Here is a 288,358-nt window from a genome sequence, read left to right as displayed (position 1 = left end):
CTTTTTGTTGTCAGGGCTTCACAGGGATCTAGCTGATGGGTCTTTTTCTGGGAGTAGGGGTTACAAACACCCTAAAGAGTGTGGGTTAACCCCAGGTCTCCAGGCCCCAGACAGAACAGGTCAGAAGTGAAATCTGCATTTTACTGTCCAGCACCACCAGTTCCCCAAGCTGCCCCATCACCATCTTCTTCAGCAAACAGGGACTTTCAGGGTTTTCCACACGGGCCTCAGAAACCCCTTTGTGTTGGCTCCCTGCCCAGCCCTGAATCATCCTTGCTGTCAGGACCCAGGACATTCCTCTGGCTGCCCTGGATGAGTCAAGACCCTGGTAGGGGGCTCAGAGCCCCTGGCACAGAGTCAAAAACACCTGTGCCTTTGATTTTAGTCCATGGAAACTATTACCAACTTTGTGTGAGGAGTTACAAGGCACAAGAGTTGGAGTAGAATGATTGTTAATTTGTCACAGGGTGAAAAAGTAGAATTTTGGGGTTTTAGAATGGGGGTTCAAGAGGCAAGATGGAGGAATCTGGGCATGTCCTGTCCTTCTTCTTCTTCTTCCTCCTCTTCTTCTTCTTCTTCTTCTTCTTCTTCTTCTTCTTCTTCTCCTTCTTCTTCTTCTTCTTCTTCTCCTTCTCCTTCTCCTTTCCTCTTCTTCTTCTTCTTCTTCTTCTTCTTCTTCTTCTTCTTCTTCTTCTTCTTCTTCTCCTTCTCCTTCTCCTTTCTTCTTCTTCTTCTTCTTCTTCTTCTTCTTCTTCTTCTTCTTCTTCTCCTTCTCCTTCTCCTTTCTTCTTCTTCTTCTTCTTCTTCTTCTTCTTCTTCTTCTTCTTCTTCTTCTTCTTCTTCTTATTCTTGTCCTCCATCTTCTGCTGTGATGGTGACACTTCTGGATTGGTTTAGAGTAGAGACAGTCTAACATAGGTGATAGGTATTGGAAAATTATTGTAAATAAAGCACACATAGTTTGTAGTATAAAAAGCCAGCACCACCCCAAGGGCAGGGACTGTGCCACAACCCAACCTGCTGGACAGATCTCAGCAGGTCAGAGAAAGAATGTAACAGATAAGAGAAAATAAACAACCTTGAAAAGCAGAGCCCAGGAATCTCAACTCCTTCTTTGGTCTCAGGGCTGGGAAAAAGACTTTCTAATACCTTGGGAGCCATTTCAGCCACAGAAAACCTGAGACTGACAGATTTGTACAAATGCTGTTGAAATAACACACTCCCATGGAAAACACCCCATAAACTTCTGCTGCCTTCCCCCACCACCCTCACTTGGAGATGAGGAATGTTAATGCCTCCAGGGCATCCTCTTAATTGCATGGCACCCATCCAGGGGCAGCACATGCACAAATGAGCTGTGACTGCTGGGGCTGACGGGGCTGGGGCTGCCCAGGAAGGCTTGTGCTGCTCCTGTGGCACACACAGGAGGTAATTCCACACAGGACTCAGCCATGGTTTGGCATCAGTCCTCCAACACAAGACATAAAGGTTGTCTGGCTTGACTCTAAAAGAACCTGTGGTGATAACGGGGTCCTCCAGCCAGCTCATTATGAGAGATTAATTAATACCCAACATAGTGTTAAGGTTTTCCATACTTTATGTAGAAAGGCAGAAGAAAGTGGAAGGATATTTTGGTGAATGAGCAAGTCTCAATGAGGAAAAAAGGAGAATTATTGAATTACGTCTGTACTATTCTAAATGTGATTATTCCTAGTCCCTCAAGGCCGTGGCTGCCTTCTAAGTGAATTGAAAAACAATGAAGGGAATAAAGAAAAAAAGCAATGGCTGTCAATCTGAAGTGATACCACTGTTGTATTTGTTGCTTTGGCAGACAGAGCTCTCATCTTTAAGTGAGTTTGTGGTGTGCTCAGAGAAAGCAACCTCCTTTGTCAAGAGCTCACAACACCAGCCCTCACGTTATCCCAGTGCCATAGGAAAGCTGATCAAACCTCAAATAATGCTTATTCCCCTCTGAAAGTGGCATTCTGAGCTGGCTAGGAGCTTTTCCTGGGGATTTGTTTAAGGAATGGGCTGGGCAATCGATGAGCACTGATACCTGCACTCTTGCCATGAGCTGACCATCTTCCAGGCAAGAGGGAAAACTCCAGTCTGACCCAGCTCTTGTTCCTGGAGGTTTGGTGGGGTCATTGGTGGCAGACTTTTGCTCAAGGACAAAACCTTGGGTCCCTCCCACGCTTTAGGCAGCTCAGCAGAGCTTTGGTAGAAGGGTTTGGAGGCTGCTTAGGAGCTGTGCTCACCTGCCATAAGGCAGCCACAAACTCAAACTGTGCAATTCTTGATGTGGTGACCAGCAAAGTGCTCAGGAGGAAAAAACAAGGGAGCTGCCAGGCAACTGCATGAAAATAGAGGCAGATGAAAAGTGAGCCCTGGAAGGTAGATGCTCTGAGATGGAAAGGGTGGGTGTGGGCTTCTGAGGATTGCTGGATGCAGAAATGCTTGTAGTTGAACCTTGTCTGACATGCTTGTTTCTTCCTTGGCCTTAGGGAAATTACCTAACCTATGTTTTTCTCTCCCCCACTTTTCTACACTGAAGTTGTAATACCTGCCCACCTACACACCTTTCAAAAGAATATTCTGAAGCTCTGTCTGTTTGTAAACTGCTCAGGAAACAGCATATGCGAAACTATCTCAGTATATAGTAAAATTTATTTAAAAATTAGGCTTGGAAGGCTCTCAGGCTTGGACAGAAAACAGGCACATTTGCTCTGTTCACTGTAGGAGTATGCACAAACTATTCTCAATATTTCAAAGAGGAGATTTGACTCTCAGGTAACCAGGTCCTCTCTCAGTGCTCATCTAGTCTTACCCTTAAAGAGGTTTTTCTAAGCCCACTACATTTCTTCCTGCACAGTAAACCAGCATGTCCTTCTTTTGTAATTAATCCCTGCCCCATCTTACACCTTTCCATCACAATCTGTTTCACAGCCCCTCAGGCTTCTCTTTCTTTTGTGGACCACAGAAACCTGCATCACTTAACCTTTCTTCACTGGTCATGTTTTCTATACCATAATCATTCCCATTGCTGTCCTCCAGAAATTGTCCAATACTTTATTAGAAGGTGGTGTGCAAATGGAGACACAATCTGTGTGTCCTACATCTCCCTACATCTACATCCTGAACTCATCTCTCAGATGAGATCTGCCTTTAAATATATATATATTATTATTTATTGTTATTATTGTAATATAGCATCTTGTTCTTGATTCATGTGCACTTTGGGATTCAAAACACTATTTTTGAAAATATCTTTTACATGTCATGAAGATTTACCCAGCTGGTAAGCTATTGCCTGTTTTTGTTGTGAAACCGCTCACATTTTTTCTAATTTGTCAGCCTCTGATATTTTTCTCTCTGCTCATACCAAAATGCCAATTTTTATTGGCAAAGTGTTGTAAAATATAAAAGAAAATGCTATTATTGCTACAGTTTTACTTTAACCCCCCAATAAAAATTAATGTAAAATAAGATAAAAGCCCTGACATAAAAGGCTTTAAAAGCCCATGAGCAGGATATTCACCTCTGTTACATTTTATAGGGTTTAGAGAGACTATAATCCCTATGAATTTAGGGTTGAATCTTTATCATGTGTAAAGATATTTGCTTTGACTCCACGTGTAGCAACGATTCACAGCAAGCAAGAATCCAGCCTTTAACCTCCCCTGCAAGCCATAAAACTGAGACTCTGCACACTTTGGACCAGCTCTCCTTACCCTGAGAACCTCAGGAGGGAGCAGCACGAGTGTGGGAGGAGATGACCTCTCTGCATCTCTGAAGTGTGACCTGATTTCTCTTTTCTGGGACAAGTAATAAAACCTTGGCACAGAAGTGCAGCTAAAACTCCCCCTGATTCAAGAATGAAATAGTGGAGGTATCTGCCAAGTCCTCAGTGTTGAAAGCAGTTTCATAAGGTGCTGATGTTTTAGTCCTGGTCAGATCCAGGTCAAGTTTGTAGCCAAAGGCTACAATCCCAAATCCCAAGATTCACTGCAGATCTTCCCGTTATGCTTCCAGTGACTCCATCCCACCCAGCAACAGCAGGAGCCAACATTTAGTCCTTGGTCCAAGCCAAAAATTCTGCTTGGCTCCCAGTCAGACATTGCATGCTGGGACATATAGTCCTTGCTGGATAATTAAGGGAAAAGATGGACACAATCTGGTAAATAACCCATAAAATAAGCCCTATGCTGCGGCTCTTGGCAGCAGGCTGGTGAAACACTTAGCTGAGGAAAATTTGGCCCTTATCATTGCTCCAGGTGAAGCTACCAAGTACCTTGCATATTGATTATTTACTAATCAGGGAATGTACTTTAACAAGTTTATTCCTGTATGAACTTCTCAGGCGTGCAGATGCTTACAGCAGGCTACATTGCTACCAATTGTATTTTTAATTGCTGTGTTTAGAGAGTCTCATTGATCTAATCAGAGCTAAATAAGCCCCATGGTACTTCCCCTAGTAAAGTTTACTGAGGATGTGTTTCTTTCATTTGCTGAAAATGAAGCCTTCTGCTGCGCTGTGCCTGGTCAAACGCAACGCCAGCGAGCAGAGGGTGATGCTCCATCCTTTAATAAATTTGTTTTTTCTGCAGTTCAGAATTCCTGTCACCCAGGCAGCAGGAAAGCAGCTGGGTGACATTATCAGTAATTGCTTAATATTGTCATTGCATTTGCTTACAAGGAAAAAAAGCCACAGCCTATCAATCAGCCAACAGAATATTCATAGTCTATGATAACACTAAGTGCTTTTTGAATGTCATGGCAACAGTCACACAAGCGACATGATCTTGTACTCGATTACTTCCTGCTGCATTCCTGATAATGTCCATAAAGCTCCATTAATTTTGCTACCTTAATTTTTTATTATTTTTAATATATTTGATTTGTGTTTGGCAAGAGTGCAAAACAGACAGTACCTTTTCCCAAGCTCCCATGGCTTCTCGGGGTTTTTGCAGCCTAAATGTGTCCTATACTGGACCCAGCATTCCTGAGTGCATTTTAGGAATTATGTCTGGATTATTGCAGCAGGTAATCTCTAAAATCAGATTTAAGGCTGACTTCTGTGGAAAAGATTTAGGATAATCTCATTAAATAATTTGTCAGAAGGGCCTTTCAGACAAGGGGAAATAAATTGATTTGTCTAAGACACATCTGCACCTGACTCATTCTCTGTCCTAGTGGCCTTTGTTTTCAATTGCTTCATCTTACTCAAATTTGTGAGTTCATGGATTTCAAGGGCCAGAAAACATTAGTAGCCTTCTGCATCGGAAAATTATTCAGTGTTTTCTGTATCAAGTCCATAGCTTTTGAAAAGCAAGTAGCATAGGTTTTTTGAAAGAATTGCCTGGAAATCTGCAGCTGGTCAATATGCTGCTCTATTCCCCTAGAAGGTTGTTGTAGATATTAGCAAGCATTCTTCTGAACAACATAAAAAATACCCAAAAAAATGAAACAAGGAAAAAAGTGATATCCTTATTTGCAGTCTGAATTTGCTCAGCCTCAACTGTTGTCCCTGAGAGCTTATTATGAACTTCAGCCTGAAGAACTGAGTCCTGTAGAAAATCTCCTGATGCAAATGCTAATAGGGTGTAATTGAGTCCTCAGTAAACCTTCCCGAGGATGAACTGCTTTAAATAAATTGGTTTAACAAAAGTGAAAGGTTCTGCTGGGCACCAGCATCAGAACTCATGTTAGACACCTAGAATACTGCTTTTCTCCTAAGAAAAATACTGTGTTTGTCCTAAGGACCATTTTTAATTCCATGAGGACCTGAACTGAAGGGTCACAAATGAATCTGCTCTCACAAGAAAATGCAAAGGGCTGGATGGACCATCACTTGGAAGAATTTCTGTATGGCTCTTGAACAAGTGGCCCAGTTCCACCATCATCCACCACAAATGCTCCCTGCCTACTAGATGTATTTTAAAAAAATTAACTACGTTGATAATTTTGTGGTAATACCTTGGCTATTTTCCTTCTCTCTTTAAAAATTAAAACAAAACAAAACAAAACCCCAAACAAACAAAAAGAAAAAAACAGACAAAACAAAACAAAAAAAAAAAAAACACCAAAAAACCCCCCCAAACACCCCCCCCCAAAAAAACCCAGAAGAAACAAGAAATACAACAAAAAAGTCAAACAACAAAAAAGTGTTTGACCAGAAAAGTAAAGGAAATAAGTAGCTTGGTCTCCTCTGAAAAAACAAACTCTAATTTTAGTTTTACCTTTTCTATTAGATCCATTTGTATTATCCTTGATTTCTACAGTGGAAATAATGGTGAGGTTGAGAGTATTTGGTCCATTCCTGTAGGCATGGCCACCTCTGGGGCAAGTGACCACTCACATGACGGTGCCCAAGGACTCAGCTGCTCCTGTGCCAACAGATTATTTGGTTGCATTATTTATAAAGTGCTTTGATAGGCTCATTTACTGGGAGCCAAGTAATGGCAAGGCCTTTGAGGGCTGGATGCTTGTCAGACACTACTACATTAAGTCTACAAGTGAAAATCAAACCTCCTGGCTTCAAAGAGGTTTGGTTGGTGTAAATTAACCTGTATTTTAGAAGTTCTGGAGCAGATGTCATGCTTTGCCCTGGAGATCTCATTACTGCTCAAATGTATGCGCAGATTTTGCCACGTTAATAAAGCAGCGGGGCCCCTCCCCCAGAAAGCAGGATTAGTGCCTGGTGTCTGTAGTTATTTTTGTCAAAAACCTTTTGAAAGTCTGTGTGAGAAGAGGAGGAGGGAAAGTTCAGAAAAAGCCAGTGTCTGTCTTTATTAATTACAGGATGATTAATTATTTAATCTGCCCAGATATCTGTATGCACAACGTGGCTGATTCTCATTTATCAGGTTTTCAGCACCATTAATCAAGGGAAGTTTTAAATGTGAGGGCAGACAGGTTGATTTAAGGTGTTGTGTGGTGATGACCCCTCCAGAGCACACAATGCCTGGCCCCATCACCAGGGCCATTGATCACAGCAAGGGATGGTCCTGACTTCTGCCAAGGAGGGCCTGGCCTTTAGGACACCCATGATTTGCTTTAGGCTCCTCCAGGGCTACTTCTCCAAATTTCTTCGTGAAGTTTAGAACCCACCAAGCGAGAGCACAAGCTAAATAGCAAGAGAGCACCTGAATGCAGAGCAGCCAAAGAGAAGTTGCCCCACTTCAGCTGAGACTGTTGTGGTTCCTCTTCTGGGAGCATCTTCTGGGAAGGAGTGCATTTCTCGGGAGTGCTGGATGGTGCAGCTTAACCCCACTGCACCATGGTGAGTTCCCTCAGAAGGGCATGCAAGCTTCCAGCATTCACAGTCACTGACAAGGCCCCAGGTAGTTTGCCACACCACAAGGTTGATCATACCTGTTCCACTCCTGAAGTGCACATCCAAGCAGAAGTCATTTTCCTACTTCCTTTGAATGTCTAGGAAAAACCCACATCTGGGATTCAGGAGGGAGAATGATAAACATGCATGGACAGTAAACACCTTACATTGCTTGGATAGTCTTCATAGAACATGGAATGGCCTGGGTTGGAAGGGACATTAAAGACCATCTCACTCCAGCCCCCTGCCATGGGCAGGGACACCTTTCACTAGACCAGGGGGGTCAAGCTCCACCCAACCTGGCCTTGTGCACTTCCAAGGATGGAGTGACCACATCTGGGTGGGGTGAGCACAGCCTCTCTGGGATGCCTGTTCCAGGGCGTCACCACCCTCCCAGTAAAGAACTTCTCTCTAATCCCCAGTCTAAGCTTTTCCTCTTCCAGTCTGAATCCATTCCCTTGTCCTGTCACTCCAGGCTCTTGTAAAAAGCCTCTCTCCATCTTTCTTGTAGGCTCCCTTTACAAACTGGAAGGCCACAATTAAGTCACCCTGAATCTCCTCTTTTCTTGCCCAGCTGAACAAGGGTGTCAGGAAGATGTAGATGGATATAAGCTCCAAGCTGGGTACAGACTGGTTTTTTCCATTTATTCCTCATCTTCTGCTTAGGACTTGGAAAGCAGCAGTTTATCTGACTGCAGGTGTCAACTCCAACAGTTTTAGAATAGTTTTAGAATGAATCTGATGTAATCAGAATGGCTTTTAGATCCTTCACTCCTGAACTCAAGTTTTACTGGAAGTTGCCAGATTTCATTTTAAAGCACAATTTAGCTTTATGATTGCTACAAGCAGCTTAAGACTAAAACCCAAAGGATTATTGCAGGCTTAAAACTCAGATAACACATACAAACCTGAATTTTTTTTTTTTGTGTACTGCTTTTTCCTGATTTATGGTGAATATCGATGACTTAGGATATTTAGAATTATTCATAAACAATTGAGCCAAGGTATCTGGAACACTTGCACACTATTTTTTCATGGCAGAACCTTCTCATTGCTGAGATTGTCCATCCTCATCCTGCTTAACTGCTTTGCTTGCCACTGTGAGGCCATACCTGGCAGTGACTCTGCCAAAATCTGTAAATCATTGTTATTCATCCATTTCAAGAGCAAGCTAGAAAAAAATACAAAATCAATGTCCAAATTTGCCTGCGCTGCACTGAAGGTAAATGTACACCTTGTCTTTATAAATAAATCTCAGTTCAAAAAATATAGCTGAACAGTAAGGAATTCTTACAGATCAGCTATTATTTTAGGATAAGGAAATTGGTGACTGATTAGAGTCTCAATCCTTGTTCTGGCCCTGAGCAGCAGAACAGGGACAAGCCTAAAGTCTCAAACAGAGCTCCTCACAGCCATTTCACTCACAGAGTCCTGCTCCTGGAGGAAAGACAAGAGCCTCACCCTCCTTAGCCATGGCAGTGTCCTGCTGTCCTGGTTTGGAAGGACAGGTGCCTGCTAAAGGAGACAGGAGCCTCCCCTGAAATGGAGAATGCAAACCCTCCCCACCCCTCCGAATTGCTATGAATAAGGGACTCGGCAAAAAAAAAAAAAAAAAAAAAAAATGGGAGCAGGAAATAACAGTTCTTTGATTGGGAAGGGAAAATAAAATGATAAAATACAACAATGCAATACACCAGAACAACACTGTCAGAGTCAGAACTCAACCTGACACCCTGTGGGTCAGGGTGTTGGTAGCAGTCCAGTTGGAAAAGGGGCTGCAGCCCTCCTGGAGTGTCAGGCGTGGTTCTGTTGGAGCAGGGGAGTCCTGTAGGAAAGGGGTGTATTCTTCCTCCACAGATCTGTGGAAGTAGAAGCAGCTGCTGTTCCTCTGGGGAGTCCAGTGGAGAAGAGCTGTGTGGTGTGTGAGAATCTCCAGATTATATCTGGGTAGGAATGCTTGGCTCCTCCCTCTGTGCAGAGCATCTCACAATGGGATGTTATAGTTCTTATCAGCCATGTGGTGACATTCAATAGCCCCTTATCAGCAGATGTCCCCTGTTGATTATGATCACTCAGGAAGAGAGATAAGGAGCATTGCCCACCTGACAGCAGACAACTGCCATACAGATGGCAATAGAATACATCTTGCCTTGCAATCTGGAACACCTGCACATCAAACTTACCCACTGGGCCAATCTCCAGGCATGACTTTAGCAGCAGGAGGAGGTGTGTCCTGTCTGCCAGGAGGAGCAAGGATTATTTTCCTTTCCAGGCAGGGTTAGAGGTCACCTCTCGTTCGTGTCCTGGCAGTGGGTGAGGTGTCCCTGTCCTCCTGTGAGATGGTCAGGGAAGGGTGGATCAAGTCAGCCAAGGGCACTGCAGAGCACAGAGCCCCACTGCAAACAGCTCCTGGAGCTTTACTTCACCTTAATTTACGTTAGGCTTTTCCTTTCTAAGCAGAATCTCCCCCTTTCCCCTGCACACATCCCATTTTTGGGAATGGCTGTGCATTAGTCATTATTTCTGTGTTATTTAACTGAAGCTACCAGAGCAAAGGTTCAGTACCCAAAAAAATGTGCAGAGCAATTCAGATGCCACTCAGGCAACAGTGTGGTAGCACAGGTGTGGGCAGGCAAGAGGTGGCCTCCAGCAAACACCTGAGTATGGGCTCTCATCCACTCCTCCAGTACATCACAGCAAGAAACATGGGCTGTTTTCTGTAGATTTAATCCCATCCTGTGAATTCAACCCCCCACCCAGACTGCAGAGATTCATGTGGCACCAGAGAAGAACAAACATAAAATCAGAACTTATCTTATAATGAGGCACCTAGCTAGGAGCCAAGGGATAGGAGTTCTCTGCCTGTTTTGGCTGCAATTTTTGGCAGCTCCTCTAATCTCCCAGTCTGCCATTCCTACAAAGAATAGAAAAACTCCCATCTCCTCTTCATCCTAATCTCTATGTGGGTAAATTTTCATTCCACTGCCCTCATTAATTCAATATAATTTGAGCTGGGAACTGCTGTCCAATGGACAAGCATCTGAACATCTCTGTGGAGTATTTTTTTGACCTCCCTTTCCTTTCTGCATCTCAGAGATGGACTTGTGAGTCACAGAACTCAGCAACAGAGCCTCTTCCCATCCTAAAATTCTAATTGCAAATTAACCTTTGTTTGATTCCTTGTAAAAACATTATTCTCCCTGTAATTGAAAAAGAAGGGAGTGCAGTAACAAAGCACCTGTTTATTGCTGAGCTTTCCCTGAAATGTTAAGTGTTATGTTATCAACTGTTGCCTAACTTGCGAACTAATTAAAAATATAATGTAAGTACATAGGACATCTTGGGATTCTATGAGTAATAATTGGATTGCCAGGATACCTTGACATCCTAGAAATGCTGCTTCTGAATGGAGCTGCTACAATATGTTTTGGATTTTTAGCATGACTACATGTTCATATAATGAGGAATAAAATTTAACAGTGCTCGTAGCTAAATTATCTTTTGCTATTAATCATTTCTCTGCACTGATATCAATTCCGTTTTTCTAAAAGCATTTAAATGCTGAGGACAAATTTTGCAGTCTCTTCACATGCAAACTCTCAGAGAAATCATTTGAGATTTTTATGTACCATCAGCTTGCAGTACATTAATAATCTGATTTAAAACATTGTGGAACAGTGGGGAGCCTCTGTTTGATATCAACTGCTTTTTCATCCAGCCATAAGTGAAGAGCAGTGATATTTCTTTCTGCTGAAGTTCTTTCATATGAAAGTCCCAATAGATGCCAATAAACTGAACATGTGAGTTGTTATGGAAAGATCAGAAAAAAGGCTTTTAGTTAGTGGGGAATGATATCCAGCATTTTCCTGATGCTTTTTGTAGGCTGAAGTCAACATTTTTGATGATTAAAAACATCTGTGGAAGCAAGTTCTGAGTGTAGTGAGGAGAACAGAAATATTTCTACTCAAAGTTCTCCCTGCAATAAACAATTCTTTTCCTGAGTCTGTAATGGACTAGATCAATAAAACAATTGATGGTAACCATGGGAGAAGAAGAAGTACAACCTTCTTTAACATTTATAGACTGATGCTGCTGAAAGACTTCCTAAATGCTTTAATTAAGCATCACAACAGCCCTATGATGTACCATACAGGAAGAGTTATTATCTGTATTTTACAGGTGGGGATCAGCACTAAAGGGCCCCTCTGCAGGATCTTGCCAATTCATCCCCAGTCATTCACCCTCAGCTTTGGAGGATATACCCTCATCTCTATGTAATGTTATTTATAGGTAAAGCTTCAGAATAAATGGCCCTGTGACTAAGATTCCCCTGAAAGGGGTTGTTTTGAGAGGAAGGTGTTGCTGCTTTGGGTACTGAGAATCTGTTATTCTGTGTGTGGGGAGATTGGGAAAAACCAGAACAGAAATTATGAGCAGGCAGAGTGGGAAACTGCACAAAACCAATACTTTCAGAGCAATATTTGCACATCACATATCCCACCTATGTGTTCTCAATGCATTTTTTGGAATTTGGGTCCAGGCTATCAAAAATCCTGGTTCATAAGAGCCACTAGGGGCCCTGGGTGGTCCCCAATGTGTGATCACCTGCAGCTAGCCAAGGGACAGTGAAGAAAATGGAGTTTGCACCCTGACATTTGATATATGTGTCACCAAACTTCCCTTCAAAAATTCGACCAGGGAATATTTAAATAGAATTATTACAGAGGTGAAAGAATCTTCCTTCTTGTCTTGCACTGTTCTCCCCTAGGACAGGAGGGAGCCAGGCTCAGTTTTCACCTCTGTCAGGAGGTGTCACAGCTTCCCTGCTCCTCTCCCAGAGCATGTCCAGAGGTGTCCTTGCATACACCCACTCTCCACCAGCCCTAGTGAGGCCTTCCCACCACATTTTCCTGGAGAGAAAGGAAGCATTCCAGAGCAGGAGAGGGCTTCTCCCAGGACCTCCCCATTATTTTATCTGATGAAGTTCAGCAGAGTGTATCTACCCTGGGGTTTCTGAAGCAGAACTGCAAGATGGATAGTCCTAGATGCTCAGCTGGTGCACAGCAAAACTGGCTCCATTCCTCATAGATTTCCTGTGCCTTTGGTTTTCTTTCTCTCTCATATGTTTATATGAAACATGAGCAGGACTCTCCTCTGCTGCCTCTCTGCCTTACTGAGCTAAACAGTAGCTTCTCCATTGCTTTACTCTTGGCACTTTTCTGTTGTGCTGGATAATGGGCAGCTCCAAGGGAGTGACGTGTTATGAAAATAAACAAGACCAAAGCACTTGCAAATGTGACATATCAGGTCTACCAAGAACTGGAGCCTACTTCCTGCACTGGCTTTTTCCAGGCTGCTTTCACTGACAGCTTCAAGCCCTTGACCTTAGCTGGCAGTGGCAGGTGTGGAGGCAGCAGCAGTGAATGTGCTTGAGTGTATGCAAAGATGTTCTTCCAGGCAGAGATCCTGAAATCCCCTCATTAGGTGCAGGATGAGCCATAAGACATTTATTTATTCAGGGATGATTATGTCATCTTCCATTACAAGCACATGTGTGCCCAGGGAACTGAACTGTGGCTGCTTTTCTACATCACAGACCCCTCCCTGGCACATCCAAAATGAGTTTCTCTTGGAACCACTGAATAACTACATGTCAAAAACCATGGTTGTGCCTATGCATCCCCTGCACAGTGGGAGACACACTTGGGTCTTCTGGAGTTAAATTTGGCCTTTCAGACATAAAATATGAAAAGAAATGCTGTCCTTTTACCATGGTTGAGCATGGGTCCTTCTCAGTGCTTCAGAGTGGCTGCTTATCTTGTCTTGAAAGCCTGTATCTACTCAAGGCAATTGCTTTCACAGTATTATGCTATGGGACCTCTGATTCAGAAAACTGTTTATTAAAATTAGGCTAAATTTCATTACTCAGTTTACCAGACATCTTTCTCCTTCTCTCATCTCAATTAAAAAAAATAATTTAGGCGCATCATGCATTCCTTCTCTTCAATTATATTCTGCCTCTCATTGCAGCAGATGTCTCTTGAGAGCACATCCAGCCCCTCCATGGGGGCACAGAGTCCCCTCCTGGGCCTCACAGCTCCCCATCCCTGGCTGCAGAAAACCTCACTGGCAGCTGCTGTCCCCTCCCTGCTGCTGACTCAGTGGGAGTTTCTTTCCTCCTGACCCTTTTCTCCTGTTAGGAGCCATGACAGCCTGTGTTTGAGAGAGAGATGAGAAGCTGATGGCAGATTTCTGTTTCCCATGTATTTTTTTATCCAAGCAGTGTTTGGAATAGGTTGCATTTACAGGCATCATAATTGCCTGGAGTGCTTTTACCAAAGAGTGCCTGGTAAAAATGGCCTTTTGCTTCCCCTCCACAGTGCTTTCAAGTATCTCAGCAGAGTGCATCTTTTATCTTCAGCAAAACCAACCAAGAGATGGAATTTTAAGCAGGGACTTTTTTTTTTCCTATTGCTTTTCTGTTGCTGCTGTTGCTGTTTGCTTGATTTTTTTTATTTTATAAGCTAGTCTTTAGGGTCAAAGAAATGTTTGGATGGAAAGGAAAGCTATTATAATAGATAATGCAGTAATCCATTTGTTGTGGCTGCTGTACTACTGAAATTTGTATATATTGGAGACCACTAATAAAAATGGAGCCATCTACACATAATTTGGTTGATTGGGTTAGCTCTAACTCTTTTGCAGCTGCCTCTGAAGTGCATAGTTACTTAAGGTTATTATTTTGAGAAGATTTTTAATTTAGATGGATGCCAGAGATGTAGGCTACTCTTATTAGGAGACATTCTGTGCTGTCCTTGTACTGTGCTTTATATAATTAGTACATACTTAAAGAGTACAGCTATTTAATAACCCCTTTGTGTGTTCCACATAATAATTATAATTACACCAATGACTGAGCACAAAACAGGGGTATCCTACAGGATGTCTTTGTGGTGCAAAATGTAAATTTGAACCAATTCCTCACTCAGATTTGGCTGGGTTATTCCAGGTGCAGGCTACTGCAGTGCACACCACGCTTTGTGGAAACAAAGTTCTTTGTGAGGCAATCCCAAGGACTGACCCATCTCCCAGTCAACAAGTCACTCACATCCTGGGAATATTTAGAGATGCAGAAATGCAGGAAGCATTTCTGTACATGGACAGTAGGAGCTGTAAGCAAAGTCATCCTCTGTCTGACTCACTGGTGGCTAAAATCTAATGCTTGCTCCCCAAAATAAATTTTTAGTATCATTTTTTTCCCTTTTAGTAGTTGCTCACATATCACCAACACACTGTACACACTTCTTGGCAGAGAGAGCTCTGCAAAGGATGACAGATAAGAATAAAAGCCTGGAGTGCAAGGGCAGTCATGTGCCCACAGGCATTAAAATCAGCCAGCAGTCCCCCCAGTGCACCACACTGCTCTGCAAGATACATTTCAGCAGCTGTGGTATTTGAGCCAAAGAAGTACAAGGGAGAAGTTGATAAAAAGCATCATTTCCTTTCAAGATTATTTTCCTAGTAGGAATGCCCAGAAAACCAAGCTCACAGCCTTTAAAAGTAATAACGTTCAACAGGTTTTGTGCGAAAATCTGTTGAGCAAAATCGTTTTCTCCAAGTCCAGCAGTTGTTCATAAGCCTATCTGCACATTCCTAGTGTAAGGTCTTGAAACATTCTCCTGGGAGGAGTCATATCTTAACAGCAAAATGGTCCAGCAGGCCCCCTCCCCTGCCTCTCTGAGTCTGTGCTTCCCTTGGCCAGCTAAAAACTCACATCAGGAGTAAGAGGAGGCCAAAATGCTCAGTGGTGCTCAGTGCCGTTCATTTGAAATGTTTTTTAGGGATAAGCATTTATATTGAAAGAACAAATTAGATGGACTCTCCTTCACAGCTTTGTCCACCCCCTCATTACTGGACCTCTAGCTGAGCTTGGTGTGTGCAGGGGAGGCAGGGAACCCACACTGACTGGATCTGAGCTCTGTCCACAGCAGTGGAAAACCTTCCCTCAAAATGCTGACATCCCTGATTTGCTGCAATGTTCTTCTCATTTTCCCCTTTTGCAAAGGAGAACAGCAAAAAGCAAGTGACTCGCAGAATTATTCATGCTAAACTTCTTCAAAGCTCTTGGATATTAAAGACACTCACAAGCATTTGTTAGATCTTGGAAAAATTTTGCAGAAAGAGTAATCTGATAACAAATTCTTCAGTTTACTTACCTGCAATCCAGTCAGCCCCTTGAGTTATTCCATTTAGCATCAAAATCCTTTCAGGCAAAATGTCTTTTATGTTCTTCATTGCCAACCCTTTGCTCATTACAGCTTGAGATGTCTAATTTCATTGCTGGTAAGAAGGAGGACATTGGCCCAGTAATTTTAGTTTCTTAGGAATGATAAAATAGATTTTTAGTGCAAGTTGTTGAAATGAAACAAAATCATCCCTGCAGTACAATAGAATGATCTAAATGTATTTTGGTGTGGTACAGTGACAAAAGTTAGACCTTTTCCTGCCTCATACAAATGTGGAACTGTCTCTAAGGCTGTAGCTAAGGGAGAGACACAATTACAGTGATTTCTGCCCTGCTGTGTATACAGCCATGCCCTGGGGTGTGGAGAGAGGGACAAATTTCTGTGCTCAGCTCACAGAGAGCATCAGAAAGCTGCATTCTGAACTGACCACAGCTGCTGCAATCTGAAACACCTGCCTGAGAAGTGCAGTCTGCCCCAGGCTGTTGTGCACTCCATGGAGAGACAGGCACACCAGGCAGGAGGGCAGAAGTCAGGCTGAATGTCACAAGTGCTCCTTTTTAAACATATTTCTGCTCAACTTGAGACTGAGATCTGGTATGAAAATCCAATGTAGGTCTCCTTGGTATCTTTCAAACCAACAACACCATCACTATCTATCAACTGAGAGTACCTTGAGACTCAGCTCTCCACACCTCCTGCAGGGAAGTGGGTTTTTATTCTAGAAATGACAGTAATGTCAAGGGAATAACAGAAAGAAGATTTGCTAAAATGCACTGTGCCAGTGAACAGAGAAAATGTGTTTCGTAGGTTAGCATGTTGCCTGTAAGCAGATCTGACAGCTTAATTTTCTAACATGGTGCCTGGAAAACTTGAAATGAGCTTTTCAGCTGAGTGCAGGACACAGTGCCTCCACAGTGTGTCCAATGGAGACTTCCAGCCATGTCTCCTCTCCCTGCTCCTCACCTCCCTCATTCTCTCTCTTTCTTTCCAGGAGATGCATTTGCAGCTATAACTACCAGACCAAAAGCCTCTGAGTTTTTCTGCTGGTTTTACCATGGCATAGTGTGGACAGGGACACCCTTATGCACTTTTTTACTGCAAAAACCTTCAAGACCTGAGTTCTGAGTATCATCATTGCACATATGACTGTTTCTGTCTGGGAGAATGATGCAAAAGTGCTTCAGCACACATGCAAATAAGGCACTATAATGGAGTTATCTTTGTGTTAAAAAACCCCCACCTAATTTTCATATCCAGGATGCACAAGACACTAGTCAGCACTGACATCCTTGTTCATTTAATGTGAGGAATAAATGGGACACCTCTTCCTGGCCCTGAGAGTGGGAGAGGTCTGAGGATCCCATTGTTTAGCATAGGATACATATGGCTTAAGGTACGAGGTAGATACCAAACTGCTCCATGCTTTTTCAGGACAGCAAAGCCTTGCACAATTCCTAGAGGAACAAAACTCAGAGACCTGGATGTGTTTAACCAAGCATTTAACTTACAGTGATGTACAGCAGTTGATGTTGCAGCACTGAAAGTTTTACCTGCCATAATAATGACAAAAACTCTACATCTCAGCTGAAGGTCCCAGTGAGCAAGCAGTGACAGAAGAGAGAGCTGCAGACTAATGTAGCTACAGTGATCCAGGGCATTCCAGGGAAAAGAAAAAAAAGTCCAAACAGAAGTCTCCAGATCCAGCAGAACAAGGGCAGGCATTGGCACAAACGTATTCCAGAGCACTTGATAGACATTAAAAGAAAGTCTTTTGCATAAATCAGATGCTCAGAAATTCATTTTGATAGTGGGCATCATTTTTTCCCACCTAAACCACGTGTGCAAGCATTTGCCAGTCAAATGGTTTCTGATGCTGATGAGAAGTTTCTGGCCTAAGACACCCACAGGATGCAAGTATGAACCTTCATTTCTGTGTGTGAGGAGGTGTCTGTGACAAAATGAGAGAGACAACAGCTCACTCCTTTCTTGCTTTGAATTGCTTTTGGTCACCTGCATGTGGCAATGCCCAGGACACCACGCCTGAGTGCCACTGTTGATGTGAAACCACATGAAGCTGTCACGGGTGCAAGAGCAGATGTTTCAGCCTTTCCCTTTGCTTCTCCTTCCCACCATGGAGTCACAGCTCTTAAAGGCTGCAAGCTCTGTTTTGAATATCAAGCTGTGACCCTTCAGTTTGCCAGCAGCAGGCAGTAGGCATTGCAGTGCTTGGGGTTAATGGGCAAAGAGGAGAGTGTATTTCCCCAGTGTTTCTTGCTCACCAAGGTCAGATTAAGGCCAGTGAAGACTTTGATCTAAGTCCCTGTGTAGCTCAGGAACAAAGATCCCCATCCTGAGATCAAGCTCTTTTCTCTAGGAGAAGCTCCAGCCATCTCTGTTAAAAACAAAAATAAAATACTTCAGCCTCAAATGCTGGCAAGCCCATGCTATGACCATGGAGGATGCATTCCCACAGCCAGCATCCCTCCCAGCCAGAAATGAGTGCCATGTTCCCAGTCTGATGCTGTCTGACTGCCATTCCCAGCTGTTGGATCTGTTCTCCCAGCTCCCCTCATTCTGAACCTTTCCTCGCTGCAGGCAGTGGTGGGTTGTGCTGGTGGCAGCTCCTGAAGCACACACTGTGTTCCTCAACTCCCTGCAGCTCCTGCATGGTTTAGAGACATGCCACTGTGAAATGCTATGTGAGCAAAAACGTTATCCTTCCATGTCGGTGGCTTGAAAAAATTATAGCTGAGTTTTTGGTTTTTAAAAGCTGGTAGCTCTATCTCACTGCCCAGAGTAATTTAACTCTGCAGACTATGAAGGGAGAATGCTAAAGTGGTTGTGACTGGGAGTTAATCCATTAATTCCACCGAAGTACCCAAATATGTCAATCTTTGGCTCCAGGTTTCAGCTTCCAATAATTGCCCAGGGACCCAATTTGGGTGCTACCTCAAATGGGAGATGATGAGGAAAACAATCCAGGAGTTTATTGCAGAGCATGCAGGGTTTAATCTTCATTATCAGCTTCCCCCCTGCAGAATTTGGGGTGCACCCAGCAGCTGATGGGGAAGGCTGACCTCTGCCTCCCCAGCCTTGTGGGCAAGCTTTGCAGGGTGCAGAGCAGAGCCAGCCTTCCCAGAATGGAAGGAAACACAGCTGGAAATCTCATTTGGCTGAGCTTCTCATTATCTCAAGAATTTTGTCAGTCAGAGCTGCAGGAAAAAAAAAAGCTACTTCAAACAGCTCTGGTTGTGTTAAGGTCCTTTAGAGGAAGGGGAAATAATTTCAGGATGTTTTCATTTTGGCTTCTCCAGAATCATGGACTGCAGACCAGTACACAACATGAGAAGCACTTAGAAACACCTTTGCATGGAAATGAGGGAAGCAAGAATCAGGGCCTGTTATGTACATCAGCTCAGCCAAGAGAGCTCCCTGGTTTTATTGCTGAGGGATTTTTGACCTTTCTGATCCAAGGAGCCCTGAGGTGAACCCAGACTGGGATGGGGTTTTTTGTACAAATTATAGTTTCAGGTAAATGATGGCTCTTGCCTACCTGGAAGAAGTGGATGTGATGCAGCCTGTGTGGAGGTGCATGTGTGCTTACAGCTCATGACAGTAGGGTTTTTAATAGATGCCTGTTGCTCCTTAAGCAGACTGTGATTCCAAGTGTCTTCATAGCTTCCATGTCGGGTGAATGACACAAAGTTATTGAAAACATTACTTTTCCAGATGCAATGATTACCATAAAAAGTAATTGGACAGCTAAAGAAACCCAAAGCTAAACTTTGCTCAAGCAAACGTGCTGTGCATATGAACCATTGGTGTCTAGTTAGAAATACACACCTCACAGAACTCACATACAAGTGCTGTTTTTGCCCACAGCAGCATGGAGATGTAAAGCTTTTTATTTTCTTGCTGCTATCTATCCCAAGGGGATACAATTTCTTACAGGAATCCTTCCCAGCAGAGTTTAGCTCCTGCAAATATGTGTCTCACCTTTACATTGGAGTGACAGTGAGAATCTTAGTTCTGTTTTGTGCCTCTACTCCTGCCTGGGAGTACAATTGTACAGATTGTTCAGCTCCTTTGCCTTCCACCAACATCAGGGCACATCAAAAGGCACAGAGGGAGCTCAGCACTGAGCAGGATCGGGCTGTGATCATTACTGAGGTCAGACTTGCAATGCATTAATATCGCTCAACAGAAATATTAGCTGTCAAAAAGCTTAAAATTATTCTTTTTATGGCTTAGGGAGCAGTATTATAGCAGGAATGATGGGAATATAAATTCAGAGGGTGTTTACAAGGTGGGAAAACAGGAGTCAACATAAAGGGGCTGTTATCAGTGTTTGGTCTTGCCTGATTCTCAGTGAAATGAACGTGGACAAGTTGTGCTGAGTCGGCTGTTCCAAGGTTAGCGGAGACGGACGCGCTCCCAGGGGAGGGAGAGGAGCAGAGGGTGATGGAGATCAGCTGCAGCACAAGATGTCAGGTTCTGCACCCCACAGCAGTGTGTCCAGCAGCAAATGATGGAAGATGACTATGGCACTGATGAAGCCATTTGGCTCATCATGATCTATGAAATGCTGTCTGTCTTTCCTACCCCAAGCCCCCAGCAGACCTGCAAGGGTCAGTGGGGTCAGCTCCTTCTGTCAAAAATGCTGTGGCTTGCCAAAAAGAGGTTGAGACAAGGCAGAGAAATTTCTTCAGAGATTTAGAAAAATAAGAAGCCTTCCAGAATAGCTCCAAATAATATGAAAGAAAGCTGTGAACTCATTATGTATGTTGCTTTTAGAGCTTATCACCAACACAAAAACACCACCAACACAAGAAATCCAGAGGTGAAACTGCAAGAGGAAAACAAGTAAAGTCGGCCACTATTTGTTAAAAAATGTATCTGAGAAAAAATATTTTGCTCTTAGGCACCATTAAGTCCACTGGTGACATCACCTCTCAAAGTATATCACACAAAATCCTGGTCAGGTCAAAAGAAACATTCTGGCCTGGACTTAAAAGGGAGTGTTTTGAAAAAACTTTTGGTAGATTGGAAGATATAACAGCCTTCAATTTATACAAAGATGGTGATTCCAAATATTATAATATCTTTCATGTAATTGAACACCATGAATTTAGTAAAATATCAGGTGGAGGAAATAGAGAGACAAAAAATAAATATTGCTTGTAAAGAAAACCTGAATTAATATTTGGCTTCAAGGGACATGTCAGGCAGGCATAGGGGTAGTTGTAAATCACAGTCAGATCTCAGCTTCTAGTTCAAAAATTGTTAATTTGATTGGAAATTTATCACAATCCAATTTGTCACAATTCAAAATGAAATGGAAAAATCATCTTTTTTCCCTTTTCTGGAGATAAATCTACTAATTCAACTGTATCCAAAACTTCAAATAGTTTGGTTATTTTTCAGAGATGTGTAATCAATAACTGTTGTTATTTTACTTCCAGGATAGTTTTACAAAAAGGTCATACATTGAGTGCTTCTGAAATATAAAATGTCTTAGAAAGCTTCTAGAAAATACTTCCTAAAAGAAGACTTCAAAATGGTTTTTTGGGAATAGGGAAATCTGTGGTTTTGCCACTGAATTAATGGAAAAAAAGAAATAGATTTGAAGTGAGAATGATGAGGTGAAATTCTATGACCTGGTGTTTTCGGGTCAGGCTAAATAATGAAAATTGCCAAACTGTAGTCTTAATATTCTATGAAAAATATCCTCAAGGTATCCCAGTAATGCAGACATTCTTCCTGCCTCAAAAGCAATTTTACCACACTGGGTTTTTTTCTTCTGTCTTCCTCATGGCAAAAGGTCCCACATCTCAAATACATCATGATATTTCCACTGCCTCCAATTTAATCCACCCATGATCATATTACACCCCCCCTGTATATTGATCTTGATGAAGCACTGGCTCCTGCAGCTCCCTTTGGTGCTTTTAGGTGGAATATCTTCAACCACTGCAATAAAGCCTGCTGTAATTAAAGACCTGGTGCTGGAGACTTCACTACACATACATGAGTAGTGTTTGGTATGCACAGACTGAGTTAGATTTCACACAAAATGGGACTGCAAATGTTTGGGCTGCTACTAAAACAAAGCTCCAAGGCTGAAGAATTAATTTGCTTTTCCCAGAATCTGTGGTGGTACCCACACAATGGTAAATACTCAGTTGTGAGAGATTCTGCAATGTGCAAATAAACCCCAGTCACAGCATCCTAGAATGGCATTGGTTTGGGTTGGAAGTGACCTTAAACCTCCTCTAATTCCAAACCCCCTTCCATAATCAGGGATGCCTTCCACTAGATCAGGTCACTCACAGACTGAGCTGTGTCTCAGCCATGGTGCAGGCATTGGGCTGTGGCTCAGCTTTGTGTGTGTCAGTGTAGAGTAAGCCTGCAAAACCCTCCCACCATCTGATGATGGATCTGATAGGTGTTAGATGCAGAAAACTATCATCCTTCCTTGCTTCATAAAGACTTGGCACACTGAAAGTACTTGATTGTCACACACTCATCACATTCATCTCTGTATTCATGTACGAAGACAGCCCACTTCTTAGCATTGCTGGCTTTGCTTAAAAAAACCAACCCAAAATTAGCAAATGAATCTTGAGAGACCTCCAGTCCAACATTCCTCAACTGCTAAGACATCCACAGCAAGTCTTTCAACCCCCACACGTCAACAGTCGCTCCTTCTTTTGAGTGAAAAGTTTGTCCTCCAACCCTTCAATATTAAGACCTTCAGACGTGGGCATTTCTTCTAATCCGAGAGCTGAGTGAAGGCTACATCCCCTCTCTGACCCCTTATGCAGTTTTTACCTGACTCCTAATCAGGTCTGACATGATCTAGCCATGTCAACATCTCCTGAAAGGTCCTCAGGATTTTCATCTTTATCTTGATATTTAAGGGCTGGGCTGCTCTTGTTTGGCTTCTCCATCGTTATGTTCATCTTTGGGATAATATATCCCATAACAGCTGCAGTCAGGACAGTTGCACAACATGCAGGACACAAAACTGATCTATGTTTGTGGGACAGTGTTACTGTCTGTGCATTTTTCAAACTGATTAATCCCTGGTTGTTTCCTTGCTTGAAGGCAGGGTGGCATCTGAGGTGCCCCAGGGCTCTTTATGGAACACACAGCCTGAGGAGAATTGGCCACTTGTAGATTAATTTTCAGGATGCATTAAAATCAGTGCAAGTGCTGGTTAGAAAGGCCATACTTCTTTAGCAATCAGCTCTTCTTTATTTGGCATGGGAAATAAATAGCTTTTTATATATCAGAAGGAAACATGTTGGCTATGCTTAAGTGCAGTTCACGAAGCTCTTCTTTATAATAAAAACTTTCTGACTGGGACTTCTGCATAGAAACCATCTCATTCTGTGTTTGAGAAGCTGAGGTTGCCCTGGTACAGCCAGGAGCCCTTTCCCTGCTCCCTCCCCTGGAGTCTTGTTCCCAGCTGCCATTCCATGGTTTGGGTCTGGCTGTAAGCTCAGCGCACGTCCAGGGCGCCCACAGCCCTCACCAGATCCCCCCTGATCATACTGGCATCCAAAATTGCATTCTAGAGATGAGGAACAGGAAAAAGGAGCCCAGCCCTTCTTACTAACCTGTTTTAAGGGAACAAACCCCTTTGGCAGCTCCCCTTCACCGCTGCAGCCCCACGGGAGGCTCTCTCCTCTCCAGCTAAGGTAAAGGGTCCCTGGTTTTGGCTGTTTCAGGGGGATCCACAGGGGTTATCACAGGAGCAAAAGTTATGCAGGGCAGCTGGGCAAACCTCTCTTGGATCTAAAATGTTCTCTGCAGAGTCAGTAAACCTCTCTGAAATGGCATCATCAAGTACAAAGCGACTTCCTATCCTTCTGTCCCTCACCTGCCGCAAACTGATGTTCCTGAAAGGAACAACTGCTGCCTTAAAGGATATCATCCTCCTCCTCCTCCTTTTGATGGGTTTTGGGGAGGAAGGGGCTTAATCGCCTTCCCAGCAAGTTTCACTAGATGGCAGTAAGCTGAGGGAAATGAGGGAGAAACCCCATTTTCCAAGGACTTGGTAAAACCTCAATGACAGCTGCTTACTCGGCATTTCACCCCAAAAGCGAGAGACTGCTCCTTGGAAGCAGCACCTCTGTAAAAGACATCATGACTTATTTACAATTAACCTCTCTTCAGCCTCTGTGAAGGCTTCCATGCTCAGGAGACTGTGCTGGAAAACTCCTGCCTTCACCAGCTGCTCTGCAGGGATACAGAAATTTGCCTTTTGCCTCCCAGCTTCTCCCTCTGCCATGTCGGCTCATCACATCATTTCCTTTGGGGGTCCAGCTCCTCTGTAACCCCAAAACAACCTCAAAGGGTCAGTTCATGCCCTGTAGCCTGGAAGACTTCTGTGCCCACCCTCAGGACACTCAGTGCCAGCAGAGTAGTTTGGTTTCCCTGCTGAGCTCAGATGCTCAGAACCTGCCATTTGGTTCGGGTGGGAATTTTTCAGCTCAGTATTTGGTGTAAGTTACTCTCTGATTTGAGGCTGGGAACCTGCCCTTGTCCCTTTCCTCTTCTTCCCTGGTGGCAGTGGTGGCAGTGTCCTGCCCCACATATGGGCTGCAGTGCTGGGTCAGACGGTGCAGGGAGAGCAGAGAGCAATGCAGCCACTCACTGACTTGCACTGGAAGGTGCCAATTGCTGCCACCAGGCTTTTCCTTGCAGGTTCCCTGTGGATTTTGTCAAAGCAGGATGAGGCTAGCCAAGGAAGAGCCACAGTGGGAAGTGCTGTCAGAAATGAGAGACTGTCAAAAAATTGTGCAAATAGGTTTGTTTTAACAAAAGTCTCTGCAGGAGACTTCCCAGGCCAGCAGTGGGAAGGAGTGTGTCAGGCTGACTGTCACTGTGTAAGACACTGTCCTCAAGCCCCTGTCCCAGGCAGGAGTTTCAGTGCTGGCACAGGGACACCTCCTTCTCCAAGCTCCTGTGAGAAGGTCCAGAAGCCTCTCAAGTTTTGTTTCCTGAAAAAATGCAACCACCCCCAAATTTAGATTCACATATTTCTACCCTAGAAAACCTTCTAGTGGAAGGTCTCTGTCCATGGCAGGGGGGTTTGAACCTAATGATTTTCAAGATCCCTTCCTATCCAAGCCATTCTGTGATGCTGTGCTCAGAAGGGAATTTCAGGATTTTTTTCTCTCAAGCTCTCATCTCAGTCTGCACAACTGAGCACAATGAACCAACTTCCCTGTGCATGAAGAGTAAAAAGGACCCAACTCCGTGTCAGGCCCAGGAGAACCACAGGGTGCCCCTGGTGCAAACACAAAGCTTGAGCACCATTTCACATTTTACCATCAAGGTGAAAAATGAGAGAATTGTTTGAGTGAGGACTATGAGTGAGGACTATGTCAACACAAAGCTCACAGGAGCAGAGGATAAGAAGGGGATCTCAGCTACCATGAGGGACATTCCTAATGGAATAGAATCAGCTGCAACATCCCCCCAAGAAGCCCTAAAATCCCAGTCTCCCAACCTCACAGCCTGGTGGAAGATGCATAAATCAGGAGATGGGGCTTTAGATGAAGAATGCTACCTGCAGTGGTCTCTGGAAGGCTTTCCCTCTTTCTGTTGGCTATTGGGGGAACTTAGACTCTTATTTTAGGAGATCTGGATGACCTGCTTATGGCTAATCATTTCACATTTCAGTACTGCAGTGCCTGAGTGAGACAGAAGGCCCCCAAAGCCCAAGGCTGTATATCTCATATCAATCTCTCCTACAAACAGAAATAGCCTTCCAGGAGCCAATTCTCCCCAGTTTTGTTATAACCCTAAATAATTATTTTGAATTGAAAATCCTTTCTAAAGCATGGCTTTAAATGAAGCATTTGCTGCTCGGACAGATTTACAAGTTGGGCAACACTCTGCAGAGATTTTCTCGCCCTTTGGTAGCCTTTCTTTCCTGCAGCACATTGAAGTGTTCTACAGATGAACAATGCAATGCCGTTTCCAGTCACATAAAATCAACCTTACTTTAATGGGTGATAAGAGCTCCCAAATGTATCTTGGCTATCCCTGGGGGTTGGCTGAGGAATATCCATGCAGCCTCACTGGCATCAAGGATGACACTGCCTTGACTTTCCAGGACTTTACTCCCTTTTGTTCCTCATGCCCACTTAGAATGAAGTTGCTATAATGAAATAAAGATATTAAAGCCAGCTATTTCGTATGCATACTTGTCATGAACCCACGAGGTGTTGTCCCAGGAAGTCTCAGCAATCTTTCAATCTCACTGCTATTAAGCCTCTTAAAATTACTACAGGCATCAACACCAGTGCTTGGATTAGTTTAAAATCAGAGGCAAAAATGAACTTTCAGTAATAACACTGATGGTGATAATATCAATCTCTCCTACCCTGGGAATGAAGAGCCATCTTCTGCTCATAACCCATCAGGGATTCCAAATCTGTCTCAGTTACTCAGGATGTGAAGCTTGTGGAAGCAGCAGCTGTGCTGTGTTAATTTGCTACTACAGAGCTCAGTGGGGCTGGGACACCAAGCCAGCGCTCCTGGTATTGATGTGGCTGATCAGGAGCTTTCAAGGCTGGTTTGAGGTGATGTAACCTACACCTCCCTAAGAAGATTAAACACATTAAAGGGAGGTTACTGCAAGCACTGGACTGTTGCATGCTTGGCAAGGCTCTGCTGTTAATTATTGCAAAGTCTCTGCTGCAGGGATGGTGTCAGCCTTTGATTGCACTGGTTTAGGAAGCAAAGAGACACGGGGTGCATTTCAGCACTCCAGTTAAAAAGGAGTCCATGGAAAACTAGCAGAGAGCTGAGAATACAGCCAAGAAATGGATAGCATTGTCATTTTCCTTGCATTCATAGGTGCTGTCCTTACAAGCAGCTGCTTTCTAAAAGCTTTTGGGTTGTCACACAGGAAGATGGAAATGCAGCCTGCTACTGCTAATGAGATTACAGACTCTAATGCCTCTAGAGAGACCAAAAATCCCCATTCAGTAGAGGACCTAGAAAACAGGGGAGGGGTGATTAAAGGTGAGCTCTTACACAGCTCTCACTGTTGTAGCAGTGTCCATCCCCCTGCAGGACACCCTACTGCACACACCAAGGATGCCTCCAAACTCCTCATCCCACTGTGGTCAGCCACAGCTATTTATTCATAAATACTCTTGAGAATGCATTAATTGCCACTTGTTTCATGGGATGACATCATCCAGTGGAGGAGGAGAGCACAGAGACCATGGCACTAAGCCATATTTTAGGTAGGGCAAGTCTAAATTTTGAGTAAATCAAACCCAGAAGTCCCTGCAACAAATCCCTCTCAAAAAACCCCAATAAACCACAAACAAACAAATCCACCAAGAAAGCCTCTCTTAAAAAACTTCAAATAATTAAGTTTGTGACAAAAACAGCAGAGGTTCCCCAGCCCCAGGAATCCAAGGTGTTTTATCAGTTGGCTCAAAGTGTGGCAGCTACACATTTCTGTGCTTAGGGGGAGGAAGATGGTGTTGGTATCTTGTACACTGAGAGTCTCTGATGGTGTAAGGAAGAAAATAGGGCACAGTGTTATTAAAAAAAAAACCAAAACAAAACAAAAAAAACAGCCTCTGGTGAATTGAATTCCTTATGGCAGCTATAATGAGGGGAAATCTGAGGAGAAGGCTCCTCTCCCAGGTCAGACTTGCTGGCATGAGACATGAAGGGTTAGACCTTCCAGCTTTAAGGGACAGGCAAATGTGGAGCTGGGTCTCCCCATGGATTGGACCTAAAACAGTGAAGTCAGTGATTTGGGTAACTTAGTCCAACTTTTTACTGCTGTAAATGAGAGATTAGCCAGGTCCTTTGAGTGTGTGGTGGGTACAGTGGTCTGAATACAGCATTGCTTGGACTCAGAGGAAAAGGAGGCTTTTCCATGAGAAAGAAGAGATGAGGTTTTATAGACCAATTCCTGCTAACACCTCTGATCTCCTCAGGCACAGCTGGCCTTATCTCTCAGTTGCTGTTGCCTGATAATAAGAGGAGGGCATCATCCTTCTTCTCCAAAGGAGAATGTCTGTATAGCTCAGAGTGCACATCCTGGTGTGCCGTGCCCATTGACCTCACAATGTGGAGGAATTCCACCCAAAGAGGAGAGGCAGATGGAGTGGTGATATTTCATGTTCCAGCAGCATCAGAAGAAAGGATACTTTCAGCACTGAATCCTTGGGGTCTTGGCTCTTGGGATCATTTCTCTAGTTGCAATAGCCTCTGACAGGAGAGGGCATTTGCAGCTGCATCAGTGCAGACCAAAACCTGGCTGCACACAGACATGTCTGAGCAGCATTTTCAAAGTGCTTGGTAAAACTTGCCCTGAGCCATAATTTTGCTCTTAATCTTCTCTCCATAACATTTTCCTCTTTCTCTCAGCATCACTTTATTTTGCCAAAGTCAATATTTCAGCTGTTGTTTGCTTTAAATTTGATGTTTATTCTCAGCGTTCAGATTTTATTAATTCAACTCCTTTTTATTACTGTTTGTCAGCCTTAATTCAGGACTGTTTATCATTTGTAGGTGGAGTATTATGACTACTAAAAGGCTCCCTGACATAATTTGCTGCCCTGTTAACAGCAGCAATAATTTGAGCAATTAGCAAGGCCTTGACATGGGCCTTAGCTTCTCTGTCACACAGGAATACCTCCTTGGTGCAGCTGCCATGCTATTAATACTCCTCCAGCAGGCCCCAGACTGAAATAGTGCCCAGGAGAGTAGCCTATAATCAGTCCCCTTGCAATGGCTGTGACTGGATGAGCACTAAATAAGTCCTGCCCTTGATGATATTAAGGAGGCTGAGTGGGGAATGCCCATTGGGAAATCTGTCATGAACCAGCACAGCATCCCTGACTGTGTCAGTCCCTTTGCCAGTGACCATGGCTTTCCTAACAGAAGGGTCATTTCAGCTCCTGGAGATCAAACCTGGGGGATCCTCCCCCAAGAGAAGCTGAACCAACCTCCCAGATGCTCATCCTCATCCTCCCCAGTAACTCCTGGCAGGGATGGTTTTTGTCCCTCACATTAAATACACCTCTGTGGCCCCTGGTATGAAGAGCAAGGTGGCAGCATTAAGTCTCCTACACCAGGAGGTACTGGGGAAACTCCTGCAGACTGACAGAGCATCACTGGTTCAGCCACGTGGCACAGCACAGTCTCAGAGATCTCCAAGGCACCAGAGATTAAAAACAACCTGTGTTTTACCATCTCATAGTTGGGACAGGGGATTGAGATGGGGGTGTCTCACACAGAATAAAAACTGATGGAGCTGGAATTGCCTCAGACCCTGAGACAGCCCCTTTCCCTAGCAAGGCAGGATTAGACCCTGAATTAGAGGAGCCATGGAGAGCAACCCAAGCCCCTGACTGGCCAGTCAGGTGGGACTCAGAGCCCATGGGTCCCTTCAGTACACAAAACACAATGCTTTCACTCCAGGAAAACCCAGCTTCATTAAACAGCCTGGAAAATTTCACGTTAAAAAACCCTGTGCAATGTCAGAGCTTAAAGCCACCATGTTAAAGCTCTATTTTTGGATCTTATTAAAATAGATACAATCTGTGCATAAAATAAATTACTTGCCTTACAATTTTCAGTTCAGTTAAGGATTTACAAGTGCAGTAATTACAAACTTGTTCTGCTTTTTGCCACCAGGACCCTGATTCAGCACAGGGTTTTGGTGAGGTCTGTGCTTGGCTCAGGTGACAGGGCAGGTGACAAGGTCCTACCCAGAGGGGTGCTCCCCTCTGCCTCTGCTCTGGGGGCTGGGAGGACTCACCCACCCACACCTCAGCCTTTACTCTGCACAGCAAGACCCACACAGGAGGGTTGGGAGGCACCTCCTCACCTCAGCAGTGTCTGGGAGGCAGTGGACAGGGTGACAATATTTGCAGGTGTCCCTCCCAGAGGGATGGGATTACAGGATGATGGCTGAGATCCATGCGGGTTAGCAGCGTGGGCTGCAGGCAAGTTTGAGCTGGCTTGTAAGTGTCTAACACACTGTGTTGATTTACTGAAAATCTATAGATTATCTGTTCAGGAGGGATCATTAGGATCAGCTAATCTGCCCTACAACACAACAGAGTCCTGCAGCCTGGCTCCTGCATCAGCAGGGTGAGGAAAGGTCTGTTCCAAGAGCCTCTCCTGCAGGGCAGGTGCTTGGAGCTGCATCCTTTCCTTTCACTGAAGTTCATCAGCAGCATCTCAGAACGAGCTTAAAGCTGAGCCAGCTCAGACCTGATGAGCTCACACCTAAAACAACTTAAAGTCTGTGTTTCACAGAAACAGACCTCAAGACTGACAGGTTAAAAGACTGCACGAAATAAGGCCAGAATATACAAAAGGGTGCAGTCTGCTTTAGCAAGCAACTAGCATCTGCAACCAGGAGCAATTTCATCCTTTTCCTGTGAGCTGCTGCATGACGTGATCAAACAGGCATAAGTATCTGGAATTAAAGGCCAAAAAAAATAGAGCAATTGAATTGCTGATTTCTCTGTAAGGCTCCCTGAGATAAAAGAGCTGTCCCCAGGGAAAAGAAAGACTTGGGGAAAGCATGAAAGGCATGGCTGATGTTTGTCTGCTTTGCATATAATCCCCTGAAAATTGGAACGTCCAAAAGCTTGTGACAACACAAGCGGGACTAATGCTGTGGGATCACATGAGCCATTATCTGATTCACAGGTGAAGATGGTAATAAAGTGGCTGAAAAGCAAACTGCCAGTGAGACAGCGAGGAACAGCAGGTTCACTCAGTTGTGGGTCATGCCAGAAACACCTCTTGAGATCAAGCAGCAAAAATAATTAGGGTTGGGAAGGCAAGGAGTGAGGTTCCCAGATGGTGTGGGCGATAGATAAGGAGTCGTCCTTTTTATCTGCTGCCAGGCCATCCGTTCATCCAGTTCTGGGGCTGACTCAGATCTCTGTCAACATGCAGGGCTCTGTGCCCCTGGAGCTGTCAGGGCAGCACTGCTTCCAGCCTGCACTCAAGGCTAGGCAAGCTGGGTCTTGTTCTGAGGTTTGCTTATTTGCTTTTGTGTTGATACAACCGAGAAGAAACTCTGGCCAAGGCGAAGATGGGCTGACACCCCTCTCTGGAGGATCCCAGCTGGCAGCCCAGGCTGGATACCCTGGCTGCCCCACACTTGGCTCCCACAGCATGCTGAGGGGCGCTGGGTGCAGCAGGGATGAGCTTTGCCAAACCTGCACGGAACAGGTGGAAGCCCTGCCCAAAGCTCAGCTCCATCACCGCTTGTTCATTCAGCAAACATCAGACACAGGGGTCGTCTGACCACAGCCATGACCAGCTGCAAACCAGTCTGCCTTTCCTTTCCAGGCCTGCCAGTGTCCACACACAAAGTTGTAATTTGCCCAGAGAAGTTGCAATTTGCCCATTCTCTGGCAGAGAAGGTCACAAATGGTCTTTCACAGCTCCCTGTGTATGCAATTTTGTGCAGGCTTGACTTTGGTTAATGGCTCCCCTGACCAAGACCTTTATTGAGGAGCGTGTGGAAGGAATATCCTCTGTTGCTGCATTTACCTGAATAGCACTTACAATTTGCAATTACACTGGCTGCAACAAAAATCTCTCAGGCATCCCCAGCCTCCAGGAGACAAGGCAATCAACCTTGAGGTCAGGAAAGCACACTGCTCCTCAGGGCAGCATTGCACAGGCGAGGGCTGCTTTGCAATTCCAGGGCCTTTCTTTCCAAGCACACAGTCCTAAGCCTCCAACAGACAGTGGCAGGTTTTTACAGCGCAGATGTGTCTTAGAAGGACAGAGAGTGGATGAAAAACAGGGCTGGTCAAAAGTAGATGTTTGTCAAAAAGTCTGTCTGAAACACACAGATCGGAAACTGCTGACTGAGCTACCCAGATTTTTCTGGCTGTGTTGGTGATGGCAGAGCAGACCCAGACTCTTGAGTGTTCATCTTAGGGCACCTGCACTGGAGCCTTTCTTTATGGGTCATGCAGAGAGGATGGAGAGGGGACACAGAGTGCCAGCATTCCCTACACCTCCTGCATTTGGTGGTGTTCATGGAAACCTGATAAGTGCTCAGAGAGGGAAAGGGAAATCTATCCAAATGCTTTGCAGGGTGGCTGTGAAGCAGCTTCCTTCCCAAGCCCATGCTGCTTTTGAACAGCTTCTTGCTCCACAGGATTGCGTCAGATCCTCCTCCTTCACACAAAGATTGCCAAAGGCAAGGACATTAACCTCTGGGGGGAGGAAAAACCTCACTGGGGAGAAGGAGAGAAACTGGAGTTACAGAAAGCAGCCCTGTGTTCATGGGAGCCTGGGAGGGGTGGTACTTGCAAGGATATCAGCAGGAGCCACCAGTCTCTGGGCAGCAGTGAGAGCAGAGGGAACACTAGGTCGTGCTGTTTCCCTAAATTCTTGTGCAGCAGGGCTGTGCTGGGTTGCACATTTCTCACAGGGATCGAGGGATCTTTTTGAGCTGTGGGTTAGCTTTTATCACACACTTTGGGTGTTCTTGCAACAAAATTAATTGCATTTTCTGCATGAAATGCCTTGAGCATAGAGGCAAAGGAGTAGGGCAGTTTTTTATAGGGGACCAAAGCTCCTGTGCTGAAATGTGAGATAATGCCTCACTTTACAGGGAAGGAATGACAAGTATCAGCAACAGCCCAGAGTTTCATTAGCCTTGCTGCTGTTCCTATCATGACAGGAAAGATAAAGTTGGAGTTGTCTAAGGATACAAACTCAACCATGTGCTGACATGAGGCATGAATTAATGCCACCTGGGCTTGGAGAGGAGGTGGCTCTCTGACTCCCTTGCTCTGCTCTAAGTGTGTGGAACCCTTGAATTCATCCTACCTGAGGGCTGAGCATTTAGCAAGCTGCTGCAGAGTTATCCCACAACTGTCTCAGTAGGGAAAGACCTTCAAATGAGTGATTTATCAGCTTTGTTTCCTCTGCACAGTAAAGAAAACTCTGCTCCCAGAGAAGAGTTTCTTTGTGCTGCCACTGTAAAGCGTGGCTTGTGCCTCCCAAGGCTTTTCAGGGAACACATGGAATCAGTGGGGTCTGTGACATCCATTGCTGTGTGTGCATTTGAGCAGCACACAGGAGCTTTAAGCATTTTTCTTTAATTTAGCAGGGAGCTGTTGCAGCTGCTGAGGCACTTCAAAGACCACTCTGTGTATTGCTCCTGCACCTGACAAACACAAGGCCATGGTGCTGTTACATTGCCAGTTTGGAGAGAAATGGCTTTTGCAAGTAGCAGCCAGTGCCAGCTCACACTCTTGGGTCTGGCTGTAGCCCCACCACGTCTGTGTGTGTTTCTCCATCACTACAAACCTCACATGGCTCCAGAGCCACAGGAGGTGTGTTGTGGGTCTCAGACAGATGAGAAAATGTGAGCTCCATAAATAATTTGCAGGTTATAAATAGTGGTATCTCCCCCAAGACCAGTATGGGCAGGGCTGGACCAGCTCCTGAGAGCCAGGGGTTCAGTGTCCAGCAGCCCTATCCCCACCACCACTAACCAAATCATTCACATGCAAATGTAATATTTAGAAAGCTATGCTCTTGTACCTGACATTTTCACCTGACCCCCAAGCTGATGGCTGAAAAATGGCCATGACATGTAGAAGACTGAAAAAAAAGGAGAAGTTTCTGTTGTTTAGCTCATAGAATCAGAGAGTGGTTTGAGTTGGAAGAGGCCTGTAAACCTCATCTAGTTTAACCCCCCTGCAATGAGCAGGGACATTTTCCATTGGATCAGATTGTTCAGAGCCCTGCCCAACCAGACTGTGCATGTTTCCAGGGATGAGGCATTCACCATTACTCTGGGAAACCTATGCCAGATTTAGCCCCCCTTAATGTAAAAAAACCTTCCTTTTTTATGTCTAATCTGAATCAACCCACTTTTACTGTAAAACCATCACCTCTTGTCCTTTCCCAACAGGCCCTGCTGAAAGGTTTATCCCCATCTTTCTTACAAGCCCATTTTTGGTACTGAGAAACCACAGTAAGGTCTGCCTGGAGCCTTTTCCTCTCCAAGCTCAACAGCCCCAACTCTCTCACACAGGAGAGGTGCTCCAACCTTCTTTGTTGCTCTCCTCTGGTCCCACTCTAACACATCCACATCCTTTCTCTGTTGTGAGCCCCAGAGCTGGATGCAGGTCACCAGGCTCTGTCCTGAGTTAGTAGCAGCCAGCAGATGCAGGTAAGAAGGTGAATTTTGGTCACCCAGGAACGAGGCAGCTGTGAACCTGGGTGAACCTGGGTGAACCTGGCCCATCTGCCTAGCTGGGAAGAGGGAAAGCAGTGACTCAGTGAAACTGGACAGTGAATTTTTGCCTGCTTGGCATAAGAAATATAAAATAAATCGATAGATTGAGCCTGTTGGGTGTTAAAGGGAAGGTGTCAGCCCTGTGAGGGCAAGAGCAGCTCTGTGAGCAGGGATTTGTTGCATGACCTGCACACACCACCCAGGACCTATCCTGGAGGTAGCAGGATCACAGAGCACAGCACCAGAATGAGTCAGGAAATGTGCTCACATCACAAAATCATTTGAGGTTGGAAAAGACCTTTGGAGATCATCCCATCCAAGCACCTGTCCAAAGCAGGTCACCTCCACACAGCAGGCTGCCATGTCCAGGTGGGTTTTGAATATCTCCAAGGATGGAGGCTCCCCAACTTCTCTGGGCAGCCTGCACCAGTGCTCAGGCATGGTCACAGGGAGAAGTGCCCCTCCAGCCCTGCCTCCAGCAGCCTCAGTGCAAGCAGCACACTGCACAGGTTTTTGTCTCCTGCAACAGAAGGCTGAGACACCTTGGCAAGGCAGGTGGAACTCATTTTATCTGCCACTGAAATTAGCACTTCTTCTTCTTCCTTAGTGCAGAAATCACAACAAACACCTTCTTTGTTTCTTTTAAATTGAAGATTATTTCAAAAAACAGAGTCTAATTTATAATCTCCTTGTGTCATTAGTCTTGGAGATGTCCACAGTGAAAAGGACATCAGCCAAGTTGTGTTCATTAATTATGGATGTTAATTTTGTTAACTGTTTCATCATTCTCCAATTCATAATGAGTAAGATTGCTGATTTTAAAAACCCAATCAAAACTAAACTCAAAAGGACAATGATGGGATGACACATATTTTTCAGGACACTTGTGGCAGTAGGTGACCACCCAAAAGATAGAAAACATCTTCACCAAAAGATAGAAAATGTCAAATGCCAAAGCAAGCAATTGGACTTCTGAGCAATCCTCAAAATAATGAAAAGTATCCATGCCTGTTCAAGCTGCACCTTTTAATGCCTTTTTTCTCATCTCCATTTATCTTTTTTCCTTTTTTTTTTTTTTTGGCTGTAAAATGACAGTTTTGAAAAGGCCATAGTTCCCCATGCTTCAGCCCAGAAGCAACCTCTTACTAAGACGGGTTAGGAGCAATTTTATTTTACTTTTATTTTACTGCCTGGCAGGTTTTTTGAGAGGGAGCTTTTGGTACAGGGGGTCGGCAGAGATCTGCCTACAGGATGCTCCATTGATCTTGGCTATTCCTGCCTTCCTAAGCTGTTTTGTGACCATTTTACACCTCAAAGCTACTGAGAACAGGATATTTGCTTACCAGAATTGCAGTCATATCTGTCAAATGCTGTGAGACTGTGGTTCCTTATAAGACATAGTAACAGCACAAACAGGCACTGAGGCTGCAAAATGGAATAGCTTAATTGGTTTGCTTTCCCAAGGAGATGCTGTGCCAGACAATGAACACAGCAGCTTAAATCTACACTCAACAATAGCTTTGTCTATAAATAGGGTATTTTTAAGCAACGGGAAGAACACTTGGGGAAGAACTAGATAACATTTTTCAGGTGGATAGTTTATTTGCTAATAAATGCTGTTCAGGCTGACTGAAACCATTCACAGACTTAGGCTGAATTCAGCTAATGCTTTCTGCTATAAAAAAGGGAACCCCATTTCTCCTGACAACCCAGAGAAGGTTCATTTTAGCATTTCAACGTGAAAAATCTAAAACATAAAAAAAATCCACTCCATCTTAGACTTCAGCTTGATTTTATTTCTTTACTTTGAAAACCAATTTACTTCTTTACTTTGAAATGAATTGTTTTATTTTATATCCATCCCAGATAAATCCTTTTTGTTTTATAGCGGGGAAAGCAAATTACTTAAAAGGAGCTTTTTTTATTCTGTTCCCACAGGCTTGCTCTGGGGCTTTGCTTGCTTTCTCCAATGCCTTTGGAGTGTGAACATAATGTGCAGCTGGTGAGCTTGTCTTTACAGCTGATAAAGAGAGTTACACCAGGGTCATGCTGAAATGAACCCTGCATACAGGTCGAGTACATAAAATAAGAGTTCTCCTCCAGCAGCCTCATGTTACAGACCTGATTTATGTCTCCAGCACTTTGGTTCTCTTTGGAGCCTGGCATGGTTATGTGCAATCTGGCCAGCCAAGCTTGAAAGCTTCCCTTTTCTCAACCTGCTTGTGCAAGGCAGGGCAGGTAAGAGGCAGAAGGGACAGCCTGAAAGGGCAGAGATGGATGGAGGCAGCACCAGTGGGTTGTGCTGCACCAAAGGTGTTCCCTGTCTGTAGCCCGTGGGATGAAAACTTGCTGAAATATTTCTTGCAAACAGAAAAAAATTTGTCTTTTCCAGGCAATCTAACTCTTGAAAAGCCTCATTAATAAGGATTGCAAATTGTGGAGAAACCATAGCTTCTATCTATGGGTCACAAGGCCTTTTTCAAGCTTTACCTGAACGTCAGAAGATAAAAGGGAAGAAATCAATCTAGAGCTGATTTTCACAGAGGTTTCATAGTGATGCCTGCAGAGATTATTAAAAACATCCAAGCAGATTAGGCACACCTAAACCTTCTTAAAAGCAGTGGGGTTTAGACACCTCCCTTGCTGTTGGTTTTTGCAAATCATACCCAGAAATGGGGACGTTTAACCTAAGCAACTTGAGGTGTTTAACACACGTGCTTAAACAGACCATGATGTGCTGTGCTGCTCTGCAGGCCAGGCAGGTGTGGGAGGGAGGGGAGGAAAAGCTGCAGCACAATCCTGATCTGAACCACACCTGGGAAGACTCTCCCTGTGAGATAACAAGACCTGTGAGATAACACCACAGCTTTGCTGGCTCAAAGCAAGGTCCATCTGCCCCAAACAAACAGCAGCCAGCCACAAACTCCTGGGAGAAGTGTGAAACAAGGCAAGGCTGGAGAGATGCTTCCACAAATTTAGCCACTGCCTGACTTCAGCAGGTTTAACAACCCTTTATGAAGCTTTCTGTGTGATGTTTTCCCTACTTTTACCACAAGCTATTCAAATGAGAGATTTCTCTTGTTCTGCATCTGCAGCCTCACCATGTCAGGTCTTTGGCCTGGTGTAATCATATAAAATGACTAAAAAAATAAATAATCCTTCTCTGCTCACCATCTCTTTCCCCTTCATGATTTTATACACTTTGATCATATCTCCCCTCTGTCATCTTTCCCAGCCTGAACACTCCTTATCCATTGAATCCCACTGTGTAAGAAATTGCTCCCTGCCTGTACAGGAAGCCTGTGATTAAAGTTTAGTGTGGGTTGCAGCATCAGTCAGTGAGGAGACATTCCCCTTGCCCAAAACTCAAGTGCAGATACCTCTGAAATGGCACACAGCAGGCCCTGGACTGTGCCCAGTGCCAGGACTGAAAGGGAATGGGATGGGCAGAGCTGTGCTCAGCTGCCTCTGTGGAGGAAATGTATCAGGCAAGAGTAATAATGACCTGTTCAAATATCCTGTCTTTAGGACACACATTTCTGGACACACAAATTCTGCTTCTCTGGGATTCACAGACCACAAAAAAGTGTGCAGATCTTTTCAGAGAAGCCCAAGATCTTGGAGACTTTTCTTAAAAGTCATTTGTCCAGAAGCCACTGCAATGCATTCAGACCTCAGTGCACGATGTGCTTAGTCCCAGCTCCCAGAGAGGCCCTAGAGAAATGTAGATGCTCCACATTTATCATGATCAGTCCAAATGTAAATGAGAGAGTCAAAATAACCACATCAAAGTCTGGGTGTGCTTCTCATTCAGCTGTGCTCAGGTGTTTTTCTCAGAGGTGGATTTTCACCTTTCTTCAGCACTCCTGCATGCTGCCTTCCCCATCCCTATTCATTTTTCACACTAGAAGGAAAACCAAAAGCTTTTCCAGACTGGGGAAAAAACACATGGAAAAGGGAGTCAGAACAAGAAAAAGTGATGAATTGCAATAGGTGAGAAGCAAGTGGCAGACTGTCCTGGGGAAGTGGGAGAGCCTTATTCAGGATTTCTGCTGATGTCCTCCTCCATTTGCTGAGCACTGATTTCTCTCTTGTTTTAGGAAAAAAATTTTGTCACTGGTCGTAGAAACCACCCCACCACAAGTTTGTCAAAATTGGCCAGTCATCCTAAAACTATGAACCATCTTTTTGTTCAACAGATGTATTTAAAAACATCACAAAAATATTTTTCTGGGTGATTTACCAAGGGAAGTGCTCCTTGTGTGTGAATATCTCCCCATTCCCTCACCCAGTGAGAGTGATCACAGAAACCAAGGGTATGCAGATGCTTGCAAGTGACTGAATTATCATAAATTAGCTACTTATTACTGCTAGTTCAAATTAATATGCTATATATTATAATGTGCTGGAAGCATGAAAACATCTTCTAGCTGGTGACTAGCAATCTGTTAAGCCATGATAACTTCTGCTTATGCAGTGCATCTCCTTTCTTAAGGAAAAAGCAGAAATATTCAATGGTGGTTTAACCAGTGACAGGTGACTGCTGCAGTGGCATCAATAAAATTTGCATGTCCTTGGAACTTGAGTCAGAGCACACCAAGACATCATTTTGAAATGAAGTGGAACATGTATTTTAATGCCTGCAAACATCAGAAGGATATTTCAAAGAGCAAACAGGTCTTCTTCCCTTGTGGTTAAATGTTCCTTGAGCTTTCCACCATCCAGGTCCAGGATCAGTTCAGATGATCTGGTGAAATCCAGAAATTCAGATGTGCTGGTGAAATCCAGCCCAAATCCGATCCTTGGAGGGTCCCATGCACCTTCCAGAAAGGGGAGGCAGTTTTACCACAACCCCAACCATCCTCCACAGAAGTTAAGTGGCATTTTCACACACTTCAGCTGATTGCTCAAGTGCTATGGCAGGCTTTTCCATACAATCCCAGAGCAGCAGGGATCCCCAGACACGTGGTCCCAGCCATCAGGCTGCTTCTTTGAGTGTTTTCCTCTTGCTTTTTAGTGCATGTGACATCTCTGTGCTGTGTGCTTTTTAAATCTTTAGAGGTCTCTCAGCACCCCATGCTGCCAATCTTCCCCTCTCCAAGTGCTCTTTGATCAGAGCACCTTCCCCTGCCATGCCCACCAGGGTCAGTGGACACATGGCCCTCTGTAACTGTTGGGACAGGGATGAGCAGCTGAATTCCAGGCTGATTTTCCCTCCTGGATCATTTGTCCCCTTCCCCTCTCCTCTGCCACTTGTTTTCACCTAATGAAGGCTCACCAGAGCCAAGCTGCTCCCAAGGGAGCTGAGCTGGGGAGTGGCTGTGGGTGGCACTGAGCTCCTCAGGACACCCTGTGCCCCCTGCCCTCCAGGCAGGTGAGACAGTGACATAGGGAATTACTGAAGTACGTGACCAGGATGGTGAAAAGGATGGGGATGCTTCCTTTTTGTTTGGTGGCTTTCCTCAAGGTGATGAATGAACCCATCTGATACCTCTGCAGCTGCCTGTTTTCCTCAGCAGTACAGGGATGGTCTGCCAGAGCTGTCTGTCTGTCTGCTTGTTAGATATGATTGCTGGAAGAAAAGGGATGCATCAGTCAGGAAGATATTACAGCTCCAACATTGTCCCAGTGCCACCCAAACCTTCTCCATTTCTTCAGACTAGGCCAGAATGACATTTGGGACTCTGTACTTATGTTATGGTATATAAAGAGTGCAAAGGTATAGAGACAGAAGGTATAGAAACCTTCTGTGGGTGTTCATGTGGCACCTCACAGCCATGGAATGCACTGCTGGGGTCAATGGGGTCCCTAATGGGACTTCTTAGATATGGAAAGAGAAAAATAACGAATGAACATTGATGAGAGAGAAGCCTCAGGAGGGACTGTGCCTCAGCAAAGAACATAACCACCTTCATCTTATTATTAATATTTTTTTTTAAGGAGGAAGAGGGTCATCTAGAAGCTGTCTGGTGTCTGGGCTTTGCTAGAGCACAGTGCTCTAATGAAGGACAGGGTTAGAAGCATTTTGGGGCTGAAGGAATTAAGGAGCTGGCTTGTTCCCAGAGTTGAAACAAAAATTGCTGTGGGGCTTAAACCTGTTTTTAACGAGAGTGGTAGCCTGCCAGATCTGGTGAGAGATTAGCAATTTAATTATACAGGCCCTGGCTTCCTGCTTCCCACTAAGTGCCTAAAACCCCTCTAAAGAGGCCCATTACCTTCCCTTTTTTTAGCTCATGCATTAACTAGGCAATTCAGAGCAGCTTAAACACAGAGGAGGGACAGGGCTTCTCTCTCAGAGACCTCAGGGTTTTAAGTGCCTCCTGATGGATCTGTCAGAGCATCCCACAAGAGCAAACCTGCCACTCCCCGCAGCGACCATTAGCTTTATCTCCAGCATCCCTGGGAGCATTTTCTGTCTGTCCCCTCTTGAACTCACTGAGGAGAGCACAGGCTTCTCTCAGGCTCTGGCTGGATTTGAGAGAGACAGAGGCAGAGTGAGCAGCTGGGCTCTGGGCACAGGGTTCTGGGGCAGAAACCTCAGTGGGAGCCTTTGGGGATGGCTGAGTGCTGTTTCACGTGGGAAACAGGGGAAAGGCAAGCAGAAAGCTGCTGAGAAACATGTGACATGCAACCTGCTGAGCTCCAAAGGGCTGTTTGAAAGAGGGAGAAGGAGAAAGAAGTGGCAGACAGGAGGTTTTTGTATTTTTCATTCACAGGAAGCAAGTTTATTAAGGGTTGTGAGGCTCCCATACTATAAGCAATGAATTCTCCGCAACTGTTTTTCTTTCCAGCGCTGTCTGTGGGTGGTTTTCAGACAGTCCTGCTCCACAGATGCTCTTCAGAGGTGGGAGGTGACTTGTGTTACTACTGCAAGTTCACCCATGCATGCAGCCATTGCAGTCCCCTTGGTTTCCTAGGACTGTTTTGGTGCCTCGGGGTTCTGGTCTGCTCTCCCAGCACCACATCCCCAGCCCGGCACCCACTGATCCACAGGCTCTGGGTCCCACTGTTTCATGTACCAGAGCTTATTCTGGCAGTAAGGATCCTGCTAAGGAGTGCAGGAAGCAGGTACCAGATAGTTTTAACAGGTATATTCCTGATGCAGAAAAGTAGCAATTTCTCCATCCCCTACACCTTTGTACATCCAAAGGGCAGAGCTGGGAATGGATCAGACCCCAGAGCACCAGGCTGCTGCTGTCAGAGCTGTTGGCTGTGTTACCTAAAATCCATTAAAAACCAGAGCAAAGACACCTACTCTGCAGGCCACGGGAAATCTTGCAAGAATGTAATGGAGTGTAATCAGGGACAGATTTGTCATCTCTGTTCCATGGCTGAGGAAAAGCACCATGATAGGTGAGACCATGGCCTCTTCAAGCTATTTTTATGTCATGCTAAGCCAGGTTTTAATTTCTGGGACAGTGAGGGAAAGCTCCATTCCTCTTTGGTCAGCCACTTGGCCCTGGGGGTCAGCCCACTTTGGGGTCATGCTGGGGTAGGGAGAGGATGTAAGACAGCAGTGGCACTGATGGAGGTGCTGCAGTCTCCCCAGTGCCCCATTTGTGTGAGCTGATTGCACCTTCAGAGGTGAGCCACACTCCAGATTTGGGACTGGAAAGTCATTTCCCCTTGTCATATTGTCAGGTGTTTCACCCTGACCTGGTTTGTCTTCCAGTCTGCTCCCTGGAGCCAGCTGGGCAATCTTTTGGTCATGTGGGAGCACTGGCAATGCATTGGTGCTTTCTGCCATGGCTTCCAGCCTCACTTGCAGTTGGAGGTTGGTGGGGTTTGTGCACACAAGCCAAGACATCCCCTCTGACCTCAGGGAGATCACCAAGGGTGGAATTAACCTGGGGATGTCAGGTCACAGAGAATGGTATCCCTCTGAGATTCTCACACTCCCCGGATCCTCCCTAAAGCCTTGACTCCTTCAACCAAGAGATTATCTGGCCTCAACAGACCTAGTTATAAAAAAGGTTTTCTATATTTCATTGTCCTGGTGAGGAGCATTAAAGTACAATGAAGCAATAAAAAAAAACAAACTAGGAGCCCATAAGAAACAGCCAAAACAGCATTTTATTATTTGGGTTCCAGAGTTGGAGAATTTATTTTTTTTTTTTTTTTTTTTAGCAAATAAATTCATGCTGAGGTTTGATTCATGTTTTTTTAATTCCTCAGAAGTCTGCAGTGTCATTCTCCTGGTTTGGCGTCCTAATTCAAAGTGAAATACATAAAGCCAAAAGGAGTGTGTCAAGGAGTTTCTCTAGCTTTCATCATCTTTTTTTTTCCATCAGCAGACATCATCATTTTTGAACTGACTGGCAGCGTGTAAAAAGGAATAGAGGGAAGGGCTTGGTAATAAAATGTTAATGAGATTTTTATTATTGTTTTCAGTGGTATCAGCATAGAACCTTTGTGCATATGACAACAGCTAAATATTCAGCTACAGAAACTTGTTTTTAGCAAGCTTCTAACAACTCACTGCAGCACACTCCGGTGTCCAGCCTTTAGGATGAATTAACAGCTATCAGTACACGCTGCCTGAAGCTGGATACACACCATAAGAGGAGCTTTATCCCTACCAAAAAAAGGATATGAAAAAATATGCGAGGATGAGGCACAAGCTGCCGCGGCTCTGCAGAGCCCCGCCGCGGGTGCCGGCCGAGCTCAGGGTCTGCACCCCCCTGCCGAAGGTGAGCTGCTGGCACCAGGGTGAGGGGGGTGCCAGTGGATGGGGAGGGCTGGATGGTGGGGAAAAGCTTCCTTATGGACTTCTGAAGGAGTTTTCTGAAGCTGAAATTTTTGAAGATGGGGAAGGGATGGGGATAGCATGAGATGGGGATGGGGGGATTTCTTCTCTGTGGGATGAAGTCCTCTGGGACATCTTCTGTCCAAGTGAAATGAGAGGTTGCTTCACTGCATTAAGTCTCTTGATATTTGGGCTAGAAGAGCAAGAAGAGGCCCCAGGGCCTCTGAGAGTGGCCAGCTGGGAGCAGGTTGAAAAAACTTCTTCCCTAATCCCCATCTGTGGCCAGCAGAGGCACAGGTTTCTGCTCCAATCTGCCTCTAGAGAAACCTTTCTCTCTCACTGACTCTGCAGAGCAGTGTCCTTTACAGGGGGATTTAAAATCTCTGAGATCTCCCTGCTCCCCCTGTCCTCCATCACCTCCACAGCATTATTTTATCCTGTGCATGGTTAGAGTTTCAGGACATTGCTTCTCCTTGAGTCACCAAACTGCTCTCCAAAAGCCCATGCATCACATTGCAGGAAACACTGCGAGTGTTTCTAGATGCTTTCCTGTACAAAGTGTGCCAGGGAAATACCCTGGAAGTGCCTGAGGACAATTTCTGTGAGCAGTGGGATGTGAGCTAGAGGAGGAAGGAGGCAAGGTGATGGGAGTTCAGTGGATTGAGCCCAGGTTGTTATTTTGGCACTTTGGATGCGTGGGGCTCCTCTGTGCCTCTCGCTGTGAGTGGCACTCGTGGCTGAGGGCATGGCAGCTGCCACAGGCAGGGTGATCCACTGCTGCTTCCAGCACACCTGGGAAGCTCAGCCCCAGGTGGAGGTGTCCCACCCTCACTGCAGCAGATGTGGCTGGTAAAACCCACCAGCAAACATGGTGTGATGGAAATGCCTTGGCAGCCCAAAGCACCTCTGTGAGGACTCCAGCCACAGGGGTAGCACAACAGGAGTGGCTGCTTGCATGGCCAGGGCCCCAGCTCTCTTGCTGTGCCAGACTTTGTAGAAATGCTAAAAGCAGAATTATGAGCATGCATCTCCAGGGTACCGTAAATATAATTTTTAATGAACTGGCAATTCTACAGAGGAGACTTTGTGCAGTTCTGTGAGACATGGGAACAAAGTTCAGCCTGTCCCTGTGACAGAGCTCCAAATTTCCCCTGCACTTTCCCAACCCAACGCCAGCAAACAGATGTGCTCTGTGCCTCCTATTTATGCGCTCCCAAGAAATTAGCACCCCGTTAAGCTACACAATGCAGTGCATTTATTTTTATTTCACTGTGCTGCAGCCTTTCAATGGGAACTCCACATTATTTCTTACTGGAATCAAATCCAGACTAGCATCAAGGGCTTCTTAAATCAACAGCCTATGAGGGTTTGAATTTTGTGCAGCAGAACTAGTGCCTATAGCATAAGATAAAGTAAGATAAAGCAGCTGCCAAGATGCTAAGTCCAGTGTTTGACTCCAGTCCAAAAGAGAAGGGACAGAGAGGAAGATTTAATTTCTAAATACCTGAAGGTGGGACTGTGATTTGTTTGCAGACCCAGTTTAAGGCAATAAACAGCTATATTTATATCTCCTGAATGTGCCTATTATTTCAAGATCTCACCCACTAAGTGAAAGCGACATGACAAAGCAGCACTGTAGGGAGCCAAAAAATGTATAAAAAGCAATTGATCCATTATAGATGCAGTCTCAGGCAAGCTCAGTCTATTTTTAATCATTTTAATAATGCAGCTGATTTGCTACATCAAGGAGGGAAGCTGAAGTGGGATCCCTCACGGCGAGCTAAATAATAGGCTCATGGGGCTCAGTGGCATCTGGACATCTCTGAGAGTGTGCATGGCTCAGCCATCTCCCAGGGACATGGTGTCACTGCAGCAGCCCTGCCCAGCAGGTCACCTTGAGACATGGCAGACCCCAGAGACAAGTGGATGATGCTTTAGGAAAGCAAGGGAAGAAGTCAGCGGGCCATTGAATTGTGGGAAGTGGGATTAGGAAAGGGGAGGGTTTATCAACAGCATTTTAAAAGGTGCATTTCTATTGCTGAGATTTGGGCAGATGGATTGTGATGCAGGTTGCTGCCATGCCATGCAAGGCAGATTTGAGCGTGCGCAGCCAGACTGGGAGACTCATTCCTTCATGTTCATTCTCCATGACCACAGCCCCCTCTTTCCACTTGAAAGAGACAAAACCCATCTAAGCAACACCCACTCAGCCTATTTGTGCCAAAACGACTCCTTCATCCTTGGGTGGCTTGCTCGGCCTTGGGGGAAGTCTGGAAGAAAGAAAACTTGAGGTTTCCCTTCCCTTGCCCAGAGTGGCCTTTAAATGAAAGCGCATGTGAGAGGGACAGCAGACAAATGCCTTTAGCCAAAGGGTGGCTCTTGGGACACTCAGTTAAATCATGAAAACACGACAATGCCTTGGCTACAGAGAGCAGTGGGAGGCCATCAAGGAGAGAGGGACCACCCATGAGAAGCAATGCAATGGGGACAGTGAAAAAAGTGAAAAAAGTCAGCCAGCAGCAGCAATGCCCAGGAAGATGATGAGGTGTTGGTTGAAGATAGTGACAATAAAATAGAAATTATAGCCACATTTTTTTAAACTTGAAAGCTGAGTGCTCTGCAGCACCTGGGACTCCTCAGAGGCAGGATGATCCGGGACTTTATTTTGCTGACTTCTAAGCTCGCTCCATAACGCAAACAGGAATGTCCCAGTCAGAGGCTGTAAAAGGGCTGGGACAAGCCCTGGTGCTAAACCTGCCAGGACTCTGGTCACTGCTTTTCTTCCCTGCAATGCCTCAGAGCTGCTGGCATCTCCCATACGGAGACTTCCTTATAAAAACGTTTGTCTTGTTGTCGTGTGGAAGCAGCATTTTTCCCTCCCTTATGGAGCTGTGTCAGTCCCACTGCGGGCAAGAGGTCAGGAATGGGACTCCCACACTCATTCTTCATCTGGCAGCACGGGCCAGCCCCAGCCTGGCAAAGCCCTCAGATGGAAGCAGTGGCTCCTCACTCCCACTGCCAGTGAGAGGACTGACAGACACTGGGATCAGCTGGCCCATGGAGCAGCCCCAGATGTGCTGTAGCCCCAGATGTGCTGTAGCCCCAGATGTGCTGTAGCCCTGCCTGGCAGCGGACTGTGTACCTGCAGGCTGGTCCCACACAGTCAGGATGGGGAGATGCTCTTGAAGGAAAGGAATGTTTTACCCTGTCCAAGTTACTCACCATCGTTCTTTAAGTCTCTTTCTCCTTATTTTTACCCCCTGGAACAAAGACTCCACTTTACTTAATCATCCATTTCTTTATAGAAGCCATTTTTCTTACATTTAATCATCTTCATTGCCTTTCCTTGAATCCTGCCCCTCATCTTTATGTCTTTTCTGGTGATAAAAGGATCAAAACACAGTATTCAAGATGTAAGTGAACCCTGGTTTGATTCAGTGGCATATTAATATTCTCTTTTATTTGCCCCTTGGTAAATATTAATATTTTATTTGCTTATTCAACCACTACCGAGCAATGAACTGATGTTTCATAGAATTATTATAATCCAAATATCTTACTCCTGAGTGAGTCCAGGGCCCATAATCTTATATGTGAAGTTCAGAACATTTTTCCTGCCGTGAACATTACTTCACATTTGGCGACATTAAATTTAATTAGCTGTTTTATTGCTCATTTACTTAGTCTCATCATATCTTTCAGCAGGCCCTTGTTCTCACTAGCCTGAATACCACAGTGTCACCTGGAAACTGGGCTCCCTCACTGCTCTCCCTCTTTCACAGACTGCCTGCTAGTAGGCAGAGCAATGTGTGTCCTCACTCAGATCCCTGGAGAAAACTCAAAATCATCTCCCTGCTCGTTGCCCTGACTGTCTGAACTCAAGGTTTGCACGATTCCTTCTCTGGAGATATATCACAGCTGGATGCCTTCATCAGATGAGGCTGTTGCATTTCATCCTTCATCAGAGATTTGAGGTGGAGCCATAGGCTGTTGTCCTACCTTTGCTCCAGCACTAGTTTAATTAATTCATTGAATAATTATCACCAAGGCCTTCAGGTGACATTGAAAGCTACTGCAGGATGGGCTGACTTACAGCACCATGAACCAAGGTGAGGGCAGATGGCTGTGCCCTGGGCCAGCTGGAACCTGATAGGCTTCACACTCAGCTCCAGGTTCAGTGAATAACCACAATCCACCCTGGAGGTGTCAGGTTGATCAGTTCCTGTGTCCAGGTTTTTGTGTGGAAAGGGAAACTGGGGATGGAAGGAAGGTTTTGGAAGCTGATGGTACTCTGCCATCCAAGTTTACTAAGAGTATGGGATGTCCCTTTTCACCTTCCCCAAAGAGACAACTCTTTGCTGAGAAAAGAAAGCATAGGAAAAACCTGGGGAGGAGATCAAAAAGATTCATCTTCAAATCATCACTTTGATTATCTCAAGTAAAAAAGTTTATTAAAGTTCTCTACTAGTTGTGCAGAAGGACAGACTGACTTCCACAGCTGAATTGGAGCCCATCCCACAGGTGTGGGATGACAAAAGCACTGCCCCAAATGCACTTTTACCCGTATTTGTCACACAGGTTCATGACTGAAGCCTTGGTCCCTTGGCTGGAGCAGTGGAGGAGAGCCAGGATGCCTTTCCTAGTGAGCTCCATGACCCAGGAATGTTTTTTGCCTCAAGGACAAATAGCCTTCCCATCCTCCCTGGACCTCTCAGCTCCCAACTTTTCGAGCTGGGCTGGCCCAAACATAACATCCTGGCACTAATTAAACTCAGATCAGCTCGTTAACTCTTTCTTGTCAACTTTTGACCTTACAGAGTAAACTTTTGTTGTTTTTATGCCCCTGTCTTTGTAAACCTGTGCTTGCAGGGCAGCTCTTTCCTACCATCACCAACCACCTTCACCCCTGGAACTGCCCTAAGAAAATAATTCTGGGATCCAGTGTGTCCCCAGATAACACTTCAGCTTTTGAAAAACAGCATATTTTGCTGAAATCTCATTTTGGCAAAAATGCTACAGTAGTCTCCCCTTTTGAGCTCTTTTCTGGTATCTTATTCCCAAATGGTCGAAGAAAACTAGGAAGGAAGTGAGGAGAAAATGTGGGTGTAGAAGAACATCCTGTTCTGCACAAATACCCTGGTGTGTTGTCAGATGGATGCTCTGCTTTAAATAGAAGAGGTCTCATGCTTGCAAAGGCCAAAGTAATACATTCTCAGAAATTAGAAAAGATGGAAATAATGATTTTATGAAGAATCATGTTTGGACCTACTGTGTTAAAGAATTAACCGGGTTAGAGCTTCTCATTGTCACATGTGATCTCGTTTCTGTGTGCACCTGTAATGCACAGGCATAGAGGTTTTGGGAAAAATCCCAGGGGAGCTCAGAGAAATTCTTTCTTGTTTACTCTATTTGAGTGGCTATCTCCATAAAAAAGAGGTCACTTGGGGTAAACAGCGTTGAAGCAAGAGCTAGAAGAAATCCAATGGGATAGATTCAGAGCTTTTACATGTTTGAAGAAATCTGCTCAGTTCTGATTTTGTGACTCTGATTTCTGCTATCTGCTTTTTCAAGGGGTTGAGTGAAACAGCTTTCTACACTTTAGCTTAAGATAAAGTAGAAATCTACACTTTGGTGCCCTTTTTTTTTACCATCAGTATAATTTTACCACAGCCACACTAACTGCTTCAGTTGTCATTGGAACATCATTATTCTTTTTTCGCTTCTGCACATTTTCTATAATTTGCATTTTTTTCCCATTGTGCTTTTCTTTGAATCTGAAATTTTATAGCAATTTGAACAAAAAAAGGAGATATACCCTTGAGTCCAAAATGCCCTGTGCTCTGGGAGTCAGGAAGATTCCACAGGACTTTCACCAAAGCAACTTTTCCCAGCAAGAGATTTTTTTCCCAAACTTCTGACCATCACTGCAGACAGTTAATATTGATCAGCAGGAGAATTTCTCAGCTGAATATTGCAACTGCAAGAGCCTAAGACCTGCTGTATCAATACATATTGTTGTAATAAGGGAATCCCAGGCCATGTAGAGCTGAGCCTGGGTGAGAACCCAGGAATTCATCCATCCTCCCTGCCATTGCCAGTGGAGCACGTGGTGTTTTCAGTGCCAGGTGTTTCTTGAGTGGGCACCAGAAAAGGCATTATGTGTTCCCCTAAGCCATTTTCTTGTGCCTGATGCTGTTTTCTCCATGGGTTTTGAAAGAATCTTGAAATACATCTTTGTGAAGACAAAAATGAGCCTGTGTTGGAGTCAAAGAGTCTGTCACGTGGACACAGCGTTCTGACCCTGGAAGATGTCTCCTGTTGTTTATCTCTGTAACCAACACAATGCAGCTACAGGGACAGTCAAGGGGCACAAGTGACATGCTTGCCCTGTTCTACTGCACAGAGGGAGCCTACAGAAAAGAATCTTTAATTTAGTGTTTCAGTATTTAACACTTAGCCTTTGTGCAATAAACGGGGTGGGGAGGACAGAAGGGATCACATGTTTGATTCCAGTGAATTTCTTGTTGTGGTCAGACTGGTTGGACAGTAGTTGGGTCAGTTAGAGGTGGACAAATGGATGATTCAGCCTGGCTGGAGCACTGCTGGCTCATCTGGCACAGCCCAAACACTGATCTCTGGGGACCAGGGACCTGCAGAAGGCCAGTCATCCCTGTACCCAGCCTGGTTGTGTACAAACCGTAGGTTCCTGGAATCTCTGAATTTCCACACATGCTGGAGAGGATGAAGACCTTACCAGCAGTCAGGTCTTCTTCTGCAAATACTTCCTAGAGAGCAGAAAATGTGAAATCCTGTCTGTGGTGAGCCATGCACACCAGCTCACTCATTGCCTTACTGCATTCTGTTTCCCTGAGTTTCCACCACCTTCCCTCCAAATGTATTCCTCTTTGTCTTGATCCACACTCATTAAAACACCCCTCCACTCACACTGGTGAAGACAGACACTTTGTCAAAGCTTTAATGAAAGGGCAGCATGTGAATGATTTACAGGCTTTTTTGCAGCAGACACGTTTCCCATGCTGGGTTTATTTCTGGAGCAGTCAACCCATCATCTGATGTAGGGCCATGTGTGGATGAGAGCTGGTCCAGCTGGAAAACGAATGACATGTCCTTCTCTGCTGTTGAAGCCATCCATCACAACATGTCCCAAATGGTCCATCATGTTGTTGTCTAGTGAAACTCGGCCATCAGAGGCAGCTTCTGTTCAGATGCTAATGGGTACATGTCTGAAAATGTGATTTCAGCTATAAGTCTGAGAATATTTAGTTGGAATTTATGACTAGAGGTCCTTCTAAGCTCCATCCACTCTATCCATCTCACACCTTTATAAATAATATTGGTCTTCAGTTTCTGAGGCCTTCAGAGCAGCCTCATGGATATTTTTTGTCCAGTGTCTGGAGTACATCACATGCAAAATTTCACTCTCAGATTTCAAACTATTTGGGTACATGTCAAATAAATAAACTATAACTTGGCTGAGCAATGTGAACATCTTGAAAGGCAGTTTGATGAACCTGGCACTGTCTAGGATACAGAAGACTTTGACACCAGTCCTGGCCATATCAAGACTTTCGGTATTTCTCCTTTTAGTGCCTCAGTTTCCTTTCTAGTTGGTTCCAGTTAACATTATGTAAAATCCTTGAAGGGAACCTCCACTGGGTTTTGCTTTGGTTGGGTCATGTCCACCAATACCTTCCCACTCCATGTGGAGCTGTGAGAGCTACAAAGTGCTAAGCCAGCAGAAACCTTTTCTCCATTGAGTTAAGTGGGAGCAGATGTGTGGAGAAGCAGCAAGCCCTTGGGCTCATGCTTTAAACTTTCCATAAATACAGTGAATGGAAGGGTCTGGTCCTGAGGAGTGCTTAGGGGATGAGGATGCTGCAGAGCTGAAAGGGTTGAGTGGTGGGAGTGTGTGTCAGAAGCAGGGTTTGTCAAACCCTGCAGTGTTTTTTGGGGTTATTCCCCTCCATACGTAACCTCAGCAGTCACCACTGCACGCCAGTGCCTCAGGGAGTGGGTAAGGGGATCTATTAATACTCTTAGGAAAGAATTAGTACCCAAACAACTTTTGTTTCCTTGTTTTTTACACGTCTGTGCTCTCCTCTGTCACTGCTGGAGCGCAGAGCCTGGTATGCTGCGACAAAGAGCTATTGATGGAGTGCTTGTGTGAATTGGCCCAGCACTGGTCACAGCCAACTTCTGTGGGACCTGCTGCCCCTCTTGTACAATGTGCTCCAGTGTGCTGGGCCATTTGTGAAAGGTCAGAAATGAACAGAGAAATGGACTGGAGTCAAAAACAAGCAGTCCTATAAATATCAGTCATAGTCAAAGGCAGTTTATTCCATTCCTCCCCTCTCTCTCCTTCTGTGTGTGTCTCTCCCTCCCTCTGTTGTGGTTTCCCAGATATAACTCCATGCTTCTGGCTGGAGAGCTCTGAAAGGAAGGCAGCACACACGCTGCAGCTTCTGCTCCCATCTTGCACACATGGAATGATCCTCGGTCCTGCAAGCAGGGCTGACAGCCGGCACCGAGTCCGGGCGTCATCTGCACTCTGATGTTAACTTTTGATTTCTTGGATTTTCCTTATTTGTGAGAAACTCATTTGTGACAGTCTGAGAACTAGATTTGGCCACAGACGCTTTGGATTGCGACTTCTGACAGCTTCCCTCTGTTTGACTTCACAATGACTTTAGCAGCTAAATTAGAGGATATTGAAGTGACGCTGGAGCACCTACTAATGGATGTGTTTGTAAGTAAGCCACAATTTCCTCTTTAAATTGAGCTGTCAAAAATCCATAAGGCAGTATACAAATCTTATGGCATATCCAAAATGTTACATTGACTTAATTTCTTTATATTTCCTGATAAACTGCGTGTAATCCAACTCTACCAATATGTTTTGGGTTAGGCATGTCCTGCAAGCAGTAACATGCAAAACTGGAATAGTGTGAGATCCAAGACAGGAAAGATTTTGCACTGGTTTTGTGTGTCATCTACAAATGTGATGTGAAAAGGAGGAGAGATTTGGTCAGTCTGAGGAATATCTCTGTAAAACTATTGCATTGACAGAGATTGCAATTGTGCAGTGCTTGACATCAAGTGTCCTTGACTTTAGGATTCTGACAGCTATTAGATTACAATTTTGACTCTTGGGTTATTTTGTAAGAGATGGAGGAACAAGCAAAACAGTTGTGTTTTCAAGAGAATCCAGTTTATCACTCCTGGATGTATAAAATACTTTAAACCAGTGCTAATCTGGGATTGCTTCCTTGGAATCATCAAAGCTCAGTGAAGAAATGTATGATCTGCTTCTACACATCTGAGATAAGAATCTGTCTTTATCATCTCATCTTAAGGTTTCTTAAAAATATCAAAGCATTTCCAAACATATTCTTGCCTTTTCCAACACAGCTTGATGGATTTCACCTAAAGGTCAGAGATGATCATGTTTTGGAAGGTTTTGGGTGGAAGGGGATGGAAAGTAATAGTGAGGGATTGCCAGTTCATTTGTCTTTGTGAAAAAAAGTCATGCCAAGGTGATCTGTACTCTCTGAATTCAGGCTATAAGAAATAAGATGGCAAGTGACCTTCTGAATTTTCAGAAGAGTTTTTGGCATCCCTTAAATGGAATATTTCCAATTTCAGGGTCCAGTGATGAGGAATCTTAGGCATCAACCACAAAAGTGAAAAACAGGAGATCTTGCCAGATTTCTAGCCTGTGGTCCAGTTACTGAGGGGTCCATCTGTGCTGTGAAATGGATTCAGGTTTCTCTGTGCTGGCATCTTCCCTCAGTACTTTGGAAAGTGCCTTTACCCCTTTCCCAGGCTGCTGAGATTGGGGTAGATGAACATTATTGGAGTCTGCCCTGTGAAAGCCTCTACATAGGGCACAAAATACTGAAATACTCTTTGGGCTGTAATATCTGAATCAGCCTAATGATTATTGCCACTCTGGGTTCAGCTCCTTTTCCCAGCTCTCCTCGCTGTGAATCCCAGAGAAAATCCCTGAGGATTTCAGTCCCCATGACAAGCAAAGATGTAACATCTGCCTCTCACCACCACGGCACGCTGTGAAAGTTATTCTGTGTGGGAAGGGGCTTTCTCTGGAGTATTTGCAAATGTAGTAGGATAAACTTGGCAGCACAATTCCTCTTGGGCTATTCATAGCTCAGTGTGGCTTCACTGGCTCGGGTGTTTGACACCTGGGGGACAGAGACCCTCCTGGCACAGGTGCCATTGAACAGCGGGTGCTCAAAGCCCTTTGTCCCAGGGTAGCTCCAAGCAGAACCTCAGAGACTGACAGCACCTAGAAATCCAGGGCTGACTGAGGCTGACCAATCCCACATGTGTCTGGTTGTGTTTGAAGGGCAGGAAAAGCCTCCTGTCTAGCTGGGAAGCACACAGCCCAGAAAGACAGGGAAGTAGGGAACCATATCTTCTTGGCTCTTCATGTCCCGTTGTCTGTTTTAAAGGCCATGCCTTGATTCCATCCAAATGCCATTGATTTCATCCAATCCTCATGAGTTTCTGGGTGTTGGTGATTTTTGCAATGACAGTTGGCCAAATAAAACGTGGGCCAAATTCTCCAGAGGTGCAGGTGACACCTCAGTTTGTGAAACCAATGGAGCTTTTCTCAGGTTGTGCTTTGAACTGGTCTCTCAAATTTGTAGTTCTAGAAACGCAGTGAAACACCCCCAGCTTGGGCAGCGCACTGACAGCTGACATTGTGATGCAGGGACATGTCTGTGCAGTGCCATGCTGTGCCACCCCTGGGCACAGCTGGCTCTGGAGGGGCTGGGGTGTGTGAGCAGCATTGTGCAGGGCACGCTGCAGCAGGGTCACAGCTCTGCAGAGCCTGGGGCAGCGTGTCCAGGCTTCACATCTCACCTCAGGGCTGGGAATCCAACCTAGCCTCTATGCAAATCAAGGAAAAAGGTTTCCCCTTATGAGCAACTATGTTTGCAGCTAGCTGGGCTCTTCTAAAACCTACCTAGGAATTAAGGCAGGAAAAATTTTGGATAATCTAGATCAAATGCCTCGTGCGGAATCACCACTGTCAGGCACAATTTTCAGGCTGTACTCATACATCAACTCACCTTGCTGCTGTGTTTGATCTTAAACCACCTATTCATTTAGCAATGCTAAAAATAACCTCTGGATATACTGGATACAGAAAAGTAAAGATGAAAGAAGGGCAAAACATCAGGCTCTGGCTGTTACAGAGCGTTCTAGCAGCCAGATTTGTCCAAGGTCAGTGATCCATCACCAAGTGTTTTGCTGCAGCAAGATGGTATTTTGGTGAGGAGCATGGGGCCAGACTGGTCAGGCTGGATGGGCTGTGGGCAGACTGTGAGGTAACAGGACTCTCCTGGGAATGATCCTGAAGTCTGCTCCATGCCATGCATCTTCATCTGTGTCAGGTTTATTGCTGAAAGAGCGAAGCCATCTGTCACCGTAATGCTCCTCTTCCAATTCTTCGGTGCCCTCCACTGCTCCAAACCAGGTGATTACTTACAAAATTGGGAAATTGTGGTCTGTGGAGCCTTGAGTTATCTTTTTTTCCTTCCAAAGAAACTTAGTTTTAATGCTTCTTGGACCTTAGGGGCAGTAACCCATTCCTGGATCAGTGGACCCTGACAAAGCTCACTTTAATAGCTTGTACCAAGCTATCAAGCCCATTTTGTCACAGTGTAAAAGGTTATAGCAGACAACAAATGAGAAGCAACCACCAGTTTCTAACAAAAACTGAGACATAGCTCAGCTCAGACTAACACACCTTGATGTAATTTGGCTTCTGCAGTAATGCAGACTGAAGAAAAACTATAGGATGGGGCCAGTTTTTATCTGGGCAAGCTTTTTAGCTAAATTCTCCTGCAGGAACTCACCTGGAGTGAATTTAGCTGTTTTGCAGGGGTGATGGCAAGCCTCGCCAGCAGATGTGTTAAACACTTCCTCTGGAAAGCTAGCATTACATGAGAACACTTCTTAAAACAATTTTTTTCTTTCTTTTTGTGGAGACCAGAGATTTGCATCTACATGGCACGAGCTGCCACTTCCTTCCAGGACACGGCGTTCTGGCCACGTTGTCATCCTGCTTGCTATCAGAGAAGCAGCTGGTGCTGCTCTGACACTTCCTTCCCCTCTTTCCAAAGGGCACTGGAGAGCTTTGCTGGGCTGGATGAGATGAGATAAAAGGGAAGCCTCTGACATGACATTTCATAATTAGCTGTCATCACCGGCGGGCTGCTGCCCAGCCGCTCCATGAGCTGGGGCTTGGCTGCCTGGAGAGAGCTGGACAGACAGACAGACAGACAGGGACCAAAGCAGGGGGGCAGTGCAGGGACAAGCTCAGCAGGTCCCTTGGGTGTGCTGCAGGGAAAAGGGAGCCTGGATATGAAGTGCAGGCTCCGAATCCCGGTTTCATAGCTTGCAAAAGGCATCCCTGAGCTAAACTCTTCTTGCCCATGGATACACTAAGTATTCTTGAGCAGTCTGTGAACAAGACTTTTGAGGGAAACCTCAGGATCAACCTTGCTGTACCTTGCCTTAGGTGCAGGTAGAGCAAACCTCCAGGGTATACCATGCCCAGCATGCATGGGATGTCTGGAAGGGGTTGAAAGTGAGAAGGGCTGTGGAGCTTGCCCCACTGAGGGATGCTTTTCCTTGCATTGTGGGTGTGGATTTAGACCTGCTAAAAACAGACTTTCAAGCAAACACGTTAAGGGATAATAATCCTGTTAGGAAAATGAGCCTGAGGTAGTCAAACATCAGTTGGCATCAAAAGGAGACTGAGGATAGACATGATGGAGCTGTAGGGGATATCCCAGGAGAGAAAAAAGCCCTTCAGATGGAGCCTTTAAACCATGAACCCTGTGTGCTTGCCCACCCCAGGTATCACCTGGAATGCAACAGGCAATTTATCTCCAATGGTTCCTGGGGTCTAAGGGTCCATCCAAACACATCCTGTCATATCCACAGTACACTCCATAGCTCCTTCTACATTCCTGCAAACATCTGTTTTCACAGCTGGCTCCTCAGGCTTCTTCTCACCACACTCCACAGAAAAATATATACTTATGGTACATGTCTAGATATCTATATATGTACCTATAAAAATACTTAAAATATATTTTAAAATATCTATATCTACATATATAGCCTATATGTGTATATATATCAGAGTATCTTATGAAGTTACATTTGTGAGGGCTTTTTGGCATGGGGAGGGGCTGTGATTGCTTTGCCCTGGGTGGATGTAGCAATCCAGATTTGCCATGCTCCAGCCTCCTCCATCACACAGAGAAACAGCTGCTCTCTCCCTCCCCATGTTATCAGGTTCTGGCAGAGTTAACACCAAGGTAGCAAGAGTCAGTCAGAAGAAATTACCTGGGATGAAATGGAATTAAGGTGGGAGTCAAATTCCTGTATCCAGGCAGATCTGCAGCTGGATATTTGAAAGAGAGGGACTCAAATGCTAAGAGTGAAGGGTCTGAAATGAGGGTCAGGTCTCTTGGCCAGTGGCACCACAGGAGACAGAGCTCCCTGGTGGGCTTTGGCAGTGGGGGTGGCACCATGAGGTGGACAAGGCCATCATGTTCCAGTAAGGACTTGGAGTGTGGCTACCAATACCCACAGATTCCAGCTCTCAAAACTAAGCTGTGAAGGGAGGGGCATTTAGTTGACCTGGCTCTTTATTGATAATAGTGAAACAACAATAAAATCAGCACTGATGATTTTTCATCTTACAGATAGAGAAGCTGAGACAGAGGGACATGGAGCCCTTTAAGCAGCCTCCTCTTCCATCTTCCCACTTAGAAAGGAGTAGAAATACAACTTCCAGAAGTTTGATTTGGTGATTTGTTCCCTCCAGGGTATAAAACTCCACATTATTGCAGAATAATCCAACTATCAGTGCTTCACAGATCTCTGATGCCAAGGATGAAGTGTGACTTTGGATCTAGTCCTAGCATGCTCTGGCAAAGATAGCTGTGAAAATTGTCCATTCTTTGGGCAATTATACCATTAACCTTCCCATTTTCTCAGGCCACCAACACTAGCAAACAGTGGCCGTCCTCATGGCTGGGGCTGAGGACACTCTGGAGGCAGGAGGGGTGCAGGGACATGGTTGTGATGAACTCAACCACTGTTTGCACCACAAGCCCTGCAAGCAGCAGTTCCCCTCCCTGCAGTAATCAAACAAACATTCCTGCAGTTGCTATCGACTCCTGGTCTCTGTCTCACATTTTTCTTAATAACCATTGTAATAATAACACATTATCAACATGTAAAGTGATCCATTAACCTCTGCAGCAGCAATAAATTGTGTGGCTTTGCCAGGCTGCCAGGGCTTGCTATTCGAAGAGCAAGAAGGAAGTTTGTACCAGCAGCAGTCACAAATCATACATAATGCAGAAGTGTGGGTGCTAACCTCACCCCCTGCAATATGATGGGTATTTCCAGGTGTTTATTTATCTGAGAAATTGGTTCTTTGAAGCAGCTCCTAATGACTTTCTCTCTGGCAACAACAGCATCCCCCAGTTTTTTCTCAGTTTCCAGTTTGCAGGAGATTTAAAGCTTCACCCTCTACCACTGGAGTCAGCATGAGTTATGGCAGTGCAGAGAAGAGAAGCAGAATCAGGCCCCTTGACCTGCAGTAAAAGCTGAGGTTGCTTAGCAGGATTGTGCCATTAAAGAGATCTAATTAGGCAGCTTGCCTCAGGTTTTGTTTAGACACTTCTGAGAAATGAAAAATAATCACATCAGGTATTCCCAGTGAATGATGTAGTCCAGCACCATGTCTTGAGCAGCAGATAACATCAGGTCCCTTCAGACAGCTACAAGAGAGTAAATGCATAACCACAATCCCCACAGTTACCTTTCAACAACCAGCTCCTTGTTCTCAAGAGTTTCATGACCCACAAGCAGCACCTTCAAATTTAGCAGCCCACAGTAGATGTCCTTTTATGAGTTTGTTGAGTCATTTTTTGAGCCCAGCCCAGGAATGCAGCGGCCAGGGACAGTCCTGGAGCAGAAGAAAGGCTGTAGTGCTGTGCTGCTGCCCTGCATACAATGCCATCAGCTGCAGAGAGCTCCCATCTCACTCCCAGCTGAGTCAGGTTGTGCTGCTGACCCTCAGAGAGCCTTTGTGGAACAGAAGAGCTCTGTGGAGCAGCCTAGGCTTGGCCAACCACGCTGAACCACACACTGACACGAGAGAGGGAGAAGGAAGAGCTGGGAGTGTGAATGCCAAAGGGATATTAGCAAACACAAGGTAATTAAATACAGCTACCAAGAGACAGAGGAGAGCCTCTGAGAGCTGGCAAGGCAGACAAAGAGTGGCCAGTTGTCATGTTTGTTTCATAACTGGGGGGGAGACATTGACACTTTCAGGTTCCATTCAACCCCCAGTAAAATAAGCAGCTAAAGCAGGTCTGGTGTCTCCAACCTTGCAAGTGCCCATTTCCTTCCAGCTGTGACAAAAGGAGTCCAAGTGACAACCTCACCTGAAGGGACCAAAGTTAGGAGAGGTAAATGCCACTTCAGGTGTGTCCTACAGCTGGGGTAGGCTGCTGTATGAACAGATAAGGAGATAAGGATTACAGGGAGAGACTCCAGGAGTCCAAGACTGAAGATCCAGAGAGTCACACTTTTCTTCATCTGCCCAGAAAACACACACAAAATACAACCAAGTTGGGTCTGTATTTTGCCAATATTAGCAGCTCCTCTTTCAGCCTGATGCAGTTTTCTCCTCACTTGGAGAAAAGTCATCATTATTCCATGCCTGCTAGACCTCAGCTACAAAACATAATTTGCCTGAGAAGCTGTTTACCAAGTCTGGCAAAGCTTAAAAAAAGCCCCTTGTAACATCTCTCAGGGGTCTTCCACTTCCCTCCTTTCTTTAGGGACATGTTGGTCTCTCTGCTATTCATGTGGCTTTCTCTTGGGGCAACATAGCTCTCTCCTTCCCTTACACAGACACATATGCTTTCCCACAATATATTAAGATTAATCAAAGCAGTGCAACAAGGATGAAGTTTTAAAAGAGAGAAAATTGCACAGAACAAAGAAGCATTTATCTTCACAGTGTTTGACATAGTCCATATGTCACATATGCTGTTTAAGGCTTAAATCAAGCTCAAGGCTGAGAACCTTCCATGCTGTGCTGAGCACACCCCTATTTCTTCAGGAATTGAAGCAAATCAGCAGTGCTGAGCACTCCACAGGAATAACCTGCTCACATTTTAAGATCTGATACTGAGATGCACCAAGGATTCACACGTTCATTGCAGCGAGCAGGATTTGCAAAGGCTTTAGAGCAGACCCCCAGCAGAAATATTGTGCAGTCCTCCCCCAGCTAAGAGCATGCCTGCTCGTGTGTGCATCACACCCGCCTCCGCTGCACAGCCTCCATGTGGGAATGTGCTATTGTTGCCAAATATCCCCTCCTTTGTTTATATTAGCCCTGGAAGTCAGAGGTGGCCCCTTCAATCCCTCCGTGATGTTTACAGGGGCGTGTCTCCAGGGCAGCGGGGTCAGGCGAGTTCCCTCCCTAATTAATTGCTGTCTCTGTGAGTTATGTGGGAAAAGAACTGACCTGCCAGCACACTAAAACCCAAGGGAAATGTCCTTCCATCCAACAGAGGCCCTGCTTGCTATCTGCTGCTGTTCTTCTGGACAGGGTTTTCCAGGAGCCCACCTGCCTGGGTGCTCAAAGACTGGGACCACCTTCCCAGCCAGGACCACGGAGAGGTCAGAGGAGGCAGAGGAGAGCTGGAGGTGGGATGGAGGCTGCTCTGGAACAGCCTGGCGGCAGGAGGGGAAGAGGAGAGGTGTAGGTCGCTCTGTCCTCTTTCCTGAAGATATTTCCTGGGGTGTCTACACCTGTGTCATGATTTTCAGTAGGGGCTGAGCCAAGAACTTGCTGGCTTGGTGGGCACAGCAGCTGATGGTGGATCTGAGTGCTTGGCTGGGTGCAGGCTCAGCAGGTGACATCCCAGGCTTCAGCTCTGCTCTGCCAGCCATGCCCCATGAACACCCAAGGCTGAGGTACACGGAGCAGCTGTGTGCTGGAATGCCAGTGAATGAGGACATTTAGGACCACCTGACATGACACTCTGTGTCAACCTACAGCAATGTGCATCAGGTATGAGTCCAGAAGGGCTTGGTTCTGGGTTTCTGATTAGGTTTTTGCTAGTCAGACCCACTAACATATCTGTGAACTGCAGGTGGTTAAACAACCGTGCTGCAGCACCATGTAAATTTGTGACAGGAGCCCAAATTCCCTGTGGCCTTTGCTGGTACAAGGGATGGACTTGCTGCAGTCCAGCACCACCTTGATCCTGCATGACCAGGGCACAAAACAGAGGGAAGCAAAGCACAAGTCTCTGTTCCAGTGTGGGGCTGACCTTCACACTCAGCCTGCACACAGCAAAGGCGCTCCCATGCTTGCCCAGGGGGGACAGGGACAGGGACAGGATGGGGCACGTGGCCCCTGATGTGACACAGCCCTGCCACACACAGGGGAAGCCCCCAGGCTTTCTGTGGCTGGGGACCACAAAGAGCCTCTCTCTCTCACCCCTGAAAGCTGCTGGGTTATTGCCAGCCCCGATGGAAAGGACTCACATGGGAATGGAGCTGCACCCAGTGTGTTTTCCCACATCCCTCCCCAGGCTAGAGTGATCTTAACATTCTCTGTAAAACACCATGTAAGACTGGAAAATTGTTTAGCTTTTTTTAAATCAAAGGCAAGCTGGATTTGCAATGACAACCTCTGCACATCTTTCACTCCCAACAAGGCAATTTCCTTTGCAGACTGATTCTGAGTGCAATAAAATGTAAGCTAAGTCACTGTAGGGTTAGCAGCCCCAAAGCTCTGGGGAAGCTCTGTTCTCCTCATCTTTCCAACAGAATAGCTAGGGAGGATTGCTTACAGTGGGAAGTAAGAAATCCCACAAAGATTAATAGGAGCTGCTAAAGAGCTCAAATAGAAGTGGTTTCCCTATCAGAGCTCCAGGGAAGAATTTGGCTTTGCTACTGACAAACCATAGATATTGTCCGGGGTGGAAAATACTGCCAGGAGCTGCAAATTATCCTTATTTCCCCCTCAATCTGTTGCCATACTTGTGTCTTCATAGAATACCAAACTTAAGTGGATTTTTCTGTAGTGAGTGACTTTTCAATTTTACAATACAATGTCTTACTGATAGATCTGATGGATACCACTCACTGCATTTCAGGCTGTGCCACTGCTGTCCCTGGTTTCCATTCATAGATCTCCACTGGGAGTACCCTGACTTGAAACTTGACTCCTGTGTTGCAAATACGAGACACACTTTGCAGCAGCAAATGGTTCCTCTCTCCTTTTCATTAAAGACCAAAAAAGAAATCTAGTCCAAACAGCAATCCATTGGATATACTCTCCTCTGATGCATTGTTACCACAACCCTCTGCTCCTGGCAGCCTGCAATTAGTACTGAAAAGCATTCACTGCTTTAAAGAGCCTTGTCTTTCAGCAGTTAGTAAATACAGTGTGTCCCTTCTGAGGGTCTGTGGAGGCAAGGTCAGGATGCTCCCTTAGGATATTTGGGGATTGATTTCCTACTGTGCTGTTCAGTTGGAGATGGTCTCTGCAGACTGTGCAGTTAAATGAAGACCCAGTGATGAGCTTGGTCACCTCAATCTGCATCTGCAGCCCCCTAAATGGGAAAGGGGGATCTCCAGAGGCAAATTCAGAATTTGATGGGCTGAAGTGCCCTTGGATGTGTTTATGCCTGCCACAAACACCCAAACTCATCCTCTGGGAGCAGCTAGAAAGACCCTCATGGGAGAATGTTTTACAATACTGCCTTTAGGCAGCCTATCAAATCAATTCTAGTAGACTGCCCTATACAGTTGCCTACCAATATGCTTTGAAGGAAAAGTATAAAGCAAACATCTCATCCTCCTGGATGGTTTCCACAGTCCTGATGATTAGGTTGTGGCTTCCTTTCTCCATGCTCATACCACCTGGGAAATGAGGAATGAAACAGAAGAAAGTGTCCCAGTGGGTCCAGGTCTCCAGTTTTGCATGGAGGGCACCCATAGAGTTGTGCCTGGGGTGCAGCACAGTGAGGGAGCAAGGAGTCAGGCCCTGTGGGATTTATGGGGATCTTACTGGAATTGGCTCCAGTAACATGAAAATGGGTGGATTTCTTCTACTTTTCACGTGTGTAAGATGTTTCCTGTAAAGAACAGTGTTTTTATTATCATTCAGCTGCCTGGAGCAATACACAGATTTGCATTTCATTGGCAAGACCTAAAAATCCAGGCAAAAACACTTGAGGTTTGTGGAAATGACTGAATGAATGCTCCCCTTTCCCCTGTGGAGATTATCAGTGTGTGGTGTTTCGTGCTGGTAGCAGTGGACTGTCTGTGCCTGGTCCCAGGGCCTGATGGCTCACAGACACATCTCCATGTGCCTAGTGGCTCTTTGTCCCCTCTAGTGGATAAATTTCTCTCTACCGAGCTGCTGTTTCCATGAGCTGGACCTGCAGGAAGGAGAACAGGCTTGCAGGAATGTGAGAGCTCCTGGGGAAGGGGGCTGCTGTGGGCAGGATGGGGTGAACAGGGACACCTTTGCTATTCTGCTCTCGTCTGAAACGCTCGCCCCCGAGGTCCTGACTCAGGCTTGACTCAGCTTTTATGCAGGAAAAGCTCCCAGCAAGGCTAATTGCTGCCACCTTTGCCCTCCTTCTCCAGCAGACAGTCCCAGGGGCTCTGCTGATGCAGGCAAAGGCTCCCCGTGGGAAATGCCAACCCCTTCGTGCTTGACAAGAGGTAGGCAGGCTGGGAGGTAGCAGGGGGGGCACTAACAATCATTAAAAAAACCTGCAAGAAGCAAAGACCCTAACTGTACACCTATTCCACATAAAGAACCTATATAAGTCAGTCATGCTTAAGATATTTCCATCTTTTCCTGTCTCTTTCACTCTCTTTGGAAAGAGACATATGGAACTCATTATGAACAAAGGCCAATTGTTTTAATATTTAGAGTTTCCCACATCAAGCTGCAGGTTTTTTTTCTTTGACTGGTTTTAATGCATGTACATATGCTCAGCAGATAGAGTTTCTCCTTTTTTTTATTTGAAATGGTTGCTTTAATGTCATGTCCCTAACACCTTCATCCCAGCTTTTGGACTTGGATCAAAACAAAGTATTTTTAGTTTTGCATTAAAATGAGAACAATACATGGAGGAAGGGATTGGCTCTCCAACTCAGCAGATTTTTGCTCTCCCAGCTAGAATGCTTCAAGGAAAAGGACATGGGCCAACATCTTTTCCATTTTACTGGGCAAATTCAGAGTACCACTAAGGAATTGCTGGGTTGAGAAGCTCCCACTTTGCCCACATTAACTCTAAGCTGCATGTGAACCAATACCTCAAAGAGAGTATGGAAATGAACACAACACCCAAAACACTTTCCTTTAAAAGCACAGCATTATACCTGGCTGCTTTAGGACAACTCCTGCTCTTTCAGAAAGTCTGTGGCAAGGGGAAGTATTTTTCCCCTTTCCGAAGCATGTGTGTATGATTTAGAGTATAAATAAAGTTTCAAACTTTTCTAGCCTCTAAAGTGGTTTTATAAGAGGGAAAAAACAAAGTAGACATTGAGAGTGACTTTTTGAAAGTAACACACTTCACAATCACAGACTGCAACATAATCATTGTTGTAAGTGAGTGAGTACACACAGAAGCTGCAGGCATCGCCCATCAGGCTTTCAGCGATGTGGATGTGAGTGGTACTGCCTGTTCCCTGTCCTGATGCATGTGCTGCTCTGTGCCACACAGAGCCTGGATCTGTGAGCCCTCAGTTCAGCTGAGCAGCCCAGAGGAGCTGCCTGAGCCCTCTGCTCTGGCTCTGTGCTTTCCAGCATCCAGGAGGGAGGATATCTGAACCCAGGAATTAACACTAATCTCTGCACCAGATGGTGATACACCAGATATTCTTTTTAAGGTGGACATGTGATCTACTGTACAGCAAACCAGAGGGGTCTGCAGTCACATGGCAAAACGTATAATAACTCAGATACAGCTTTGATTAGACAACTGACCTGGTTACCATCTGTAGCAACAAGAAGCGGGCTTGACGTTTTTGGAACATTCTCCCCAGAAGCTTAATTCTTCCACCTCTATGGCACAGCAATCCTGCTGAGCAAACCACACCAAGAAACAGAAGGAGGCTAAAGATATGCTGCTTGAAGCATGTTGTTAAGGTTACAAGGCTCGGGGTTTCCTCTTTTTAATCTTTTTTTCCCGTTTTCCCCCCTCCTTCTTTCAAACAAGCCACATCTTGACTCATATGGTCTGATGTGAAAACCCACTCAGCTATTTGATAGTTGGGAAATCTAGATGAGACTGTAAGTTATTTCAAGGGAAGCCTGTGTGTGCTGTGAGCTCTCTCTCTCTCACACACACACAGATGAGTTAGCTCTGCACTATGGTAGTACAGACAGCTGTGACTCCGGGTAGGACCCGAAGACTTTTATTCAAAATTCCGTATGGATCACTGAGGAGACGCAGTGTGGAGAGGGTAAGCCATGATTTCTTTGTCCTGAATGCATGCCCAGAGGATGAGGAGGGTACCATTTGAGAGCAGTTGTCTGCCCTGTTAGCAGCCAGAGCTAACAGGGATTATGTCACGGTGTGCAGAAATTACTGCTGGTGTGTGCCACGGTAGGAATTACTGTTGGTGGGACCTGTGAGCTGATGGATGGGAATTAATACTTGTCAGGGGCTGTGTGGTGACTTAGAGTGGAAATTGGTGCCAGAGGAACTGTAAGATAACCTACAACAAATGTAACTAGCTGAAGACTCTGTGGCAATAGTTGGGGTAATAATTTCTGAAAAAAAAAAAGTAGTTTCAAATATTCAATACTCAGCGAGAAAAGAGCATGATGGCATAGGGCAGCACTGACCTGTAGCAGGGGGGAGCAAATAATAATGATAAAAATGATAATAATAATTGTGAAATACTGAACACCAGAGGAAAGCTCAGGGTGGTGGGGAAGGGCTCTGTGTAAGTGAGCAGAGGTGCAGATGCCCACCAGTGTCTGTCCCAGCTGAGCCATTCAGGGAGCACTGGTGGCAGTGAGGGCTCTGCAGTGCACAGGGTCCCTCCAATTGGTGCCAGCTGAGGTGTCACCTCAGGGCTGTCCCTGGGCAGCCAAGGCAAGGCTGCTGCTTTCCTGCTGCAGCAGGAAGAGCAGGGGATCCCAGGAAAGCTGCAATAGTGCCATTGATTAGTTGGAAGCACGTCCCCCAGCAGCAGTGCCCAGGGAACCAGGGGGTCCTGGCACTTTGAAGATTGATGTGCTGGCAAAGGAGCTGGGACAGGGGCTCAGACACCCCCAGAGCACACCCTGAGTGCACATCTGGCACACACCAGGCGCTCTCAGGCTGCCTCTGGCACAGCTGGCAGGGCAGCACAGCCCCCCAGGGGACAGGGACACCTTGCACCCACACTGACAGCCCAGCTTGTCACTACTGATATCCCCAAAACAGCGGTCAGCTCAAAGGAACAGGCACCTCCTGCTCATTCCTGCCCACAGGGGTGTGGGGCTGAGTGCCCCAGGGGTGGGCAGGGGGTGCTGCACTCACTGGGGGCAAGAACAGAAGCTCTACAAGCCCAGGGTGCCTCGGAGTTGTTGGTCCTTTCACCCAGGACAGAGGAGAGCCTTTGCTTCAGGCTTCTGTTTTGCTGAAAAGCAGTCTGGCTGCAGCTGCAGCCACCTGTGAGTTTACTTCAAGTCTGTTGCACTCCAAAAAAAAAAAAAAAAATCTGCTTTGTACATTTCAAACCAATTTTTTCTGCATTTTTTTCTTTCAAAAAGAATGTAATTTCATTTAGGCAAATTCCTTCTTTTTTTTTTAAGGAATATGAGAAAAATCTCAAAAATTAAAAGCTGCTTGAAAAATGTCTTGGTTAAATGCAAAGCCTTTTTGTTGTTTGTTTTTCTTTCCCCTCCATTTGGCAGAAGAGAAAGCAGAATAACTTTGTGTCAACCTGAAAAATATTTCCTTTGCCTTTCCAGTCCGTCAAGCAAACCAAAGATAATCAATTATTCACACAGCTTTGGTCTGCCATTGTTTGATTGTGGGCTGTTGCTTTGGAGAGCACTCAGAAATGTCCCTCCCGGTAAATTTGGGCTTTGTGGTTCAAGATGCTCGTTCTGAGGGGCCCAGGGCAGACAGCCCTGATGCCTTAACCTGCCTTGGGTCAGGTTTTATTGTGTTCCTCTTCCCTGCCTGGCACTGCTGCCCCTGGATCAAGGTTGGCATCTGGTGGTTTGCAGCTGCTCTTGTGAGTGTGGGGAGGCAGAGTGTGGTGTCCCCTTCCAAGGTGGCTTCCTGCAAGGTGGCAGATGATTTTTTCATCCAGAGCGAGCTCTCAGCTGCTGCAGGGCCACCATCCTCTGCTGCTGATGGCCACAGGGGGTCCCTCCCTGTCTGGAGTGGCTCATGGTTTTATGCAGACTGTGCCTGAGGCTGAGCAGCCTGGAGACAAATCATAAAGCTATAGAATGTGTGGGTTGGAGGGGACCTTAAAGATCCTCTCATTCTGACCCCCCCACTGGGGGTAGGGTGCCACACACTGCATCAGGCTTCTCAGGAATAATAATAATAATTAATGCAACCTTGCTCTGAGCACTTCCAGGGATGGGCATCCACAACTTCTCTGGGCAAGCTGTGCCAGTGCCTCACCACCCTCGCAGTAAAGGATTTTTTTTCCTAACATTTAATTTAAATCTCTTCTCTTCTAATTTAAAACCATTCCCCCTTTTTCTATCACTATTTGAGAGACATAACAGTGCAGAAAATGTGAGACCACTCTCCTCCATGCATGCACACACCCCCTTTGGAAACACCTTATCCGTGCTGCCCTGCCTGCCCAGGCTGCCCGAGCTTTGCTTTGCTCCGTGCCTTAGCCCGTGGGATGGAGAGGTGTAAAAACCAGCAGCACCCTCCCAGGGTGTTCCCAGGGCACAACCCCTTGGCAGGGACAAGGCAGAGCGTGGCAATACCTTCAGCAGAAGGTGTTGGAGAATGTTGGTTTATATGGGAAGCAAGAGCAACTGCGTAAGGACAACCAGCACTGCAGGAGACTCAGCAGCGTGCACAGACTTGACAGCTCCACACACAGCCCAAGTGACACTGTCAGGGGGCCTGTGTTGTTTTATTTTCACTCACATCCACAGTTTATTTCTCTCCTTCCCACTTCTTGACCTAAGGTTGAGGTAGTTTAGACTCCTCAGGAAAATGCTGGAGCCTTGCTTTAAGGGTTGCCAGAGGATTTGATGGGATGATTTTTGCAATCACTTCTTTTTTGTCCTGAGCCTCGGTCCTTGCTGCTTTTCTCTCTGCCTCATCACAGAACTGCCTCATCAGGCATCTGGCCCATGAGGTTGTGCCCAGCCTGGCTGAAGGATGCATCATGTTTTCTCTCCCTGGAGCCCCCCACCAGCTAGAGCTGGCAGGGCAGATTCCCTGCTCTCGGGGTCCAGAAGCCACCCAAAATCTGTTTCTAAACTCAGAGTCCATCAAATCCCACAGCAGCAGTGAAAGAGCCCAAAATACAGTCCTGAATGAGCAGGTTCCACATGCAAAGCCTGAGATGTGAGAGATCTGTGCAAGGCATGGCACAAGGTAGGGTTTTACAAAGGCTTTTACAAGTCCAGGTGGAAAAGGGCATTGCTAAATATTAGTAGGTATGACACAGAGACCACCAGACGTGTCAGCTGAGGCAGAAGGAAGCTTTGTGCTTTGTGCCACAGGGCACACCAGCAGCTGGTGTCAGGACTGAGGTATGAGCTGGGTCCATCTAATTCAATGCTGATGTTCATGAGATGTTTTCATCCTGACCAGCACTTGGGATTGCCTTTGGGGTCACTGCAAAGGCAGTCAGAGTTCTGTGGGGGACTGCAAAGGAGGACCCTGAACACATTTTTGATTGATTTAATAACTCCTTCAACTGCAGCCAGCTCTGCTTTAACCACACCTTGGTTAGAAGACAATCCCCCACACACAACAAAAGAAAAAAAGAAACAAACAAACAGGAAACATGAATCCCATCCCTAACAGAGCATTTCTCAACACAGAGCCCTCCCCACCAGATCTTCCTTCTCTGGATCTTCCTCCCCCAGCATGCAGTCCCTTCTCCCTTTGCATTATTGATGTGAGGCAGTTTGTGCCTCCCAGCTATGTTTATTATATCCATGTGCTGCAGATGTGTGTGAGAGGAAGATGAATAGAGTCCTGCTAATGTCTAACAAATGCCTAGCACCATCCAGAGATCTCTTTCTGCTGCTTCAAGGCACCCACAAGGAAGAGCACAATTTTCTCCTCTCAAGAAGTCACTGGCTATTTTCCATCCACTGGAATGTTTCTCACCACAAAAACAAGGCATTGTTTTTTTGAGTTAGAAAGCCCAGAGAAAGCATGCAGTTTTCTTGTATTAAAAAGGAATAAGTCTGCCCTCTCTTCTGCCTTTGAGGTCAAAGCCTGGCACTACAGAGGCTGTGTAAAAAGGAAGGCCATCTCCAGGCAAAATGAAGTGCTGTAAGAAACTAATCAAGCTGGGAGAGGTCTGGCTGGAAAAGCCATTTAAAATTGGGTTTTGCAGTTTGTGCCTCAGCTTTCGGTTCCAGTTCTCAACTATGGTAAATTAAAGGCCTCGTGCCCAGTTGTGTCAGTGGATGCTTGCAGCTCAGCAGGAATTTAGTCCAGATTGCTTTTTTATTTCTTGTGCTTCCAAAGAAGATAAGTTAAGATTAAAAATGCAGCCAAAGCCCCAAGCCACAGCTCTACTGTCCATGACACAAATGTAAATCTATACCAGCGTGGAGCTGGGACTGCTGTTCACCTATGACACTTCCTCTCTGAATGGATATCCATGAACACTCACTCGTATCATGACTTTAAAACACACCAGGCAAAGATAAATCCGTAAATGGATATTTATTGCCATAGAAAACAGATGGCAGAAGACAAAGCTCCCATGTTCTTATCCCAAGCTGTAAGCACGTTAAGAATGCAGCAGGAAACGTCATTCCTCCTATAAATAAATTTCTCTTGAGAAGAGAGAACCCAGGGCTGAAAAAAAAGTCAGTCTTTCTGCTCTGCAGGCCAACTCTGAGGCAGGTTTTCCCACGCTACTCTGCAGCTTATTGCGACCTTTGCTTTTGGCAAGGGAGGAGATTGCCTTCAAGCAAGCCCAGCAAAAGAGTTCCAATACGTCTTGCTGCTGCACAAATTTCTTTTATTATTCTTATTTTTTATTACTTTTATTATTCTGAGCTACTGATTTTCTTTCTCTAGTAGACAAAGCATAATTCAGCACTGAGCTTGCTACTAAACCATTTTCCCTGCACGGATTCAAGAGCAGAGTGGTGAGAAGCCTCTCACAGCAAGGGCTGGAAGGCAGGGTCCAACGGGGTGGAAGAGGCAGACCTTGCAGCATTCCCAGAGGAGTGATCCTGGCCTGTGGGACCCTTTGTGCAAACTCTGTGAGTGATGCTGTGAGCACTCGCTCTGACACCACGGCTCAGCCAGTGCTCCGAGGGAAGATGATCCCTCCAGTTCATTTACTTGAAATCTCTTCCACTGGTGGGCAGGTCCTGCAGACCTTTGCTTAGCACCTCCACTGACATTTTTTGGACGGGTGTCTTACCTTGACAGCATCACTGCTGATCTGATAGACTGCCGGGGTGACAGCAGAGTTACTCAGGTATCACAGATAACAAACAAACAGCAGATATTTGAGTGCAAAGTTGCCAAAGAAAGAGGAAAGACCTTGAAGCAAGGAACTCCTGTTGTCTTGGCTGTTTTCTGGAAGTTACTCAAGTCTCAAGGTGACAAAAAATTATTCACCCTCGCTGTAGACAAATAATTGTATCAGAAAAGAAAAATTAATAAAAGGCTAATCTTAAGTAGCAAAGCTGTCACCTATGTAATGTTCTGATATAATCACTTGTGACTGCCGAAACATCAATTTTATCTGCTTCATCTGAGCTTTATCTCTTCTGACCTGTTCACAAGTATTTTGGAGGAATTGGTTTAATTTGAACTCTACCTAGACAGATACATGCTTAGTGCACCTCTCAGGTGTCTGGAAGTTATAATATTTTGTGACACTTCTAAAAGGTGTAACAAATCAAAACAGACTTCTCTGTGAAGCGGATCAGGAGCTGTGCCAGAGTTCATCCCCCCAAAATGCAGGCAGGTTAACAGTGCAAGAGGTAAGAGCATGGCAGAGGCTAATGGATAGTGACTGGTGAGCTCTGAAGAATTTGGAACCAGGATACTGCTCAAATTGGCTTTCAAATGGTTGGAGCTTAATTGAATTATTGAACGCTCTCAAGGCCTGGAGACCTCACAAGCAGAGGTTCTGCTTTGAAATTTCCAGTGCTTCAGATTCTTATTTTGATGAGAAAATGAAAAACTTTTTTCATTACAAATTGGCATTTGTTGCCTTCCCATTGGCTAAGCACTGGGACAGAAAGGCCAGGGGACAGAGCAAGGGAAAGGCCAGGGGACAGAGCAAGGGCAAGCCCAGACACAGAGGCTGGGAGCCAGAAATGAGCCAAATGTTTTGGATTCGGGGGAAGGGAAGGGGGGAATCATGTGAATCCAGTTATCAAACTTCAGAGGGGGTGGAAAGGCCCCTCTGATTCATGGATCCTTTGGGCTAATAAGCCTGCTCCAATGGCTTTTTCAGGTAGCTGATACCATGGTCACACTCCCAGCAGCAGCCCCAGGCTCACACAAAGGAGCTGGCATGGTTCAGTACCAGGGTAATTTCTCTCAAGGTGGTGATCCGCAGCCCAGAAGGCAAGAACTTACCAACTGAAGGTTCCTGGAAGGGCTTTTCAGTTCTGAGACTGAGTTTCTTGCAAAGTCAGCCAGTGATAGGTAATGCAAAGTGGCATTATCTATCCTCCCAACCTGTCCCAACCTAAAGTCCTAACTCATCTTCTAGCCAGGACTTATCCCTGGACAAGACATGCCTTCAGCTGGGTTTTAAAGTCCAGACACAGAAAGTCTTCAGACTTTATCAATTCCTGATCTGTACAAGGGATTGCTTGAATGTTGCTTCAACTGTTTCCAGAACTAACAGCATTTTCAGGCATCAAGTAGAAAGTTCAACACATGCCTTTTTCCACTCCTTAACTTCTTCAGTCTTTTCATTCATTTAAGGCAAGATAATGCACAGTGTTTGGGGAAAAAAAATCAAAACAAAACAGTGGATGAGCAGCACATTTACTCTTCATAGATCCTTTCCATTTTCACTCTAAAGACATCTTTGGTGCAGACCAGACACCAACACAAGCCTCTTAAACACCAGCAGTGACTTCAGTGAAGCTCACAAGCACCAGGGACCCCCCCAGCCAGCCTGATGGAAATCATGGAGAAGGCTGTTCTGACCAAAAGGGAATGTGTTGTGCAGGTAGTCACACAGTTCCTATTTTGCTGACTCAAGTTCAGAAAGTTGGATTGAGATTTCCAACACGTTTCCAAATTCGTGGCCAAATTTTCTGTCTGAGCTTAGCTTATTTCCTAGTGAAGTTTATTTTATCCTCCTTGTCTCAATAATTCCTAATGGCTTCAAAGAAATGGTGATTTTTCATTCCACAAGAAAATGGGTATGAATGATTCTTACGCTTTAAATTTTTCTTTTTTTTTTACCAAATTTTCGCACTCTCCAAATTGCACAGACCTGGAGTGCAATTTGTCTCCACTTGCCAAAGATACCACATGAAAAGCTTCTGGCAAGATAATGGACTGCAAATGAGGCCATTTAGTCACCCTGACACTCTCTACAATCCAGCTGCATTTCTGGAACATATTTAGAAGGTGCAATTAGGGTTGTGCACGCTTTGAAATAAGTGAGCAAGTTTCTTAACTGAGGTTGAAAATCATTTTAGTTTCCAGTACACCTGCTATAAAAGCCACCAATCTTGATGGGGTGGCACCATGGATATCTATTTTCTCTCCAAGTTTTGCATGAACACAGATTAGGTTGACTCTGTATGAAATAGCTAAGGACTGGTAACCTGCAATTAATGTTGGTGCACTAAGCACCTACCCTTTGGGGATCTATGTGCAGAACAAGTTCCATCTTACAGTTTTGCTATTTTAGTTCAGTACAGGATTCTCTGCAAGTGCAAATCAAATCAACCTTAACTTAAAAGTTCCTGCCACAGGGAATTTCCACCCTGCCAGCTCCCAGCAGATGAGTTGGGAGGATGAAATGAGTTTTAGAGAAACTCAGCTAAGAGAGATTAAAGGTAGGGATTAGTGTTTTTACTAATGTGTGTTCCTCATGTCAGCTTCCTCCAATTGTACCTTCATCCAGCTTACATCTACAAGTTCATCATGAAACTGTAGAAATTTTCATTACTGTTTTAAGACTCTTCAGTAGTCAAAGAAAAGAGAGTAATGTGATGGTGATTGCAGGGGTCCCAGGATGAGGGAAGAGATGAGAAAGTTGACTTTATGTTCAGAAGGCTTGGTTTATTTTATGATATATATGATATTAAAAACTATACTAAAAGAGTAGAAGAAAGGATTTCATCAGAAGGCTGGCTAAGAATAGAAAAAGAATGAATAACAAAGGTTTGTCTCTGATGGAGACAGTCTGGACAGCTGGACTGTGATTGGCCATTAATTAGAAACAACCACATGAGACCAATCCCAGCTCCACCTGTGGCATTCCACAGCAGCAGATAATCATTGTTTACATTTTGTTCTTGAGGCGTCTCAGCTTCTCAGGAGGGAAAATCTTAAGGAAAGGATTTTTCATAAACTATCATAGCTACAGAGTAATATCTGTCTCCTGGTGACAACACATCCCAGTATCTTCAGAGGCAATTTTGCATGGGATGAGTTGGCCTTTCCAGTTTCAGGACATAAACACAGAGTCTGCTCTGCGTGTTTAGTCCTGGGGAGAAGCTCCTGATGAGGCATCTGAAGTAGCCCAGCTCAAATGGCCCTGTGAATCTTCAGTTATCACCCAGGGTTTAGCCTGGGAAGCCCTGCACTGCCATAGCTCTGGGAGTCTTGCTTGTCCTTGGAGGAGAATCCTAGGGGGCCCCATGCACAGCAAAACATATGGGTTGCACCCCAGTCTTGAGAAAATATGACTCTATATTATATAGTTCTGCTTCCTTATTGCTGTGGATCCCTAGAAGGTCGCCTGAGTCACAGCAAAGCAAAAATTTGTGTCATAAGAGCAGCAATACATGCTCTTGTCAACAGCATCATCCACCAAGTTGAACCAGGGTAGGTTTAGGCTGGATACTTAGGAAAAATTGTTCACTGAAAGGTTGGTCAGGCACTGGAACAGGCTGCTCAGGGAAATGGGGGAATCACAATCCCTGGAAGCGTTCAAAAGACTTGTGGAGGTGGCACCTGGGGACATGGTTTTGTGGTGAACACGGTGGTTCTGGGTTAACAGTTAGTCCTGATGATCTTAGAGTCTTTTCCAATCCTAATGATTCCCTGACTCCACCTGCATGACTCCAGCAGACACAGGGCAGGTGCCAAGCAGCAGAGCCCTCTGCTCCAGCCAACTCTCTGTGTCCTTGAGGCCATGTCTACACAAACAGTTGTTCAATTTTAAGAGATTCTGTTTGAGCCTTTTGTGGGCAAAGGATGTGGGGGGTGAAGGGGGTGTTCTGGTGCTCGCTGTTTCTTTTGGAGACATCTGTCTTCAGAGACCCTGAGGAATAGCTGAAGCTGCTCTGAAGGACAGATCCATGACCATATTCTGGAATAGTGTTCCATATTTACGTGTTTTCAGGCTGTGGGCATCAGGAGTAGATCACTGAGATTGCCCTAGTGGCTTGATAAAGGACCAGACACCTCACCCGAGAACAAGGCAGCTGGGGAGGGACAAAAGGAACTGGATCCTGTACTTGCACCCTCTCCAAATGCCCCTCTTTCTTTGCAGGATAGATTTAATCTGGCATTCAAAGACATATGTGTCTCATGTCTGTTTCTCTGCCTAAATCCCTGCATTTAATGTGTCTGTAAAAGATGCTGAGGTTTGCCTGGGTGAGAGCACTGTGGGATGCTCAGGGGAAGAGCACAGATCAGTGAGCTCCCCTGACTGCTGTGATCCATGCTGCTATTCAGAGAGGAGAATGTCAATGTCCTTTTTTGTCTTCCCAGTAATTCAAAAAACTCTCCAACATCTTTCTTTTATTAACCCATTTGCTACAGATTCCATAGGCACAGTGCTCCTCTTACTACAAGACCTGTCCTGCATGGGTTGTAATATTATCCATGATGCTTTGGAGCATCTTAGGGACCTGAATGGGGTTGGCATCAAATAACTTTCTGTCTTTCAGTCTTCTCTTAATGCACCTGCAGACAGGGGAAGGAGGATGATCAAGGCTGAAACCCTACAGGAAGTTTACCCTCATTAAAGGTCCAGATTTTCACAAAAAAACCAAGAAAAGTGAATTGCCAATATTTCACAGGCTCTCCTTTCCTCAGAGCTGACTTCAAAGCTGTTACTATTGCCTGAGGGCAGAGCCTGGAGTTCCCAATATTTGAAAACATCATCCAAGAAAACCTGTCAAGGCCAATATGATAAACAGGCTATTGCAAGAGGGGAGTTTGGCAGCCCTACACCACAATTTAAAATTATTCCTTATAATACATCGAACTTTACACATTGCAAGGCTCTGCAGACACTGATCCTCTGCAGACCTCTGCAGGACCCAGCCAGTGCTGTTGCTCCCACTTGGCAGCCAAGATGCTTTCAGGGCAAAAGCCAAGGTGAACTGCCAACACCCTGCAAATCTGGGAGTGTTTGATGCAGGATCAAACCTCTGGGCTCCCATTAGCTGGAAGTGCAGATCCACATCCCCTTCCTCCCTCTCCAGCATCTCTCCACCCAACCCATGCCTGCAAACCACACCAGAGACTGGGAGGAGGCTTTCCAATTTTCATAATTTCCACTCTGAAAAGTTGGAAAGCTTCCTTTTTCCATCCTGGACTTTGTTGTAATGCAGGCATTGTGTATCATCCCGTAAACTTTCAAATGCACCAATCGTGGCAGTTTCCTGCAGGAGAAAAAGGGTTTGCTTCAGTTAAAGCAAGTGGGAACCTGGCCAAGAAGAGTCATAAAACCAGAGGATGGTGATTTTTAAAAGCACAGTTATGTTAGTGCATTCCAATGTATCCAATCAGTCACCAGAGAGTGGTTAAAGTGTCCTTGGGACCAGTCTCTGGCTTCTGGGGAATGGTGTCAGGGGAGAGATAACCAGGCTGATGCCAGGGGATGACCTGGCCCCTCTTCCTGACAATCAGTCACAGCAGACTTTGTGCTGCTGGCCAGGCTCTGGGTCACTGAAGTGTTTTGAAAATTTTTCATTCCTGAACTTTGTTTCATATGAATCCATGGATGCTGTTATCCACCCTAGACTGGAAGGGAAATTGCTGAAAGATCCAGAGCAGAGCCAGGGTGTAGGCAGCATAAATGTTTTCCTGCAAAGGCCAAGAGATACCATGGGGTCTCTGAACATCCCTTAGCACTCAGCAGTAGCGTTTTTTCTGAAATCAGCACCTTTTTCCCCAGGAGTTCTCTATGCTAGAGGCTCAGGGTGAAAGAACTCCATTTTAGGGGGAAGGGAGCAACACATTTCTGACATCACTGCCTTTTAGAGAAATTGCAGATGGAAGCCCACAAATCCAGACACCCTGAATCATGTGAAGATGAATCAGGCATCTTGTGCAGCCCAGGGTATCTACCAGCTCAATCTTGCACTCAGCCCCTCTCCTGTGAGGTCAGGACTTTGCAAGGAGAGAAGAGACTGCAGGCCTGACCTCAAATTCCCCGGGCAGCAGCCTCTGAGAAACCTTCTGTTGTTTCTGTTTCATAACGACTGCCCACTGGGGAGGCAGTGACCAACTCTCCCTCCCGGTTCCTAGCTTGCAAAGCCTAGAAATACCAACATGAAAAGGTCCACACTCTCTTATCCTGGAATGAACTGACCACGTCTGGTCACACAGGGACAGAGCCCAGAATACCATCTTCATGGGCTTTTCTTTCCCATGACAAGTTTCCCAATCAGAGCTTGAATAAACATTAGGTCATCACTAATTTATTATGGCAGAAATTTATGTCTCTCTTGATCACATTTTCATAGAAGAAGAAATAAGCTTTCGTTCTTGCTATTCTACCCATAGCTTAATCACTCTCTGACAAAACCAAACACACTATTCTGAAATCAAACAGATTCACAGAGGGTGTTCCCTGCCCAGGCAGTGATTCTTGTCTGACTGGACCACTGCCGTGTTCAGTGTTGATTTTGGTTGGCTTCAGACATAAATCTTCCCAAAGACCATTTTCTTGGTGTACAGAATAAGAGCCCCATTGTTACAGCAGTGATGCATTTGGGACACATCTCCATTGCTCTTTAGGCCAAGGCAGACATTTAATGGGGCAGTTCTCACAGCTGAGTACCCTTTTTCATCTCCTTTTCATGATGGAGCAGAGAAGTCCAAGGTACTGTACCTGGGGAAGGTTCTTGCTCTATGTCCCCTTGTTTAGGTTTGGAAAGACAGGTGCCTGCTAAAGGGGACAGGAGCCTCCCCTGAAACAGAGAATGCACACCCTCCCCACCCCTCCGAATTGCTATGAATTTTAAATAAGAGGCTCTCAGGCAAAAAAAATGGGAGCAGGAAATAACAGTTCTTTGATAGGGAAAGGAAAAATTTTAAAGGATAAAATAAAACAATGCAATACACCAGACCAACACTGACAGAGTCAGAACATGACCTGACACCCTGTGGGTCAGGGTGTTGGTAGCAGTCCAGTTGGAAAAGGGGCTGCAGCCCTCCTGGAGTGTCAGGTGTGGTTCTGTTGGAGCAGGGGGGTCCTGTAGGAAAGGGGTGAATTCTTCCTCCGCAGATCCATGGAAGTAGAAGCAGCTGCTGTTCCTCTGGGGAGTCCAGTGGAAAAGAGCTGTGTGGTGTGTCAGAACCTCCAGATTATGTCTGGGTAGGAATGCTTGGCTCCTCCCTCTGGGCGGAGCATCTCACAATGGGATGTTATAGTTCTTATCAGTCATGTGGTGACATTCAATAGCCCCTTATCAGCAGATGCCCCCTGTTGATTATGATCACTCAGGAAGAGAGATTAGGAGCATTGCCCACTTGACAGCAGACAACTGCCATACAGATGGCAATAGAATACATCTTGCCTTGCAATCTGGAACACCCCTCATCTTGGTGGAGCAATGGCTTGGAGCAGTGTTTTTACTGAGGTCTAGGCAAAAGTACCACAACAGAAATGTGCAGTCATTTATGCTTCTCCTGAGTCCAGAGATAAACCAAATGAGGTGAATCAGGACCAGCTTTGGGTGCCTGGCTCTCACAGACCAACACCTCAAAGTCTTCCCTGGCTTGGCAAGGCTGTGACATGGCTCTGTCAGTTGGCTCCTGTCTGTGACAAGGCTGAACCGTGGCTGTCAGAGGCGTTCAGAGGTTGCTGCTCAACCCACATGTGCATGGCCTATCAATGCAGCATGCACTGCTGGTACTGCCTGAGGGTGCAGGCAGTGGTGCAGGGAGCAGGGCAGCTTGCTGTCCTAGACAGAGCTGGAGTGGGAGCCAGATCAGGGCAGCACAGCAACACAAATCATGAGTGCAGATCAAAAGATCTTTGGTGCCATGGGAGGTTCATGTCTGGGTTGAGATCCTGCTGGAGGTCTGAGCTGCATCTGGGGCTGGGGAGGGTGTGGGGGACCTACAGGAGAGGACATGTGTGGCATTCCAGGCTGACACGGAGGGCCTGGTGGAAACTGCCCAGAAGAAATGAGGGCAATCTTGCATGTGGTTCAAAGTGGATTGCATGGCTAGAATATATGGCTCTAAGCAATGAAGCAGTGAATTTATTTCAACCACATCGAGTATTCAACTTGTGAACAACATTAGCTGCGTTTTGATCACTCCTTTTTTTCTGAGCTACTGTGGTGCTTGGGCAGAACTTCCAAGTCCATCATTCCCCCAAAAGTTCCTATATTTGTTTTCTTAGACTCAAGACTTCTTTTTAAAAAGAAAATCTGCCATATCCTTCAGCTGCAAATGATTTAATAGCTCTTGGCTTTGTGTGATCTGAATATTTTCTTGTTCTCTTGCTTTGCAGCTGTGACCTACTTAATTACAAGCAGGAAACAAACCCCAGAATCATTAGACTTTCTGCCTGGCTTGAAGAAGGGGAAAAAAATAAAAATCTTATGTTGTTAAATACTAGGATGTCCTTCTTAATAACAGGAAGTCAAGCTCCAGATAGCAGCAGTGAACATTTGAATTCTTTGTGAATCAAGATAAGAACAGCAAAGAGCTTATGGGTTTTATTTTTTTATGGCATGGATGTTTTGGGGGCAGGGGAAATGACAGCCGCTTCTAACAGCCAAAATGGGAATGAGTCATAAACTTCTAAATCAAGAGAGTAAATCCTCTTTGTTTTAAGTTCTGAACAGCCTCAGTCTGCTCAGTCCACAGAGACAATGAAGTGACTGACTTGCTGCTTCGATCTATTTTATCCTCTTTCCAGGAAGTATCAGCAAACAAGGCAGACAGCGAGTGAGGATCCCCATGGCAAACCATCAGGTTGAAAGACAGAGCATGGGAAAGTTTGATTAACTTCTCTCCACCTCTGCAGGAGTGTGGGCTCCTGAAACCCAGAGCCCTATCTGGAAATGCTGGTGTGGTAGTAGCTGTAGAAAGCAGGCAGAGAAGAGGAAGGCCAGCACTGCCAGCCTCTGACACTGGCTGTCCCACAGGGGCACTTCAGCCCTCTTGTCCCTGTTTATCACAGCCCTGGTGTGATACAAACAGTACAAACCTCCCAGTGCATCATGAGGCAATAGAAGCTGATGTTTGCTCAGGGTTTTAAACCAACCAGCAGCAGAAGTGCAAGTTATCCTCTTCTGTCAACTGTGCATGCGTTATCACTGCAGATGGCACGGATCCAGCACTGTCCTACAACAAATGGAGATTTTCCATTAGCAGGAGCCACAGGGGTCTGTGTTTAGGGAGCAAACAGGGTAGAGGTCAACTCTTGTACTCCACTGAGAAGGGCTAACTGGTCCCAGCTGGGGAGATGTTCTCAGCAGGAAGATCTGCTCCAGTACAGAAATCCCCCTCTGTTGACTCCTGCATTTCCCACCTGCAGATGAATTGTGCTGTGATGGACACGGCCAAAGGGCCCCCTGTGCTCCATCCCCAGGCAGATGCCAAGAGTGAGTGTGCAAGGGTGGGCACACTCAGGGTGTTGTGGTTTCAGCAGCCCAGTGGGGCTCGGCCTGGGACATCCCCTCTTCCATGGCAGCCTCCCTGCACACACTTAGCATCACCTGGATGTGTGCAGCACTACTCCCACAGGCAGCACACATATACATAAGCAGTCTTCACCTCAGGGAACATTTATTTACCCACAGTTATGCTCGTGTTGATAATCAGTGTAGGAGCTTTCAACACAGAGGGTATATTATCAACCCAAGATATCTTAAGTGTTTCTGATTTTTGCTGCATAACTCCCATGTAACATGACCAGTTGGCTTTCTAGAATACTTGTTTACTTTTTAATGTGAAACAATTCCCCTGAGATTTCACATCACCTGACATGTGACAGTGAATTAATCTATTGAGGAAATGGAAACCCATAAAGCTATGTGACTCTTCTTATGTTGCTCAATAAACTGATGACATTTCTGGAATAGGACCAGATTCCTCCTCATTTTCACTCTGAAGTTTATATTTAACCTACTTATCTTCCTCTCTGTCCAGTGACAATTACATCCTAACCAGCAATATCAGTATTTAGTAGTAATGATTTTTTAATAAGGAGCTTTGGAATAAATTAAAAATGCATTCTTTATTTTAGTTAGGAACAGGCTTTCCAACTCATAAGCAAGATCAAACATGAGAAATCTGGACCACTGATTTTCTAAAATATGTTCCCTTTGCCCTCCTTCTTTCTCACCCTTGTCTGTGAACAGAAAGGACTTTGTATCAGTCATTGAAAGCAGTGAGTGTTACCACTGGGTCTGAATCAGGCAGATACTTAAATATGTCTGCAGGATAAGTTGCAAGAAAATGTCCTGCTGCAATGGGCCATTTGTGCTGTGTGTAGGCTTTTTTTTGCATGGACAGCAAGGCTGCCCTTCATGAAATTATCTACCACGCCATAGGGCAGAACTGCAGACTCGCTGTTTATGAGCCACCAGATTTGTCCTTTCTCACAGGCAAATAATGCCAGTTAGGGGACACCTTCAACTTCAAAAAGTGTGTCTTCCAAACCACAGCCCTCAGCCAAGGCCAGTGGGACAGCTTGATCATCACCTGATAAAGGGTGGGAAGCACAAGACAAATATATAATTCACAATTATATGAACACAGATGTAACATAAAGAAGTGTCATAAAGAATCATAGAAAGGTTTGGGTTGGAAAGGATCTTAGTAACCATCTAATTCCAGCCCTCAAAGGCAAACACTTGCTCCAGTCACCAAAGGAATGAGCAGAAGCTTGAAACAAGAAGGGTGTAACTGCACAAGTGTGTGACTTCTTCTGTGGACAGTCAGGCATGTTTGATCCTCAGTCTGGGATTCAGTGCCCACCTGATGGGCACACACACAGAGATTTGTCTCAGGTTTGTATTGTTTCACCCCTGAACCTTGTCAGAGGCTGTTTTAGACATGGGAAAACAGCTCAGCTGCTGGATGAGCTCCAGGCTGTTCCCTGTTCATACATGCCTCACGAGCAGGGTGTGATTTTTTTTCTGTTTTCTTCTGGTCAAAAATAATTCTCCTGAGCATTTCTGCACCTGATAGCAGAGAGCAGGGTGAAGATGAACCTTGTGGTGTTGGGCATGTGCAAGCACGTGCTGCTTTGACTGGAGAGCCTGGACAGAGCGCCCAGCAGGATCAGAGTTAATCATAAGCTTGGGTTTCCAAAGTGAATAATCGTATTTAAGATCTCACCATTCACTTTCTGTGGCTGTTCTGCACTATTTCCTTAATACATTGTCCTGACCTACATCCCCTCCTGCAGACTCATTCACCACAGCATCCATGGAGAAAGAGGATTGAATAGCAAATCTCTGCACAATCTCTTTCACGTTTCTGCATAGTAGAAGGGAAAATCACTTTAGCTGGTGGAATATTAGGGACAAGTACAAGCCCAGCTTTATAGGATTCACCCACTTTTAAACCTTGTTAAATCACTAACAGAACTTACTTTAGGCAATGAAATGTGTGTGATTTGAGGAGATGACATACTCTTCTGTGTCAGTCAATAAAAATCTCTCTAGAGTGAGGGCACGAACAGCCTTACACAGACGGAGCTGCTGTTGGCATAAGGATAATACTTAGCACTACCAGAGCACTTCACATTTTCAAAGAGCTTCAGAAGTGTTATGATCAAGGTGGATGACTGGAATAGTAAATTTTCATTCTGTTATTACTGTGAAGCAGCAGTTCATTTCATTATGGAACATTTTAGGCCATATGGACTCGTGAGAACATCTTGAGGAAATTGGCCAGGATTTCTGACTCACGATGTTCATCCTAAAATGCAACCAGCAGGGAAGTCTTCATTTTCTTGAATTTTCTCTGCAGGAAAGTTTTAGGGCTGTCAGCAGTGGCAGACCAGGGGAGCCAGGGAGAGGCTCTTCATATCCGTGGTTTTGGAAGCACGTGGAAGGTGAGAGTTGGGAGGGAACTGAAGCAGTGCAGGCACAGGCATCATATTTGCATGGGGCAGCAGATCTTTGGGCCAATACTTCCAAGAAGAATGGCTTGTCTAGAGGTTCCAGAGAGGTGAGCTAGGGGTGTCTGTGCCTTCTCTACCTTTAAAGGTGAGCTAGGGATGTCTGTGCCTTCTCTACCTTTAAAGGTGAGCTAGGGATGTCTGTGCCTCCTCTACCAACCTTTAAAGGTTCAGGCATGATCATTGTCCAGATATTGTGGCCCAGCCAGACTGAGGTCACATTTTTTTAGCAATCCAAAATTCATGCAGGGCCAACTCTTAGCTGATCAAAGCTCTCAGCAGACCCAGTACAGATTACATCTATACTTTATTTTCACTCCTCTCAAATTTGGGAGGGTTTCCTCTGTCTAGAGCATTTATGCTACATAATAGCTGCCAAAGTCTCAGGATTTGCTTTTTCAAATGAATTGCCATTCCCAGATCCTTTTAAAACCCTTCTCTCAATGCTTTCCTTATACAAAGTACAAGAAATACAACAAATAATAGAAATACAACTAATTGCAGTCCTTGCCCTCCAGGAAGTTCCCAGCTGGGCACACAGACACCCACCACGATCCCTCCTTGGGTGACAGCAAGGTCACATGCCAGGGGAAAGGCAAAGAAGCCCAGATGGGTCAGCATGAGGGATGAGAGCACCTTGACTTGTATGGAAACAGGGCACTCAGAGACTCAGGTTCTCAAGTGGATTTGGTGCACAGTGACCATATGAAAATCCTGGGGGATTCTGTGGCACAGAGCAGCTACAGGAGGGAGGTCACTGCTGTGAGTCCCCCCATCCCCTGGCCCTGCCTGGGCACATGTGAAGGGACAAGGGCGGCTCCTCACCCAGTGTTTGACTACTCGGAGTCAGGACATCCCTTAACTGCTCCCATTGCATCAGGCACAAAAATGATATGCCATTAAGGCACAAGGAGAAACCTGTAACCAGTTAAATATCTCAAAATAACATTTTCAGCATAAGAAAGCATGAAGCTGTGACATGAAAGGGGGACTCTGGGCACAAAGATCTGACAACATTAATCCTCTTTACATTGTAGAGAAATAAAGATCAAAAAGGGCCCTGAATTTGAAATAGAACCTAAAAGACCACATTGGGCTGGAGCTACAGGGGCCACAGGGGCCATGTGTGGAGCAGAAACAGGATGTTTCTGGTATGTCTAAGGCAAACTCAAAGGAAACTGCCTCCCACCATGCAGGCCCTTCTTTCAACCCACCCAAACACACCCACACCCGTCAGAAAGTTGTGGGTGGAGGTTTGCTCTGGAGCACGATGGAGAGGGATGCTGAGCTGCTCTTCCCAAGGCCAGGACACAGGAAGGTGAACAGGGACCCATCTCTCAACATGGACCCACCTACAGCCGTGCATGGCAGGGGTTTGCAGGGTCTGCAGAGAGGAGGAGCTGCCTGCAGGGTTTGGGATGGGAAATCCACCCCCAGCCTTCAAGCCCCAGTGAGAGTCCCATGGAACAACACAGCAGCTCAAGGGGGCTGGCTTTTTGCTTTGTGTCAAGGGAAGTAAGGAGCTATTTTTATACCCTAGTAACAGCCTTTGGACTGTCAGTAAAACGTGGGAGGTTTCATAGTAAATGTTTTGGCTGACATTTTCTCAGAAACAGCAGGAAATAATCAGTGCGCAATTAGAGAGGAGAAGATGTGCAAATGTCTATAGACCTCTGTGGAGATTAAAGGGCTTTTTTTTTCCTAACTGACCTCAGTGAAGGTGAAGCTGAGCATGGTTTGTGCAATGATAAGATGACTTTACAGAAATTCACCAAAGGGTACACCAGTGGAAGAGCCAAGTTAATAATTCTCAGTAATTTTTTCTCCTCTCATCTGCTGTTCCCTGCAGCAATAACCTCTTCTGACCATTTTGGGTAAGAAAGAGCACACTCTGTGGTGTCTTGCTTGAAAAGAGCTCTCTTGGTGGAGTATCCCTTGACTCTAGAGGGGATGGGCTGTCTTTGCCTGAGAAACCTCCATGGCTGCAATTCCCTTGTGTCCTGCAAGGTGGGTTGAGCAATCTGTACTCAGACAGCTTTTACCCTCTCAAAACTCTACGTGTTGGGTCAGCAGGAAAACCTCCACAGGAAACCAGACAATCTGCTCTAATCATGAAGGTAAATCTATCCACTGAAATGTTCACTGGGCCTTCTCTAGACTCAAGTGACTCCTAAGGAGACTGCTCCAGTCTATCAGTTAAATAAATACATAGGAGAACTGTTTTCAGAAAGTCTGATTATGTCATCAGCCAAGTGAAAGGGCTCCTTCAGAGATGCCCTCATCTGTTGAGTAATTACTGAGTTGGGACAGGGGCTGAAAATCTCCTTTCAGCCATAAGGAAAGACTTGATGCACATATGGAGCAGTTAATTTTAAAACTGTGGTATATCCTCCATTTCCCCTCCTCTCCTCTTTCCAGAATACCAAAGGGGTTAGGTCACATCCCAGAGCAATCACTTGCTATGGTTTCTTTTCCCCCCCTCTGTTTTCCTTTATCAAACACATTTCTTTCTATTCCTCTCTTGTGCTCCCAGGCAAAGATGTTGTAGATCAGGTTGTAGCCTGAAGCAAATATTGCCTGTATAATTTTATAAATATAAATATAAATAAATAAAAAATAACACACACACACACACACACACACACACACACACATATATAAAAAATTCATTTCTTCCAAATGAGGCTTTATAATGGAGACTTTCCTGGTCCCTTGTCTACATTCCTGCTAACAGAAGCATTGTGCTACCAAGTTCAAAGGCAGGAAAATAACCAAGGGAGGATGAGCAGAGAGAAATTACAGCAAAGGCTGGGCACCAAGAAAACAGGCAGGGACAGGGAGAGGAGGAAGGAAAACTGCACTTTGCAGAATGAATAGCTCCTAACAAGTTTAAAGGAAACATTATTACAATTTTATTACCATATTTTATGAAGCTGCTCTAAAAACGAAGTCCTGAAGAAGCAATTAGGCTGAGAACATGAATTTTGCAGCTGTATTTTCCTGGCCCTCCACCTGCCCTGCCAATGAGCTGACGAGCATCCTTGTGCTGGTATCATGTGATGCACAGCTCACTTTGTGTCCTCCAGTCCTCAAAGGACAAAGTGTGAGTGGGGTCATGGTGGGACAGAGCTACAGAAAATCAAGCAGATATTAATATTCCTTCTTCCCTATCCAGGGAGTTGAATCAGGGAAGACACTGAGGCTTTTTGGAAAAGATGCCTTCTCACCTCTGCTGAACCAGTTGTTCTAGGAGTTTAGTGTGTGTAGGTCTGTCATGATTTCAGCTGTGCTGCCTGCCCCTCTAAAAGTGCCTCCTAGGAAGTGCCTTCATGTAGGCATCCTCCAGCTGACTCCTGTCTGCTCCCTCCAAATGCTGTGGCCTTTTTGCACACATTCCTCTGAAGGGAGAGTAAAATGAGTGGAAAATAGCCCTGACAGGCAGCTGTCTCCAAGGGCGCTGGCTTGCACTGTGCCTTTGATAAAAATATTTCCAACCTCAGTTTCCCCACCTGGGGATTAAATAGGAAGAAGAAGCACTCGTTGAATTTAGTTGGAAAATGTCTTGCAACTTAGCTCCATGATTTTGTGGTGATTTACCTGAAGGGCAAAATCCTCATCTTGATAATGTATTTTTGCCCTCACTGGGCCACTTCCCCCAGCTCAACTCATCATGGATGTTGACAGTATTGAAGTCTCCACCCAGACAAGCTGCTCCTGTGGGGATCCAGGCAGGGAACTGATCTCTTCTCAGCACTTATTTTAGGAAGGAATGCCAGGAGTGAATCTTTGTATCCACAGACCAAAAAGGGTATTTTGGCATCCAGTTCTTCTGGAACTTCCTCCTGGGCTTGTTCAGATGAGACCCACCCTTATGAATGTGAGCTAACCAAGGGTTAAAAATATCCCCACATCAGCTGAATCAGACTGATATTAAAAGGCCATTAGCTTTCAAAAATATCACCCCTTGGATAAATAAGGTGCTTTGCAGACTGTTGCATAACTCTCGTGTAAAGATTAAGTTCCCTTATGAGTTCAAAACATAAAAAGGCTCCAGAAAAGACAGCTGGGTGGGAAAAAGAGTGGAGTGTAACTGTGCAAGGGTGAGTTAACACACAAAACAAAAGGATGAAATGTTGCATGGGGCAGAGCTGCCTTCTCAGATGCTCTTTGGGAGTGTTTGAAAGAGTTAAGCCCAATAGTGGAATGTCTTGGGAATGCTGGCAGACGGAGAGTGAGCAGCTTTTTTCTTCCCTCTGGATGGAGTCCCAGGACTGAGCATGCAAAGTGATGACTTTGGATCCGAGTCTGCTTCTTGGGTCTGCAGCGGAGAGCTGGGAAGTGATGCAGTGTTACCAAGAAGTCCTTTGCAAGGGATGTGCAAATGCCTCCCTAAGTCAGGAGAGGGATTTTTACCTCTTCCTTGCTCATCCTTGGGCGCAGCAGGACTCTCTCTGAGAAGATACACACTGGGAGAAACCACATCCTGAAGGGCGTATGCAAAGGGAGAGAGGCACATCCCCAAACAGTTTATTTTGGCTGCTGGCTTTTGTTGTCCGTTTTGGTTTGGTGGTTTGGTGGTTTGGTTGGTTTTTTTTTTTCCCTTGCTTTTCGTTCTTCTTCTTTGATGGAAACTTCAGTGACTCTTTAACCCTGCAGCTCACAAGGCGCCTTGGGATTAGCTGGTTGCCTCTGAGCAGGGAATCTGGGGTGATTCACACAGGGAGCTGGCATGGCTGCTGTGCTCTTTGGCTTTGAGGATCTGCTCTACAGCTGGGACAGCCTGGTGTGGAGCCTGACGTCCCGGGCTCTGAGGACCTGCCGCGTTGGGAACCTGAGGGTCCTGCAGCTCATGCTGAAGCCATGGTGCATTTCCAGAGACGTTTATCAGGTAGGGTAACAAACACCAGGCCAGACCCCCAAACCCCAAGGCTGCAGGGGGGAGACCCCCTGGGACTCTCACAGGGTGCTGTCCTGTTCCTGCCAACCACTTTGTGTCCTACACAAGCGGTGGGACAGAGGGGATGCTGTGGGCAGGAGAAACATTTTGGTTTGGAGGATGGTGATGGGGTCTCCTATGGTGGAACACAGGTCCAAACTCTCCTTCCCACAGAGCAGGGGGGGAATAAGTGAAAGCAAATTAATGTTCAATCTGCTATATCCCCTTTCCTTGAACTTTATATTCATAAGTGCAACCTTAGTTTTTCTGCATCCGAAGGCTGTCCCTACAGCTGTACAGGAATAATTTATAATTTACCCAGAGGAAAGGGTGCCTAAAGGCACCTAATCTGTGGAAAATGGGCATTTGCAGAGGGTTTTCAACTGTAGTATAACTAATTACCCCTAAGTGACTTGTGCAATGCCTTCTGACTGCTTCATCTTGCAAAGTTCCAGGCATCTGATTGCCTAAAATTTCTGGTTTGCTTGATGTATGGTTTATGTGGTATAGAGAGCTTTGGGGCTTGGACAACTGGCTTCTTTCTAATACACTAACTGCTTACAGCTTGAGGTCTAGTGACACAGCTCTAATAAACTCTGTGTGCTTCTGAGACTGATTAAACTGGGTTAAACAAACTGAACAGCACAGAAGGAACTAGTCCTGAATGTCACTTTGAAAAGCAACTCATTCCAGTCCATAGGTGAGTCCAGGCTACAATGTAAACCCACCAGCTTGTCTGCTTTTTAAATCAGCCTTAGACAACTGAGGCTAGAGGTTTATCCTGCTGTGGGGACAAGCCCATTATGATATTTATCATCTCCACAGATTTGTCTAATGCCGGACACGGGAGGGACTGATTGGTATTTGCGTTTGGAAAACAGATTTTCTGCTACTCCCATTTACTTGGTATTTTGCTTTTCCTGTGCTTTGGAAGTCTCCATGTGTGAAGCCAAGTCATACAGAAGGCAACAGATTAAAAGCCTGTAGAAATTGTGTGTGTTGGTTAGAGGGAGACCAGGGCAGGGCTCTTAGTAATTTCAGCAAACTTTGAACCAGCTTCAAATCATGCTCTGGTTTCAGCAGACTTCAGGAATAGATTTTATGGTCTTTGGAGTTCAGCAAGCATGGGCAGCATTTTTTTTTTAAGTATTTGCTAGTTCCAGAAGATACCCACAGCCAGTAACACAAACCCACTACCCAGGGCTTGGCTTTGAAACCCCCCTGAGAGGTACCACTGGGATGGCTCCAAGTGAACCACGCTGCCCTCCCTGGGCTCTGCTGACCCTTGGCTGAGCTGAACCCAGAGGTCAGTGTGTGCAGAGGCTGCCTGTGGTGTGGGGCTGACCCACCCTCTCTCTGCAGCTGATCTTAGGAACCTCAGCCTGAAGACAATCAGCTCACATGGGCATGGGAAAGGGGAGAGGGAAGCAAAAGGGCTCGGTGCTAAACCTCATTTTTACCTTCTACCTATGTAAAATCATCCTCAAAAACCAAGGTGCTGGTTTTCAGATGTGTCCAGATTCTGATTACTGATAATGAATCCCACCCTATGCACCAGGGGATGCCACTGCCTGTGAAGACTCCCAGGCCTGGTGCTCTCCCAGCAGGTTTATGTTGCTGTAAGCATTGAGCAGTGCACAAGTGCACTTTTTCCATTGCACAATGAACATGCCTTGAGACATTCCCCATGGCATTTTATCACAATCCTGGTATATTATTCCCCTTTGCCAGAGTCACCAAGGAAACAGGACCAGCAAAGGTGCCTCTCTTCCCACCCAAACAAACATTAATGCAGCCTGAAAGACACTCACAGGTCAGGATGAACTTGAGTAGTTGTTTGTTTCCCAGACAGAATCTGTGAACATCTGCAAAAGCTCAGTAAAACCACATCACTTTATTTGTCAATGATCTTGCAATTCTTTGGAGAGGATCTGAAATGCTGGGTCAGGTACCAGGAGAATTGCTGCTGGGTGGAGGTTTGTTGGAAAAGGCATCTCATAGCTCATCACTGCACAGTTCCAGCAGCAGCATTGTTATTAGCAGCCAGCAGGAGCTGATAGCTAACTCTACACTTATGGATATTAATCCTAAAAGCATTTCCCCCAGTAGTCAGCATCGTCCAATTTAAATGCTGGCAGGGTATTTTAGCAGAGTATTGCTTGGACAGAAAGCCTGACAGTTTAATCACTTCCCAGAGACAGAAACTTCTTCCACTGCTGATTATTTAGATGAGCAAATAAGCTCTTGACTGCACTAGTTTTTGTTGTTACTATATATTAATCACTGTTGCTACTGCACCTTGAGAGCAAGGCAGACCAGTGTAGGACTTCTGCCTGGAACCAGGACCAGAAAAACCTTAAAAAGAAAGATTAAAGAGAAACATTAGTCAACTTTGTAAAATTAGGCCACGCTTTTTCATACTCTGAAAAGTATGTTTTGTGTTTTTCTTTGGGTTAACCACATCTCAGTGCATCTCTGGTTCTGGTGCCTTTTGCTGAAGCAGAGCTGGGTCAGCAGGGCAGTGTAGCACACAGCCAGGTTCTGGCTGAGCAGGACCCACGCTGCTGGGCACCCAAAACTGGGGAGAACTCAGCTCCTCCACCAGCCAGGATCAAGGTTGTTCAGGTATGGCTCTGACTCAGGTAATTTTTTCGTGTCCTTGCTCTAGTCTGTTGTCTCCACCATACAAACATCCCAAAGCTTGCCAATTGCCTCTACTGTCCCATCTACAAAATGCATAAAAACTAAGACAACATTGTACAGAGGGTACAGAATTACTGCCAATACAAGAGGCAAAACGAGCTCCAGGCTCATTTTATCAACATAATCAGTGTAATTCCCTTATTTATGATGAGAGACTTTACTTTCTTTGCTCTCAGAAAATCAGCAGCAATGTTTTAGATGAAATAGCAGTTCTGGGGAGATGCTGGCTGCAGTGGTTAGAGTGGGATCTGAAACATTTCAGTCTGTTCAAATCCAGTCTGACACAGCAATTGGAAGTCTGGACTTGCTCAAGCTGCACTCTGAGCAGCAGTTGTTATAAAATAGGTTAAAACAATCAAAAAATTGTTCCTTCATTCTTGGTCTCCAGACTGTATTTGTCTCAGGGATGCTGAGTGACTCCATTTTTCACTCTCTGTAAGCAATGCTTTGGTACTCAGGCATCTGAGCAGTACTGAGAGCTAGAGGCTTTGGTACCCTGAAGAATACCATCATCTGTCTCAGACTGCATTTCTTTCCTGGCAAATAAATCCTCCCCCCAGTCTGCTGTGATTCCCAGGGACACATTTGTCTGCCCAGTCTGAAACAAACCTCTTGCCTTGATCTGTTTTCAGAGGGGCTAATATTCACCAGTTGTTATATTTTAATTGTAATTAACGCTTGCTATATTTTAATTGGTCTTTTTGTGATCCACTGTGTGGTTGTCTGACTGCATGATTGGAATTCATTTGAAAAAGGGGATGAACAAATAATAAACTCCCAGGCAGGGCTCTCAGACAGTCAGTTGTGCAAGATGTCACCGAGCTGTCGGATGTATTTTTACCAATGCCCAGATGTCTGACTGCTCTGACCTACTAAACAAATGGCCCTGTCAACCAACACAGTGCCTGCTTTTGCAGAAATACTCACATTTCAAGAAGTACTGGGGGAGGGCTGGCTTATTATTATGGGATAAGCAGTCAGCGCTGCATTTTTACATCCTGAAGATAATTCACTATTTATTTAATCTCCAAATCCATCAACAAATGTTTTAGTTTCCCAGCTATGCCTGTGCAACGTCAAAGAACATTAGGCAGTGCAAGACCTACATCTACAGTAAAAATGTGTTTATGTGTCTGGGCTGTTTAAAACCCCACCAACTGCTCCTACCAAGTCAGAGGCAGACCACTGGATGCAGAGCCATCTCTCAAAGACACCACTCACAGACATTTAATTCCTCACTCTCTGTAGACAATGTGCACTTTTTACACACTGCTTCTTATCCACCAAGTGCTTGGAAAGACAGTTAAGTAATTTTACTGCTATAGAAACCGAGGCAGAATCAGATTAAATCCCTTCAGGTTATGGGCACAAGTGCAGAATTGTCTGCAGTACCTCCCTGCTCCCCAGATGTCCAGTTACAGGCAGTGGAATTAAGGAAGGAGGTTGGGATGTAGAATTTTGGAGCTGGGTGCTAATCTAAAAGGAGGAAGAGGAAAGAGCTTCTGCTGTGCTGGCAGATATGGAAATTCATGGAATATCCTCTACTTTAGCAAAAAATATAATTTTGGCTATCAGGAAGAAATTCCTGTGTATTAGGAATTAATTCCTCACTAGGGTGGTGAGGCACTGGAACAGGTTGCCCAGAGAAGCTGTGGCTGCCCCATCCCTGGGAGTGTTTGAGGCCAGGCTGGATGGGACTCAGAGCAACCTGGTCTAGTGGGAGGTGTCCCTGCCCATGGCAGGGGTTTGGAACTAGAGGATCTTTGACCTTCCTTCCAACCCAAACCCTTCTGTGATTCTACTGTCCAGATCCTATAATTTTCCCAAAGGAGAATGCCCCTCAGGTGTGTTTCCCACAGAATTCCCTGCTGGCCATGGGGTGCCCAGTGCTTTTCCCCCAGCTGCCACGGGCACTGGGAAGTTGACCTGGAGGGCTTTGGGGTTTGTGCCCCATTCACCTGGTGCTTTGCTGGCACCCTGCTGGGTAGGGCATCAAAAAAGGGACAGACTGTTTCCACCTCATGGTGGGATCTGGGGCATCCCCAAAACCCCATGTACCCTATAAGGAAACTTTTTTTCAGAATTCCTCAGAAATGAGCAGTTTGGAAATTCCGTTCTTGTTTCAGCATCATTCTTCACCTGGTTGCCTTGAAGACATCTTATATTTAAGCACAGTTAAAGATTCAGGAGAAAAAGCAGCATTGCTGCAGTAAAAGGCTGTGCAAAGCAATTTTGGGCAAGAGGGAGGAAGGAAAGGGCTGAAATGTTAAACACATCATTTCAGATTGGCAAAATTTCCAGGTTTTGATTTATAGCTTCATCACCAAGTAGATTAATGTGGAATTCAAACACAACCAGCTCTTTGCTTTCCTTCCAGGCCTGACATATTAACATTTCCCATTAATCTAGTCAGCTCCAGCAGGATGAAGGCTGAGGAAATGGGGGATTAGGCATGTGGGAGTGTAGGGTGGGCAGGGGAAAAGAGCCAACAAAATTCACTTTAGTGAACTAACTAACTAAAGTAGAGAGCATTGGACTTTTTTCAGGTCTCAGGTTCTACCTGGGGCTGTTTCTGACTCCCTTAAAGACAGCAAACTCTGATTCTTTGTCTTCTGGTGCTGGCAGAGGGGTTTCCAGGGGGCTGCTGACTTTCTGCTCATAAGGACAGTGATGGAGGTGGGCACTGGTGCCCCTGGAGCTGAGCTCAAAGGGCTCTCTCTGCTGCTCTGTTCTCAGAGCCTTGTCCTGCCCCAGTGCAGCTGGGGTTCAGGAGGCTCCAGGTCTCCAGTCTGCCTAATTCCCAGTTTTGTGGGGAGGCAACTACCACTTGTTTTCCCCAGCACGCTTTGCTGATCTAGCCCACAGTCTCTGGAGCTGCCCTGGAGACTTCTCAAACTTTATTGCTACATATTTAAGCATTTATGAGATTTAAACTGCTTCTCTTAGGGGAAAAAATAAAAAAGAGCAATGAAAACACCCAAACCAAAAACAATGAACCAGAATCACACCAAAAAAAAAAAGAGAGGGGAAAATAACCATCCACCCAGAGCTGCAGAAAGGCCAAATGAGCCTCATGTGTTTCCAAAGGCAGCTCTGGAACTTGTGGCTTGCAGAGTTTCTCACCCCATCTTCATTACAGGCAGAGCAAAGAGGGTTTGACAGTGACAGGAGGGGAGATGCAAATGCTAACAATTTATTTTTGCCAAAAATCATATCCAAAAGACAGCAAAAAAAAAAAAAAAAAAAATCAGCCTGTGGGGAAACCTCAAGCCATTTCCATTCAAGTTGTCTACGAAGAAAGCACAAGAGTGCTCACTAAGTTCTCACCCCCAGGTATTTTTATAGCCCACTTAAAGTTGCCTTCAGCATTTGAAACAGACTTCCCTGCCTTTGTGGGGCTGGGAAGGGCTGGGACAATCTGGCAGGATCTGTGCCACTGCCACCAGCCCCACCACAGCCCCTTGGGGGCCAGCCTGGAGCTGCACCAGGCTGGGGCTTGTGCTCACTAATTATTAACAAACACAACCCTCTGGTGTTTTCCATGGGCTGCAGGGAAACACTCAACCTCAGTTCCAGGCTGCTCATGGGAGAGGGGTCTGGCTGCCCCTGCTTGGGACATGGTGTTAAATCCTTCATGGTGTTAAATCCACCCCACCAATAAATAAATAAATGGGTTAGGATTGCCAGTGCAGCTTAGAGAGGCCACCAGCCTGAGCAGACACAGGCAATGCTGAGTTGTTCCTAGACAGGGAGGATCTGAGTCTGTCCCAAAGCTGAGCTCTCTTGAAGTCCATCACCAGTGACTTGGGTGTTCCTGCACCATCTTTGCTTTAGTCTGCAAGGGATAAAAACTGTGCTCTCCACAGGGAATACAAACAGTCTCAGCTGTGAGACAATCTCCAGCAGATCACCCTGCTTATAACAAAAATGCACCTTGCAGCAAAGCAAGGGAAGTATTTTTTGATCCCCTGGGTTTGCAGAAGCCAGGTCTAAACTGCTTCTTCCTAGGCTTAGCTATTTTCTGCTCAGTGTCTAGGATCATGAGATGGGATGCATCTTCTGTTCCTTTAGTTATCAAAAATTAGGGAATTCATCCATGCTGATTCCTTCCAAGATAGGCATCTCGCGCAAGTCATTCCCTAGAGGTGCCAAGCCCTTTGTGTGGAGACCAGAAAGAGCTGAGACTGCTAAACCCAACTGCATGCTTAAGTAAACACACACAATCCTGTGACCTAGAGCTCAGTCATGTTGTTCTGATTAAATTCATGTCATCCAAGGCCTGGGTGGAAAATTCTGGAAGCCTGCAGGAAGGTCAGCAACTGTCAGGACAGTACCCAGCAGTCCTGCTTCAGCTGCTGGAGTTACCACAACATGCTCTGCACTGGGACAGGCCCCCAGGAACCTGCTTTTGGGAAAGAGCTTGGCTTCCCCAGACACACATTTGTGAACACTTCAAACCTCTAAAGTAATTGAGAACAGCAGGGAGTGTTGCCAGCAGCATTTTTGTTTGATTCAACCCCTTCTGCCTCAAAGAGAAATCCATCTGGAATAAACAGCTCAGAGTAGCCCCAGAACAGGTCCAGCCCCATCAGGCTTCCACATGTCTTCTCTTGCATAAGAGAAGATGATCACGGGAAAAAAAGACATTTTCCTTCACTGTTTGGACCATGCCTTTGAGGCCCCACCAGAGTCCTTGTGCAATGGAATCCATTTCCTTCAGATGCTCTCCTGGAGCAAAGGTGGAGCTGACTGGGGCCACTGAGCCCTGCCTGTGTTGGCAGCTGCACCCAAGATGCTGCCATGAATCATCTCTGCTCTTGCAGAAACTCTCCTCACACCCAACAAACAGCACCCAAGTGTTTAGAAATAAACAGGAGCTCTTGGCCATGGGAGTTTTGGGGGAAAAACAGGCCAAATTAGGCACTCCAATGATGACTCTTATGATAGCAAAAAAAGAACAGAGCAAAGGCTCTGAATGCCATCCAAGTGTAAGCACCAAGTGAAGCTGGGGGATGGCTTGCCTCTCCTTTATTCCCTCTGTCCTTCCCAGGTTGGATTGAGGAGGATAAACCCACGCACCTTGACACTCACAAGTGGCTACAGGCAACATTTGCACATTCATTACTTCTTAAGTTTAAATATAAAGTTTAGATTTCTAGTGTCCACTCCTTTTTATTCATCTATAAGACTCTCCATTTAAATCTCCTATGCACTGCATGTGTTCAAGTGAGCTCACAGCAGAGGAGAGTTGTTGTTTTCCTAAATTTGAATCTTATGAGCCCAGTCTGAAGGAAAACATGGGACTTCAAGCCCTGCCTTTTTCCTTCCTCTCCCTTCAGTTCAGGAGGTGCCTTTTTTAAAACCATGTGAGTCCACTGAGACTCCAAAACAGCTGACAAAGAGCAGTTTCAGGCCAGTCCTATCCCCTGCTCCTGGAGAAGAGATCTGCATGGCAGCCAGTGCTAAGTCCCAACTACAAAAAGTTATCCAAGGTCAAATTCCTCTGTGCTCTGAACTTCCATCTCCCCCCCAATGGGGATTAAAGTCTGTCCAGCACCTGGCAGGAGTCACCCCGTGTCTGCAGCGTTGCATAACTTGCAGGCGCTGTTGTGTGCAGTCACCAACTTCCCTGTCCCCGTGCTGCCGGAGCTGCCGAACGCTGGGATTTGAGGGGCTCTCCTGAACCCCCAGGAGGGCAGGAATGTGGGGTTTACAGACACTGCAAACCTGCTTTGCTTGGCTTCCATGAGGCCTGATCTTGAGCCCTCTGTGTTCAGCGGCTTAGCGCATTTGTACAGTCACCTCCATGCCCACAAAGAGGCAGATCATGATGGAGAGAGACCTGATTGAGGGCTGGGAATATTTATGTTACTCTAAGTTGCTGTACTTGGGTTGACCCCTGCTTTTTCTTCTTTTTTTTTTGATTTTTTTTTTTTTAAATATTCTTTAGAACCCCACAGCCACGGGAGCCTAGAGTCATGCATGTCCTCTTGTGCACAGCCACAGCTGAGACAACAACTTTGAGTATTGTCAGGGCTACAGGCTGAGCTGGGCTTTGCAAAACCTCAGGTGATCAGTCGGGGGTTTTTCAAAACCAGACTGCAAATGAGGAACCGTTTGTGCCAGACAAATTATATCAGAGCAGCCACTGGGAGGAGGAGGTAGTGAAGGAGGAAGGGGAATAAACAGCACAGGAGTTGGGTAATTTCTAATTAAAGTGAGAATAGAGCCAGTGTTCATCTCAGAAAAGAGAGGTTCTGGGAAGTTCAGCACATCGCATATTCTCAGGCGTTCGTCATCTGAAATGTCTTTTAATTGCCACTATTATATCATATCACAAACATTCTTGTAATTTATCAGTCATAACCTCCTACAAAGGGATTCTTTAATTCAAGCCATTTTCACAGAAGTCTTTTCCCCTTGGATCCCAGTCCTGCAACACACTCAGACCGGGAATCTGGAAGTGGAACTTTTTTCTTCTTTTTTTCTAAACACAAGTTGTTGCTTTGCAGACAACATTTCACTAAGGGACAGGCTGTGTCCCAGTTTCAACTTCTTTCCTCTTCATCCCACGATAATCAGCTCTTAACAGTTCTCCTTCCTCTTATGGTAAAAGCTGAAATGTAAATAATCAGGATGTCCTAAGTGTCAGGAGCCAGCTGAGTCTGCTAGCCCAGACCGTGGGTCTCCGACACCCAGCTGCCTTAAACATTTGGCTCAGCCAACAGGCTGTATTTATAATGTAAACTCCCCTTGTCAGCTCCTAACTCCTGGCTCCAGTTTTAGAAAATTTAACATTTCTGGGGGTTGTATTTTCCCACCAGTTAGTCAAGAGCTGAAATTTTTCCTCTCAGAAAATACACTTGTGTGTCAAAGGCCAACAACGAAAAAAATATCAGTAGTTTTGCAGCCTAAATATAGCAGAGAACTGAGATCCCAAATTCCTGTGAAAGAGCCAGTGTAAACAGCCATAGTCTGTGCAACCTGGGAGGGGGCTGCACCCGGGGCTTTTTCTTTATGTTATTGTGTTCCACGGTGCCTGAATGTCCTGAGGGGTTGAGGAGCCCTTTGTGCAGGGACATCCTGGCCAAAGTCCTTCCCATCTGTGGCCTTCATTATCCAGCCTCAGCAAAAGGCTTCAGAGGCACCCCAGCCTGGAGATGCTGTCCTTGCACTGGCTTGCACCCACAGGTCATAAGGAGTTGGTTGGGTGGTCTTGATGTGAAAGCCCCAGGTTTAAGTGCTGCCTTGGCTTTGCCAAGGAGTCACATTGCAAGGATGAGCCATGAGGATGATCCCCCTGTGACCACAAAACCAGCCAGAAGAAATTAAGCCTTGGCCCTCTGTTGGGTGCTGGTGATCAATGCTGGCTCCAAGGAATAAACCACTGCCATCATGAGTGGGAGAATGTATAAGAGCAAAACTAATCACATCCTTACCCACAGATGGTTTAACAAGCACAAACTCATTCCTCTGAGCCATCTCATCTTACAGTTAATACATAAAACAAAAAGTCCATACTTAAAGTCTTTCCTACCAGTAGCTGGAGGTGACCAGGAGAGATGAATCCACTTGCCCTGCAGAGGTCTAGGATTGCCCAGGACCATCTTCCACCCACTTCACTTTCAGCCTAGACCAGTGTCTCTCATTTATTAATACACAGGGATAATGTCTTAACCATTAGCTGTAAATGGGAAAGACATGATAACCATTAGAGCTTCCCCTCCCTCTTGTATCAGGCTTGGGAGGGCTGGAATTAAATGAAACCTGGCCAAGAGAAGTGCAGCAGGGAATACAGTGTGCATGGTGCTGAAATGGTTTGTGAATGCTCCAGGGTGGGCAGAGCTAATTTCTGTCAAAGCTGATAACGCTGGTTTACCACATCCCTTTTCATTTCACTCACCCAACTCTCAGTGGATCTCATTATCCTGGAATTCGTTCAGGAGTCCCCATCTCCTCTAACAGGGCTCCAGACACCTTGCAGGTCTCCAGAGATTAATTGATATTAATACAGAGTAGTCATAAGTTTTCTCAGTGGGGCATTTGCTCCCGTGTCTCACAAGTTTGTTGTGTTTTAGGGATGAGTATATTTGGATGGCCTCTTGGGACTTTCTCCAAAGGATTTTTCAAAGGAAAGGTCTTCTCCAAATCTTTCTACTCACATACATCTTTTTGTGAGATGTGCTTTCCTCTTTCATTCTCAGCCACTATTTGGTTTGGTGCAGCCAGGCTGCTGTTTGAGGAGCAGCTATGAGACCAGAGCAGGGTGGCAAACCCAAAGGGATGACAAGCCTGCAGCCTTGGAGAGCTGCAGTGCCATTGAAATGCCACATATCTGCCCTCTTACAAATTCAGGCAGGAGGACCTGCTTTCCTTCCATCTGCTGCTTGTCCTCTTGCTTTCCAGTATTTTTTGCTTTGCCTGTTCTTGCCAGGAGTTGCACCCCATCTCGTGTTCATAAGCAAATTCGAGTGCTTGCAGGTGACACTGCTCCTAACCTCCTCTGAGGCAAAACCCAAAAGCAGCTCAGGGTGCCAAGTGCTGCTTCACAAGTCCATGGTGCACCCCAGGAGTGAGTGCAGCTGAGTGATTGAGCATTGTAGAGCAGCAGCTGTGGAGCATGGGACCAGCTATTTGAAGACTCCTATGTTAGTCATCACTGACCTCATTTTGATCCCCCATCAATATGCTCATCCTTTTATTTCAAAATACCCAGAAAGTCTTCATGCAAAATGAAGCACACTCAGAAAAAATACTCCAAAAGGATTTTGCTGGGCTGTTTGGCAGTTTGGGAAATCTGCAGAGTCACTATCCTTTGACAGTTTTCATAGCTATTTTTTTAAAAAAGGGAGTTTTAAATTAGTACTGTAAGAGCCATGTGGAATCTGGAGTCAGACTGGGACAAAGCTGGATCTCAAATCAGCAGTTGTTCTGTTCTGGACTGGGGAGGCTTTTTGGGCTTATTCATCTTCTCAGCTGAATGCTGGGAAGTGGTGAATAAGCTGCTTCATTTTTGAAGGAAAGACATGAATAGCAATGTTAATTTAAAAGGAGAAATTTGCCTCGGATCCATTGTCCTGGCCTGAGACAAAGACACTGGGCTCTGCACCCAGCTTTGCCAAGGACACTGTAGCATCTTGGGATCTTGCAAGACCTGTGATGCCTCTGTTTCCTCCTCTGTTGTCCAGAATTCCTTTGGGACAATCTGAGTTTATAAAAGTACATTTGACCAGAGACTTCAGCCAAGCTACAAAAGCTGCCCTGTGCATAATGAACAGTTCTCTTAGAGAGAGGGCACCATCATTCAGCCCCAAATTCATGCAGTCAGTGCAGTCATGAGCCTTCATCTTGCAAATGCAAGGGACAGCTTCCTCACCATGGGCTGACAGGAGCAAAGTTGCTGTGCAGAGCTGAGACCATAAATCAGGGCTGGATTTACTAGTAAGTACAGCAGGACCTGGTGTGGAAGCAAAGGTAGGTGTGTTATGTGGTCCTGCTGTGCTGGGCTGCTCAGACTTTCTTGCACAAGCAAGAAATATCCCCTTTTCCAGGTTCTTTCGAATCCCTTGAACTTGGATTATTGCCAGGAAACCAAAGGAGCACAGTGAAAATGCAACAAATCTCTCTGTTGTTCTTTTCCACTCAGTGATAGGACTGATAAGGGGTCTTGTTACCAAAAAAAAAAAAAAAAATGAGATTCATTTCTTTCCCTGTTTTCATAGAACCATTCCTGGTTTCTTTGTGTTTTCCTTCCCATTCATGAGCCTGAGCATCTGTACCTGAAAGGTTTCATAACCCACCACTAAATGGCTTCACAAGGCAGCCTTAAACAGGTGCTGTTTGACAGCAGAAACTCAAGTCAGGCACCAGCCCCAAGTATTTGCTGAATCAGAGTCTTTAATTGTATTCAACAATAAAATCTGTAAAGTGAGGAGCAGTGAGAGGACTTGAACAACAAGTTCCTCTTTCTCAAAACAGGATATTTACCAGTAAAACATCTAACCCAGGGACTGGACAGAGGAGTGGGAAATTAGGAGAAGGCACGAAGCTGTGATGCACAGTACCACCTAGTGACAGAGCCTGGCTGCATGAGAAGGGCAACCCCGTGTTTGCCAAGTCCAGGGTCCATTTCCCAATCCCATCCTTAATCCGATTTCCCAACTGCGCCACATCCGTGACCATCTCCTGCAGTGGAGGGACAGCACCATTCCAGCAGCTGCTGATTTTTTCCTCTTTTTCCATGGTTTCTTTTCTGCAAAGCAGGGGTTGGATGGACAGGGCTCCTTGTGTCCCATCAGAGGCAGCAGTGGGGGCAGTTCTGTTGGCCGTGTGGGGCGCGCAGGTTGGGCTCAGCGCGCATCTCCCACTGAATCACCCACGAGGAATTCCTCAGTGCATTGTGCAAACGGGGAAGGGAAAAATGCAGGGTCCAGTGAGTAATGCAGCCTTTCAGGGCATCTGAAATGAAAAGAAATGCCACAAACTTGTTCCATTTGTAGAAACGATGTGAAAGAGCAGTGTGACAGGCTCTGCTCAAGAGCAGGCTTGTAACCTTTTCCATTAATTTCTTTTCAAAGAATTGCTTATTGAAGGCTAAGCTGCTTTTTATAAGCCTTAGAGGCTGTGTGTGTCTTTGCCCTTTTTTTATTATTATTGCTGCTCCTCTCCCTTGCTCTCTTTTTAGAGAAAGCAGTTGCTGTAGAGTGCTGGTGTTTCTCTCTCTGAGACAAGCCCAGCATTGAGATGGGAATTCTGTCACCTTTTGGCAGAGGTGGGATTGCATGCAGCAAAGTGAGCTAGAAGAACTCCAGTTCTGCTGAATTTCCCCATATTCCAGCCCACAGATTTACCCATGATCCAAGCAGATGTGCTTAAAAGAATGGGATTCCTTCCCCTCATAAAAGTCCCTTTCCACACGTTCTGGAGCGAGGGCTAAAAGGCTCCGCTCAGTCTCCACGCGTGGGTGAGGAGCACAAGAGCTCGTGGGAGGCAGCACAAGAGCTCTGCACCTCCCTGCAAGGCCCCAGCCACATGCAAGGCTCCTGCACACATTCTGCCTTAAATGTTTGTGTGAATTACAGCGGGGCTGGAAGAGCCTGGGGCCGCCCTGTGCTCTGTGTTTTGTGTCAGCAGACAGGGCGGGTGTGTGTAAGGGTAGAGTTAGGGTCAGGGTTAGGGTTAAGGTTAGGGTAGCCTTTTTGTCCTCCTTCCCAGAGAAAGGCTCCCTAGGGAAAGGATATTCAGGGTCTCTCCTTGTCCTCAGCTAAATCTTCCCTACTTGATGGGCAGACTCTTGCTTGCACACCAAGATTTTCTTAAACTGGCATCCCTTCCCTGAGTTTCACTAAAGACTGGATGGGAACCCAAACACCAATGCTGCCTTTCTTTCAGTTGCTAAAATCTACTAAATCACTGGAGTGCAAAAAAAAAAAAAAAAAAAAAAGTAGCACATTTGTTGGGGCCACCAACATGATTTTGTCCTGAAAAAGGTAATGCAAAGCCCCTGAGTGCAGTGATCCCAGCCCCCTGCCCCCATGGAAGGAGGCCTCTCATGCAGACAGCCACCCCACAGCAAGTACAGCATTTCCAGCATGATTTCTTCCTAGCTGTCTTATTCTTCCTGAGCTCATTGCTTTTTTCTTTCCCACAATCCATGGTGCTATGTCCAGCTCCTGAGCACGGCAGCTCTGGAGGAGCTCCTGCAGCTGGGTAAACACTCCTGAGTGAATGGGGCCCTTCACAATGGAGTCACCAGGAAATCCAAACACTGTAAAGGCCAACAATTCAGCGGGGACATAATCCTGTCATTACAACCCAAGCACCAGAAAAACACAGTCTGAACTGAGCTGCACCCCAAACAATGGGTTTTCCACCCCACAGGTCTCCAGGAGTGGCTCTTTCCCTCAACTTTGTTCAGCCATTCTGCAGATGGATACTGGGATCCCCACCCAGGATATTGGGATGTCTCCCAGTCAGATATTGGGATCTCCCCTCTCCACTCAGGATATTGGGATGTCTCCCAGCCAGATATTGGGATCTCCCCTCCCCACCCAGGATATTGGGATGTCTCCCAGTCAGATACTGGGATCTCCCCCCTCCCCACCCAGGATATTGGGATGTCTCCCAGTCAGATATTGGGATCTCCCCCCTCTCCACTCAGGATATTTGGATGTCTCCCAGTCAGATATTGGGATCTCTCCACCCAGGATGGTCCAGCTGCATTAGGCTGCACCAGCCCCACTGCCCTGCCAAGCCTGCAGTCCGTGTGGAGATGGGATGGAGGAATGATAAATGCAGAAATATTAACAGGTTGAATTCTGTCCATGTTTATGCAGGGGTGAATGTGAGTTATGAGAGGGAGTTTACTGCTGATTTATACCAGCCAGGCTGGTGGAGGGCTGGCTCAGGTTGGCTGCTTCCACAGGCAGAGGGTTACGTTGCTTTTAGGCAGCAGGGTGAGGAGCAGAAGTGGAGGAGTCTATTCCATCATGTTTTTCCCTGGCATGTGGGAGCAGATGTTGCAAATCCAGTGTCATTTACTTCTGTCTGTGCATTTGTACAGTGGCTTTGTCCACTGTGGTCTCTTCTGGCTCTTGGATTCCCTGCTTGGACTCGTGCAAGCTCCCTCTCCCCAGGATGTACTGATCATATATGTTTTTCTGGAATGCAATCACATGCAAAGCAACTCTCATTAATCTCTGTCCATTGCTTCAAGGCAAACTTCCTTAGCTGTAAATTGGAGATTTTACCAGGATCTGACCTTGAACAGAGAAGCCAATATAATACATGCTGATATGGGCAAACTGGCTGTGAGTCTCAAGTGAGCAAACACCAAGCCAAATCCCAAAGTCCAGAATTAGGCAGCTTTATAGTAACTGAGGAGCTGGCTCACTGTGCTATTGGCATACAGGGAAATTAATCATATCCTGCAACAACGTTCACAGGATGTGTTTGATTTATTACTAATCCTGTACACTCTTGCAGCTGCTGATGTGCTGCCAGAGGGTGCTGTAATGATGCAGCTGGCACCCCTGTCGTGACAGCCATCAACACAGCCAGTGCCTGCTGCTGGCTCCATCATCCTCAGTGTTTGCTACCTGAGCTGAAAAATCAAGCCCTGGAGCTGAAAGTTTAAGTTTGTCTCCTATATAAATAATATTTATTTCTTTATTATTGTTATACGTTTTTATACAAGGATAAGAATGTATAACGCGCCCAGAGCGGGGGAGCATGTCTAAAATAATAGATATTTCAAAATCCTTGAATCTGCAGAACAAAACTGATCTTGGCTCAGCCTGTGTGAGTTTCTAGCAGCCAGCTGCCCCGTGCTGGGCAGTCAGTGGTGGAGGTGTGTGGGGAAGCTGTGCATCACCCTGAGGCCAAGATGGTTTGTAATTGAGAATGGAAAGACACAGCTAGAGCAGTGCTGCCTTCCCAAAACACATCTGCCCCTCATGAGATTAGGCCATGGAAAGAGGATATCGAGGAAATTAAATTCTCATTCTCTGAGGGTTTCTTGCCTTGTTTTAGTCCTGGGCCTTGCCTGACAAAGGGCATTTCAGATTTTAAAATTCACGACCCAATGTTTGGAAAAATTGAAATATATTGACTATGGCAGTATTTCTATTACATGTTCTTCTTTTTAAAAAATTGTAAATTAAAACTTTTTGTGTGTGTGTGTAGGGAAAGTCAAAATAAATTGTTGTGAATTTTCCCACTTTTTCACAACCAAATATGACTCTTAGCAAAACATGAATTTCCAGGGCATTTTGTCATGATGGGTACTTTCTCTACCAAAATACTACTTTCATCAGCACCTTTCCATTTTACCAAAGTAGTCCCTTTGCCCAGGGGCTGGTCACACTAAATGTGCCTGCTGACCAGGAAAGGGCTGAGTCCATTCTCACACCACTGGTACCACTGACAAAAGGAGATTAGACTTATTCAGTTCAGCTCACTTCCCATGGAAAAACCTGCCTTGTGCAGAGCACAAGAGTCTGATTCTCAGAGCAAGGGTGATGTGCTTCCAAGTGTAAAGATGAAATGCAAGGTAAGACAGCTTCTGAAGAGGGTCCCACTGAGCTCAAGGTCACTTCAAAAGACCTTTCTTCTCTAGGATGTGCAGCCATGGCATGAGTTAGGCCTGGCTTTAAATCCCTAAAAATCAGAGACTGAGTGGCAGAGCTGGTTTAAATGCACATAACTCATAGCTGTGGACATCAAGATATGAGGCTTCACCTGTTTTAGTAACACTGGGATAGTGCTTTTGCCTGACATCCTGATCTCCTTCCACCCTGGCCAATAAAGCAGGGGGAAGTTGGTGCACGGCAGGAGATCCTTGCATCATCTGGAGACCCTTCCCCAGGGCAGGGTTCTCCTCCTCCAGCAGAGGCAGGACATCTGTGCCCCACTCTGGGGCAGAGATCCTGGTCAGACATGGCCCAGCCTGGCTGTTAATTATCCAACAAGGAAGGGGAACCTGCTGTGTAAATCACGAAACCAGGGCTGTCAGCATCAGAGGGGATTCGCACTGGGATGACAGGCATGACCTGCTTTTCATGCTTTCTCCTTTTATTTGGTGACATGCTGTCATTCAGTGAATAATCTGGAGTTTTTCTCTCGGGGGTTTCTCCCTTGTTCCTTCAGTACTGAGGATAACCAAGGTGGGGATGTGGGACAGCAGTCACACAGCTTCAAATGCCCCAAAGACAATCTCTCACAGCTGGGTAACTCTATTCATCCTGGATGCATAAATGACAGTGGTACATAATGCACAGCACCTTCAGGACTGCCTTCAAAATCCCTTCAGCATGGTCACCCACCAGCCCTAGTTCTCACTGAGATACATCCCACACCAGAGCAACAAATATACATCAATTTTGCAAATAAACAAATGCATGTGTATGGGGAAGAGCCCTTAAAGCAAGCAAACTGCCAACCTTCCTGCAGCAACCTTTGGTTTTATTCTGTGGGCTGGTTCAAGGAGGAAAAGGTGGGTTCTGATTTAGGACATTCCTTGTTGTGTCAGCAAGGGAGATACCAGCCCAAAAAGTCCATTCAAACACTTCCAAAAAATGGGGTTGGTTTCTCAGCACCTGGGATTCAGCATTCACTCGTACATCACCCCAAATGAGTTGCATGAAGTTAATGCAGCCCTGAGTCTCCATTTCAGCTGAACCAAGATCTCTGTTTGCCTAAATGTGACATTTGGCACAAGGTCTCTCAGCCCTGCACCAGGGCAGCATTAGGCACCAAACATGAGATGTGGCAGCATGTTTAGACATGTGGACATTCAGGTCCCATCTCCCAACCAAAATCTACCATGTTCAGCAGAAACTTGCTTTAATCCCTTCTAGCTCATCAAGCTGTTGATAATTATAAATCATAATTATATTATAATAGTAAGCCATCAATTACTAGAGACTACAGAGAGAGAAATGAAAACACTCTCTAAATTTATGCTGTTGCAAACTGATTTTGACAGACTTTCTGCTGACAGCACCTTGCATCTGCCACACTGAGCACAACAGCAGGCTCAATACAGGTCACTGCCTAAAAGGGAGTTGTATTTTTGTTTTAGCACATTGCAGATCTTTAATCCTGTAGAAAAGGAGGCTCAGGGGTGATCTTATCACTAACTACCTGAAAGGAGGCTGCAGCCAGGTGGGGGCTGGATTCTTCTCCCAGGCCAGAAGTGACAGGAGGAGGGGAGATGGTCTTAAGGTGTGCTAGGGGAGGTTCAGGTTGGACAGTGGGAGGAATTTGTTGGCAGAAGAGGTGATGAGACATTGGAAGGGGCTGCCCAGGGAGGTGGTGCAGTCCCCATGCTGAAGGTGCTTAAGGAAAGCCTGGATGTGGCACTAAGGGTCATGGTCTGGTTGAGAAGGTGGAGCTTGGTCATAGACTGGACTTTGATGACCTCAGAGGCCTTTTCCAACCTCATTGAGTCTGTGATTCTGTGATTACAGTGGGGTCCAGCAAAAGGTCTGGATGCTGTAGCACAGGGACAAATGTGCCCTTTCACAAGCATCTTCTGTCCCCACATAGCACCCAAAATGCAGGGCCAGCTCCTCCTGCCTGGATGGACAATGCTGGATGCAAAGCAGAAGCAAAAGCACTTTTTGCAGTGATTTTTTTGCAGCCATCCTTGGGGGAATCATTCCCCAGGAAGCCTCAGGTGGCTTTGGGTACCCAGGGCTTTCCACAGCTACAAGCTCAAGAAAAAGTCAGAGCACCATGGTTGTTCAGAAGAGGCAAAGCCCACGTAAAGCTGGGTTATGTTTATGACTTTAGAGTGGCTGGCATCCTCAAACACCCCTTAGCAATGCTGTAGCCACAATTATGGTCCTTGAGCTGCTGCCAGTGGTGCCAGGGCACTTGGGTGAAGAAGGAGCAGTGACACACAAGCCACCTGCTCCCATTCCATTGCTCAAGCTGCCACTGAGGCACAAGGAGCAGCATGGAGAAACAGCCCTGGCTGTATGGATACCCATCCACAGGGACTGTGCAGAGGGTGCTGGGTTTGTCATATTTATGTAAAAATAAATTAAAAAAACCTTTAGGCTCTGTTTCACATGAAGACAGGGGTTTGGGCAGGCCAGTTCAGTGTAAATGCCCCTACTCCCTTGCAGGCAACCAGAGGCCACTGCAGATTGCCCTGGGGGTTAGCCACAACCTTCAGAAAACGATGGAAAAATGCACTATGTCTGCTATCCTTTGTCAAAACACTAAATAACAGCCTGCCAAAGTTGGTAAATATTCTATGGAAGGCACAGGAGGCCACAAAGTGCATGTTTTATCAGTGGCCAGTCCAACATTTGCATCTGCTCTGCACCCAGAGCCACTGTGAGTTTTCAGCATCAGCATTGTACCTTGAATGCATTTTTCACCCCATCTCCTCGTTTCTAGGGATGCCATTACAAACAGAGGACCTGGTTTTATTGTTCAGTAGCAAATCAATCCAGCTATGCTGAGCACAATCCAATTATTGCTTGTAGTTACAGTAGGCTGAAGAAGTCATAAATAAATGAGCATGGTATTTAACATTTCAGTGCCACCCTGAGCACCCAGACCTTTGTTGGCTCTGTGTGAATGGCTTGGTGTAGGGAGGATTTTTGGCAGCCATGGCAGGGCAGCATTGTCAGAAGGCAGGTTGTGGAGCTCCATGAGGACCCAGACAATTGCAGGACAATTGAGGGGTAAATGCAGGTGTCTTTTTGCTTTTGTTTCCCATCAGGAAGGTCAGCAGGGGCCTCTTCTGGTTCCTCCTGTGCTCACCCAGTGGGAGCAGAGTGAACCTGTGTCAGTCCATGGGTGCAGGAAAGCCAGGAAAAGGCGCTTTGTGAAACCCCAGACAGCTCCCAAGGGGACAGGGCTGAAGGCTGGGCTCACTTCCCTTCTCTTACCACCATTCCCAAAGCATCCCAGATGTTTGGGTTTGGGTTTCAAACCTTATTTTGAGAGGGTTTGTGTTGTTCAGTGGAAATAAAGCATCCTGCAGCACACTGGTTACTCATTACCTCGTTAGCACAATGATGTATGAACAGCCACACAAGTACAACGATGCTCAGCTGCAATATAAACACAGTCACTCCTAAACTGACTCATTTAAAAAAGTATTCCTTACATCTGGCTTGCTTTTGGATTGGTTTTTTCCCCCCCTCTCTTCTCTTCTTTTCCCCCAGACTGCTTTCCTACTTCTAACTTCACTTGTCCCAGTTTGTGCAAGCTGTCACAAGCGCTGCAAGGAGGGAAGGTGTCCCCAAGCAGGCAGCCTGCAGGGACCTGCCACACAGAGCCTGTGTCCATGTCTGTGTCCCTCTCCATCCCCACTCAAAGCAGCCCAGAACTCTGCCCATGCTGTGACAGTGGTGAGGAGGATACTGGTGTTTAACTTGTGCACTCATTTATATTCAAACAAATTTTTTTTTTCTAAGCTATTGCTATTGTTGTTGTAGTTACTAATTGCTGTTTCTGTCAGGGAGTGTATAAAAATGACATTTGCAATTCTGCACCCTCCCTTTATGTGATTTTCTTCCTGGTCACTTGGTCGTGCAGAAATCAGTTTTCTTCACTAGTTTGGAAAAAAGCATGTGAAGCATCAAAGCAGGTGGAAGCTTCTTGATTCTGTTTGTCAGAAGCAGCAAGCTGTCCTCAGCCATTCAGCAGTTTAAGGATTTTGTTTTGAGGGAATAAAAGGATGAGAGGGAAATGGGGCATTTCCTATGCATTGCCTTGTTTATTTGCTTGGGCTTGCTTGTTTCTCTGTGAGAGGAAACCAGCAGGAAAAATAAATTCTAGTGAAAGCCATGAAAAGGGAAGACTTCCAGATTTCCCTCCAGATATTTTGCACAGCTCTACATAAAGTATTTAGTAGGCTGCTACTGAAATCAACTCTTCTCAAGGGTTGTTCTTCCCTTCCCTGACAGCAATAGAATGGCATCCTATGGGGTCTCCACTCTCCAGGTCTGAGTGTTGGCTGTATTTTAGCTGAAATAACCATCTGAAACATTGAGAACTGACATCCTTGTTCTTCCAACGTTGCTCTCACTCCCATGGATACAGGGCATGGAAAGCCACAAGGACCAGCCACGTCCTGGTCTCCAGAGCTTTTCCCATGGGGTTGAAAAGCAGAGCAGTGGCTGCTGCACACTGTCCCAGCTGCTCTAGAAAATCAAAGGCACACTGCACACAGATCCAGTGCATCATCCTTAAAAGTTAAAATCTAGTGGCAAGACTTGAAAAACCTTCCTATCTCTAGGTAGGCTGGAGCCCAGAGGCCTGAACCCAGAGGTCATGAGATCCCTCACTTTTCTCAGGAAGTGGCAGCAGAAGGCATCAGATTTCTGTGGACTGGCACAATCCTCAGACTCAACTGTAGGTCTGCCCAAAATCTGAGTATGTGTGCTCTTCCTAGAGGCTTCATTTATTTTTGCCTTGGTGGAAGCACCCAGCCCAGCCCTGGCAGCTGCAGGAACAGTGCTATAAGGGCTCTGGGGATAACCACAGAGACAACCTATGTGCTCACCACTGGAAAAACCCACCATTCACCACCAATTATCACACTCTAGGTCTCAAGAGAGCCTACAATTATTCCCTGCTCCAAGTCTAGAGCAAATCAGCATTTTTCCAGTAATTGCAGTGTAGTAACTATTGTAGATGTTGACTTTTTGATAGCAAACACTGCTCAAGCATTAGATTTACAGCCATGTTAGTTAGCTTTAGTGACTTGGGAATCAATTACCTTGCTGTGGAACATGACCAAAGATTATAGGGTAGCCCATGTAATAATTTACACTGCCATCTAGGAGGGAAACTGCACCTTCAGTGTTCCACATTGACAGACACCCTGTTTGCACAGCAATAATTCCAGTAATAACAGCCATAAAAAGGGAAAAGGGGAAAAGCAGTGACTACAAAATAGTGTAGAGACCACTGGGAGGTGTTGGGAACTTTGCCATTCTCAATTATTTTTCAGAGTGGTAATGGTGGTAGAATTTAGTTAATGACTGTGTCTTCCCAGTCCAACTCACTTGTGTTGATGCTGCACAGCCCTGCCCAGGAGAAGGCTTGTCCCAGCCCAGGGACACAGCCACTGTGTGTGTTGTGTCACCAGCCACACAAATCTCACTGCCAGCCCTCACTCCCTCACTAACAACTCGCCCTCTTGGCTGGTGCCAGCACTGCTGATTTCCAGGATCAGTTTTATAGGCAGCACTTTGCCCATTTTCTGCCCATCTTTCTGCTCCCCAGCACTTGTTCCCACACTTGACTTTTTTATCCCACATGGGGCAGGAAAAACTTGTGCCTATTTCTCCAGGTCCCTCTGCACAAAGAAAAGATCTTTTCTTTAACTCCTTTGAAACAAGACCACCCAGGTCAGCTTTTCAGTCTGTGTTTCCAAACAAGTTATGGACAAAGAACATTTAATTAATGTTTTTCCTCCTGCAACGAAGTTGCTGCTGTGACCCTTTAACTATTGGCTTTGTTCATCTTTCTCTCATTTATTTCCCATTTATTTCAGTCCTCCCTTCACATGAAGCTGGCAGCTAAGCTTTTGGAAGCATCCAAGTACAGCAGTCCCCCTCATGAAACAGCAACCAGAAAAATTATATGAAAACTGGTTGCTGTCATGATAAAATGAACTAGGACAGTCTTCCATATGCAAATATTCATCACCATACAATAAAAAGTGTATACTAATATATCAGACAATGCCTTTGACTCTAACCAGCAGAACACACTCCATTTTCAAAATTACTAAGGTTCAAAAATATTGAAAATAATGGAATTAATAAAATGCATAGAATTGGACTCCATTCTACTTCACCTTCTGGATTCAGCCCAGAAAAGCAGGTCTTCAGAAAAATGTCATCTATCACAACATTTGGCAGCCTTGCACTCTCAGACCGTGGGTCACTGTCACTGCAGCTGTCTCTGGGAGGAGGAGGAGGGGCAGAAGTGTCTGACTGCAAGCCAGGGGACAGGAAAATTAGCAGGGCTCTAAACAAGGAGCCTGAGCTACAGTGGGGAAACAGCACCACTGCCCCTGTGAGGTGGTCCAAACCCTACAGGGACCTGTGACCCTACTCCAGCCACCTGCCCATCAGGTGGGGACATCCAAGCCAGGGTCCCCAGAGAGCAGCACAGCCCTGCCACCACCCACAGTGGTGGATCCTCAGCAATCCTATGCAGACAAAGCACAGGAGAACCTTTTTGTCCAGCTGATATTTTAAGATTTTCTAAGCCTTCTGATGCTGACATTATTGTAGCGAATTTTCTCACACACTTTCTGTAAATAACTCATTGTTTTGCATTCTTTTATGGAGGAGGACAAATTTCATGGACTGTTGGTTTGTCCACTGCCATTGGAGAGGTGGCACTGTCACCCTCCAATCCACTGTCACTTTTGGAAAACCATAAATGTTGAAGTCAAAAAATAAACTTCCCTTTTCTCTTCACCTTGAGAACAGCGGTGTGCACCTGTGTTCTTTCGTGTCCTATAGTGACACCTCTTATCATCCCTTGTTACAGCTTGAATATGCAAAGGATGATGTACAAATGCATGAACTCTCAGTGCTGGTGTTGGTCCCAATTTTGGAGGTGCAGTTTATTTGTATTTAGTTGGAGTTAAGCAGTGATTGCAAATATCAGGGACTGTGGGGCATTTGGGTTTTATTTCCTCTCCTACTCCCATGCAGCTTACCAAGAGAATTGCTGCAGAAATTCTTGTTTTGCATTGCTGAAAATATATATTTCCCTAGCCATGACTGTGTTTAAGCCTGTTCAATTGCTTTAATAACAGCCCTTCCAACACACTCAATAATAAAGTGTTTTCAGTGTACTCAAATTCTTATCAAAAGAGTGCAGTCACCATCACTGTGTTCTGCAAAGCCAAACCACAAATATTAGTGAGTTTGTTGCATAGCTTAATTGCCAGGTATCCTTTCTGACCAATGGAATATGCTGCTAGAGCTAATCTGAATAGAAATTTTTACCATATTTTGAATGAAACAAGCCCAAAGAGTCATTGCAAAAGGTATCCCTTTAACTGCAGTTGATTTGTGTTTTATGTCTGAAATCTCTATTCACCTCTAATGGTGTAATGAGTTACACTTCACACTCTTAGGATAGAGAGAAGCATGTAATGATTAAACTCAGGTTATAGGTGAAGACAGAGGGAAAATACAAGACAAAATGTCACTGAGAAATAGGTGGGAGAGAACAAATTCAACCATAATCACAACCTTTTCCATCTGAAAAAGAGGCACTTGCTTTTCCTTAGCCCAAGGACTGCAACAACACTACAGACCTGCAGAAACTACCATTATAGTAACCATCAGGTACTGGGGGTTTGGTAGCTGAGAAGTTCAGTGGAGCCCATCAGTCTCCAGGAACAGAATAACTCCTGTTTCTCACTGCCAGCAGTCAAGGTGGCCATGGGGAAAAGGTGCTACTACAGTGCAAGTCCCACATCTCACCTCTGAGGTGGTGTCAGACAGATTGCAGATGGTCTCCAAGTGGGGATTAGATGCATAATGATGACTTTTTATGAATCAGCACCGATCCACCCTTTCCTGCAGAAATGGAGCAGGGGATGACAGGCTGAGTGATGAGAGCATTTCTGAAGCCACAGCAACGAGGGTAAGATGTTCACCCTTTTAATGCAGAGGCTCTGTGGTTTGAGATCTCCCCAGGACATATGAATTTCAGTTTCTCATCTCTTATTTTTGGAGGAAAATATCTATGCCACATATCCTACAACCTCAAAAATGTCTGCAAGGCCTGTCACAGTCATTAGATGAAAGGCATAAAGAGTCCTCCAAGAGGCACCAATACTCAACTCTAGTGTCCCAAACAGCAGCAAGCAAGGACTGCTGAGTCCCATCACTGGGACACTTCCAGGCCCTCCTGCCCTTCTCAGGGCTGGTCTTCAGCAGCTCTGGGTCTGTGTGTCCCATGCAAACAGAGTCAGACATCCCAGGGACATCCCAGGTTGGTGCAAACCCTGCAGACCCCGGGATGCTCAGGAACCAGACCACCACTGTGTATGGAGAGGAAATGAGCAGCTTTTTGTGAAGGGAACTACTCAAACCCTTCAGTCTCCTTAGCTGAGGGTTAGCAGTCTTTGTGGTGACCACCCTGGGCAGGGTATCAGGAGAGCTGGGGTTTATCCTGGTGTGCCTCAGTGATGAAAAGGAAATAGTTTTCAGATGAGCAATAGAAGCCCATGCTCCCAAAGACATCAGATAGGCAGCAATCAGACTCAAGTTAAACAATAAATCAAGTAACACCGAGCCTTTGCTCTAGCAGAGCACCATTATGACTGGTTCTGTGTTTATTTAGAAGAGATTAGCCCATTTTAAATGTTTTCATATTAAATGTAATTTGGGTGTTTGTTATTGACTGGGTCTAAATGCAAACATTATTGGTCAGATAAATATTTTCTGACATACAAGATCTGTTCACTGCACTTTTATGACACGAGGCCTTCCTTGCTCCAAGATTTATTTTCTGTTCCCTTCCTCTCTTTGTGGGGATTGCTTCATAAAGATTAAAAAAAGTGTAAAGTAGAAATCACTGATAAAACTGTCAGAAACAGAGCAGCCTTTGTTAATCACCGATTCATTAGCGGGGGAAGAAGAGGGGTCTCGAGCCAGCACAAAGGGTTTGGTGTCACAAGGGCAGTGATTTATTCCTAAGTCTGTCTCTCCCCCTCTCTCTGTGCCCAATTGGGTACAGGATCTCACCCAGGTAAATTGATCTCTCCATGACTCCATTTTCCCATCTGTTCAGTGGAGGAAATGATCTTGCCTCACAGAGGTAGTGAAAACTTTCAATAAGAAAAGGTTACCTGAAAAACCACACCTGCATCTGAAATTAGGCTACCCCCTGCTAACACCTACAGGAGTTTTCCCTGGGTTTTTTTGGTGGGCAAGAAATGGAGTAGAGAAAAACACTTAAAAGAAATAAAATAGTATAGCCAAAAAGTAACAGAAATTGGAAAGCAAGCTTACAGTACTTTTTATTTCAATTGCTAAAATTGTCATTCTACTGTGTCACTTTAGTATCTCCTGAGCCCTTCTTTAAGGTTGCAGTAATGTATTGAAACATTGTCGGAGTGGCTTTTTATTTTTGCTACATTTGTTTAGAAAAATCTTTTCATAAATATTTTAGTGCCATTTTGAAATGTTCTCAGGATTTTCTGCAAAATGTGAAATAGAAAGCTTTTCCAACTGGTGTAAATTTTGCAATCCTCAGTAGAAGGCAGTGTAAAACTACAAAAATATTCTTCAAATCTGAAATCATGCAAAGTACAAAGGCTATTTCAGTACAAAAAGCCAAACAAATGAGAATGAGTTTGATTTATTCCTTTGTGCAAAAGAGAATAGTACTTTGTTATGTAGCTCAGTGCAAGAAGTGCATGTAGGTTTTGCCTGACAGGAGGCACGTTTTTGGGCTTGGCTCTCTCAGCTGATTCATTTGATGTCCTTCACAATTACCTGAGCTGCCTTTTGGCATCAAAGAAGGCTTCTGGCTGTCCTTCACCAGCACCAGTCAACTGCAGCATCTGAGGAAAGTGTGGGGGAGAATAATTTTGCTGTTTCCAGCCTTCTTCTCAGGTCCTTGCATTCACTCCCCATTTGCTCAGCAGCTCCCCTGCATGGGTGAGGTTGTTCACTTGCCTTTGGATGAAAGAGGTTTTCTCTTACTAGTAGCATTTTAATTCTGCCTGCACTGGAGCCATGCTGGTGGTCTGAGAGCAACTCTCCAGGTCTCCCCCAACCAAAAAGGGCTCTCTGCCAGCACCATGAGCATCTTCTGGAGCTCCTGCTCCTCCCCTGGGGAAAGGCCTCTCCATCTTCCACCCCCACCAATCCCTTCTTATGAATGGAAGAGGCCCCTGCCCTGTCTGCTCCTTCCTGCATTGGTTTGCTTTCAAGCCATTTCAGGTGAAAATGGCAATATTCTGTGAATAGCAAAAGTTTCCGAGGCAGGGCTTAGCTCAGCTCTGGAGAAAAGGGAAGCACGTGTCCCCTGTACCCCACGGGAGAAGGGATTTGTGAGGACTTGACCTCCATCAAGGAGGGGAATCCCTCATCCTTCTATTCCTCCTGCAAGGACAGGCATGGCTCACAGCACGTTCCAGCAGGAAGATTTCCTTCTTCCTTCTCAGTCCCAGACCCAGGTGGGTGCAAAGAGGAAGGAACTGAGGATTGTCTGAGTCCTGGGTGGCCCTGGGAGGGCTGGTGGCACACCCAGCTCCTCTTTGGTCCCTTATGCCCACTTGAGCTGTTTGCTTTGTTTGGCCTCTGGGATGCCAGGATTACCCAGAGCTAACTGGGACACAGGGGACTTACACATGGCTCCTGTCCCTTTCCATAGCAGCCCCAGGCTGGAGCTGGAGGCAGCAGGCAGGATTTGGCAGCCCAGGGTCATGGCACCAACCAGCTGGAGTTGGCTTGTCCCCACCATCCCTTCCAGCTGCCTCGTGGGGACCCAGCTTTGCTTCCCTGCGTAATAATCCTGCCAGCATGCACTTCCCTTGCCTAATGAAGGGAGGATTTATTGCACCAGCTCTCTGGGAACATCGAGGTCTGCTTCCTTCCCTCTTCAGCTCTCTGAGACCCTTTAAGTACAGGCTGTGTGAAAATTAATCAGACGCCCTGGAGGCTTATTTTGTCCAAAGCTAAAGTCCTGCTTCTCCCTTTCCCCCCGCCTTTTGTGCCCCAATTACTTAAGGGATTGTCCTGGAGATTAATGAAAGCATGACAAGGGAATAACACCCACAGTTCATCTCAGAAGGGAAGTGTTTCTATGAAAGGCTTAACTGGAAACATCTCGTGGTTCACCCAGCAAACCTGGAGACCTTCCCGGTCGGAAGCACGCTGTGCAGCTGGTGTTGCATGTGCCCCATCTCCCATGGTTTACAGTCATGAGTCAGGTCCTGCTCCGAGCAATTGCATTTTGCTTTTCTGAATGAGATCCCTGTGCCTTCCACCTGGTTTCCCAAGTCCCCAGCACGAATTGTCACAAGGTCACAACTCTTCAAAACCTGTTACGGAGGAAAACGGAGTGATGGGGACAGGCTTGGCGGTGGTACACGTAACCCTCCTTCCCATTTTTGCTGGCCCTGGTCCATGGAAGGGGGTGAGGGCAGCCTGGTGGCTTGGGTGACCAACTGAGGCCTGTTCAGTGTATGGAGGACACAGATTGTTTCAGATGAAGAGAGGTGATGCCATTGCTTCTTCTCCAGCCAAACTACGTCAGAGCTAATGAGCAGTAAGACCATTTTATGCCACAAATTTCAGAGGGACCACACGAATTAACCCACAGGCTAACCTGACATTTCATTTTCTAGGTCTGGCTGACCCTTGTCATGGCTACAATAAGTCAGCTGCATTGATTTACAGCGAAATTCGTATGCCTAACAGCTTATATCATCTCTGGAAATGGATTTCAGCTCCCAAGTTACTTAGGCCCATGTTGTTTTTTAAGTTTTGAGGCTTTTTAATCTTTTACTGCCACTCAAATACTATGAGTTAAGAGTCGTGCAATCAATGAGAGTTAGGCCATTGAACACCTCCCAGAGGGAAGCAGGCAGTTAGACACCTTCAGCAAATCCTGAGTGTTCTTTGAAAGAATTTTCCTCACCTTCCATGGGTTTCAGACGTGCCATATGCAGGAAATGGCATTGACTCCTGTAAAGCCCTGCACCTCTTACAGATGCAAATCATGGAGTAAGTGTGAATATTGCTTCATGGCATGACATCTCCTCCAGCCCGTTAGTGCTAATTAATGCAGTTCTGGGGGTAGACAGTATTCATTAAGCTTTTCTGAAACTACTAGAAATGTTCATGTAACAGCTCACACATTCTGATGGCACCCACAGTCCTATCACCACGCTCCCTGTAAAGTATTTTGGTTCTTTAATCTTTGCTAACGAGAGTGGGAATGAATTGTCAACAGTAATTCTGCAGCACAAGGCCATGGTGTTTCCTCCTAGCTTTATTATCAGGAGCCAAAACAAAGGAATCAGCATGTTTTTATTGTGGCACAGAGGCATCTGCTTGCTGGAAGCTGGGTTTTGTGTATGTCAAAGTTAATATTATATGGGTTGCTGTTCAATTTTTGGGACTTGCCATGATAGGAACCAGCTTGGAAGAAGCATGGCCATTCCTTGCTTCTCATCATTGCAATGACAGCAGCTTTGCTGCCTCCAGACTGGATGTTTGCTACCAGGGTGTGTTGTTTGGGTTGTGCCAGCTCCAGAGACATTGTGAGATTATGGCATTTCCTTGAAGAAAAGGACTTTTGCTGCTGCTGAATTATAACTGGGAAAGTTGGAGAGGAATGTGCATGAGATGAATGACTTTTTTACCAGGGAAGAAACACAGATCTGGCCACTTTTTCTAGGAAAGAAGGGTGCAATGGATAAATGAGAGGACCTGGGGCAAACCCCTTGTCCAGTTCTGGGGAATAGCCACTCTTTCTGGTTGAGTAATCATAATCAGCTCTTGGCAAGGACAATACTCCACTGTCTTTCCACATTATAAGAAACAGCTCCCATTTCTAAGTTCTATACTTTTAACTCCATGGGGACTTAGACAATATTATCTTCACCACCCATCCAAGGCCCCATGAGCAACACCCAAAAGGATGTGTTAACATTTCCTGCAATGGTGGGAGATATTCCTGCTACATTTCCTTTATCCATCTTCACTTAGACAAGCCACTTATTTTTATTACAAATGTTACTTCACGTGGGAAGGTGATTTTTCCTTGCTAGTTCTAATCAGGGTCAGGGCTCAATCACTGCTGGGGTTCATGCTCTTCTTCAGCACTGCAGACAGAACCTCCTTGAGATGCGTTGTGTCCTCTGCTGAAGGAAAGAGCGGAAGAGCATTTGGGAGGCAACTTGAAGCTTTACCTTCTTCTGAAACTAGTAGGTTTAAATTCCAGGAGGTTTTGCAGTTTGTGTTCTGGTGGTTTGCCCCTCAGTGTTGCTTCAGCAGCTGGATGTACACGTGGATGAGATGAACCCATAAATCCACAATCTTTACCCTTGCAGTGGAGCCATGGGCAGACTGCAGCAGGGATGGATGCCTTTGCTGCTTCTTGCCCCTCTGTCCTGACCTTGGGATCACCTCCAAAGCAGGGTTGGGCCCCCTCAGCTCCTTGGTCCTTCCCCTCAGCAGCCAGAGGTCAGAACTGCCTCAATATTTATCCCCATAATCAAAGCCATCCCCTTGGGTGGAGTGAGCTGAGTGGGTGAGCCTGCCTGGGCTGCATGCACAGGTCTGTGTTTATGCCTGTGCCCTCAAAAACAGGAGAGGGAAGTGTGCTCGTGCTCTAGCATTTGGTTGCTGTATCCAGAAGGACTTTGCAGCCCACTGGCCCCTTTATGTCCAGGGAATACATAAAGACTCATGGTCTTGACTTTGAGTCTGACAGCAAATCAAAGCCAGCATCACCCCCAGTTAAAATGAGACATTCTGCTCCTTCACCACCACCACCACGTCAGGAGAGTGACTTTGCCATCCTTCTGTGGGGCAAAGAGGGAAATTCCCTGTATCCCATGTAAGCTCTAGATCCACCCTCACCATGAGCATCCTCGTGGTGGCATGAATGCCAGCTGAAAACAAATGAAGTTTGAGTGGAGCTCACCTCCACACCTCCCCTCCCAAAGCAAACCTCTCCCAGCCAGTCTGCTCCAGAGCATGGCACAGCAGCTGCCTCTGGTTTTTACCCAGTGAGAATAACCTCAGTCCCAGAGAGAAAATACTGATGGAGGGGCAAGGCAGTGGAACAAGCCAGAGCTTTAACCACAGGTGTGGTTGCTTCATGGTGTGGGTGCTTCATGCTGTGCATGTTTAAATCAATAAATCAGCACTTTTTGGAGGCCCACACATACTGTCTTTATTGGCTGATGCAATTATTTAATAGTGACACCCTTGCATGAGGGCTACCCTACTGCCATGTGTAGAGATGTTCTATTGCTGGGCAGCATCCCCACTCTTTTACACCACCACAAGCTGCACCCTTCACCCAGCCAGGACCAGGGTGGGAGGGAGGCTGCCCTATTTTCCAGGGCTTCAGCCTGGCAGGAGCTGCTCTGTCTCCAGCCCCACGGGTGCTCGGGGCTCGGGGCTCTGCTCGGAGCATCCCCGCTGCTCTCGCCTCTCTCCGTTATCATCTCAAGGTGTGCACGCGTGGCCAGGGGGCGAACACCGCCGCCCCGCACCCTTTCTCCCCTCTCCATCCCTTCATCCCTTCATCCTCCTCCCAGAGGCGAGGGGGAGCCCAGATGTTGGCAGGCCCGAGCCAGGTTCATCTGTTTCACATGACCCAGCGCCAACTGCTGCTCGCTGCCCTCCTCCCTCCTTCCTCCTCTTTCCTCCCCCTCCTCCTCCTCCTCCTCCTCCCTCCCCGGCTCCAGCCTCGCAGCCTCGCAGCGCGGCAGCGGCCGCGCAGGAGCCGGGCGCGGGGGGCCGGCAGGCGGGGAAAGGGAAGGAGAAGGGGGAAAGGAGGGTTCCGGCATCCCGGCGGGGAGGATGGGACGGCCGTAGGAGCGGCCGGGAGCGGAGGGCAGGGCCGCGCATCCCGCGCACCCCGCGGCGGAGAGGCGGCGATGGATGCGGGGCGGTAGAGCCGCGGCCTGGAGACGCGGTGCGGCGGGGATGCGCTCGTCCCGGGCTCGGAGCTGAGGGGCCGCCGGGGCCGCCGAGGCAGCGGAGAAGGTAACGGGGTCTTTGTCTGCCGAGGGGAGGCGAGGCGAGGCGGGCCGGGGCTCCCCTTGCAGCCCCGGCCCCCGGGGAAAGCCCAGCCGCAGTGTGCGGGCTGCTCCACGCCCCCTCCCTCCATTTACCTCAAACGGAGAGAAATGTGGGCAGCAGCTGCTTTGCCTGTCCTTTCAAAAAAAACATCCCCAGCCCCAAGCCCTTGGATTCGGTGGGCGAGTAACGGAGCCGAGCGCGGCGGCGGGGGAAGGAGACGGTGTGTGGGGGGCGAGAGCCGGGGCTGTGATTCCTTCCCCCCTTCCCGAGCAATCCGCTCTGTCCCCACTGACTGCCAAGATGGACTGCTCCTTCCCTTCCCAAATGGCTGCAGCAAGTTTAATGCAGAGCCGGGGGCTTCGCTGAGGGGAGAGCCCCCGGCTCGTTTTTCCTTTCCCATGTGCACCTTTTGCTGAGTCGGGAATAGAAAAGTTGCTCCGGATTCAGGGCTGGAAAAGACAAATGTGTGTAGCTCTGCTTCCAAAGTGTGCCCGTATGGGAGTGCATCTGCACGCCCTGCAGGCTGGCTCGGCGTAAGGAGGGTTCTCGGCCGCATTGTTACCCGCTGGCTGCTGGGGAGGGCGGCAGAAAAGTTGTTTCAAACCTCTCCATAAAATTTCCAGGAGAGACAATTGCTTCTAATAATAGCCCTGGCAGCGGTTTAGCAATACAGCACACACAGATGCGGAGCTATCTAGCAAATCTCTCGCAGGCAAGTGAGGTCGCAGGGAAAGCTGAACTCCCAGCTCGTTGGTTTGGTTTGGTTTGGGGTTTTAGAACGTTGTCCTGAACAAAAACGCCGGCACCGCTCGCCCTTTCCAGCGGCCAAGGGGGTGTGGTGCCTGTGCCGGCGCGCTGCACTTCATGGGCTCGGCTGAGCCGGGCTTTCCCCGTGCCTCGGCTGTCGGGAGAGGCTGGATCGCGGCTCTGCCCAGCTCCAGGTGGATATCGGGGGGTCTCGGACCCGCTTCCCTCCAGATTGGTGCCCGGGGGCTGATGCGCATTGCCCCCACCGTGCATGGAGGGGTCTGTTACGGGCGTGGGGTCTGTGCCATCTTCCCTGCCTGGAATTGCCTGCCAGGCACCAGAGAATTCCCGAGGGAGCTAAACCCCTCGGGCTGATCCCTTTCTCCCTGGGGTGATGGCGGGGGGCTCGCTGGGGGGCTGCTGCCTGTGCTCTCACTTGGACCGTGATGCCGACCCTGGCCGGGCTCAGCTTGGTGGGTCAGAGCTGCTGGGCTCGACCCTCCTGGCACAAGTTACAGGCAGCCTGTTCTCTTCCAAATATTAATATTTGGAAGGTGGTTTTAAGCATCAGTGCCGGGCAGGTATGTGCCACGCTCTGCAGGAGGGCGAGCTCCTTGTGGGGTGGTTTCTGCAGCCCAGCTGTGCTGCTGAGCAAGGGGCTGTGGCAGAAGCATGAGGAGGCAAGGATTTACTGCTTTTTGGTACAAGAGGGGATATTTTGAAGGGTCTTCAGCTCAGTACCACCTTGTGCTGCTGCTAAGGTCAGCTGTGTCCCTCAGAGGACCAGACAGGCTGAAGGAGTTGGCATTGCCCATCCATCATGCTGTGTGATCAGTTTCCACAGAAGGGAGAGGTGCACGACTGGAGCAGAGCATGTGGATTTATGCACATGAAAAATAAGCGTTTTGTTCTTCAGTGAATTTTTGTTGTAAATGCCCAAGCTAAAAATACGGGATCTCTCATCTTGAGCATAGATGCACCAGTGAGCCACTCACAATCCTTTTGGGCAAGCTACTCTTGTCTCCTTGTAGGCTATTTCTGGTGGTCCTGTTGTTGCATGTCTGAAGTGGTTATTGCATTAAAAATGCAACTTGATATTTGAAGATACCTGTGGTGACAGCATTGGGTTGCTTAGGACCCTACAGCAATGCAGCATCACTTGGTGCAGAGAGATCCTGTCAAACTGTTTAGCCAGGTCGAGAGCTTCAGCTGTGCACTGGGTGTTGTTAAGAGGGACATAAGCCTGGGGAAGACTTCCCAAGTCATGGAATCTAGTTCCACACATCACAGGTAATTACAGTGGTACATAATATCCCCTTTGTTGCTACTGTACTGTGTGAATAATAGCAGAAGGCTTGAATCAGTTTTGAGTGAGGCTTAACAGCAAAGCCAAAGTGAAACTGCAGGTGTGGATGAAGGAGAAAATGCTTTATTAGGGAGAACTGGAAAGGGCTGGGGAGTCACTGAAGTCTCAAGGTGCAGTCTGTTAGCACTGTGCAGGAAGGGTCATGCATTGCAAGGGGGGTGACACGTGGGGAAGGTATTAAGGAGAGTGTTGATCCAGCATTAACCAAATTTGGGGTCAGGGCTTAGTGGTGTCCCCTGAAGATGCAGAAAGGCTCTGTATGACCCATTTCTTGTGAGCTGGATTGCTGGGACAAGCAAAGGCTGCTGTGATGCACAGGGCCACACTTAGGCTCAGATCTCAGGAAACTTGGGTGTCTTTTACTCAAACTCTCTGTGTTTGAGGAAATCGAGGTTTCTGCTACTCTGAGCTGCACCCAGAATCTCCATCTAGATGGGAGCCATGCCACAAATGCCCATCTCTTGGGAAGCTGGGGGGATGTGCTGTGGGGTCAGCTATAAGAGCAGGTAGCTGTAGCTCCCTGGGATCCCCTTGCTTCATCACAGGATGGGGTGCACAGCTGGCTCCCAAGGTCACTCAGAATGCCAATCTCCAGTCATCCTTGCTGGCTTGCTCCTTCCAGCAGCTGGAGCATTGCCCTGCAGCCCCAGTGCAAGCAGAGCACGGCAGCCCAGCAGGCAGCAAGGTCTGACAAGGTTAAGCTGTGATGGAATTGCTTACAAGCCTCCTCCAGCTCCAAATCCCAAGTTGTCCCAGCCTCTCTCAGGTTCCCTAAGCCAGCAGTGCATTGCCCAGCATGGCCTCAGGGACCACTGCAGCTGACAACATTCACTGATATTTCTTCTGCTCCCAGACGTATGAAAACTTAATCCCTGGCCCTCCTGTAAACTCCTGTAAATCTCACTATGTGCCATGTCCTAGAAAGCCAGAATTTGGTGAGGCTGCACAATGAGCTGGAGCCCCTGTCTTCTTTTCTGGGGATGAACCTTGTCAAGCGCCAAAAATGACTTTGATTGCTTTTCTCTGTGATCTGACACTGAGAAGGGACCCCAGACAGATATTTGATCGGTTCTGAGCTTCTGGGAGCACTTTCATGTTGATGAATTGCAAGCACAAAAGTTTTGATCTTGTCTCCTCTGCTCCAAGTCACCTTTGCACCCCACCTACTCATGAGTCGATGTCAGCCTGAAGATTTACTCCTTTACTCCTTGCCTGTGTTTGCCTCTAGTTGGCTGCCTGCCAGGAAAAGTAGAAGACCCTGATGTCCCTCCCCTTGCCATGCACCTCTGCTTCATGGCTGTGTGACACTGCTCTGAGGCCCCAAGGCTGGTGCCAGGTGCCCTGGGTGCCTCTCTGTGGGGTGAGGTAGGACTTCAGCCCTTGCCCAGCCTTCAGGTGGAGAGGAGGCCAGAGGAGCTGGAACCATTTGATTTCCAGTGCCACCAACAATGTTCTTGTTCACAGCCCACTTTGCTCCTTTCCTCGCAGATAGATAATACTTCTGCTTTTGTCCTGAGCTTCTCTGGGACATTTTCACGCAGTGTGGAACAGTTGCTGTGTCCCCACACTCAGGAAAAGATCATTAATGAGCAGCTAAATTATCTTTTCACCCTCTGCCTGCGCTGGTGGGATGAGGTGTGATTTAGTGTAGTAATCTTTGGGAAAAGTCATTGAGGCAAAAAAAAGAGATAGGCAAGTTGACTTTTTGTTACTTAAATTGACTGTAAAAAGGTCCAATGAAAATATCCTGGAAAGCTACAAACCAAAAAGAGGTTGATATTCCCATTTTGGCTAGAGAAATCCTTTTGTATGTACACTTCCACACGTAATGCCTAACATTTTGACAATGGTTGTTGGGCTTGCCAACCCACTAGGCTCAGGCTCTAATGTTTAGATTATTTATTTATTTTTCTTCTTAGAAGTCTCCAGATCTCCCAATCAAAATAAACCCACCCTTGTTTGGGTTTCCTGGCCGTGTGGGACTGCATGTGGCTGCAGCTGTACCACACACACTGTAAGCACTGCTGGCATCCCATCCTTCCCAGCTGAAGCATTTCATGCAGGGAAGTGCTTTGCAGATAGTGGAGCAGCCACGGGCTGACCCTGGGTTTATGCAGGACAAGCAGGGGATGGAAGCTGCTGCATCAAGTGAGCAGCTTGGAAAGGCAGCACAAAATCTGAAGCTGAAACGTGGCACCTGTCCTAGAGAGGGGAGTGTGGATTGAGCTTTTTCCACATTTAAACATGGTTTTGTCCTTGCTGTGCGTGGGGAGTGTCTGTGCTGGCCACCCCCAGCCAGGGTTTTGTGGAGACACTCATCATCCCAACACGTGGCTGCCACGTGTGTGCTCACACACTCATTTCCTGGTGAAATGGGGCACACAAGGGGACAGGGATGATTTAGGGGATGTGTAATCAAACACAGTGCTTCCTTTGTGCACGCACACATCCTCTCCCAGCCTGGAAGCGTGCTGGAAAATAAATCTGGAAGGTGACTTCCACTGTCTTCTGCAACTCTGAACTGCAAAATCCAAAAGAGAAAAAAGTTATATCTGGAGTGGTCTGGGCTCCTTGGGATGCTTTGCATCCCTGCTGGGGTGGTTATGCAGTCAATGAAGGTGTCACCTGGGCTTGTGCTGCAGGAGGTGGGAACTGGGAGAAGAGACCAGGGAAAACTGCCAGGAAGTACCAAGTCTGCTTTGCCTCTGTGTTGCACCATGGAAAGTGCCTTCTGAATTGCTCCAGGAGTGCTGATGGCAGTTCTGAGGGAAATCTGCACATCCAACAGTGCTGGGCTGTGTCCTCACCTTGTCAGTCCCCTGTCACAGGCACAGCTGACTGTGTACATGGCAGAAGGCTGCTCCAAAATGGATATTGAATCTATTGAATCCTTGGAGCTTAGGGCTCAGGGCTATCAGATCCAGCTGCTGAGTTTGCAGGCATTGCATCAGGCAGTTCCCTCTTCTCTTCCTATCCTTAACTCTTCTGCATCAATTCTTCCTAGTACTGAAGAGCTGCTGAGTTGAGTTCCAGAAAGGAACATCCTTCCCTGGCTCTTAAAAAGCAGAGGCATATGGTAAAAACCAGGTTTGTTTTGAAGTGTTTATTTCAGGTCTCTCCTATGCAGAGGTTACAGATTGTCCATATTTAGTTTGTCATGATGCAGAGATGACCTGGTCTTGCTGCACCAATAGCCAAAGAATTCTCAATACAGGTGGTGCAATATCCTGGCATTAGTCAGGCTGTGAATGGGGCTATAAAAGCACAGGCTGTGTCCTATAAGTAGTTTTCCCTGCTTGAGCTCTGACTGGGGCTAGTCTGAGCTCTAGTCCTCACCAGAAACACAAGTGTTCAGCATCAGGAGCTGTCAGGGCTGGAGAAAGCAGTTGGATCCCTTCATGCCCCTCACCCAGGTGTGCAGGCAGAGCCCTGGGAGATGTCCCAGCCCTGCAGCATCCCTGCTCAGGAGCAAAGTGGGAGCAGAGAGCATCAAACCAGACTTCTGCAAGCAGGACTGGTTCCTGCAAACACCTGCATCTCTGAGGATGAGTCAGCTGCTTGTCATCTGAGTGTGCTCTGCATCTCAGCCCGTCCTGCCTGTGAAACCCAGCTCTGGGGGATGATGCCCACCCTGCACTGACCCTGTCAGCTGCTGCTGCTCAGGCAGAGCTGCTGGCAGCTGCCCAGCCTGGGCACAGCCACAGCCCTGGCTCTCAACATCGAGTGTGTGTCTGTCAGACCTGCTGATTAGCAGTGGCTGGAAACAACCCGGTGACATATTTTCCCACTGGAAGCATATCAGTTCTTGGAGTGTTATTCAAAACAAGAAGGGGGAAAAAAAACCAACAAAACCAGCAGTTCTGTACACAGATTAACATTTAGCCTTTTTTTAGTTCTTTCACATCTGGAATGACTTTTGTAAGTGTGTTTTCTGTTATGTGCTATATATAATGCTGCTCAGTGCTCTCCCTTGACCTGCTCTGTTACAGCACCTGAGTGATGCAGTGCCCAGTGCCTTGGCTCCATTGATCAGGCAGCACCACTCACACCTCCAAAGGCTTAGTGATACAGTAGGTACAAAACACCCAGTGAGCACTAAAAGGACACTTCAAGCCATAAATCTTCATTTGTCCTTTAGAAATATTTCACACATACTATCACTTCCACTGCCTTGGGTCACTTTGGTCATCTTCCTATGAACCCACATTGATTTTTTTTTCCTCTGGCAAATCACATTAGTTTCAATAGCAAATAAATTGTCCTGTTTTCCTCTATAACTAAACAAAACCTCCTGTGAATGTGTTCCCAGAAGACTTGGATGCTCTCATGTAATTACACCCTGTCTGCGTGCACAAACAAGTGATATCTGGAACATTTTGCTGAAAGTATGCCACGTTTCAAGTGTGAAACTGTACAAAAAATTAAAATTTTATGTGTGTTTAAAAGGAATTTAACATGTCAGATGTAGGAGAGATTAACAGACATGATAATACCTTTGGGAATAATAATAATAATAATAACCTGTTGCCATGTACTTTATTGCCACATGGTCATTATCCTATGATGACTCACAGTGCTTGCTGCAGAATATGGTAGGGAATGAACCAGAAGGTGACCAGGAGTCCCTGCAAAGAAGTTGATGTGACTTATAAAGGCTCATTGGTAAAGGATTTCCCTCTTAGGTAATTTGCCTCATTTTCCCTTAGATCATGCTGTGTCCTTTGTGCATAGCAGAGTGAATACAGAGCTCTTCCAGGGGAAGCAAGACCCTTCCAAGGCATATCTTGGTTTTCTTGAAGCACAGCTATGCTCAAAAGTTGCTGAAGCACCTGTCCCAGGACCACTCTGCTTGTCCTTGTGCAAGGACACCAGAGATCCTTTATCCTCTTTCCCTCTGGGCCTCCCATTTTAGCTCTGCTGTTGATATTTATTTCTTTGGGCTGCATTAGGGACTGGCAACCCAAATGATGGATCACATATGCAAACATGGGATGATACTGCAGAACTTGCCTTAGAGGGATTATTATCCAGAAAATAAGTTCACCCTGGGGGAAATACAAAAAGAAAAGATCACCAAATAAAGATGTTGACAGAGTTTGGCTGAGCTGAGTTGGATCAGGAGACGTTTATGTACAGGGCAAGTTATTTTGGGTGTTAACTGGAAAGTTGGCAGCAAGGAGGATTGTCTACCTGTTGTCTCATTAACAGAGGTATGAGGGGCACTATTTTTTGCAATGGTTTTTGATTGTGATAGTGGCAGATTTTCAGTCTTTGGATATTCCTTTGGCATGCAGAGGAATAGCAAAGTCTGGATGAACAGTCCCAAGGTCTGTAAGGTGGGATGAGGCTGTGGGCTGCCCTTGCCATTCCCCTTCCACTTCCCATAGGATGCAACCCTTGGCTGTAGTGGTTTCATATGGATCCAGTGGTTTCACCAGACCTAAAGATGCCCTAAATGTGAACAGCTCATCATCTGCTCTGTAAGAAGTGATGGAATTCTGAGCAGGACTGCAGCTCTTCCTGTCCCACCAGGGCTTGGTGCTGGCTCCAGACAGGAGCTGATATTCCAGGTCTGTGAGGCTGTGCAGGGAAGTCTGTTGGGACAGGATGGCAGCTTCATCCCCTGACTCATTCAAAACTCATCTGCCTGACAGTGCTGCCAGCAGGGAAGAGCCCCAAGCTGGTGGGAGGAGGAGCAGCTGGGCTGCCTCTTTTGCACTATTATTTATTTATTACTTATTTCCTTACCCATTGCTGGGTGCAGCCAGCTTGCTGCACGTGCAGAAAGGCTCTAGGAGAAACATGGGCTTCCCAAGTAAAAGGGGAAGAGACAGCTACAAGATCCCAGTTTGAGGCAAAGTTTTAACAGCTCTGGCATGTTCTTAACCTAAAAATGCTGGCCCCAAAGCAGGTGACCATGTTGAACCACCTGCACAACTGACCAGCTGAGTCAAGGCTTATCAAAACACACTTCTGCTGTGTGCAGAAGGGGTTTCAAATCTGTAAGGTTTAAGACATCTGTGACCAGTGAATACTCTAGACTAAAAATAATAAATAATACTGAAGACTGTGTAACCTCCTTGTGGTCAGCCCCAGCTCCAGAGCTCAGAGGATGCTCTGACCAAACATATCAAAACTCCTACGCTCTCCACTGCTGCCTTGTAAATAGTGGGGATAATTCTTGGAAGCTGGTATATTTTTATAGTGGCAAATTGTTTATTTCCTTGCCAAGAAAGGGAAGGGACAGAGTTCCAGGGGCGAAGGAGTCAAACATAGTAAAAAGTCTGCGTTGGGAATGCCCTCTCCTCCTGCCTCAACATCAGAGGGCAGGGAGGCTGCAAGAATTCCTGCTTCCCTTTGTATTTGAACAGATTTAGATCTGTATTATTTTCAAGAAAGAAAACAATACGTGACCTAAACCAGCCCAGCCTCCGTTCGGGTGAGGAAGCCGGTCTGTCCAGGAAAGGACTCTCTTATCTCAGGATGTAACTGAAATCAGGCCATTGGGGCTGGCCATGCTCGGAGCAGTAATTCAGACATCTGCTGGGTAATGCCCTGCTCGGTTTAAAACGTGGTGTTGGAATTAGATTTCATTCTGACTACGCGGCTCAAGCACCAAGTGTTTTGAGGTTAAGACGCGGCATTCCCGGCTTTAGAGTTCGCCTGAGAGTTATTGCTTGATGTTGTAAATGGACTTAAGGACCGTAGGAGACGGTTTTTCATTTCAGCCCTCATGCAGTAAGCCACTTAAACACTTGCTTATGTCACACTGAAATAAAGGGGATTTATGGACACAGCTATGGGCTTTGCTGAATCAGAGCATTTTTGCTGAGTGCTGTTTAGGGGAAGCATGAAAAATAACCTGTGCAGATGTCCCTGGGTGATGCCGAGCCCAAGCAAGGCTGGAAAAGCGCTGTGTGGAGGAAGCGAGGAGCCCCTGGGCAGGCCAGGAATTCTTTTGTCAGCTCCTAAGACAAAACAGGGAAGTCACCAGGTCACTCAGCCTGCAGCTCGCCTTAATTTTTGTCCCATCGCTCCGTGTCGGCATCCACACAATGGCTGGGTCCTGCCATCCGTCCCAGCAGTGCTTCCAACAGGGTGACACCACAGCTGGCACTGTCCCTCCTTTCTCCAGGAGGACTCTTGCTTTCTGATTACTGAGGCTGTTTTCCTCTCTCCTGACAAATGAGTGTTTGCAGAAATCGTCACACCGCTTGATGCACCCCCTCTGAAACACATCCCTGTGCAGATCCCCCATGCGGTGGGTAATGTCAAGCACCACTCCCTTCCTGTGGGATGGAAGGGGATTTTAAGAGCTGTATCTGTGACCATGGTTTTGACAATGTTGCCTCCATTCACTAATCCATCAGAGAGGACATTAATTTTTCAAGGAGAGGGATAGAAAAGCTCTCAGGGAAAGCCCAAGGCCTCGCACGCGATACCTTCCTCTGGTGCTATCCAACCTGTGGGAGCTGCTGCATCATTGTCACCTTCTGTTTTCTGGCCAGTCAGTCCAGCTGTGGACTGTGTGTGTATTTCACAGAGCCTCAGAGCCCTTCCATAGCAGAGAAACCCACACTGCTTTAGAAGGTGAAGTCTGGTTATGCATCAGCCATTGGCTACTTCTCTTCGTATCACCATCGTCCATTTCTCCAGCATATTTCTGTGGCCTTTCTTCTCAGCTTCAAAGCTCCATTTGCCACCAAGTTCCCTTGAAATGGAATACTTAAAAGGTTGTTCCAGTTCATTTGAATATGCAACATCTTGGTTTTCTTACCAAAGTACTGCTAGAAGGTGACAAATGCCTGAGAATACAGCTGGGATACCCTTCCCAGGGGAAAAAACAACTGGCTCACAGCTAACCTCTCCTGCTCCAGAGTACCAAATAGCCTTTCCCATAAGAAATAATAGCATGAACAAATTTGAATGAAAAAGTGCTTAATGGGCACACACAGACAGTGTCTAGTGAGTTCCTACTTCTTCATACCCAATTCATGGAAGTGTTCAAGGCCAGGTTGAATGGGGCTCTGAGCAACCTGATCTAGTGGGTGGCATTCCTCCCTGTGGCCCAGGGGTTAGAACTAGATGGTTTTTAAGGTCCCTTCCAACCCAAACCATTCCATGATTCTGTACTGCTTATTTGAGAAAGCTCAGCTCGTGTTCTGAACTGCATTGCTGACGTTGGCAGACAGGACAGGCTACATGGACCTCTGCTCACAAGCCAGGAGTATGGGGCCAAATTAAAATCATTTTTCTGCCTCTTGAAAAAACAAACTATTATTCATCATTTATCTAGGAAAGACTTGTGGAGATAAATAGTGGAAATGAGGACTGTATTGAGAAATAACAGTTTCTCCTGGCTGTCTCACATCCTCAGAGCTTCAAGCCACTGAGGCACAGGTGCCTCAGATATTGCCCATTTTAATGAAAAGGAAGAGCAGGGAAGTGAGTATTTGTGAGGGCTTTGGGCTTGGAGCAGAGGATGGCATAAGCAGTGCTGCAGACCATGGTGATGTGCTCACCAGTGCAGGGCAGTGGGCAAGTCCCATGGCTGGGACAGGTGAAGCAGATTTGCACCAAGTTATCTTCCTCCTCTTCATTAGGTACCTTTTCCATTGAGTCACACCTAAGGGACCAGATTTAAGCATTGGAACAGGCTTTCCAGGGAAGTGGAGTCACCATCCTGGAAGTGTTTGAAAAAGCAGTAGGTGTGTCACTTCACAATATGGCTTAGTGGGTATGATGGTGTTTGGTTGAAGGCTGGGATTGGTGTTCTTGGAAGACTTTCCAACCTTAATGATTCTGTGATTCTGTGATTGCAAAAACAAGCAAACCCCAAGGGCAGAGCCCAGCCAGTGCTCCTCCTCCTCCTCATGTCCCCTCTCCCAGGTCCCCATCAAGGGTCAGCCCCATGCTCAGCTCTTCACACTCACAGCCATCCTCATCCCAGCCACCATCAGTAACATTTATTAGGTGCAGATGCAGACCAGGAATGGGGAGGATGCTCTGCAAACACATGACATAAAAATAAAGATAGTCCATTCCTCCAGGGTCTTGAAGTGTGAGTGTAGGACAGGAGACAGCAGATGGATGCAGGCACACGAAGAGGCAGTGCTGGTCAGTGCTGCAGGCAGCTGCTTGCCAGACTGGCCCCAGTTCAGCAAAGTGAAGTGCTGCCACATGTGCAAAGCTGTGCAGACGTCAAAAACACACTGCTTTTCCTCCCTCTCTCTCTCTCGACAAGCTTAGGAGTTGCCAGGATGAGAAGGTGGTAAGAAGTGGTCAAGTGGGAGCAGGATGTGTAATCTAAGAGTTTACTGTAATCAGTGGGCTGTCATCTCTCTCTGTCTCCTTTCAGCAGCTCTGTCCAAACAGTGGACAGAGTGACACAGATTTTTGTGGATTCAGCACAGTAATTGCCTCCAATTATAATTTCTGATGTGATTCAAGGAAGAAAATGCTGTATTCTTCTTTATTCCTGCAGTCACCAGCTAATGAAACGTGCCACGGATATTTATAGAACTGACATTGTAAATAGCATTTGCATTTGGTGCCTTTGAGTTATTTAGTGTGACAGTGCTTTCACCAGGAGGGGTTTTTTTCATTCTGAAAAGGAAAGGTTCTCTTTGGATCTGTTTCCTCCCATCACCTTGGCTGTTTGTTGGATGGAGCAGCTCTGTGGGCAGTTGTGATAATTTAGTGACAAAGTGTTGGGTGTACAGGGATTAGCTGAGCATTGTGAAGGTTTTGGGGCTGTGTCACAGACAGTTTATAGGATTCTCTGAGACAATGTTTGAGTTACAGTGAAGATGAATAGAGAGGAGGGCAATCATCAGAGCACTTCATGGCACAAACCAAAATAAGCACCAGCCTGCCTTCTCTAGGAAACCCGTTGTGTAAATATTTGGGTAGAAGCCTCCAAAGGAGATTTAAAGTCTTGTGATAAAGGTAACTAAAACATCCTTTCCTTGAGAAAAACAGCTGCAATTCAGAAGATCCCATGAGTAACCACAAGACAGATTTCCTTTCTGTAGCATCTCTGTATTAGAGTAAACAAACGTATATGATGGACCTCAAAATGTTGTGCAAAGGTCAGGATCAGTTTTGCTGTCCTCAAGGTGCAGAAGCCAAGGAGCAGAGAAGGAATGCATGCCTGTGTACAGTCAGCCCTCCTGCAGGCTACTCCAGTTCCTCAGGCACACAAACACATTGCTTCAGGTTTTCACATGCCTTAAAAGCAGTATCTGTGTTTGGGTATTGAAGATATATTATCTTCACAGGCTCACATGCATAAACGACAGAGCTTTTTGAAAGCACTCATGCTCAGTTCTTCAAGCCCTTGTGGGGGTCATGCTGCATGTGCAGGCACTAAAAGAAGTGGCAGATTTTCAGAAAAAAAAAAAGTGAGTTACTGAGCTGTTTTGGGTGGGGAAAAAATGTGTTCTGCATTTTGGAGGAAAACTTCCATCTGAGCTCGTGTTAAGTGTGGTCCATGAGAGGCTCATGGCCCATTTTCACACCCAGTGCGTGCAGCTTGCTGCCATATGGGTGAACTGTTAGCACTCAGGAGTGTGTAACACACGCCCACCTCTTCACATGTCTTGAGAAGCTTTGGAAATCTGAGGGATTGGTGTGGATACAGCATCCTGGCAGAGCTGCAGCTGAGTGAGCAGCAGGGATAGCCATGGAACTCAAATGTTTGAGTGTTCTCCCTGCTTCGAGCATCAAGGGCATCTCAGCCATTAGGCTGAACTTGGCTTTTTAATTTCTGGAGTTAGGGAAGAGGGATCTTGACCTCCAGAAGGAAAGTGGGGGACTGTGTTGGTACAGGAAATCTCACTGAGCTCACTGTGAAAAAACCAGGACTGAACTCCCCTGTTTCCCTGCAACATCAAGTGTCCCTCTCTTCCGTCAGGAAGTCTGCTCAACCATTGTTTCTTGTCCCTTTGCTGGGATTTTGCTTTTTCAAGGTGAAGGAAAAGCTATGCCTTGGTGCCTCTTTAGTTTAAGTTCTTCTTAGCTTAGTTCTCCCCATCCTTCTCTGGGTTAGAGCCTTGGGAAAGGAGAACCTCTATTCAGTCCTGTGGTCTCCCTCCATCCAAACTCTGGTACTCTCAGCTCATTTTGGTGACCTCCTGCTCCCATCCACAGGGCTTTGGTGTTGATTTCCCTTCTCTGATTGCCCAGGGAAGCAGAAAGCATTCCCTGAGTGGTTTTGCAGGAGCCAGCCACAGCCCCATGCACGGCAGAGCAGCAGATAGTGCAGAGCAGCCAATTTGCACAGTGTCAGAGGCAGCATCTTTTACCCAGACAGGCTGTGCTAAATCAGGGCCTTCTCGCTGTGCTTTGAAATGCTCCCGTTCCTTGCTCTGACGAACTAGCAGAGTTCGTATTGATCCGACAATGCAAAAAAGCACATCATGTGGGCTTCAGACACCTGGTGGAATAATAAAGCAGAAAGGAGGGAGGGCAGGGCCATCATATTTTAGCTTGTATCAAGTAGGAAGCCTGTCTCTACCTTCTTTTCTTTTCTCTTGGAAAGCACTGCTCATTTCTGAGGCAAATGAAAAGCCCCGTGGCTGGAGGAAGGAAACGCTGCAGCAGATCTCCAACCTGTGGACCTGCTGAGCTTCAAGGGATGTTCATGAAAGGCCTTTCAATTAGTCAACCATCATGTGCTGCATTTCAGTGCTTTGCTTTATTCAGATATTTATTCATGTTCTCAGCTGTTTGCATTTGGGATTTCTTTTAGCAGTGAAAGCTCTAAGGGGTTATGAAACTCCGGGCTGGAAAAGCACAGAGAGCTAAAGAAGCTCTGCACGGGGAGCAAGTGCTTTGCTGAAACACTACAGCACAAAGTCAGACATCTCAGAAAATGTTCCCTCTTCCCCTTTCATCTTCTTTTATTCATATTTCAACTTTGTTATAGCCTATGGAGCACAACACACAAAAGCAGGACTGTGTTCCCATCCCTGCCATCACCACAGTGCTTTATCTCTTGCCTTGCTTAAACTCAGATTAAAGCTGGAATATCAGTGCATGTTCCCCATCTTGGAGATGCAGTGGATATGTGACAGTAAGAGAATGAGGGAGATGTCAAAGCACAGCCCAGGCACTCAGAGCTCTATCTGCTGGGGAAGGCCAGTGAAGGAAGCTTGTGGTTCCCCATGCCTGTGTGAATGTGACCCAGACAACTCCTCCAAGCAGGAGAAACCACTGCAAAGCCCTTCTGTGAGCCTCTGGCATAGTTTTACAAGTGAGCTGAAAGCTGCTTAATAGTGAAAAATCTCGCTCACCAAGTAACACACCTTAGTAGAAGCCATATTTTGCATAACATTTCTTACTGGAGGAAATTCTCGTAAGACAATTTATTGCCATGGCGGTAGCTGGTTGACATTTATGAGAAGCCTTGTTTTACAAGGCTTTCCTTTGGCTGCAGTGCCAGGGCTCCAGTTGTGCTGATGGAAGAAGAGAAGGAAAGTGATGTTATTTGGCGTGCAGGATAGAGGCGTGTTGATGTGAATAACAAAAAGGGGTGAATAACAAAAATTCTGCGTGAATTGCATGGGATTGTGCCTTCCAGAATTGTAAATTGTGGATGAGTTGAAGGGAAAAGTTTGACAGAAGTTTTCTCATAATAAACTATGCCTCTTCAATGGCCAGCTTAAGGTTCAACAGAGTTGTTGGAATGCTTGAATCTTTGTTTTGTGGAAGGGGCTTCAATCTGGTACCAGGAAAAGGAAAGATGGATGTGGAACAGAGCTGTCAAGAGGGAGGACAGAAGCACCTAGAAGAGGCTGATGGGCTCCTGTGCTGAGAGCAGGATGAGGGTGATGCTGCTGGAGATGGCTGAGGTTGCAGATCCTGTGGCAATGGCCACACAGTGCCTGGATTCTTGGATGGGCAAAGTTGATGGTGGAGCATCCACCACTGCTTGCTGGACACCAGCACATCCAGCCCCATCAGCCACAGGGGCAGCTGATTTTTAACCCACAGAGCTGAAGCAGAAAGCTGAGCTGTCCTCAGTTAACCCCCCAAGCACGCTTCCCACTCTCTGCAAGGCAGCTTTGTATCAGGGGCTCAGCTTGGCACTGGTGGGAAGAGGTGATGGAGGAGGGCAGGAATGCCCAGGATGCTGCAGCACTTGTGTCTCCAGCAGCCTGTGACCACTTCCCACCAGTATCCTGTGGACTCTGCTCCCTTATGGTGACACTTTAGGACTCACCAGGGAAAGCAATATTATTAAATTGAGCTAGGGATCCATGTAAAGCACAGGAAGGTGCCTTGGCTGCAGGTGGTGAGTCCCTGGGGGGCTAAGCTGAGCTGTGGGGCTGCGCTGGGTCTGTGCCAAGGTGGGTCCAGGTGTGCGTGAGTGTTGTAGGGTGAGCCCACGCTGGGGGGGCTGCTTGTGTGCTGCCTAAGTCGTGCTGAGAAAGGGATTTCCAAGAGCCAAAGAGGCTTAAGGCTGCCCATATCCCATTAACAGATAGTGGGATTGTGCCTGTCTCTGAAGGGCTTTGTGGGACTGAGCTGGGATCTGTAACTCTGCAAAGCGTAGTTGCTCCTCACTCACAGTGCTCTGTGCAAGAGAGGGCTTGATGCACTCTAGAGGAGTTCCCTCACACCACAGCTCATTTACATCTTAGGACCCCAATCTGTGGGCCTTGGAAATCTCATATAAGCCTTGTACACATAATAGTTTTATTGATATTATTTGTTAACTCTTGTAATAAACTGCTGGTGAGGAGGCACCTTTGGACCAGTACAGTACCTTTGGAAGTACCTTTTGACCAGATGTCAGAAGTGGCTCCTGTGGTACATCCTAAATAGAATACATCAAGTAGGACAAGCCCATTTCAGGATTCAAGGCCAAACAGGCACCTGGTACCACTCCAGGGAGCAGCATCAGCACAGCCCAGGGAGGAGCCTGGCTCCACAGTCCCTGTGGCATTGCTGGATCACGGCTGTCGAGGGGCTTGGGGAAACTTGCCTGGATGTCTCCTCTGCCAGCCAAGCCAGCTGCAGAGCTGGAGGCCTCAGTATGAAACACCAGGGCCCCTGTGCTGCAGACCTGCCCCCACTGTCCACACTGGAACACCCTCCTCCTGGCAGCTGCATCCAGGTAGGCACCAGACACCGCTCCATTACAGCTACCAGGGCGGATTTTCTTTTTCTCCTTCCAGCCTTTTCTTTATCCTGGTGCCAAAAGAAGGGGGATTAATTTAAAAAGAAATAAATAAACACAAACCAAAAGGACTGCATCAAATGAAAGGCTCCAAGTTGTGCTGGGGGAAGCCAGCAGCCACGTGCTCAGCTGTGACTCCAGACACCCTGACACGTGTTCCTCTTGTCCCTTGCAGATGACAGAAGGTCGCAGATGCCAAGTGCACCTCCTTGATGACAGGAAGCTGGAGCTCCTTGTTCAGGTAGGAACTGCACATTTCATTGTTTGATAGTTTGCTACAGCTGTGGGTTTTCACCAGGGTGGGGAGAGTAGAGGGTTTTCAGCTGGTTTTCTCAGCAGCTTCGCGCTGTGATTGCCTGCAGAGCTCAGGGAAGCTGCAGTAGGGCTGCCTGGGAAGGATTTGCAAAGGCATATCTGTGGGAAGGACTAATTTAAGACATATTTTTACTTTATTCTGTGCCAAAACTGTCCCAGTCCCTGCCAATGAGATAGAAAAGCACCTCTGGTCATTTTTGACACTGTTATTATATCTCTTAACTATGTTTTTGAGGCACTGCTTAGCTATGAGAAATGCATTGCATCTGCTTAAAATATCTCCAGCTTCTCTGCTTGCCATCCTAAATTGCTGGGCTCCACACCAGAGGGGACTGTGCCCATGCTCCCACCTGCTCCCACTGGGAATTGTGGTTGGCAGCAGAAGATGCTGTGGTGGTCATGCCACAGGCAGGGATTTCTTGTAGGTTCATGTGTCAAGCACAGATATGTATTAAATCTGGTCCACATTCCATCTGCCTTATTTTTTACTTTTGAAAAAGAAGAAGGAAGACTGGGAACAATGAGACTGGTGGTGGCTTTGTAAGGAATGGCTGGTGAAAGCTGTAGCATCCTACACTTTCCTGACAATTTTGGCTCCTGTCTCAGAGATCCCCAACGGGTTAACAGCAAGAATTAGAAGAATGTCTTTCCTTTTACAAAGGCTTCCACAGGCAGCCACAGGCAGCCAAAGCAGCAGGAAATGAAACTTCCCATAGCACCCAAATGCCCTGGCTACAGCTGATAAGATGGGAGGGGGGGCAGGATCCTGCCCAGCACCTGAATGGGGATGGCTGGAGGGGACTTGAATCACAGGAAGCACGTTCAGCCTCACGTTCTGGAAAGTTGCTTAAAAATGCCATTACAAAGCTGTTAATGGGTAATGTTTTTACAGAGTCCTCTAGGAGGTGAAATCCCTCAGCTGCCCCTGAAACACAGTGTGTTCATAGAGTGCCTGGATAACCATGAGTCAGGACAGGGGTGGAACGAGAACAGCTAAATCAGGATGACTAATTAAAACAAAACACCATACCAATGGTCTCTGCATAGGCTGCACCAGGTTCTCTGATGTTTTGCAGCTGGCTGGGGGGAAGTTTAGTCACCTTCATCACAAGGACACAGCACTTGGCTTCCTGTGTCATCTAAATGCCTTTTCTAATTTTTCTTAGTTCAATTAAAAATTAAAATGGACTGTTGGAGAATAGCTCTGCTAAAGCACTGCTTGGTGTATTAATAATCACAATTTAAAATATACTGCAGGAAATCTATGTGAGCTGCCCTGGCCAGTCTATTTATTTGGGGTTTGATCAATGACACTAAAAAACCACAGGAAGATGACAGCCAAGGAGGCTGGTGTGGGAAAACATGTCTACTTCCAAGGGAGCAGAAATGGTGTCACGTGAGATTATGTTTTTCTAAGTGTTTGATCACACCTTCAGTGGAATTCCTTGTAATCAATAGAGGAAGCAAATTGCTCTGTAAATCACACTAACTAGTTTGCAAGTGACCCATGGTTGAATTTTATTAGTACAACAAATCGTTTTGCTGTTTTCAAGTAATGTGTGAATGGGGGAAGCCGGGAGGGTGGCGATGAAAAATTCATGCCCAGAAAAAGCAGTAACCTCTGTTGCATGCAGTACTCAGATCTCTGAGTTCCCCCATTTGTACAGGAATATCCACTGAGGCATCTCAGATGTTTTCCTGGCTTAATGACAATGCTGTTAGGTGGCTTCTAGTCAGGGTCAAATCACTTTTGGGTGGAGCAGATGAAGAGGAAGGAGGATGATTTGGACTTGAGTATGTCTCCAGTACTGATTCACTTTGCAGACATGGACACAGCACTTTGGTTTGCCTGTCTATATGGCACAGGCAAAGCCAGCAGCATTGGGAGGTCCTGGAGCTGCTCCACTCAGCAGGAGTGGGCTGAGGTTACCCAAAGAGATGAGCAGCTCCTTGTCCCAGTGGGCTGAGCTCCCTCTGGGAGCAACATGCACTTTGCTAGGGGAAATCTCACCAGCTGACCCATATTGTTTGTATCTTATCATGAGATTTCAGATAAAAATTGTTTTGTAAGTTCTGAGCACCGTTGTTTTTATTAGTGTTACCTTATCTTGTAGCTGAATTGAACTAGAAGCTGTAAATAACGTGCTCATCCAAGCCCAGGCTTCTGGCTGTCACTTCAAAGCTGTATTTTTCTGTGGGTGTCTTGCCATGGGCTGGAACAGAGGGCTGGTTTACTGGGTTTTATCATGAAAGACGTTCCTCTGTAGCTTTGTTGGGCCTCAAGATCTAGACCTGCATTGCCTTGAATTGCTCAGGAGTCAGTCTCTTAAATTCTCATGTGAAATTTCCTCCTTTACACCAACCTCAGCCTTTCTTGGAAGCTTTTCCGCTCCTATTAGAGTTTAGGAAAGAGCACTGGTAATCAGTAAATGTGATTTCTGTCCATGGATGAGGTCAAAATAACAGCCTAACCTGGATCTGGATTTACATTGCCTTTCAGTGCTTGTGTGTGTGATATCAGGTGCTCTGTCTGGAGGAGGGTTCAGGGATCCTGCTGCTGTATTTTCATAGAATCACAGAAGGGTTTGGGTTGGAAGGGATCTCAAAGACCATCTAGCTTCATTCCCCCTGCCGTGGGCAGGGCCACCTTTCACTAGAACTGAGTAAAGAATTTCTTCCTAACACCTAATCTAAATCCCTCCCTTTTTTTAGTTTAAAACAATGGCCCCTTTTCCCATCTCTATCTGCCCAAGGAAAAAGTAACTCTCCCTCTTTTTAATAATCCTCCTGTAAGTACTGGAAGGTTGCAGTGGGGTCTCCCTTCTCCTTTCCAGGCTGAACAACCCCAGCTCTCTCCTCTTTTCTTCATGGGAGAGATGCTCCAGCCCTCTGATCATCTTTGGGGTGCTCCTCTTTGGTGTAGAAAAAAAACAGCAGCAGAAGCTGATTGAAGGAGAGAGCTGGGTGCAGCTCCCTCAAAGGGATGCAGGAGGGCTCCTGGAGATCTTGAAAAAGCTTTGGCCAGTGACTCTGGGGAGATGAAATTATTTCCTGTCCTGCCTGAAGGGCTGCTGGGCATGACCAGATGCATCTGGGAACAATCAGGGTGTTTGCAAAAAGCAGTGTATTAAGAACTGTACTCCCTTTTTGTCTGTGAATTAGCTGTGATCAGACATGGGGGTTCATGAATCTATCATTGGAAACATATCAGTTGGTGGGTGACGAGGGCCATACCCCAGCTGCAGGGGGACAGGGAGTGGAATTGGTGCTTCTGCTCACAGGAGTCAGCAGTGGCTCAGTGTGACAGCTCTGCCAGGCCAGATTGAAATGTTTCAACACCACAAATTCCCTCCCAAAACTGCAGAAAACCTCTCTGACAGGCCACACAGCTATTGCCAGTTGGACCCACCAGGCACATAGGTTTTATTTGCATTGCTGTCCCCCAAAAAGTGAGATTTTGGCCCAGAGGCAGCATTTATAACCCCTTCTGTGAATGTTGGCTTGCTTCAGTGTTGGCACATAACACAAGGGCTTGGGGTTACCATCATCAGGAAAGAGATCCTGGCTTTACTCAAACAAAGGGTCTTGACTGAAGTCTTGTCCTCCCAAGTCAAGCAGCTGCAGAGTGGTGCAGCAGCAGCTAAGGAAAAGCAGAAACACAGGCTTTGTGGATAAAAGAAAACCCTCCCCAATGTGTTTTGTCAGATAAATGCTGAAATTTAGAAGGCTAATCATAAACAGAGACAGAGGAGGATCATATGGAAATCTCTTCCTGAGGGTCTGAAACTCAAAGGCTGTTTGACTTGGGATTAGGCAGAAGAGTTGCATTTGGTGTGTGTTTCATTTGATAAATGCCTGTTGAAGATCTAGGGTGTGTGGCAAGTTTATACAGCATGATTTTTTGGACAGTTTTTTCTTTCTGAGCAGGAGCAGAGTGTAGCTCCTTGGATCTTAAAATCTGGGGGGGGGTTTTCCTGTTTCTGTTTGATGCACGTTTAGTTTCTAGCACAGTTCTCTTTTTTTGAGTGTTTGCCTGTATCCAGCTCATCTTTTTCAGTGAGCAAGTCCATTTTCATACTTCTGGAAAATGGATTTCCTCCATTCCCCACTTGCAGCCTCCCTATCAGCTATATTATTTCCCAGTGACCATGTATCATTTGCCAGCTGCACATGAAAGGTTTGTGTTGCTTTATTTAAAGACTTTTGCGTAATTGGCAATTCGTTCCTTTTCATGTGGGTTTTATAAACATGGCTTTTTTTTTTTTTTCTGGGATGTCTGAATCAGGCAGCCTGGCTTGATCCTGGCTCCTGCACTGGCTGGCTGTGCCTGTTATCTGACAGCAGCTCAGGCAACTGTCATCCAGAAGTGTTAAGCCTCCTAATTCTTTCTCTCTGGAGGAGCTATTGCAGAAATGGAGCTCATCTGAGGCTCATAGCAGAGCTGTCTGTGGGGTCTGAAAGCTCTGCAATTTGATTGTAAGAAATAACTGGGCAATTTGTTTCTGACCTTCTTCCCAGGAAGCACTAAGCCAGGAAGAGACAGGGAGGTCAGCACAACCCGAAGGTATTTTGGTGATTAACCCACCTATATGTGCACGTGGACACTTCTTGAGTAACTCTGCTTGCAGCATTTCTATCTCCAGCTGCCATGCAGGTGCATGCAGAAGCAGGTGAGCAGTGACACCTGTACATGCACAGCCAAAATGAATGGGATGCACTGAACATCCCTCTTTGCCTAGCTCAAAACCAGCTCTGCTCTGAGTGAGTGAGGAGTCTTTCAGGAGCCCAGGATTTGTTTGCAGTGTGCCTGCTGTGCTGCAGCATCTCCTCCCCAGGAGCCACCTCCAAGCCAGACTGGGAGGCACTGGAGCTGTGGGCTGGCCAAGTGCCCCGTGGGCTGCTGACTCAGTGCCACAAGGATGGCTGTCACCATGTCACCAGCATGGCTGTCCCAGGGGGATGCTCAGTTTGGAGCACACCAGTGTCCCTCACTCCTCTGGGATCAGCCTCACTGCACCAGCCTGAGGCTCACTGTCCTGGGGAAGAAATGACACCTTTGGAGAGGAATAGCTCCGTTAATTATGGCTGGAGAGAAAATAAAACAGTCTGCTCTCCCTCCCAAGAATCTGTTGGAGTTTTTGCAGTATTTTCAGTGTTTCTCATGATCAAGAAATTGCAATCCATGGGGTTTTACCCATGTTTTCTTACTTCCTCACTTCTGTATGCCAGCGAGCAGGGTGGTTACCTGGGCTGCCACAGTGGAAAAACTGCCAAGGATCCCTTCAGGTGGTGCTGAGGCTGGCACCTGCCTACGTCAGGAGAAGCTGCCTAACTTTGAATACAGGTTTTGCATTAGGACCAGCAGTATATCCCATCCTCAGTGTGGATAAACAAGCCCCAGGATGGCTTCAGTCTCCCCAGGGAAGCCACAATAATTGCAGAAGAATGGGGTCCAGCCCTGCTCCACTGCCAAAACCGGGGGGGATCCTTTTGGAAACATCAGCTCCAGGGCCGATGCAGAAACGCAGCTGCGCAGCCCTGACCGTAAATGGAGATGTTTGGGTGCCAGTAGCTGTCCTTGCCATGCAGGAGAGGCAGCTCCAGTCCCTGCAGAGCACCAGGCTCTGCTCCAAAGGCATTTTTAGCCATCCCTGTGGAAGGCAGGGGCAGCCAGTGCTGGGCTGGGAGTGAGCACAGGGGTGAGTACTGCCCTGCCACCCCACTGCCCTCCCTACACCCTTGCAGGAGCTGCCCAGTGAATATATTCTTGGAGTTGTCTATAGGACGTGTCATACTGGGCATGGAGAGCTGGAATGGGCTCAGTGATGCCCTTGGTGAGTGCCCAAGGAGGAATCCCTGCATCCCCTCTTCCCACCCAGCCTCTCCATACCTGCAGTGAAGCAGCTGAAAAATGTTCCTTCATGCAAGGGCTCAGAAGTGATTTGATCACTGTCCTCTGAGTGGCTCTGAAGTTTATGGGTGGTGTGTTGTTCCTCTCCAAAATAAAAAAAGCATGTGTTCTGTAGGGCAGAGAAACAACTGGAGACCAGGCTGAACTTGAGTGGAGTTTTATACTAGGACTCTGGCAGGATCCAGTCCTTCACAGTGAGAAAATGTGAAAACATTGAATTTGGATCATAATTTAAAATGAGTTTGAGCTGAAGGGGGCTCAAATATGCCTTCTAGAAAGAAGACTTTATTTTCCCAAATTGCAGTGTTAGGACTGTGGTTTCTTTCAGAAACAAATTCTGATTTACTACAGCAAGAGTGAGACTGTAGTCCAGCCCAGCAAGTATGTGCAAAATTGCAAATGGGATGTTTTCACATCTTTGGCATTAAAAATTTTGGAAGTCCAAAGCTTTGGATCAACTCAGAAGGATCCTGCCAAGCAGTGCCTGAAGTGGGATTTATATCCCTGGGACAAAGCACAGAATTGCCCCTTCACAGGCTGTGGCTCAGGGCAGATGAAGAGTGTGAAGCCACTGTCATGACAGAAAAGACTTATCCTGGCCTTTGTGTGCCTCCCAGGCTCCTGTTTGAAACTTCTGCTCATTCTGAGCACAGCTGCAAACTTCACATACATGGCTGGGCTTGGTCAGCATGGGATGGGGAGAGATGGAGGAGAGATTGCTGTACCAAAAGGGAGGTGGGACCCCAGACTGGAAATCACATCTGTGCTCTCACTGAGCAACCAGTGAACTATGAGCTTGGAGCTCTTCTGCTGAAAAGTTCTCTGTTTACCAACAAAAAGAGACATTTGGCATGGCTCCAAGGTGAATGTGGTGCCGGGAGCATTCCCAGCCCGCCCACCTCCTGCAGACACACTTGCTGTACAGTACCTAGGTGTTGTTTTAGACCAGGTAAATGGATACATGAAAAATGGACCAGGAGAGCCAGGTGTGCTCCCAAATCCATCCTTCCAGCCTCCAAGGCGTGCCTCTGTTGAACTGCTCTGCAGAGCCTCTCTAATTCTCTCAGAAAGCATCCACCACTGCCATCCACGGCTTACAGAACTTCTGGTGTCAGAATGGAGAGCTGTATCTCAGGGCTTCAGTTCTCAGCTTAGGCTCCAGCAAACACAGAAGTCCACAGAAGTCAAGCCTGGAGGGGAGAGTGTTTGCTGGGAAATGGAAATAGAAGAGAACAGGGGCAGAAAATAAAGAAATTTGATGTGCAGAGCTGGGGAGTTCAGCTTTAAGGGACAGAGGGATCTCAGGCAGGGTGAAGGTGGCAAAGCAGATAATCTCAAGGTGGCCCTTGATTATGAGGGCAGAACTGAAAAGATTTATGACAGGAGGCAGAATTAGCATCTCAGAGGGAAATCCTGAGCCAGGCTCAGATTTAGGGGGTGAAGACTCTCTGCTCTGCACCCTGGCTTGGCTCCATAAGAACAAGAGTGGTGCTGGTCCAGGCTCAGCAGCTCCCAGGTGTGCTGCATCTCCAAACTCCTCAGAGCTCACATAGTGAGAATGGCCACAGCCCCCGTGCTACAGATGGTACTCAAGGGATGGAGCTGCCAGAGGAGAACATTCCAGCAAGGCAGTCTGTGCAGAGCGAGCTGGCAGGTCGTGCACATCAGGGAGGGTCACAGGGAGCAGGATTTGAAGAGGTCAAGTAGGGTGCACAGCTGCAGGCAGGGATCAAGAGCGAGCAGGGAACATGGAGAGCCTCCAAGGGGATCTGCCGTGCTCTCAAGGTCAATCTGGTCAAGCAGCTCTAGAGAAAGCAAAGCTGTGTCTGGGAAAGGCTGGGCTGGAAATTAATGAAACCCAGCAGGGGTAGTTCAGCCTGTCCAGATTTGTTCCTCAGCATAGGCATGGGAGGAGCATCAGAGAAGCTGGGACAGGTGGAGGCAGGGGGCAATAGCCACTGGGAGCAAAGTGTCCCCGAGGATGTGCTGGGTCAGGAGTGACCTTGCCGAGAGCAGAGGTACTTGTGTGTCTTGAGGATGTCAGCTGGAGGGGGGGAGGCTTTCCTGGTACAGCAGTGCTGCACATTCCCCTCATCCTGAGCTGCCTGATGGCTTCTGAGCAGTGCTGAGGGCTGGTTTTACCCCGTGTGCCCTCGGACCCCTGCAGCTGAGCCCTGCACCCTGCCAGGGGCCACGTGAGGAGCCTCAGGAGAAGGACTCCCACAGCAAAGTATTTACAGCCTCAGGAGAAAATGAACTGGGAATGGCAATCATTGCCCTCCACAGAGGGAAATGAGGGTGTGATATCCAAAGGCCTGCATAATCAATACCCCTATTATCAGTCTTCCAGAATAAATTGCATTTAAACTAATAGAGGCTGGGGAGCTATCCGTGAGCTGTCAGGAGAGAGATAAGCTGAAGACACATGTTTATTCATATTGCATATGCTGAGAGCTGAATGTTCTTTACAGCTGGCTAAATGGGGGTGAAGATATTCAGGGTTTTTTGCAGTTCTTCTGCTAAAATTTGTCAAAAACGCTTAATTTTGAGCACACCTGGAACTTTTCAAAATTACGGGGAGGGAGGGGAGGGAAGGGGCTGATGAAAATCCCACTAAAACATCTGGTGAAGGAAGAAAGCTATTTCCTTTCCTGTGAGGTAACTCCTGAAGATTTGCAGAGCATCAGCAATTTAAGTTGTCCTGCTGACCTCCCGCCACATACACCAATACAGGAATGGGACATCCAACATCTAATGGGTCCATTACAGAGAAAACATCTCACTCGCCGTTACTTGGGAGAAATTCAAAAATTCACTATTGTTTCTGCCAGGCTCAGCTGCTGCATGGCTTCAGTGGAGCTTTTGTTCAGCCTGGACCAACCTGCCAGTGTCCAGCAGTGGCTGTGAAGCATGTCATTGTGTTCCATGAGATGCTGCTCCAGCCCTGGACAAGTCTGTGTCACCCAGCCTTGGAGCCTAGGAGCAACTGCAGGATCTGCTCAGCTGTGAGGCACCAACAGGCTCAACAGTGGAAGTAACTTAGGTTTAGCAGCAGGACAATGAGGCTGAAATTCACAGAGCTCCTCCTGCTCTCTGCTGCTGCTCCTTTATGGTGGAGTAGCCCTTGTGTTGGTGCCACATCCCATCCCTCACCTCCAGCCTGGCTGGTCTGATGTGTTCCACAGCAGGCAGTGGTGAGATTCACCTCTTTTCACTTAAGGCACAAGCAGTGTGGGTGCCTGCGCCTGAGCCACACTTTTAGAGGTGGTGGAGGGAGGAGGGCACTTGTAGGGCACAGCTGAGCTCATCCTAGAAGGGATCATCTGAAATGAGTGGTGCCCCTTTCTCTCCTCAACTGCAGAAGGACTCTGTGCAATCAGCTCTCTCATAGGTGTTCACACTGTGGGTGGCCACATCAGTCCTGTTCTGGCTCCAGCTCCTCCTTTCATGTCCTCCTGGCTGGACAAGAAACCCAAGTAGTAAATTCAGGTGAGAAAGTGCTAAATGTGGCACAGGATGAAAGCTGCCTCCTGGAAGATAGTAGAAATAGAAAATTATTTTTTTATAGCATGGTCTGAGCAAGCAATTTTAAAAAAATAATAACATATGTACTGGAGATGATTCCAGGAGATATTGAACCATTTGGAGGACTGTAGCTCAGGAGAAATGATGAACGAGGCAGCACAGCAGATTTGCTTTCCTGCAAAGGTAAAAAAGGTGCATTTCCAATTGGAGCTAGCATTTCAGGATGGAACATTTCCCCTTATTGCTGCCATCAAGCTTTGCAGTACAAATACGAGGTTGATAGTGAATGGGTGAGCAGCTTGATTGTCTAAGCTGCGTTACTCAGCTTATAGAAAATTGTTTTCTATTCCCTTTTCAGCCTCAATGGATGCAACTTAGACAAAAGATCTCAACATTCAACCAAAAGGCAATTCCTTCAGCATGACACATGAGAACTTTGGCCATAAGTGAGGCTTCTGGGCTCAGGGGCATTGCACATAATGAGCAAAAAGGGTCTTAACTGTCTCACTAGGAAATTATTTTCTTTTCCTTTCCCTGGCTGCAGGTAACCCAAAGCAGCAGCTGGCAGTGGCTGCATGGTGTCAGGTGGGAACACTGTGCCTGCAGCAATGGATTCAGGCCAGGTGGTTTAGAGCAGCTCAGGTGTGCTTCCACAGACACAGGTTTGAGCATCACACCTGGCAGTGACACTGAGCAGAGCAAAGAGGAGCTGGGTCTGGCACCATGGTGCTGCCAGCAAAGGCTGCTGGGGCTGGTTCAGCCCACTGCCTGTGGCACAGGAGGGACAGGAGACACCTGCAACCACACAGAGGGGGCAGGAGCCTTGGAATGGGCAGCACAGGCATGCAAGGAGACCCTGCTGCCCTTCCTGAGGGACACCTGGGTGTTCCCCAGCTCTGATTACCCCCCTCTCCCTCTACAGTCCTGGCTCATTCCCTCTGCTTTTGTCCAGGAGTGTGTTTGTAGGACCAAGGTCTCTGGAAATGATGCAAAATGCCTCAAGTGATAGCACAAATGTCCAACCCCCAACCCTTGCTGTATTCCCAGTGTGTGGCTCGTTGGTCCTTTCTGTCTTTATTTTGGAGAAGTGCCTATTTACAGGGAAGCTTTGGGCTCTGTGAAGTCGAAATGGATTTGTCTCTGTCTTTGGTGGATTATTTCCCCCAGTTCTCCTCCTCCCCCAGGGCTGCAGTAGCTGCTGACAGCAGCAGAGCCTGAGTTGGGTGCCTGGAGGAGGAGTGAGGCAGTCACTGGGAGCACAGAAAGGCTGCCTGTGGCACTTGTGTCGGCCATAATACTGGATATCATCAGCAAAACCATCAGCTTTTCTAATTTTCAGGACAGAGGAGATGGCTCTTGGCTTATAATTGGGTCATGCTTTAAAAAAGCCTGCACTGGCTCATCATAAGCAGCAAGATGTCCCATTCTCCCCTTTCATTCCTGCCCCGACCTCTCCCCAAGAGGCAATCCTTTTGGAGGAGAGGTTGTTCATACAGATAGGATATCTCTTACTTTCCCATCTCTCAGACATGGCTCATTACAATTATGTTTGAAAGAAAACTCTCCTGTTATTACCTTTGCTGGGAAACTGCCCATATTTGGGGAGGAAGAAGCACAATTCTAAATCTGCCTTGGGAGGAAACTTCAGTCTCTGTTCTGACTTTGAAGCTGTCCTGGTAGCAGGTCAAACAAGATGCTTGGAGCCAGCAAAACATGCCAGCTCTGGAAGGCTTTTATCTTTGGGAAAATTGGTTAATAGTACAGATTTTGGTTCAGTGACTTATCTCTATCTTGGTGAGGAGTCTCCCCTCCTCTGTGCTGCCAGTGTTCAGCATCCCCATTAGCAGGACAAGTGCCTCCTGTGCCCTCCTGTACAAGCAGGCAGCAGACTCACACTGCAGCCTGGTCCCTGTCACATCTGCCTTCGGGAGCCACCATCCTCTCCATCCCCTGGAGTAACACAGACTGAGTGCTACAGGCATCCCCTCACCCTCCCAGGGGCACAGGTACATTTAGGGCCCCTGGGATCAAACTGCCAGGCTGCAGAGGCACCACTGGCTCATTGCTGGGTCTGTAACCCTGTGGTTACAGTGCAGGATGGAGGAATCAGGGGGGTTGGAGCAGGAGGTGCAGTGGTGATTAAACACGACCTGATGGGATGGTGAACAGGCCAACAACTCCCAGCTCATCCTGGCCCTCCTGCTTTGGCAGCCCAGACAGAGACTTCAGCTTGTCAAAGTGGATCTTGTGATAGCTCTGAGTTATGCTTGTCTCCTGGAAAAGGAATGAACTAAAGAGATTTGCATCTGCCCTTTTTAAGAATAAAATAAGCCACACCAGCCAAGCCATTTTCACTTCATTTCCCCTCCTCACTTGGAAGCCAGGATGACCACTTAATGTGTGGAGTTGTTCTGACCCACGTGGTGATGTGGGCAAGGCCATTGCTCGTGTTTCCCCAGTCCCTCTGATGTTTGTTAGTTTGCTGTGTTATTGTTTGTTGTTTTTATCTCAGCATGCATCCATCAGCACCACATAGCAACCAGGCCATTGCATGGGATGTGCCTCTCAGCAGCTCAAAGACAAAAAGGCTGTTTGGCTGTGGCATTGGCTTGTGGCATTTTCTGATTACCAGAAAGACTAGTTTTTGGATTAATTTTGTTTTGTCTCTTGAGGACATTTCAGTAGTAGATGCCCAATTAGAAAACCTTTCCACCTGGACTCTGCCTTTACTCCTTCTTCACCCTGTCTCTAGTGGGCAGGGGATGAACAAGCCTATTTCATGGTCTTCATTCTTCTAAACTTCTTCTAAACTCTTTTCATTTTTTATTGTCTGTTGAGCACCCAGAGAGTTTATATGTACTAATGTGCTTTTAAGAGGAGGAAGCACCATCCATGCCCCTGACCTGGTTCATCTCATGGGTGCTGGATCCCATTTCTGGCTGCTTCTCACTCTGCTGTTTCCCTCCACACTTGTCTCAGGCAGATAAATTGGGAACACAGACAGCAGCTGGGATAAGCCCCAGTAACTCCATTGTCTTTCCTCCCTACTCTCATGTCCCTTTCACAGGCCTTTTGTTGCTCCTTCAGCAACCAAAGCTGCATCTGTGTGCTCCACCATGGCTTTGGGTCCAGCTTTGGGACAAGGGGTGAGATCTGTCCCTGGCAGCACATCCTATATTCCTGAGAACGGGTACCCCAGAGCCAAATATTTCTAGAAAGCAGGATGGTGACTTTTAGATGTATCTGGGAATTTGTCAAATGATTCAGCAAATGTCACTGAGCTACAGAGACACTGATGGTCAGGCACATTTGCTGTGATTCAGAGCTTGTCACAAGCATTTTGCACAGCTCTAGCTCTTGGGCTCCAACGGCTGGTTCTAAAGCAGTCCATCCCCTGAAAAACACTATGGAGGCAGAGAGCATGAATTATTATTTGTTTTCACTGTGTGGACAGTTGATCAGTGACAGATGTTTCTAATTGCATTAAGCAAGTGGAAATAATGAGAATTAGATAGCAGATTCTCCAGGAATTTACATTTAGATTGAGTTACAATTTGCTATTAAAGAAGCAAATTCAATGTAGATGCATTCGTTCTTCAGCAGAAATGGGAGACGATTATTTTTAATTATTATTTGATTACTTAAAAATGAGCTGTGTTACTTTACTTAAAAATATTTGACTCAAGGGGATGACTTAATATGTGCACTTTATGTGTCCCTTAAAAGATATGGAACGATGAAATTGTTCATCAGCAAACATCTCCACCTCCCCATTACAGTGATACTGAAAGGCAAATGAAAAGCAGAGGCTGCCAGAGCCCCATCTCTCAGTGCCCAGTTTGGGCAGGGCTGGGGATGGGATCAGGCTGCTGGGGATGGGATCAGGCTGCTGGGGATGGGATCAGGCTCACCCAAACCGTCTGCGTCGCTGACAAATTGAATTAAGTTGCACTGATGGAAGACAAGCTGCATCCCCCTTTGGACACCACGCTCTGCTGGGCTTGGCAGGAATTCCAGGCTGATAATCCCGTGCTGTGTGTTGTGTGGAGCTGAGGGAGAGCCAGCAGGGCTGAGCAGAGGTGGGTGCTCAGGCTGGAGCAGGGCGGGGGACGGGCACGGCCTCGGCACTCAGGGAGCAGCAGCATCTGCTGCCTCCAGATGACACGGATCTGACAGCTATCTCCCCGTCCATGCCAAGAGGAAATGAGCTGTGGTTCAAACCACTGGAGGTTTTCCTTTTGGGACTCTCTCTCACAGCTCTTTTTTTATTTTATTTTATCTCCTAGATTTCAAGTTCAGCTTCCGACACAGAAATGTGTGAGTCCCCTGTCAGCAGAGAAGGGATTTATGTGCAGTGCAGATTATTGTATGTCTCTGTTTAGCACAGAATCCGAGCTATAATATTTTTTTAACCAACTAGCTGGCTCAGCTTTTAATTTTTTTTTTTCCTTTTGCCTAATGAGAGCCTTATCCAGAACTCCTTGAAGTCAGAGTCTGTCTATCAGCTTCAGTAGGCTTTGGATCAGATTTCACATCACTGATTCATTATTAATTACACATCTGGGACTCCCTTTTCAAAGAGTTCATTGTTAAATAAATTCACTTTTAGACATTACAGACTTGGCATTCTTGTGCATTTAATAAAACTCTGGCAAACCAGCAAAGAGCCATAGACCAGCTTCTCTTCTGGTATTGATGGATGAATCTCCACTGAGCAGCAGTGGTTTACACTATGGGGACATAACATATCTCTTTGCTCTCATATAACTACTTTCTATGTGAGATTAAGTCTGTGTTTGAGAATTTTGCCTTTTCTGGGATTTCTCCTCTCTTTTTTATAACTTTTCCTACCAGCAAGAGTTCCTCTGTGGATTCAGACACTGCAGGGTGAAATACATTTGCCATGGAGTTTCTTTTCTCTTTAAAGAAATTCTGGCATCTTTTTCTTTAGACAAACTGCAATCACATCTTCAGAGCTTCCTGGGGCAGCAGACAGGCAGGCAAATGTTTTCCTGATCCCTATGGCAAGTGGAATGTCAAAATATATGTAGGGTCTTTCCCATAGTCCTCAGGATTCTAGCTCAAGTTCAGATATTGAAGTGACCAAGAAGCTGCTCTTGAAACGCTTTTTACAGAGGAATAATTTTGGCAGAGGAATATGTAGAAATAAAGGTTTTCCTACTGAATTCCATTCAACAGGAGGCTGTATCCTTGGTGAAAAAGGACATCTCATGTTGTGATTTAATGGTACAGGGTATTATTCCCACTTAGCAGCTGATGGCACAGGGACCAGCAGCCCATACAGGTGTTTCCTGTGCTGCAAGGATCTCCTAAGCTGCACTCAGCCCATCCTGTGCTTTTGCAGGGCTGCCCAGACACAAGTTAAAAAGGATGGGGTGAGACCCTCTTTTCCTCCTGTTGCCAAATCAGAGTTTGGCTGAATGGTCCTGGTTAATACCAAAGTCCAAATAAATTGTGGGGGTATATTCAAATGGCTGCTCAGTTTCCAAACTTGGTCAACAACTGTTTAAGGTACATGGAAAGCAAAACCATAGAAATGCAGCTCCCACTGTTTAAATATGAAGCTCTGAATGTTGGTCAGAGGCAGACATCCACTGAATCCATGGCATGCTCCCAATGGAAGGGATAAAAACTACCACACAGTTGTGGAAGGGTCTGTGAAGGAAGAGAGAATTTTGACACTGGGGCACTTGAGCCCCTCAAAAGTCAAAGCTAATTCCCTACTACAAGTGAAAATCTCTCCTGCTTTATCACAGAATGACAAATGATGTGAATGGAGAATGACAAAACCTTTTCCCTGCTCTAATTCACCTTCCTCAGTTTTTCAGAAATCACATTAAATGCGATTATTCTCATCACCCTCATGTATGAAGTGCAAATCTTTCCAAAACTGCAGCCCTTCAGCATTAGAAATTCTAAAGTTGTTTACTCCTTGCCAAAGAGCAAGTCTTGGGGTCCACAGCCACCTGGTAGATATGAGGAGAGAGATGAGAGGGATCTGTCGCACAGGCAGTGTGGCTGCTGGCCAGTCAGCAGAGATGCCTTCAGTTGCCAGAGGCCATCAAGACCTCAGCATCATTTTCTGGAGGTGTTTGTGCTTCCAGCATGACTGATCTCCAGGCTGGCCCAGCTGATGAGGCTTTGTCTCTGTCACTCAATGAAATTTACTGGGAACAGGGTCTCTGTTATCCTTGCCCACACTGCTACTGTGGGATCTGCTCCTGCCCATCTTCCAGTTCTGGTTTAATGAAAGCAGGAACAGATACAGTTGCCTAATCCCTTCCATCTCACTTTGCAGTGAGGATGTGGCTGGGTGAGAGCCAGAAAGACATTTTCTGGACATTGGCAAGGAAGTTCAGCCTGTGCCCAGCAACTCCCTGTGCTGTGCCACTGCATGGCACACTTGGACATTTCCCCATCCACAGGCCAGGGATCACTCCTTTTCAGAAGACAGGTTGCCTTTATTTGCTTTCTACCCCTCCTGCTTAGAAAAATTTCCTCAATTCTCCATAGTCTCCAAGCTTCTCCTTTCATGGTTCATTACATTCATTGGCTAATTCTGCTATCACCCACATTTGTATGCACTTACATTTTCCAATTATTTTCTTAGTAGCTGTTTATCACTAACAGTTTCTACCCTGCCTGAATTCTTTCCTAACCACTCTGTCTCATTTCTTTATTCTTTCTTTGCAGGAAAAAAGGTTGGGGTTTTTTTGTTTGGTTTTTTGTTTGTTTGTATTTTGTTGGTTGGTTTGGTTTTGGGGTTTTTTTCCTATGGTTGGTGGAGGTTTTTTGGTTTTTTTTAACAAAAAACACTCACTATCTCATCATTTCACCCTCCTCCTTTATAATGGAACTGGTTTATTAGCAGCATTTCTTTTTACAAGTGCCAGGGGAAATAAGCCTTTCTTGTTCTCCCAGTAATTCCTATGGTGAGCAAGTATTATTTTACTTTCTTTTCTTCTGAGTTGTGGCCGATGACAATTTTTCTCCATTGCCTCCTCCTTTACTTAAGGGGGTTTCACTGTGACATTGGTGAGCCTGGAGTCAGAAAATGAAGCCCAGCACCCTTGTCCCCTTCCCATTCACCTTCAGGGTTGCCTACAATGCATGAGAACAGAGCTGTGAGGAGGGGGAACTGCAAGGACCCATTGAGGCTCCTGACTGCCCTGATGTGCACCAGGATGATCCATCTAGAAGTGGAGACAGAACTTGCCCAAGGTTTCCCCACTGAACCTTGATCTACTCCTTGAAGTGTCCTCTCCCTGTCCTGCTGCTGCTGACAAGGGCAAGTGCTGGATGTGGTGGCTGCTGTGTCTGACAGGGGGGACCAGACTAGAGGATCCAGGCAGCTTCCTTGCTGTGTTCCAAGGCATGCTGGACGTGGAAAACTTTGCTTTTTAAGGACACACACTGAGGTTGGCTTCATATATAGGCTCTGAATGTACAGACTCAGTAGGGAAGACTGCAGAGGTGCTGAAGGCAGGGTGAGTTTCTGTGCTTCAGATGAAAAGCTGTTGATTTTTTCCATTCCCTCTGAAATAACCACAGTTCTGTCACAAAGCTAATCCTTGGTTATATCTTGCATCTTCTGCTGACCCAAGAAGCAAAGTCTCCTCTTGGGTGCTCACCCAGAGTGGAGGCACCCTCTGTCCTGCAGGACAAGGTGTATCAGACCCTGCCCCATGGCCCAGCCAAGTCAGGGGCCAGTCCCAGCCACCACTCAGGCACAGGCAGCCAGACTACCAGGGAGAAGGTAAGTGGGGTGGTGCTGATTTCCTGTGCCTTGGGAGTTGGACCTGCACAATGCAGCACACTTTCACTTGACTTCAAGGTCAGACCAGCTTCCTTGGCTATCCCATTTCTCTCTCACCCTGACCACTTGACTCCCCATAACATCTGAGCTTTGCCATCAGGCAATGAGCAATGTAACTAACATCTGGCAAGTGAAGTTCAGCTTCTCTCTCCTGACCTTCCCAGGGGAAGAACTGTCTGTCTGATGTGTAGAATTTTCATAGAGTGATTTACATTTGAGTGTGTTAAGCCAGGAGCTTCAAAACACTGTGGTATGTCCTTAATATAGCACAGATAATTAAACTGATGAGAACATCCAGGAAGACCAATATGCTTCAACTCCCAAGTTCCTTAGGGGAGGGAAATCCAACATTGCTGCATGTATGTAGAATCTGCTGGTGGAGCCAGCTCTTTTGACTGCATCCCTGAGTACAGATAGAGAAGATGAATGCAGCCCATGTACCCACCATGCTTCTGCAGGCATTCTCCTTCCCCAGCCTCAGCACATGAGGATGTTGATCTTGTTAAGTTTAATTCATTTCCCTGCACTCACAATTGGTGTGTGAAATAGAACAGGATGACTTAATCCTATGCATCCAACCTAGCACTATTATTTCCTTTATTTACTTTTATTAATGTTAGGTTTGCTAGCAGAGGGTTTTTTAAATAAATGATTTTAATGTGTTTAGAAAGTGTTCTACAAAAATAAGCATTCACTTAACTTATTAAATATTTTCAGCGATGAAGAAGTGGCTTTGAGTAAGGACGGAAATAAACATCCTCATTCAGGAGAGATTTTTCAAAAGCAAACAGAACATAAGAATGCAGCTAAGCTAGTATGTCTTGGGAAATTATTTTTCCTTTTCCACATCAGCAATAACAGATCAAGAGCATTTCCAAGCACCAATTTATGTAGGCTGCATGAAGGGAGATGGACATTTCTACAGTTGATTTGAAACTGGATGAACTAGAGTGCTTCAGAGGTTTACAGTCGAAAAGATAAATGGATTGTGTGAGCTGTCCAATTTCATTATGTGCCCTAGCCAAACTCTTTCTTTAATGTTTGATAGAATTATGATCAAATATTTCAAAATAAAAATGCTGACCTCTGTAGAAATTGTTGTTGACCTTGTCAAGGTAGGTTTAATGCTTTAAAAGAATACCAACAATCTCTCAGTGATATAAAACTTTAACAGGCACTACCAAATCGAAATATATATAGAAGGCAGCTGGTTATTCACACTGGCCGTGTGCTTATCAAGCTCCATTGTCAGCTGAGTGTGAAATGGATTCCTGCCCAGAAAGCTGCCTCTGAAGCTCGCTTCGTGTTCAAAGTTTGATTTGCCACATGTGATACAGTCAGATGATTTAAAACACAATTGACTTTCTTGCAGCAGTTGACTACCCTGTTTCAAAGTTATACACATCTCCAGAAACTCAAAGGCAAGTACCCATGAAGACCCAAAATACTTTAAGCCAAATATTTACAATAGCAATTATCTGAATAAATTTGTCACATACTTTCTTAAAGTAGGCCACCTCACTTCAACCCAGAGTGCTGCGCAGAATGCCATATCTGTGTCGTTTTTTCTTTGCATTAAGACAAGGGTTTGAACCAAAGCTCTGCACACAAACCCTCTTAACTCCCCAGCATGTGCAATTAGCATCTTGAGCTGCTTCAGTTTGTATTAATTTAGCATCAGTCTCCAGTTGGAGAGCTCCATCTAATCTGGCCTCTGTATCCGTCACTGCTGCACTTTACGTGCAAAGGAAGGTGGAAAATCTGAGCCCCCAGCTCTGTGACAAAACCATGAGATATGTTTAGGCTCAGTAATATCATTGCTCGCTTAAATTGATTGCAGATAATGACAATGGAATCCATCTCTGTTGCAGGGGCCTCTTCCATAGGTTAAATGCCTTTGTGTTGAAAAATGAGACTTTTCTGACTCTTTGCAAGGATGAGGGAAAGAAGAAAGGGTTGCCTGGTTACCCAGGCTTCTTTGAGGCTGTGGGAGCATGATTTCATGATTTGCTATGGCCTTCTTCAGGTAACAAGTGCTGATGTAGCCAGTGCTGCTAAACCATGGAGATCCAAGTGCCAAACACACCCAGTCCCAGTGACCTGGAGATCAGCTGGAGTGGGAGAAGCTGAAACCACCGTGACCTTGAAAGTCATGGTTTGCTTTAAAGCACAAATGCTTCACTCCCCTGCTTGTATGAAACTGATGGCCCTAAGCCAGTCCTCCTGTGTGGGGGTATTTTCCTTCTGCTCTGCTGATTTATCATCCATATTTTTCTCATTTATACATACAAATCTCATAGATGCTTCATGCATGAGGAGATGGGAAGCTACCAAATGGATCACTAATAGGTTCAAGACATTGAGGATGATTTAAAGGGCTAGTGAATCTGATCATCATAGATGGGAATGGCTTTTCTTCTGCTTGAAAGTTGCTTGTTCGGGTCCACATAAGTGAGTACCTTTTATTTGCACCAGTCCTTCTGAGTTAGTGCCTCCTAAGTTTGCTCTAAATTCTCTGAAAGTTAAAAAAAAAAATCAATCAAACCTGTCAAATTTGGGATGTATTTTCATTAAAACTCCATTAACCCCCAGCTCCTGATGTTACTATAAAACTTCTCATGGAGTTAAGAGTAGCCTCCTGCAAACACAGTATTGCTGGAGTGAGCACATAGTGAAGCAAGCAGCCAGCCAAGCTTGTCTTCAGGAGTGTCTTGTAAAGGTCAAACCAGATTTGATGTTGTGTTAGGATTTGGGAGAAACACAAAGAAAGATAATAGAGGAAGGATCTGTTTCTTCCAATAATCCAAAAACAAATCTAGAAAGTTTAAATAAAGAAAAATAAAAGTTGCATGTGCAAATTGACTTGGGGCAACTTTTTAACTTGCTTCAGTGATGTTTTCATGGCTGATTAGATGAGCTGGCAGTGACTTTGGCAGTGCTACAAAAGCCATTTTTACATCAGTCAGCATAAGGAATTCCACACTTTCCATCAAGTCCCTCCAAAAAAGAATTCTACTTTCCCTTCCAATGCAGTTTTGCTTCTGTGGCTGGCCAGATCTTCTCACTCCTGGCCACAGTTCAGCTGGACAGGACCCGAGGGTGGCTCGAGTCCTCACACGAGGTTACCCTGTGTGATCTTTCTCATCCTCAGAAAAATATCCCAGGGGGATATGTGAGGATTTTGACCACTTTCCTCTGGAAATGCTGTGCAGAAGGGACTGCTCGTGCAGGCACAGATCAGCACTCTGGCACACAGGAGGGGCACTGGGGGACAGAGGACCTGGCACAGATACTCCATGAAGGGGATGTGCATCAAGCCTTCACATCCAGACTGCACAGCCCAGAGATGCAAACTCTTGGGGGATCCCAGGCAGAAATACTTTACAGTGTGCTGCTCCTGCTGGCACCCCGTGTAGTCAGGGCAGACCAGGACACCAGAGTGCCAGGCACAGCATCCTTTCCCTCTCCCCAGCCCTGCAGGAGACAGAGAGCCAGATTCTCATGTGGGATGTAATGCACTAAGACACCAAATCTCCTTGCACTTCTGGTCTGTGGACAAAAAATATGTGATCAGAGCCAGGGCCAGCCCCAAACCTGGGGTTTTCCTTCTGCCATCCTCAGCACATCCAGGCCAGGCTCTTTCTTTAATATATGGGGGGAATTAGCTGTTCCCAGTGGAGACAGAGAAGGGATGGAGTGGGCAGAGAGCTGAAGGACAGAAGAGGGAAATGCTGAGGCTTTGGTTATGGATGAGAGAAAGATCTGAGCATGGAGCAGATTTCCTGTCCCAGTACCAGTTGCAGCTGGCTGGCCTCTTTGGATGCAGTCACCTGAAAACTCTGCTGGAGTTGTGGGATCATACAGATGGCAACAGAGAGGAATGGGGTCACTGGGCATTGACACAGACCCCTTCTGAACGGGGAAAGAGTGCAGCTGCCTCTGCGTCAGACAAGAAAGGGAGGAGGGGTGCTAGAGACCCAAAAGTGTCTTTTTCATCCCACCAACTGCTTCTCATTTTGGTTTTGACATGAATTTGCCATGCAGACTTGGCCAGCTCATGCTTTTTGCTTTCTGTGACTGCAGAGTTATTTAAGCAGATTCTCATTGCTAATATATGGGGGAATTAGAGAGTATCAGCAATGCCTTCTGACTTAAGAGATGGAGTGTCAGGTATCAGCTGAACCCACAAATGCAGCTATCTGTGAATATTTCTGAGGCAACTTGTCAGTAGGGTGTTTCTAATCCTTTTACCAAACAGATTTTTTTAGGAAACTTGGGATTTTTTTTTTTTTTGTCTATTTCTCTCTGACCCTAATAAATCTTAATTCCCACAACTTGCAGGTGTTGACTTTCCAAGAAAAAACGTCAGTGGCACTCTGTCACCACCCTCCACATTCCCGAGGTGGCTGCTGGAGGCAAGTTGTCTCATTTGCTTATGTAAATGAAGAAAAGAGATTTTTAGAGCCAACCTCTAACTCTGGGAAGGAGGTGCTGCCTGTGCCAGCACGAGCAGTGTTCCTGCTGCCAGTCCCCAATGCTGATGGAGTTCAGCTGTTCCGTGATAAAAAATAAGGCTCTCCCTCTCCAGGCATTTTGCATTTCAATGAATAATTTTTCACCCAACTACATCCCAGCCTGCTTTGATTATGTGCACTCCATAAATTGACATAATAACGTGGAGTTGAGGAATAGAGGATCTATCCCACAAGGGGAATTGCAGCCCCTAAAGCCCCAAGCCTTTAGCCTGAGCAGTTTTGTACAATATTATTTCCCTGTATTCAGATATCATAATTACCAAAAGGGCCCTTTCTGAGTATTTACACAACATTATATAGAGTGACTTTGGGTTCTTATTTTCTTGGAAATGCATGAAAGAGGTTACACAAGAGGATGATAGAGCTGTTGGCAGACCCAGTTTGACAAGAGGAGAATTGCAAGTGAGGGACAGTTCAGTGGCCCCTGATGATGATGAAGGATGAAAGAATTACGTGTTCCATGTATGAGGAAGCAGGGGAGGGAAGGAGTTACAGTCCATAAGGCTGCTGCCAGTGAGTATCAATGCCCAGAGGAACAGAGTCAGAGCACACAGGGCCTGTATGGTCTTCTTTACTGCCCTTTTCTCCGTGGGGTTGGACCATAGGCTTGTGGCTGGTTTTAGCTGATGATCTAATTCATGGGGAGGACCTGGAGTTTGCTTCATTAGCAAATAGTCGGTGGAGGGGAAGAATTGTGTGTGAAGCAGCGTTTGGCACTTTCATTTCCTCCTGATTACACTGCCCAAGGCTCGAGCAGACCCAAGAAGCAGCCCTGCTCCCTGCCTGGTAGGACTGCCTGGGCACAGCCACGGGAGGAATTGCTCTGCATTCATGCAAACTGTTCCTTTTCCACCTCACCTCTCCTGCTGATGGACTGGCCACACTGCACGCATTCCCCAGCCTGCATTGCTACTCAAGCCACCAAAAATATGTTTTTCAAACATTCAACCTTTGAATGTTGAGCAAAATTTAACCAAATCGACAGGACTTGAGAGGCTGGTTTGAACTAAGCACACTTCACAGTCCATCCTTGAGAAACCAAACCTGCTCACAGCTAAATACCAGTGGTTTGTGTCCTGGAGCCTGTGCTTGGCCACAGCTGGGTTATAGCACAAAGTCAGTGCTGAGCATTGCAGCACTTGGCTTAGCAGTGTCTCATCTCTGCATTCTTGTGCTATTTTGCACTGTAAGTCCCTCCAGCAAGGAGACAGTGGATGGTAGCAGTGTTTTTAACCTTAATGAGTGAAACATTGCTTGGTGTGAGTTAGGTACCTGGTTCCCACAGCTCAACATGTGTCTGTGCTGGATGGATTTGGGTGGCACGTGTCTGTCCATGTGTTGGACATTACCCAGAAACCTTCTGCAGCAGAGAATTAGGGAGAAGCTATGGCATGGGGGAGGGGGAACAGACAGGCTTGTTTGACAGTTAATAAAACAATGAAATATACTTTGTGTGTGCCTGAGTTTCTAGGGACATACCAGCAGCTGCTAATACCATGTCATCTGTTTTTTATTCATGGCACTGCTGGACTGTGGATAGATAATCTCTCTCTATAACTCACTCATTTCTAAGCTTAATGGGAAGCTGTCATAGAGAAACATGCTTCTCTGCCAAAAGTGGGCAGTCTGTCTTTCCACCGGGGGAGCACATGATTCCAGAGTTCCTTGCTCTGCTCAAATCCCAGTAACATTGTCTTTCAATTATATTGAGTACTTAATACTGGAATGCTTGTGTTTCTGCTGTATTTTCCACAATGACTGGCAGAAACAGCCCATTCTGCCTCTCAGACAGAGAGGAGCTCCATCTCTCTGATGGGATCTTCTCCATCCCTCCATCCCATCTGGTCATCATCATGACCCTTCTCTGGATCCACTCTAACAGGTCCATGTCTTTGCTGTACTAAGGGCTTCATAATTGGATGCAGCACTCCAGGTGGGATCTCACCAGAGCAGAGTGGAGGGGGAGAATCACCTCTCTCAACCTGCTGGCCATGCTTCTTGTGCTGCAGAACAGGACAGAGCTGCACGTGCAGAATCACGCCCAGCTTTCCATCCACCAGTACCCCCACGTCCCTGTCCACAAAGCTGCTTTCAATCTCTTCATTCCCCAGCCTGTCTCTGGGGCATACCAGATACCAGGGGTTTCCCTGGTGTGGTGTTGCACTTGACCCTGTTGAACCTCATGAGGTTCCCATGAACCCACTTCTCAAACTTGTACAGGTCCCTTTGGATGGCATCCCTTCCTTACAGCTTCTCCCAGTCTGTAAGAGATCCATCTCCCCAAAAGCACTCTTCCTCCTCCTCCCATCCTGTGGCTAGCATATGCCCATAGCATGTCAGTATTATCACTAAACCTGTGTGACAGTGACTGTGGCTGCTGTTAGGAGGCACCAAAATGGGGTTTTTGTGTCACCTGGAGCAGCAAAGTCTTGCTCTGCATCACTTGTATCTCACATCCTCCTTTTCCTCTTTTCAGCACTGGGGAGGTGTCCCATGAGCAGACCCCAGCCTGCTCCCCCAGTGGGTACAGCAGCCCATATGAATGAGCTCATGCTAATATGAACTCATCCAATAAATACATCAAAGAGCCGTGAAACTCTGGGATTTTGACATTGAATCACTTTGAATCATCATTCCTCATGCAGCTTCCCTTTTCCAAGGAGCTGCCAGGCTTGTCCTTCCCCTCCCTGCTTGCCTTCAGTGCTCTCTGTGCTCTTCTGTAGCTCAGGGTAGTTGCCATCGTGTCTAATTGGGAAGAGACACCTGTAGAGTGCCTCTGTGCAGAGATAACTGGAGTGCATGGAAGAGAGACTCATCCCCTGTGGTTAATTTGCCAGTGCTGAGTTCTCCTTTAAATAGAGGCAAGGAGATACAGCCAGAGCTAGGACATGGCATGCATTGACATTTCCTTGGTGTAGTTTTTGCTAGCACAGGCTGTGCCTGTAGTCTAGGGTATGGAGTGGGCTATTAAAGCAACAGGGGATTGCAGGGAGACATCCCTTGGAGTGTCAGCCAAGTGTGATCCCATATGGACCTTCTTGCACTGCCTTTGGTGCTTTTTCATCATCTTTCTTCCATGGCAAGGTCAAGTCACAGAGCTGCTACTAAGGCTCAGCCCTTTTTCTGCCACCTCCTGACGCCACTAATAAAGCTCTCCCTTTCCTCTAAGTCATTATTTGAACAAACTTCAGCTGCTTTGGAGGGCAAGAAGGGAATGAGTTCACTGCTTCAAGCCTGCAGGGTTGCAAAGAGCCCCAGCCATGTGCTCACTGTGCTCTTCACTGCTGAGGCTTTGTGGATGCACAGCATTATCATTTCAGACAAGCCTCTCTGGCATGGCCCAGGGAGCAGGGAAGGATGTCTGGGTCATTCTACTAATAAGGAGGCAGCCCCTAATGAGTCCATCTCTGCTCCCCTGCCTCTCCAAGAGTAAAGGAAGAAACCTCAGAGTGCTCTGAAGTCAGGCTTGACTTCACAGCAGAGTTGTCTGCTTTTCAGAGTATCAGGAGTCCCCTGGACAAGGTTTGGTGCCATCATACCTGGCAGGGGGATCCTGACGTGTTAGGTTGTATAAAAAATGTCATGTTTGCAAGTCCAGGAAGTCCAGGCTGAAGTAGGATTTGGGGGGTACAAATACGGATCCAGAGCCAAGAAAGCACAGAGGTTACTGCCATGCAGAGAAGCCTCAGGGGCAGGGTTTGGATAATACATGGCCAGTGTCTGTGCCAGAGACTAGGTTACACAGGAGTGTGGGTCCCTCAGCCTTTCCTCCTGGCAGAAGTAAGAACTTACCAGGAACTGACTCTTCTTCCCCAGGGCCACAGCTCCAGTGTGCTGGGACCACAACTGGGTCCCTGCTGATTTCTCTAGCAACAACAGATATTGATTTACAGAACACTGTTCTTTACATGCCTTTCTGAAAAGAGGGCCCTGTAGCAGGAGGGAGCAACAGGGGATTCCTTGGCTGTGTAATGTTGCTCTGACAGCCTACCTCACCAGCAAAGCATGTTCAGCCCTCACCAGTCCAGATGAAGGATTTCTCCTGGGGTTCCCATCCCAAGTTCAGGCCAGCCAGCTGCAGCAATGACAGCCCCACAGGCTGCTTTTTGTGATGCAGGTTACATGGAGAATGCCAGAAAGGTGTAGGTAGGGAAGGGATGAGGAGCAGCAGATGCAGAGGGGTCTCCACACCTGCTTGGGCAGCTCCCAGGGTGACACAGTCCAGCTCTGTAGCTCTGCATCATTGAGGACATGATTCAGCTTCTACTTGGAATGCTGCCTGTTACCCTGATTTATTTCTGTGGCATGCATCTTGCTGACCATCCAATTGTACTGAATCCAGAAAGTCCCAAGCCCACTTCCTATTGATTTCCCCGCTCTCACAGACCTGTCCCCATCTCCTTCAATGTGTCTGTGATGGAAGTTTTATTAATGCAAAATTTTCCCTCTGGAAAATGAAGTCCAGAAATTAATAATGAATTAAAACAACTTGCCACAGGCATTGCTAATGAGCTCTTTGTCTGCTCAGCTCACATGAAAGGAGGTCATTGCTCAGCCGTTCCCATTGCGAATGGCAAGAAGATTAACCGCGAACATCCAGCGTGAGGGTCTCTCCTGAGACAGCAGGACAGGCTGCAGCTCAGCTCCTGCCTGGCTGGCTTGTCCTGCCTTATCCCTGCTGTGCAGGTTTGTCTCAAGGAGCCTTTACCACCTGGAGAAGACACCTTCCTCCCCTCCAAATGCTCAGGTTGCCTATCTGTGCTGCGAGGACACCCGAGTCATTCCACTGCAAAGGACAATAACCTTGCAGAGCTTAAGGGGAGAGTGGAAAGTAATCTTGGAGGGGACTAGCAGGGCTTAACTTCACTGCCATAAGCCTCTTCAGGGACTCTGGCCCAGAAACTAACCTGGCACCACTCCAGTGCTGGGTCTGCATCTATTGTTCTTTTCCCTTATCTTGCAAGGCAAAGGGTTATCCTGCCTTATCTGCTACCACAGGCTTTGGAAGAGGCCCCACTGCAAGAGTACTGGAAATCGTGCCCCTGCTGAGCCTCAGGGGGCTGTGCTGGGAGAAGAGCATCCACTTCTGGGCAGTAGGCATGGGAAAGCTGTCACATCATGCTGACCACCTCTCTTGGGTTTTTCAGCCTGGTCTCACTCAGCAGAAATAAGGAAGCAGCATGTTGCATTTACTCATCCTGGGGTAGGTGGGTGGAAGCAGGTGGTTATGGATGTTGCTCCTCTCTTGATAGCTGGGGGTAGATGCATCAGTGCATGGGGCAAGGGACATTGAGCATCACTTCTCTGTGATGTGACTGAAGAGCAGAAGGGACAGAAGGGACTTTCTTCCTTTTCCAGTGTCCCTTGTGGCAGTGTTGTCTGACTGCAGCAGAGACACCCACACCTTCCCTATGTCCATGGGCAGCCTCTTACCCATCAATTGCTTATTGCTCTGTTCATGCAAAAGCTCGTCCTGTAACTTCCATGTGCTTAACCCAGGCTAGGGAACACTCTGCTGTGTATGAGGCATGATGTTTCACCACTCTTTCCCACCCCTGCTCTCTCAGGTGGGACACCCAGCCAGGCTGACTGATGGCTCACTCCCTTGCTTGGCAGCACAATTGCTTGTTTGTCAAATAACTGAGTCATGCAGAGCACTGGGCACCAGGCAGTGACAGCCACACAGCTCCCAGCCTGGAAGACACTCCAGCATGGGTGTGCCTCCACCTCCACCAACTGTCCCCACCACAGCCTTGGCCATGGAGGAGTCAGTCCTGCCATGCATTCCCACCCCTCCTCTTGTAGCTCTGGGCTGTGAAGAAATCTCTTTCTGGTGCAGAGAGAATTTGGGCCACCCAGAAGAGAAAGGAGCAGGGACCCTTGGGCCAGGTCAGGGGAAAAGCAAGTCCTCAAACTGTACACTGACAGCAGGAAACAAATCCCTCTTCCTCCCTCTCCTTTAAAAGTTTGTGCTTGTCTGTTGTTAAGCGGAAAACTCACTCAATGCCCCCAGAAACTATCTGCACTGAGCCTGTGCATCTCTGAATTCACCTGGCAGTCTTGCCATCCTCTTCATCACAGTATTTGTGTATATCAAAAGTCAAACTGTATCTTATCCTTTAAATGCTCTGACAAAAAGAGGTTCATCTTGCAGAAGACAGAGATGCTGCAAATGTCCATCCCACCCAGCACAATGCCAGGAGGGAAGTACCTGAGGATCCCCCAGCGAGACTGGTGTAGCTGGTGTGCTCTTTTCTTGGGTCTTTGATTGGACTCAAGGGGACAGGGACCCTGACCATGGTCCCAGCCTGTTCCATTCATCTCTGAGCACCATTTGGGAGCTTGTTCAGGAGTGAAGGTCAATGCAGTCACAGTGCTGTCACAGCAGAGCCTCCAATGGTTGTGCCTGAGAAGTTTAACTTGGGAATTAAAATGAAGCTGGTTGCATCCTGCCTATTTGTTATCTGCCAGGCTGTTCCTCCTACACAGCAACTTCTCTCATATTCATTCAGAGGCTGCCTTAAGCCAGGGCTGCATTTAGGCAGAGCTATTGTTTCTTTCTTTGCTAGCATGACCTAGAACCCCCCATGCATTGGATGTCCCCATAGGGTGGGGTATAAAATGCTGTAAAGCTCATATGAATGCCAGGGAAATATACAGAGAAGTAAGTTTGTCCAAGCTGTGTCAGATACTGTCATAGTGCTGGGTTTAGGGGCATTTTCAGAGAGTCTGAAACTTATGAATCTGAAAGTTGGGTACAAATCAGGTTTGTTTTTACTATAGCTGTGTTTGTGTTTACAGGACAGGGCAGTTAATTAGGACAGCAGGGTTCTGATGTCCCTGGCACCCGTTTTCTGCACAGCATTATAATTTCACCTCCATTTAACAACAGGTTCATGTCTGGGGTAACTGACTCAGCTGCTTGGCAGACTCATTGGGGCAGTCAAGCTTGCAGACAGTTTTATTTTCACTGAGGTTTGCAGCACAGAGATTTGTAGACCAAATCCTTATAAGTGGTCACCAGGGAATATTGTTGGGATCTCTGACCCAGCTGTGCCAGTGCTGCTGTAACAATTGCAGCTCTGGCATCTGGGGCTATTACAAGGCTGCAGTTACCTGGATCTTTTGTACCCCTGTTTCCTACAAGAGACAGGATGAGAGTTGTGCTATTGCCAAGGCTTCAGAAATCTGGTTGGAAGAACCAGAGCCCAGCAGAGCAGATGAAAATTCATAGAGGCAGGAGAACACATTAGAGTTAAAAGACAATTAAGGTTTTGCAGAATAGGCAGTAATGAACCATCCTCTACCATCCTCTGCTTCTCTGAGCTGGGCTTTTTTTGTCTTAGAAAGAGTATTTTAAAAGTGTGTGCTGCTTTCCTGTCTTTCCTTCCAAGTGCCTAAATTTGAGGATCTATCCTTATCTCTATGTGACAAGCAATAGTGAATGGGAAACTATTTTGTTCTGTCATTTACTTCTCATTTGGTCCCGTCACATCCTATCTTTTGGCACTATGTATTTTCTTAGTGTTATGAGCGTGTATCTGTGCTGTGTGTGAGAGAGTGGGTGTCTGAATTGTGTTTGCAAAGGCCTTGATAAAAAGCTTTAACAAGTAAAATTATCAGAGAGGCAGGAGTGGGCTGGTCCTGGTAGATCCAAGCACTGGCAGGCAGCAAATCATCTGTCTGCAAAGACATTAAGTGCTGAATAGGTCAGAATTGCCAGGTTTTTAGTATTTACCTAGGAGGGAAACTACTGCTCATTTCAAGGAGCTAATGTTCCTTGCAGATTTAGCTTGAACACCAGAGGGAACATAAAAGCAACAGCTGTGCAGTAGTTTCAAGGATAGTGTTTTCCTCCTCAAGCACACTGCAGTTCTGTCCAATTCTCCTCATTAATCACTTTCTTTCATTTTTGTTTTTCAGCCAAAGCTTTTGGCCAAGGAGCTGCTTGACTTGGTGGCATCTCATTTCAACCTGAAGGAGAAGGAATACTTTGGAATTGCATTCACAGATGAAACGTAAGTGTGAGAAATTAAAGACTTGAGAGGCAACTCTTGGTTACAGAAAATATTGGTGTAGAAATCATGTGTACACCAAGGTCCTAAACCAAGGTCTAGGGAGGCATGGACCAAATTACCACAAAATGTGAGGTTTTGTCTCAAGACAGGCCATATCTATCCCCAGATTAAATGACAAGAATAAAATTTGCACTGGAGAAACATTAAAGGTCTGCCAAAGGCTATGATTAGTCCCAGACTGTGACCCCTCAGTGCTACTGCACCACCCCGTTACATTTTTCCAGCTGTTTTCTCTCAGGAGTTACACCATCCTTGGCGTATGGACTGTGTCTTGTACGAACACCCACCTTGGTTTGCAATAGGTTTTTTCTTTCTATGTTAATCAGGAAGAGGCTTCCCACACCTAAGTAATTTTTAAAAACCAAGATTTTCAAGCCAACACTGTGTCCCCAGAACTGCTGAGTCAGCGGTATTGCTGTCACGAGCCAGTTCCGCTCTCCTGCTGGAGTGGCAGGGAAATGTAAATTATCTGCTGGAATAATGATTCAGGATCGGGTAATCAGAGGCTGCTGGATAATTGCACAAACATATCCGCATTCATCTCGGCAGCAATCACCCCTCTAAAGTCAATTCCTTTGGCAAGCACCTGCCTTGGACAGCCTGAGGCCATCTCAGGACACAGCTCCAAGGATGGAGGAATGCTCAGCAACAGGCATGTGCAAAAGCAGGACCCAAATCAGATGAGATCCCAGGATCCATCCCAGCTCACTGACATGAGTAGCTCAGCCCTGTTGATCTCCAACCCAACAGAAATTAATGAGACTAATCCTCCAAGGAGAAACAGTAGGAGGCACTTGCCTTTTACAAAGCAGGAGAAAATTGCTCCCACCTCTGTGTTTATTCTTGGAGAGAGCAAGTTACTCAGTGGGTGCTGCCTGAGAGGCACAGGAAAGCCATGCAGGGAAGCCACAGCACACTAGGAGACAAAAATATTCCCTTAGCAGTCCCAAGAGCACAGGTGAGAAACAAGGCACATCTCAAACTGTAACCAGAGAGCAGCTGAGCAAGTCCCAGCTCTCAGTTCAGCTGGGTGGGCACAGGGCTCCCCTGGGAGAGCAAGGGAAGCTAATGAGCAGGTGTCAGCAATTAGAGACACCCAGCCTCCCCTGGAACTTCCAGGTTTAACTGGGTGAGCAAAAATCTGGGTTAGCAAAGGGAGTAAGTGTGAGAGCTGACAGAGCTTGAAGCTACATAGCAGATGCAGATGGATGCGCATGGTCCAGGCAGGATTCAAAGGGTGAGGTGCTGGCATCCACTCACTTGGTCACCTTCAGACCAGGAGATGTTCAGCCAGCCCAGATGAAAGATTTGGGGATAACCTCACTGAATCAAGAAGTGCAGCCCAGAAACAAGCATTAAGTCCTAGCTGGTCTGAAGCCCTTCTGCTGTCCCATAGTGACTCTGACATTTGCACTGAGGCTTCTTCAGGGCTGTGAAAATAACCCTCGCAAAAGTATTTCCTCTTCAGTTGTAAAATGCTTTGAAGAGAGTTGGCACAACCAGCAATTCTTTTACTTGACTGAACACAGCCAAAGAATATACTTGGGGCTTTGGGCAGAGTCTTGGAAATAGATGTCCCAAACCAGCTTCAGAAGATAAACTGGACTGTCTGTACTACAGATTGTAACCTGCAATGTGAAATGGAAATTGGAAAAATCCCCTTTCTTCAAAAAGTAGTAAAAACAGTCTCTTAATGTTTGTTTGCAGGGCACATAACCCAAACCTTTACCTAATACAGACCAGGAATGTAAAAAGAAACCCTTTAATTCTGTGACGCAGGCCCTCAGGGACTTCTTCACTCTCCACTGAGTTTCCATGTGCTTTTCTTGAAGGGGACTCATAACCAGCTGAAACAGAACAAGCCTGGTTCATAAATGCAGTCTGAGGTTGGCTAAATGGCAAGTTTAGAAAGAAGAAAAGCCACTAAAGTATTAAATCAATTCTTCTATTTAAGAGTAAAAGCTCTATGAGAGTAATTTATTTAGAAATTATTTAGACTGGGGATTTCCATTCATTAGTTGAGCTCTATCATGACAACCTTAGAAGAAAATCAATAGGAACAACCTTTGCGTTGGCAACTTAATAGTTTCTTGTGATAATACAGGGTCATTACTGCATTCAGTGTGACTAAAATTAGATTGTCAGACTATTATGGAGGGGAGAATAACACCTCCTATTTTAGTGATCATAGGAACCTTTTATAGTGTGAGCCATTAACTGCAGGAGGGCACAGGTCAAACGGGTGTCCCTGTACAGCACCAGGGGCCAAGCTTCATAGGAAGCCAGAAGAGCAATATTCTGCTTGATTAAAATTAAAGAGGGATGGGGGAAGAGCTTGGGTTTTAGTTCAACTGGTTATGAATCTCCACTAACCACCCTTTCCCTTTGGATCAGCTCCTCCATCATTCACTAAGAGCAAGTGGCCAGGATTAACCTTTTGTTCACTGCAGACTCTCCATCTGGGCCACAGGCAGGGTTTCCACATCCCTCACTTGTCCTTTGATCTGAGTCACCTGCTCCATTGAGAGCTACCAACTTTTACATCCCACAGCTCCCCACAGAGCAGGGCAGCACCCTTCCCTGGAATACCCTCTCATCCCTGGGAGCTGGGGGGAAGCCCATTTCCACCCTCCAGCCATGTGGCAGAGCCAGAGTGAGGGAGCAGGTGTCCCACATCCTGGCTGAACAGTTGGTCCAATGGAGGGTGCAGCTCAGAGAATAATGTCCTGCTCTGGCCCTAGACCAGTTCCTTTATCACCAAGTCCACCGTGTTGCAAAATTTGTATAGTTAAACTCTTCTGGCCCCATGATCTTCTCAGCCTCTTCAAAAGTAATTGAGAAAATCTGTGAGCTTAAAGGGTTTTTTGTTTCTGTTGCAATTGATGGAAATATAAATGGTTTATATGGGTTATATTATGTGAATTGCTTTTTCTCAATGTCCATTTAATTCAGAATGAGTCTGACACTGAAATAGTGTGAGTTGGTTTATTGGCCCAAATACCTTTATAACACAAATCAATGTGGATCCACTTTTCAGAAAACTGGACACTAAGCAGTAAAACTGTATAAACAGAACCACCTGGAGGCAAAGTACTCATTGATGTGCCACTCTTTACTTATAAAAGAAAACAGAACTACAGCACACAATCAACAAAATGGACCCTGGGCACCAAAATCCATACTCAGTCTGTATCCTAAATGGACTCAGGTTTTTTTCCTTAAAGTGATTATGTGGTTGTTATTGACACACCAGTTTAACTGCCAACACGAGTGCAACCAGCAGAGGAAAATTATCTGGCTTCCAGTATTCGACCTCCCTACAGATCCCCCAAAACTGTTTGCACCATTATTTCTGAATACACTGATAGAAATATCTGAATGAACAAATCGATGGTGATAATGAAACAAAAGCTACTTTGTGTCTCTAAATTGAACCGTGAAGGAAATCCAGCTAGACATGGGCATGTATGAATGGGATCCCAGTGCAAGCTGCCTAAATTGGTCCATGAAAACTGTCAGGATTACTACATGCCTAGGGTTATATTCCCATACTTTTCCCTGTCTTACATGGGATTGTGCTCCATGAATAGTTCTGCTGACAACAGGAAGACAGATCCCAGAGCCAAGCGTTCTGTGGTGCAATGGCATGGGAGTTTGGCTCCTGATAGTCCACGTTCACAGGCAGATAGCAGGGACTGCTCACTGCTGCTGTTCTCTGCGTGCCACACATGCTCGCTTGAGAACAGGGAGTTAGGTGACAATCTGCAGTGCAGAAGCCCCCAGTGATGAAAGATTGTAAGTAGTAATTGAGTACAGTGAGCAGTTAGCTCCTGGCAGGGATTTAAGTGACCTTCCTCCTCTGAAGGAGCTTTGGATTTAAGCTCCATGCAAATGAGACTAATGAAGCTCTTCAACCTAAAAACTCGGTGGCAATTAAATGTGTTATCCAGTGTGGAAGATCAGACAATCCAGTACGCAGAACTGTGTATGTGATCAACATAAATGTAAAACTGGTATGTATATGTGTATATATGGTTATACCAACAGTTTCCCCTGCTAAAATGCAATGAGAATGAAAAGAGCAGGTCTTTTCAAAATAAGAAATACCTTGAAGTGATTTTTTGTTCTGTGCACCATGGCTTCTCAACCCTTCTTTGTGCACATTAGGCAAACCCAGACATTGCTGTTGAATAAACACAGAGGTAGACAGTAAGTCCATTGTCAGCAGCTTGCCCTCAGTGGGATCTGGTGTGTAACACCATCAGCTGCTGGTGGCTGCTGCATTGGTGATACAAATGCAACTGGACAGGTTGAGCATAGGATGTCAGGTTTAGTGGGGCTTTTACTTGCTCTGACAGCATTTTGTACCATGGCCTACATGGTAAATGCTCAGGTTGTACTTAGGCTAGGAATGGGTGAGCATGGCTAGTTTCAATCCCACACGTAACTGTAGCCTTCACAGCTAATTTCAGCCTTCCTGAGGTCTGTTAAAAGCAACATAACAGCACTTCATGGCCAAAAAAAAAAAGGTAAAATTACAGATTTCAAGAAGGGGGATGCAGCAGGAAAGCTAGATAGCTCTAATTTTTTAGGCTGAGTATCTTTCAACAGCGATTATTTTTGACAGCCTGGAGTATCTGCCTTCTAAAAGCCAAACCTTGTTAAAGCACACATCTGTGCTGAGCAACAGGGAATGGTGAATGGATCTCACACGAGCATGCCAGCAGCAGAAATGATGGAAGGAAAACCCTGCATCTTGCTGCATGCCCAGCTATGCATCCTACCCAGAGCAACGCCAGTTAGTTCCTACATCCAGATGAGTTAATATGGCAATCCTCATCCTGATCCAGGGCAGATTTGTCCTCAGCCCCTGTACTGCAATGGAGACATATGAGGTGACCAGTTTGGCTTGAAAATCTGCATTATATCACTCCTTTCCAGTAGACACACTGCCAGCAAATCTGTGTCCCTGACACACAGTATAGGCTGCCCTTTACCTAAAGTAAAAAAAATAGAGGAAAAAATTATTTTAAAATTTTATCTAGAAAAAAGGGTGTCTGAAAGTTACAATATCTTGGAAGGAAACACATGGGTGTCTAGAGCAGGGGATAAAATTCCTTTTGTACACCAAAAGATGTCCAGGATGAGTCTGAAAAGTCCCTGATTCCACATGTATCATTTATACCTAGCTGAGTCTTAGTACTTTTGCAAAACAGATGCAAAGGCTGCTTCAACTGAATGCCTGACTTCTACATGGCAAAATTTGAGGAGAGCTTCTTTCTTTCATATTGATCCTGAGCCCACAAGAGTGATGGGTGGAGCTCAGCAGTAATTTGGAACCCCTTGGTTTGAAGCAGCATGCTGTGCTCAGGTGAGCACACGCAATGTCCCAGCAGGGTTCCAGAGCTGCCTGGGCAGGAAGGTCCCTGAGCTGCCCATCTTCTTCTGCACCTCCATAAGTCAGGGCAGCAGTACAGAAATTCCCATTGAAGCCAGGTGATTCAAAGCCTCCTGAAAGTGCTACTTTCCCCTTTATTTATTTTTCTGGGAAAGATGGAGTGGGGGGGCTGTAAATCCAGTTAAATTGCTACAGGGATATCATTGCTTACTTTCTGAAAGGGTTTCTCAGTTGCTCAAAGCTCATGCATGTGAAAACCCTTGTGAAAGCTGAGTGCTTTTGCTGTATATATCCTTTGCTGTATATATAAGCCTTAGCAATGTACCCTGTATATACACGGTACATTGCTAAGGCTTGTGGCAATCCTAGAAGGTAATTTAATAGTTTGGGTTTTTTTAAGCAGGCTGGTTTTTTTCCTTTTTTTCATTTTCAATGGAATGAAGAATTATTCTTGAGGATTATCATGAGCTGGTGAATAGGCACTGGAATAAAGCTCAGGACATCTGAGTTCCATTTCCTGCTTTATTTGCTGCAAGATTCTCCCCCAAATCATTTCAACTCTCTCTCCCCTTGCTTGTCTAGACAGCAGAGTACTGAAGGCAAGAGCTGCCTCTCCCTCTGGGTGAAATCTGGTCTGACTGAAATCAACAGCCAAAAGCTCACAGGACACAACCCTAGCATCACTGAAAGCAATAGCAAAAATCTGGCCAGCTTCAGTGGGGCCTGAATGTCAGCCTAGGTATTTCCACAGTGCCTAATTTAACAGGGCCTTTATCTCAGCTGGGGAGCAAGATGCCCTGTAATACAAATGATGGTATTTATAAAGTACCTCTCATGCACACACAGCACTCCACAATGTGGGGAACGTGACAAAGAAAAGAGCTCCTGCCCAGCAAAGCTTCCAGCAGCAAGGCAGGAATGGATAAATTATAGGAGAAAATAACGACAGGTACCATCTAGGCAAAAGAAAAGCAGCATGTGGTAATTGTAGCTGGAACGCTTCATGGAGCAGCTGTTTTTCAAGAGCTCTCTGAAGAAGGAAAAAGGAGGGCTGGGCAAACCTAGAGAGGCTATTGCAGGCATGTGGGTGGTAAATAAACTGTCTGAGACTGTCGAGTCAGGTTTAGCCTTGAGTGAAATACTGCAGGCGTCGTGGAAACTCTTAACCATAAGGATTTCTAATGAAAATCTTGACAGACTTTTAATGATACAACTGCTCCAGGGGCCTGTATTAAAAAGGTGAAGCTTATAACATTTTGGGCTGTCCTGATTGCTCAGTGCTGCCAGCTTTCACCCTGACAGATTGAACTTTAGCAGTTCGATTCCCAGACTGAAACACTGCCAGGATGCTATCGCCTCTGCTCCTCAAACATTTATTGTGTGTTTTTCAAATATCATGCAATAGTCCAGGGCAAATAGCACACATTTTGGTCCACATTTTGTAACACCTCAGACCTCATTGCTGTGAGGAGTGAGAAAGCTCTTTGGTGCCAGGCTCAAAACTGTCTCTTCTCTTGCCAGGGGACACTTGAACTGGCTTCAGCTGGACCGCCGAGTGCTGGAACATGACTTCCCCAAAAAGTCAGGACCAGTTGTTTTGTACTTTTGTGTCAGGTAAGTGCCTGATGGCAAGCCCTTCCCATGGGATACAGCTAGAGACAGCCTGTTTCCTGGAGGCCAGGAAGCGAGGCTATCACTTTCTCAGAAACACCTGTGGGAAAACAAACACTTCCACCGAGGTTTCTTTTGAGCTTTTTGGCTTTGCAAACCCTTCTCACTCAATTGTAAACAAGTAGTAGCCACACCAACACCCATAGCTGTCCACAGGGAAATGTTGCTTGAGGGAAAGATCAGATGTTATGTATTTACACTTCTACTTGTGGGCTTTGAGCTGCAAAGTCCAAGCTGAGTAGGGTGGCAGAACAAAGCCCTCCTTCTGCCAGCATAACCCACCTGAGCCAGCAACCTGCAGGGAAAACACTCACTTCCTCACTGGTGAGCCATCAGTCTCCTCTGGATGGTGCCCACAGTGTGCATTCTGTCAGAGACCAAATTAATCCCTGTACAGCTCTGTCATACTCACCTTCTGAACTCAGTGCTACAGTGAATTACCCACAAATAGCAAATGATGGCATTTTATGGCAGCCAGTTGGTTTCTACATGGCTGGACCAGACTATAAAAGTTTTAATGAAGATTACAGCAGTTTGGGAGCTTCAAACTTCATCTGGGATTTTTACAAGGAACTGTTAGTGTTTGGAAGCTGCTGGAAGCTGGCAATGCTTCTATGCACACAGTGCCTTTGCCTCCAAGGGAGATATTTTCTGAGAAGACAAATTTGCTCCTGCAGCTTTGAAACACCCAGAGAGAGGCCAGGGGCTGGGATGGCATATGTACAAAATTAGGTTGAGGGTTTTGACTTACTTTTAATGGATAGCTCATGTCTAGAACAAGCCAGCGCAGCGTAACTGTGTCTTTTTCTGTTGGGCTTTCCACTCCAGTGTTATATTACATCTGACATCACTCTCATTCATTCCATAGTACCCACAAAAAATGAAGACCTACTTTTGAGTTTCTTCCCCTGAGTGAAGCTTTTTTTACCTCCACATAGTGATTGTCATTCATTTAACTTCCATTACAAGGCAGGCTTTTCAGGAGAAGAGACTCTTTGTTCTGTTATGTATTTAGTGGTGGATAGATCTTAGGACAAATCAAGACTGCACTAAGCCCTGTGAGTTCCAGAATTAGCCTGATATCTCCCAAGAGAAGAATTTAGTCCATATTTTGGGTGCTTCAAACCATAAGGGTAGATCTAGAGCTGAGCACCTTCAGCATGTGAGATCCAGATCCACCTGTGCTTAGAGCTGCATGAAAATGTTGCTGCTCATTGAGAACATGGCCAGTCAGTTACCAGATATCTTGTCCAGGGCCAAACTGGGGAGTCTATGCTAAGACAGGGATCCCATGGAAAGCAAGGAAAACCCTGAGTGAGCAAGAGCTAAGTGCTGGGCTTAGGAGTAGAACTGTAAAATGTGTGAAAGCCTGTGCTACTGAGCCACTCTCATATTAATTTCAAAGACCACTCAACAAGCATAAATATTGCCATCTGTATTGTTTTATGAAAGTTGGCAGCACAGTGGAGACCAGTCATTCTAGCGGGATCCCAGCCAAGAGGCATCCTAGGATACAGATCCATCTAACAGCTAGTGAATGAGTGACCCCTCCTGTTCTGGAATCTCAATCCATAGGGAAAAACTCAGCACTCAGTGCCTGCCTGTGTGAAAACCAGACTGACTCTGGGCTTATACTCTTACTGATGGCAGTAATGAGTGGGTTGTCACACTGAGTTAAAGTTTGGATTGGACTGGGAGCCAGATGCCTCAAGAGTGAGGAACGGGCATTAACTTACTGTGCCTTTTCTACTGCTTATTTCCCTTGTGGATGTCAATGCTGGCAGAAGTTGAAAACATTTCCCAGCACATAAGGAGTTTCCATGTCCATCCCTAAATCTGATCTGAGCAGAAGGCAATTGAAGACACCTACTCCAGCCAGATGGCTGGAGTTGGAAAGGCCCCACATATCTGTTACCCAGTGGTTTCAGTTCTGGCTTGGGAACTAAAGCAAGGGCTAAAGGAAAGTTCTAAAGAGACCCACCCATAGACAGGGGTTTATTTTCACAGTCTGGGGGTGTGCAGCAGCTTGCAGAGCCATTCACAAACATACCATAAACAGAATGCTCCCTCTCCCCTGCTGCCATCAGGCAGAAAGCAGAGATAATTACTGCTGTACTATACCTAATCACAAATGTGTTAATTTGTAAGGAACTTCATGCCCATGACACCTACTATGTCACAGGTACAGGCTTGCCTGTGGTTGCAGATGCCTTTTTGCATTACCCAAGCATTGCAGCTGACAAAGCTTAGGTTGATGTTGGGAGTCCTAAATGGAGAGATACAAGTAATACAAGTATCTGGCTGTGACAGATGCTCATGACACAGAATTCTGTTTATTGCATCGGGATTTAGTAATTGTGTGGGTTTTTCCCTCTAGTTGAAGTAAATGTTCAGTTCAATCACACTGCATAACTACTGAAGAGATGAAGCCTCAGGCAAGAAAAGTAAAGGGTAGTTTGTGAAGAGGAGAAGCTACAGTGAAAACATTTTCACCTTTAATGTGACCATCAAATGGTTTTTACCCTCAACATTCCTGCAGCAATGCTGAAGGGCAGCATGCCCACCACAGATGCCACAGATTTTAGCCTGCTCTAAAAGTACATTTAAAGGGAAGCCTGCCTTCTTAAGAAAAGGCTTCTTGAAAGAACTGTGCCGAAAATAGGAAGTTTCACAAGCTTTGCAGTGTGAAATTCTCCTCCCTTTTTTAAATCTCTGCAGCACTGTTGAAGCTTTGTCTTTTGACACACATTTCCTTGGGGTTTGACATTGTTGAACACTGATCTCCAGTGTCTTTCCTCTCTTCTGTTATCAAAGATCAAAAATTTCACAGCACTGTGTCAAAGGAGGGGGATTTTAGAAGGATGTTTTTAGCATTGGTTTGTAAGAATTTGCTTCTTCCATTGTTCATTTACACAGCTACTGAAGCCTCCCTGTCTTCAGGTTGTCATCTAGTGCTTCAATGAAAGCTTTCCACTGAGAACAACGTAGGAATCTGGGAAGCAATCAGAACTCTTGGGCAGCTGTGAACTGCCCCGTGGCTATTGTGCAATATTATTTTATAAGACTCCGCTAATATCTGTTTACATAGCTCTAAAGACACACATGAAAGCAAGAGGGAGTGCCATGTGTCTTGCAGGGGAGGAGGGATGTTGGGCAACAGAATGGGAGTGATATTAGTTCTCACCTTTGAATTAGCTTCTCTGGATGGCTTCCTATAGCCCTGGTTACTTGATTGTTAGTTAGGCTAATTCCCTGCCTCAGAGGGTTTACAAGGCAGATGAAAGTCACCACTGAAGTCCAGGAGAAGAAAAGGATGGAGATGAAGAAATGAGGGGTTGCCTGATAAGTTGATTTTACAGAGGTGTTTTGAGGCCAGAAGAGAACAGAGAAAATGTACCTCACGCCATGAGTCTTGGGGTAAAGTGCAGGAACCTGGGCAGCAAAGGAGGTAAATAGAAATTTCAGGGTTCAGGTACAAGTGCATCCTTTTGTCTGGGAAGGAAGCATTTTGCTCAGACTCATACAGACAGAAAGAAGGCAGAGTTACTCCTTTTGTGTAAAGCTTTGATGTGAGAGAGAACCAGAGCACAGACACGGTGTTTGTTCATGGAAAGCAAAGTTGGCCAGGCTCTGCAGTGAGTTCTCATCCTCAAACAATGGCCATGTGAGATTAGCAATCCTTAGCAAAGGAACCACCAGCATGGGTCTGATCTCTTTATCTTCTGTATGTTTGTCATGCTGTTAATTTATATGAACAAGCTTAGCAAATAAAATTCACTCCACTGGTGGATCTTTTCCCAGGAATGAATATATTTGTTCTCAGGGCAACTCCACCACCTAAACAGTGACAACTCACTGCAGAAGTCGTCACACTAAATCAGAATACGTCTCACATGGAAAGGCTTTTCTTTCAGAGAGGCATGGAACAAAATGTGAAATAAATCCTCAGTACTCAAATACACTGTGGGGCAGAGTTTGTATCTACGGGCTGGCAGTATTCCCACAAAGGAATGCCTGTGTTCAGCAACATCTGGCATGTGTTCATATATTCTGGCTAGGCTGAAGTCAGCATGGGAGCTGTGGGGGCTCTGGACTCTCAATATTGAGGCCAGACATTTTGCCAGGTTGCCACAGTTACTACAGAACAAAGTGGCCCTAAATAAGAGAGTGGCAGTGAAAAACAGAGTGAAAGCTCCTGGGTGTGTCTGTGCCCCCTTAACCTGAAGGAGCATAGCTCTGTGTGCACTGGAGGAGGTCCAGGTCTGACCTGGCAGGTGGGGCAGGTGGGCAGACTGAGATGAGATTCACCACACCAGAGCTGAGATCTTTACCTGGCAGACAGCTCTGTGTCACAGCTAATTAGTGCAGCCTCCCTGTATAAGCACTGGAAAGAAATAGTCACCTTTCAGGAGCAGTTAATCTGACTTATTTCATCTGACTCATCCAAAGATGACTGCTTTGGAATTCAACAAGTTGCAGGCTTAAAAAACCTGTGTCTCTTCTCTGACCTCAGAGCCCTGCTCAGATGTAGGCCTGTTCACTTGATGCATCCCTCTGTCCTACCAGGTCTATAAATTTAAAATTATTATTTCAAGCCAGAGTTGAGGAAGCATTTGCTATCTACATGGTTTCACCTGGCTATCTAAATGGAATTGGACCAGATTTCAGCTGTTAATGAGGCCTTATGCTATTTTAGTCTTTCAGCCCTTCTTTGTAGGCATCTTTAAACCTGTATTCCATTAGAAAAGGAATGCTTACAGTGAAAGAAGCAAGAGGCCATTTGAAAACAGCTGACCTGGGAAGGAAGAAAGACAGCTGTTCTTCAGAGGGCTAGCTGGACCTTAGAACTTGTCACTGAAATGCATTTCTGCCTCACTCATGGACCAGAGGCTTTTGGGGTGCAGATTCAGAGCATCCAGTTCTCAACTTCCAGAGCTGACTAAAGTGGGATCCCAGCAGACCATGGCTGCATATGCCACTCACATCCACTCAGTTTTGCTTCTTTCCAAGAAATCAGATTAGGGGTTGTGATGACAGCAGCCTGCCTTGGCAGGAAGAGCTGAATAGAACCACACAAAACTAACCTCAGCAATTTATTTCTCTCGCTTGTAATGGGCTGTGTTTCTCCATCAACAGTCTTCCGCGCCAGAGAAGGGTATGTGGTGGTCCAGCACTTTGCTCCAGGCAGGGAATGAGGGAATGACCAGCTCTTGTCTCTCCCCTCTGAGGAGGGAGAAGGAGCAGACAGCCCTCTTTCTGCCCCATGGTGTGAAACTGGGGTTTACAGGGACTGGGGGAAATGCACAAACAGATTGTCAAACACATTAGATTTGCAGCCAGGGGAGAGGAAGAGAAGTGGCATAATTTGCTCTCACCCAAGCTTCATCATACTTGTTACCACCCAGGAGCAGTTGCTGGGGCAAAATTACATATATACAAATCCCTCTGCTCCTCTGCTCTTCCTTCGTCCTGTGCAGAGCCCTCTGCACTGCAAGGAGAGCAGTGCCAGACCCCAGTTTGCCATGGAGCTTGATCATCCCAGGAGAGCTCAGGGAACTGCCCTGAGATGTTTCAGCACCTTGGGGTGCTCCATCCACATTCTCATGGCTAGCTGTCCATGGCACATGGACATTCTCATAGCTGTCTCTTCCCAGAGCTCCTTGCAGCTGTGCTGTCTCCCTCATCCACTGCCAGTACCAGTACTGAGCCAGAAAATCCCTGAATTTGTGCTACATATAAGAGGAGACAAAGAGCCATCTCCTGCACACATTATAGCTCTACATCTCTGTGCACTGCTGTGCGATGCTGTAAAAACAATAACAAAAACCAGAATATAGAACCCACATAATCAAGCCAGTTCCACCAAGCTGCTTTCAGGGGCTCCTGTGAGCTGCTCTGTCTATAAAGTCCCCACCATAGCCCAGATCTCTTTGCACAGCATGTGTTTTGCTGGTCGGTGTGCACCAGCTGTGTGTATGCTAAGCAGGAAGATCCCAAAAACCAGCAGCCCTGCAAACCCCCTCCTCCCAGCCAGCCACAGCATATAAATACAGCCACTCAGACCTTGTTTGTGCTGGAAGACAAGGCTCCCTGCAGACGATTTATTGCAGCCTTCCCAGGGTGGCCCCCTGCTCCGTTCACCCGGGGGAAGGTGTAATAAATTGCCTGCGGGGAGGCTGTGCTCCTCAGAGGCTCTTTAGAGATACGAGAAACTTCTGTCCAGTCAGAAGATTTACTTGTGTGAAAACCGACCTTTGCTTGAGGAAGGGAACTAATGGGGCTCTGCTGCTTAGCACACAGCTCTGAGCTAAGCCATCCATTACACACACATCTTAATAGCAGTCTGGCTCTTGAGTCCCATAACATCATTTCTGTTTTCTGCTTAACTAGGAATATATTTGTATAAGTGAGCTGTGTTGAGAGAAGGGGATAAGTTGTTTTTCCTTTCCATTCAGCTACCCGAGGGGCCAGAAAAAGCAACATTCTGAAAATTTGTTGGTTTGGGCCACATTTTGAATGTGTTGATGCTGGCAGCATTGTCTTGTCTAGTTTTGGGAAGCATTTAGACTGCATGATAGGTACCATGCAGAAATGATGGATTCTGTCAGTGTAGGATTTGTAGCTAATTTGGATCAAGCTGCAATAGCTGTGTCAGTGCCTACACACGGATTCTCTGAGTGGGTCAAAGTCATGCAGACATTGTTTCTGTTTTCACTGCAATTTGTGTGTTCATACCTTACACCAGTGGGTGTGATGGGCTGTCATCAGTGCACAACAGGAAGGTCTGCTATGAGGGGTCCCATCACCATGGCATTGACCAAGGGCTGAGTCAGTAAATAAGTGACCCTCATGCCAGCTTTGACAGACAAATCCTTCCTTCATGTGCTGTTGACAGCACATGGGACAGCTGGAGGGGACAGCATATTCCTAAAATGGTCTGAAATCCTCGAATAAAAGATGCTCTCTAGATGCTGAGGGGTGGTGTTATGCAAGACAGTGCACCCAGCAAGTTACTTTCAATAGCCAGGATGTCACTCTTGATGACCAAAGAGCAGGAAAGGGCTGTGCTGATGCTCAGGAGATTGAGGGGCAATTCCCCTGGTGTCTGAGGGAAAAGAGGAGTAAGGCAGTGTGCTGCTGTGACCCAGTCACTGCCCTCACCTCATATTTGGGACAGATAAGCGCATCGCTCCAAGCCAAGAGGAGCTGCAACAGCTTTTCTACAAAACCACATCTTTTTGTGCAAAGATGCACTTCTCCTGCAAGCCAAGCTAAGCTCCAGGGGACATTGCAGTGGTGGAGCAATTTACAAGACTATGTTGAGCTGAGTTGCTGCTTCTGCAGCCTGGGCAGGCTGGGTTCCCCATGTGGGTAGGGGACAGAGGGCTTACTATACTCAGGTCAGTGTCTTTGCTTGATGCTACAACCAGATATGAGCGAGGAGTGTAGCTGCACTTCCACCTTGATTCCTTCTCTTCTATATGTTCATACTGGAGCACTTGGTATTTTGCAAAGACTCCCAGGATATACAGCCTAGAAGAGATGTAGAGAGTTGGTCTCTATATATTCCAAAGCAGATCCCTAATTATTTTGTACATGGAGAAGATGAGGCATAGGAATGAGCAAATATCCCCAAGGCACATGGTTTTCCAGGGATTCAATGGGCCAGCATTTTAGAAGCACCAAGAAAAATTGATTGACAGTAGGTAAAGATGCAGAAAACTTCATAATACAGTGCAGCTGTTGAGAAAGAGAGAGGGGACAGGCTCAGGTTAAAAAATATCCACAGCTTTGTATTTTGTTAGCTGTGATTCCATGTATTTCTGAAATCAAATTCATCTCCAGTGTTATGATTTCCCCTGCAAGGAGGTAAAAGTTGACACAGGTCTCTCTTGCTGCCTCCTGTCCCCTGCATACCAATCCCAGGTGCTGGATGTGGTGGGACTTGAGCATGGCACAGGCACAGGAGACATGACATGGGATCCAAAGCAAAATGAATGCAGAAGGGGAGGTAAACTGAGCTTTTTAGCTGATTTTAATTCCTGACTGATTACTTAACAGACCAACTATTTAGCATGAGCATTGTCTGCTTCTAAGTGTCAGCACATAAAAGTGTGTAGCCATGACTATTAGCAAACAGGGCTGGAAGATAAAAGGAGCTGTGCAGCCTGTGCTGGTCAGAATACTCATTTAGCATGAGACACTGTGCATAATGACATCTGCATTTAAGTCCATTATACCAACACATACGATTTTTCTTTTCCTGGTTAGCAAATGGCCTCATATTTTTCAAATTATCCTCTGAGGTTCTGAATGACGTGGTGAGGGATAATGAGCCAGACCTCAGGATGGATGAGGCAGAAAATGGGTGTTCTTCTTTACCCATTCCTTTGTAAAAATTAAATAAGGGGTAGTCCACTGAGAGGGTCACTGAGCTCTGCTGACAGCTCTGTCCTCCAACCCAACCAGATCAGAGTCAGCCAGCTGGGAAAGATGTGAATAGAAGTCTTTTGGATTGGCTGGCTCCCACCAGACTCAAACTTCACAAGAATGAGGATGGTATCGCTGCCTCAGGAAAGATAGACACCTGAAGTAGACAAGACCTCCATTTGCTGTGGTCATATTTTGAAATACCACTGTGTTAAAGATCACAGTGAAATATTTTTACCATTTAGCAGGTTCTGCTTGGAAGTAAACACATGGGCTTGTGCTTTCAAACGCTATGACAGTCTATCTGCCCAGTCAGCAACTCAACTGCAGAGAGCCTGGTCCCTGCTAGGTGATGGATGGCCAAGTTCAGGCTGACAGGATACGTCTAGGGCTGAGTGTCAGAGGCAATGCTAAATATTTTGGTTTTGACAGTTTCTTTTGGTGTATGGAGATCAGGTGGGCTGCTCATTTTTTCTCTCACTGTGCACACAAGCACCCCACCAGCTCAGGTGCTTGGCATTCCTCTATTCCCACTGCAAGGACAGAGCAGTAGTGTTCAAATACCTTCCCAACACTGCTAAAATTGCCCATCTGCACACACACACACACAGACAACAAGAACAAGAGTTCACAGACAAGACCAGCAGCAGCAGCAGTAAGGGATTCTCCATGTCCTGAAGAACCACTTATCAAACTGCTGAGTCCAGGACCCAGTCAGGCATTTCTCTGAGCCATGAGTCAGAGGTGGGTGGGCCTGTGTGTAATGCAAGGGAGAAATTGTGGTAGTACCAGTTTCCCCTCACCCAAGGATCAGGAGTTTCCAGAAGCACCACTGTGAGGCTGTGCTTGGCTGGTTAGGGTGGGAATTGCCATTCATCACAGCTTGAGGGGGCTTAAGCTGTCTCAGAGAAAGTTGTCATTTAACCAATGCTTAACAGAGAGCAATCTGATCAGTATGAGACATGTCCTCACAGCTAAAAAGCCTTAAACATTTCAGATGCAGCAGCTTCTGAAGTCTTCCAAGACACCTTCTGCAGTGCTCATTATTATTTCCCTGCTGCTGAGAGGGAGCAGCTAAGATAGGCACTTTGTGTTCATTATCCAGCATAATATTCACTGGTCTATTTAATTAATGCTTAGAAAATGTACTTGATGAATTACAAGTTACTGGGGGTGGGGAGGGAGGAGGAATGCAGAAATAGATTAACATTGGCTGATCTTTTAAATTTTCTCCCAAATTATTCCTTTGGTTTTACACTCACCAAGTCTCATGGGGTGTTCCCCCTTCCTGCAGGCAGCTAATTTCTCAGAGGCACAGTTGCTGGGTATCAAGGAACCTCTTGTAGGAGCTGCTGGAGGCAAAACTATTTGCTGAGTGTGTATTGCAAGAGATGCAGGTAGTGGAGCAGAGGTCTTGGCCACATTGTATTGCCTATTTCCCTATTCAACCTATCCATTATATCCCAGGCACATCAGCTTCACATCACAGGAAGGAATGCTGCTCTCTGGGGAGTCCTCAACAGAAATCTGAGAGCTGCCTCTCAAAACTGATGATCTTGAAACATGCCTTCAAAGGCTCCTAAGCTTAGCAGGCAAAACAGACGGGGGGCGGGGGGGAGGGGAGGGGGGGGGGGGTGGGCAGAAAAGGGAGAGGTGTTTTCTAAGCCTGGGCTCAACAGGCCAAGCAGCTAAATGATTTTCTGAAGGTCACAAAAGAAACCTGTGTCTGAGTTGGGAATTCAACCCAGATTTTTGTTTGCTTGGTTCATTGCCTTAGCAGCTGGATGCTCCTGCCTGCCTCCTTAGTCATTGACATTGGTCATTGTAAAGTGTGGGTTCCTTCACTGTGCTTGTAAAAGATGGAAACAGGAGGAGATGGGACAGAAACTAGTCATAAGTGCAAAAAACAAAAAAAAGTGTCTTTCCCTGGCCTTTTTGTTGTTACTGCACCAACTGTGAATGCAGGGTAATCTACCCCAGTTCAGGTTTTCTGAGCTTGTCACATAGAAAATCCCACAAGAGTTCCTCTGCAAATCTGTTTTCTTTTAAGTAGCACCAGTTTCCTGGTGCACACGTTCCACATTTGTCTGGGTGCATGTGTGAGAGCCAGTAGCTTCCCAGCTCACTCTCCACTCTGGATATCACCTGAGAATTGGGTTTTCTTTGTGAGATGAAGTATCATGTGCAGGCTCTGTGCTCCCAGAGACTTAATTTTGTGCAGAAAACGATCTATGTCCATGTGGAAAGCCTCGGAAAAGCTCCCTGCAGCCTTAAGAAATGCAATATTGCCCTCTAGTGATGGTGAGAACCATCGCGTTTGAGCTGCTGAAACAAAAAGCTTTTGGGCTAACATTCACTGGGATTCAAAATGGAAAAAATGTTCGCGTTTACTTCTGACCTTGGAATAAGAAAACCTACCGCCATAACTCGGAGAGCACTGGGAGCAGTGATAAGAAGAGAAGGTTGTTCAAGAACCAGAGAATGTGTCAAATTAGCGTTATTCTCCATTAATTCAGCAGATGGAAAGCCAGCTGCACTCAGAGAGTGGATCTAGTAAGAAGGTTCCTTTTTTAATGCATCAATTTTTGCATTTATAAAGCCAAGTATTTTCTTTATTTGCAAAGAGGCCACTTTAAGGACAGGAGGTGAAACAGTGAAAACCAGAAAAAAATTAAAAGTTTAATCGTTGTGCTTCATCATCACTACATTCAAATGTTTTTGGTGTTTTGTGGGTTTGATTGGTTGCTGGTGTTTTCTTGGGGTTTGTTTTATTCAGGTTTTATTTTTATTTCTCTTCTGAAGGGAGAGAAGGAAGGGTTATACAGACAGGAGCCCCTTAGCAGATGAACAAAATGGTTCTCTCACTCTAATAAGCAAGGAGTTGGTTCTGCCTGTCAGGAAATAAAGTGTTTTGAGGAGCCTTCAGAAGACACTTAAGAGCACTACAAAGCTTTGACCTCTGCCCCTAAGAAGGCTGCACTTAAGGCCCTGGACTCTGCAAATAGTTGGATGTGGACAATCCCTTCTGCACTTGTGTGAAGCCCCAGGAGTGTCTGCAGGTCTGTCTGCTCCCAGACAGCGTGATCAGGGAGTGGGGTTTCTCTGTAACTGGACCCTGCATGTCAACCCAGATTTCTAAGGAATTTGGGTTTTTAAAAGTCCCTGCTGCAGACACCATTTCCCTGGCACCTTCCCTATTCTAATTGCCTCTGACAAGGCACGATAGCACTGGAATTTATGTAAGGAATGTTGCTGTCACTGCGCTGCAATTTGAAGATCGCTACCAAACAGCATTTAACATTTATTTCATTTTCCTTACCTAAAACACTAAGTAAATGCAAAATTCACCTTGTTGTAAACCCTAAGTAAATGCAACATTCACTGAACATAGCCAGGCTTTCTCTGTTTCTACAGGAACACACAACATACCTTTATAGAATGATCAGTCATTAACATTGACAGTATCCAGAGCATTTCTTCTCCCCCCCAAAAAAAAGATCTCAAGGCAGAATTAAGGACAGGAGTCAATTCTCACAAAGCTCTCAAAAGGTTCATTGCCAAAGCATCAGATCTTCAGAACAGGAAGGACATGGAGTACTGAATAAATTCACACATATCATGGGCTTTCAACATAATTGCAAATATTTGGGGCAATAAGCCAATGCAAATGAGTGGGGTTTTCTGACACTGAGGGTTTGAGCTTTCTCCTGAGTTCTGAGAAATCTCGTCAACTCAAAAAAAAATTAGATTATGATCATTCCCTGTCATCCTTAACATTGTTATTCATGGTACTGGTAAACTGTGCAAGGTTAGTAACTACTGTCTTACTGTGAGACCGTAGATCTAATATGTAAAGAACCCTTTATAAAATTTCCTTTATGCAGAGCTGAAGGGGACAGGGAAGGAACCCAGAAGTGCATTTCTGTAGATGAATATTTTACAAGATGCAGGTTAACAGAACAGAATTTTTGCGCTGGGTAAAAGAGTGATGAAGAAATGATGATGGTGAAAATGTGATGGCAAATGAAGGTGAAGCTTACGAGAAAAAAAAAAAAAAAAAACAGAATAAAGGATTATTTTAAATGATTATTTAGAACGTAAGTCAGCCACTTGATGATCCAGTTCCTTTAGTATGGCTGAGGTGGTGATGACTGATCATGTACTGGAGTGTGCACGAGCCTCCTTCACCACCTCAGCCTGGTATAAGAGAAGAAAGTTCATTTTTAGCACATTCATCATGACTCCATTGACCACATTTTTCATTTAATAAGTGCATTTCCGTTTTTTTGCCCATGTTCCCTCATGTCTCACACCTCTTGCTTTCCCTTTCAGGTTCTACATTGAAAGCATCTCCTATCTGAAGGACAATGCCACCATCGAGCTGTTCTTCTTGAACGCCAAGTCCTGCATCTACAAGGTGAGCACTTGGGGAGCTCTGGGAGGCACTGGAGCGGGCTGAGACACCTGGATCTGCATTCCCTGCCCCAAAATTTACACGGGTCACACCTGGACTTCCAAAATCAACCTTCTCTTCTTCCTCCTCCTCCTCCTCCTCCTCCTCCTCCTTCTCCCCCTCCTCCTCATTACCTCACTCCTCTGTCTCCAGCTGCCACCGCACTTGGCAGCAGCTTTCCTGTCAGAGAGTGGTTCTGAGGTAGAACAGCCCTGGAAGTAACTCTTGTGGCCGGCAGGAGGGAATCTGCGCTGCTAAAATTATAAACTGGCTTGTGTTTAGAAGGAAATGTCTGGATTTGGTGTTAAAAGCGCGCTCGGGGCCGAGCGGCTGCCGTGAGGGTTTCCGGCCCGCAGAGGGCGGCAGTGCGGCGCGGGCGCCATGTTCGGGGCCGGGGCAGCGGCGTGTGTGAGGGGGAGAGAGGGAAAGATGGAGTGGCCTCAGTTGGAAGGGAACCAACCGCAAGGATCGTGGAGTTCAGCTCCTGGCTTTGCACACATAAACCCCAAGAATCCCACCATGTTCCTGAGAATGTTGTCCAAAGGCATCTTGAACTCTGTCAGGCTCAGTGCTGTGACCGCTTCCCTAGGGAGCCTGTTTCGGTGCCCAGCCACCCTCTGGGTGAGGAGGCTTTTCCTGATATCCAGCCATGTGTCAGATTCGTGTCATTCCCTCGGCATGTCACTGTTCTCCAGACAAGAGTTCAGTGCCTGTCCCTCCACTTCCCCTCGTGAAGATGTTGCAGATCACCATGAGGTCTCCCCTCAGCCTCCTCTTCAGGCTGAACCAGCCAAGTGACCTCGGATTTGTGGGACAGGAGGAGTTTATGGGATTATATGTGAGTGGGGTAAAGGTGTCTGTGGGTATGCCCAAAGATCACCTTGTAGAGGAACAAGCTATGCACTGAGAAATGTTTTTGTACGAGTAATTGCCTTCCCTGGTCTGCTCCTGGAAGACCAGGCTGCTGTCCCTGGCACTGCCCCTCAGAGCAGCCCCTTGCCAGGTACTCTGTGCCAGAGATAAGGCGTCCTGGCACGTCCTCAGCTTGGAGGGGTGCCCACAGCAGAGCCACGAAGCTGATCCCTCTCATGCCACAAGCCAGCTGTACATGGCAAGGTCTGGAAAATCAACCAGCCCCAGACCACACTGCGGTGGAGACTGGCAGTGTGCAGACTCAGCCAGGTGGGCTGGATGTCTGGGACTGGGAGAGGTTTATCAGCAGCTGGGATTCCCTGGGAGGATCCCTCCTACCTCCCTCTGTGCTGGCAGAGGCCATTCCTGTGACTCACCTCCATCTGCCAGAGAGGAAGTGGTAGGAAAAGACAGATGTAGTCAGGGAGAGATTGTTCTGCCATCCCACAACCCTCAGCATGTTTGTCACCTGCTAAGCCAAGTAGATTACACCAAATCTGGAGCCTCGCTTGACGTTTATATGTCCTAAAATACATGGGCACGAACTTTGTATTTTCTAAAATGCAGGGCAGAAGCCAGAAAATTCCTTTTTTTCAGTGCCCAGGAACTAGGCAGAGCTGCTGAGCTGAGCTGTGCAGTGCTTTGCTCTCCAGCAAGGCTGCAATTAGATGTGCTTAGTCAGCCCTCTCCAGCAACAAGCTCAGTGAGCATCACGTTTTGGTTCCTGGGGAAAGTTCCTTTTTGAAGTACTGCCAGGAAAAGCTTACACTGTTGTTCTTTTTTTGGAGAAAGCTTAATAAGAAGAGGGGAACAAAATAAAGAAAACAAAGTGCCTACAGATCTAAGTGGATCTATTTTAGTCTGACCTCTCCTGAAACCATTACTTTGCACATTCAAGCTGAGCTTCTCTATCCAAAAATAGCCCTGCTGAAGTGCCAATCTCCCTTGCAGATCCTTCCCCATTCTTCCAGCCACAGTAAGCCATGCTGTGCTATTGAAAAGGGCACTGAATTTGAAAGTTGGGTGCAAAGTGTCTTCTAAGGCTCAGGCGAGCACCCAGCCTGGCAGATTCCTCTTAATGTAATGTTGTGGGGGATTTGGTGTCTAAGCACAGCCAGTGCTTGTCATTCCTGCAGCTAGCACATGATGTCGTATGCTGCCAAAGCTTGAGAGCTTCCTTGTTGCACCAAAAGTTTCCTTATTGGACTTCCCATGGATACCTTCAGCCCTGGCTCCCCTGCAGGCCAGAAAGATAAATGTGTATGAAACAGGGAAAAGTCTGAAGTGCAAGCACAGTGTTAGGAGCTAACACTGTCGATTCTCTAGACACACATCCTCAAACATCCCCTTGCTCAGGGTGGGAAAGAATAAAAATGAGGCCTAGTTTGGGGCTGCTGGTCACTGGGTTGCCAGCTGGCCATGTGTTGGGTGCTGTGCTCCTCTGGCTGTGCCCATCGCCCCCACTCACCAACCCTGTTGAGTGGTGAGACATTTGTGAACCCACACACCCAAACCCTTGCACAGGACCAGCAAGCCACTTTTGCCAGAAAGGCCAAGCCACATTTGTACTACCAAAGCAGACAGGGCTTGGCATCAGGCACTGTCCCTTGATCAGACAGGCTGTTTAATGACTCGCACGTTCTGGTGTGGGTTTCGGCCTGTGCCAGCTAGCTCTGCCCCAGGCAGAGATCAAGGCACTGATCAAGGATGCGCACCTGTTCCAAATAGGCAACACAGTGGTGGAAACCCCATCTGGGACTGGGGGAGAGAGGGTGAGTGTTTAGTCATGAGCTCTGCTGCACCCCATGCACCCTTAGGGGCAGAGAATGGGCTCTGGCCCACTTCACCTGCCAGTACAGACTTGCCAGAGCATCGACGCATCATTGCACAGGCTGGTTTGTCTGTGCCATGCCTGATGCTTCCAGACAGGAGGAAGAGCAGGTGCTCTGATTCTACTCTGCATTGCCCTTTACTATGGGATGTGCCTGGTAGCTCCAGCCCAGCCCTGCCTGCAGCTGAATCAACCTCTTGCACCAGCCGCTTCCTTTGGCACAGGCTCATCATCGGTGCAGGTGCCGGCGTGACTCAGGCAGCTCAGCTGAGAGGGGAAAGGCGTGTTTATTGCCCGTAGCAGAGCTGCTCTTCACTCCCCAAGGAGTTGTTATGAAAGAGGTGAACTTATTTTAAAAAGCTGGCACTAGTGTAAGCCGGGGACACCTGGATCTTATCCTGTGTTTTTGTTCCCTTTGTTTATGATTTTGCCAGAGACAAGCCAATGCAGCAGTTGTGGCTTGTAAATGAGGTGTGGCCATGAGTTGGCTGGAGCATGGATCACAGCAGTGATCTATATTTAGATCACTCATTTCTTGCCAGATGAAGTAAAATATTAAAAACAGCAGCTTAAATAAATACAAGAGAAAAACCACTACAGGAATGAGCTGAACAGTGACCCGGTTTACTGGGCCATGTCCATAGGAGACAATGTAGGAGTTCTAGTTGCAGAATAGAGACCTAAACGTTATCTCAGTAAAAGCCCACTAGCTTCCCAAAGGCAGGGACCAGAGAGTCAGAAATAGCATGGTTGGCCTCCAGAGTAATGCTTGTGCCTCCCATCTCAAGCATCTTTGATGCTCGGACTGCATTTTGCACATTCAGTCAGAACAGTGCCTGGCTCAGCAGAGGAATCCTGAGAGGAGCTGTTGGGACTATCAGTGTTCTTCATGTGACCATGGTGTCCAAGTAAAACCCTCCAAGATTGCTTTCATCAGTGGCAGGATCCTATACATGGAGCAAGGAAGATCTATCAAAAGACTTGCTGTTACAGCTCATTCTCAAACCACACCCAGCCTCAGTGCTCTTGGGGGGTTAAAAGGACAAAACCAGGGCTCAAATCCTGCAAGAGTAAATATGGTTCATTTTCCTGTGAGTTTTGCAAGGGCCAGAGGAGTCCAGTGGGGGCTTTGATACCACCTCAGTGTCTCAAATTCTCATTCCTTGCTTCTGTGAGCCAAAGACAAAGCTGTGTTCCCTTGAACCATGGTCACATCTGAGCACAATGAAAATGCTTTTCATTAAATCACACAAGAAACTAAAATGTACCCTGATCCTACCCCTTCTACCTGCCTTCTCCTCACTCCTTCCCCAGGAATCCCTTCATGCCACATCCAGTTATGCTTCATTAACCAGCACATTACACTGAATATTTGGCTTTTTCCATATCTGAGTGGGCAGGTTCTCCTTCCCTTTTGTCTCCAGGAACACAGGGAATACTTTGAAGCCTAGCCAAGGGAGAAAACTGGCACTGCATGCTTCACCATGCAGTAGTCAGGAGTAGATGTATGTCCTTCTTACAGCAGCTCAACTCTCTTTTTCTTTCTTGTTTTCTTCACCTTTCAAGGAACTCATTGAGGTTGACAGTGAAGTGGTGTTTGAACTGGCTGCATACATCTTGCAGGTAAGCATCCGCCTTCTCTCACTTGGTGCTTTCTCATGCTGCATTAAATGTTTTGATTTACCAAATCCACAATGCTGTGTGGAAGTGTAGGAGGTTCCCCCAGTTGCAGGAAAAAGATGTCTTTGCACAGTTTTCATTGTTTGTGTCAAAATGGGTACAGAAGGCTCTCAAACTAGACCTCCCCGCTCAGGGAGCAGGTACTACTGCTCAACAGTTTGCATACAGAAATGGTGTTATGTTTGCACCAGCACAGATATCCAAAACTCTGGGGTATGATGTACAGGCAGAGAAAATCTAAATGATGAGTGCAAATTCCTAGGTGAAATCCATATGCAATGGTTTTTTTTAACTTGCATTTGTTTTCCCAGTTGGGCTTGGTCCTCTGATGAGCTACATAAGCTTCTACATATGCAGCTGTCTGTATTCTCCAACATGGGCAGAATGGTTTAAAGACCTTTCTAAATATTGTCATGTTATATTTCAAAGTTCCACCCTTCAATAAGAGGGAAAAGGGTCAAAGAGCAAATGACCAAGCAGCGTTTGGTAAATGTCTGGTTCCCAGAGGGGAACCTTTTCACGGTAGTGAGGGTGGGTTTTGTGAAAGTTCTCTTTTTAGAAGCATGACTGTGGGAGCAGATCAGATGTAATTGTCAGATGATCCTTGTTTCCCCTCTCTTACAGTCTGTAGTTTTAATTTTGTTCCCATCAGCCATGAAGCTATGAGGAACCATGTGAGCAGACAAACCAGCTTATCAGACTGCACTAATAAATAACAATGCACTGCACTTCTAGAGCACTTGCCACGTTAAAGAAGCAATTAATGTGTAGGGATTTGAACCTTCATTAAAATCATTTTATGTAACAAGAATGGAGCGAGAGAGTCAGGATGGAGGACTCAATTAGCAGCACATTATAGAAATCACATATTGGCTGTTGGGGGAATACACATCAAACAACGAGCTCATTGTGAGGAGCAGCAGTGGGGTTATGAATCTATTGTCTGCTCATCCTAGTGAATAACTTAGTGCTTAGTAATTGTACAGCCAGGCCCAGAGCTGTAACTAACCCTTGTTGCTGGGATTGTTTCTTGCCACAAACACAGGATGTTATGCTTATTCCTGTAGTAGTTTGATGTGTAACTTAATGAAAACAGTCAAAACAAGCCACACCTTTGCTGCCCATAATCAGAAACTACTACAACCCCTGTTTGTGACAGGATCCAAGCAAAACAAAAGGAATCATACTGCATTTTGCTCTACTTCTTGCTGCAGCATTTAGGTCAAAGCACTGAATTATGACGAATATTCCCTACAAAATTGTTTTTTAAATTCAGTATGCTCACAACCATGCAGGCAAGAGGATATCCTTTGGGATTTGTTCTGTGTTAAACTGTAATCGTGACATGCTCAAAGACTCCTTCCTATGAACCAGGGAAGTGCTTGTCTGCCCTTCAGTTCAGTCAGAGGGAAATGGAAAGACAGTAAAGGTCTGTCAGAATTCAAGTGATTTAGTCTGCAGCCCTATTTCAAATTGTTTTATTACCAGAACAAATTAAAGTACCACCAGAGCTCTGAACTTTACCCCAGCCTCAGGACTGAAACACCACTGGATGTGGGCTGTCAGGTTTTGTGGGTAGATGAATGGATGTAAAGACAAAAGACCTGAACACAAAGCCCAGTCCTTTGGCAGTGGAAACTCCCTCACTGCACAAATTACATTCTTGCACTGTGCTTTCTGTGTAGCTGGTGGCAAATGAGGTGCTTTAGTATGAATCATATGAAAGGCATATTGTCTGTGGTAAATGGAAAATGCAGAATGTGTGCTAAATCTATTGCAGAGGGCACTCATCAGATTCTGAGGATTCTCCAGGTGTGCAGTAAGACTGACTACTATCGTGGAACATTATCCAATCCTTTAATGTCAGGCTGTGATGGTAATAAATAGAAGTATCTAGATGTACAAGTAAGGGAGCTAAATACTTCCCCAAACACCCAGCAAGGAATTAAGAAACCTGTGTCTTGCATCCCCTTGAAAGCTGACAGTGAGAAAGCTTTTTGAAAGTCTAGGTACTAGAAAATGGCCAGAATACTTGTAAAAAAGTCAGGGGAGTTGCAGTCTCAGAGGCTGCAAAGCCACTGAGACCTCAGAGATTTTCTAGTAATGTAGCACCCAGAATTTCTTATTTACTGGCATTATTTCCTGGAGGATCTTAGGTATCCAGAGCAGAATGAGGAATCATCTGGCCCTGTATTAGATCTTTTGTTTGTTAATCTGCCCAACTCACTGTATCATGGTGCTTGACATTAGATACTGGTTCCAAAACCTGCATGAGGAATCAATTACAACAGGAAATTGCTGCTAAATGAATTTTGCAAATGGAAAGTCTTGAACAGCCTTTACTTCTCTTTTTTTTTTTTTTCTGTTTTTAATTATGTATTTTTGATTTCTTTTCCTTGTTCTACAGGAGGCAAAGGGAGATTTTTCAAGGTAGGTGAACTTAAAAAGCTTTTGCCATTGTATGATGTGAGAATAAATCTGGTAAAATTCCTGTGTGAGACATGCAACCAGGTTGTAGCTGTGTAGGAACAGGATTGCCTCTGTTAGCAATGCAACTATGTGAGCATGGCTAACATAGACATCAAGTTTCCTGACATAATTTCTTCACCAAACACAACCTTTGCCCAGAGCATGCCTTGCAAACAGCATTGTTTGTGATTTTGTTGTTGACAAATCTCATTATGTGGTCATGAAGTTCAGGAAATAGACTAGTCTTCGGAAGGAAATTGCTACGGAAATGACTCTAAAATCACTGTTATATCACAGATCCTGCCAGAGGCAGCATTAAAATTCCATCACTAATTGATATTTCAGTTTGAATTTGGACAGTTCTCAAAATCACTGATTCAATAATTGGTTTTGTTGAACATCTGCTATCCCTTGAGCCAAATCTTCAGACTTGCTGTAAGAAATTCAATGAGGTCATTGTACTTGGTGTTTCAGAAGACGTTTAATGAAATGCCCAAGAATTTTCCTGTAAGTTGACCATGTTTGTGATTTACCCATTAGTAGCAGCCGAAGGTCAGATGGGTGTTTGGTGTCTCTTATGAGAAATGTGGAAGTTTTTAGTGTGAAGCTCAGGAGATCTGACAATGTTAAAAATTTCATATAGTCTGGAGGACCACAATATCCATTAAAGTTAGTTTATCCATTAAATAAAAGAAATGGGCAGTGGGGTTGAATTGTCAGGTGAGCCTAAAAATTGTCTTACTTTTGTCAGCATTGCAATACACTGAAACATGACTGTATGATAGGAGGCCGTGAAGAACAGGCAGGTTCCACTTTCTGGTGGATTGGAACTTCCAGCCAACTAAAATGGTGACAAATCAGTGAAAAGGAACTGCATTGTAGATGTCTCCTGCCCATCATGGAATCTGAGATGACATAAGGTAGCCCTTGCTAAAAGGAAGTTTAAGCTCTGCCTTGTCATTTCCCAAAACTAATGCATTTGCAAAATCCTGACTTGCATCTGACCGCAGAGACTCAAATCCAGTCTTGCTTAATTTTTCAGTTCTGCCCAAGTTGGAATAACTTGGCTATCAGCACTGTTTATTTAGGGGGTACTGGAGTGCATGTGGCTCTGACTTTTCAGTCTGGTTCTCAGTGCACTGCCAAGCACTTATTCCAGAAGAGTTGTGCCAGCCAAAGTTTTGCCATTTCAACCTGTGATAAACCACTGGTTTTGCTATGAAGAGCAGTATTTGTTTGCCAGAATGTCTTGGTTATGGTGAAAACACACTCAGAAAGTGTAGATTCAGACTATAAAACTCAGAACAGAAAGGAATCAGATAGTTCAGAGTAATAGGACTGAAAGCATTTTATCTTCAAGTACCCATTTCCAGACCAGAAATGGAAACAGCAGGTGGAAAGCATCCTCCTGCTAAAAGCTGTGTGATTTCCCTTGTGAAAGGAATGGTTGAGTTTATTACTGTGTGTTTCTCTAGGCCACAGGGAAACGAGGGATCTTCTCTGAGGGCACAGAAGATACCTCAAGCCAGGGTGTTAACTGCTCCCACCACATCAGTCTGGCTGTCATCACCAGGCCCATTAAAACACCTCTGAGTTCTTTCCCCTGTAGATCAGTGGTTTGAAGTGGAAGGGGGATTCCTTGTGTCCAAGTCAGGCAGAGAAGGGGTGTCATACTGACAATTTTAGGGCACTGCCAGGGATCTTAATTTATAAATGGACTTTGGGGACAAAGCAATCTGCTAGTTTGAAGGCTGTTCTTGGAGGAAGGTATAAGAATGCTTCCCTGATCCTCTATGATCTAGAAGACTTGGCATCTCCCAGGGATGTCTGTCCAGCAGCTCTCATCTAATGTGCACTGACACAGGTTTATGTGCTGGGTAAGATCCAGGTGCTACTGAACATGAGGTTGTTGTGGTCGAGATTTTTGCCTGCTGAGATTTGTGGTTATTGTATCAGCAGTGTAAAATCTGGCAGGCAAACCAAGCCTCAGGCCAGCCAGAGGAACTGCAGGTGAAGGCAAATGTTCTGACTTCTCTTAGGGATCAAGTTAGCTTCAGTGTCTGAAATTAGTTGATGTTGAAATACTGTTTAAAGTAGAAGTGGCTACTCTTTGAGACAGAGGAGCTTTGCAGTTGTGATTGTCTTGATGCTGAGATTTAAAGATTTTATGTTATACATGGCAACATATGTTGTGTGAAGGCTGAACTCTTGAACTCTTTGTTTTTGAAGAAATAATTTAATTCTAAAGGGTTGCATGCTTGGAACGCAGACTGCAGCTTTCCCACACCTGTCCTGTCTACTGCCACCATCAGATTTATAGCCTGTGAGAGTACAAGTTTCTCTCTGGCCCTGATCCAGGAAAGTGCATAAGCACTGGCTTACTGGTAGTGATGGGAGAATTGCTGTTCCCCATGGGAGCCTTCCTGTGAGTCACTGCTGATCACCTCAGGTGCTGGGATAGTCAAAGCCAAACTGTCACAGCTCCAGCTGCGTGTTGGCACCTGCCCGTGGTGGCCGGAGTGGGATTACCTCCAAACCCCACTGCAGCCACGTGGAGCATCTGCAGCTGGTTCAGGACTCTTGAATGCAGTTGCAAGTCTGCTCTTTGGGCCTCATGGGAACTCAAAAAGCAGAATCAGTCTTACAAACTCTTAACAGTCAGCTTTCTACCTCTGTGAACTGATACATCCTCAGTGACAGCAACTTCCACTGCTGCTTTTGAGGAAATCATCCCATACTTCAGAATAATCACTGTGCTCAGAATACTTCTTCTTCCTTTTCCAAAAAGCAGCTCGTGTCATTTCAAACACGATCCTTTGGTAGAACATTACCATGCATGAGTCTGTTATCACTGCTTCTTGTCACCTTGGGCATCACAGTGATTCCCAGGTTTTGCTAAGCCTGGGGAACACAGTCCAAGTCACCCTCACCTGTCTTGAAGTAAAATGCCACTAAGCCCTGACAGATGAGTTTAGCCGCTATAGTGAGGAATTCTTTTAAGTCCTTTTCTATTTCTAATGTGTGTTTCATTTCAAAAACATGCTCATCAGAAACCCTGAGTTCCTGATCCTGTTTAGATCAACTAAGTATTTCTAAATGTTTGCTGTAAGTGGCCTCTATCTCTTAGTTGATAAACATTTAGGCAGAATGAGGTTTAAAATAAAAAACTTTTCTTCTTAAGAAGTTCCTAGTCCTCTGCACTAAAGAAGAGCATTTTCACATTACTGAAAGAGAATGCCCAAATGCTTCAGCTGACAAGACTTAAATATGTTTTCATCTGGAACATACCATTGAATTTTGCACAATCAGGTTTCCTTGTTCAGCTGGTTTTCAGGTGGAACCGGACACTTAAGATTGGATCTGTGCTTTTCAATATTAGCTGCAAACATTTTGACTTCAAAGGCACAGAATTGCATGTATAAAGGTCCTAAACTAGTACCCTGCAGACAGATCTAAAGGTTATTAGCTCAGACTAATCTTGTTTCTAGTTGGGAGCTGAGTCACACTTGGTTGGCAGAGCATAGGCAGGACAAATTTCAGTTTCTTAGATGGACACAGATCCTACAGGTGTGACTCTCTTTAGGTCTACATAAAGGAATTACCAAGGCTGCCCTGGCTAATTTGTGGGGGAATACAGCATATTGTTAAAATAATTGGGAGTTTCTTTTTTCCCCTAATTTCATCCTGCCAGATTGAGAGTCCAGTCCCAAAATCTCTGGGAAACTCACACCAGCTTTGTTTTTAAATTTTCATAATCCAGTTCTTCAGCCTTAAAGTGCTTGTATGTCAAAGCAGCAGGAAATGGCATATACAGATCATTTGTCCCTCTGTTTGGGGATGGGAAGGAAAAACCTCTGAGTAAAACAAAATCCTGAACCACTGCAGCTACTTCCTCATTGCTAGATTTCTTCCAGTTAAAAAGTATGAGACATTTCAATTGAACTCCAAGTGTCTCCCAGCAATATATGAAAGAATAACAAGGGTGGAAAGCTAACAGCCAGTTTCCTGCTAGGCAGAATTTCACAATAATTTCAACGTTTGGGCAGATGGTAATCTAACATACTTTCTGGCTTACTTTTCTTTTTGTGTAACCAAGTGACATTTAACCAATTAGAGTGTATTGAAGGGTTAGGAAACTTGGGCTGCAATCTTGCAGCCTAATGGTAAAGATCCTAAAGACTGTATTTTGAAAAGTACCATCTAATCTGAGAATCTCAGAGTATGCATTTCCTCCTGCATTCTACAGAATTAATTACCATGCTGAGAAGAGTTGGTAACTTTAACCTGCAGTTTTGTTTTGTTCCTGATCATTGTTATTACACATGCTGGAAAATGGATGGATTTCCTGAGACAACTGCATATGTAATCTTGCTCAAAATTATTTTAGACAGTATGCAAAAACTTGTTTTTCACAAAATGTTTATGAAGTTCTAGGCAGGCCTTTTGCCCCCATGTGTAGATAAAGATACTAAGAGGTAGTGACTAATTTACTTGGACAAAACTCATTAAACAGGCAGTACCAGAACAAATCCAAGAAAAAGGAGTTCTGTTTTCTAGGTCCATTGTTAGTCAACCTTACTAAAGCTTTCTAAGCAGCTTTCAGGAACCCATGCAGATGGCTTTTCCAGTTCAGTTTTCATATTGTTATTCAGTCCTTTAAATATTACCATTTCCACCGTAGGAAAAAAAAGAAATAAATTGGTCTAGGGAACACAGAGAAACTGTTTTTGGAGCCTTTCCCCTGCATATTAATAAATCTGTGTCCTAAACACCCTTCTGTATATATCAGCCCTGGAGGCTGGACACTTCCGAATATAAAATAAATGCAGCACAAGTGACCGGATTAAACAAACACTTTCTAAATACAGTAATAAAACAAACACACTGAGATATTTTACTAGAAAAAGCATGAAAGGCAGTAAGTAAAAAACCACTTGTGATCCTGCTGGAAGCATTTTAAAAATTGAGGGGTTCAGTGTTTTAAAAGGAGCTGAAAGTTGACCCCATGACCACTAGTTCAAATGCAACCTGAGTCATTATTTTTTTTCCTTTTATTGATTTAACATCTTTTTGGGAGTCTAAATGAATTTGTCTTGAGATGAGTCTTGCCAGAAGGTTTAGTGAATGCATGGACCACAAAATGAAATACCTTTTTGGTCCTGGAAGTGATTACCTGACTTTTGAGGTGCTTTGAGGCTGAGGCACTATCCTTACAATATTTTCTAGGTGCTGAGCAGAAATGTTAATCCTGCCCAACATCACTAAGAATGTCTTTCTCTCTGATTCTTAAAAGACCTTGTCAGAGCACAGGCAAACTTTGTGCCTCACTGACAGAAAAAACAGAGCTGACTGATGTTAGCCCTTTCTTTTATAGGAGCCATTACTGACTCAGAGTTTTTCCCAGACTCTCAGGGATCATTAGTCACCACTAATCTTGCCCTATTTGATAGATTTCTGGGCTCAGAAAGTCCCCGTTTGGAACTCACTCTGTGCTTTCCCAGAAAAGTTTTGGAAATCTCTCAACTTCCTTCTCTGAGCAGCCAGCTTCAAAAAATCTTCATTTGAGGGCAGTTACTTCTGCTTGCACTCTGATTGTCCCAAGTTCTATTATTTTTTCCCAGTTTCTTTCAAAATGTCAAAAACCTCAGTAAGAGCTGAGTATGCACACGCTGTGGAGGAGACAGCTCTTGGCAATAAACTGTAAAAAGCAGCAACTTATTTTCTAGGCTGTCAGTCACAGAACAGAGCTTCCAGATCAGCAGATAACACTGTGCAGAGCAACTTCATGTTCAGACTTGTGTAGATATTTACCTGCCATGGAAGAATAAATCTGAATAGGTTTTGAGCATGTGCACTTAGAAGAGTTCTCTGATGGCCAAGTGACCATGGGATTTGGGCAGGAGTGGGTGTTCAAACACTGTTTGTCAAGAGCCTTTTGGCTTGGCATAGGAGGTGTTACAAAGTGGTTTTCCATTTGCTTAGCATGGCAGCAGTTGCCTCAGTTCTTGTGTGCTATTCAGCACATCTTTTCACTCTGCAAAATTTGAGCGTCATTGAGACTTGGCCATCTCTCACAGATTTGTCCTGACTAGAAGTTTGGTCCTGTTTTGAAACTACTTAATTGATTGTCAAGGAACTACCATAATAATAAATAACAAATGTCTGTAGACATGCCCAAAATGCCTGCTCCAGGATTTATGTCAGTGGTTTACCCTATGGCCCAACCTAGCAATTAACCTGCAGACTCCAATTAAGACAAACCCACCTAGGTCTCAGGCAGAGCCTGCTCCTGGGATGTGTAAGTGGAGAAATGCTGTGGGAAGATTTTTACAACTGAAGCAGTGTCACTTCTCTACAAGCAAACATACAGACTGTCCCAGAGACAAGGATGAAACCCAGGGTGATCTGGGATGTCCAAGAGCTCCTCAAGTCTTTAGCAGATGTCAGGATCTCTGGTCTGCAGCCAGAGAGGTCAAGACTACCTGTCTGCCTGTCTACCAGCCTCGTGGGAGATGCCAGTGGGCTGGGGAATCTGGAGCTCTGGAAGAGATATCTCTCTGCAGCTCCAGGACAGCCACACATTTGGGTAGGATAAAGGAAAGGGTATAAGAAAGCAGAAAAAGTTTCTGGAACGAAGTAAGCCAATAAACATGAATTCTTTGGCACTCCTCCGTGTCCTGTCTGGCCCTCTTGGCTGTGTATTTCTACAATTTTAAAAATTAATAGCAGCACTGCCTTCCTTCCCAAGCCTTTGAGGCTTTTTTTTTCAATGTGCGCACAATTCCATGTATGTTTAAAAGTGGGAAGGGAGGCATCTGGGGTTTGTAGGAGAAAATCCCACGGTTTCATCTGTGAGAATCTGCTCCCATTTGATGAGCTCTCCCTGCTCTCTGCTGCACAGTGATGCTGCTCCAGCTGGCCATTGTGGCCACTGGAGATTGCAGGGAGAAGAATGTTAGTGAAGGAGGTTGTGTAGGAAGGTTTTGTGTAGCAGGATCCAAATTCAAAGTGAAGTCTTATCAGTGAAGGTGTTATGCAAAGGGCAGATCACTGGGCAAGAGTTAAGAGCAACCTGTGATGCTAAGAAAGCAAATTATTACTTTTTGCAGCAGTTTATAAGGCATTAAATAAAGATGTATAATTGCAGCTGAAAGCATCACTTTCACTCCCCCTTGGTTTTTTTCCCTATATGAACATGTCCGTGACACCCTGCTCAGTGACATGTGACATGGTGGCTTTTGTGTCCAGTCACTGGTAGGAAGTGCTTCAACATAACCATCTGGGAGAGCTTCTCTCTAATTTTGATAATAGAGGGAAAAGTTAACTGGGCTGCCATAAAACAAATAAAAAGAGGAGAAAAAGGAAACCCCAGTGCCTTTTGTTAAGAAGGAACAGATGTAGAGCCATAGCAGCCTGCCAGCTAGGTCAAGTCATATCAAATATTGTGGTTGTTTTCTTGTAGCCTGATCCTCCTTTTGAACTCTCTTTCAGCAATGAAGTTGTAAGGAATGAATTAAAGAAGCTGCCAGCCCTTCCAACACCAGCGCTGAAGGAGCATCCTTCCCTCGCTTACTGGTAATGTATCACTCTCCACAGTCCTTGTGCAGGACCTGGCTCTGGCAGTGTGATCTGAGAGGGGAACTGGGGTGCAGAGGTTCCTGCCCTCTGCCTCTGGGTCTGTCACTGACTCATTGCATGACTTAACACAAGTAGAGCTACCGTCCTGGGCCTCAGTTTCCCCATCTCCCAAATGCCTGGCCAAAACTCCACTCTAAGTGTGCAAATGTCCCGATGAAATCAAGAGGCCTAATGTGCCATTCACTTTCACAGCACTTTGCATTTGTGAAAGATTTTAACCAGTTGGAAATGTCAGTGTTTTGTACTGCCTTGTTTTGAGTGATTCAGTTTCATCTTGTAAATCCTCTCTGTATGGCATAGCTGAACTCATTTCCTTTTATATGAACTCAGTGTTTGGAGGTGTTTGCTCTGTCTTTATTGCACTGAAAAACAAGCTCTAGGTAGGAACAGGATCACATTTAGATTTTGCATGCCACACACATAGATTCTTCGTGCCACCCTGCATATCCCTTTTATCTGTGCAAATAGGAAAGAATTTTGGGAAAGACTGTTCATTAAAGGGGAGATACTTTCACTCCATTTTCTGCTTGTTGCTCTTTCATGTTTGCCTTTAAAGCATTAGGCTGTAAGCCTGGGGGTTGGATTGAGCTTCTTTATCTGGTACTCTTTTCATTTCTGCATTTTGGTAATCTGAGGATGGCAGGGGGAAACAAATCAGTTTGTAGGCTATGATGTCAGTCCTTCTCTTTGCCAAAAAGGTCATCCTCTTCTCCTAGCATGGCTAAAACAGTGGAATTAACTGTACCTAGTGTCAAGTCATAGGCAAGCTCATTGTGAGGTCTCCTAATCCTTTTCTGAGAATATAAGGAGAGATTCAGAGTCCCCAGTTGAAATTAGGATCACTGGCACAATAACTGTGGATCATCACAATCTCCTGATATTTCTCTCTAAGAACCAAATCAAATCTTCATGAAAAATGATAAATGTAGGCTGCTATCTCATTGAAGAAGAATGGTCTTCCTCTTAGGAACATCTCTTTTTCCAAAATCTATTCCATACACTCAAAAGCAGTACATTTCCATGTGGCCTGGCTGACTGACAGACTGGGAGCTCAAGATGAAAGCCATCTCAAGAGGAGGAGTGGGAGCAAGTAGGCACTGACAGGGAAGGCAAATCTGACCCTTCAGCAAGAACATGGCCTAAGGTCTTAATGAAGTGCCACACAGTGAGAAGAGCCATGTAAAATCCTCGTGTTCAGAATATGAGTATTTGCATTTATACACAAGGTACAGCACTTGCAGCTGTACTTAATTTTGTGGGGGGTCTCATGTGACTGAGAACAGGTCACAGGTTGTGAAGGTGGCGTTGCCAATGGAGTAATAAAATCAGAGACTACAGTCCTGTGACTCCCTTGTGATTTCATGTCAGTAAGCAGCTCTAAAAGATCTCTTTAACACTAGTAGTTCATTACTTTTTAATGATGGCTTTTCTCTAAACACCCTCTGAAACACTTAATGCTCTCAGGAAGCATCTGTTGGTGAATCAGACAAAAAGCCTCAAAATTACAAATCAAACTTCAGTGATCTAAGGGAGCAGATTTTTAAAACTGTGTTCTCTGACACTTCACATCACATGCAGATCATGTACCAGGTGCAGATTTCATCCAAACCTTTTCTGTGAGCAATCGGTTCTATTCTGTAGTTCTTCAGCATGAGTGCAAGCAGTCACAAGTGAATATCCAATCCTGGAAAGAAACTTTTAAAACATTAAAGATGGGATGGGTAATCGCTCTAATTAGTTTAAAACAGACAAGCAAAATAACTTGGTACTATATTTTTATCAGCTGAAGTGAATTAAGAGATAACAAAATAGATAATCAAGTAAATACTGTGATACCTTTGGCAAGATGCTGTAAAAGATCTTCATAAAATAATACATTTCCATCACACACTATTAAAAAGCATCAATTGTTGCACCTACCAAATGTAGCAACACCTGTGGGATGAGTCCTGGATTCTTAGATCAGCACAGTTTGTGCCTCTGATTCCACCTTCATGGAATCTCGTGGTTCCATACCTTTGTGTAGGCCTTTCCCTTCACTGTAATCTCTTGCAGCTTTCTCCAGGTTCAGAATAATCAGTTGCACATCTTATTTTCAAGCATCTTTTGGCATCTCTGATTACTGGTGAAGAAAGAACGGGCTTTTGGGTGGGTTTGTTTCTATTTCTTTTTCTTTTAAATGAAAGCTGAGCTTCTGGTCCTCCCACACAGCCCAGGAGTTGAGGCTCTGAGTTTTGATTTCTCTTGGCCATGCATGGAAACAGACACAAAACCAGTCACAGAGACTGGAGAGAACCTTAAGAAATGTGTTAACTTGCAGTGCTCCTTACCAGACACTTGTCATTGCATTTTATCTCATTTCAGATCCTTCCTAACAAGCCATCCCAGTACTCAGTTGTCAGTAATAAGGCTGATATGAGGTGCAACAACACAAAAGTGAATTCTAGATTGGGATTTTCAACAGACCAGACTTCTCCCAGGTTCCCACTGACTTTCAATGTGAGCTTGTTTTTAGCATCCCAAAGGATCAGTGTTGCCAGAATACCCACCTCTGAAAATGTCAGCTGAAAATCACTATTTAGTGATTTTCTCTGCTTCAACACAGACCTGAGGCCCTGGTCCAGATCTTGGTCCCTTGGCCTAAAAGGTGCTGGTGGCTTCAGAGGGACAGCATACAACTGCAAATAAAGACATTATTTGTTCAATAATGTAATCCAAATGGAAAAGTCAGGTTAGAAACAGAATAACACTAAGGAACAGCAATGAATGGACAGCTATTTAAAACAGCTCAGTGTACTGGGAAGAAAGGGAGGAAACAACTAACTTTGAAAATCTGGATCTGATGATGAGAAACTCAAGGCCTGCATTTGCTTGCAAGTTGTCTGCTGTCCAGTTCTATAAGCTGCTGGGACAGGAGGGATTTCTTGTTACTTCTAAAGATCTTTATCAGAGTTGTCTGCTGCAGAATATCATCCATGTATTAATTTCTGCAGCTTTGGGGGGAATGTTTTATGAGCTGGCAAACAGACAGCAGTGCTTCGGCAGCCTCCGTGTCTCTGTCTCCACATTAGTTAAGCATCCTCTGCCAGCCCTGCACTGTGAATGAGTTTCTGTGTCACCAACACAGCAACAAGGCAGAGCAGGGGGGAGAGGAGACGTCAGCTGGTGGTCCCAGCAGTGTCCCAGCACTCTCCCAGCTGTCAATAGCAGCATGGCAGCTGCCTGGAGATGAACAGCTGAAATGATAGGGGAGCATGTTTATAGGCACTGCTAATGCTCCTTCTGACCCGTGAATGATTTTGCTTGTTTTCCCTGGCGTGTGTTGGGCTTAACCCTCCAGCCCAGAGCTGAAGGCAGAAAGCAACCTCTGTGCTGCATGATCCTTCTTGCACAGGGCAGTGGAAGGAAAAGGAAGTTCAGAGAATTGTTAGAGGAGGGACTGTCACACAGATTGTTGTAACTGTGAATGTTTTTCCAGTGTGGACATTGCTATCTGAGCTAGGTGCCCTCAGCTCCCTTTGCTGTCAGCAGAGAGAAGTAGCAGTAACCTCCTCCCAAGAAATCTGTCAAAATTGGTTTGGATGAATTGTACTCTGGAGTACACGTTTCTTTCCCCAGTTACAAGGCCAGTGCTGCAGGAAGGTGAAAGGCCACAGATGCCACTCTTAAATATGGCTTGATTGATATTTGAGGCTTTATATTTTTTGTTCAAAGGAAAGAAGAAACAAAGGTGATACTTGCCTGGCACTTAACATCTGTAGACCACAAAACATTTTACTAAGAAAAATCATCAGTACCCTAACAGAACAATGGGGGTATAGCATTGCCTGCATTTGCTTAGAAGAACTGGGTAGAGCCTGGAATATCCCAAATTTCTAGCGTGGGTTGAAAACACAACCCTTTGTCCTGCTGTTCAGGAAGCGTCCCTGACATCTGATCTGCCCTTTTGAAGGAAATGGGGCATCAATTGGCTTCCCTACCCAAGGAGTATGGTCTAGGAACATACCAATTTTTTTATAATAAGAATTTGTAAGAAAGGAGAGCACATCCAGAATTGCATTAAATAATCAGCATGTCCAGGTACATTTACTCTTTCCATGAATGGCAGTAGTATGAGAGCTTGATCTGTGCAATAAACTGCACAGAGTGGAAAATAAAGCTAGGAGTGTTTTCCACTGGAGAAACTCCATTATTTTCTGAGAAGTCACTCCTGGTTTGTTCCTGTCTGAGACAGAGGAATTGCATCCACATGTAATCCTGGTTTTAAGAGGTAATTTCAAAGGGCTGTAAGCCCTCTCTGTCTATCTTTTTTATTAAGAATGATGTTTTTTGGAGATCTTCCAATACTGAACACTCATGTAATTCAGTTATTGCTCCAAAAGTAATCCTGTTTATGATAATCATGGCAGGAGACCCAGGCTCTGCCTTCATGTGCACACCCATAACATCTGTGGTACTTGCTTGGATCAGTGTGCTGAATATGTTTCATAGCTGTAGAATTTAGACATCATTTTCTAAGCATTAAAATGATTCTGAGGGGTTTGATGGGAGAGCTGGACCATTCATTTTTCCATGTAATGTGTCACTGGCTCAGTCAGCATCCTGCTGTGGCCTGCTGATGGGACAGCTCTGAAAAGGGCTCTTTTATTTTTATAGGGTGAATGGGGAAAGCCACTTGGTGAGTGAGTAAGGAAAGCAGTTAAATAACCTCTCAGATAAACAACAGGCTTGTGAGGGAAAAGCTGGCCCTGCTGACAATCTGACACTGTCTCTAAATTGCACTTTGCTGCCTTCACTGATGTTTCTGGTTCTCCTTTCCCTCTTCATTATTAGGGCTGCACAATCCTCAGCTCCCCTGTGCCGCTTCTTTCTAAAAGCTGTTGTGGCTCTGGAGATTCTGGTTCTCTCTCTAAAAGAGGTTCTGTCCTCTCTGGCCTAGGGGTGCAAATGGGGAAGGCAGCAATGAGAAGAAGATGCAGTCCTGTTAAGCTGGGCTGGTGAAATGCTTTGCAATCCTCCACAAAAGCCCCCATGGGCATCTCTGAGCAGCCGTGGTGAGGTCATCTACCATCATCCCACCCTGCTGTGCTCCTTCACACTGCCTAGCAATACAGCTGGCTTCAGTTCTGCCTGGGGAAGGATTATCACATGGTGGGCAACTGAAAGGCCCCATTAGGGGGTCCTGCTGGATCCAGGAAATGCAGGGAAGGAGGAATGCCAGTTCACATTGCCCTAAACCACATGCAGCGTGGTGGCATGGGATACACACAGGCATGGATGGAAGCTCATGCAGGGCCAGGTGGGGAGGGCACTAAGGTGGCATGAAGGTAGTTTAGGTTTCCCTTCTCTTGGCCTGGCAAGTTCTGTACAGAATCTCCCGGGGACTCAACAGATTCCCTGTCCTTGGGAATAAAAAATAAAATACAAAATAAAGAGCAAGTAATTGGTTTTAAACCTGAGGACTTCAGTGTTCTGTCATGCTAGTGTAGCAGAGCAGGTCCTGTGTGCATTACATTGGATCCTTGGCTTATACTTTGCCATGCTGTGATCTTGCTGGCACAGCTGATTGTATGCATCAAATAGCTTTGCTGCCCATTCACCGGAGAAAAATGAGTGAAATTCTTTAAAGTGAACTTACATGTGTCTCTCTGTCATTTGGGTCATGCTGATCTCTCTTGGATGTCCATCTCTAGTGCTTATTGGCACACACTCAGAATTGTCTGACACAGAAGCCCACTGGTGTGGGACAGCCTCGATGGTTCACCTTGGAACACACGATGACATGGTTCATGTCTTCCTAAAACATAAAATGATCTTAGTCTCCAACAAGCTGTTGGAAATGGGCCCCAGCTCATGCCAGCTTCCAGTGCTTTGCCAGGAGTTGCCTGGGGGAACTCAAGTTAGTATAACTCTAAAGTAAGCAAAGGCACATGAATACTTTAGAAGTAAAGAAACTCAAGTTTGAGTGCCCTGGAAATATCCCTTGTCACTGCTGTTAATGTTGCCTCTGTGTACACTGGGAGAGGCTACACAGCTCCCTGGGAGAGAGATTGCTCCAGAGTACTTCCAATGGTGCACCTGCAGTTATGCAGTTGCAGTGAGGAGCAATCTGTCAGTCTTAGGGCTATGACTGGCCACCAATTTCTGACAGTTCTGCCCATCTTTCAGGGGACATGATGGGCTTGAAAAGAAATTACAGCAGCTAGGACAAAGCACACCTTGAGCAGCTCCAACACAAATCTGTTTGCCCTCAGTGCAGTATTGTGGCTATCATTTGTAGGTAAGGAAAGGAATGCAGAAAGGGAAAAGTCTGTACAACTAGGTACCATGTTTGTGAGGAAAAAGGGTTCTTCCAGAGACCCAGCTCTTAGAAAACCATTTTTATTCTCAGTCTGTGACTCCCCCTTTGTTTACCCTGCTCTGCACCAAATCCCCTCATCTAATGGTTTTGCTTGGCATTTTTTGATTCCATCAGTCAGTAGCTGTGTTAACATATGTATCTCTCCAGCTTTTGACAAGATTTTTAGTCATGATAATGCCGTTATATAAAAGACCCAATTTTTTTCCTTTCCAGTGAGGATCGAGTCATTGAACATTACAAGAAACTAAATGGTCAGACGAGAGGTCAAGCAATTGTGAAGTAAGTGAAACAAGAATGATTTCTTTGTGACCTTTGTTTTATTATGAAGCATTTCTACAGAACTGTAAATACAATATGTAACTATGCTTCCCATCTCATGCAATGCTTCATTTTTAAGTATTTCTTGGCATAATTATTTACTTATCAAAGTTTTTTTTTCAGATCACCCTCCCAGCTTCTCAGATGTGTTATTCTCTTCTGTGTTGTTTTGCAGTTACATGAGCATTGTAGAGTCCCTCCCAACATACGGAGTGCATTATTACGCAGTAAAGGTACGTGCTACAAGAAGGTCCTTCCCTGAATTAAACTCTTGTTGGAGAGGGAGGGAGAGAGGTACAAACAGCCATCCTGCTCTCAGAATACAATACACTGCTACTAAAGTCTCGTTTCACTTCCTGAGGTAGGATAAACTTATTTCAGCTGTGTGTGCATGTTTAGTAAATACAGTTCCAAAGAGGAAAATCCTGTTCTTGGAGATAAAACTCTCGCAGTCCTATTGTGCTGGAGTGTTCAGCTCAGTCAGCAGCATGGCAATGCCAGTGAACCACCACCAAAGGGACAAGCCAGACACATCTCTGGAAGACAATGCTTTTTGTACCTCCAAGAGGTCAGATCTTTCCCAGATGGCAGATCCATGAACACCTATTTAGGGCCAGCCATGACCTGCATACTGTAGCTCCTCTGGCATATGTACATGGATACAGAGATTGTGCATAATTTTAATGCCAGAACAGTCTTGTACTCTATAGATAGGTAGCCCATTCTCATCCCCAAACAGCTCTCCACTTCTGTGTGGACTTCATTCAGCTATTCATGAAGTTCCTAATTTCTTTTTTCTAATGATTTATCACCAAAATTTCTAGCTTCATATTATTATTATTATTATTACTTCTCTGCCTGACCAGCTGTGTAGGTTTGGGTTTTTGTAAATAGAGAAATCAATAAACATAGAAAGAAAGCTAAAGCCACATTCCCCAGAGCATATTCCCTCATTTATCACCCCTGAGGTTTTGATGTGTTTCATCATTATCTCTGTGCACAGATCATATGGTTTTTCAAACATTTGTAATATCTTGTACACATATGCGGTACTATAAAAACACAAATATCTGACTGTACTCATCTCAGGAGATGTGTTTCTAATCTATTCCTGCTAATAGGATGTAATAATAAAGTTATTATTATTTTGCAAAAAGCATTAGCCTCATCTTTTCTCAGAGGACAGGATCTCTGCAGCACCCTTTGCATCCAGGTCTCTTGGACTACTCTAGATCAAGAAAAATCTAATGGATTGGGCTGGATGTTCAATACTGCAAAGATTTGAGAGCTATTCCAGTGAGCTCCCTGTGGTCAATAAGCAGCAGTGAGCAGCAATGAGGCAGCAAATATTGCACATAATAGGGTTTGCTTCTGCCTGATGTGGGGGTTTGGTTTTGCTGTGGTTTACCCTGCCATTCTCTATCACATTAACAGAACAGATGTAATTTCATTGAGGACTTCAGCTCAGTAAATTGCAGAGACTGGGATCAGATATCAGCCATTACTCCATAAGGACGTTTTATTGCACACTCAGACACAAAGCAGTTGGGTCCAAGCCTGTCAGACCTTATCACTTGGTAGCTCTCAGATCCCATTACTGCTGCATTTTCAAGACTAATGCTAAAATCCCTCCACATAATTCAAGTCAGCTGGGTGATTTGCTTTCCTTCCTCTCCAAATCTGAGTGTTCAGACTGAATAATTTACAGGGAAGAGAAAGAGGATGCACCACTGCTCAAGGGACCCATGTCAAACTCCTCACCACCCCTGACAGCATTTTGAGTAACTTGATCACATGTGATGTATTTTAAGTTGTTTTATATGTCATGGCCAAAAGTGAAACAGATCTCTTCTGAACACTGTGGATCTTTGTGACTTGCAGGAACTTGGCAGGGGGAAATTTAACAACACCCATTCAAAGATATTACTTAGAAACAAATCTTCATCTTGAGCAACAACACAGGAAATCTCCAGCATTTCCCCATCGTATTCAATATAACTCCCTCTGTTTTCTCTTTCAGGACAAGCAGGGAATTCCATGGTGGTTAGGACTTAGCTATAAGGGGATTTTTCAATATGACTACCATGATAAAGTGAAACCAAGAAAGGTAAGTGTTTACTTTTCTACCAAGGTCTGGGCTTGCCACACATGTCATAGCTTGAGTCAAGGGTGTGATGTACACCAAATGCTGGCATTGATTCATGTGATTTTTGAAGGATCTTTGTTTTCTCCCAAGCTTGTCTCAATGTCTGCAAAGAATTAATGGACAAAAGTAGCTCATAATTTATTAAAAGTTGTGGGGTTTGGCGGAAATAAGTGTCACTTAATCTTGCAATTTATGGGGGTTTTTTCTGTGATTTAGAAGATATAGATGGGAACTCAAGGGCTGATCCTCTCAGGTGCTGGAAGTCCTGTATTTGTCTTTGCATTGTTTCTGTACCAGTTACTCTTTCACCTCCTCTGGTCACATTCAAGTTGGACACTGCCTGGTGCTCAAAGAGAGCATCTTCTATTAAAATGAGCTAGAATCAAGGTTTTGGTAGAAAACTGAACTGCTAAGGAGGCAGCAAGAGACAATAGGTGCATCAATTAGCCTTTTTTCACTGAAGGCTGTTAATGGGACTTTTATTCATTAAAAGGAAGGACAAGGAGAGTAAGGAGGTCTTCAAAAAGGCTGAAAGACACATCTATTTGGGATCAATCACTACCTGCAGGGCAAGCCATCTTCACATATGGTAGTTTAAAACATGCCTAGGCTAGGTGTTTGCACCCACATATCTCCAGTACTGCCAACCCCCCAGGGAAGACATGTACTTAAAAGATGCCTTCAAAAGTCAGTCTTAGGAATACAGACATTTCTTTGGAAGAAATTAGTGCCCTGCCATGACAGGACTCAGCCTTTCACACGTTATAACAATTATTGTCAGCCCTCTTGGGATGAGAGGGTTGGTGGAGAGCATCAGAAGGAAGGAGAGGAGAGATGAGGTGCTCTGATTGCGCAAGAGGAAACACATTTCCACCTGAAGGGTCAAGCCTCCTTTCTCAGCTTTTCTACTTTCTCTTCTCAGCTGATCAGGCTGATCTACTCTGTAGCATTGGTTTTGGAGCTTGATTAAATCTTTGCCAGCCTCTCTGTCTGTGTCCCCACTAGCCTACCTTTAGCACTCACACTGCACCTCAAATCAGGGGCTTTAGGGACCTCTGATACTTCTTCTCCAAGTGTAACCCTAAAAAATAGGGAGCTGGTTTTCTCTTTATTGGTAATTAGTTTTTTTGGTCTCAGCAAATCGTGTACGAAATCCAGCAGACCCAAAACAATGGTGCTGCCTTATGTATAAAGTACCAAGAACTGTGCCATAAGTGGTCATTTATCTGTGAGGAATGGTTGGGTGGGAAGGGAAAGCAGGAATTTCCAGCCTCAGATCTGTCCATTGCCACAATCCAGAGACCACAGCAGTGAAAAGACAGCCTAGATGAGCATTTCTCTGCTACATGATGCTTGCAAACCCCATCTGTTGGCAGAGCTATTCCAAAATGAACAGGCTGAATCAGGGATGAGACTTGGACAGAGTGGCTGAGGCTTCGTTATTTCTCTGTGGAGTGATTTTACCTTCTGTGGAGCAAGTAAAAAGATTTCTTACCCTACACAGGTGGTAAAACCCCTCTGGCAAGAGCAGATCAACTGCCTCAGTGAGGCGTAGTGTTTAATCCTCTTGCTAATTAGATTGTAAAATTGCACTCGATAACCCTGGTATCTGGGAGCAGCCTGCCACAGTATCTGATTCATTTCACTGCACCAGCATGTGCTGGTTCAAGTCTTTGCTGTGCAAATGGGAGGGGTAAACTTTACTGAACTTTCTGCAAGGTAAAATTAGTGGGGGAGGGGGAAAGAGATTGTGGTTTTTCTGATCTTTACTATTTTGTTCCTGCAAACTGCCGATGCCAGAAACAAATTGAAAACTTACAATGGAAAAATAAGTCTCCCTGGAAAAAACACAAGCAGAAAAATTTTAGCAAGAAACCAGCTGAAATAAAGACATTTATATGAAGTGCATATAAAAACCTCGCTTGTCTTATGATGGAGATTGTAATGTTTTCCTATATGCCATCCTAGATAGATTTCCATGTTTCTTGTGCTTGTGAGTAAAACTGTAACAGACACTAAGCAGCTGAACCTATCTCGGGCAATCCCATTAGCAGTCACTCAAAACCATGATTTCATTAAATTGCTGGAGTAAATCAGCCATGTGTCTCTAGAAAACTAACCAGGTTTGTCAGCAAGTTAGATGAGACTGGAGAGGGGAATTGAGGCTGATGCAGGGCCAGAACCTTATCCTGCTTGTACTGTTCTCACTCAGGCATCAAGTTCTCCAGCATTACTGGGGATGCAGCTGAGATGGGTATCTGGCACCTAGTCCTGGGTGGTTCATATGGGAATGCAGGGCTATTAAACTGGAATGCAGTTGTACCTAGACTGCAGAGACTAATGTGTCTCTGTGTTTCTATTTTTATGTTCCTTCCTGTCTATACTTGAATTTTGTGGAAGCCCTGAATCTACCCAAAGCCATCACTTTGAGAGTCATCCTTTTTCCTCTGTCTGTTGAGGGCCAGTTCACAGACTCAGCAAGCCCTGTCGAAGGCTTCCCCTTGAATGTTGCCTGTTGTGCAAATTTGGTCCTATGAGTTATAATCTGCTGGCTGTTCATTCTTGGGTAGGAAATAATTGCAAAAGTTTTGGTATACTACACAAAATCCAACACTCCAGCTGAACAAGAAGAAGGGAGTATCAAGTGTGGAAAGATGGCTGCTGTCCTGCTAACCATATGTTGAGGCATTCTGGATGTTGGGCTTGCAGAACCAGTGGCATCTTGTAGAAGCAGCTCACAGCTTCCAGGGTGGACAGAATCAATTTCCCTCTATGTTAAACTTAGCTTCTACAAATGCTTTCTTGTGAAAAGACCAAACCCATCATTTTTAGTGAAGGGTCATTAGAGGGTTTTTTGCTTGAATTTCCGAGCAACTGGAAAGAAAGCCAAGGCACTGCAGCAGCCCTATGTGAGCATTTGTCTGAGTGCTGTGTCCATTTTAACCAGCACACAGGGATGTGACTCCATCCACTCCATCCCCAGAGACCTGTACACAAAGAGCCTCAGTGTAGCCTGGAGTTGTGAGATCTACACACCCAAGTAGTAGCACCAGGCATATCTCTGTTGTTCTAGTGAGATATTCCCACTGATTTAAGAGCCCAAAGGCATTTTTTAGTGCAAACAGCTTAACAGTTAGTAAACAATTAACTCCAAGCTGAAGAGTGAATGATTAACAAAGTCAGCCAAAGGACTTCCATATGGCAGATAAAAAGACAGAGAAAATGTTTAACTTCTCACGAAAAATAAAATTACCTTAAAGGAGAGTCTGGAAATGTTTAGTTGCTTTGTAAGAGATATGTCTATATGGTGTTATCTCATTTTCTTCTACAGAAAGCTAGTGGCAATGAAACCTAAAGTGAGCCTTTTTTCTCAGACTCATAAATATTATCATAGCTTACATTATCTGGTTACTGAAGAGAACCCAAAGGGAATAAAGGTTTTTAGAAATAAGATAAAATGTGAGGCATCATAAAATTCAGCCATTAATGTAACTTGACAAAGAATTTCCTTGTGACAGCTACCAGGTTCTGCCATTTCTTCTCAGCATTACCCTTTCTCTGAGATTAAATGAAGCATGATGTGAGAATGCTCTGTCACTTTCCATAAGGTCTATGCAACAGTCTTTGGGTTCTCATGTCAAAGAATTTGATATTTAGTTTGTAGTGTCGTCATGACTTCCCATTTAAACATGCAAAAACAAGAGGCCAGTTGGACCCTTCCTACCAAGCACGGCAGAGCACAAGTAAATTCAGTAGTTTTAAGTGTCTGATCAGAGAAAAAACACCTGCTTGTCAAAAGCATTAGCAAAGTAATCAGCACATTAATTGTGTCCAGAAAGTGAAAGATTGCTGTCCAATGCCACTTGGCCTTTTCCAAACAACAAGAGATAGAGTGAACTTTCCCAATTCCAGAGGCAAAATGAGATATTTACACAGGAGGAGCAATAGCCTAATTAGGAGCTGCTTTATTGCAGAACAAATAGATCCTCTCTGCTTTAGGGCATAATGAACCATTGTCAAGTCAGTAATTGCATTGATGGAGTGGTTAAACTTGTGCTTCCTGTGGTGAAGGAATGACAGACCAGTAACTTAAAAAAACTAAAAGTAAGGATTGATGTGAAATGTACAGAAAGTAGTGAATGATGGGGAGGAGGAAGCTGACAAATTGCTCTCTGTCCTAACTGATCATAGAACACAGGGGGAGTCAAAAAGGCAAAAGAAACATGAAATTCAAATTAGTTACAGGGAGCCCAATTCACTTGCACAGCTCCTTGCCACAGGATACAATAGAGGCCAAGAGCTCAGAAGGACTGAAGATAGCACTAAAAGTGTGACCTTCCATCCTGGGTTTTAACTCTGAGTTGGTTATTTTCAAAGAGGATTTTGGGAGGGGTTATAAATCCTCATGTTCAAGGAGGGTGTTTGATTTGATGCCAAGTTGGTTTCTCTTGTCAGAAGTATGGAGCATGTGTCTCACTCCTCTCACTGGCATGCTGCTGAGCCACAGGGTGTATTTCGAACAGGCTGGACTTTCTCTAGGACATCCAGAATCTAGTGAGGTCAGAAAATGTGTTTGACTCATGTTTCATTGGGCTCCTCGTCATTTCCTAGGACCTTTGCAAACACCTTTGCATTGCAGACAGGGATAGAAGATTTCAAATTTACAAATGATAAAGAACGAGCAGAAACCATTTCCAGGAAATGCTGGTTTAAAAGCTTGTGGAGTCTCAGTGGCACTGCTGTAATAAATTATTCACTGTGATTAGCAGACTGTTAAGGACTACCTGCTGACTCCTTCTGCTCTGCGCTTTCATTTCTCTTCCCCTTGCTGATCCCTTGTGCTTCTTGGGTTATGGACTTGGCTGTAAACTGAACCAGTCTTCAGGTCACAGTGGGTTCAACTCATTTTATAGTGCAGTAATTCAGTCTTGGTTTAGTATTTGGAAATGTGGCGCATGGAAGGGGGGAGACATACACAAAGCAAGCTTCCTTACCACAGACAGAGGTTGCTCACCCAATTTCTTTCCTTAAAACGTTATACCCAGACCTGCAAACACTGAAAAGCAGGCACAGTTTAAAGCCTTTCCCTGCAGAAATGCCCTATTCCATCCCCATAAGACAGGAGACCATGTTCTCACCAGAACCTTTTTTCCTGCTGTCTGCCCTCGGTTTGGGATTTCTACCATCCAGCACCAGGCACTTCCCCTTTCAGCACCCACTACTCCATGCCTTACCACTGTGCCAAAGAGCTGCCAAACACACTGGGAGCTGAATAAATGACATCAAAGCACACTGGGCTGGAAAGCAGGATTATGTCCCTGACACTGAGAACTTCCACAGGATTTGGCTGGACATGCCACTGGGCTGTGATTCAGTGAACATTTCTTTTGGCAGCAGTATCAGCTGAAGTGGCCTTCAGCACTCTCCTCCCCCATCACAATCCTGCCCCCCCTGCTCACTTCCTCCCCTGGGCCCCCTCCTCAGCCATCCTGGTATAGCTGTGCAGTTGGGAAGGAAACTGCTTCAGAGAAGGGATTGACTGGTTTAGCACCACCCAGCCATAAAAAGTGGTCACTCTTAACCTCGATCAGTTCCCAATCCCACTCACCATCTGACCCACAATCAGTATCCTACAGCAAAGCTGTAGGAGCTAGATATGGATACAGGCTGCATAAATCACTGCAGCCAGAGAAAGAAACAGCCATTAACCTACACAGTAACTTTGTGGAGTGAGACAAGAGCTTCACAGCTCAGAACAAGCTGGAAGGAGTTCAACTGCATGGAATTTGTCATGGTTGAACCAGGATGCATTAACAGTTGGGTATAAGGTCATCAACCCCACTTTTTTCTCCTCATAAAGGTTGGTAAAAATTTGCTTCAGTGTGTCTCCCAAACAGGCCTGATTTCAGACAGGTGAGTAGATTGTCTAGGTAAATGAACTTTTTAGAATCATGCAATAGTCACACTCAGTTTCCATTATGTAGGTAAATAAGTAGTTTTATCAACTACAATGCTTGCAAACATTAATACATAGTCTTAGGCATTGCTGCTTTATAAAGAAACCAGCACTATTCTGGTGGTTTAGTGTGCTGTGGTGATACCATAGACACATGGTTCCCAGAGTTTTCTGTGAGAATTTAAATTCGGAAAAGCTAAAGCATGACGTCCCATCCCACGATCTAGCCAAGTCAAGCCCATGGCTACCATTAAATATGGGAGTAGTCCCATCAAAATAAAACTCCCTTCTCTAAGCCCTTTATCATATTCAGGTCTTAAAGAGTGATTCTGTGTAAAAGCAGCTGCCAAGTCTTAAATGATTCTGCAGCACACAGCAGGAACTTCAACAAGATGCAAAGACAAATCACTCCAACAGCACAAAGTGAAACAAATTGGACCTCAGAGCCCTGGAGTTAGGGTGGAGATCTGGAGAGAGATTGAAACCTCCTTGAGCACTTATGCTTGGCTCTGAAGTGGTAGCAGGCTCCTCCACACCCCACCCTGCTCAGATGCTGTCTGTCTCTTGGCTCACCAGGGCTGTTCCAAAGGCCAGGGCACTTTTACCATCAGTTGAAGCCAGGCAGGGTTCCCATTACTCTGTGTTTGTGGCTATGAGGCACCTTAGGTCAGGGCAGGAGGCTCAGAAGGTTCACTGCAGCCATCACCGTAGGAGTGGGATTGCTGCTGCCATGGCACCCCCTGTGCAGACACCCAGAATCATGGGAGTATTTTCAGTCACACAAACTACTGTGCATTGCCACAGCAGCATGGGATGGGAATGGTGATTCCTGAATTTTGGTTCCAAGACAGAGGTACTTTAGCCAAGCCACTGGAGAAGACACGAGGATCTTTAGGAGAGAGAGTAGCAATAATGGTTTGTGGGCAGCATAAATCCTTCTAGGGTGCCACAGCTGATTCATAAACTACAGACTGGGCATCCTTTATCTAATACATGGTGCCAGAAAGGAGAGCTCTTCAGTGCAGAAAGAGCCAGTCCCTTTGATGTCGTTTCAGAGAATAAAAGGGAGAAAGTATAACTTAAACCAATCAGGGAAAAAAGGTTCTTTGTAGATCTATTGATTTAGACACACACAGCATGGTAACAGCAATGCACAATCTAACAGCAGCTACCAGATGTATATGTGCAGTGAAAGTGGATTTGGTTGTATATAAAGTCAAAGTCTAATCTCCAGTCTGTGTACAGTTACAGAAACAAATATCAAGTTGCATTTATTTAGACAAATAATGCCTTGTCCAAATAGCAACTCTTCCCTCTGTGATCTGATGTTCTGCTGTCTCTCTGAGCCAATAAGCCACTTTGAAATTTAATAGGGAATTGTGTTTCCATAATGGAAATGAATGCAGAGTGGTTATTATATAGACCTAGATGCAATTTGCATTTGGTCAAGCCAGAAATGTTTGCTGGGGTGGTGTGGTCCCATAAGAACAGCACACAGCAAAAGGGATCTCAAATTGGACCAGAAATTGTTTGTCTGTTTGGCAAAAAAAGAGGCCTGAAGCCTGAGGCGAAGAAGTAATTAGATAGTGAGCTGGGATTGCTGACAGACCACTGAAAGTCCCACTTAGCCAAGCCATTCTCTCATTCCATGAGGGAAGGGAGGACGGCAATCCTCTGGGAAGATCATTGGTAGGGCTTTTCCCACATCAAATCGCTCAGGAAATATTTTCTTTTTTTTTTTGTTTTGTTTTGGTTTTTGGTTTTTTGGGGGTTTTTTGTTTGTTTTTTTTTTTTTTTGTTTGGAGAAGCAAAAGAAAAATACCCCAAACTAATAAAAACAGAGGAATGAATGGAAGTGTGGCAGGATGGAGGACTAAGTTATGGTGCAGTGGCATCCCCATCTCATGACCCAGGGGCACCCTCAGCAGTGGGTCACACTAATTCACAGGTGACAGCCCACGGAAATCTCTTGGTAAATCTGTCCCTGAAACAAGAGCCCATTTGTTTGAGCTAAGATGGTGCTGTTCTGCCTGGACCAAGTCCTTCCTCCTTCGCTCTAACTAGTTTGACAGAGGTATGATTGATGGGAGCAGGGTTGGCTTGAGGCAGAACACAAATCCATGCCCGGAAACCATGGCCCCACTGAAATCACTGGGACAAAACTGCCATTGACTTCGCTGGAGCTGTGATTTCCATAGAGTTTAAGGCCAAAAGGGACCTCTCACAACCTCCACTCTGACCTCCTGCATAACTCAGCTCCTAGAATTTAGCTTGCTGGTTTTTTCAGTGGAGGAAATTACATTTCCAAGGAGGAATTTTTTTTGTTATGTTTGTTTTGTCTTTAAACTGCAAGACGAAAGACTTGGGAGTTTGTAGCTTCACTCATGCAAGCTGTGTGAAAATACTGTCATTGTTTTAGTTCCATTGTTTAATACCAGTTTTAGTATTGGGATCTCATCCAGTGCTGGCTCTTGCCCATAGCATAGGCAAACGAAGGGGTTACATTGGGGCTGCTAGAACTGCTCCACATTATTTCTCTGCCTTTCCTAGAAGCCATTCAGAGTATCCAGTCTGGGTGGTAGTCCATGCATTTGGAGGGATGATTGTTCCTTCTGCATAGTGTGATTTAACAAGGCATTAATCATCTAGGAAGTGGCAAGACTTGAAGGACTGGGAGGTTCCATATAGGTCAGCAAGTCCAACAGCAATTACAGCTGGTCATTTATTAGATCTTTAGAATCAAAGAAAAATATGGGTCAGAAAGTCCTCTGGAGGTCTCTAGTCCAACCTCCTGCTAAGAGTTGAGCCACCTTCATAGTTTGATCTGGTTACTCGTGACCCTAGTGTTTGACCACTTGCACTGATTGTTTTGGGACTTGGGGTTTTAATTTATATATCTTCTAATAATTTCCCTTGCTGCAACTCTGCAGCCTATGTCTGTTGCCTCTTATACTTTCACTGGGCACCTCTGAGCAGAGTCTGTCTCCATCTTCTTTGTAAATCCCCTTTGGGTCATAAAACAGAGCTAACAGCAGGTTGATCCTCTATAGATTTCTGCAGATGATTTGATTCTGAACAGGCACCAAGCATTCTATCTGGAGCCCTTGAGAGTGTGTGCATTCAAGCCTGTGCCTCATCTCAGGTGATTCAGCACACAGTAAAGAGAAAGAAAATGAGACTCCTGGGCATTTATATTTGTTTGTTAAGAGACCAAATGGAAAATGGCTCACACTGTGTCCCCCCAGCATGCCCAGCCATAGTGCACATTCCCCAGTTCAGTACTGAGTCTGGTTCTCCAGGGCACAGCAGGCAGAAAACAGTATCAGAAACCCCATAGCCCAACCTCAGGATTTGGAATTATTCCAAAAGGTACCATTTGGGCATGTTTCTCTAGGTACCATAGTCCAGAGAGCCCTGTGCACCAACCTCCAGTGCAGGCCTTCAGCAACCCACTCTGTCCTGTGCCTGAGCTGAAGGGCAACACAGAGCAAGCAACAGCCTTGTTACTGCCAGGGGTTCCCAAACAAATGGCAAGTACTTCCACTGAATACTCTGGCAAGGCTCCCTGTGCACAAAGGGACAGAGCACAGCCCAGTGCCTAGCACTAACTCAGGTCCCCACACCTCTCCAAAAGTCCAGGTCACCCAGGCCATGAGTGACCAAGCCAGAAGCAATCCCTGATATTTCATTCACAAAAGACATTCCCTTCTTTATCCCAAACCTCCAGCATTTTTCAAATTCTCTTGATACTGACCCTACCTCCTGGCATGGGCAAACTCCTCGGTAGCAGCACGGTCAATAAAAATGGTAAAAATCCTTCAGACCCACGTGGCTGAAATGCCTGCAGATCCCTGGGCCCCCTCTCCTCCAGGCTCAGCTTAATTACGGACCAGCCAGCAAACCACAAGTGTGCTCACAAAAGAAGATTGCGTCTGAAGGGTTTTGACTGCAGCTCAGAACTAGTCACAAACATCTGGTGCCTGGCAAGCTTGCCAGCCTCTTGGAAGGGGTTTCCAGTGAGAAAATTCCTGTAGCTTGCACCTGAATTCTCCACAGCGCACCGTGCACTCAGATCCCTCTCCTGGCTCCTCTTCTAAGCTGCCAGCTTTGTAGAAGCCATTTCTGGCACTGGTTTCCCCATCACGGCCTCCCCACCCACCCCAACACATTTTAAACAGTGTTTTAAACAGTGTTAAACTGTTCTGATGGGGAACAGTTATTCTCTTGAATGTTCACAAGTTGATAAGCAGTTTTTCAAATTCAAGTGATAGTGTCAGTTCCAGTTTTATTGGCATGATGAAACAGATCATGGTGGGGACAGGCCCCTCGGAGGAGGAGGGAATAAGAGTAATCATTTTTTCCTCTTGTATTAGCCCCTTTCACATGCATGTGCCAGTGTGCAGCTGTGCTCAAAAGCCAGTCTCTTGGATACCTCCTTAAGTATCTGTTGAAGAATAAACCATCTTATGTGCAGTCTGTAATGATGGCCACTACCAAAAATTGTTCCCATCTGAAAGCTGCCCAGTGCTGCATGATCCAAAAGGAGCTGCTGGCCTCAGAAGAGAACCCAGCAGGCAAACCACCACATCACAGACTTGGCCCTCTGCAGCACTGCTAATTGTCCCCTTGTCTGCGGACACTGAGTGAAGGCAGCTACTCAAGGGCAGGGGAACTGTGCTCTAAGCTTGTGTTAATGATTGACTTTCTCCTAAGCCCCATTTCCAGTGTGTTTGGGGAGATGCTGTCCCAGTCCCTGCTGAGGTTCTCTTTGTCAAAGGGTCATTGCACTTCTGATGCAATCCCAGTAAAACCAATATAAATTGTCCCACCCACATGTGCAGGCATTGAATTCGGCCCAGGAAATTAACTAAAGACAATCATAAGCCAAATAACTCAAAACCAGACCCAACCTCCATGCAAGGAGAGGCAAACCTGCCATGAACATGGATGCTTTGACTCAAACCAGCCCCAAAACCAGCATGCATCTGTTGTCACTGCATTTCCACAAGATCCTGTTGAAATTACAACCAGCTCCCTGCTGGGGCTCTATTCCCCAGGGAAGGCTGCAAGCACCAGCGTGGTAAAAGGATCTTGATGGGTAAAAATTATGCTTCCATTTAGGAAGACCTACTAATGGCACCTTGTGCATCTGTCACTGCATTAACAACATCAATTTGAGACCATACATAAGGCGGGCAACTGGTGAAGGGAACAGCTTGCTTACATTAGGAGGTCTGGCTGAAGGGGCACCTTTGGCTTTGTTTCTCTGGAGGGATTGTGATCGGCTAACAGGAAAGTGGATACTTTCTTCTGGGTATTCACATTTTTGCAGATTGGATTCCTTTTCTACAGGAAGGGGGAGACCTCTCAGATCAATGTGGGAAAAAGGAGTGGGACACTGTAGAATAATACTTGGGGAGCAAATGGAGCACAACTACAGCAATGGTAAAACACACATGTACGTTTGGGAGAGCAGAGCTATGGAATAAAAGACACAAACTTAGGTTGTGGGGTCACTTCCACCCCCTCCCTCCCAAGAGTCTGGATTTGCCTTCTCCTGCCAAGGAAAACAACAAAGCTAAATATAAAAATGCAGCAATCTGGGGAGCTGCTCCAGTGCCCAAAACGTAGGTGTCTAATGCTGTTTTAGGCACTGCTGGTGATCCAAGACATCTGCATGGGGCTGGCAGATACAGCACCGGACCTATGTCAGGCTCCCTCCCACCCAGGGCAGCAGCCAGGGGCCAGGCAGGGAACCCTGGGGCATGGAAAAGGGCACTCCATGCCTACATTTGGGCATCTGAACAGCTTCCCCAGAGCCCTGTGTGTTTGGACAGTTGGAGTTAATCATAGAAGAGAAACGAGAAACAGAGCTTCCCTTAGCAAACAGCACTGTGAGATTTGGTAGCAGAGAGGGTAAAATAGAAAAGGATCTGAGCACAGGGGACAGTCCAACAGAGACAGAGGAGGAGGATGGGCAGGACAGCATCCAAATAGAGCAGCTGCCAGCAGCTCAGAAAAGTTTCAAATTCCTTCTGTGCCACGCCGAAGTTTAGTCATAAATGACAACGGGGGACCTGGGGACAGAGGGGCATTTTCTGAAGGGTGTGATCTGCTGGCTTTTTAGACTCTTATGTGTTCCACATGTCTGAACGCCTCCCAAACACGTCCTCTGCACATGCCATGCAGCACAGCCGCCTTGTCCTCCCCGCCTTGCAGATGGGCATCTGGAAGCATGGAGGGATGTTTTCAGCTTGACCCCAGTTGTTGTCTGTGGGAGTTAAGGCCCCAAACTTCCTTTTCATGCCTTTGAAGCCAGGCACTTAAAGAGGAGTCAGACTTCAGCTCCCAGCTTAACCCTTTCACCCTGTGCCTGTCCTCCCTCGGTGGGTAAAATAATGGGTTTCTGTGCTTCGTTTGGTGTTTACAAGTTTTATGCAGCAATTAATATTTCCAGTGGCGGAATAAAATAATCCCCTAAGGACAATGTAACTCAGCCTTTCAGACTTCCCATCTCTCCTGGCTCCCTTCTTCCCCAACCCCTCAGCAATGTGGACAGCCCTAGGATATGGGGTAGCTCAGTGCCCTTCTTAATCCTGTACCCTTCCTTCCAAAAGTACTCTGTTACAGAAGGGGAAAAAAATAGAGGAAAAAAAAACCCAACCTTGCTTGGAAACTTTTACAAATATTTTAAATTTTGCTGCCCCTGAAATACCAGCAAGGAGAAAATTTTGGGTTCTCTCTGAGGTTTGTTTTATTCTCAAGATTTCAGCTCCACCAGCAGCTATATCAGTGCAAATCAAATTATGCCTCCTGTTTACTTATCTCCAGAGCGCTGACACTGGCAACCGAGACTTATCTCGGCGTGTCAGGAGCCAGCGCCTTCCTCGGGGGTAGGACAGGAACTCCACAGAAGCTACTTGGAGTGGGAGAGGGAGTGTAAATCAGGGAAAGCGCTGCTGCCTGTGCTCCCGGCAGCGGGGCCACGCTCCCCAGCCCTGCTGCTTGCTAGGGCAATGCAGGGAAGCCAAGTCCGAGATGCCAAGGGGGGTGGAGGCTGCCTCCTCCCTGTGGATTGGCAGCCCGGAAGCCAGGGGTTTGGAGTTTAGCTTACTCATATGTAAGGAAGAGGCAGTGGTGGAGCTGCCCGCAGTGGTGACGGTGTGATAGTTTGCGGAGCGGGCACTATTTCGCTGTCACCGCGTCCTTCGCGCTGTTCCTGAGGTCGATCCGCCCTCCTGCCTAGGAGATGGGTGTTATTTCACGGGAGAAGTGTGGGCACAGCGGCCGTGTAAGCGCATCCCGCTGCCCGGGAGCACGCAGAGCCCTCCAGGGCTGGCTCAGGCTGACTCAGGGGCGAGGGCACGCCGCCTTTCACTCCCATGAAAAGCTTCGTGCCTCAGTTTCCCCCTTGGTGGTAGTGTTGGCTTTGTCCCAGTGCTGCTCTGAGATATCCCGGCAGGGCAGCCTGTAAAACACGGGCTGAGATACGACCTGCTTATTGCTGTGTTTTGTACCGCCGGGAGCGCCTGGAGCCTTGGGCATCGGCACCACGAGTCTGACAGCACCTGGGACAGATAAACTCCACTCGGCTCATGCTCCTGCCAGTTTTACGTGGATCGCGGGATAAAAGCAGAGCTGGGTATTGGCACTTGGGTGGAGCGGGGGTCTCATCTCGTTCATCCCGGGGAGAGTCTGCTGTGCCAGAGGCCGATGCACCACCCCAGGTGCCAGCCCTCCAAGGAAAAAGTAGTCGAATCCCGGTTTGCCCGGAGTTTGTATGTGTCCTCAACACATTTGGCCCCGCGAAGTGAAACCGGCGCCCTTCCCCGCCTGCCCCGAGTACCGAGCCCGGCGCGGGCAGCGAGGGCTGGCGGGCGGAGGGAGGGAGGGAGAGAGGGAGGGAGGGAGGGACGGAGGGAGAGAGGGGGGGAGGGACGGAGGCCGCCGCCCGCCCCCGGGGCTGCCCCGCGGGTGCGGGGCGGGCGGGACGCGGGGCCGGGGCGGAGCACAGCGGGGCATTCCCGCCGCAGCGCCGGGAGCAAGCGGCGGGCAGGGCTGGGCCAGGGAGCGTGCGGAGGCGCCTCATCCCCTTCTTCTCCTTGCAGATCTTCCAATGGAGACAGCTGGAGAACCTCTATTTCCGCGAGAAGAAGTTCTCGGTGGAGGTGCACGATCCGCGCAGGTGAGCCACGAGACGGGCCGGGCTGAGCTGGGCTGTGCAGTGCCGAGCCGGGCTGAGCCGAGTGCTGCTCCCGCTGCTGTGCGGGGCTCGCTGCGCTTGGTGGCTGGGGAACGCGCAAGAGAGAGGCAGCAGGTACCAAGCCGGGGACTGCTGCTTCCTTTCAGCGGGACATTTCGGGCTCTGGTGTGCGTTTTTGAGGATGTGTTTCCCCTCGGCTCCTAGCGGGTTTTTTTCCCCCTTCCCTCTGTTCTGGCACCTTGTGACCCCTGAGACTGTGTGGCTCCGGTGCCTCAGCTGCAGTGCTGGTAGCCCTCGTGTGTGAAAGGGGGGTTTGCCTTGTCCCCGTGTTTCACTCAGAGCCTGGAGATGAGTGCCAGATTTTGTACTTACATGCTTCTTTGTAAATAAATATTCAGTAGTGCAACTGAAAGCAATGGCACAGAACCAGAGGTTTACCACCGGCAGCCTGGATGAAAGCCCATCAGTCTTTTTGGCACAGGAGCCTTTTTTTTTTTTTTACTTTGGAATCCTAATGTGAGAGTTCAAGGGACTGTGCTGTATCCCATCAGTGCGTTCAGGACCCCTGGTGTGTTTGAGTTAGTGGATGGTTACTGCACACAGTGAGTGTATGGCTCTGAAACTTGTTCTGACTAAAAGCCATGTCTCTTTTGCACTGTAAGTATGATACTACTAATGAAAATCATCTCTCTGTCCAGATTGATTTGATGTGTTGCTGGTAGTAGTGTGTTGCAGTGATCAGTCAGCTGTGATCCAGTTTCACCTGTTTCCCATGCCTATCTGTGTATTAATATATGTACTTTTATTAGGGGAATTTTGCATGCAGTTTCTATCCTTATTTACCCTGATATGAGCACAGCCACACCAGTACAACGGTGCCTGTCTGCATAGGTGTATTTGTTAAACACTGAGTAAAGCAGCTCATGTCATTGTGCAGCTCCAGGTCAGCAGAACCTCTAAGCATCTGCTTAATATTAAGCATGCAAACAGTCACATGAAATCTAGCAGAGTGAATTCCCAAAGTCGAGAATACACTGGGACATATTCCAGCAGCAGGAGCTGGGGGTAGTGCACTCCTTCCCCCGCCGAGACTCCAGCAGCTGCCGGAGAGGCGTCAGAAACGCGTGCTGGGAGCAGCTAGCAGCCAGGAGCCCCTAAATGCCTTAAGTTCTGCCTATTTCCTGAAGGAGCAGTTGCAAGAAAAAGAAAGGAAATAGCTCTGGGACCTTAAAATCATGGTGACATTTGCAACTCGATGTCATGCATGAAATGTGACCACACAGAGCAGCCTCTTCTCTCTCATTTGTATTTAGATTATAGGAATTAGTGACACAGAAGAGCTTCCGTTCTTTATTCCATTGCTCTGTTTCTCTGACTCAACACCAGGAGGACAAAGCCCTGTCCCGGGTTGTCAGTCTGGTACTTTCTTGCTACAAAGGAATTAGTTTGGTTGGATTTTGTATAGCTTTGATTGGTTTCTGTGTCCAGAGTGCCACCATCCAGGTGGAACTGCTCCTCAGGCTGTAATGCAGCGCAGCACGTTGCAGTGGCATAGTGGGAAGACAGCTCGTGTTGTAGTCTCCCAGCCATGTGGGATGGACTCCTGCAAGGAGTTGTTCAGCGTGTGGAGGCGGAGGAGTAGCCAACACAGTGCTCTCTCCGCATTCCTCTCCTCCTAGCCAAACCAGAGCCTGACTCAGCGAAGCCACAGTCAGGAGAGCGAGCACAGCTCCGTGGTTGTGGCCAGGGCTGGGCAGCACAATGTATGTTTTTAAGCCCTGCCTCTGCCCATGGCTTCCTGTCCCCAACAAGCCATTTAACCTCCTTTCACTGCAGTTACTTATCTCATAAAGGAGGAAAATGATACATTTTAGGGAGTATGAACAGGATTAATTCCATAGTGCATGTAGCATGCATGGAGGGAAGTAGTGGAAAAAACACCCGTGATCCTGATCCATATCTCTCAGGTCTTCAAACACAGCTGTGAAAAGCAAGTCCACAGCTATGACCATCAGTCTGCAGACAATTTGAGTCTGCTGTTTTGATGGGAAATATGTACAGAGTCCAAAAAGGAAAAAAATTAGAAATCACTGCTTTTACAGTGAAAAGATGAATGATTTGCAGAATATGTTTCTAAGAACTCAGGAGTAACTGTGTTTGAACTGAATAGGATGACACCAGAATTAAGGCTTCAGCCCATGTTTGAGTGCCTTAATTTCCTTAGAGCTTTATGTACCAGTGTGCTGCGGTGGTTTGTGTCTTAGACCAATGTAAAGTATCCAGGGCTAGATCCACTCTCCAGTCTCAGCTTCAAGAACACCTCCCAGCACTGTCTTCATTCCCTGTCCAGTCACAGAATTGAGGCAGCCCAGCACCATCAATTGCATCCATGGAGACTTTTCTCACAAGGACAATACTGGTAATAGAACAAGGTCTCTAGCACCATTCAGAAGGAAAGGACTCAGCACAGGGTAACGCTGAAACATGAGATCCCAGTTGTCTCAGACCTTGTTTGCATTGGCCACGGCTGCTTTCTCGGAAATTTCACTCTGATTTGTAGCTCCATAATTTGACTTTAACACATTTTGAAGCACAGAAAAAGCCCTGATGCAGTGGCTGTCGGCCCTCTCCCGGACTGAACATTGCCAGTAATTCTCATTGTGCTGTAGAGTGTCCGGGTTCGGGCTGTTATTTGTCTCTGCCCAGACAAGGGTGAGATGGGCTCGCTTTTCGGGCTCCAAAAAACAAGGCTGGACTCTCAGGTTCGGTCTTCAAGGTTGTTTATTATTTCTTATCTACAAAAATTTTCTTTCTGCCCAGCTGGGGTCTGACCAGCAAGGCAGCCAAAGGCACTCTGACTGCCCACAGGGCGGTCACATCTTTTTATAACAAAGTCTACGTAAACTATTATTTATCTTTTGTCTCCAATACTTATAATTTTTATTACTAAGTGTACTTTTACTATAAACCTATCAAAAATACCTACGTCACCCGGAAAATGGAAGACAAGAAGAAGGAGGAAGAACCATGTGGCAGGCCTAACTCCCTCCATCTTGTTCTTTTCCAACCCCCCTGTACCAAATCTTAAAAACTGTGCTTTAGCTTATAAATGTTCTATTTCTATATCTTTTACACGCCAGTGATTCTTATGTCCCCACATATAGGTGGAACATCTCTTGCAGGGTCAAAGTTGAGCCACCAGGTACTTTTTGCAACATTCCAAGGCTCCCGGGCTCCCCAAGGGTTCTCTCGGTAGCTCTGGCCTTCAGGAGAAGTGCGCTGAGTTCCCACAGTAGAGTTCTGGTTTTCTTTTATTCTTGGCTCTATCACAACTTTCTTCAATTGTTCACCCCTCCATGTTCACCTCCAACTTTGGACAAGGCAGTGGCACACAGGCACCAGAAGAGAGGTGACCAGTTCAGGTACAGGTGCAGGAGGGAACCTTAGCAGGCTCGAGGACTTGTGAGTGCTGGTGAAAGAGTTGACTCCCCCTTGCATGGCACAGTAGAGCTCCTGGGTTGTCCTGCAGTGTCACCTCCATACCTCCATGGCTCATAGTCCCTGCTGACTGTGGACTCTGGCACCCCTCTGTAGCACACCCCAGGCTGTCTCTTGCACTGGTCTCTCTTCACCATCCATGTCCCTAAAAGTGTCACATTTCTGAGCGAGCCTCTGACCCATGTCACATCATTTCATAATCCTACTCTACCACAAGACCCATCTTAACAGACCGGAGAGGAGGCTCTCATTTATTTGAGGCTCTGTAGGTCAGTGGTGTGGTTTATTCCAGCCAGAGCTCCATCCCTGCAGTGGGAGGAGTTCCAGAGATTCAGGCTGAGAGCCTGAATGTGCACTCTGCTGGTGTCAGGGGCTCTGCTGGTGGGGTTGCTTTTGAGGGATGGGGAGGAATAATCAAGCAGGTTTGTACAGCTGTGAAAGCATGGGGAAACCTATCCTGTGTTTTTTTGCTAATGTTTGAGAACAACTGGGAGTCCCAGAGAGGAAATATTTAGCTCTTATTTTTCCTGTTTTTAAATTCACTCAGCTAATCACTGAGTCCCATTCTTCTCTCCAGGGCCCTACGCAGCCCCCTTTGAGCCTCACAACTCCCTGCCCCCATGCCATGTGGCAAATCCTGCTACATCTGTTTACAAGTGGGGAAATCAAGGTTCAAGAAGAGCCTCTCTCACACTCCCTAAAGCAGCCTTTGATCCTGTGGATCTTTAGTTGTTACCTGGATCCTAATATTTGGGAGGCAGTGGAGGGAGTGAGAACTTGGACTCAGATGTCTCTGCATGTGATGAGACACAGAGGATTCATGCAGGCTTTGGCCTTGGTGGCTCCCCTGGGATATGCAGCAAGTCAGCATCAACCAAACACAGGGATACAGTCTGAGCTGGGCAAACTGGATGATCTATACTCTTAGTCCTCTGCAGATTGCTACCTTGAGGAGATATTTGAAGTAAATGCTCTCCTGGCTCGATTAGATATTTATTGCTGGTTTCTAAGCATTTTTTCCCATTAACACAAGAGTGTACACAGTAAAGACAGCAGCTTTTACTGTGAGATCTGTGACAGGTTCTGCCACAGAAAGCAGTCTGGTGAAACCTTTGTGTAACCCCAGTTCATTCTTTTCTCCTCTCCAGGGCATCTGTGACCAGGAGGACTTTTGGGCATAGTGGCATTGCTGTGCATACGTGGTACGCCTGTCCAGCTTTAATAAAGTCCATCTGGGCTATGGCCATTAGTCAACATCAGTTCTACCTTGACAGGAAGCAAAGCAAGGTAAGCATGGCAAGTGCCAGTTGTGGTGGGTGAGTCCTTCTCACTCCCCACAGTCCCAGCCACATCAAGTCCAGATGGTGGCTTCTTTCCTGCCCTCCCTTTCTGCTCAAGATCCAAAAAAAAGGCGAATTGACTGAAGATATTTTCTAGTCCTAAACAGATTAACAAAATTTGTATTCCAATTCATGCCTATGGGAGTAAGGATTGAGGAACAGGTTGTATTGAACTGTGGCCAGATTGAAGGAGCCAAAGTTAGCAAGCAGATGGGGTCAACATCTCTGTCTGGATGGTTTCCACATCTTCCACGTCTGTCATAAAGTTAGGGTAGTTCCAATAACTAAGTTCAAAGTAGCTTCACAACCTACAACTGTCTCTGGATTCTTCTTGCTGTGCCTTGATTTTTACTATTGTATTTTCCTAGAAAGGAGGGGTAGGGATATTATTTTAGCAGGGGGGAAGGAGGCTTGACTGCCTGGCTGTACAAGGAGCTATCGCAAACTGGTGCTGCACAAAGGGCCATGCAATGCACAAAAAAAACCACCTTGGAACCAGAGGAATATGTGTTCTTCCTCTTAATTCTTTTCATCAGTAATTTTAGGCATACCCAGAGCAGCAGGAGATTGCTTTGATCACTTTGAGATACTTTGATACAGAGAAAAGACTTCTCAGGCAGACTTCCCTCTCCATATGAGCACGCTGGTGTAAAGCTTCACAGAGAAGACAGAGCCTGTACTGAGTGGGTACCTGCATTGGTCCTCATCTCTGGTGAAATGGTAGAATGTGCAGGTGATGATCCTCCAAATGCCTGAAACAATCTTAACGTCTTGCTATTGTTGAAAGCACTGTTTGCATTTTCAGGCTGGGGGTGTGTCCTTCCTTGCTCAGGCCCTGGCCCTACCAGGTCCCTTCACGAGCCAGTTCAGCCCACTAAACTGGCAGAAAAATAATTCTTTTTTCCTGCTTTTCTTTAGTGCATTATTTTTTCTGCCAGTTAAATGAGTCGAGTTTGCTTTCTGGAATTATGTGGAAGACCATGAGTGTGCTGTTAGTCCCACTTGTTCTAAGCCCTTCTGACATTGCTTTCCCCATCATAAGCTCTGTGACTTTATTTTAGAGGGGGTAGGGCTTTTGGATGCCTTGGGCATAGTTGCTATCACTTTGGCCATGTCTCATCTAATGCAAAGATCCAGGTTTCACCATAGTTGTTGTAAGCTGTATTGATTTAGGGATGTAGCCCTGCCTAAGTGCCAGCTGTAATATGGACAAAATTGCATACTCACTGATACCAAGGGAAGCTTTCTTGTCCCCCTTCTCTGCTCAGGACCATCAGGGCAGTGCATAGTGCTCTCTGTCAACTCAGGGATAAATTTCAAACAAATAGAAGTTTATTTTTTCTTTACTTTTAGCCAGAAGGATTTGCTGATCTAGCTGCAAGGTATTTAGGTCACAAGCAACCAACAAACAAAAGGAGATTCCCTCCTCCTCCCATTTCTTTGGTAAGAAACTGGGTCTCTGAAACACCCAGGACTTCCCTTCAGTGACTCCTTTTGTTGTTGGCAGATTGTGTTTCAATTTTATCTCCCCTCTCTCACACTCCTACAGGCAGCACCACCCACCAGCCCTCGTTTGTCAACCTGTCACGTCTGTGACCATGTCAGCATGCTTTGTCACAGTAATCCCAGTGGTCATGCTGAGGCTTTGAAGTTAAGGCGTACAAGTATTTTTGTCCCTTTCTCTTAAGGGAACCGGTATTTTCATCTGTTGTCCTCATCTTTGACATGACACTGTCAATATTGATAGATCCATCAATTTTAATTGATCTGTTCAGTTCATCCTGCTGGTCCCTTCAAGGACACAGTGCTCTTATGAGCTTCACTTTGGGAAACTAGTAAATCATACCCCAGAGTGGGGTGATGTGAAATGTCTTTGGTTCAGCTCTCAGGGGCCTAGACAAACATTTATTGAGTTTCAGGTCGCATGGGTTTGCAGCCCCTTAAATCTCAGGCCCAACTTCAATTGAATCCTCAACTTCAAAGCAAAACTTAGTTATTCCTTCCTTTCATGTCCAAACTTGGCATTTCATATCATTTTGACAAAAGAAAGAAAAATAAAAACAAACTTAGAGGAAAAAGCCTGCTGGAGCTCACTATACAGCTGAGCCTTTGCTCCAGTGATGTAGATTAGATGGTGGGAGATGTGACATAGTGATAAAGAAAGCTTGAACTCTGCTCCTCACATAACTGGGCACCAGTTGGATCTGGACCAACAGCTCCACTGGAAAGAAAACCCTTCACTTGATTTTAAAAAGAAATAAAATCCTCTTTGCCTGGATTGTGACCCTTTTGCAAGTGAGGTCCCAGCCGTTGCTGCAGCCTCACTCCATGCTGAACTCCTGCCAGCTCCCTGGGAACCCAGCGTCTGCTCCCTGCTGATCTGTCTCTCTCTCCCTGCAATCCAAGCGTAGCATGGAGACTGAAAAGATCCCCAGCTTCCCAAGTGAGCTTGTCAGCATGCAGAACTCCTGTCAGCTTCCCTTTTTTTTCGGGAGACAGATGCAGCAGGACTTGAAGGCATGTCTTTGCTCTGTTGACTGCACTGAATCAATCAAACACTTGGCCTAGAAACCTTGAGAAGTCCCATTTTGTGGGAATTTTCAACACCACATTCCTCCAAGTACAAGGCTTTTTGGCTGAATGAACTGGGAGAAAATAGGCCAAGGGTTTCAAAAAATCACCTCCAGCAAAGCCCCATCACTGCAGCAAGAGGGATAGATTCATCCCTAGTGTCCATCTTCTTCCTCATTTCACTTATGCGTTTTTCTTCACCCTCTGACCCTGTCAGAACAGCACTGGGGATCAGTTTGGCCCCATGCTTTGAAATGACTCATGAATGAGCCAGTCTTCCTCCATGTAAATGAGACTGGGCAGGTCTGTGCTAAGTGCTTTCAAATTTCTGAGCCTGGAGGGACTGTGGGGCTCGGGGGAGCACTAATGGGGTGTAACCTAGCTTTGCAGTGCTGTGCTGCAGCACACAGCCTGCACGGGCCAGAGCTGGCTGCTGCTCAGTGGCCTGTGTGAAATGAGCTGTTGCTCTGATTCCTGCTGCTGCTGAGAGCCTGTCCAATGCACGAGACCACCCAATGCTGACTGGCATTGCTGTAGGCAGCAGGGACTGAGCAGCAAGGAAAATTAACCCCATTCCTTTCAGGAGATCTTTCATCTGCACTGTTCAGTGCAGGACATCATTAGCACAACTGCAATTGGATCTAAAACCTTCTCCTATGGTTTCAGCAGGTTTGAATTGTACCCTCTGCAGAGGAAGCTCACTCTGCCCTCCTCATCCTGTCTGCTGGTTTGTTTTCCCTCTCTCCTGGCTCCAGGGATGCCAGGCTTTGGTCTGATATCACTTTTTCATTTGCCCTATATAGGGTACACTTCCAGCCACTGCTCCTTGGCCAGGACCACAGCAGCACCCAGCAGTCACATGGCCTTCACTCAGCACTTTGGTTGGTGCCCAGTCAGACAGGTAGGGCCAGAGTGTGCCCTAATGTGTATTCTGAAAATGAGTGGAAATAAACGACAGGGCTGCTTGCTGTAACTGTCCAAATAAAACAGGCAAACCACTGCTTCATGGAGCAGGAGGGATGGACCTGTCCATGCAGACTTGGGGTTTGTGCCTTTCTGGGGCATCCACTGCCAGGGCTCTGTGTGTTGGGTCAGGCAGACACTGGGTTTGATCACTGGTTATACCTGATCCTGGAGTTATACAAAGTACACATAACCCTACAGATACATAGGGTTATACAGCATATATACACACCTGCAGGGGATTTATCAGCAGGACAAAAGCAGTTGGAAGGCCTGTTACCTCCAAAGGTCTGGCATTGCAGTTCATGCTTAGGCTCCTTATCAAGACTTCAGGAGAAGGAAGTCTCATTAGATAAAAGCAGTGATTTTCCTCTTCACCTGGAACTAACCTTCCAGAACTATTTGAAGAAGATGTTTCACAGGCCTTCTTTCTGACCAGAAATATCTGATCGAAGAAGCTAAAGAGTGCTGTTCTTCTCCTGGGGCTGAAGGGATGAAGTGCTGGAAATGGTTACAGCATTAATTGAAGAGGGCCAGTACTGGTTGACTGATCTGCTCTGATGTCTTGTCAGGTAGTTCAGCCTCTGCACTCACAAGGACTGCACTGTTCACTCTTGCAAACAAGTGAGAACACATGCCCTATTATTTGGGTTGTTGAGGAAATAAGCTTGTGAGGCATTTGGGTACCTTGGATTGGCAATGATGGAGACTATAAATACCCAAGAATATTAAATTAGGATAATGCTTCTGAGGGTGTCTTCAGTGTAAGGCTCTCCCAGTGCTGTCTTCATTTGCAGTCTTAAATTCATCTTAAAAATACAGTGTGCTACAGGGAGATATTTTCCTTTCCTTATTATTTCACTGATATGCAAACAGAGGTGGGGATCACTAAGAACTTAACGTTAAGTGTCTTTCCCAAAGCCCCACAGTACATCAGTAACAGAACTAAGAAGCTCAGTGGTGAACACTCAGCCATCAGTTCAGGCTTAGTTCTTGTTGCAATGGTTTCTTCTTCCTAAGAATGTGAAGTAACACTGAAGATCCCATCATGACAAGCATTCCTTGTTGTCCTGTTTCATGTTATTTCCAGTGGGAACAGATCACACCCTGCTATGTGGACATCAATCAGCTTTGATTTGTTAGCACAGTAATGATGTGCCCATCTCCTGAGCTGTATGGCCAGGGCTGAGTCTCTTCTGGCCTTAAGTTGCAGAGGTGAATGCTCAAGTGATCTTGAACTGGGGCTTCACCCCCTTTTGGGTGAAACTCTTCTTGCAGTCAGAGAGTCTTGGCAAAATGTGCCAACAGCTTTTTGTGTTTTGGGGAATTAAAATTGCAGGTCAATGGCCCTGCAAGGACAGATTAGTTGAAGCTCAGAAGCACAGGGCTTGTAAGATATGAGCGATGGGCTGAGATGACTGTTGGAGCTCCATTCCAGCTGAAATATTCTATTCTATTCTATTCTATTCTATTCTATTCTATTCTATTCTATTCTATTCTATTCTATTCTATTCTATTCGTTTACATACTGTGCATTATTTACTTTCTTGTAATTACAAATTTCAGCAATCTTGTTGACATTTGCTGGGGAACAATGGCCATGCCCTAATGTGGCCAGTTACTGAGCTGGGCTGGCTGTTGTTTCCTCTAGAGTAATGTTCATGCTTTGAAGAGGTCCCTCACACTAGGGGCATTGCATGCAGTTTGTTAGTCTGGACAATAACCTAAATGTGTTTTCTTGTCAGTATTTTCTTCCAGCTTCTCATGACAGCCCATTTAAGGCATGTCCTCACTCTGTCTTGTTCCAAAGCTTATTGATGATTTGTGAAGGTCCCTCCTGGTTTCCTTTAGATGCTAGAGATGGTCTTTAGCCTTTGAGCTTTTCAGCAGGTTATTATGATGGTATTTCTGAAGGTTTCTTATTGTATGTGGGAAAACAGTGACTCCATGCGTCCTTTGTTTAAGAGAGAAAAATGTGCATGGCAAAGCAGAGAAAAACCCAAACAACAGGAAGCAATGCCAGAATTGTACCCACTTAAGAATGTAAAAAGTACAGCAGTGAGTACTGTGCCAGATTGCTTCTATTCTTGTAAAATAATCCAAGTTTGCTGTGGAGGCCTGTTTCCTGCCACAGCAAAAGGTCGTTTTCTTTCTGTGAGCTTTCTAAAGGCATTAAATCATTACTAACTCCTGTGTCCACCTCCAGTCCAAGATTCATGCTGCAAGAAGCCTGAGTGAGATTGCAATTGACCTGACTGAAACTGGAACCCTCAAGACCTCAAAGCTGGCCAACATGGGGAGTAAAGGCAAAATTATCAGTGGAAGCAGCGGGAGTCTTCTGTCATCAGGTAGGTCCTTTGTTCTGTAACTGGAGGGAGCATGGTGGGAAGGGCCATGGCCATGGTATAATGGGGAGCAGCCAGAAGCTGCACTGCAGAAATGGAAGTCACTTCCCTTTAGCTTTTCTGTCTGTCCAGTGGCAGTCCATCTCTCAGCACATTGCTCCACAAACAGCACAGGCAGCAGCCTCCCCCTCTCTCTTTACCACCACTCATTTCCTCTTTGACTCCAGGATGTCATCTCCAACCTCTCAATTTCCAGCTGAAACCTGGTCTCTCTTCACAATTTTTACCCTTACCATCCCTTGGTATCCAGCTTATCTGAAGCAGATGGGTTTGTGAAGGAGTGCCCAACCAGCAGTGGGGAAGCAGTCACCCAGTGTAGCTCACAAGGGAAACTGAGGCTGAGAACTGGTGATGTTCCTCAGCATTGTGGAAACAGGGTGTCTTCTTCACTGAATGCACATCTGCTTTGCCTCTCTGTTGCTGGGATTTGGCTGCTGTCCCAGGCTCAACAGAACTGTTCCCTAGCACTCTACCAAACTAGTGCCAGGGTCCTGAAGGTTCCTCTTGTGGCTTAGAGCACTTTTGCTGTGTGAGGAAGATGTAATGTGTGATTGAAACCCAAGGGAAGGTGATGCAGAGGAGAGCTAGAGCAGCAGGAGAGAAGGACTGGAGAAGGCAGGTCAGGAGGTTGTGACTCTTTGATACTTTTCTGTTGGTCTGAACCAGGCAAGCTGTGTGTAAAACAGTGAGAAGTGTCACTGTAGGGTTAAAGCAGCAGGTGATATTTAGCAAAGAGCTTGAAGCTGCTTAGGTGAGCTCTTCAGGAGGGCAAGGTTTCTGGTATTACCAGAAACAGTTTCAGACAATTAAATACCTTCTGTTAAGCATCACACCAGTTTATCAAAACCAAATGTGTTGAGATGTGTAACAGCAGAGAATAACCTTCTCAGGCTTGGACAAAGGAAGAACCTGTCTAAGAATGCAAATGCTTTAAAACTGAACCCACACTGATGTAGTAGATTAGCTTTGCATTACTGTGTCACTCATGTTTCTTAAAACCCTGCTTGGAAAATGTTCAGCAAGGGGTTAAAATGTGCAGTGCTTCCAGAGCTGCTTGCTGTGCAATTCCTTGCCTTGCCTGCAAACAGAGTTGCCTTTCTGCTCCTGAGCTCTTCCTGACAAAGGGTACAATCCACTGTCTGTGCCTCCCATTGCTTGGGGAGTTGCAGTAGCTCAGCAGCTCCCAGATTGGTGTCAGGTTGTTGGAAGTCTTTGTTTGTTTGGCATTTTTTCCAGCTCTCCTGCTGGAAAGTAAATAACATTAAGTACCCCAAGAAAGCTCTTAAGGTCTTTCCAAGATCTCAGCCTCCTAGGCACCATTCCTAAGTTTGTGAGAGCTACTTGATAGTAATCCTAATTCCATGTTAATACATGGACTTTTTGTGTTCCTGGAAAAAAATCACTGGGGTCTACTTCTGCTCTTACACCTGAAGAGAGCAGTAGCCATGTGAAAACCAGCAAAAAATCAGGCCCAGAAAAGCTGCTGTAGGCCCAGCATCTATCAGGGTTAAGTGTAAGGAAATTCCAAACTGGGAGCTGCCCATGCTTTTATTTCTCAACTTTTGTGCTCCCTGCACCTTTCTGGCTGAGGGCAGGATTTGTAGACTCATCAGAATTGCACTAGTGACTAGACCCACCCAGAGTTCATTGACCAGGTGAGTCATTTCTTCAGTCCTGGGGAGGTGGATCTGCCTACCTGGGTGCCTTCACAGGACTGTGTGAACCTCTCTTTCTGTCAAGGTGCTGCTGGTGGGCCAGCGAGCACGGCTGCCTCTGTGTTCCTTTCTTCAGAGCTGCCTGGTACATCCTGCCAGCTCTGAGGACAGGGCTCTCCCCAAAATGTTGAGGAGAGCTGCAGAGTTTGCTACTGCTGTGTGCCTTCCAGCAGCTACAAACAGCTACAAGAAAATATTGAGAGAAGGTGTCTGGCACAGGTCAGGTACCCTGGATTGCTTCCACACTCACTCTGCTCCAAGATCCCTCTCCCTCGAGCCTGGCTGGTGGAGGTGGCCCATCCCTGTCCCACTGGATGGGAGGGGGCATTCAATGTCTGTCCCACTGGGCACAGTCACTGGCTCTGTCCCAAGCTTTGTGTTTCCTCCCATTGTGCCAAAGATTATCGGCACACAACCACAACAATGATGGGTTATCGCAGTACAGTCTGCACGCTGGAGAGAATAAGTGCAAATGATTAAGTGTCCACAGCAGACTTCCAGGCTATAAATACCTCAAGTGACTCAAAATCACAAGGTCAGGACTGAATCTCTGTTTGCCCCTACTTCCCTACTATTCTCAGTTCTTTTTTTTTCCTGAAAATTATTGTAGTCATTTCCTCCCTCCATCTCACTCCTCCTCACTGAGGGGGCTGTCAGAGCCATGAGGAGCGTGCCAAAAGTGGCATGTCTCCCCTGGGCTTGCAGCAAGTCTGCAAGGAAAAGTTTGTTGTTGCTTCCAGCTGTCACACTGTCTGGAGAAGATCCTGCTGTGCAGTACAAGGCGGTCGCTGCTCCACATCACTTACAGTCTCCAGAGACAGCAGAGGGGAGATGGAGTCTTACACTGGGAAGTGGCTTCCCCTTGATCACAGCACTTCAAGACCAAAGCCTCAGCTCCTCCATTTTTCCCACACTCTTGATCTCAAGCCATCCTTTGCAGATTTGTAATTTTGATGCCCAAGTCCATTTCTGGACTTATGCATCTGACAAGCTGCCTCTAACTTTTGTCCTCATTTTGGATCTAAAGGGGCCTCTCTAGGACAGTGGACTGCTGTGATTTAGTTCAAAGATCTGCTCAGGATCTGTGGGCCATCCCTGGACATCTGGGGAGAGATTTGCCTGGGAGTGAAATCTCTGCTTTCACACAGGCAGGAGCCAAATCAAAGCCAGCAGAACAAAACCAGGTTGGTTCTGAGATGGATTTTTCCTTGGAGTCTATGCCATAGGGTCTCCAAGCTAGTGAGGAGCCCTGTATTCTCTAGGTTATGGTTGTGTGAGAGACAACTGCTCACTTCAAAAATTTTAAAAGGTTTATTAAACCTTGACAAAAATACAACAAAGGAAATACATAAGGAAATACATAAGGAAAAAGCTGCAGTGCTGGGAACTGCCCCTTGTGCTACCATGCAGCCAGTTTGTCTTCAAGATGGATCAGTCTTCTATACCCCTGCGGGTTTCATCAGCCAGCCCTGGCCCCTCCCAAAGTCTATCAGTCAGCTCTTCTTTGCCATTTATCAGTGCAGACTGCTTTCTTGTAACTTGCTTGGAGATCAGGTGTGTTGCCATGCCACACCCCCTAGGCACCAAGCTTTTCCATTCCCAACTGCCCCAGGTAAGGGACATGTGCACACTTGCTTTTTTACCTGTCTCCAGCTGTCGGATGGCAACAAGGACATCTCAACTACAATAGCATAACTATACATCACTAAAGCTTTTATTAATATTCATACAATAGTTATATTTTAATTGCAAGAGCCAGTCATCTCATCATCCATCTATCACAGTTGGACTGAACTCCAGACTACCTTCTGTCTCTGTGGGCAGACACGACACCCCAGAGGAGCATCTCTGCTTGAGCTCCACAGGCGCACTCAGGGAGCCTCCAGACTGAGCCCCACTCCTTCTGCAGCAGTGGAGGTTTCCTGTGCAGGGGCCTGTTTATGTTTGCAAGTACCACAGCAGAGTGCAGCCAGGCAGTTCCCAGCGCCGCCGCTGCATCCGGCAGGGCTGTGTTCCAGCTGGAGCGGACACACAGCACCCGCGTGGCCATCAGGAGCAAGCAGTGAGTGAGTGAGTGAGTGAGTGAGTGCAGGGCTGGTGAAGGCGAGAGCCCACAGGATATCTGAGCTCATCCTCTGTGCAGCAGTTCCAGCTGAGCTCCCGCCCTTCTCTTTGCAGAGAAAAGCAAGGCACAATTTTCCCCAAGAATATTTCTGGGTTTCACATTCTCTGAACATCAGAGAAAGAAAAACAATGCTTATCATTTGCTGTGCCTGTGTTTGTGCCAAAGTAGAATGCAATATGGAGATTGTTTACCCATAGTGATGGTGTTTTGTTTCCTTGGCCTATGATGGCTGAGTGTGTGTGTGTGTGTGTGTGTGTGTGTGTGTGTCGGGACTGTCGGCTGGCAGTCACAAGATGAGGACATTTGAGTGCAGAGTTGAGTGCTTGGCAGATTCAGTTTAGATGTAATATAGTATAGAGTAATATGGTATAATAAAGTAATTAATTAGCCTTCTGATAAGCTGTAGTCCTCCTCATCATTTCACCCTGCCACAGGGGTCATCCTTTTTCAATACCATGACACAGAGGAAATCCATGTGTTGGGCAGAGACCAGAGATAGGGGCTGTCTGGGGCTGCTGCTGGTTGTGCACTGACATCCTGGTGCAGTGAGTCAGCCCGGGCTCTGGCACGGAGCAAGCGTGGGGGGAACTTCCCTCCCTGCTCAGGGGACCTTCCGCAGGGACCTCAGCCAAATGCCAGTGAGCTGGAGCCAGCAGCCGGATGTAGTGTGAAGGGTTTGCCATATTTAGATGTGTTTTTCCTGGAACAGGAGACTTGGAGAATGAGACAGAGAAGAGATGCCTGGGTGTTTTTGCCTTGCTGCTGCTGCTCAGCCACCTTGTTGCATCTCCTCTCCTCTCCCCTCACAGCTGGTGTCACCGGGATCTGTCTCTCTCTGCTCTTCAGCATCCCATCTGTCCTCCCTGCTTGTTTTTCATCCTTCTCATTCATCCCTTTTCCAAGCTGACTCCACTCTGCTACAATAAATGGAGGAAATACAACCAATGAGTCACTGGTAGGACTCGTCTCTCCAAAATGGTGTCTTCTCTCACCCCTTTGGCAGGCTTTAAAGCAAAGCTTGTCTTGGACCCCAGCAGACTTGTACCTGCATAACCCTGGACCAGATCCTTCAGGGGTGTGACCCATGTGCTGCATGTCCCCTTCAACATCCCCAAGACCTCACCGGTATGGAAGTGAGCAGAACCCAGCCTGTTAGCATTGGTGATGTTCAGCCATGAATTCTGCTGGAGAAGGAGCTGGACAGGGAGGACCATGTTCCCCCTGTATTTCTCAGCTCATCTTCTCCTGAATGTCAGTGGATGAAGAAATCACCCAGAGAGGCCATGTGGGTATCTGAAGATGAGTGCTGCTTCCACAAATTAGTAGGGCATTAAGTGGACATTTAGGTCACCAAGGCCTGTGTCCCATCCTGTATGCTGAGAAACAAAGGGCACATACACGTAAAACCAGCCCCCAGTTCGGCAGGTTCCTGGTGCCCACCAGAGAGAAGACTCTGTGCCTGCTACCTGGTGTATTTTCACAACCCTTTTTGTTTTAGGGACATCAAATGGTTCTGCAGAAGTGTGTGTTAAAATGCAGAGCTTGGTAAATCCTTGCACTGCGAATGGGAAGGAGGCTGAAAAATAATTTTCACAAAAAGGTTCAAATGCCATATAGGAAAATTATATATTTCAGCAACATTTCTCCCATTTACTGCATTAGGAATTAACCCTAATTGTGGGAGATAAAATACCTGAGAAAGCCTCCCAGTAAACCATTTCTGTTGCAGCAGGAGCCTCTTGTGTTAGGACTGATCTCTTAGGACTGATTTTTCTCTGTTGCTGATCCGCTTTGGAAGGCACTAGGCAGCCATGACTCAGTGACCATATCTAATAAGGCTGATTTAAGGTAGTAGCTACTTGATTGGTTTGATTTGTGCTGGTCTGTGTTCATTTCTTGGTGGTTTTACAGTATATTGACTTGTCATGACATTTTTGGGTCAATTGCCACTGGGTTTAGAAGTGGATCGCTGATCACAGCCTTATTCAAGGTAGGATTGATACATATTTATAAATAAAATGCCTCTAATGGAAGTCATAGGCACCCAGCAATACAAAGCATTGTTCTCTGCTCATTTACAGTCATCTCATACAGTGGTGGTTCTCTTGACTGATCAAGTTTCCAGTTCCTTTTTACCCATAAGAAGGAGCAGAGAATCCAGCCAATAAAAATCTAATAATACACTGCAAAATAATTCAGCTTTTAAATAAAAATTCAAAGCCAACATTAGTGCCAGGAAGTGAATGACTTTGGTTTCAGCAGTAATCCCATTGCTTCACTCAGAATGTGACAGCAGGGTTCCAGGTCCCCTCCAGTTCCTTTCTTTTGTGGGAGCAGTGAAAAGGATGGCAAAATGGGCTCTCAGTGGACAAAATGTGCACCAGTTGTGTCAGGGTTGAGACCAGCATGGTTCTCACACAGGGAAAGCACAGCTGGAGCAGATGCTGTGAACTGTCTGGGCTTGATTTGGGTCCCTACCAGCTCAGTCAGAAGCCTTTTGTTTCCTTCTTGTGGGCGTACCCCAAATCAGCACAGGGGTCTGGCCAGATGCTTGTAAATGTTTCTGTGTAGCTGCTGTGGCAACCCACACAGCAAAGAGGAATAGCTTTTAAAAATAAATCTGAGGCTGCTGTGGAGGTATGGAGCAGACAGAGGAAGGAAAGGGGAAGAGCAGTTGAAAGGAAAACACAGGTCATTAAAGTTGTCAGAAAAGAAAAAAAGGTTCAAAACATGTGCTGGAATCATGAACAACTTTTTACCAGGACTCGGCAGTTTGTTGACAAGACCATGCAGAAAATCAGCAGTTCAGTTTTGCTAATAACTGCTCACCAGGGTTACTATTAAAAATTACTGAGTGCTGGAGAGGAGTTTCCCTGCCAGTGCAAATACAGGGCTCCTGTAGAAGGTCCCATCAGGTTCTTCCAGCACAGACGTGTCTGCAGAGTTGAGTTTTGCTTCTTTACAAGGGCAAGCACAAATAAAACAAGGATGACTAGAGTAATTATACAAATATCTTACTGTAAGGTTCTCCTCCTTTGTCTGATAATGCTCAGCCTGGCTGACCTTTAGGGAGATCTCTTTCACCACCCCCACTTCAGGGTAGCCCAGTGAAAGGTGTACAGAAGCAGAGTGGTGTTTCATTAATAAATGCCAGCTATCTTCTTAATGAAAACTGCAGAAAATAGTGGTGGAAAAGATCTGTGAGATTTCCTGCTCCCCCTGAGCCGATGCAGAACTGTCTTGTGGCAATTTTGCTTCAATCCCCTTTCAATTTAGCTTTAATGGTCTGCTGGAGTAGTAGCAATGAAAGATGAAGCTGAAAGCACAAATTTCACTGTTTTGTTGCCAAAGTAAAGAATTGTTCCCAGATTCCTTCCAAAGCTCTGTGAAATAACAGCTTTTTCAACCTCCTTGGGCTGAGTGTTTTCACTGAATGCTTGGAGGCCCCTCTAACCCCCATCTGATGACAGGTGCACAGAAAATTTCATGTAGCATCATGTTGTATCTGACTCCTGCAGATAATAAACGTCTGCTTGCTCTGTGCCATTGCTCAGGAGGGGCAGGGAACAGGTCACTACTGAAAAAAAAATGTTTCTATTGATACACCAGCAAAAGGAGGGATAAGAAGAATATCCATCCTTTATTGTGTGTGAGGGAAGCATAGTGACAAAGGATAAGGTTACTTCATCAAGAAGTTCTCCTGAAGAGCTGAAATTACACATGTTGTCATGATGTCTGAGCAATAGAGTCTGACTTATGCACAGACCTACTTCAGTGGGAGTTGCTGGTAATTGCCACTTGAAAAGCCAAGCCATTTGGACATGCAGTTAAATATCTCGACCTACATCTTTACAAGAAACAGCTACTACCCCAGAAGGAGCTATGGTTGGGGTTTTTTGGTGTATTTTACAGGAATCTTGCTAGGTAATTTTGTTCCATTACAGTTTTTCATAGAACAGGCCCTGTAAGTGGATTGAATTGCATGTTTGCTACTAGGATAATTGCAGTTCTTAAGAAGTAGGCTGTATTGTCAAATGGTTTCTCCTAGACTTAATTTCCAAAAAATGCCTCTCCAGAGTTTTGTAAACTGCACTTTGCCATTGGAAGCTTTTATGGGAATTGTATGTGGGTTTCCTCTAAGATCTTTAGATTAATAATTTTGCTGCTTTTATTTTTCCAGATAATGGTTACAAATGTCTTTATGTGCTCCACTGTTGAATCTCTGACTGTTAGCTTAAACATTAAGGATTTGCTGTAAACAAACGTGCCTGGGTAACACCTGCTTCATGTCACGGTCCCATTTCTTTTTGGAAGGGCTGCGTCCAGGCTTTGGTAAAATTACAGGCACTCCAGATGTGTGTTCCGCTGTCAGCTGGCCTAGTGAAATCATTGTTTATTGACAGGTTCCCAAGAGTCAGACAGCTCTCAGTCTGCCAAGAAAGACATGCTGGCTGCACTGAAGTCCAGGCAAGAAGCTTTGGAAGAGACGCTGCGCCAGCGCTTGGAGGAGCTGAAGAAGCTGTGCCTGCGGGAAGCGGTAGGCACTGGACACTTCATAACCTGAACACTTGGTGCCTTGCTTTGTTACAGCTCCTTGTTTGGAGCTGGGCTGGGGCAACAGATGAGATTCCTTCCAGTCACCTCTTACAAAACCCATTGTACAATGGCCTCAGGGAGATCCAGCTGTTTCAACCCCAGATTGCAAAGTCCAGGGCTTTTTTCCCCACTTCAGCTGGGTGCCCTGTTGGCTTGGGGGAAGGAGGGTGCTCAGCATCCGTGTTTGCTCTTTGAAATTGTGAATAAATTGCATTCAGCCAGGCTTCTTATTAACTTTGATAAGAATATCCTGCTATTTAAATGCCACAGGAAGGCTGTTCTATGTGCTGGTCATCACTTCTCAGAGACTTTTTACTCCATTAGCAAAAATAGCCCCGAGGCTGGCACACTTTCTTCTTGGAGCAGGCCCAACTTTATTTGCTTTTTTTTCTTCTCCAAGCATGCTCTGCCATACAGCACACAAGGTCTTATCTGCTCCGTGTAGATTGCCTTCATCCAGTCAGCTCTGGCACTGCTGGAAAGGAATGCCAGTGTGGAGGCAGACCTTGCAAAGAGGAAGCACTGTGGTCATCCCAGGTCATGCAGGACACCTCAGGAACCCATAACCTTCCCACTCACCTGCCAGCTCATTTTGGAGTACATAGGAGGCCATTTAGTGATCAGTTTAATGTTTGGGGAAATCACAGCTCTGCTGCAGCTGTGTGTAGAGATTTAGCACGGTGTACTCAGGTCATTCAGCAATCCTCCCATGTTTACCAGGCCTGTGTATCTGATTTTAATAACAAATTGTGACATGTAACACAGCAGGAAGCTGGCTGCAGACAGTGGCACAGAGATCTTCCAGTTCTTGCTTAATATTTGATGTGTATCTACCTTTTGACAAAAATGGGAGAAATGGGTCACTGATTCAGGTCTCATTGCACTTTGTTTCAATTAATGCATAGTTTTAATGCCAAAAAGAACAAATTGGGAAAATACCTCTCCACAAAGAGTGTCAGCAGAAATCTCTGCTGCCCCTGTTCCCATTCTTTACTCCATGGGAGCAAACCCTTCCCACCTGAGAAGTCCTGGTTGATGTCAGCAAACAACTTGTGCTGTGAGAAAGGTCACAGGATCAGATCCAATCTCTAAGTCCATTGAGCTGAGATCATCCACAGGAAAAAAATCACAGCTCTTCAGGGGCTGACAGTCAAGGTCTGGAGGCTCTACTTGGCCCAGAGGAATTTACTGCCCTAAGCTAACCCTGCCTGACTGCTGATGACTAATCCTTGCAGCAGCACCGGATGCAGGGGAAGATGTGCCTGTGCCACAGCTGCAGGAGCTCACAGCCCAGTGCCTTCCCTTTAACACCAACCTGGTTTTGGTTCAGCCTGAAATGCAGGCACTTCAGGAGCAAGCAGGACACAGGCAAAAGCTCCCACTGGGGCAGGGAGCTGGGGATGAGGACCGGTAACTCCTTAATGTGCTGTGGCAAGGCTGGCCAGAGCCCATCTGTCAGCACATTAAGAGCTGGTAGAAAGTGTTTGTGCTTTCCATAGGTGATTTGAGAGAGGCAGTTAATGGACACTTGGAATCTGACCCCATCTTGCAACCCTTCAGCTCATCCATCAGCAGCTGCTAGTTGAAAGCTTCCTCTCAGGCTGCCCTTCCTCCTTTCTGCTTTGGCATGGAAATGGCCAAAACAGAAGAAGAAGATGGCAAACCAGGAGATAAAAAAAGAGTTAAAAGTGGAGGTATAATTAAGAAAGCATGGCCAGAACCATTCATAATTCTGGTATCAGGTTACTTTGGGCCATCATCACTACTCCAGTTACTTATTAATTTAGATTACATTTCATGATCGTGCCTTTGAATACTTTTTAGGTCATGGAGGCAGCATGGTAGCCCACATTCATTTTGTTCTGCTCTGATCTTTACAGATTTAACAGAAGATTAACTCTTTACCCACTGCCCTGCTTCATATCACATTGGGAGTTCTAAAGAAAATAGCCCTGTTGCCCTCAGGCTACAGGAATCAGTGTCTTGGTGCAGTGCTTAGAGCCACAGTACAAGAACACATTTTGAAAGAAAAACTGAAATAACCCAACAGGGCTGGAGGGGCAATGCAGAGCAGGACTCTGAGACATTGCAGCAATGCCTCTTGCAAGAGGGGGCTGTGCACATCATCACAGAGCTCTGCTGGGAATTGCTTAAAGGGAGGATTTGAAAATGCCAGGTCCTTGTTTCCAAGTGACCTGAAAAGAGTAGAAAGAAAAAACCCCATTAGGGAGTGGGGGAGAGGCCAGGGCAGGCAAGGACTGGGCTGTGCACCCACACTTGCATTAAGGTCAGCTGCTGTTCTTTGGGATTCAGATGATTTAGGTTACTCTGCCAGCTGGATCCTCTCAACACTGATGCTAAGGAGCACAAAAGCCTTTTGTCCTTCATGGGGAGACTTTTGAGTACAAGGAGTCTGGGCTGTGCTGGTAGTCAGGCTTCTGCCTTTTTCTCTAGGCAGTTCAATGCCTTCAGTTCAGATGTGTGTGCCTGTATTGTGTAGCCTGGGGGGAAAACCCTACAGCATTAACATCAGTAGTGGTGCTGCTTCCTGTTGTCTATGTATTCTGAAATTCTGTGAGGTTTGCTTCAGATTTTGAGCATATCTTTGCAAATAACCCCGTCAGTCTGACAGAGTATCAGCTAATAATTGCTCCAAAGCTGCCCATGACATCACTGGGGTTTGGAAAGCATTCTAATACATGAAGTGTTATCAGACAGGTAATGAGGTACCAGGCACTGCTTTTAGTGACCATTTCCATTGCATTCCTCTCAGACACATCATGAATCAGGTGGGAATGTTTTTCTGTGCAGGTCATAACCTGTATGGCTGTTACCATTGCAGCTTTCTGACTCAGCAGACCTGCATCCTGCACGAAGGCTCTGGGCTCTGCTCACCCCTCTCAGAAGCACTCAGCAGATAGGAGCTCTTGCTTCCTGCTCACCCTGCAGCAGAGATGAAAGCTTGTGTGCTGCAAGCCTGCCCTGACGCCCTGGGGATGGGCACCACTTACAGACCTGCCCAGGGCAGGCCACAAAGATCTGTATTCATGCACAGGTTGAGGAGGAGGTCCCCACCCTCAGTGCTATGTTCTGAGTTTGCAGGGCTGACTGCCCTCCTGTGTGTTTATCAGCTGGCTGAACTGGATATGTTGTTAATGAGTACCTGTCATTTTAGGGTCACACAGGAGTGGTGGTGCTTTGCTGTGCTGCAGGATTTCCCGGAGCACTAACAGCATTTTCTGCTTACAGGAGCTCACAGGAAAGCTGCCACGAGAATACCCCCTGGATCCTGGGGAGGAGCCACCTATTGTAAGGAGAAGAATAGGAACTGCCTTTAAACTGGATGAGCAGAAAATCCTGCCCAAGGGAGAGGTGAGGCTGTGCCCTTCCCTTCCAGACACGTGTCCCCACCTCAGATCTCTAAGATGTCCCATGAGCATCACACAGGAGCCATCAGTCCCATGGTCGTTTTTGTTTTAAATTACTGTAATTGGTCACAGTGCCCATTTGAGTTTTTTTAATATCCATCAGAATGTGGAAGGAGTGAGGGAGTTGGGGACTTTACTTCAGACTCAGAGTAAAGGTGAAATTATTAAGGTTCAGCCCTTGCTTTTCTAGAGGTTACAGAAATAGCCTGGGTGACAAACTGGATCACAGCAGTGCAAGTGCTCTGGTGACAAGGTGCAGTGATTTGTGTGAGCAGGGAGCATATCAGGAGCCCCCCAAGCCATCTGAGCCCTGCTTCTGCCTGTCTTGTTTTTGCAAACAGCCACTTGCTTTCCACTCCAGTAGCAATCCAAATTCAGGCCCCCTCTAACCAGGGAGAAAAGCATCACCATTATCCATCTCAGCCCTGCCACAGCGAGATAAAAGCATTTTGCTCCCCAGTCCTTAAACAAAAGAGCCTTCATCCCTACCTATGGGGAGCTGGAGTTACATTTTTCTGAGTTTGCCAGGGAGTGTTTGTTCCCTTCCTTGCTCCCACAATGTGCTGGGTCAGTGCCCTGAACCGTGGCTGTGAAAACAGGCCTGCAGCAGCTGTAAGGCAGGACCGGATTCACAGAACAACTATTGTCTGTGGAGGCACATTTGTCTCAAGACACTTGTGTATATTCCAGTCTTGAGTTTCCTTTTTATTTTTGTAGGAGGAGACACTGAAACTGGTTGTGACTGTGTGGTTTGAGGCTCAGTTCAGCCAGGGAATTAACTGTTTGTCGTTTTGTTGGCATTTTCCTTCTGCTGAAAAAATAAACAGCTGGAGCTCTTTAGTTTTGTTCTCAATGGAGCCTGGGAGAGGAATTCCACCGCAGTCAAATATTCATGAACTAGCACATTTAATTAAGCTTTTCAAAGGGAAGCATGTCTTAGCTGAATTACTCCTAAAACCCCTGCAGTCTGTTGGCTGCTCAGTTATAACCTGATCTCCAGCTTCCCCAGCTCCTATTGCTACAGGGCAGCTTTTGGGGCTGCTGGGTGAGGAATCTCCTTACTCCAGTGGCAGGATTAGGTGTGGAGAGCAGGAAGGTAAAGCAGCTCCTCCCCAGTGTAGGCACTCAGAAATCCAAACATGCTGACTCAGCTTTTCTCTACCTCTCTCTCCATCTGTCAGATTCTAAGGCTGTGTTGAAAACCATAAATTTCTGTTCTCGAAGAATGATGTTGAGCTGTGTTTGGCTGCCAGTTTGAAAGCATTTAGGGAGGCTAGCAATGGTTTTCACGCACTTTTCAGCAAGTGCAAACACTGGAAAATCAATTTTAAAAAAAGGTGAAATATTCCCTCAACCACGCAAATCCAGGACTGAAATTACTAGCTGTGACAAGGACCTGAAGCAAGGCACTTGCAGCTGAAGGCAGATGATAGCTCTCATTTCCTAGGGCTTTATTTATAGGGGCCTCACTGGAGGAAAATAGACAGTTATGGACAGGAGGAAAATTAATATATTTTTCCTAGGATATACTGAATGATTTAGAGCTGAATCTGTGAAGGTCTGCAATGACAGCTCTCACATCAAACTCACCATACCTTTATCAAGACCTTTGTCAGACCAAGACTTGCAGGAAAGGGTCCTGATTTTTTTCTTGGTAATCACCTTTACCTGGTCTGTAATTCCTGACTCTGGGAAGGCTTTTACCAGAAGATGATGAATCAGGATTCCAGGCTTTAAAACCCCATCATATCAAGTTCAGTTTTAATAAGTCTGGCACTAACAGAGTTTATAAAGTCTTCAAAGCAAAAAGGGATCTGTTAAAAAGACAGAAGGTGAGTTCATTCTTCAGTGAAGTAGGGGAATGATAATTATAGTTTTAAGGCAATGCTGACTCACCACTGATAGCAAAAGTATATTTTTTAAGCCAGAAGCCCAGAATAAAAACTTCAGAGAACGCTTCAGTCTCATTAAATCCCACAGCATCAGCTCTTACGCTGCTGCTGAAAAAGAGATTTGAGCTTGCATAACGGGGATCTCCAGGAATATATGACTGTCTCACCTTTCACTAAAAGTAGAAAAACTTGTCTTTTTTTTTTTTTGTTAATTTGCAATGTACTGGGTTCCTTTCTCTAGCAGACTAATTCCATTGAGCTGGGGCAGGTAGCCAGATCTGTTGCAGATTAGCAAGGCCCTTTGAAGCTCACAGCCTGGGGTCCTGGTGCAGACTGGGAAGCTCTATATCAGCTTATGCTTTGGCATAAGTTGTCCTAAGTCCCTTGACTTTGGAGGGTAACCAAAAATGGATAGGTAGCTTCGAGGGTACACCGGATTGCATTTAAAAACTCAGCTGAGGCCCTGCAAGGGCTAACTCTGATGGCACTGGTTCTTTCTGGCATACAGAGAGCTTGCTGTTATGCACTGCAGGCTCTCAGATCCCTCCTGGCTGACAACTCAAGGAGGCAATTTTCTGGTGCCATCAGTTGCAGCAGCCCATAATTAACTTCAGCTCATACTTACCCCAAAGTGTTTGGTGGGTGCCAAGCAAACCTGTCAAGGAGGTTAAAGCTGTGGCTTTGCATCAATACATAGCAGTGAAATCAAATGGGGCTTAGATGTGGAGATAGAAAACAGGGAGAAGGAGCAGGGGGGGAGGCGGGTGTGATCCATAGATGGGTGTAAAAGGATGAATGTTTACTTGAGCAGTAGAGCACCATTGAATTTGGCCATGTTGAACTGCTTGAAAAGTCAAACAGCACATCAGGGTTAGGGCTGGAGCTCACATGTCCTCCTTGTGTGGGTCAGCCCTTCCACCGGCTGTGCTTCCAGGCACTTTTGAGAGCAGGTGAAGGCAAGATGGGTATGCTCAGAGAGGCCCTGAGGGCAGCAGCATGACTGTGGATGCTTTGCTGATGGAGAACCTTTGTTGGAGGTCACTGGTCAGGTTCTGGAGATCTTGCACATAGGTGGGCTCAGGGAGTTTGGTGGTAACCAGAATCCGCTCGCCTTTCGCCAGGAGGCAGAGCTGGAGCGCCTGGAGAGGGAATTTGCCATTCAGTCCCAGATCACGGAGGCTGCGCGGCGCCTGGCCAGCGACCCCAACGTCAGCAAAAAGCTGAAGAAGCAGAGGAAGACATCCTACCTGAATGCCCTGAAGAAACTGCAGGAGATCGAGAACGCCATCAACGAGTACCGCATCAAATCTGGGAAGAAGCCAACGCAGAGAGCCTCCCTGATCATAGATGGTAAGTGGGCTTGGTGCCCATAGTGTCACAGAGGGGCTGTGGATGGCAGGAGGCAAAATTCCTACCAAATTTCCCCTCCCTCCTCCTCCCTGTCCTGCCTGGAGGACCCCAAGGGTGCTGTCAGAGGGTGCTGTGTGTTAGGGCTGTCTGGGTCACAGCAGCAAAGCTGTGTTGTACCGTGGATGATCGGGGTGTCAGCAGAGCAGGCTGTGACTCCTTTGTTCACCTGTGAAATTGCTCTCTTGGTGTCTCCTCCAGAGCAGTGCAGTACAAATGTAATTAATGTTAGCAGATAGGGGTGAGCTCTCTAGCTCAAAGGCATCTGTAAAATCAAAGTGGGAGCAGTCTCATTGCTGTGTTCAAATATTTCTTTTCTTTTTCTTTTTCTTTTTTTCTTGCAATGTAATTCTCAGGGCACTTTATGGTTTACTGGGCTGTTGATTGATTTTTCATGAAATCCATAACTTTCTGCCATGGTTCTTTCTCCCTTGCGGATTTTCCCCTTTCCCTTTGACTCGCAGAGCTTTTCTCTGCGCTTTTGTGGCAGGAACTGAGATTAGAGCTGCTGTATTTGTGACCTTGCACCTCAGGCAGAGATAACAGACAGCCATGAGGACACAGGTTGTGGGGGCAGCTCAAATATCTGCATGCCGGGGACCGGAGAGCTTTTCCTGCTGCTGTAGAGGATGCTCCAAAAACATTTCCTTGAATTCCACAGAACTTGTACTTAGAGTGAGCCTTTAGTTAGCAGCAGGATGATCATTTTAAGATGGATCAAACCCAGAGTCCTTAAGGGCCAAGATGTAAATCTCACTAATGGCACTGTGCCAGTTTGCATCCTCTGGGGATCTCAGCTCTCTCTTGTGACTCAGTCTTAATCCCCAGTTATTGAAAAGAGTTAGCAGCTCCTTGAAAGGCAGCCTGCTATTTGGAGACCTGACCTGTAGCTCTGCCCTCCCAGACTGGGAGTGGGCTGAGTCAACCATTCATAGGAATTTTGCCTCTTGCTCTGGGGGAGGAAGGCATGGGTGATTGCTTAAGGCTAAGATTCAGTGGACAAAGATCATGGTGCTGTTCAGCACTCAGTCACTGCAAATCTTGGGACCATCTGACCATCTTTGTATTTTCTTCTCTTCAGAAGGAAACATTGCCAGTGAAGACAGCTCCCTCTCAGATGCCCTTGTTCTCGAGGATGGTATGTTGGCTGCTGTATGTTCTAAAGAGTGGGAAGGGATGTGTGAAGTCCTGATTGACATTCAAAATGGAATTACTGTTCTGTGTAATAGTCCACTGATAGATCCCCAGAAGAAAAAAGCTTGGTTTCCCCTGACTCTTATCTTGTAGTCAGACATCAGACCTGGAGCAGTGAGTATTGCTGTGGTTACTGCTCTGAATTATTTCAAAAGACAGTCCTAGAATGGCCCCTTATTTTCCCTTAAGTTTCAGTTGTTTTAGTGCATCACACACTCTCGCTGGCCATTCTCTCCCAAAATGGGAATGTCAGCCAGTGCCCTTCTGAAAGTCAGGTCTTCAGGATGGCCCTGAGCACAGCCAGGGGAAGCAGGGCAAGGAAGCAGGCTCTGGAGGTGCGATGGCATCTCTCTGGGCTGTGTTGCCATTGGAGGTGTCACACAGCCATCACCTCTCTCTCTCCCTTCTCTCCACAGAGGACTCTCAGGTCACCAGCACAATCTCCCCTCTGCAGTCCCCACACAAAGGCCTCCCTCCGCGGCCGCCGCTGCACAACCGGCCGCCGCCGCCGCAGTCGCTGGAAGGGCTCCGCCAGATGCATTTCCACCGCAGCGACTACGACAAGTCCCCCATCAAACCCAAGATGTGGAGTGAGTCATCCCTGGATGAGCCCTATGAGAAGGTCAAGAAGCGCTCCTCGCACAGCCATTCCAGGTGAGCCGGCTCTCTTGAAGCTCCAGCACAGAGATATTCCCTGCTTTCAGGAGGGACAGGTGGGAGCCCTTTCAAAATTTACAAAGTTGTCCCTTACTAAAAGGAGACTTAAGTGTTTGGCCAATAGGCAGGTCATAAAAACAGGCTACAGCCACGTGATTGCTGTTTGGTATCTCAGTGTTATTCTACAAAACATTTAGAAGGGTGAGATGGTGGATCATCTGAGGGCTTTGACAGGACTTGACCTCTGGAACCACAAGGGCTGGGACGCAAGCTCAGAACAGCATCTGACCCTACTCCCACTCACCCCTGCAAGATCCCAGGCACGTGCCTGGGATCTGAAAGGATGTGTGGGAGCAATTTCCCCAGATTCCTGTGGGAGAGCTGAAGCAGGGTGTTTCCTCTGCAGCAGCCACAAGCGGTTCCCCAGCACCGGGAGCTGTGCTGAGGCGGGAGGCAGCAGCTCGCTGCAGAACAGCCCCATCCGGAGCCTTCCCCACTGGAATTCCCAGTCCAGCATGCCGTCGACGCCGGATCTCCGGGTACGCAGCCCGCACTACGTCCACTCCACGCGGTAAGTCTTCCTGGCTCCAGCCTCACCTTGCTTACCCTGCAATAAATTTGCCTTCCTTTATCCTTCCCTCAGGGTATGAATTAATTCCCAGTTCAGGAAAGGACACAACCAGTCCTGGTCACGTAAGAGGCTCATGTGCTCATGCCAGTAGAGAATCTCTCCTGAAGTGACATCCTGAAATCCCTTCAGATAAATACGATTCTGCCCCTCATCCCTCCCCTGAAGTGATCAAGTTTTCTTCTGCTGGGACCTTTCATCTCAGACTGTTTATAGGCTCTACAGGCCACTTTTAAAATGCATGTGGTGCTACTGCTAAGTTCTGCAGTAAATTCCTCCATGGATCCAGCTGGAGAGAGCATGTTGCTTCCTGCCTGATACAAAATGTTGAATAGTGTTAATTTTCCCTCATGGATAAAATGTTTGCACATGTGCGATGTTAGGTGGGGATCAAGAGCAATCCAGCCAGGGACCCAGCTGGCAGTGGAATTTAGCCCAGGGTTGACACAGGAAAGAGCTGAAGTGTGTAAGGGATGTGTGGGGTCAAACTTGGCTGTGATTTTCAGGAGGATTTTTAACAAACTGTTCAGCTTCATTGCTCTTTTGCTTTTGTGGCAAGCACCATGGACACTGCAGAGAGCAGAACTGATCCAGAGCTGTGTTCTGGTCTGTGTCCTGCCCTAAGGGGAAGTGCTGCCATCATTTAGCTCAGAATAAACCAGGAGTTATGCCAACACATCAGCCTCTGGCAGAGACGATACAAGGCATTAAAGCTCTGGGTTAAATTTGTTACAAACTTTTGGCTGAGGGTACCTTTCAGTAGTGCAATGTCTGTTAACACTGGAGCCAAGCTGTATGAGAAATCAGCCTGGCACAGGGCTTGAAAAGTGGCCTTAACTAGGTAGGGGACATTTGGGTGTTTGAAACAACCATTGCTCAGTCTGTAGCTCATTCATGAGCTGCATGCCTTAGCTATCCATCACGTAGATTTGTTTCTGCTCCCTGAATGGATGGGTGGAGCTATTCAAACAGCTGGGGTGAATGGAGACCTCCCAGACTTGGCCATGAATCAAGCCTTGTAAACTGTGATTTGGGGTGGTTGCCTAAAGGGCTGTCACCAATGACATGCATTACCCATGGCTGGGCCCCAGTAGCACCAAGCTGCTTGATAAGGGGGGACTTTTTCGATGACCGTTGGAGAAATCACAGCATTCAGGGCTAAGTATGGGCAGTCTGTCCGTCTGTCTGTCTCTCATCAGGTGGATTGTACCCATGCAGGACTTTCATGGGCCACTTGCAAGGGAATCTCACCACCTTTGTGGTCTGTGAGGTGCCAAGGCTTGAGGCTCCCAAGCTTTATCCTTCAGACCGGGCTTTTCCCAGGGTGGCATGCCACAGAGGAACTGGATTGGGCAGGGGTTTATGTCCCTCATGGTGCTGCAGACTCCATGCCACCACCAAGGAACTGGAGAGGAACAGGAACAGGGCCTAATCACCTCAGGCCCTGCAGCAGGGAAGCATTGCAGGCAGCAGCCCCAAGCAGTGCTGCAAGGGTTCAGGTTTTCAATGCCCTCGGATTCCTTTTGTGGCTGTGTGTACGGACAGGGATGGGGAATGATTCAGCCTGTTAACTTAGAGCCTGTTCTTTTTCCTGGTGCCTGCAGGTCAGTAGATATCAGCCCAACCAGACTGCACAGCTTAGCTCAGCACTTTAGACACCGGAGCTCCAGTTTGGAGTCACAAGGAAAGCTCCTGGGCTCAGAAAATGAGACAGGGAGCCCTGATTTCTACACCCCAAGGACTCGTAGCAGTAATGGCTCTGACCCCATGGACGACTGCTCTTCCTGCACCAGCCATTCCAGCTCGGAGCACTACTACCCTGCTCAGATGAACCCCAACTACTCCACCCTGGCAGAGGATTCCCCGTCGAAAGCCAGAGAACGGCAGAGGCAAAGGCACAAATCAGCAGGAAACCTGGTCTCTTCCAATTCAGGGAGCATGCCCAACCTGGCTGCGAGGAACGGGACGGGACACCACCGTGTCTACCTGCACAGCCAGAGCCAACCCTCCTCCCAGTACAGGATCAAAGAATATCCCCTGTACATCGAGGGCAGCTCCACGCCCGTGGTGGTGCGGAGCCTGGAGAACGACCAGGAGGGACACTACAGCGTGAAAGCACAATTCAAAACCTCCAACTCCTACACAGCAGGGGGAATGTTTAAGGAGAACTGGCACGGGGATGAAGTGGACTCGGTCAGGCTGACCCCGTCCCGCTCCCAGATCATAAGGACTCCATCTCTGGGCAGGGAGGGCCACGAGAAGGGCTCGGGCAGGACTGCGGTGTCGGACGAGCTGCGGCTCTGGTACCAGCGCTCCACGGCCTCCCACAAGGAGCACAGCCGCCTCTCGCACACGAGCTCCACCTCCTCGGACAGCAGCTCCCAGTACAGCACATCTTCTCAAAGCACCTTTGTGGCACACAGCCGGGTCACGAGAATGCCTCAGATGTGTAAAGCAACATCAGGTGAGAGCCGGGCCCGGGCAGAGAGGTGGGAGGGATGGGAGCCTTATTCGGCCCAGGTCTATGCCAGGTCTTACACCCCAGCTGGAGAGCAGTGCCAGAACACAGCACGTTATCTGGCCTGCACACACTGCTCACCAAGCCTGGAGGTGTAACACTGAGGGGCAAGCCTTGTCCAAGACATTCATCAGTGGGAATGTTTGGAAACATCCATGGAAATCATCAGTTCTTAATGATGGGCTCAAAAGACAGAGAGGGACCAAAGCCTGGTTATTGCCAGGTCTTTTCTCAGAGTGCAGTTGGGTTTTAGGTGATGGCACTAGAGGCTGAAGGTGACAAACCTATGGGAGCATCACTATTCATAATTACAGCGAGGGGAGTGATGAAGCAAGCACAGACTAGGAGAATATATGTACTCAGTGAAACACCAAAAATATGAGAAAGGTTAAGTGGGGCATCCCAGCCCCTCCACCCCCCACAAAAATGTTTGAGCAATGACATCTTTGTGCACTGCTGAGACTTGGTTTTCCCATGCAGCTCCAATAACTCTGCTGATAATACCCTGAAATTCAGAGTGCTGGAGATTGAGCAGTGTTTTCCTCTGTGTTAAGTACTGAGCATTGCTGTTAATATTAAACATATATGTTACGCACGCCTCTGTGCCGTTAATATTAAATGGTGAGAAAGCAGTCAAATTCATTACACTGAGAAGGAAGGCTACAATGTGTGTGAAACAGCCCAAGGTTAAATATTTACTAGCCATCAGTCACTCCTTGTCCAGCCTGTGTGAACAGATCAAGGACTTGCTAAAAACCTGAGCCACGTGCCTCAGCCTCAGCATGGGAGACACCATTGCTCCAGCTGCACTTGCCACTGCCTCCCAGGCCGACCAGTGCATTGTCCACCCGTGCTGGCTGCTGGCCTTCTGCCATCCCAGCGTGCTGTCCAGTCCATGGTGAGCACCACACTGGCACCAGAGGGGCCCTGCACTCACTGCCAACTCCAGTGTGGAGTCAGAGGCTCCTCGTGGGCCACCAGCAGCTGCCCAAGAAGGGGCTGGTTGATGTGTGGTGCCAGCACTCATAGGAGTACCAGGGGTGGACCAAGACACAACTGAGTAGCTGCTAGAACCATCCTGTGTCTCCCTGTGAAAATCTGTCTTCCTCCCTTTGGTTGATGGGCATTTCTGTTCCTTGCAGCAAGAGAAAATGCTTGAGCTCAGGAAAGCTTTTGGTTAGCCTTGGAAAGTGTAGCAGTTCAGGAAAATGGTGGGTTGGGGTGAGAGCACATAAAGGTCACTGTCAGGCAGTCCATTCCCTAACTCAGCTGGGTTTTAACCTGTGCAGCCCAAGAATGTTCAGTAATCACAGCATGGCCTGACCAGTTGGCAGCATAGATTGGTTTTGTGTTCAGAGTCTGTTCTCAATCACAGCTATGGGAGGATACTGACCGCAGGAGCTGTCAGCTCCAGAAGCAAATTAAAATTTGTTTTGCCCTTTAGGAGTCATTTGGCAGCAGCTAAAGAATTTAACAGCAGAGAGAGGGGTACCAGGTAGAAGCCTCCATAATTTCAGCTGATAGGTCAGTTGGGTTGCACACTGTCCTTCAAAGAGCATCAGACTTCTGGCATGTATTAAATTCTAAGGCATGTATCAGAGGGTCAACACTCTATAGACTTGAGGAGGAAGAAAGATTAGTGAGGTGGTTTTATTTGCTGCACCCTCACCAGGGAAATTCCCCCAAGAGCCACTGCCCATTTGTAGTCCAGCTTGTTTCTGTCTTCGTTCAAGCATGCTAAGCCTTCCTTTGGTCCCTAATAGGACTGTCAACAAAGGCAGGCATTTTTTAGAAATCCATAGTGAAAGGAAGTTGTAGCTTTCGAGATCTTCACAGCAGTGTACTTGTCCAGGCTCTCACCACTGCCAGCCCTGGCTCCTGGGAGCATGGAGCATCTCCCCCATCCCTGGAAACAGGAGGCTGAGCCTGGCAGCCTGAGCTCCTCCAGTTCAGAACCTATGGAGTCCAGGCAGCAGCAAGCAAGTTTCTGTGCTGGGAGAAGTGTGGTGTGAGCCAGGCAGGATCAGGAGAGTCTGGGTGGCTGTAGTGAGCTGAGGCCAGATCCAGCCCGTGACGTGCAGCAGTGTCAGCACAGGCTGTGCTCTTGCGCCGTGTTCGGGCACACTCACCCTGGAACGGGGCAAGGCCTGTCCCAGGCTGTGTTTGCTCACAGCCAGACATGTTTCTGCTGGTCTGACCAGCTGATGCTTCTGAACCACCCTGACCTTTGTGTTCTCACCTCACCAGTCGTTTTTCTCCACCCTTGGTTGTTTTCCAGCTGCCTTACCTCACAGCCAGAGGAGTTCCACGCCGTCGAGCGAGCTCGCAGCCACGCCGCCGGGCAGCCCCCACCACATTCTCACGTGGCAGACTGGGTGAGTGTCTGTGGGGTCAGCTCAGAGAATCCACCTCCCTCAGTGCCAGTGAGAAAAGGCTCCCCACACACAAACACAGCTGTAGGGAATGTTTCCCATGTGCTCCATAGCCTACATCCACATGGAGCATTTCCAGTCTCCCACCTGTGCTCTCGTGGTGATGGAGCTCTGCTTTAGGCTGAGCAAGACATGGCTGAGTCATCCACACCCAGCACTGCTCCAAGCAGTGTCAGCTCCACAAGGAAAGGAGCCCTGCAGGTTCCTCCTGCTTGGACAGTCTCCTTCCTCCAGTCTCCTTTGAATGTTGAAATAGCTGATGTTTCTTTTTTAGCAGCCATCACACTGGCTGTCCACACCAAGACCTTGTTGAAAAGGCAAGGTTCAGTGCCTGTCATACCTGTGTGTGCAGCAACCTCATTTTTCTGCTCAGCTTTCCCCAGCAATGTGTCTGCATGATTTTTGAGGGCATCTTTTTTCAGCTACCACTGACATGAAGGTGCTTCACCAGAGTGTGAGGGAAGCATTACACACCCATAGCTATTACTAATGTAAATACAGTAATTGGGTTCCTTGGCACCTCTTTACAAGACAGGGAGTTCCAGGAGTGAATAAACAGCCTTTTGCAAGCTCCCATGGGTATTCTCTAGCACTCTCTGTCCAGCAGTTCTGTCCTGCCATGTGAAATAAAGGTCATTTCCAGATCCCATCCAACTCAGCACATCCAGTGGGATGAGATTTTGGCAAGATCAGCTAGATCTGACACTACAGTCCTCAAAATACCCTCGTGCTTTGAATAGGAAAACAGAGCTGATACCCTGAGTCATGAATTGGAACTAACTTTGAAAACATTTCACTGTGCAGCCGCTGTGCAGGAAAATCTCCTGCTCTTTAATTACCCATGTCACCTATGACCAGGTTTGACCTCTAGTTTTATTCCAGCATTGTTTGTGACTGCACTTTAAATTGGAGCTGAGGAGAACCATAGCCACAGCCCTTAGGCTTACCTGGATTTGACATCTGGTCTCATGATCTTTGCATGTGCTTCCAGCTTTAGAACAGGAGAATGTTCTTGGTTCCATTTCACAAAAGGTCATGGGATAGCAGAATAAGCAAAATGGTACCTGCCTTTACCATGCACTGCAATTTCCACTATTAAGGGTTTGAGACTAAATTCAAATCTTAGACTTGGTCTTTATCCCAATTCTAATTCTTCTAAATATCTTGATGATGATCAGAATCAAAACTGGTGAGCAGCCAGCTGAGACATCTGTTTGGGTAATCCCAGCTTTTCTTATTTTTCCATTCAAGCTGTCCTGCACCTTGCCTCTCACACCAAAAATACTTCTAAGCTAAATTCTCAGCTGATGAAAGCAAAGCTGTCTGGATTTATAGCTTAGGCCCTGCACCAACAACCAGTGCAAAAAGACCTGGAGACAAATCAACACTTGTTTTGTAGCTGAGCACAGCACCCAAGGTGTATGTGTATAAATACAGGAGTGGATGCAGTCTGTGCATCCATTAGATGCACAACTGATTCCTCCCCTGCAGGAGTGGCTGTGCCCACCCAGCATGACTCCACAGATTGACAGTTCTCCCCAACATGTTTTTGTGTCACTAACTTTTCCTAAAGATGATTCATCAACTTGTTTCCCCACTGGATTAATAAGCTCGTAACAATGTCTGTGTCACTTCTTTTCTTTAACATTTCCTCTCTCCTCTTTCCTCCTTTTTTGCTCTCCTTTGTTCAGAGAAGCAACAGACAACTCACCCACTATGGATGAGTCTCAGTCTCCAACCCACCAAAGTACTGATGAATAGAGGTATAGTAAGGGAACGTTTTGTTCTTTCCTCCTCCTGTCCCACAGTCGGTGAGCACAGCGCAGTGCCCGGCCTCCTGCTGGAGCTGCCCTTCAGCTGTGTGCCCGTTTGTCTGCCAGCCAGGCTCCCTGCAGGGCTGGGGAGCATTCTGACCCTCAGTGCCTTTCCAGAGCATCTGTGCCTGTGGCATTGTCCCCTGTGAGAGGGATTTGGGGCCAGCCTGCTCTGTGTCCCTGCCCTCGCCTGGGAAAGGGACTCGGGGCCAGCCCGCTCTGTGTCCCTGCCCTTCCCTGTGAGAGGGATTTGGGGCCAGCCCGCTCTGTGTCCCTGCCCTCCCCTGTGAAAGGGACTCGGGGCCAGCCTGCTCTGTGTCCCTGCCCTTCCCTGTGAGAGGGATTTGGGGCCAGCCTGCTCTGTGTCCCTGCCCTTCCCTGTGAGAGGGACTCGGGGCCAGCCCACTCTGTGTCCCTGCCCTCCCCTGTGAAAGGGACTCGGGGCCAGCCTGCTCTGTGTCCCTGCCCTTCCCTGTGAGAGGGATTTGGGGCCAGCCTGCTCTGTGTCCCTGCCCTCGCCTCTGAAAGGGACAGAGGGCCAGCCTGCTCTGTGTCCCTGCCCTCCCCTCTGAAAAGGACTGGGTGCCAGCCTGCTCTGTGTCCCTGCCCTCGCCTCTGAAAGGGATTTGGGGCCAGCCTGCTCTGTGTCCCTGCCCTCCACTGTGAGAGGGACTCAGGGCCAGCCTGCTCTGTGTCCCTGCCCTCCCCTCTGAAAAGGACTGGGTGCCAGCCCGCTCTGTGTCCCTGCCCTCCCCTGTGAGAGGGACTCGGGGCCAGCCAGCTCTGTGTCCCTGCCAAGGCTGAATGGGCGCAGAAAGTGGGGAGGGATGGGGGGGCAACAGTCTGTGTCTCAGGAGAGTTGAAAGCAGCATGGGCAGAGAGCTGTGGGAAAGTCTGGGAGCAGCCTGCTGGGGACACGAGCTTGGGTGAGCTCAGCAGCCCTGGCCAGAGCTCCCAGCCTCGCTCCAGCCACAGCTCCATCACACCTTCCTCCTCCCTCCCTGCCGCAGAGCTGGGGCTGTTTGCAGCAGTAGCACCAGCAGAGAGGTTTTATGGAACAAGGAGGAGTCCTGGCCCCATTCCTGTGGGAAGACAGAGGGGGAAGGGTGGAGGGAACAAAAAACCCCTCAGAGTATTTCTGTTTTAATTAAACTGCCATTGCTGTCTGACACTCTCATTTGAATCTACATCCATTCACAGCTGGCATCTGTCAAGTACTTGAAGCCCAGCTTTCTAGAGTTATCCCATAAACCTCTGTACTCCAGCACAGAGCTGAGAAACAAAAGGCTCTTTAACATGCAAATGTCGATGCCCTTGCTCAGGTTCCTCTCAGACACCAGTCCCAGGGAAACCAGGTGGAAAACAGGGCAGAGGAAGCAGGAACTGCCCCAGATGTGAGATCAGTCCTGTGAGGTGGGGAAGGAATGCAGGAAGGAGTGAGAATCCCTCAGTAAACAGAAAAAATATGCATCTCCTGCCTTTGGCCTCAAAGCAGTCTATAGTTTGGAAGTTGGTTCAAATGAAAGTGTAAGGGAGAGACATCAGTTCTGGCTGTGACTGCACAGATATAGCAGTCACTTTACAAAAGATCCAGATTTTGACCTGTTCTCCTCTGGGAAGGAGCTCCACAGCCTAAGCCAGGAGCTGATGCTGGGTAGAGCTCTTACCATAAATAGCAGAGAAAATTCTTATGAATTGTCTCATCTATTCAGTACAGGCAAAGAAAAAGCCAGGCAGCAAAAGAAGCAGTACTTTGTCAGGAAACAGCCTAAGATGAGGCTACTGCAGCAGAATGTGGTCCTTTCCACATCAGACCTGGCATGCTCTCACTAATCCCCTCCTGGTTCATCCCTGGAAAGCCACATCACTCTGGGACTGCTCAGTGATGCACAAGGCTCTGCCCAGAGCAGAAGTGCTACAGAAAGTGCCACCACCCTCTCCTTCAGTCTTCTCACTGGGTGATACAGCCCATATCCAAGTGAGCTGCTCTAAGGAGTTGCTCCTTGGAGAGCATCCTATAGAAAAATCTCTATCCCAACTTGCTGCTGAGCAGGACAGCAGGCAGAGCCTCAGGCAGGGCAGAGGCACAGCACTGCTGCTGTACCCAGGCCAGGGGGGAAGAAGACACAGGCAGAGTGCAGTGGGGTCTGTGAATACCCTGCATTCCTCTCCACCCATAACACAATGTTTGATGCTCACAGTTGAACTTCCCAGGAGCACTCACTGTCCTAACAAAGCTTCCTTTTTCCTGCAGGAACTACAATGATAGCTGTTTCCTGGATTCTCCCCTCTATCCGGAATTAGCAGATGTCCAGTGGTATGGGCAGGAAAAAGCCAAGCCTGGAACTCTAGTGTGAACCCCTGACCTCAAGTTAATCACATCAATGCCATTCTGAGATCACCTCACTGCCTCTCATTTGCCTTACCCAGATGCACTGTCACCCAGCACCAGCTTCAACTCTAAGCACTTTTCTCACGATGCAATTCAAGACGGCGTTTGTGGAACACCGGCGCTGAGCCGTGCGCCCTGGCAGCGCAGCACAGCCACTGCCAGAGGGTGCCCGTCCCTCCCACGGCCACGGGGCAGCGGGCAGAGAGGAGCAGCCCTCTGAAGAGTCAGTTTCAAAACTGGGTTTCCTTTCCTTTCAAGGCTCATCTCAAAGATGAGTGTTCCACAGCACGTAACAGCAGCAAGAGTTCCATGACCTGTAAGCTGAAGACAGCAGCTTTAGTTTGAAGGGGGTGGGACAGAGGCTGAGAAATGGAGGTCATATTCCTGAAAGTGCATCTGTTCTGAAACAGTAAATCCCATCACTTCAGAGACGTGTCAGTCTCACAATCAGGTCAGCACTGCCAAAGATCTCCACACCACTGTTGGCAGGATGAGTTGCTCAGTAAGTTCTAGCTACAAGAACATCTCCCTTCTTTAACTCGATGGCAGACTCGACCACCCCCTACAAAACGGCATTTCCTTCTTCATTTGGAGTCCACCTACATGCAAGAAAAACAACCCCCTGTGCTGCAGACACACCCGAGGTCTGGGCTGGTATCACAGCATCACTGTCTGCAAGCCACTCCTGAACTGGACAGACGAGGTTTACAAAGGCATTACCTAAAGCAGAGGCAAGTACTGCACTCACAGCACCTCTGTGGCTGGCACAGAGTGCCCACCAATACATTGGAGAGGTTGGGATTGTATTGGTTGTTTTGATAAAGATAAAAATTGCCAAAAAAACCTTTCCACAAGCAGACACGGCCAATCAATTGGAATCTATCTCTGCACAAGGGAAAGCACATCACGATCGAGCTGACACGGCCAAGCTGCATTCACGTATTGGTTCCACTCCTCTTCCCTTCGTTAGCACCAGTGTAGCAAAGGGCTCGTCACCCGTGTGCTGCCGTGGGAGAACTGGTCTGTCAGGAAGCAGGAGGGCTCCTGGAGCAGGGTTGGACAGCCAGCAGACAGGCAAATCTTCCCCGAGAGAGAGAGAGAGAGGGAAGCGACCGAGCGAGGCGTCGGACGGGCGGGAGCTGCCTGCGGCCACCGAACGGAGCAGCACGAGCGCGGCCTGGAAGGAGCTGCAAGTTTACACATACTTTAGAGCAATGCTTTATACATGTCAAGCCATGGAACTTTCAAAGGCCTCAAAGACACTTTTGTAAGGAACAAGTGCACAATCTAGGTGGATGTTGAAGCTGGCACGTCTTAGTCTTCACTGCGGTGCTATGCTGTTTTTATTGCCACGCGATGGGGGCGGGCGCCCGGCCTTCCCCCGTTGGTGCGTGCACACGATGATTTCCTATGGGAAAGGCATTAAAAGAAACGGCTGGAGGGGGTTACTTTGTGAAAAGCAGAAACTGAAGTTAGCTTTAGTTAAAAGAAAAAGGAAAAAAAAAGTGTGAGAGTGTGTGTGTGTGTGTGTGTGTGTGTGTGTGTGTGTGTGTTCCAAGAATAACAACAGCGTCTACCAGACAAAGTAGAGCGAAACATTTCAAATTAAACACCACAACTTGGGGGGCTGCCACACCTTTTGGTATTAAGATTGCTGGAAAACTGCATTCCAGGCTTTAAAAGAGAATGGGTTCTGTGTAATTAGGCTTTGAAAAACAATGGGGTTTCTAAACATTAATGCAAGCAGCTCATGCCAATTCCTTTCTGCAGCTCACACCAGAAGTGTTGGCTTTGGTTCCCTGCACTGTGCTTTGCATCCTTGGTGAGGTGGGGAGGAGGCCTTGCAGAGATGAGGCAGTGACAGGCAGGAAGGCTGTTACTTGTCCAGGGAAACCTGTGGCAGAGCCAGGATTGGATGGGGCAAGAGGCCACGCTGGATGGGGCTTTGAGCAACCTGGTCTAGTGGAAGGTGTCCCTGCGCCATGGGAGGGGTTGGAACTGGATGATGCCACTTCCAACACAAACCCTTCCATAAGGCTGTGATAAGGAAACTTTTATGTTCACACATGAAGCATAAATGAATTACCCTTCTGGAAAAAAAAAACAACAAAAAACCACAAAAACACTGGCAAAGGATTTTCAAAGGTGACCACACAAACCTTGTGCTTCTGGGCCTCCCTGAAGCAGCAGCCGGAAGTGCAGCACACCGTGACAGTAACTGAAGCCTTGCTTTCTGTTCTGGAAGAACAGCCAGTGGTGAGATTGCAGCCTTTATCTGGACAAGCAAAATGCTGTTTTCACCATCTCTTTGTGCTTTGGGGTCTTTAACATGGGAATTATTTCAAGCTCCTAATTGGATTTTTAGCTGGATAAAAGATAGTACTGATTAATAACATTTACTGATAAAATTTGGTAGCTGAAGTAAAAGGATTAAATAAGGACCAAATTAAGCTACAGCAAATAATTTAGCCCAAGGATTTTTAGGGGCTCTGAGCAACTGTCTGTTTTCTTTTTAATTTCCCTGGTAAGTGGTTTGGGTTTGTTTTTTTTTCTGTGTACCTTCTTTTAATTAAAAAGAATTCAACAACAGCGGCACTATGAGGCCTCTGGGCACTACAGGAAGAAACATTAATTCCTCCAAGACCAGCTCTGCAGTTTTGCAGCAAAGGTTAAAAGGTGGCAGCCCTGAAATTAGTGGGGGGGAAATAAAAATATTTAGCCTGAATTGCAAACAGGCTGGAGTGGAAGAAAAAGCTTTCTAGAAACGGATTGAGTTTTGCTTTGTGTTCTGCTTTTCTGGTTTGCAATCAAGGCACATGTGAGCAGCCAGTCTGGTAGTAAAGACAGATTAAGTAAAACAGGTTTTACTGTTTAGCTCAATTCAATTAAACACAAATGTACATAAAATGTTAATCATATGAGATTAACATATTTAAGTATAACACGGAGGGGCATATACATAGCTATTATAGACAAGCACTTGACTACCAACCTAACCCCTCCTTTACTTTTTTATTTTTCAAGGCTCCATCTGCCATAAAGCCACAACCACGTTCAGTCTCTGTGTCTGACACTCCCTTTGTGTGGGCAGGAGCCAGGGAACAGCCCCTGCAGGGGCTGTGCTGGGAGGCAGGGTTTATTTTTAAATGATATTATATGCAGTCGAGTGTTGAAAATGTTGAATCAGTCCAATTTGTTTTCACTCTGTATTAGTTTTAGTTTCAGGCATAGCCAATCCCCATTCAGGTGCTATCAGATGACCAGTTACTGCTTAGTTAACTAGATGTAAAGTTTTACATATATATTAATGTCAATAGTTTTATTACAAGTTGTGTAAAATGGACTCTCTAGTTTAAAAAAAAGAAAAAAAAAAAAGAAAAAAATTAGGTCTCTCCTGAAATTGACTTTAGAGCATGGAAAATGATTTTACTGGATTCTGTTCAACTGTAATCAAGGAAAAAAATATGTATGTTGTAGAAAAAGTTGCAGAATTAAAAAAAATCTGCTTTTAATTTATTCTTTTTGTATTAAGAATTTGTATAGTTACCTTTACATTTTGCAAAACGGTGTTGTCAACACTTCCTTATTAAAGCATTTTCAAAATGAAACCTTGCCATGGTCTCTTTGGGAGGGCAGAGCCCAGGCAATCCTTACCACTGCTAGAGATGCTGGGTCCAGATGTGTGCACAGCTGGCCAGGGTGTCCACAAGGGACCTGCTCCTTGGCTGATTGCAGGAAATCCTGGCCTTCCCCCAAAAAAGCCCATCCTTTAGAGATCCCTCGGGATTCAGCACCCAGCAGATCCATGCTGGCTCCAGGCCATGTTCTCCAAAGCACTGGTCCCAGGGCCTCAGGAGGACCAGGAGTGTGACTGATGTCCCACCACTGTGGGGAGCAAAGTCACAAATAATATTTACTTCCAACACACAACTTGAAATAACTAAAATTAACGCTCACTTACATGGATTGGATGCCAAGTTGCTGCAATGCTGTTTCAGCAGTGCCAACAGCTGTGGGGGAGGCTTCAGCACCACCACATTCCCCATGCTCCAAGGAACTGCCTGCTTGGTGACTTCCCCAGGAAGCCCACTCCAAGAGGCTGCTCTAGCTCAGTAGGGCAGCAGTGACCCTGGCACAAGGTTAGGGACATCACCTGACATTCACTGGTGTCCCCTCTGTGGCCTCTCTCACCCCTCAAAACCACAGGCAGCTTCCAACAGCCACAGTCTCACATGGGGCCCCCCACACTTCCCAGTGCTTCCTGCTCCTTCCATTTATTCCCACTGTCCAAGGAGCCTCTGCCCCTCCCAGCACCTCCTGTATCATCCACCCAATGCCCCCCACATCCCACAGGGAGCCACCAGTGGCAGCAGCCCTGAGCAGGCAGCTCCTGTGACCATCACCCAGGAATGAGGTGTGTTCATCACCAGGAGAGGTGCAGTGAATCCCCAGGAGGGTCTGGGATGGACCAAACAGCCACAGCAAAGGTTTTCAGACACCCCCTGCACTCTGGGATCTTGGCTCAGATTTCTTGACAGTGATCCCAATACCTCAGGAGCCGCTCTCAGGGCAGCCTGCTCCAGACCTGACAGCAGCACTGCCCACCTTGCACCAGCCCTCTTGGAAGGCACCACGTTGTGTTCTCATCCCCTGGGTGCAGGAGTCAGAGCACTCTATTCCTCCTGAGAAATGAAGCCACTTACACCCCAGTCAGGGTCATTCTTTGGGCAAGGTGGTGATGCTATGGCAGCCAGCTGAAGAAGAACCCAGTTCCTCCATTAAACTGATCCCACACACACACCTACCCTAAGAACCTTCCCAGCAGCATAAACAGCAAATAGGGAATTTAAGGCATTTCACCACCACCAGGCACAATAATACCAGTATCAGGCAGGTACCAATAGTTTGAGAGTTCACCTTGCACAGGCCCTTCCAAAATGCCACAGCCAGGCTTGGGAAAGGCTCAGGGACTGCAATAAACGACCAGGGGCACTGAAGTCCCAAAACCACTGCACACACCACCATGGGGAACTCATGACTTCATCCTAAGGCTGCAAGTCTTAGGATCCAGCAGAGTTATTTCCGCCTAATGCAAGAATTATCAAAAATAAACATCTGGAAAAGCCTGGAGGGAAAAGCAAATTGCTAAACTGAAACATACCCTCCCCACAAAAAAAAAACCCCCAAACTGTCAAGCAGTGTGACAGATGCACCACACCCACTCCTCCCTGAACTAGACTGAGGGCTGGGATTTTTTTGGCTAAGAGGCATTATTAACTATTTGATCACGGTCTGGTAGCTGCAATTTGGGGCCATCCAGCTGCAAAGAGCCTCCAACCGATGATGAAAAGCAGCTGCTGTAACAGTGTCCCCCTGGCCCCTGTCCCCTGAGGACCAGAGCTGGCTCTCACGTGCTGGACAGCTGGAAATTCTTATGCTGATATGCCGTGAGAAAGTGGTTCCCAGCTCCTCAGTTCCCCATACAGCACCATTCCAAGGATTGCAAGGGGATAAAGTTCTTCTGTCATGGGATTCACTCAAGCAGGGCAGCTGTATTTCAGGGACTGTCAGCAAGGAGGCACATTGCTTCAACTGCATTCCTTAAAACCTGATCAGACTAAGACATTCCAACCTCAAATTCACATCCCTACAGGAGGCACATCCCCACTCAAACCAGCACTCAGGGTACCATTAAAATTCTCCTCAATAATTAGCTCCAAGACAGGAAGGGAAAAATCCATCTAGCACTATTACAGATCCCCTAAGGAATTTGCTTCCCACTAAAGCAGATGATACAATGCTCCTTAAACCATCTCCTGGCCACTCACTTGCTGCAGTTTCCAGGGAAATTACAGCTCTTCTGAACAAGGGACAATATTGTCCCTCAATTATTTACAGAGTTCAAAACTAAGGTCAAGATAAAGATTTAGAAACAGTTCAGGAAACCATCTGGGTGGGGAGAGGGATAAAGCTGCAGTGTTACAAATGTTTCCACTGTAATAACGCCCCCAAAGAGTATCTGGACAGAGCACTTCAAGAAAATCACCAGAAAGCACTGCTAATGAAACTCTTCCATGCTCTTGACATCTGCCCAGCTGCTCCCCACAAATCCCCATCTCCTCCCCAAAGGCCCCTCCCCCAAGAGACAGTGAGGTCTCATCAGCCTCATTTTATTACTTCTAAACTCTTGACATTTTCTCTGGGGTCAAACACTCCAGACTGAAAATCTCCTGCGGCCAAAGAAGCACTTCAGAATCTAAGAGAGTCTCCAGAAGAACCTGAATTTCTCCCAGATATTCCTCCCAGCTCACATCCCCCAGTATCTCTCACTGAGCCACAGGACACTGGGAGCACCCAAGGGAGACAGGTCACTCCTGGAGAACAGGGCTCCAGTTCCTGCTCCAAGCTGCCAGCTGAGGTGAGAACCCAGACAAAACCATTCAATAGTGACATATTTCTTCAGGAAGTAGTTCTACTCAAAACTAACGAAGTTCCAACATTTCACTGTTTATCCCAAATTAGACATCATCATTCCTATGAGTTTCCTCACTATTCCCAGTCAGGATACACAATGGTAAAGATTTATGGCTGCTAGAAATACTGTTCATGGTCATGGGAGGTCCTAATTAATTTCTCTGCAATGCCCAGCAGATTGAAAATTTTCTCCAGATGTATAAAAATGGATTTTGAAAGCCTCAAGAGCCATAAGATTACTTCCCCCAAGCCCAGAAGGTTTATATTAAAAATGTCGTTACCAAAAAAAAAAAAAAAGCCAAATCAGATGCATCCAAGATCAAAAACTCTTTGCACTGAGGCTGAGAAATATATAAACCTTTTTTTTTTATTCCTGATAAATACCACATGAAAGATTAGCCAAAAAAGTCTTTATATTTACAGAAATAACCAAGATTCAGATTCAACTGCTCCCCTCTAATCATCCCCCCCCCGTCAGTCTCCAATGCAAAAACAGCCAAAAAAAGCTCCACATATGCTCCTTGCAGGGCTGAGACTCATTTAAAGTCTAAAATATGGGAAACAGTTCAATTTGTACAGCTCCCTGAATAACAAACTGAAATAAAAGCAGTTGTCATGTGCATTGTCCCTTGGTCACTGTCTTGGTCTTACACTCTTCAAAACCCATCCCTCTGCTGTACATTGGATGTGTTCAGCAAAAAGCACAGATTTCAAAATAAATCTAAATAAATGGGGCTTGGAAAAAGGAAGCTGTAAAAAAAAAATATCTTTCCTTTTGCTTTTTTTTGCAAAGCCCACCCCAAGTTTTTGTTGGTGTTCAGGCTCAAAGTCTGCCTCTTGCATCCTCTGGAGCCCAAAATGTGAGTCCCAGCAGAGCCTCACAGAGCGTTGTACTCCACACATTTGGATGGGTCTGTTGGGAAGTGCTTCTGGCAAATGGTCATGAGCCTCTTCAGCCCCTAGGAAGGAACAAAACAAGGACAATCCTGTAATAAGGCTGCAGCTGTTGAACAAACTTAATAGCCTAGAGTATTCTTAAGCTTAACAAGAAGAATTAAAAAGAAAAGGCTGCTATTTTGAGGTTGGGATTTTTATTTTGGTAGTTATTCCGTTTAAAGTTTGAGGTTCTCTTCAATATTAGAGGAGTTTGTGGCATAAACAAAAAGGCTACAGCTTCAATCCCACCTGGTAAGATTCACAGTGGAGGATCACAGCAATTCTTTAATCCCTCTTTATCACCAAGGGAACAAATGATATCATAATTCAAGATATTTACAAGAAAGCTGAATATTAAAATTAATTCTAAAGAACAAAAAGCAATTTCAAAACAAGCTGCAGAGCTAAGGCAAGAACCAAACACTTCTCAGGAGGAGAACTGTGGACATAGGACATCAGAGAGGCAAACTGAAGCAATCAAGGAGAAAGGCAGAATGTGGACTTTTCAGTTCTTTCAAGGCATCAATTGCCAAAAACCAACATGACAGGAACCCTGTGATTATTATTTTCTTTCAAGTCACACAGAAAATTCTAACGAAGAAGAAAGGCAACTGCTGTGGTGGAAGTGTAATTTAGCAGTGACACTGCACTCCAAGATGGCAGAGTCATGTCCCTGTCATGAGACTCTCCTCATGGAAGGCAGCTCCTCACTCAGGGACAAATGATTCACCAGGATGATGCTTTGGCCCTTCTCATGCAGGCAAGCATGGAAAGTCTGTCCCAGCACCATAATGACTCCTTGTTTGGGATGCTCTCACTCCAGAGTGCTGCAATCAGGAACAAGTTTGCTTCATGCAGCTGCTGGGAGCACAGGTAATAAATAAATATCCCATGCTCCAGTTTGAACCAAGAGCCAAACATCTAAAACCAACATAAAGAACACACATGTTTAAAGCCAACTTTGTCTTGGTGCTGCAGTGAGTTGAGTCATTTAGAAGCAGAGGTATGAAACTCCCAGGGGGAAGATGAACTCAAGGATTTCCCTGGCCAACAGAGGAAGCCCCAAAAGCAGAGAAGGGGCAAACTGGGGAATTCACACACATCTCCCACAAGGTAGTTATGCTAAGAGAGACCAAGCAACACTCCAGAGTAGAGATCCTTCTGCTCCAGGAGTGGCAAATGGACAGAGAAAGCCAATTACTGAGCAGCCTGGTCTGGAAGGTTTCCCTGCCAGGGGAGTTGGAACCTGATAGTCTCTGAAGCTCTCTTTCAATGCAAACCATTCTGGGATTCTATGAATTATTCACCCTTATGACATGTGGATTAACACAGACCACAACAACATTATTTACTTTAAAACTATTTCATCCATTAAATACTTCCAAGCATAACTGGAGCCTGTCTCTGAAGATGCATAATCCACACGCCAATTTTCACCTTACAAAATAATTGATCAAATTTAATTTGTTGTCTCTGTGTCTGGAGGCCCCTGTGACTTCACAATGACATTTTTTCAGGTTATGCTATTAAAAACTAGAGTTGAAGAGAAACCAAAGGTTATATTCATAGCCCAAATACAGGGAGATTCAGAGCAGAAGGGGAAGCTGCATTTTGCAAGCAATTTCCTTGCAGACATCTGCAGAAGCTGAAAAGCAACAGGAGTCCTGCTGCTAAAGGAAGACATTTATAAATCTCCCCTAACAGGAGCTCTGAGCTCCATGATGCTGCTCTGGAGGCTTCAGAGTTAACCCAGAAGGTTTTTTATCTCAATGAAACTGTAACTAGCAAGGGCCAAACACATTTAACAATACCAAGAGTTTCCTCAGACCTGTCCACCCACTGTGTGGAAAGGACAGAGTAGAAAAACAGCACTGCTACTATTTCCACAACCAGAAGTCCACATGAATATGAAGATGCCCAGGAGGAACTAAACCTGGAATTTTGAGCCCAGATTCCTGAACTTATTAATGAATGCATTTATCTAGTTGCAGAAGTAGTCAGAAGGACTGAATTTTACAGTATTAAATTCTGTGCATGTTTAAAGCACAAGTTAAGCAGTGAGAGGCCTCAGGAGAATCAAGCCTGTCTTCACAGCTGCTTTGGTGCTCATGCAGGATCACAGCAGTCCAGAAAACCCATTGGACTGTTCCTGGCCCAGCACTGAAGAGCCTCCAGGTGCAGGATAAGCTACTGTTAATTGGATGTTATGCTTGACACGAACTAAACCTGTCCATTTCTGGGACTTCTTTACCACATCACCTGATGTCATCATGACACGGATGTTCCTCAAAGATCCCCCTACACAAGCAGACCTGTTGGATTTCCAAAGCTGCCATTACCTGGATGTATTTCCTTTGAGTTTCATCGTTGAGCACGTGGGCCACGTGCTTGGAGAAAATCTTCTCGCGCCCCGTGCGCGCGTGGATGCCGACCATGGTGACGCCGATGGGCCAGGGGGCGTTCCCAATGGCCATCTGCAGGTAGGCATCGTTGGCCTGGAGAGGGAAGAGCACCACTGAGCACCACAGCAACAGCACCACACAGAGCATTTCTGCACTGCCAGGTGCAGTTAAAGCCCCGTTCCAGTGTCTCTGATCCCCTGTCACTGCATGGCATTAACCAACTGCACAACGCACCTTCCCACCTGGAACTCCGAGGGAAGTTTCACGAGGGACTTTCCCTCATGAAAAAAAAGAATTGGATATGGCAGTCTCTGGTTATCTTGACCAAAACTAAGGTTTACTGGGATTATTTTCAACTCAACCATCTCTGGTTAAATAAGGTTACATTTGTAACCACGCTTAAGGCCAGAGCAGTAGCAGCAGTAAATCAATCAGGAATTTCCCCATCAAGAGCGCAGATCCTGTTTGAAAGCTGTAACAGACAACATTCTTGGGGAAAAACAGGGATAAAACTCAAAAGGAAAATTAGTAGAAAGAAAGGCAGAAAGGAAGAAAAGTACAGAGCTTAAAAAAACCCAACATAACAACTGAGAAACAGCAAGTGGCAGATACAATTACAGAAAAAACCTGAAGGACGTGGAACAGGACATTCCTTCTCCATTAGAGAGCAGCTACAAAACTCACTGATAAAGAGTTCATTTATCACCTCCTATTCAGAAACTGGACAACAAGAAGCAGCAATCATGACCAGTGGGTGCAGATTTTTTCCAGCTAGCACTGAACAAACTGGGAGGTGAATAATGAAAAAGCAGGGGTGGGAGACAGACCTAAAAGCAAATCTGAACCGAGGACAGAGCTTAGACTAAGATGATGCTTAGTCATCACCTGCATGAGGCAGAATCTGAACAGTCTTAGTGAAATACCTACTTGCTGACTTAAATATACTTTTGTGATCAAACAATGTGTGAACATGCAATTAAAGACCCTTGCAGAACTGTCACAACAGGGTTAATTAAGGCTGAGTGGACAACTTGCATTCTGGCATTTGCCTGCTGTCAACATGTTGATTTCAAAATTAAAATCTTCCAAGCTTTTCAACTAACAAAGCAGCAAGAATTTGTGGCTGACAGTATTCACTAGGGTGCACAAAGCAAGCAGCAGGCAAAAAGAGACAGAAGACCAGAGGTGGCAAAAAGAGGCAAGTCTCCTAGAAAGTAAAATTGAAAAGGATGTGAGTATCTGTAAAACCATTAACCTAATGTAAAAAAAACAAAAACAAAACATCCAAATGTGTACTCAAGTCATCCAAAATCTTTGTGAAGTTTACTTAAGGCAAGCACCTCCAGGAGAGAGAAGCACTGCTGATTAACCCAGAGATACACCACATTCCTGCATGCTCATTAGTTTGAGAAGGTATTGGAAAGGGAATTTCCACATAATGATGACAACGAGGAGAACAAAAATGCTTCAAAATAAAATCCCACTATCATACATGCCACACGTTCAGTTCTGCTTCCAAATGATTTGGATTAAATTTGCCTTAGGCCATACAAAGTTTTTTTCAGCATCAAAAGCAGGTTTGCTTGCTTACTTGACAAATTATGGCAAATCCTCACAAGAAATACTAGAAATTTAAAGGCAAAACAGCTCAGTTTCCTCTGCATATACAAGCTGCTTCAGCAAATGCTATTGGTACTTCAGTTTCACTTCTGAAGGCAGCTACAAATAAAACCTAATACTGCCTTTGATCTTGTGTCCCAAAGTACTTCTGCCTCCTGCAGTGAGCAGACTTCATCCAAAAAATCTTCTCATTAACTCACCTCAGCCTTACCAGGCCACAATGTCAGTGTAGACAAAGAAAGGGACAGCGCCTCATATTCAATAACTCAGTGTGCCTCAATTAATTCCTAATTAATTAATTAATCATCAACACCCTATTATTATTCAATACCTTCATTTAACCTTAGAACATCAGGTTTCCCCTTGAGGAATGCCTCTGCAACTTAATATACCCATCTCTGAGAAAAATTTTCTTCATGTTTACAAAGCTGTGCAGTTTCATGAACCTCAGAAGATCTTCTGTCAGGCTGTGGATCAAACACTACTTAGAGCCTAATATTTCACAGCCATTTTTCATTTTGTTGGGATAGATGTTGTATTTCCAGCTATGCATCTTCAAAATTAAAAAAAAATACGGGAATGCTGATGCAATAAACTCAATCTTCTCCAACCAGACAGCACGAACACAACAAAAGGAAAAGTACAAACAAACGTACCTTCACGTATTCTCTCTGCAACATAAATTTAATAATATCTGTTATTGATTCTTTGATGTCAGCAGGAAGTGTCTACAGGAGACAGGAGAAAGAAAAAAAAAAAGACATTTACTTCAGAACAGCAGCTCAGGAAAATCATTTTACTCAGCATTTATGCAAAGTTTAGCAACTACCCTTGCTTGAGGAGTGTCACAAAGGAAAACTTGTTCATTATTCAGATGCAGGATCTGAAGAGGGGAGGTTAAGTGGTTACACCTGGTAGCTGATGGCAAAGTGCAAAATGCAACCCCAATTTTCTGTCATGTCTGCAACCCAGGGAGCAGGTGCTGCTTTAAACAGCTGGAAAACCAGTGAGTGGGCAGATTTCACTGATTGAGATAAAGTCAGAACTGGGTGTCAGGAGCTCTAGATACAGAAACTGCCACCAACTAATCCCCTCTCCTGGAAAAGGGCCCTGATGCTGGCTACTTGGGAAGCAAGGCTGGAGAGGCATTTCAAGGTGCTTCACCCTTTTGCGGAGCTTCCTGAAGAGCGGCCGCAGGTAGGACTCGGTCTGTTTCTGAGTGGCGCTGTTCAGCTTCCCCTGCACGCCCCGCTTCACGTAGTCCTCCCGGGCATTCAGCTCCTTGGCCCAAACTCCCAGCAGGAACTGCAGGGAGCAAGCACATCTGTGTCATGGTGCCATCTACTGACACAACAGAGGGCTAAGCAAGCAAGGCAAAGGGAGGTTTTTTTGGAGAAATCTGAGTTAAGAAGGTAAAACCTTTTTCAGAAGGATAGGCAAGGAGGGATAGGAGAAACTCTCTTATCTTAATGTACACACACAAATTAAAGCTTCAGCTCTTGCTGTGACTTTGATTACCACAACAGTTACACAGGCAGTGGCTGACTCAGCTGAGAGGCAACACAGGTTTCTTGCCAGGAAACAATTTGCTGCCATCACTTGAACCTGTGGACTTCCTTTAAAATTCTCTAATTTCACTAGGTGACATTCCAATTCAGCTTGCACTGTTCCAAGGAAACTCTCCAAAGGTTTGATGCCACAGTACCACACAGAGGCAGCTACAGACAACTGCCTCAAATATCACACAAAAAATCAAAACTGTATTTATTTTGTCTGGAAAAGCAGGAGCAGATTTTGAAGAATGCTGCTCACCCAAGAGCTCTTTCCCAGATTTGGCACAAGTCACTGTTGTGACTAACAAAGGCTGTGGAGTGCCAAGCATTTCAAAAAACCCACATCTTTCACATAACATATGAGATTTTCCTCTCCAGCAGCTGAAACCCATCCTTCTATTCTTGAAATGTATCTGGAAGTAATAATATGACACAACTAGAGAATAATTAAGAGTTTGTCACCTTCAAGAACTTGGTTATGATGTCCATATCATAGTGATCATCACCCCGTCCTAAGGATTCTCCCAAAGCCTGGAACAGGGGGAAAAAAGAGCCATTATTTTTATTTTGTCTGGTCTGCCAGCACCACAGCAGAGCATAGCTCACTGCACCACCAACTGCAATAAATTCCACAAGAAATCCCAAACACTGGTCATGGAACAGCTACAAATGCTACTGAAATTCATTAATCTATTAAAAACATTTACATCACAATGGCAATATGATTATTTTTGGAAAGTCAATGCAACAGTAATTCTTCAGTCATTAACTACTAAATTATTGGCATAATTAGCAGCTGTCTGACAGCACTGCATTAAGGGGAACTGTGGGTGCACTGCATTTTTTGAGATCCCCAAAGCCATCAATTAACCTAATTATTTTGTTATGCTACTTCAATTCTCTGATGTACTGGGGCTTTTTATCATTTAATTCAACTGTGAATTTGAGGGAACAAATTTAAAAAAAAAAAAAAACAAAACCAAGCAACAAACCACTAAAAATACCCAGCTGTATGCGCCAACTCTCCACCATCCTGCCAAAACCTCAAAACTGTAAATACTAACAGAAAGTTTTATAAACATTTTCCAGCAGGTATAGTTCCATTTATAATCAATTTCCATTCCAAAGTGAGTTCTATTTTTAAAAATCTCCTAGATTTGGAATCAAATTCAATGTAAGCCTTTATGCTCAAGGCAATGCAGCTAAAGGAATATAAAATTAAGATGTGGTGTTTTCAAACTTTTTAGAATAAGATTGCTTGCATGGCTCAAACCAAGCCTGCCCTACTACCACAAAAAGGGGTTATTTTAAGAGCTAACAGATTAATAAAATTCTGGTCCAATACAACTGCTGCTATCCACTGTGGTACGGCAGTTATTTTAAACCAGAACCCTTGGCACTGTAACAAAAAACCCAGACTATTTCTTAATAATAATGTATTCACTTCAGCTTTCATTTATAAATCATATTATTTCTTAAATACACTTTGAAAGGATGAATGAAGATTAACTCCTGCAAAGAGTTTTGAAGATTAAGGGTAAAAGTCTTCAGCTCAAGTTAATGTGCTTTTCAAAACATGATCCTGAAATACCAGGTGCTGAATGCATTTCCTGGCACTCACTCTCCACTCACTCACACAAACACCACAGGATTCTTTCAGAACAGAGCAGCCATTTGCACTCAAGTTTCTGGGACACATTATGTCTGCACTTATATTTCCTGTGGTCTCCCTCCTTCTGATACTCTTTTTTTTTTTTTGTCCTAGATGTTTTCATATCAAATGTTCTTTCTCTGTGTGCTTATTTTTCAGAGTCCTTCTTCCTTGTATAGGGAAAATTAATTGGTACTGACCTTATTACCCTCTAAAATATTTATTGGAAAGGTTTTGGCATTTATGACCAGGTAATGTACTGGAATTAAATTCTCTGCTTCTGAAATCCTGGAGAATAAATCTTCACTGTATCACTCTTTGCAGGCAACACCTGTCCCCTTTGGGATGAAGTGTTGAAAACAAAAACCATTTGAGTTTTCATTTGTCTCTTGGAGGCATCTACAGTGCAACTCCAGGCTTGGAAACCTAAATTTTCTCCTTAAGAATACTTCAAAAGGCCTAAGTCAGCTGTTGAAAAGAAGACAGCTTTGCCTAAACAATCCTGAAGCTTCCTCACAGCAACACAGTACATCTCACATCCCCTAGTTATGACCTATCCCATACTTCTAGTTCTTCAATAGTAGTATTCTCCTCATGGACTTTCAGGTCATTCTGGGAGTCATCATCTCCTGCTTCTTGGCCACCCACAATTTCATTCAGATACTGCTGATCAATCTTATCCAAAGCAGCCTTCAGGTCATTTCTCAAGCCCTAGGAAACAGAAAAAAGAAGAAGAAAGAAAAAAAAAACCCTCAAGTAAATAAAAGCAATTCAGTACTGCCACTGTGAGCATCTAACTTCTGCTTAAGGTGCAAATTCTGTAAAAACACACATAAGGGTTTAGTGTTGTTTGAATTTAACTGAATTCCAACAACAGTTTCTTTCTGCTTCAGCACCTAACAAAAAACAGGTGCATGAACTTCTGAAGTGCTCATACCTATGAAAAAGTATTTTCACCAAAAAAAAAAAAAAAGCCTGGAGGATGGAATCAACCTCCAGGACTTTCTTCAAGTCATTTTCTCCAAGCAATGCACTGAACTACCCCAAAACAAATGAAAACCAGACCATAACCATCATCAGCTCTACAAGTCTTCACATCTGCCCTAAAAAAAAACTGTAAATAAGTCTCACTCCTTCAGGGCCAGACATAAAACAATAATGTTGCTTCCTTTTATTACAAATTATTGAAACATAGCAGAATGTTTTATCATAGATTCACTCCTTAAAACCCTCAACTTTAGAAGAGGTGACTAAAAATAACAGAATCAGTTTAAAACCATATATAAAGTTAAAAGGTTCTTTCAAATAGAACCTTTCAAATACAACAAAATTCACCTTAACCACAATTGAAGCATATGCCTTCTCATCTTGAGACATAAAATATACAGCTCTATAAAGGAGCATGACATTTCTTACCCTCAGATAAATTCAGCTACTCCACAGGGAATGGATATGCACAGTTACTTCCCCTCTTCCATCATCATACTTAGCTGTCTGAAGCATTTCTATTAATCATTTAGTTACTCTAAAAATGTCTGAACCACAAGGCTGATTGACTAAGCAACATGCAAAATCCCCCTAGACAGGAACAGGAGTGACTGAAATGTAACAAAAATCCAGCACAACCCTATTTATGGGCTCTCTATTTCCTAATCCTGCTCCTGTGATCAATGTCACTGGAGGGGAAGCTTTCATTAGCAGAGCTTTTATTTCTAGATCTGTTTATCTTTCTTTTAAAGACTTGGAAAGGAAAAGGCTTCCCTTTTATGGGCAGCCCCAGGAAAGACATTTAAAACAATTCAGTTTGCCACAAATTAGGGAAGAAAATGCAAATTGTCACTCTGTTAGTAAGGCTGTAAAATTGGTTTACAGTGAATGCAAACCAAACCTCAATTGTATCTCCTCACTTAACTGATCGTTCCTTAAGACAAAATAAATAAATTAATAATATCTTCAAGTCAGTTTTTGAGTTGATGACTACTTTAAAGGGAAGGGGGAAATATGATACTTCCATAACAAGTTATAGCTCTGGAATCCAAGGATTTGAAAAATCATTTATATCCCAGAGAGACAGTATGCAGTCCTGCTCTTACTTACCTGTGCCTTCTCAGGGTGCACATAATCACAAGAAGAGGATTATTTTAACAGTAAATGACTTCTCTGCTCATTAAAAAAGCAGGGGCAGAACAAGCTGGGGTGTTAGTGCCACCTGAAGGCCCCTTTTCCAAGTGACAAGGGCCTGGTAGGTTTCTAGGGCTGAACTCTGTAACTTAATTAGAACTATGCACAAAGCTCTTGATATTTAACATAATTTCTCAGGAAAAGAGAAAAAAAAAAAAGAGACACAAGAGCCCTTATTCTCTTTGTTGTCTATTACCCCCTCCTCCTGAAAACTAACAGTTACTGAAAATGATTTTCAGGAACTTTTCTAGGGTTACTTACACCATGAATAAGTAACTAAGAGCCAGGCTTACCTTGTTCACTTCAGGTGCAAGAATTTCTATCTTCCTCAGACGTTGAAATGCATCATAATCTGTTTCTCCAAAGAGCCTGATGGGCTCACCCCTCTCTCGTAACCTCCTGATAACCTGAAAAGAATCAAAGCACTCCCTGACGTATAAAGGAAGCAAAATAAAATTCAGAATCACAGATTTATTTACTTTGCTTAGAATAACAAGTTGAGCTAGACTGGAGAGGAAATGGCAATATTTTAAGCAGTCAAAAAATGTTCCAGACACTTTACAATCTAAATATAAAATTCCCACGGTATTTCAGTGAAAGGTCATTCCAAATATTACTGATACAAATTTTGCATAAAATCCCAGGCTGTTTGATACAGCCAAACTTCTTCCTGCTCTGACTTGTTCAAACAAATACACAAAAATCATCCCTCTGGCAGAGCTTAAAAACCATTTTCAAAATCACATAGGAACTTGACAATAATCTCACTCACCTGTTTGTCTTGGCAATAAAAATACGAGCTGGGCTGCAGGTTGTCCCAGCACAGCTAGGAGGTGATCTGCTGAAAACCCCCATCATTAAGCATTTGGGAAATAAGAAGTCCCAAAAACTAATGGGATAGTTACTTTAAAAGTAAATAAAACAGAAGTGAAAAAGCCTCCCTCAACTTGATTCAAACCTCAAACCAAACACAAAACCAACAACCCCCATTACAAGTCCTGTAAAAACCTGGATATCCTGACAAATTAAGGGGAGGTGTGACATGCTTGGATGACCTCAGCTGTGAATTTCAGTATTTCCAAGATTCCAGTGTACTCTGTACTTCTGAACTTCCTGCTTCTGCTTTGGGGTGTGGACCTGTGAACTTAAATCCACATGGGCATTTTTATCCTTAGAAAAGGCAAAGAACATCCCAGCTGCTCTGGCTTTAGGACTGTTTCTTCTAGAGGCTAAGGTGAACTTCCAAAACTTGGTTTTTGAATTTGTGCTCAGACCAATAAGTTACAAAGAAGAGAAGCTCAGGGAAAAATAAACCTTGGAAAAAGTCAGCATGCCATCTTCAGTGCTATCCAAGAATAATGCTGATATTCAGGGTATCTCTCTGAAAGAGCTGTAAAATGTGATAAAACATCTGTGTAAATCCCTGTAACGGAGAGGCTCAACACATCTGCACCTCCCTATGCATTCAATTGGACAGCAGAGCCCTGATAAGCAAAGATGATCATTAATTGCTGACTGCAAAAATGGAAGCTTATTATTAAATAAAACTGCCACAAAAAGTACAGTTCACTGGATGAAACAGCCCTAACAAGAAATTTCAGGTGCATTTGCTGTAAACTCAAGGAGTCAGTTTATGGTTTTTGACTTTACCTCCTGTCTGGAAAGAGTCATTGGTAACTTTTCCTCTGCCAGTTCAAGTTCCAGCACTGGATTTGATGTAGCCAGTGGCTTCTCCTCCTCTTCCTGCTGCTGTACCTACATTTAACAGACAAAGTTACTCATGTGCAATGGAAACAAATCCACAGATTGACGGGAAATGATGGCAAGATACAGAACTCTGGAACACAGACTTTAGTATGACTAAATAAACCTTATAGTTTTATGGTTTTATGGTCCATAATTGCATCTCACAAAACAATAAAAGTTCTTGATAGTATTAAGAACTAACACTTCTGCAGGTTGCAGGAAGCACTCTCTCCAGCAAACAGAAAGGACAATTGCTGAAGTTTGGCTGTCACTTCAGCAGGCAGATGCCAGCACTGGTGCCAAAAATAGCAAATCCACCCTCTGCCTGTTGATTCCTGCCCCTGTTCCATCCTTCCTATACATGCAAGACCACGTGCATCAATGTATGATGAACCAGAAGGGGAAAATTATTCAAACAGAAAATACACTGACAAACACAAATACTGGTACTGTTCCCAGCCTGCTTCACTTCCTCATCCAGCTCCCAGCACATGCACAGAGAGGAGAGGAAGGAAAATCCCAGAGCAGGGTGAGAGTGGAGCTGCCTCCTCCAGGGTCAGTGTCAGTGTTTATTACCTGCAGCTACAGCAAGCTGAGCACAGTTAGCAGTGATCCACAGTTTCTGTTGGGTTTTGAGAGGTAATGAACCTCTCCAACCTTGTTCTAGGTAATGCACCTCTCTAACAACATTGCCAGTTTCTTACAGGTAAAAAAAAACAGAACAAAACAAAAAAGATACAACCCCTCATAGGAACAGGGTATCTTTAACAACTCCCCTTAGTCTAAAAGAAGGTCCCTGAATCAAAGTGAGCATCCCTTCTTCATTATTCAGTATTTTAATAATGCAAAACAACTCTGATCAAAGTAACTTTGAGAAAGCAGCCATATAACTACAGCTCCCTGTATAAGCTCAAATTCAACCCTTCTGACAGCAGGAGCAGGTTGCTGGTGGTAATATTCCTATAATAAGGAAACAACTTCAGTGCTCACTCATATGTTATTTATTTCTAATTTATTTCCTTTCTGTACTTGCTAAAAGGGAAACAATCCAAAGAATGCCAGAGCAGCCTGCAGCATTCCCTGTGCATGGGCAGCCTGTATTTGGGTTGATCAATCTGAGGAAGTTACTGGACAGATTTTTTTTTTTAACAGGCTTTTTATTCTTTCAGGACACAGGGCCAGCCTTGCTCAGGTGTCAGTGTGACTCTATGTGGCTGGCAGGATCCACCCCTGGGGCTTCATCTACAAGATTCAGCAATTTCAGATGTACAAATCTACATTCAGTGCTGTATTAGCAACCACAGAAAAAAAAAATCAATCCTACAAGTACAGATGTTTGGAATAAACAAGGGAAAGACAATTAAATCAATGTTTAATACATAAAGGGAAGGGGAAAATAAAATTTCCATCAATGCAGGGAGGGAGGAATTGACAGGGGACAGAAAATATGGAAGAAGGCATAATTTATTTTTTTTTATATAGTCCCAGAGCAGAAGGATACATACAAATTTTAACTTACAAACATTCTTGAAATCATAAAGAGATAGCAGCACTGGAAGGAAAGATTGGATCCATTCTGTCAGCTGGACTCCAAGTTATAAGCAGTATCTTTACCACTGTTATTTTGTTTCAGTGCTTTCTTCAAGCAAGTGAAATTATTCCAACTTATTAAGTCTAAGCAAAGTAAAAAAAGGACCTGCATTTAAAAGGAAATCAGTCTGTGTTCCATGTCTCATTAATAGAGTAAAGAACCAATGCAGAAATCTGGGAGGCTCTAAAAAGATATGAAACTTAACAAAGTAACTTATTTTAAAACCATTGTCAGGGTTGCATTTCACACCCAAACTGGTGCTGCAGCAGCACAGGTAACTCCAACCACATCAGCTTCTGAAGAAGTCAAGCTAATGCTCAAGAGGCACCAGGCAGCCACGTGCCCTTGGAAGAGCAGCTGGATTCCCAGAGCTTTCCCATGACTTTCTGCTGCGCGTTCCCAGAATCATTTTGGCACTGATGTTCAAATGTGCACAAACAGATCAAGGTTTCAGAATAAGTCACTAACTGGGTAAAGGTCACTTGAAAACAAAGCTCCTATTTGTGCCCTCCAACAGCAAACGAGATTATGAAACTGTCTTCCCCAGGGAATGCATCCCCCCTCCCAGACACCCCGTCAGGCAGGCAGGCAGGCACACACACTTGTAAAAGACAACAACATTCTTTCCATTTCAGGAAACTCTTGCCCTGACACCATTACAAGGCAGATAAAGCCTTCCAGATCGCCCATTTGTTGCAAAATGCACCTGAGGTTACCAATTGTTTCTAATATTTTGCCAGCAAGAACATAAATTCTGTTGTTGCACAGCTTCAGTGCTGGGTGGTTAATGGCCAAAACCCAAATACAAATTTAGGAGAGTTGGCAGATCTTTTTGATGCACACCCACACTATACTGATTTCTTTTGGACATTTTGACAATGAAGATCAGATAAAATTATCCAAATGTATCCATTTTTCTCAGTAAGGGGAGGAAGGTGGCTATATCAGTGTTCATGCCTAACAGCACAATTTAATAAGAAAGGAAGACAAGCTTTGATCCCGAGCCACTTCATGCTTTCCACAAATAAAAACAAACAAACAAAAAAGAAACAAAAGGCAAACCATAACACAAACTTAAGTAGCTGTATGTCATGCATATCTTTTCCTGCATTGAAAATGGTTTTGGAAAGTCATACCTCTCCAGGTGGCTTCTCATTTACAGGCTAATGTATAACATTAACAGATTGAACAAAGAACAACAATTATCATTAACAACATTGATATTGTTGATTAAAAAAAAAAAAAATGCAGACTTCAAAATAAACACACCAAGTCCTGGAAGAACAACTTCCATACCTTGTAGCCACATCTCTGGAAGTAGGCCTCCTCTTCCTTTTTAGCTAACTCACTGCGTTTGAAATACTTCTTATTGCCCTAAAAGAGAGGAGAGTTGTTACCAGTTCACAGTTTTGCATGGTTGAGCAAAAATGGCTCAAACTTTCTTACTTGGCTTGGTGAATTCAGCTACATCCTTTCCCAGAGATGCCTAGCAGGAAGCACCTCTGAAATCAGCAATACAGAGTTACTTTGCAGAATATATGTATAAGCAGAATTAAAAGTACAGTGTGCTTGCCAGCACTTTAGAAAACCCAAGTTTTTTGCCACGTAAGGTCTTGGTGGTCCCTAGTGTAAAACTTCACTTCAGATGTGCATAACCAGGCCCAGGCTGTTTAGATAAATCATACTGAACACATCATTTGACATTCAATCGAGGAGGTGGGAGAGATCACCTTTATACACAGTATTTTATAAGCTTGCTTTGTAGAAATGCGCGTGAAAAGACATTCCAGACACAGAACAGCTGGAAAATGTGGTCACCCCAAAGCATTTTCCTTGATTAGTACAAACTACAACTACTTCCTTCATGCTTTGCCTGTCATACAACAGCCTCTGACCACAGCTCCCTACTTCAGCCTCTGATGCCAAACCTCAAAATTAGACACCCCTGAAAGGGGCTCTGCTGTACTGTGGGGTTTTAGGCACACACGCTGCTCCCACTCTGCCTGGATATGGGGTTTTTAGGCACACACACAGAGCTCACACACTGCCCGGATATGGGGTTTTTAGGCACACACACACTGTCACACACTGTCCAGGTATGGGGTTTTTAGGCACACACACACTGTCACACACTGCGCAGGTATGGGGTTTTTAGGCGCACACACACAGAGCTCACACACTGCCCGGGTATGAGGTTTTTAGGCACACACACACTGTCACACCCTGCCCGGGTATGGGGTTTTTAGGCACACACACACTGTCACACCCTGCCCGGGTATGGGGTTTTTAGGCACACACACACTGTCACACCCTGCCCGGGTATGGGGTTTTTAGGCACACACACACTGTCACACCCTGCCCGGGTATGGGGTTTTTATGCACACACACACTGTCACACACTGCCCAGGTATGGGGTTTTTAGGCACACACACACTGTCACACACTGCCCAGGTATGGGGTTTTTAGGCACACACACACTGTCACACACTGCCCGGGTATGGGGTTTTTAGGCACACACACACACACACTGTCACACACTGCCCGGGTATGGGGTTTTTAGGCACACACCCTGCTCCCACCCTGCCGGGATATGGGGTTTTTAGGCACACACACACTGTCACACACTGCCCGGGTATGGGGTTTTTAGGCACACACACACACAGAGCTCACACTCTGCCTGGGTATGGGGTTTTTAGGCACACACACACTGTCACACACTGCCCGGGTATGGGGTTTTTAGGCACACACACTGCCAACACACTGCCCGGGTATGGACAGAACGTGGCTGTGGACAGGAAAGAAACCACACTCTGCTCACCAAATCTCGCACTGACTTTTCCCATCTCCCGGAGCCAGAAATAAACTAAACAAGCCCCAAAAGCCCATGGAACACAGCGAAGCTGAAGCCAGGCTGCGCCCCCGGCCCTGGCTCCTGCTGATCCCACCCTGGCTCATCCCGGCTTTGGGAAACCAGGCCCTGGGCCGCTCCGCGCCCCCTTCCCGGGCCCATCCCGGGCCGCTCCCGCCTCACCCCCGCCCCCCTCCCCCGGGCCCACATCCCGGGCGGCTCCTGCTGTCCACGCCGGCCGCCCTCACCCCCAGGAGCTCCTTCTCCTCCAGCTGCTGGCGCTTCCTGCTGATCTCCCTCTTCAGGATGTCCATGGCGGCCTGGGGAAGCAGCGCAGGAAAACAACACCGTCACTTCCGGGGAGGCCGCACCGCCGCGCGGCGCCCCCTGGTGGCCGGGAGGAGCGGCGGGATGGGCGGCGTGTCAGCCCCTTCTCCCGAGGGACAAGGGACAGACGAGAGGACACGGCCTAAACTGAGCCCGGAGAGGCTCAGGTCGGATATTAGCAAAGGTTTGTTCAGTTTCTATGTAATCTCATACTGTTGTTGGAAGAAGATTATTTAAAGTGATACACAGACAGTATAATGACAGTAATTATGAGACAGAGCCAAAATATAGCTGCTTTGTATCAAAGAATGTAGCAAAAGAGGTAGAATTTGATTTTTACAGGGGTCTTTCCCTGTTTCAGTACAGCTGGTTTTACAAAAGGGTGCTTGACAGGTTCTTTAAAGAGAGTCTGCGTGCAATTTATTCAGCTGTCTTCTCTGTTTAGCTTGAAAAATCTTTGGGGAAAAGTCTCTCTGATTCTGTTTGTGCAGTGCCTCATGCGATGGGCCTTGGCTGCAGATGACAGCTAATATCAGATAAATCATGGCCTCAAGAAAAATTTCTTCTCCAAAAGGGTTGTCAAGCACTTCCCTGACAGGCGGCTCAGGGAAGTGGTGGAGTCACCATTCCCGGAGGTATTGAAAAGGTGTAGAGGTGGCACCTGGGGATGTGGCTATTGTGGACTGGGCAGGGTTACTGATTGCATTTGATGCTTTTAGAGATCTTTTCCAACCTAAATGATTCAATGAGGCTGGTTACTGGCCAGCCACACAGGGTGCAAATGCCATGTAGGAAGGTGGGATGCTTGTGATATTTGGTGTCTGCTTCCTTCAGGCCTTGAGGACTGAGGCAGCTGGTAGGACTGAGCTCCTGAAAATGCACACCCCCGAGCTAAATGCTTTTGTCATCAGCCTCTCACCATTTGTGACACAGGTAGCAACATCAAGAAATCTCGTTTTCCTTATTAACCTGATTTTCTCCAGCTGTTTCCACCTTGTGGCTTGTAAAGTCCAAAGCGTCCACAAAACCAGAATAGCTTTGAAAAATGAGTAAGAACTCCCCTCAGATGTTTTTTCACCTTTAGGTCCTCACAGATTTCTTCCTTGTCTTTCCCCATTGTAAGCTCCATTGCTTCAGTAGCTTTTTGGAAAGTTGTAACCACAACTGGCTTTTCACCCACTTTAGATAACCTGAGCTGTGTGTCATGATTCTTCCTTGTAGTGGTTTACAGGGGTTGTTTAACCCCAGGCAGGAGGGTTCTGGATTTAGAAGTCGTGCACTGCTTTACCTCAGGCGTGAATACAATTGCTTTGCAATGAGGAAGCAGGAACAGCCCTCCTACGCTTCTCACAGCTCTCTAAAAGGAAATTATATCACATCTGATAGTGATAGCATCCAAGAACATCTCTGTATGAGTCCTGGGGGAACGTGCCCACATTTGGGCAAGGGCATAAGTTGGGAGGCTGGAGGAATGCTCTGTAGTGGACTTTATGGTAAAGGAATCCAGATGCTTGTATCAGAGTGCCAGCTGCCCCCTCATTTACTCTACAGTACACACAGCCTTAGACCTTGTTTCATTTCCTGCTCCAGTCCCACACTGGCCCGGTTTTGGCAGGGATACAGGTAATTTTCTTCCTAGTACCTAGTGCAGTTCTGTGGTTTGGATCAGGTATGAGAATAACTGATAACACACTGATGCTTTAGTTTTTGCTAACACGAGTTTATACCAAGTTAAGGACTTTTCAGCTTCTCATATCCTGCCAGCAATCAGACTGGGGGACACAAGGCAGCCAGGACAGCTGACCCCAGCTGACCAGAAGGATAGTCCATACTGTATGGCATCACACTCAGTATATAAACTGGGGGGAAGGTTGGTTGGGGGCTGCTGCTCAGGAACTGGCTGGGCATCACTCAGCAGGTGGTGAGCAATTGCATTGTGCATCACTTGTTTTGTATATTAGGTGGTTGTTGTTGTTGTTATTATTTTCTTCCTTTGCTGTCCCATTGAACTGTCTTTCAATCCAGAAGTCTTCTCACTTTTACTCTTCTGATTCTCTCCCACATCCCTCTGTGGCTGGGGAAGACTGACAGAGAGCCTGTGCACCATTGGGGATTAAACCCTGATAGATATTATATCTCAGTTGGAGACAGTCCAAAAGGAAGGAGGAAAGCCAACTCAGACACAGTATTTGTGAGAAAGATGCAGTTACTCTCAGGTGACTCTTAGACCAAAGATCGCCCAAGTTTGTTGTTTTTAAAAACAAAAAACCTAAGGTGTCAGGGAGGGGTAAAAGGGACAAAGAAGCAGCTGATGTTGGTGAAACTTTGGCAAGGTTGGAAAGTAATGCTGTACCTCTAAAAGTGGCCTAAAAGTTCACTACTGATGATTTAACTTTCCACAATTTCTCTTTTTCCAGTACTTCTTGTTCTGTGCTCTCTTGCCTCCAACTCAAAGCATCCTGTATTGTAAATCCCCTCTGTGATCAAGACTTTGTCTTGTCCTATGGAGAAGTGGCAGACTACAGAGTACTGCATCTCCCAAAAGAGTTACTGTATGCTTGCAAATATGTGGTTATGTTGGTTCTGGTTTTTTTGAGAACATTTGCCAATATCTCCCCCAAAAAAAAAGGAAAGAGAAAAAATCTTTGGTGCCATCCATCCATTTGAGATTTCTCTTTCTGAAGGGATTACAAAACCTTCTAATCTATAAGAAGAGGTGATATATTTTTTCTTTCACTGACACCTCATGAAGAGATCCACTCTTGCTTCCTGTCTGATCTCCAGGATGGCAAATCTGTTTGACTCCTCTTTGCCTTGAGGTCAGGGCAGCATTTTCTGAAGGACATGGATTGTTGAGATGGCTGGGTCAGGTCTTGACTGGACACAGTTCAAAGCTCCTCTGTTCCTCAGAACATCTTCCTGAGGCAATATCTGTGCTGGCAATTCGCTATGGTCCCTGCTTGCTTTGTTATGGATCTCTCATCCTCTGACTGTTTCCATTCACATGTGCTCCTTGGCTCTAGGGTGGGTATCCAGAGCTCCACTTGCTGGACAAACTCATGGTGCTCATGAAAGCTCACAGTGTGAAATCTCATCCTTGGATCACGTAGTGGAAACTGTTCGTCCACACTGCAAAAGGATTTCTCCAAGTCGACACTGTTCTGAGGAGCCCTGAGAGTGTGGAAATTGTTTAACTGTGTTGTGAAAGCAGACAATTCCCTCCCTGTGCCAGTCCCTCATCCATGCAATGATCCCTTAGATGATATCACTGTATAAGATATTTTTAACACAGTGAAATGTGTGCTTTTCCAGCTGTATTTCAAATTTTCAGTTTATCATACATGGCATTACTCTACTCATTAAAGTCAATTAGATCATTGCTATAAATCCAAAGCTTGACTATTTGTTTTCTACTGCTCCTGTTTTGCTTTTCAGGGCAGTCCTGCTGGTTTGGTACCACTATGGCTGTGTATTTCTATCTCTCATGTGACTAATAAATATGATATTTGTTGTCAGGGCTGTAGTCAGGCCTTTAAGCTCTTTCAAAATCATTTGCAGAGTCTTGAGAGCTCCCAGCAACTGAGCTTGAGTCTGGAAGCAATAGTGTTACCCATGTTTTCCCTTTTCCCTAGGTCCAAGTTTCTGCAGACCTCTGGAACAACCCCACAGAGTTAACCACAAAGCTACTTTGAAGTAATTTCCTTACAACATTAAATATGAAATCAAGACTGGAAAGGGAAATCCAGAAGTTATTCAAAATCTTGGAACATCCATAAGAGCCTTGTAAGCAATAGAAATAGAAGCTTAAAACATACATGAGGTGTTTCATTCCAAATTCTAGCTGGTTAAGTGATTGCTCAGCTTTATCTGCTGCAAGCCAACTGTCAACCTGCAGACAGATTATTGAAGGCAGCTCAAATAACCCAGTTTCACTCAAATAACCCAGATGTCATCTATTTGCCAAAGTGGTAAAATGGATCAGAATAATTTTGACTGTTCTCAGTGGTTGTATTCAGTTTACATTTAGTTATTTTCAGGTCATATCTTTATGGGCATCCAGTTTCACTTATCTATTTGATATTAGAACAGGGGAAACCCCCAGTTCAGCCAGCATATGCTTTCACTCACACACAGGAGGCAGAACTGATGCCTTGCAGCTGACCAAGATTGCAGAACTCATTTCAAGTAACAAGGGCACAGATGATTCTTGGAAGCCCTTTTCAGATAAGTGCATGGTTCCTTTTATTCATCTTCAAAACACTATACCAAAAAAAGACATTGGATAAAATTGCCTTTCACCATGACTAAGTATGTCTGCTTCTGGCAAAGAGAGCTCTACATCCAGTCTGTCTTTTCTTTTTATTTTTTATTAAAGCAGTCCTTAACTTTTTGGGAGTGATTAACCCACTCAATTCCCCATTTTTTGCCCCCACATCTACTTTGCTTACAGGTACCTCCAGCTTGTCATATCTATAGGCACCTCCAGGTGTTCTATCAGAAGTGTTAGTATTGCTGCTAAGGATTGCAAACTGCAGTTCCCTACAACCCTGACATTGGGGATGGGCCCATCCCCTCCATTTAGTCAATTTAAGCCACTCCAGGCTTTCCCTTTCTTATTCACCTTTCCAAACAGCACACAATCTCCAGGAGGTCACAGTTAGAGAAACACTCAGCTAGAGAGAAGGCTGAGGAAGAAATTGGAGGTAGTGCTCCACCACAGGTGTCCAAATCGCACTGCAAAGACAAGGAAAGCTCACTGGGGAGGAAATGGCAGAAAAAAGGTTCCCGCATTTCTTAACAACCATAAGTCTTCCAAAGTGTATAGCATCTGTGTATCATGAAGGCAGCATTTGAATTTGGTTTGTTTTGCTTTTTAAAGTATCACTTGATTAGTTCTCATGGTCAGTCACTCCCTGCGACTCCTGTCTGCCAGGACACACCTCTGGAATGCACTGTTAAAATAGTTAGGAAAGTAGTGACATCCATATGGATATTACTGGTTAGTAAGGCTAGTGTGACTTTTAGAAACACAATGGAAATAATGTTTGGCTGTTAATTATTCTCTGATTTTGACAGGGGAATATTTATGAGCATTGTTTAGGTTGTCTATAGGATGCATGAGTCTTTC

General features: G+C 45.9%; 2 protein-coding genes across 10 annotated transcripts; one reads left to right on the top strand and one right to left on the bottom strand.

Annotated features, from left to right (window-relative positions):
* The first annotated feature begins 51,263 nt into the window (after positions 1 to 51,263).
* Positions 51,264 to 263,495, top strand: FRMD4A (FERM domain containing 4A). 3 transcript variants are annotated; one of them, XM_084206683.1, is made up of 24 exons: positions 51,264 to 51,378; positions 134,835 to 134,900; positions 164,706 to 164,800; positions 171,780 to 171,872; positions 184,692 to 184,776; positions 189,122 to 189,178; positions 191,643 to 191,665; positions 199,196 to 199,279; positions 205,917 to 205,982; positions 206,197 to 206,254; positions 208,042 to 208,128; positions 222,232 to 222,308; positions 226,973 to 227,111; positions 232,905 to 233,046; positions 241,347 to 241,480; positions 244,789 to 244,911; positions 247,981 to 248,209; positions 249,348 to 249,404; positions 249,877 to 250,114; positions 250,524 to 250,688; positions 252,350 to 253,209; positions 255,542 to 255,638; positions 257,387 to 257,458; positions 259,764 to 259,886. In XM_084206683.1, exons 1-23 carry the CDS (start codon positions 51,313 to 51,315, stop codon positions 257,454 to 257,456), a joined length of 3,111 nt encoding a protein of 1,036 aa, XP_084062809.1. In that variant the 5' UTR covers positions 51,264 to 51,312; the 3' UTR covers positions 257,457 to 257,458; positions 259,764 to 259,886. The 3 variants fall into 3 exon arrangements, with proteins under 3 accessions (XP_084062809.1, XP_084062808.1, XP_084062810.1); XM_084206682.1 differs by lacking the exon at positions 257,387 to 257,458 and having other exon boundaries at positions 259,764 to 263,495; XM_084206684.1 differs by lacking the exons at positions 51,264 to 51,378; positions 257,387 to 257,458 and adding an exon at positions 118,212 to 118,325 and having other exon boundaries at positions 259,764 to 263,495.
* A 3,222-nt stretch (positions 263,496 to 266,717) lies between these two features.
* Positions 266,718 to 283,241, bottom strand: PRPF18 (pre-mRNA processing factor 18). 7 transcript variants are annotated; one of them, XM_084206786.1, is made up of 12 exons: positions 283,152 to 283,218; positions 281,502 to 281,557; positions 281,352 to 281,429; positions 281,192 to 281,218; positions 278,369 to 278,473; positions 277,012 to 277,125; positions 275,102 to 275,248; positions 273,349 to 273,417; positions 272,498 to 272,638; positions 271,990 to 272,061; positions 269,651 to 269,806; positions 266,718 to 267,334 (listed from the first exon to the last, which is right to left on the bottom strand). In XM_084206786.1, the coding sequence occupies exons 5-12, from the start codon at positions 278,387 to 278,389 to the stop codon at positions 267,254 to 267,256; spliced, it is 801 nt and encodes a 266-aa protein (XP_084062912.1). In that variant the 5' UTR covers positions 278,390 to 278,473; positions 281,192 to 281,218; positions 281,352 to 281,429; positions 281,502 to 281,557; positions 283,152 to 283,218; the 3' UTR covers positions 266,718 to 267,253. The 7 variants fall into 7 exon arrangements, with proteins under 7 accessions (XP_084062912.1, XP_084062915.1, XP_084062910.1 ...); XM_084206789.1 differs by lacking the exon at positions 283,152 to 283,218 and adding an exon at positions 282,772 to 283,039 and having other exon boundaries at positions 281,502 to 282,720; XM_084206784.1 differs by lacking the exon at positions 281,502 to 281,557 and having other exon boundaries at positions 283,152 to 283,241.
* Positions 283,242 to 288,358: the final 5,117 nt, after the last annotated feature.

The sequence above is a fragment of the Fringilla coelebs genome, assembly GCF_963513975.1.
Source record: "Fringilla coelebs genome assembly, chromosome: 5".
NCBI classification, from domain to species: domain Eukaryota; kingdom Metazoa; phylum Chordata; class Aves; order Passeriformes; family Fringillidae; genus Fringilla; species Fringilla coelebs.
The sequence above is the reverse complement of the archived record's forward strand: the minus strand, read 5'-3'. Positions and strand labels throughout refer to the sequence as shown.

Bases quoted from the DNA above. Each gene is read 5' to 3' on its own strand.
- FRMD4A (XM_084206682.1), top strand. From the start codon at position 51,313: ATGACTTTAGCAGCTAAATTAGAGGATATTGAAGTGACGCTGGAGCAC. The intron at 51,379-134,834 runs GTAAGTAAGCCA...TGTCCCTTGCAG, and splicing joins ACCTACTAATGGATGTGTTT to ATGACAGAAGGTCGCAGATG. The intron at 244,912-247,980 runs GTGAGGCTGTGC...GCCTTTCGCCAG, and splicing joins AAATCCTGCCCAAGGGAGAG to GAGGCAGAGCTGGAGCGCCT.
- PRPF18 (XM_084206784.1), bottom strand. From the start codon at position 283,217: ATGGACATCCTGAAGAGGGAGATCAGCAGGAAGCGCCAGCAGCTGGAG. The intron at 273,418-275,101 runs GTATGGGATAGG...CCCCTGTTCCAG, and splicing joins CTACTATTGAAGAACTAGAA to GCTTTGGGAGAATCCTTAGG. The intron at 269,807-271,989 runs GTACGTTTGTTT...TTCCCTCTCCAG, and splicing joins TGCAGAGAGAATACGTGAAG to GCCAACGATGCCTACCTGCA.